A 228,237-nucleotide genomic window follows, 5' to 3' on the forward strand; every position below is an offset into this window, starting at 1 on the left:
TATGGCAGGCACTGCCAGGGACTGGTGGGGATGTATTTATGAACAATACTCCCTTTCTCTTCTGGAAAACAGTCCTGAGAAGATCTAATTGGCAGTCCGATGTTAGGCTCTTTAGAACAATCTGCCTTCGTGTATGCATGTGCTGTGGAGGGCCTGTCGTCAGTTGGTGTAGCAGTAGATAAAATTTAACATTTAAGGGGGTTTGTGCCTTTTCTGTCAGGGATGAATGTTTTAGTTCTAATGGAATACCTCAAGAACATACTCAAATGGCTGAATTTGCTGCAGTGCTGGAGAGATAAGCAGCTTGTCATTCCCAGCTACCTGAGGCTCCAGTCAGGTGCTGTCTTTTGCGTATGCAGGTAAAACCCACCTTCTACTCCATACCATGGTAACAGGCTTTTTTTGAAAAGCACGCCTGAGCAGGGGCTGGTGGGACAGAGAGGCGGAGACATAGGCTGCTTGAAGTACATGGTCCTTAATGCTGTTCCTCCTGGTAGGGTGCCTCTATGGAATCATCCTCTGCAGTTCTCTCTTCCCTGTCCCTCTGGCTTTATCCCCTAGTTTTTCCTGTCGGTGCAGGCTAAATGATGTTGCTTGTCAATGCCTTGTCTATGACTGGCTAGATTTTACTCTCTCTTCCGCTCTTTTAAGTTCATCTGGAAGCAGAGTTCACTCCAACTTTAATTCTGAAATCAGTTATTTTCTTTTTGTGAGAACTGTTGGTAGTTATTGCAGAGTTGATGTTTTGTTAGGCAAATGACGCTTCCTTGCGAGACACTAATTAAAACAAACCTGGGCAAAAACCTTTGCCCATGCTTGATTCGTTTTGTACAATGGAGCGGACAGATAAATCAGAACACATTTTTTTTGTTCTCCTTTTGTCTTGTGGTTATAGTCATCAAGAGCATGCTAACTGGGAAGAAACTGTTTTTAGAAAACTGCTCAGGTTTAGCAACCATTTTGTGCATTCATTTTTAAAAATAACTGTCCTGATGATGTGCAGCCTGAGTAGTTATCTGAAGGGATGGGCTACAGAAGTCCAGTGACCAGCGAGCAGCACAACAGGTAGTTTGGAGTTCTCCTGAAACTGCCCAGGAAGGGAAAAGCAACTAAGAAGAGCTGTAGCTTTTTTAAAAGCAAATGAGCAAAGAACAAATAATTTGCCCTCCACTTTCAAGATGCAGATGGGCCAGACTCCATCATTCCAGTTACTGCCAGTCATAGTCTGTTGAAAGTGGCTGTATTAACACATGTATTTTTGACTACAACTTCTGTTCATACTTGTATCAAGTAATTAAGAAAATTGCTTTCCACCCCAATCAATCCTTGTAAAATTGGGAGAGAAAAAAATGGCCTTTCAGTGTTGCTCATGACTTTCAGTGGCTGGATATCTTTCAGTTGCTCCTGTAATTCTTTACCATATTCTTCCATTTAAATCTCCTTCCCTGCAACTGTTACATACAGTCTTCAGAAGCCTGATTCTTTGCAAGGTATTTAAGTGGCAAATTAAGAGGCAAATACCACATGGAAACGTTTATCTGGAAACAGTTCCACTTCACATGGATCAAAGATTCTCAAAGCAGGAGCTTGTGGCCTTTTACCATAAGGGGTAATTGAGTTTATTTACAGCAAGCATATTAAAATAAACACTTACTTCAAAGAATAAACATACTCCAAACAAATACAGCCCTTTTCAGAATAAAATGTCATGTCCATGATAGCTATTGAATGGAATCTCTGACAAAAGAAGCCCTAAAAAAAAGGTACTGGAAAACAAAAATGTCTCAGAAGCAATGTGCTTGAATGAATGAAATTTGTGCATGCAACAGAGATTGTCTGAAGGCAATGATTATAACCCAGGCATTTTTTGTGGGCAGCAACAATGAAGCCTGTGGCATTTCTTGTATAAACATTTCTATCTGCAAATTGCCATGCACCTCCTCAAACAAAGATAGCAATTAATTAACCAGGAGAGTCCATTTCAGCTCATAAGGTGCTTGTTCAGGATATTCAAGTATTGCCTTGGCATTCACTTGCACTGAGAATGGATTCAAGGTGACATTTTTGTGTTAAATTATTGAAATTTTGCATGTGTGTATTTTGGTTTTACTTAAATGTATGAATCACTTGGGCACCTAATAATTTTCACTATGAAAAGAAATGTGACTGCATTTCAGTGATCCTGCCTTGCTAACTGCACTTGAATTTGGAGCAGGGGGATACGTAATTCGCTTTTTTTTTTTTTTTTTTTTGAGTGAACCCTTCCATGTCTTCAGAATAAAATAATCTTCAGGTAAAGTAGTAAAAATTACAAACTCTCTGTATGACCTGCTCAGGGATAATAAATACACTTTGCACCTACTCAGTCAGTGAAGAGCTAGCTAATAACTAAAATGCTTGAGGAAAATAGATAATGTAAACCTAGCTCATGCTCTCCTATAAACACAATTCCTATATCCTGCTAGTGCCTAAACCACAGGCTGTCAGCTTCCAAGGCTTGACATTTAGCAAAAGTAACAATGCTACTGGGTATTTTTTCCAATGCCATGTTGGTTTTATTACCCCAGGCCAAAAGCTGGATTAACCCAGGGCCCTGTCTCCTTCAGGAAGCGTTGGGTGTAGTCAGAGGTGCACTGCCTGGTATCTTCTTGCAACGATTTTTCCGTTTTCCACTTGTTGTCTTCTGTAACCAATTATTTTCTTGTTGTTTTCTTTAGTTCTTTCAGACTTAAATGTTGTCCTAGGGTCAGATTAATGTGCGGCCTTAGCTGGAGGCCAGGCAGTCCATCATGAGTTTTGTCAAATGTATGCCAAGCTAATCAAGGAAACAATAGAAAAATTCAGGTTGGAAGGAACCTCTGAAGGTCACCTGGTCCAACCCAGGCTGACAGCAATGACAATGTGGTGATCTGATGTTGCGTTAAAGGGAGCAATTTCACAACACCTGGACTGTCTCTGGACTGCATGGAGCTGAAGACCACCTACTCAAGGAAGAGGAGGAGAATGCAGAACTTCAGTTCTTACTTGCTGATACCTTACACTGCCAATTTTTTCAGATTTTAACATACACAGTGATAAAGTCAGAGATTTAGGCATGGAATTTACCTGTTCGCTTTTTGTTTTCACCTGTAATTCAGTCACATTGCTGGTGGCTATACAGGGCACTACCCCTTCACATCTTTTTTTCTGTTTTGACTGGAAGATACTGGGAGCAAATAATGTAATTAACTTTTGTACAGAGCCTTTAGCTACTGCAGAGATGCAAACAATGAACGCCTTGCTGTACAGGCTGCCCTTCCTGGTACCTCCACAGTTTGTACTCTTCCTGCTCTTGGGCTAAGCTTTCATTCTTCATGGGCTAACCATCTGCACGTTTCAAGCACTGAATTTTACACATAAACCCAATCTATATTCTAGAAATCAAAAGCCATTTTGTGTAACATTTGCTATTCATTTTGTCTGCAGGTCAAATTTTTCGGCAACAGGCTATAAAGTCTCCAGAGAAGAAAAAGAACAGAAATAAAATTGGCCCTAGAAAAGATGTAGTAATACTTTTTATTCAGCTTCCCACTAGAAACCTTGCCTCTATGAAAATCCAAATAAAAGCTGTTAAAGGAAATGGAAAAGCATAACCGTACCTTAGATCTACGTGCTTCGAAGCTCTCCTGCCTATTCCGGTAACTGCAGGACTGCTGGAATGACGACGGTCTGTACTCGTGCCATCTGCTGGTGGAAACTTGCCATGAATATCGTTTATATAAATAAAACCCTTGCCGAACCTCAGTTAAACATGACCATTAAAGAACAAATTCATAATAATAATAATAATACCAAGAGTGTTCTGAAAAAATCATATAAATCCTCTAGAATTATAGCTCTAGTGTTTATCAAAGGCTAACTTGGAAATGGCTTAGAGCAGGAACATACCTCTGAAACTGTTAGCAAATGATTTACAGTTCTGCATGGTAGGTTTTGGGGTTCTTTTGTTTTAGGGGTTTTTGTTTGTTTGTTTGGGGTTTTGTGTGTGCTTTTTTTTTTTTTTTTTAAGCAGGCTATGTCTTACAGTGTGTGCAGTATGACTGGTCAAGGCAGTAGAAATGAGGATTAAAAGAAAATTTTGTTGCATGGGGGACTGGATTTGATCATTCTTCCCTTTTTTTTCCCCAGTTTCTGGAGTGGGGCCAAGCGATTCCAGCCACCTATGAATAAAGTCTGTTTTATTCCCACCATGGTAGGGAATAAACACAGAAGCAAGGTGAAGCATTGGGTACTTTCTTAATACAAATATTAATAATGATTATTATGCTAGTCATGATTGCCAAACGTGTACAATCTGCTCTTCACATCTCCACACCTATTCACCCTGCTTCATACATACCAACAGAAGTATCAAAAGAGCAATTGAAGATACAGGATTGAGAGAAAACAGTACTGTAGCTTGATAACATGAAAAATTAACTTTACTGAACTGTTGCTGGTGTTTTAAAACCCTTGCTTATATATGACTCAATTCCCTCCTGTAATAATGTTCAGGGATTGCAGAATCTTGTTTGTAGCAGCAGCAAAATGTCTTGCAGGAAATTTCTGGACACTACTGCTCGGGGTGTCTTGCTCTGGTTCCAATAGTTACTGTGAAGGCTTTGCAGTGGTTTCCATGCCCTGCTTCGCACCCTGCCCAGATGGTGAGCTCTGTATCTGCCTCTATAATTCTATCTGCTCTATAAATCTTTGAGCTGACAAAGAGCAGATATCACTTTTCTGAGTAAATGTGAGTTATGTTGACTTGTGCTTGTGTGCTCCTGCCAGAGCAGCTTGTTTGGTCCTGTCCTGTGCCTCACTGAGCTATGCAGAGCTCTTGGGTGACTTTTTTTGAAGCCTAAAGGTTTGAGATATCCAGATATGAAGCACTGCAATGCGGATATTTTTGAAGTTCTTGTGAAAAAGGGATGGCTGAACAGAGTCTTGACAAGGATACCAGGGAGTACAAAAGCAAAACACAGGATAAAAAATGAGTTTCAAAAAAGCAAGAGAAGCATACCTTTGACAGTTTATTTTGCATAGTATGCAGTATTGATGCAACTTTTTTTGAATACCTGATGCAGAAAAATGCTGAAGATTGTGACCCATAGGCAGTGTGGATAAGATACACCTGAGTGCCAGCCTCGTCCAAAACTTAGATACCGATTGAGATGGCATTGGCAATATTTGTATTCATCCCTGTATTACCCATCAAACCTTCTATCCTGGCTCACTACAGAAAATGACGCAGCAGCATTACCTCTGTAATTGTTATTGCATACTATGTGACTATGCCTGGTAATTTTTATGCTTAGCACTGGATGCTGCTGTCTTGAGCAGATGTAAGATAGTCTTTTATAGCTTCCTCCCACCCTTGTTCCAGTCATTTAAAATGCGAACGTGCTGTGGTTGCAACAGCCTGGCCACCCCATTCCTCTCCTGTCTTCCCTGTGCTGCCTCACCAGGCTAAGCTACACTGGTGACTGTGCCAGGCTCAGAAAACATTTTGACAAACACGTAAGTACCAGAGCAGAACAGAGTAAGTATTCAGTACCTGATGGCACAGTGTGTATGTACTGTGTGCATAGTGCCTTCTCACCAAGTGACACAGTTATTTAATGCAAATATTTTTCTTGGTACAAAATCTAGCAAGGAATTCTTTATATATAACTGTGGTGCAGCTGTGAGCAAATTTGATTTATGAAACATATGAGGTACACAAGAAAGACTGAGATTTTAATACTATTAACTCACTGTGTGTCAGTCTGGCAAACCTGCTCTTATTTTCAGGTTTCTGAGCATGGCTGCAGGGGATATAAAATGGAATTCTAGATACGGAATGTACTCCAGCTTGGCACTTACATGACAAGGTAAGGCTGCCTTGTCGCTTGCCTTTGAATATCATGGATGCTCTATAGGACAGAGCAAGAGAGACTGTTCTTGCCAGGTGTAATTTGCTGGGGCCTGCAACTCCTTGGAAACGGGCACTTTCTTTGTTTGCATGTCGTATGGATCAGGGGATATGTCTTTCACATTAAGACTGCCAAAATACGTGTGCAGCTAGTCTCCTCCTGTCATGTACCCAGTAACCAACTCTGGATCAGTTTCTGGAAACATAATTTATATTCTCTTGATCTCTGCAATCTTGCATCTGACAATATTTTTAGAGATGAATGCAATTTCTAACATGACTGTTAGAAGCTCTATCCAGTAATATACAAGCTGATACACAACAGAACAGAAAATCCAGCATACCCTGTCAGCTCACTGCCTTCCTGATGCCAACACTGAAGGTGTTAAAAGTGAACTACTTACTTTTTTTGCAGTCTGAAGAAAACATGCAGTTGTGCTGTACACCAAAATATGAACTTACATAACTGGGATATGAACAAGGGACTTGCTGAGCTACATGGTTGGTGAGTTCAGGTGTTGGCGGCCTTCTGTAATTTCTGCTGTGTGTTTTGTCTTTTCCTGTGCTGAGTCTGTGGTTGGGGTGGTCAAGCAGTCAAATCAGGGCAGTTACTGATACCTGCTTCTAGTTCAGGGAGGGGCAGGAAAAGGTTAATGGAAAGGTATCTGCTTTTTCTTTCCATTCAAATGCTAGCATTTTATTTAATGACAACCACCTGAAAAAATATTTGGTTTGGAGAAGAAAAAAAAAATTCTGCCAAAAAAAACCAACACTCCCTCTGTGCTTACGTTTTGGTAGAAATTCTGGGCAACTATTGCAGATAAGTAGCAAGTTACCTGACTGGCCACACCAAATGAGTAGTGAACAGTGACATTGCTGCAGGGTTGGAGTTAAAAAGTGCTGATAAACGCTTGTTCTCACTATGCCGGCTGAGGCTTCTCTAACAATAACAAAGAGGATGTAATAAATACTATGGTTGATAGTGTTAACACAGGAAAAAGGCAATGCTTGCTTGAAATAATCTTGTCTTTAACCACTCTCACCTATTTCCCTCTTACCAGAACATTCGACCCATTGGTTCTAAACGTATAAAGGAAGTTTACACATTTATTATCAATATTTATATACAGATGATGTAAGAACATCAACCTGTTAAAAACAATCGGTAACGTTGTCCGCCACAAGATGGAGCCAGTACAGTACCAGCACAGCTCCCAGCTGAAGAAAACTATTACATGCTAGTTTACCTCTAAATTCCGTCAGCAGCTGTTAAGAGGATTGGTTTGCTTCTCACTTACTGAGATAGCATTGGAGAAAACAAAAAACCCAAGAAATATCTAGTAGTTAGGGTACAGAATTCATATATAAATAATTCCAACCCACAAATTAAACTCTTACAGCTAATCTGATCAAGAAATGAAAAATCAGTGATGCTTCTATCTTGACTCTAAAAAAAAACCTAGTCTTTAGACTCAGTTTGCAATTTCTGGGGGTTTTCAGAATAACATACGAGGAAAATAAAGAATGAAAGATTAAGAGGAGGGAAAAATTAAAGAGTGGGAAATAAGCCCTTGGGTTAATTTTATAGAATCAGGTGTATCAATAGAAGTAATAAAACACAGAGGCAGCTCTAGCAGCTACCACAGTGAATTTTAATAACAGTAAAAAATTTCAGTGAGCAGACAGGAAAACAGGAGTTGCTCTGCATGTTCTCCTTCCAGCAATCTTTTTCAACACTTTTTAGATAAGCGACCAACATTACTTTTACTTTGTATAGTCATCTTGTCATTGCAAAGAATAAGCCTTTAATAATACATGTCTCCATGGTAATTCTAGAGAATAGTATGATGCCTTGAAGTTTTAACCCTGCCCTGTTGCATTCTGCCCTGTAAACAATGGGCTGGCTACCACAGGCAGTCAATCCTCCTAATCAAATAGGTATCTGAAAAAAAAACCCCTCACCTCTGTGTCTCTGATGTATATGAAATGCTACTTGTAACTCAGATAAGGTAATAGACTCATCAAGATCTTGTCTCCCTCTCTATAAGGTTTCTCTGGGCTTTGAACTTTGGAAATCTCCTTGCTTAGAAAGAAAGGTGGGCATAGGCAGGTGGTATTCATGGTCTTGAAGTGGGAACAGCAATTCTGAAATGCCTTTGGGGATCCTAATGAAGAATCGGTTGACTGCCTGGCCATTAACCAAACAGATAGATATGATCATCAGACTGTACAAATGGGATAAGAACAGTCCTTGCTTGACAGGGACAAAAATCACTGCTGCAATCCACAGTTCAAGAAATCATTTGATAACTTGGAGAAGGATCTGAGAAGAGACGTAGAAGCAACTTAGAAATTGAAAAATATTCTGTATAAAATGCTATTACTCAAAAGGATGGCCTGCTGTTATATCCACAGTGAGTCCTATTGTGTCCTCAGCTTCATGGATGAAGGAAAAATCAGATGAAAGATAAACCTAAACACATTCAAGGGAGAAATAAGATGTATGTATTTGTCAATGAGAGTAATTAATGACTGGAACAAGGAATTAACTATTTGTAGAGACAGGATGTTCTAGGATGTTTTCCTAAGGGATGGTCTGGTTTAAATGACAAGCAATATCACCAGTCACATGGCTTCTATCTTACAGCGAGTTGTACCACATGATTACAGTAATCCCCTTGGCCCTACTTATCTGTGAAACGATAGAATATGCTTGTGCTGGGTGCCCTAATCTGGACAGGATCTAAAATGAGGATGGAAATACAAGTCTAGGTTTTAAGATCAGAAACACACTTCCTGAAGGAAGGAAAAAAAAAAAGAAAAGGAAAAAAAGAAACCAAAAAACCCCTAAACCAGAAAAGCTTGAATTCTTGCCTTTAGCCAACTGTTTTGCATATACAGGCAAGCATATACAGAATGTGTTTTTACAAAACATGCATCAACAGAAAATTAATCTCTGCTTTTCTACAGCTCACAAAACACAGGTTTAACTTCTCCGATAAGTAACAGCTGGCCAAAAATTAGCCAAGGAGTCTACAGCTGCATGAAACAGATGACAATCCTGGATAAAGGCAGATTTTATAATATGCATGTGTACACTGAAAAGCTTATGTAGTTCTCTTTATTCTACTACCTTTTCCTTTTGCCTGCGAGAAATGCGTCTTCTGCTTTCTTTACTGCCAAGTACAGACAACACATGCTGGCATCTGGTTTTTGCGTTTTAAAATGCTATGGTCCTCATAAAGTGCAATTAGTTCTTATGTGGTGTTGTGCTGGGTTTGTGGTTGCACACTCCTGTTTGTATGTGAAAGTGAGATTCAGATGTTACACTGCACTGTGTATTTACTTACAAGGATTGAATAGCTGGAAAACTGATGATGCCATTTCCAGTCTCACAGTAAAGTGAAGTCTGATCCTTGTCTACAGCCTCAATGTATCTTGCTGCAGGTACAGCCTAGCCCTCTCTGCATTCAGCGTTACTCAGCTACTATCAGGGGTTCAGAATAGTTCTGTCTTTCCAGTCTTTGGATATGATCTAGACACTTCCCTCCCAAAGGCACTTCAGGTAGTTTAAAATAACTCCTACTTTTTCAGAGATGAGGGGGGAAGTTATAGACCTACTGAGTTAGGTTCTAGTTCACTGACAGATTCTGTGCAGTCATTTATACCAATGCATTTTCATAATCAGAAATTAATTCCAAATACTGAATTCTGAAACAGGTTGCAGACAAATGTTAAGACTGCCTGTCATTTTCATCCTGTTTTCCATCTCTAGTATGCTTTCACAAAATCAACTATCCAAATAAGTCTGTATTTGATAGAATAAATGCTTATGCTTATTTCCCATAAAGAAAAACCTGAGGCAGATTTCCCACAGACAGTAAGATTTGGAATTTGAGAGTTAGGACTGAGAAATATAATGTACAGCTCACACCACTACCTAAATCTACAGTTTCAATTAAAATAGAAGATGTTCTAATGTCTGTTTTTGGCACTGCTTTTTGGTCCTGAATATTCTCTTGTAGCAGTCTAAAGCATATTAGAATGAGTCAAAACACTTGTGTCCCCAATTTTAGGACTTCATTTATCTCACCATGTTTCTTGCCTTTGAGTCCTGATCTGTGAATCCTACAGTTCCAGAAGTTGTAATTGACTATGCCAGATATATACACAAATGGAACAGTTATAAATTCTCCCATTAGAAAAAACAGTTGCTAATTTTATATATAGAGATATACACATGCACTCACACACCACAACTGTCTGTTCTGCTCTTGAGTCTCTTGAAAGACTTCCTGCAAATCCAACAACAGCTAGCAGGAAAAGCAGAAACAACCAGTTGCAGGGCTTCCCCACTTACCGAACTAGGCAAGTAGCTGCTCACAGTCCCTGCAGTTGCCTCTGCTCTTGAGGACAGTGAGAACTTCATGGATCCGGTATCTTTTTCTCTCCACAGCCTGGCTAGTACAAAAAACAATTTTCAGGAATAAATAAGGCTGTCACTTGTTCTTATGATCACCATTTTCATTACTGTACTTATATAGAGATGAGTATTTTTTGGCCTTACATTTTGTTTAAAGACCAAAAGGAGTATATAACAAAACCTGAACTCTTATGAGCTCTTACTACTGTTATCCTACAGTGAAAGGTCCAGGTTTTCTAGATACGTAAGTATTATAAAACAAAATTCTGGGGGAAAAAATAAAATTAACCTAGCTACTAAGGCACGCTGAAGCTTGAAGGGCTTGTATGGTGGCTAACACCCTGGTGAACTTCTCTGCTTTAGGTAGGACACTTGTATATCTGTCAGTCTGAATATTAGAAAAGCTTAGTTAACATCTGGTTTTGCTATTTCAAAAGTCACACAAGACATAAAAGTAAAACTTCCACAGTGATGGTGGGGGATAAAAAGAGCAATTCAGATTTTGCAGATGACAAATCACCCTCTAGTGATGTATATTTCAGCCCTCTGATTAGAGAGAATATATATACTCCTGAATTAGGTATCTAGAGTTGGGTGACAGACTTTTTTCCACCTCACATTCATTTATATGCATATGAGCAGATGTCTGCATCATGTAAAAATCATGATACCAATTCGTTTGATTCATAGCCCCCAAACAAATTCCTCTGCCAATTCTCCACTTGAGGATAGCTTGAGATGTCAAAGTATTTCAGGACAGCTGATCATCACTTGATATTCCCTGACCCACTGAAACAATAGCTTCCCTCCATCTTTTCTGGGTTTGCAGGTTTTACGTTGGCATGTGTAGTACTATTTAATACTTACTCCTACAAGTTTCAAAAATCATCCCAAATGAAAAGATACTATTTTATTTGTTCACCTAAATACCTCCCTACACATGCAGTAACTAAAACATGCTGTCACAAATACCAGTACAATTTATGACCTAGCAACAAGCTGCTTTCCAATTAATGCATTATGTTATGTTGTCATATTATATAATCAGAAGCTTGATATTAATTTTGGTAGATATTTCTATATTATACTTTTTAGGCCAGCTACTGCCATGTCCCAAGAAATAGATGCATATTTCTTTTCCTTGGAGAACTTCGGAGAACATGTTTTAAACCTCAGTAACTGGGAAGAGAAGAGCAAACTCCCCCCCTCTCCCTTTCATTACTAAGCTGACATTTATGGCAAACCTACAGGAAATAATTTTTGTTTAAAAAAAGTAATTTTTTCCTTCTTTCAGTACTCTGCTTTCAGCTAAAACAGAGAATCCAGAGTTTGGTGAGTCTAAGATGCATCAGTTTTTAAAAATCAATTTGGTTAAAGTCTCTGAACTTTTGAGACTTAACCTATCCTGAAGAAGCAAAGGAAGGAATAATCCTAACATTCTTTCTCCATTTAGATGCTTTTAATGGTCTTTCCTGCCTCTACCTGTCATGTTTTGAGTTTGTCCTGTTTTCAGAATGGCTTTTTATGTTTTTGGATACGATTCACCTATCAGTTCTATTTCTGATGTGCTAAACCATATGGCAAATGACTGCATGCCATCTTTCCGATTCCCGTAGCCCAGTGAACTCCAGAACTACAGACCATAACCTTGATCAGAATCCTAACAAGAAACAGCAATACCACCCTCTCCTATTGCAGAATTATATTTAAAGAGAAGTTTCATGATGCAGAGGTCACAACAAAAACACAAGCAAGGATTGTCAGTCTCAAAATCAGTCCCATTAAAATGGTGTACATTATATTACTGATGATAATGTGATTGTGATATAATTGGGACACTACACAGGACTTAGTAGTAGTAGTAGTATGCCATCTGCTTTGCTAATCAAGCTCAGAGCACCACTGTGAAAGGCAGACTTCACCCTAAGAGTTTACAATCTGAACGGTATAGACATTGAGATGTAAGCATTTAATTTCTTCCATGCTTTTTGTTTTAAGTTATTTCACTATCTCAGCAGACTACACACAGTACTTTCAAGTACATCATGCTGTATCAGAGGTTCATTTGTACAAGCAACCTTAACCTGCTACTGAAAGCACTGAATACATCCTTGACATGTCTTTATCTTAAAAAAAAAAAAGAGAGAGAGAGAGAAAAGGATGGTATGCTAACAGTGCAGCTTGTGTGGTTGTTACTAGGGAAACAAACAGCAAAGAGAAAGAAACCCTTAGTGTCCTTGTCATTTGGATCTTTCAGTGGAGAAGCAGAGCTTGTGTTAAAACAATGGAAACATTGTTCAGCTTTCGGGATCCTTTGCTGTCCTCACAGAATGACAGACACTTCTTTCTCCCCCTTGTCCATCTTGTAATCTCTGAAAAGGAGAGTTACTTCTATATTCAGGATGGCACTGCTGGTTATTTTTCCTCATGTAGAGTTTAATTCCTGTTTCTGTGTAACCTGGTCAGTTTCTAACTACCTAAATCAAGATTGTAGCACGTCTCTCAAGGTAAACAAGAAAGAAACCTGATGTTGCATTCGTATCTGTAGAAAAGCATACACAGCAGCACTAGTAGTTCCAAGTTTGCACTTCTTCAGGTCAGTACTGAGTCAGAGCACCAGCAAGACTTCAGAGAGCGCAAGAGGTACTGCAGCATTTAGCCGCATTTCAACACTGGGACCTTGTGTGACTATGATCCCTGAAGGGGACTGCGCACATCTGGCATCATTGCCTTTGAGGTTCAGGCACTGTGCGTTGTGGTGCCATCTTTGCCACCAGTTTCAGTGAACCACTGAGGTGTCAAGTCCATGTAGGTCATGGCTGACACCTCACTGGTTTCAGTCAGTCATGAGGTGTCAGCCATTGACTTACATGGACTGACACCTCACTGCATGGGTTGGGAGGATTACCTGCAGGGATCAGTGTTGTTTTTATCGTGACTTTCTGCTCATTGCTTAATATTCCTTGTTCCTGATCCTCGAAAAGAGGATGAAAGTTGGAACTATGGTAAACATACTGTGGTATAGTACTTAGAACCTGTAAAATGCTGGCTTTTACTGTAAAATACAGTATTTACTCTTATTAAAAGGTTGAAGCAGTTACTTCTAAAGCATACATACAGGAGTATTTTTATAGGCAACTTTATGGCACCTGTGTAAATAGGGTATAGCATCAGCCACACCAGATGACAACAGCCGTGCATCTAGTCAGGTATCTTGCTTAGAGAAGAACAGACTAAGAGGTCTGTCTTGTTAAAGGAGAGTAGTAACAGGCCCCTCGAAAAGAAGTAATAGAAACAGATTGTTAAATATTGTAAAACTTTATGGGATATTTTTAACTTTTAACAGGCTGGAACTGTTTTTCAAGAAGCATCTCAAGATTTACGTACTTTCTGCACTGCATCAAATTTAATGTAATTTCTCTGTTGTGCTGAACTATGCTATATCCTTGCCTCTTTCCCCATTCCAATTATTATCATGTTATAGGTCTTTGTCATACGTCTTATCTAACTCATCTGTAGGAACTGGATTAGGAAGCTTGATTTCATAGAATCCTAGAATCCTTTGGGTTGGAAAAAAAATCTAAGATTAGAGTCCAACTGTTAACCTAGCACTGCCAAGTCCACTTGGGAGCAACCTGAAGTGTAGCTAAGTAAGTCAAAAGGATTATCACCTTTCTCCTTTTTACAAGACTGCAGCTACCAGCACTGGAGCTAGAGATGATGGGAAAATTGCAAAAAAAATAAAAAATTACTGGAAATACTCTCACAGATGTTTGTTTCCTGCTGTTTCCCCAAAACATACTTCTTCTTTATTGTGCAAGCATGACTTTTTTTGGATAACTCTTCAAGAATGGCCATTAATTTGCCATTAGGAAGGAAGAAGCATATGACAGAAAATGTATAAATTATGTGAATTATATTAAAAAATGGATAGTAAGAATAAAATCAACTAGCATATGGTTTCTCAATTATAGCCACTAGCTGAATTGTAATGGATTCTATTTCTCTAATATTCTGTAAAGTTCCAAGGCCCCCTGGGGAAAAAAAACAACACATGATAAAGATTTGGGGAAAAAAAGATGTCAGTACTGACAAGAAAAGGAGGCAAAGATTTTATTGATGCTGCATTTATGTAGCATGACAAAAGAGCTCTGCCTCGGGGTACAAAGGATGAAGGACAGCTTCGTCAGTTTGTATCTTTATACTCTTTGCCTGTGGAAATGGAAAGACTACAGCCAAAATAATCTAGGGGCTTGCTTCTATTTACTTTTTTTCAGGAAAACATGATCATTGCCAACAGACCTTAGAAGCTTTGGAAACTACTTGTGAGTTGTATTTTGGTTTCCTTAATCTTCAAAGTTGTTCTTTTATACCTTAAAACCTGTATTTTTTTCTTTATAAGCAATGAAGCACTTCCCAAAACTCCCTTTCTGGAAACAACTGCTCTGACCAAACCTACTCATCTTCCAATCTCCAACTGGACTTTTTTTTATTATGGTTTTCCTACAGAACTCAATTACGGACCCATGTCATTTTCCAGGGTTTTACCTACCTTCAGCAGACACGTGGAAGATAAATGCTCTCTGGTGAGAAGAAAAAAGTCTGAAAACCTACATGGCTTATTCGAGTGTCTTCACATGAAAACAGCTCTGAAAACACCTCGGGATGAAACCGTAGCCGAGCTAGCTGCTTCGGCTGAGAATCTACCTTGTGTTTGTTCTATTACCCCCGTCCCGTACAGCTTGTCTCCTCAGCTCTCGGCTGGGCTGCTGCGGCCGGCCCCGCCGCACCTCAGCGGGGGCCAGGCAGGCGACGAACCCACGCGCGCGCCGGCTCCTCTTGCCACCTCGTACCGCCGCGCGCTGGAGGCGGGAGGGCTGGGACGGGGGGCGCTCGCCGCACGCGCCCGGGACCACGTGCCCGCCCGCCCCGCTGCGCGCGCCACGGCCTGCGGGGGCGGAGCGACGGGGGATGGGCGGAGCCAACCCGGCCGTTCGCCCCGCCCCCGAGTCGCCCCCTCCCATCCCACGTCTCCACAAAGCCGAGGGGCGGGGCGGAGCGCCGCGCGCCCCCAGTTCGCGCCGCCCCCCGCAGCGGTTGCCGCCGCTCCCTTCTCCCGCCCCCAGGGGGCGGGGCGGGCGCGAGGGCGCGCGCGCGCGCGCGGTGATTGGCTGCCGGCGGCGGTGGGAGCGGGTTTAACGGCCGCAGCAGCCCCGGGCCGGGGGAAAGCAAAACAAAGGCGGCGGCGGCGGCGGGAGCGCAGCGGCAGGATGCCCCGGCCGCCCCTCGGCCCGCAGGGCAGCACACGCGCGCCCAGCCCCCGCCTATGACCCCCGGCCACCGCCGAGAAGGCATCTTCCAGGCGAGGGAAGCCACGCCATCCCCCGCCCCCTCCTTTGTTTTTCGTTGAGGGCCCGGTGCTGAGCCCTCGCCGGCCATCGCCTGAGCGCCGGGGGTCCCGCCGCCCCGCCTGCCCGTGCCCCTGAGGGGAGGCGGCCCGGGGGCGCGCTGCTGCTCGGAGTCCAGGCTGGGGAGCGGAGCCGGCAGGGCGCAGCGGTGAGTACCGGGGCGTGCGGGAAGCCGGCCCCTCAGCCTTTGGCTGGGTTCTTCATTTTTTTGGCGGGGGGGGGGGGCGGGGGGTAGGGACGGCGGGGCGGCTGCGCAGCCCCGTGTGCCCCCCGCCCCGGCCGGGGTCCGCGGTTTCCTGTGCGCGCGGGGCGGGGGGCCGCCGAAGCAACTTTGCTGGCGGGAGGAGGGCTCGGGCGCTATTTATAGCGCCTGGAAATGACGGCAGCGCTGCCTGCCTGTAGCCGGCTCGTTACGGGGCGGGTGGGGATGGTTTACATAATTGAGGGGGGGCGAGGCTGAGCCTGGCGAGCCGGCGTGCGGTGGGCTCCTACCGCCCTGCGAGGGGCCCCGGGGTGGCACGGCCGTGCCCGGCGGGGGTCGCTGCCAGCGTGAGAGGGACGGCGGCGGCGTCACCCGCCGCGGCAGCTGTGCGCTCGGGCGGGGGAGAGGAAGGGCTCCGGCGGGCGCGGAGCGGCTGCTCCCTCCCGGCAGGGACGCCGGGGCTCCGCCGGTAACTCTCCTCGCGTCTTATTTCTCGGTGTCTGACGTGAAAATGGGGCTTCTGCGTCTCGATCTTTAACTTTGTGAGGGTTTTCCTGCTGGAGTAATCACGTTGCAGCTTTCCTGGGAGCGGGTGCGTAGGCTCTGGCCGGCTCTGTGGAGCCAGGCAAGGACTCTTAAGCTTCTGGTGTCGCCCCTTTTTTCCAAGCCCGGCAGGAGCGGCGGAGGGCGAGTTCCTTATACGCCTTATTTCTCTATACGCTCGTGTGCGGCTGCGAGCAGCGGCGTGAAGATCCCCCTGCAGACAGGGAAGCCCCCCCGCCCTGCCGCTGCGCGGCCGGCAGCTGCCCCGGCGGAGCGGGTCCCGCGGCCGCCCCCCCGCCACGCTTATCGGGGTGTTTGTTTACACATCCGGGAGCCGCGCGGGGCGGGGCCGCTCCCCACCCATTGGCCGTCGGGCGCCCCGCCCCGGTGACGTCACGAGTGCGGGCGGCGGGGCGGGCGCCGTAGCCGAGTGTCCCCCCCCTCCGCGGGCCGGGACGGTGTGCGCTGCCGACCCGCCGCGGGGCGCCTTGGGGGTCCCGGTCGGGGGGCGCTCGGTCCTCCCGGGGGTACCTCCTGGCCCGGGGCTGGTGGGGCAGATCCAGGTCACCCTGGCAGGGTCTGCACGGCCGCCCGCACGCCGGGCTTTGCTCTGAACCCTGCAGTGTCTGCCAGGTTGCTCAGAACTCCGGCACACCGGGCCGCCGTGTGCATGGCGGCGGCGCAGCCCGTGCTCTTGGCTGAGCATGTGGCGGGGTAGTTGCCTCAGGTCTGTGCGCCACTTTGCACAGCGTGAGGAACGGCAGCCATGGAACCTGCTGCTGCGCCTATCAGAGTGAAGCCAGGCTGGATGCATTCACCATTACTAGAGCAAGCTAAGAAATGGCTCGGGGTTTGAGGCTTGTCGTTAACGTCACAAAGCAACAAGTCCTGTCATTCTTAAGAGTGTATATAAAACACTTCGGGTTGCCCTCTTTTGGAAGAGAGCAATATCAAATACAGCTGTCAAAAGAATGACAGTCCTTTAATTTCGGTAGTTTCATTCAGTCCAATCAGTAATACTCAGTCCGAAAGAGTCCAGATGGCCTTTGGAAGTGTGAATTAAAAGAGCTGCTAGGAATACCTTGAAGAAGAATATTTTTCTGTTCAACTTGCTGAACAAACTTATACAAACATTGAAGTCGTGTTTCAGTTACGGATTGAAAGGGTCTAATCCAAAGTCAAAACGTGTTTGCTTGTGGTGCCTTTCATTCTGAAACCCTGGATTTTTGTTTCAGAGTTTCTGTAGACATAAATAGGATCTGTATCTTCTAACATTAAGAGTTGAAGCAGGGGAATTCAAAGGGAACCTCATGTTTAACTTCCAGGATTGTATTTCTTGTGTTGTCTTTGTCCTATAGTCCATTACCTCTGATAAATGTGGCTTCGTATCTAGCTGTTCTACAAAAGCAAGCTGTGTTCTCCAAACATTGTAATCATTCTTCCCTTTGCAATTATTATATACCTATTGTCCCAGATAATTTAATTATATTTGTTTAAATGACTGTATTAAGTTCTGCTCTTCCATACTAACTGGGTTAATATTTCAGACATTAATGTATCCTTTATCAGATTATTTCTTTTCAGTGACTTAAATCATTCTGATGTGTAGTACATGCTTTGGATGGCAACTTGTTCCCATTGTTGCTGTATTTTTTTGGATTGCATATGTTCTGGTACATGTCTTGTTTGTGGCTTATCTCTGCCTGTGCAATTCTTTGTGTAAAGAACTACTGAAGAACTTCCTGAGTCTGTTCTCCTGCTGCTATTATAAGCTTAAGATTAAAAAAAACAACAAACCCCTTTAAATCTTGCTGTGGTTGTCTCTTGTGCCAGGCCTGCTATACAGATCGTTTTCTCAAGATTTCTTTTGAAGCACAGTGACTGCTTCTTACGAACAATCTTTAATTTACGTGGCTTTCGTTATCTGCTCTATTTGTATTACTAGTATCCTACTGCTAGAAGAGTGGCTGACTGCTGCCCTGCACACAGTTTACAACTGTGTAAGTGTTTTACAAGTTCATTTTAATAGCTGGATCAAGATACTGTAAATTCTTTTTCTTTGCTCTCATTTCTGTTTGTGCTATTGACCTACTCTGTCACCTGATTGCACAGTCACTTATGTCATCAGCTGTGTTCATGTTTGGATCGCTAGTTAGTTTAATGCACATAGCGTGGTAATTGATGGCCTTTGACAAATCAGTAAGTGTTCTTATGAATATTTAGAACCTGTAATTTTCAGGCAAACTCTAAAAAAGCCTTGTTTTCCAGTGTAGCAGGAAGGCTTGTCCTTCTCTGTGCATTTGATGTCTGTTAAGGCACTCTGAGGATTACAAATGCAATTGGGTATTCTGTGTTGAATTTAGCTTTTATTTTCTGACTGTGATTTTTTGGTAGCATCCATTAAGGCTATTCATGCTGGGGTGAGGAGGTATCTAGCTTTGTTCAGAACACTAGACAAAACCGCCTTTGCCTAAAAGATACAATACTTCTGAGTTTGAAAAGAGGAGGAGACGTGGATCCCTGAGTAGGTGGCAGCATCTTTCTTGGTATTTCACTTAAAGCCAGATGTGATTTTGCTGAATGCCCAAGTGCAGTTCCTGTTGTATGTTTATTGTTGGACATAGCAAGTGTTGTCCAAGATGCTTTGTTACTTACTGTATTGGAACTGCCGAGCGGAACTTCAGAGACAGTTAACTTTCTCTAACCCCCTGCCTTTCTGCTGCAATTTTCTGCATGGATGTTTTAAGAGTATACCTGGTATATCGTAGCAAGCTTGTGTTTTGCGGAGAACTGTTTGAATTTCTCCATTAGAAGTGTGATGGAGTAGAGCCACTAATGGAACAGAACTGCTTGTTGCTGTGTTGATGGAACTTAAGTTGGGCAGCTTCATAGAAAGAAGGGGCCTGTAGTGCAGCCAGACGTTTGTTCCAAATAACACTTTGCTTTATGTCTAGAGTTGTTGAGTAACAAGTTTATTCTGGCCTTGCTGTAAGCTGTTAATTGTTCTGCTCTTTTCACCTACAGGTTGTGACTGTTTCTCTTCTGTCACTTGTGTGGAAAGTGCCACACACACTCCAGAACAACAACGGCTTTTGCTTGCATATTCCAGTGTTTCTTTTGTCAGCGAGTTCAGCAAAGTTGTAATTCTTCAAGTGCCAGCCCTGAGCTGAGTGAGGAGCCACCAGCAGAGATGGTAAAAATGACAAAATCAAAAACGTTCCAGGCTTACCTGCCAAACTGTCACCGAACCTACAGCTGTATCCACTGCAGAGCCCATCTAGCCAACCATGATGAATTGATCTCCAAGGCAAGTGGTTTGTTTAGAGACCTCATGAATTATTTCTTAACCAAAGAACAACAGTTATCACTGTATCGCTGCGCCCAGTAGATGAGGGATGCAAATTGATGCATACTTCAAAGTGTCTTCCTTGGGTTCACTCTTGGGTCATGTGTTGTGTACTGAGGACTGGGTATATTCTGGAAACTTTTCAATGTGACAAAGACTGATCTAATATGTTCCCCATACTAACGAGCTCTGTCGACTGTCAGGTAGGTACTACTTGTGAGCTGTCAAAAGTCTGCTAAGAAAAACTGTCAGAAGAAAACGTGGATCTCTGGGTGGGGAAATGATTCTTTATCTGGAATAACCATAACCAGATTATTTTTGACTATTTGAGTGAAAGTCACAAACCTGGCTGTTTCCAGAATGTTCCACTTCTGTTATGCAATCTGTAAACATGTTTACTTCTGCTGTATGCTGGTTCCTAAGGAATGTGATTAGCCAGAGATGTTCAGAATGGTTGGGCTGTCTAAACTTAAGGTTAGAGGATGGGTGGATCCCTGAAACAGGCTAGGCCTGTCCTCCTTGTTACTGGAAGAAACTAAGATTTGTGATGTGTGAAATACATAGGAAAACTTGAAGTTTGGGATAAATACTTGACAGTCTGGTTCATTCTGCTTCAAATAAGCTCCTGATGAATTTGCTCTTAATGGTGTCCTGCAGAAAATGCTTCAGTTGCTTTTCAAACCTCTTAATACAAATTGCTTGCTATAAAACTATTTTAAATTTATATTCATATATATAATTTATATTCAAATAAAAATTTTAGTGGCAAACCCTTTAGAACTAACTTTATCTGTTGCTCCTGCCTGTGTGATCAGCAGCACTAAGGTGATGCTGCTCTTGACTGCTGAAGAGATGGGGGGGTGGAGGCATTAAGAGTGCTGCTCCTTCTGAATTGATGTGTTTTTTGGGTAAGGAGAAAGTGTACCTGCTTGCTTATCCCTGAGGGGGTTATCAGGAAGTAATGGGGTTTTCCCATACAGTTTTTCTTGTGTTAATAATTCTTTTGATCTTTGTTCAGATATCAAAACAACTTTGAGTCAAATGGTAAAATTGGTGATGGTTCTTGGCAGTGTTGCTTATTGCATGCTTGCTTCTGCTCTGCCTGTAGCCTCTTCTGCTAAACAATTCTTTCCCTCAACTTAGCACGTGTATTGAGGCATGGAACTGCAAATGTGATGCATCAGATGTAAAACAGTGCACTAGCTACTTACATTAAACAATGTGAAGAAGTTCAAGAGGGAGGACTTGTTTCACTTGTGTTAACCTGATAAAAGTTCTTCACTTTCTCTATAGTGATCGATCTTATTTCATTGTAAGGTCAGGAGAACTGTTCAAATAGTAATACAAATGCATTTGAATTTCATCTGTTTCCAGGCTGATTTCAGAATTTGAGTATAAGGTGTCTTTTGAGCAATGCTGGAGTCAAATTGTAAGCAATTGTAGGTTCATTATTCACTACATGCTCTGGGCCAAAAACTAGTGGGAGGGGTTAATCTTCCCTGAACATCAGGTTGTAGGTGCCTACAGGAGGAATGAAACTCGGCTAGCTATGTCTCTTGAGATGTCTAAATTAATTGAGAAAATGCAATCCAAGCACACCTACTTAATAGGAAGGTCTTCATTTCATGGAATTAGAAATTTTTTTTTGCATGTCAACTAAACTGCCACAGTTGCCACATGAGCCAGCTGTTCTCCACAGTCTTGAGAGTTTTGGTCAGCAGAGTATTTTGAGCATGTTCTTAAGCAAACCATGTGTTCTTATTACAGCTTCACAAATAATTTCAAACATTAAAAAAAATCACATTTTTAATTCAAAGAATGTGGAGAACTTCAAAAAATCTTATATAGTAAATACAAATATTCTGTGTTGTTGGTGTTGGGAAGGGTGTTAGATACAGATTCTGCTTTACGTTTGGCTATCATAATTTTCAGTGAAGACTTTTACAAAAGTTGCTGTACTTGCTCATTGACCATATGCTTTTTTGGCAGCTGATCCGTATTCTGTCAATTTAAGATTATTTGACCGTATTTTATTGTCTAAATCTGTGTAATAATGAGAATCACATTTAAATGTGAGGTGTATCTTTTTTTGTATGTTTGTAAAATAAAAAGAACATTTCTCATCTATTGTACTTGTATTTGGAACATAGCTTTTAAAACCCCACCTGCCTTAAGCCTAACTTGTATATATTCCAATATTGGAGAAGTTCTAATGGAAATATCTAGCTACTGCTTTGCAGTTACACTTGGATCATTAAAAATAAGTAGCGCTGTCCTGGGGGTGGCAGGGGAAGTAGTGGGAGGAAATAAGACTTTATTTCTGTTACCTGAGAACACAGGTTAACCTGGAAAATAAAACCCAAATAAATATCCTAGACAATGTGTGTAGGCATACCTTAGAACTGTAAAAGGACTAACAGATGAGGATACCTCATTTTTTTTATATGAATCTTTTTTCTTTTTTTTTTTCTGAAGGTCTCCTAAAGTGTTTTCATTGATGCACATTATGTGCTATGAACTTAGGTTCATGAGAGATTTTTTTATTTATACTAACAGTATCTAGAATCTTAGTTACTATAACTACCCAGCTGCAGAAAAAAAAAATACTTAAAATAACTTGAAGCGTGTAGCAAGTTGATTCTATACAATCTAAAGTTAACTGAGAACAGTGCTGTTCCTGTGCTGTTCTGGATTTATTGATGGAGCAGAGAACTGGACAGTTCAACCTGATTTTTTTTTCCACCCCCCTGTGTTACTTCGAGGGCTTAGTTAAAAGCTAAAGCTCTGTGTAACACTTACTAAATACAATTTTCGGTTACAGATTGTCTCATTCTTTCCAAGTGCTTACTGTACAGTCTCATTCCAGAACCCTCGTGCCACAAATAGTCTTCAGCAGATATTTATAAGGCAAACAGTATCTGATACCTAGCTGTTAACTGCTTCGTTTGGGTGTCACCCCCCTGCCCCCGCATTTCTTGTGTGCATGGTGACTTGCTTTGTGTGGTTAGGGAAAAACCAAAATACATGGAACACTTAATTTAAAGCAGCTACAACTAGCTTTCTAATGTGCTCTGAAGTATAAGCATTTGTTATACCTGACACTTAATAATTCTGACTTCAAGGTGGGAAGACAAAGCTACGCTCTGAAATGAGTAGTGGTTTTCTTAAATGTTGGTCTGTCATGGAGAAGCAAAGAGCACGGCCTATTTCTGCCAGTCATCCCTTTGATTCTGGTCCTGAATATCAGACTTCAGTACAGATTTACAGCTCTGCTTTTGAGCACTGTTGATTCCAATTGTCTGACAAGGATGGCAGTATACACTGATCACCTTTTCATTTTATTTCTCTTCTGCTTGAGCAGTAGGATCTCTTTTTTGCCTTAGAATTAATCATGAAGCTGGGTTGGTGTTTGTTTGGTTTTTTTGGTTTTTTTTTTCCTCTTGTGCCCTTGCTGGTGCTCAAGTGGCAACCAAGAGTCTTGGCAACAGCTTAGAAATAAGAATGCAGACTAAAAAAACTGTACAAATGTGTTACGTGCACAAGTGAAATTATTGTTAGGTTTAGTTTTCTCTGCAGCTATGAAAGGACTCAACATGTTGCCTGGTGTTGAAGTCAACTTGATGGTTAGTGACTAGGGCATGCGCTTCTAGTTATTTTCACCCTAAAACCCTGTGTTCTGTCTGTCTAGGGGGGAACCTGGGGAAGGAGGAGGAATGGGAAGAAGGCTGGTTGAGAACAGGAGTCCCAAACCAGGAGGCCATCAGCAGTGGAGGTGTTGACAAACTGTACAGCTGAACATGTGCACGCATGTATGAGCAGCTGCTATAATTCATAACTCCAGTCATCTTTGGGAAAACACTGATTTGAAGGATACTTGAAAGAAGTAACAAACAAAAGAAGTAGATGACTTAACTGAAATAAGCATAATTTTGAGGTGGTGTTAGGTGCGTCTTAGACGCTACTGATTTGCATTGTTGGCAAGTCTGCAAGTGCTGGATTTTCTATTTCTTTGGTGAGGGCTTCAAAGTGAATGTTAAACTTTTTTTGTTGTTGTTTTTCACAATTACTATTAGAGGGAGTTCACCAGTCTTTGCTACACTGGGGGATGTTCAGAGGACAGGAGAAAAAGCTGCAGCATTTTTGTTTCTTTAAAGAAGCAAATGGATTTTTTTAGAATTGTATCCTTCTACGACTACAGGCATGGCAGAGAAGTAACCAGTATCAGCAAGCGACCACAGGCCTTAATAATGAGTAAGGCAAAAGGTGATGCTATAGGAGACACTTGTTGGGTTTAAAATGCTCAAAGAGCACGTAAAAAGCAACCAAACGGTATGTGTTAATATAAAAAAATCCCAACAATTTAAAAAATTGACCTAATTAAGTTTTGAGGGAAGACTTCTACCAGACTTTGAAGTCCAGGTGAGGTTGCCACTTGCAGGGCCTGTGCAGAATGTTCAGTGCGTGCTGCTCTTGAAATGATGCTAAAGTAAGTTTTGTGAAAGGCTTAACTGGAAGAGCTGATTTTTTTGTAAATGGTAGAGAACGTGCAGTGATTACGAGCAGGATTAAATTTATAGGAGGCAAATCCTGCTTGAAGGGCGTTAAGTTCCACAGCACTTGAGAATGGCTTAGTCTCATTAAGTTCCAATAATTGTTTAGAACTTCAAGCATGGTCCAACAAATTACAAAAAAATACAAATACCTAATAGAAATCTTGGTACCTAGTGGATGTATTGCAGAGGAGAAGACTTTGTTACTCAAGGTTGACCTGCTTGAAAGACTGTTGAATTGTTTTACAATGTGCGTTAATGCTGGGGATGGAAGATAATCTGGATTCCTTTGTATAGATGCCAGTGTAAATACTGTCACTTTCTTTTGTTTCATTCATTGCAAAGCATATCTGACCAGAGAGGGGAAGAGTCATATGAAGTCACAGACAGGACTAGATGTGTCAATGTTTTCAAGAACAAGTTCTGCATAAAGGTATATATACGTCAGCATCATTGACTTTGCTGGGAAATCCTTGCACCTTATGGGCAAAAGAACAATCTTGGTGGTTAAATTCAGTTCCACACGGCATCAGTCTGTCTGCTGTTATATTATTGATGAGAAGGAAAAGTCTTCAGCTTAAATAGATGCCAAAAAATGTTTAGCCTTGTTTAGCAATCGCTGTTTTGGGCCTCCACTGTTTAACTGTGAGTTCAAGAGGAATTGTTTTAAGGGTTTATTGCCTTTAAGTAAATACGCTGTTCTTAGCTTGATTCGAGTTGGTAATCCCCCTTTGCTTATGATACAAGGAGTACTTGGAAAGATAGCTGGGCCTGTTGTATGCTCAAAGGCCATTTTTGTTCCCTGCTGAAAAAGTTAAGAATGGGCCTAATTTCATAATTATTTTGGTGGTAAATTTCTTTTCTAAGAGGTTTCTAGTATTTTGGGTTCAGGTGGTTTTTTTCCTCTCAGGGGAAGAATGTAGTTTTTGGAAGAATAGCAATCTTTGTAAGACATCCAAGAATAGATTGGAAGACTTAAAGGAGCTGGGAAGTGTGCAAGGGAAGTGTTCTACTCTACAGGTGTTTTGACATCATTATTTCTAAAGTACGTTCTAGATGCCATGTGTAACTCGGGTAACTTGTTCTGCCTGACGGTGTCTTCACTTTGGGCAATACCATTTTCCAAACTGCAGGCATGCAGGTTTTGGGGTGGAATTTTTTAAGGTTATTCTCTACATATTGAACTTTATAACTTGCTTTATTAAAATCAGTAAATAATTTAATGAAAATGCACTTTAAAAATAATAATCTAAATACCTCTCATGGAGTCATCTAGAACTTGCCTAGGAAGCAGCTGGGCAGTATTATCTCTGGTTGTCTGCAGTATCGAGAATTTTGGATCTGAGAGAAATCTCAAACGGAACAAATGGGTTTTTCCCCTGATAAATTTTTTAAGCTTTAGCTTATGTTGAATTCAGTTTTCTGAATTTACTTTGCAAATCTTGAAGACAAGCCATCCTTACAGCCTCTGCTGTATCCTGCTAAGAAGATAATTGCAGACATCAGGGCACTGTTACATGTTTCTGGTTTACCTTAATACTGTTTTCTGACTTACTTGGTAGTATTTCTTTGAATTGCACGTTTGTTGAGAATATTAATTTAGGTTGATTTATCTTAGCTTGTAAAGTGAACTCTAGCAAATGAAAGGAGACTCAAGAAAATGAAACTAAAAAACACTTCTGGACTACTTCCAATTCCATTGTTTAAATTTTTTTTCCCATGTTATGAATAACTTGCTGTGCTTAAGGAAGTTACTGTTAATGCCATTCTGACTTGCTTATGATAATGCCAGCCATACCTTTAATACATGCTAAGATGGCAGTTTCTCTGGATGTTTTCTGTGGAGCATGATCTCCAGCCATGCAATCTAATTCCGTCTGTGGGGAATAATTAATTACATAACCTTTTTAGTAGCTTCCCTTCCCCCACCCATGCCCTTAGGTATGCCTTGGGGCAGTAAATACAAGTTTTGCTTAACTGATACTTCCTTTTCTCCTGGGTAAAACAGCTAATCCTGGTGTTAAGAGGTAATGATGGGTTTAATTTAGAAGCATAGATCGTATCAAATTCTGCAGGCATGTACTACTGTATGAGTGAAAAGTTGATCAAGTTTCTTTACTACAAAATGTATTGATGACAGGGCTCTGTCAGATGACTTGAAAAGATCACAATACCAAACTGTTCTTGCAGTTGACCTTAGTATAGTTCCTGAAACAAGAAGTTATAGATCTTTTAGATCTTCCTGTAGGAATGGATGGCTAGTCAGAGATGTGGATTTTGTGGGGAAAAAGTTAACTCGTAAACCAATGCAGTGTTAGTAATAGAGGACCATGGAAAATGAGACTGAAAGCAGGCTTTGTTTTAACTGCGAATATTAGTTGAACTGATAAATTGCCCAGCTGCTAAGTAAAAAATCCTGGTTGATGTGAGTCATTATTGATGACAGTTGGTCACACCACTATCTTCTAATTCTTCTCTACTGGGTGAGACACATATTTAAGACCCAGTTTTAATAGAATGTTGTGGTTTAGTTATGATTCATGTATGGTGCTAGCAACCTTGGAAGTGCTGAACAAATCATGCAAAGTAAAAGTTTGTGTTTGCATAGGTGATGTTTATTCTGTAGAAGAGCAACTTCTCTGGAGACTGGTTTGAACAGTTATGCCTGTTAGTCCTTGACACTGCCATTTAAAATGTTTTCTTCTCTTTAATTTCCTTTGAGGAGTTGACACACAAGGCGTTTAAACTGTCAGTCTCTTAAAATTCATATCAGTATAACTGAATCATACAGTGTAGAGTGTGAGAAACTGTGTGCTGGTAAAAACAAATGTTTTTTTAGTATTTTTTTTCCTGGTTATGCAAAATACTCTTTATAGCTGAGTTGCAAGCTTAGCAAGCAGTTCAAGTGCTGAAAGGAGTTGTCCTGTTTCCATTTCTAGTAATAGGATGCATCAGGAAGTAAAGCTCTGATAACAAACCTTTCTTATACTTGTTAGTAGATAGAGCCCTTCATGTTACTCAATATTGTGTGGTCCAGAGGATGCATATGTGACAGGTCTATACCTTTTTGTGTTTGAATAGCGGGGTTTTTTTTTGAAAAAAAGAAAAAAATAATGATCTCCTGAGCTATTCATGTGAATAAGAAACTGTGACTGCCAAGCTCTGACAAGTTAGGAAATTAATAAGAAAAATTAAGTCACAGGAATTTAAAAATTGGTATCTTGTGCTTTTACTTCAGTCAATGTACAAGAGTTCTGCATGGATGGATTGCAGACCATTGATGACACACTGATGTTGAGGTTGGACACTGATCTTAAAGGAAAGTCCTGAGTTGCCTAGCCCCAGGTTCTGTATTCCCTAGTGCAGTAACACAAGTTGCTACAGGCTGCTGTCAAGTTATCTGTGAGTGATGTAGACATGGAGGAACTCACTCCTCACAGCTGGGCAAAGGAACAATTCTTCCATGGCATGTAAAAACATAATATTTAGCCTCTAAACGTGTGTGTAGATAAGAAGGATAGTATCAAATGAATCAGCCAAACTCTGCTAACGGGAAGCTAGAGAAGGTGGGAATGGAGGAGCTTTTTGCGTGAGATGTTTGTGAACAGTCTTTCCAGAACAGGAAAAGGTTCTGTTTTGTGTTGCTTCTCTCTCCACTCTACCCTAATAATCCCCCAAATCAGAAGGTAATGAAGATGGCCATTTCTGAGGGGAGAAAAACCCAGGAGAGTACAGCATATTGAGGACAAAAAAGCGAGAAAAGAAAAATAATCTTTAAAAATGCATCAGGAAGAAAGAACATCTGAAGCAGTACTTACCAACCTAAGGTTTGTGTTTCATTTGGCTAGAATTTTTTTTCAGCTTATGAAACAAGAGAAAGGGAAGAGCTGCTTTTTCTGCTATTCCTGGCATTCTGTTACAGCCCTCTGCTTAATTTTGAGAAATGCGGGGTCAAAGGAGAGCTTTTATTAGGTGATATTAAGTCAAGACTAAACATAAACTTGGCAGAAATAATTGCCATAATGTAGTTCAAAAGGTCTCCTGACTGTTGCTTTGTTCTGGAGTCTTTTTCTTTCCCAGATAGCTGGGGAACTTCAAGTGTGGCTTACAAGTAATTTAAAAAGGGATGGTGTAGGACCAGACAAACACCACCACTACCACCACCACCATTAATTTGTATGTGATTGGCTTGTGAATTACATGTAAATAGAGAAATTAGCACATAATTAATAGGAGAGAGTATTTCTTGGTGCAGCTTGAAAAAGGATTTGTAAATTCTAATTCACAGCATGCAGTTTTTAAAGCAAGAAGAAATGACTGCAATTTCAAGAATATTTACGGTAGCTTAATCAAAAATAAGGGTCACTGTGGCTTTGAAGTTTCTTGTTCTGAATTTCAGGTACATGGAACCTAAATGTTCTAGTTTAAGTTTACTTTTTAACGAATAAGAAGACCTTTGAAGTATTTACTTTGCTTTTTCTTAAATTTTCGGGCTTGCACAACTGTAGTTGTCTCTAAATCCATGTGCAGTTGACTCAAGCTAGTTACTCATTTGTTAACGGGCAGTTTTTGAGAGTATGTACGTGAATAGTTGTTGTTTCCATCTGCAGTAAGCATTGTCTGCTTCATTACTGGTTGTGAGACAGTGGCCCCAAGTTAGGGAACACTGCTTATTCTATAGGAGCTCAGGCTGTAGGCTCTGTGCTGTTCTGCTGTGATGCATGTTTTAAGTGTTTCAGGAGAACCGAACTAGTGGTGAGGGGTCTTTGTTTCTTTTGAAGGAAGGTGTAAGGATTACTTTCTGGCAGAGCTGTTCAGACTGTACCAAGCTGAGTCTCTCCTTTCAGCATCAATCCTGCCTGAAGTTTTAGCTTTCACTGTACTGCACAGCCTATCTTCTTCGCCTTGCCTTGCGAAAAATAAGACTTGCGGTGCTGGCTAATGGAGAGAGCACCTTTTCTTTTGTCTTTGCTATAGATAGAATCATTTAGGTTGGAAAAGACCTTTTAAGATCATAGAGTCCAACTGTAAACCTAACACTGCCAAGTCCACCACAAAACCGTGTCCCTAAGCGCCACATCTTTTAAAGACCTCCAGGGATGGGGACTCAACCACTTCCCTGGGCAGCCTGTTCTAGCACTTGACAACCCTTTTGGTAAAGAAATTTTTCCAAATATCCAACCTAAACCTCCCTTGGTGCAATTTGAGGCTGTTTCCTCTCATCCTGTCACTCGTTAATTGCGAGAAGAGACCAGCCCCCACCTCACTACAACCTCCTGTCAGGTAGTTGTAGAGAGCAGTAATATGTTCTGTCCATAAAAAGCTCCATTTAATAATTCTTTTAAATGTTTGCTAAAATAATACTATAATATTAACTCTATGGACTGTTAAGTAGACCTTCTCATCTTAAAGTGAGATGTTATGACTAGCTAAGGGCTGTGTGTAACTCTACTGCCACCATTGCTACTTAAGAGTAGTCTAGAGTCACGGATTTCTTTTAACATTCTCTGTTGTGGTATATAATCTGGTTAATGTTGATTAAAAAGTGTTCATTTATATACATTTCCCCTTTTTTTTTTCCTGCAAACTGTTCTGAGAAAGTAATTAAGATGCAGCAGTTATTGGTGTTATGTTGCTAACCATTAGACTAGCAAAATACCTATTTTGGTGTCAAGTGACTTCTGATTATAATAACTAGATACATGTCAGAAGAAGAATCCATTGCAGAAAGGTTCTGCCAGTGGTTCTATCCCTAATGTTACTGAAACTGTTCAAAAATAATCAGTGTGAGATTTTCTTTCCAAAAAACTTGCATGTTTATCTAATGTAGGTTTCAGAAAAGGTGGTCTTTGATCTTCAATACTAGAATTGCAAGGATTCTTAAAAAATTTTGTACTTTTTCTTCAGCATGGATAAAATTGTTAATTTTCTTTGAAAGTAGGTTAGAGAAAGGAAATTCTTGAAAAAAAAAAAAGAAATTAAGACAGTTTAGGATTTTTTTTAAAAAACAGAATTCAGTATGGAAGAGAGGAAAAAAGAAAACCATTTCAGCGTGATCCTGTTTGGATGGGAAATGGCTGTGTCTGAAGTATCAAGTAGTTCAGTACAGAAGGAACCAATCAACAGATGAAAGCAGTGATGTCTCTTATATGTATATTTGAATGTTTTACCTGCGGCTGGATCTGGTCTGTTTACATGTTTTGCAAGGATGCTTGTAGCTCAGGGCTGGCGGGTCACAGGTCCAGCCTTTGTGTCTTCATCCCCTTTTGCAGAAGAGCTGCTGGTTTGGTTGGGTGCGGGAGGAGCAAACAGACATGTCGTTTGGAGGTACTGAAACTGCTCTGCAAGCCAAACCATCCCCCAGGGAGCATGGCTGATCAGGGGCTTCGCTGCAAAACTGCTCCTGCTCTGAACTAAACCATTAATCTAGATCCAGCCAAGAAAGTCTAGCAGTTATCTTTTGTCTGTTATCAGGAATACAAGAGGTTGGAAAGCGTATGGCTGTGCTTGGGCATTTGATGATCATAGTTGTTTTATTAAAGGAAAGCCGAGCTTATAAACTAATCAGGTGCATCTCCTGAATACTGTGTTCTGGTTTTATGCTTGGTCCAGGCTTTCACTGGTCTTGCATCAAATGGTGCAATGAAATTGAAATAAATCGTCTTTTGCGTGCAGCAGAAGAGAACAGAGGAGATGGAAATGATTCCCTTTGAGTTAAAAGCAGATTATTTTAATTAGCATGAAGGATGTCTAGGAAAATGAGAATTGATATCTTGCAGAAGGGTAGGAATAAAGTATGTCTCATTTGCATTACAGATGTTTGTTTTGAACAATAATACTTAACAACTTAAAACCATTGCTAAAAATCTAATGTGGGTGAAGACTTTGTGGACCAGGCTTTCCTATAAAGAATTGGTATAAAGTAATTACTCTGAAATAGTTTATATTTGTATTATGTTTATATGTTTACACACCCTTCTGGAACTATTTTTTTTGGTTTTGTGTTTTTTTAACAAGTGTGTTTTTGTTTTTTGTTTTTTGTTTTTTTTATGCAGTCCTTCCAGGGAAGCCAGGGACGAGCCTACCTCTTTAATTCTGTGTAAGTGTTATTACAGTTATGCATACTACCTACAGAGTATGAACTTTTTCGGTGTGCTTCATAAGTGGAAAACAGTAGGAATCCATGTAGCTGCACTTTGCCCTCTTCTTTTTAAGGTTGGCTTTACTTACCAGTGATAGTTATTAACGAGCTACTGAGCTGATTCAAAGTATCCCTTAGCACAGGGGATTTTTAAGTAGTTCTGCTAATAGCTGCAAGTTTAGGGAAGGGTATTAATGTGAAATTCCTTTTGTGTATGTAATGGTAACGATCTTGAGTAAGAGTTGCCATTTTGAGATATTCCAGAAGCCAAAATATATTGCGTGACTGTTTGCTTTAGACAACTCTGCTGTAGTCAGTCTCAAGAAGAATTTTCCAGTGTGATTGTTAGATACATGTACAGGTTAATGTTTCAGTACACTTGGTACATCTTAAATGACCTTGAATGTTGTGAATGTGCTAGAGGCAAAAGGTCACAGTGATTTTATCAGGCCTAATATTTGCAGTTTTAAGCATGTCTTAGTCATGATATAAGGCTCTTTGAATTTGCTAATAGATGTATTTTAAGTTTCTAATGTGCAGGACTGCATTTTTGTCTTTAGTTTTCAGCAGTTTATTGTTGTTGCAGCATTTTGGAAAAAGAGATGCAGTTAAGTGCCTTAGTCTATTTCAGACCAGGATAATGGAACTGTAACTGCAAAGGATTTGATTGCAGATCCTTGAAATTCATTTTATGTGTAGTCGTTCAGTGGTGACTTGGGACTTCTAGTATAATTGTAGTAGTAAGAATCTGGTAATACAACAGCAAAAATGGTAAATTTTTGCTCTTGTATAACCGTCTAAAAACTTGGTTTAGTCTTGCCTCATGTTTTCTGCATAGACCCTTATTCATGAAAAAATGAATTTGATGCAGTACTTCATGGGATGTTTTGTTTTGATATTGCTCTCTGTTCATCATGGCTTAGTCTGCTGATCTGGAGCAAAGAAATATTTATGAGGCTTTTTCCTTGCTGCTGTTATGCAGTTGGTTCTAAATTCAGCTGTTGGTGCTGTTTGGCTGGTGCAGACTTCCATTACAGAGGTCTTAAATTGTTTTTGAAGAAAAGCCTGAAACTGTAGAGGTGTCCAGTTACTGCTCAGTGTTCTGTTCTCTGAAGTTAAACTATTTAAAGTTAAACCAGTCGTTGTTGTTGGGAGTAAGTGGGCATCACCAACAGTTTGCTGTTCAGACTAGCCACTTGAAAAACAGAAAATGCAACCCCCTTTTTTCTTCCTCTCCTTCAGCTCACTGTAACAGAGGAAGTTACTTTTACAGCGTTGAGTGAGTTAGGCACTTTTTTTGAAGTATTTGTTGTCCTCTGGAGAAAAGGTGGGTGCAAGTAAAAAAAAAAAACAACAATCTTGTGCAGTTAATGTAAATTCTCCTTTTTTTTTTTTCAGGGTAAATGTGGGCTGTGGTCCAGCAGAGGAGAGAGTTCTTCTAACAGGTTTACATGCTGTAGCAGATATCTATTGTGAAAATTGTAAAACCACTCTTGGATGGAAATATGTAAGCAATATACTGAAGTCTTCCATTAATGTTTGTATGTTAAAGCACAGATAATTTGAGTGGGCCATTGAGTGGCCCCTAAACTGATAGTTTAGGGAGTTACCTCCAGTGCTTTCTATATATATCAGACTGTAATACAGTTTTGCTTCATTACATCTGCTGGAATGCTGTAGTAGGTAATAACTTCATCCTGGACTGCAAAACAAGCATGAGCTATAGCTGCTATTACAGCTATTAATACTTCTGTAATATCCTTTTGCAAGATTACTGACCACATACACTAAGCTGGATGGAAGAAATCATCAAAGTGGGTCTTTAATTTCTTGGGTTGCAAAGGTTGGTTCATATAGCAAAAGTGTGAATTACGATAAATGGTACTGAGCACATTTACACTGCTTACAACTAATGGGAACTTGATTTTGTTGTTTGAAAAGTTATCTGTGCAGTTACCTGTAACACTTGAAGCTGTGTTGCAAGTTTGATCTTTTGAAAATGTTAGAATTCTGGGTATTGCATGTAGGATTTTCATTGATTCAGTGTAACTGCAGATCTTCTAAAAAGAAATTGTCCGAATGCATTTCCTCTGATGATGAATGCAGAGGAAAGCTTTTGAAAAGGTTCCTGTTCCCTCTTTTCATTGCTTCTGCGAATGAGGAAACTGAACGCACATGATGTGCCATTTCCTAACCCTCACTTAAAAAAAGCATTAGAATTCCCTACGCAGTGAGAGAGCATGGAAAGTTCTAAAGCAAGATCTCTTGTGTGGTGAATCTGCTGATTCTGCTTATGCGAAGTTTACTCCTATTTCCTTTTCAACCCTCTTCCAATCCTCTCCTCCCTCCCTCCCACCCCTGATTCCTTGTGACCAATACGGGATGTTAAATGGGATGTCTCCTGGTTTGTATTTTTAATGCAAGTTTGATGATTAAGATACTTAAATTTCCCCAGCTTAATTCAGTGTCTTGATTTTTCTTCTTTCCAGGAACATGCATTTGAGAGCAGTCAGAAATACAAAGAAGGAAAATTTATCATTGAACTTGCCCACATGATAAAAGACAATGGCTGGGAGTGAATCATAACCTTCTTCCTTCTGTTTGGACAATATTCTGTGGAACATGCTTTACAAAGACTAATGCAAAGTAAAGGAAGAGCTTGGCTAGAGTGGCCCTGAGAATATCACTGAATTCTGAAACCTCACAAATGAGTAGTGTAGTGTAAGTGGCTATTTCAGGCCATGTTTGCCTTTTCTCCTTGTGTAAGTTCCCTCTTTTTGTACGTGTATTATTGTGTGAACAGTTGTTTTGGAATATTTTGGATGAACTTTTTCTAAAAACTCTCAAACTAGAGGAACAGTTCACTAATTGAGAACGGATTTTACTGGTTAGCATCTCTCTCTGACCTATGCCTTTAATGCTACCTTCTGCTGTGCATGCTTCTTGCCTAAACACCTACACTCCAGTCCTGTAGAAGTTCTATATCTGAGCAGTCCGAAAGAATGTATGGGATGGGGTGCTTTTTTATATGTAGCAATTTCTGATGTGTTTGGCAGTGAAGAGGATGCAGTATTGTAGTTATTAATTTCTTTCTTAAATTTGAGTGTACCACAACCTTTGTACATCTTGTAGGTGAATTGGTTAAAGGTACAGTGCTCACTTTAAAAAATAGTTCAGTTGCACTGACTGAAGTTAGCAGGTCTCAAGTTGTTAGGAAAGGTTATGCTAGAGGTTTGATATCTCAATGAAATACCTTAGAAGGATTTTAAATCAACAATGCTATAGAATAATTCCTTTAAGACAAACATATTCCCTAAGGAGTTTGCTGGATAAGAAATTTATAAAACTGTAGCTTGCAAGATTAAAAAGGCAGAAAAATATATGCATCTTCTATTTTGGAAAAAAAATAAATTAGTCAGTGTATTTAAAAAAAAAAAAAGTTTTGGTACTGTACCTTTGCCAGTAACAGGGACTTGTGCATCAGTGAAGTTTTATGGCTGGTTCCATGTAACTGTATAGTCCTAATGCACTGGACAAAGAGGTTGATATCAAGGAAACTTGTTGAAGTATTCTGCTTCTTCTACATTTGAACAAAGTTATTTATTTTTGTGAGAAACGGCCAGAGCCTATGACATGAAAATTAATATAGTACCTGTAGAAAAAGGAGGGGTAATAAGAGGGCAGGGAAGTTTGACTCAGTTTTTCGTAAAACTAAATAAGATAGTTTTGAAAACTTGGGGGTGGGGGAGAGGGTTTCTTGGTTTGCTGGCTAAATCATCCCCAGATACCTTTTTATAATAAAAAACTATATGCAACTCGCCTTCTCTTTTGTTCTGGCACTGTTTCTTAAATGGAATGAGTTAATGAGAGAAACTTCTCGAAAGTGTATGCACAATATTAGCTGTTGGTATCTGTGCATGCAAATTCTGAGCAACTGTGAAAGAAACACTCTACGTAAATTTGCTAACTTTATTTTCAAATTAAACCGTCTCTGAAGACTTTTTATATTTTAATCCTTTTAATGCTTGAGGACAAAATGTTTGGAAAAAAACCTTTAACACTACATAAGTACTAAAACTGAAAGATACGGAAGCCTTGCAATACAATGTGATTTTCTCTCAATAACAATTCTAATATGGCACCTGCAAAATTAGCCATAGGTGCTGTTGCTGCTGTTACGTTTTTGGGAATCTCTGATAGGCTTTCTGAACTCTGCTGCACTTTAGAAATTTTGTCATACATGAGAAATTATGCCAATGGGTAGGGGCAATACAAATCTTTAAAATCAGCTTTCCAGTGTCTTTGTGGAGAGGAAGAGCGAGAAGAGTTTGCCGATGTGTACATTCTCTGATGCAGGCTGGCTAAACTGCATTCAAGATGTCGTAGTGATCTATACCTATGAATTAAAAATGTAAGAATTTGAGAAGTAGTTAAAGCTGTTGGGTTTCAGTCCAAAGACCTGAGGTGGTACAGTTGTGTCCGACCTGGCTTACACATTACTACTTCATGTTCATATCATCAGGCTTCAAAGTCTCCTTTTTAGCAATGTTGTTGATGCAAGATGGGCTTCGGTGCTGCCTGTCACTTGATTATTTTTTTTTTTTTGACCTGGAATTCCTGGGATTTTGTTCTCCTCCATTGTAATCTGTGTTGCCAACAAAGGCAGCACTAAAACTTCTGTCAACAAAAATTTTGTGTTGGCTGCAAAGTCCAGTTGCAATGTTGATACTTCTGAACACGTGTATGTGAAGTTTGTGTATCTTTGGGCTTTTCTTATTTCCTGGCTACGGACTTGCTGAAGCAGTACACTGGACTGAAGACAAAAGTAATGGCTGCTTTTTGGTAGAGAGTTGAAATTAAAGAAAATATGTAAAGTATTAAAGATTTTTCTCTCTAAAATTGGGGGTTTGGTTATCTCTTGCTAGTAAGTTAATGCTGTCTGTAACACAGTCTGATTCTTATTTAGAAAGTCAACCTCTTTCTTCAGTGCATTGTTTATATTTCAAACTGGACATTTTCACCAAAACCTTAATTAACTTTGATGCCAAAGGTTGGGACTTCATCAGGTGCTTAGTGCATAGAGCTTCAGACCGCTGGCATAAAGAGTTAATGACCTATATGTGATGTTTATGGCTTTTAAGAGAACCAAACACAGCAATATTCTTTTGGGTCTTTTAAGAGTGGACGCTTAGAAGGAGTAAAGAGTAGAACTAGTGCAGAATTGCTATTTCATGCTGCCATGTAACAATTCTTGAGGCTTGTTCTATTGAGGGAATATGTGAATTTTCTTCCTGCGTTGCTTGGCGGCATCAATGATTTATTTTCTCCCCTTGTAAAGATGTAGAGAGTTCTTGTTATTGGTTTTGGTGAAAGTAGAATCCAGATAGCAATGGCTGCTGGCTAATGTGAAGAGGTCAGTCTGGTCACTGAACCTTCCAGCAGTCATTTGAAAGAAAAATAAACTTACTTGAAAAAAAATTTTACTAAAGCATTTTCCCTCTAACCAATTTTTGTAATATATTAAAGATTATATTTAAAGTTTGTATGTGTTTGCTCTGGGCAAGTTTACTTCCCCTCCAACTTGAGCACTTTTGTTACTTGTACTGGTTATTTTTATTGTTGGTCTTAACATTTATTTTGTATTTTGTTTTTTATAAACTGTAACAAAAAGCTTTTGTGAACCTTTGTTTCTTGCTGGCTCTTTCTTGGACCAAATGAACTGACTATGAGCTGGCTTAGAAGAAATGTTCATTGGGATGCATAGGAATTTGCTAGCAAAAATGTACATGTATTGAAAGTTGGTTTTTTTTTTTTCCTCTGAACCTCTAAAGCCACGCCTGTCCTAAAGTAATTAATCATAATTTGATGTGATTTTAGTAATCTGACCACACATTCTCTGTCTAGGTCCAAAATAATGCCTGTAACAGTTGTGTTCCAGGACTGAGTCTGCCTCCAAACACTAAGAGTTATTCTTCGGCTGGTCACTCTAGGTACCTTTTTGATTAATAAAAGGCAAAGCTGCCATCTATAAAAGTTCTGTTCAGTTGCAAACTCGCTGTGAAATAAGCTGCAGAATTTGGTGAGGGATTGCTGACACATCAACCTAACCACTCTTGTGTATGCTTTTAGCAGTCTAGTAATCTCAGTTTCATCTGCCGGTAAAAATGGCCAGAATATGAATTTTCCTCATTCATTGTAAGCTGTACAACGATGGACTGTATTAACAAAGTGTGTTACCGTTCCATCCTAATTTCCCACTAGGAAGGCCTGGTAATAACGGCCGACCCGGGCAGCATGCCTTGTGTGCTTGCAGGCGTTCACAGTCTGTGGGAGCAGAGGGGGAAATACAGTTGAGGAAATAGATTTGAATTCAGATCTGGCCTCTGAGGTTCTGACCAAGAGTTGTCACTGCACCCGTAATCAGGTGGTCGTCCGTCGTTTCTTACTGGTGTATCAAGCTAGTGCAAGAGACCGAGAATGCCGTGTGCCGTTCCTGGTGGACTTACGCTTCCCTCTGAGTCGTGCCTGTAGAGCTTTTTCTGCATGCTCATCTCAGCAGTCAGATTGCAACGGCAGTGACCTGCAGTCTCACAGACCAAATTTCAGACATCTCCATTCTTGGATAATGGCGATGGGTGGAAGAAGCTGGCAAATTATTGTTGAACTTTTTGGACACTTTATTGTACTTCATTGAGACTCATGTTAAGCCAACCTGCGGCATAAACACCTACTGCAAAAGGAACAGACACTTTAGAGGTTTCTTTTAAAAGGACTGTTACAGATGTTTGAAGGTGTGAAGCATGAGTCGTAAATGGCAGTTGTGCCTCATTGTTTCTTAAACTCTTTACAATGCTTTCTTTTACAGGTGACATGGCTGTGTTGCTGTTTTGTCCTAGCAATACTGTACATCATTTGTTGTTTCACTATATTGTATCTACTTGAGGTATCACAATAAAAGCTTTCAATTGTTTTGTTGAGTTTCTCCTTGGTTTTGTGCTGTCTTTTCTTGCTAATTAAATTCCCGTTCTTTATTCTCTGATAAGGCTAGAGAGAAAAGCCAGTGCTGTTAGTTTCTCTTAAGAACCTCTAAATGTGGGTTGAATCTGTTTTTTAAGTGGTTTTAAGACTGCCACTAAACATTTGGGGGTTTCCTTTCACTAAGCTTTCCAAAATACAGAAAGTTGTGTTGCTGCTTTCAGAGCTTTTGCCTGTTTTGAGGCAATCATAGGAACCTCTGCAAAGTGCTTTCAAAGAGTCAGTCTGCACAGCCCAAAGTTAACCTTGCAGAGAAGCTGCAGGAGGTGTGGGTGTGCTTTCCGTCACGTTACCTTGGTTGTCTGTGGTCCAGAGGAGCGCTCTGAGCACAGGCACTCCATCTGTTATTCCTCAGCTTGGGCTGGGAGGACCTTTTGTGGTTCCTCTAATCAGATTGACAGTCTTTTCAGGTGCTAGTGGAGTTCCCGTCCCTGCTGTGAGTCGGTAACGAGGATGAAGATCAGGCTTTTCCATCCAAGAGCCCAGGTCCCAGTGGGCTTCATAGTGACTCAGATTTGCTCCACCTGTACGTTTGCAGGAGGCACAGCCTGCCGTGTGTGTAACTGCAGGGCTCCCACCAACATTCAAATCCGCCCTTTTCCCTGGGGATGATGGCAGCACATCACCAGCCCTCTGGAGCAGCAGGCATGGCTGCGGCGCTCAGGTTCGCCGGTGGAAAATCTCCACAAAACCGCAAGTTTGGGTAAGAGGGGATGATTAAGTAGGAGGGAGATGATTTCTGTGGCAAGCTGGCTACTTTCCTACTGCAGTCCCAATACGTGGTTTGCTGTTCTTTACAGGGAGAGGGCACTTGGCTCGTGTTAGTCCTGGCATCCGCTGTAACCCCCAGGTCCTTTTCAGTTGAAAATCCAGTCTATGGCATTCGCTGATGGCTTAGTAAATTGTTAGGTCAAGCAAAGTGATGTTTTCTCCTGAAGATTAATTTTAAGATGGTCATATGATCTTGATGGTTGTGATTACAAGAGCAAAGGTAAACTGGGACTTTACTATGAAAGGCTTCATATTTGAGATACTTCACACTATTATTTTGAAAGACTTTAACCAATACCTTGGTTTAAACAAATCCCAAAAACCTCTCTGTTACTGGTAGTAAAAATACCCTTTAAATTTTTTCAAATTGTAGCAAGGGACTATTTTGGTGATTTAGTTTACTGTTCTGAATAGTAACAAGTGCAGGATTATCCTTAATTGCATTAAACCATGTGAAATAAACAATTTTCAAGGAAGTGCTTCACATCAGACTTGCTTGCTAGTACAAAATGTAGGTGTGTGCTAGGCAATACTAAAGTGTTAATGAAAGTTTCCTGGAAATTCTTCTAACTCCAAGGTAGGCTAAATTAATCATTGAGATCGTTTGATTATTTTTAGTGTGACAAACCAGTAGGGTACACAGATTTCGGACACAAGACATGAGCTGTTTGCATTTGAACACTTAGAGTCAAGTAAGAAATGGGTAGTGAGGACTTACGTAGGATTTTGGGGGGAGTTTGCTTTTTATTTGGTTTCGATGAATGTTCAGCTGTTACTGAGTATTGGCCACCAGTGCATCAAATACCAACCTGTTTGGACTGCCTGAGGCTGAGAATGAAGTAATTCAGTGTCTGCTTATTCAGTGTCTCTTCAATAATCCATCATTTCATCTCACAAAGGGATGGGGATGGTCTACATATGAAATCAAACATAGTATTTACATCTTGAGAAAAGGGGAAGATAGCCTGCTACCCTTTCTTTTATTCATGTGCTTAGAAGCTGTCATCTCCAACAGACTCCTTTTTAACCTTTTCTTGGCTTTACTGTCTTAGAGCATAAGAACAGGGTCTTTCCAGATCTGAAAAAAAATTAAGGATAACAATAGCATTTTATGAGAGATGTATGGTATTCATTGAATAAAACCATAATTTTTGACATGGATATAATCAATAATAAAGATTGAAGTAACACAGAAGTATCTTTCATATTCAAGATGTTACAGTAACATCCCATTAAATTTTGGTGTAGCAAAGGGACTGTGAAAACAACTGTCAGCAATTGGATTACCAGTATAGTTTTGGAAATGTGAACTCCTGTGTTGTGTCTTACCAACTGGAAAATACCTGGAGGATCTCTGACTTCCAGATAGACAGAGGTGGGCAGATGTCTCATCTAAAAGTTGTGAACCTTCCATTAGATGTCTTTTTGCCCCGGTTAGATTTGAATAGTCGGATGGCAGTCTCGGTTGGGAGTTCTTGCCCTGCACACGAAGCACCGTAGCTGTACGGTTAAGCTGCAGTGGGACAGCAGTGTGTCTGGATTTACAAAATCCAGGTAGCCTAAACAGGAAAGGAGTCTCGACTAAAGCTTAGTTTAATCTGTGAGAAGGGCTCCAGTGAGGTTATGAGGTTGGCTTCCCGTTTTTGTCTCTTGCTCTGCACCCTCCCCTTGGCCCTTCTCCAGAGGGGTCCAACCCTGGCACTCACCCCTCTGACAAGCCAAGCAGCTGTGGGTTTGTTAACATTAACAGAGGCTGGGCACATTCCTTGGCTGTGAAGCAGCTCTGCTGAGCCATGTAATTGATGAGCATTAACTGTTTCTCCTCTAGTAAAGCCTGGGCTGATCTGAGGGTTTGGCTCATTGATTTCGAAGCATTGCTGGATCAGGTCTGAGCTGAGGTCACTGCCTGCAGAGGTGGGGATCTGAGGTGCTGGCAGCCTGGTAGCAGTTTAATCTGTGCTTGCATTAAGTATAAATCTAATTGCCCAAAGGTTTTACTTAGTAAAGATCACTCTAGAAAGCAGACAATAGAGCTTTTTCAGTATTTAATGAAATAATGGGCAGTTTTTGCATGGTCTGGTTTCTGTGTTTTAGTAGTAAACAGCAGAGCCTAACTGCCCTTCTTGCCCAGACAGACTTTAGAGGTTCCCAGCTCAAGCAAAAGCAATGGCCGGACCAAACTAGCCCTTTATTCAAACGGAGTTTTCAGCCTGACATTAAAATATATACATATATAATATATATATATATACTTAGGGATGCAAAGGCCATCACAGCGTGGAATATCATGGCTCTCCCTTTACCCGTGAGAAGGGTTGTGAGTGTTCTGTGATCTTCAAACACCTTAACAATGTGATTGGCAATGATCATCTGCTTGATTTTACACCTGGCAAAAGTTAAGGTACTTTTAAAAGCTCATTTATGAGCAAAAGCCTCCCATTTGGGACCTGGAGCTGATGACAGTGCAGCAGTGGTGTATGGACATCTGAAAAAAAGTTTCTTATGTTTCAGGTGTTGTAGAATTAAAACTTTAGTAAGTTAAAGAGCAGCCTGATGGCTACTGATTTTCGTAACCTTCCTATTCTGTGCCTATCTGTGCAATGTGTCCGAGCTGGCAGCCTTGCACCTTATTGCATAAGGCAGATGATTAAGGTCATATGAGATTACAACCAAGAGCACCTTTGAGTTTGGCTATGTCCATTTCTGATCACACGTTGGATTGCTCCAGGTTCCTCTGTCCCTAGAAGCCAGAGCTCACCTGCACAGGCCCCTTCAGTCCCTGCATGTCCAGGTTGAGAGCTCATCGTACCGGTGCAGGAACAGCAAAGGTATGGTTCTGAATGCGGTAAGAGTTTTCTTTTTGAGCTTTGGGTTGAGTGGCATTAATAGTCAGCTGTGTTTGAATTGTGGTTCAAGTTATTTGTCCATTTGAAAGCAAAATCAAATAAGCTCTATTCTGCAGCAAAGTTTATTTAAAATGTTTGAATACTGGATCGTATAAAACCACTCTTACAGAGTTGCAACAATTAAAGTGAAAAAAAACCACCCACCCAAAGGCCAACTGCAGGAGCCCTGCGCATTGCCTGTGCACACAAACTTTTTTCCCAAAACTTTCTTTAAAAGCCCACTAGAAGTCAGGGATCTTGTGACCGGGAGCAGGGCTGCCAAGGGCGAGAGGAGCTTGTTTTGCAACTGGGCCTGGGGGATTGCTACATCTGGGAGCTGGGCTGCAGCTGTAAAACACAAAACACATGCTTTTGAGGGCTGGGGGCTTTCCCAAACCAATCTAAACAGATCCTCTGCCCCGTGCAGAGGTGCTGTCCCAGGGAACCTTCAGTCTGTTGAGCTGGAGTTGCTGTAGGCTGTGAAACCATTGAGCTGGCCATGTGCAAAGTGATATAAAGCCGGGGTTTCAGAGCTGTGTAGGACACTAGGACAGGACGGGTGGGTGCTAGCCTCGGGGTGGTGGGAGGGTGGCTCTGTCTCCTGGGAAAAAGCTGCATCTGTAAGAGAAAAGTCTCTTCCAGCCTGTCCTGCAGAAAGATTGCAAGGGCAAATCAATGGGAAAACCCCCGAAATTTGGTGATAATTTAGGGTCCCCCATCTCTGTGCCTAGTGTTAATGGCAAATTAAACTGCTTTTTTGTGCTTCTGTGGGGAAGGCTGTGCCATGCCCCACCACCCTATGCACGCAGGCTGGGCAGCGATGCTCCTGCAGCGGGGGGCACAGCCCCCCAGCTCCTGCTCCTCAGACCAGAGGCTGCTCCCGGCCACAGTCTCCTGACAGGCCTGAATTAATCATCCGTTTCCCACTGATCCTCAAATAAGCACTATTGCACTGGATGGCACGTTCCACTTCGTTACCTAGTGTAAGTGGTAAGGCTGTAAATCTGCTTCTGCTTGTCTACTTAAATTATCTTCCCTCCCTTTCTTCCTCTTTTATCTTCCTCCTTCCTCAATTCCTCACTTTTTTATGACACCCATAACAGTCCAAAGTCTGCAGCAGTGTGCGTTTTGTTGTTCCTCATCTTTCCCCTATATAAACCAACCTATAGCTGCTTGACTGACTAAGCTTGCAGAAATCTTGAAACCTAAATACTGTTTCTCTGCCGTGATAATCCACAGAAAATGAGCGTGGATGAACCGCAGCCCCACAGCCGTCCAGCGATGCTGTGCTTTATTGCCCCAGCTCCTCCTGCTCCCAGGCTGGCAAAGCCAATGGCTTTTGCTTTAGCAGCAATTTTCTCCCCTTTCCCCCTCTCCTCTGTAATGAAAAGTTTCTCACAGCATAGAGGCTGGAGACACAAATTAATGCCCTTTAATTACCTATCCATAATAAACAAAACCAGAAGGTTTCTCATGTCATTCTTGCAATGTTTACTAAAACAGAGACTTTGCTCTGGCAGACCTCTCCTTCACTGGCCAAAACTCATGCTGAAGGTTAACAGCTCCTGAAGTTAATGATTATCTTTCCTTGTTTGCTCAGTGTTTCAGAGTTAAGACATGTAAATACTACTCCCCCGTGTAATTGCTATGGTGAGCCAGCGATGAGCACTGTACAACACATAAACACGTCTATTAGCAGGGAGAAACGTCACTCCCAGAAGCGTCTGCTTGCCCAGAAAGAAGCCAGCACAGGGTAACACCGTCCCGCTCGGGCTGGCGATTACATGGAGCCTGCTATGAAAACCCCCTCTCAAAATAGCAATTTCTAATCTTCCCTGAGGCCATTAATCAGGTTCCTAATCCAAGCAAAGCTGTCCCTACTGTAACGTGCTGCGATTCCCCCGCCTTTATTAGAAACCCCTCTCAGTTACGGCCATTTACTGGGTCAGGGAACTGATGGCAACGCTCGCCTGGGCAGAAATAGCTGCAAATACTTGGTGAGACAGATGTGAGAGAGTGGTTGATGCCTTGACCTGGCTGCACCTCACCTGTGAGCTCTGGACCTTATGGAAGGCTCAACTGTATAGAAATACATCGCAGTGCCAGCTTCTAATTTGATATTTTTTGAGGACTGAAAGCAATCTCTGCTTTTCCGGAGACAAACGCAATAGCTGGTCTTGCCCAATGGCTTCCAAATGAGGTAGAAGTGGCCTGACCACATATGACAGTCAAAGCTTTCTGGGCAGCTTCCCAGGAGCAGAGGTTTTGCCTTTGTACCGGCTCAGTCCCAGCTGGGGTAACTCTCTGCCTCCTGCCCACCTTTCCCTGGGTGGTTCTGGCTGTCTCAGAGGACCTGCTGCCTTGCTGGGATGGGGTGACGTGACTGATGTGGTTAGTTTGCACGGCATTTGTAGTATTCATGGGGATCCCTCCGACAAAAGACGCTATATAAACGTCAACTCGCACCTCACAAATCAAATCAGTGTCCCGGTGCATGGCTGGACACGAGCAGGCGGTATTAGTGAGGCAATGGGCTGTTAAATCTCCTCCTGCTGCAGCCTTAGGAGGCTCCCTGCAGCCCTGGGTAGTATTTGGGCTTTGAGGCTTTGGCTGGAGATCCCGGCTCCCACAGGGGCTCAGCTGGAGGGTGCTGCAGGGACGGTGGGGTGCTGCGATGGAGGGGCTGTCCTGGTGCTCAGCAGCAGCTTGGCTGCTCATGGTAGGGGGGATTCCATGGCTGAGCCCCATCTGGGGGTTTGCCACGGTGGTTCCCATGCAGCCCAGCATCCCTGCCCAGCTGGGAGAGGGTGCAGCAGGGTGGGGAGGCAGCAGGGAGCTCGGGCTGGTGGGCAGCAGTTTCCATGCCCCAGGGCTTGTTGTCCCCCTTGTACATCCCACTCTGAAAAGCTGGTTTAAGCAGAACCACCACCAGTCCCAGGTTTGCAGGAGCTGGTAGGAAAGTTTAAAGGCGCCATGCCCTGAGACGGTGGTGGTGAGTTGCACTGAGTCACCTCTAACATCAAGCCCAGGAGGGGGAAAAAAGTTTAATAAAACTCAGGAAATTAATTGAGATGTGTGAGAGCCCCAGATAACTGAGCACTGCAAATATCATTGGGATGTGCACCACCGTGCACCTCCCCAGGAAAAGCCCCCGCTGCCTCCCAGCCTCCCCTCCCTGCGCCATCCCCAAGCACAGCCGTGCACGCTGCAGCAGGCAATGCGTGTTCATGGGGACGATGATAAATACAGCATGTTTTGTTTCTTTATTTAGCCTGTTCCTCCCCAGAAGCTCCAAGGTCTTGAACTCGGGGTTTTTACTGAGCTGGCTGTTTATCTGCCCAGGCCTGTGTGCGGGGCAGCCGTGGCGGTGGTGGTGGTTCCCTCCCCGGCAGGGTGAGCCCCTGGGACTGAGGGGGCCCAGCACCCCCTCCTGCAGCTGGTGGCCTGTCAGCAAAGGCTGTGGCAGCCTCTGCACCCCAGCACCCTACTGCGCCCACATCGCGTCCGGAGCAGCTGGCCTCCCCTGGGGTTTTGCTTTTGTGTTGCACTGCTGATGTTTGTCCATATATTTTAGCGTCATTTTGCTGTTCCTTTTCCCCCCCATCCCTCTCCCCTTATTAACATCATTTAGCTAATTCTCGGGAAGTCTCCCACGCCCCGTGAAACCCTGAGCCCCTGCCACTTCACCATGCTCTCCCCTTCGCATCTGCCTGGCTCCATGGCCCATCTCCCAACGGTGACCTGTGCCCTGTCCTGTTCCAAAGCCTGCCCAGTTCCAGGCTGCACATAGGAGTGGTGGAAGGGGAAGAAAACATGTTATCCGAAGGTTAATGCAGGGCCCTGAGCAGGGCAGGTGTGGGGCTGGTGTCATGCTCTTGCCCCACACTGTGGTCCTACTGGCTGGAGGCCTGTATAGTCAAACTGGGAGCCCCTGCCTTGCTCAGCCGCCAACCCCTGTCCTGAGGAGACCCCAGAGGGGTGTGGGGTCAGAGTGTCCCTGGTGCAAGATGCTGCCGGCATGGGGCAGTGACTCATTTTGCTGCTCGGGGCCCTGGGTGTGGATGTCTCATTTGTTTCTTGCCTTGGCAACAGCAGCTTTGCCTGATCCAGGGCTTTTGCTCCCTGCCCAGCACAGCACGGGGTGGTGGCACTCGTGGTCCTTGTCTGCTGTGCAACGTCTGATCACATCAGGCCACAAACTTGCAGCAAAACTACCTGCCTTATCCCTTGGTTTCCTAGAAGTCCAGTGGCCGCCTTGGCAAGCAGAAACCCAGTCCGCAGGGCTTGCTAAATCAACACAGCAGCAATCATTACACCGAGGTTTGCATGACGAAGTGCTTGCAGCTGTGCCAGAGGGTGGGGGGTTGTTTTTCAATCTTTGCTTTTTCCATTTTAGCTCCAGAGGCAAAGCAGCCCTTTGAAACAGTGCAGGGGGGTGCAGCCTGCGTGCACAAGAAGGCAAATTGAGCGTTTGAGCCATGCCTGGCTGCTGGAGCCCCAGAGCCTGAGGGGATGCCCTGCCTGTGTCTGGCAGCCTCCTCCATCCCTGGGAATGCCCAGCTGCCGGGCACTGTGCTGGGGCTGTTAGATGCTCAGGCTAGTGGTGTTAAAGAAAAATTATTTCAGTGCAATGAACATAACCTGAGATGCAGCTGTGGCAATGGGCCATAGGCAGCGTGCCCAGTGTCCTTCCGGGGAGTGGGATCCCCCTGACTGCACCCTGACCACGCAGCAGCACCGTCCCTCACCATTGCTTTCTTTTGCATCTCTTGGCTTTTCTTTTTCTCTTTGCCGCCTTCTTTTCCTCATTTTTTTTTTCCATTTTCTTTTTCCCTCTCCTCTCCTCTCCTTGGCTCTTTCTCCCCTTCTGCCGTGCCACAATCAATCAGACAGAACCTGACAGCCAGGAGCAGCCCCTGGCTCTGTCAGACGCTGATGCCCAGCAGTACTGTGGTCTGACTTTGCTGGCCGGGACATGACCCCTTCCCGAGGGAAGCAGCAGTGCTGGTGCCTGTGTCAGCCTGGGAGGGAGCCTGGCATGTTCAAGGTGTAGCATCCGAGCCCCCTGCCCGTACGAGCCGTCACTCTGGCTCCTGGTAGCCAGCACTAACGCGCTGTGGTTTTGCCACTCCAAAATCCCAAGACTTGTAACAAGAGCTGGGGTTTTACCCAACACTGTTGGTGTGAAGGGTTCCGTGGAAACTTCTCTGGTTTCTGCACATGTTGGCTCTGAAAGCCAAGCCTACTTGCCCTGAGCCACGTGGCAGGGCCCTAATTTGAATTACGTACAAGCGTGAGTGTCTCCAGCCGTCACATCAAGGGTGGGTGAGATCTGCCCCTGGGCTGGCCCAGCTGGGCTTGCTGGGCACCAGCAGCAAGATGGGTAAAGCAGCTGGTTAACCCTCTTCCCCATTTTCCCCTCTTCTTCCCCACTTTTACCTGAAGATGAGCTGCACAAATGTCTGATCCCCTGAGATGCTGGACTGAGAAGCAGAGGTGGGCACCATCCACCCGGGAACCCCCCAGCAGCCAGCACCGGGGCTCTCTGTGCCCGGAGCAGCCCTGCTGGGCAGGGACCTGCCGGTCCGCGGGCAGGGTACAGGGCCGATGCTGGAGCCACCCAAGGGGCTGGGACACCCACCTGAGCACCGTCCCTTCTGCCCCCATCACTCAGCACCCTGCCACTGCCACTGCATGGCCTCGACAACATCTCCTTGGTACGAGCCCTGGGTGGCGTCTGGTTTGGCTTGGCTGGGGGCTCCCTGCAGCCCCATGGCACTGCGGGCTGGGCTGCGATGGAAGATGAAGGTATGGAGGGGGCGCGGGGACAGCAGGGCTGGCCCTGCGTGGGATGAAGCTGGGGCTGGGGTGGGATGGAGCTGGGGCTGGTGTCAGTTCCTCGACAGAGTGAGCAGCACTGCCGTTGCAAGCAGGGCGCTTGCAAGCTTTTAGCCTCTGAAAAAAACACATACACATGAAAAAAATACAGTCAGGCCAAGCTGTAGCAACGTGTAACTTGTTTTGTTACAGATTAACTGCTGCAGTGCCCCCCAGGCGCTTTGCTGAACTGGCTGTTTAACCCACTCTCCCGATCTTTGGGGTTTTTTTTTAAGAGCAGCACGCTACAAATTGCTGTCTGTGCTTTTATGGGGAGGTTGCAGACTGCGAAGATGTTTGTCTTGCCTCTGCACATCTCCAGGCAGGAGGCTGGGAGCAGGCAGGGGTCTACCTCTGAGTAGCAACCCACGTGCTGTGGGGACAGCCCCGGCAAGGGTCTGGGGAGCATCCTGCCCCAGGGCACATGTATGGCCAGGACCCAACACACTCCATTTCGGTGCTGGGTAGAAATGCTGTGTATCAACTGATTTATTCTTCTCCGAGCACCTGCCACCCCCTGCAGGGGCTGCCAGATGCCCCTGCCACCCTGCCGGGAGGGCCCGATACTGCTGCAGCGGTGCTGAGCTGGGTGCTTTCCTTTCTGGAAAGGTTTCAGGTGCCGCCTGAAGCATGAGAGGGTTTTGCTGACCCTGCAGCCTGTAATCTTACTCTGGGACTTGAGACATCTCCCGAAGCTGTTGTTGGCCCCTTTCCCCGCTCCTCACCCTCAGGACGACTGCAATCATCTCTTGGCAGGACAGCCCCAACCTGAGCACTCCGGCTCCCAGCAGATTTCCCCAGCCTCACCAAGTGTTTGCAAAAAAACCCCAATGATTTATTCTCGACAGCTCAGCTGGGTGGAGAAAAAAACCATGTTGCTCTTTACATCTATTCTTAATGTGTTGGGTTTTTTTTTTCTTATAACAGAGGTTGCCAATAACAATACAGCAGGAACAGCTCCTGGCCCCATAACCGCCAGTTTTCACCCTTTTTTTGTGGCAAGTGCCAGCCTGGTTCTTGCCAGCCCAGTATCTGCTGACAAAGTGCCGGGCAGCACCGCAGCCCGGGGTTAGCAATGGTGTGAATGACCCATGCTCCCTTGGCACCGGGGGGGGTGACTGGGACGGGCAGGTGACACCTGGCCCCCTGCTGTCACTTGTCATTGATTGCCCCCCCCCCCCCCCCAAGAGCTGGTTGTGGAAATACAACTGGATGAAATGCAAAACCAACAGAGAGAGAGGGCTTAGAGGCCAGTGCTTCAGGACAGGCATTTTCTGGGAATAAATCTATTCTGGACATAAGAAGATGGTTCCCAGACTTGCTGGACCTGCAGGATGAGGGTGTTGGGGGGGGGGGGGGGCGCACCAGCAAGACCAGACCAGGGAAAATGCCTGCCTCGATGGGCAGAGGAGGAGCTGGGAAAGTCTGAGTCAGCCCCCTGGCAAGGTGGGGCTGGGCTGTACTGACTGGTTTCCCTGTTGGCACTGGGTGCGGGGCTGGACGGAGCCGAGCGCTGATGCCTGCCCGGTGGCCAGTGCTGCCCAGCATCTCGGCAGACCTGGGTAAGCACGCTGTTTGCCTTATGGCAGGGGAGAAATACATAACTCTTAAAATGTGAACCTCCAGGTTATTTGCTATGTAAATATATGCTCTTAAATAATGAAAGCTGTAAAAGTTAGTTGACGACTTCCTTGTGTCTCTGCCTGCCTTCTTGCAGGGCTCCGCAATGTCTGTAGCCATGAAGCACAGCGAAAAAACCAGCTTATTCAGCGGAGGACCTGGGAATGATGGGGACCAAGAGGCAGCCCAAGACTGGTGGGGATGGAGCAGGATGGAGAAAGCAGGATTATCGCCTGGAGCGAGGCTGGCATGGCCCAGATCAGGGTATGGAAGGGCCAGCACCCAGCCACGCTCCCCCGAGCCAGGATGCCTGCAGGACCTGGACACGATGCCTCTGGCTCTGGGCCAAGAAGCTGCTTCCCTTTGGCCGCTGAAGCCTGGGAGTCCCGTTCACTGGCAGCCCCTTTCCCCAGCAGCCCTGGCTTCCCCTGCCCTGCCCTGGGGTGGCCACAGGGCTTTGTCCCCCACTTCTGTGCCACCCGGGTGTCTGGTGCAGGCTGACCCCAGCACCCTGGCACTGGGACAGCCCAGCCTCCCTCCCTCTGCAAGCCCTGGGCTCCCCCCCTGCTGCTGCCTCCCCCAAACCAACCCACAAACCCAGCTGCAAACCCAGGCTGTGCAACAGCTGAACACTGGGAAACTGGGCAGGTGCCAAGGACTTTGATCCCCAGCCATAAAACCCTCCTCCACAAGCTGACTTCTCTTGCGAAATGATCTCTGGGGGCTGCTGGGCTGACATGTGCTGCCCCCACAGCCTCCACTGCCCCAGCAAAGGGGGCTTGGCTGGTAAGTGATGGTCTCGCCAGCAGCCTCATCCCGTAGGGATGTGTGTGTGCCATGGCCGGTGCCGGGCAGAGCGTGTTCCACCAAATACATGGATTTACCTTGGCCTGCTCCCAGGCGCTGCCACGCTCCTCCCCGGCACATCTGCATGTACCAGCCACCGCCAGGCCAGCTGAAAACCTTCAAACCTTCCCGGCTGGGAGACGCCAAGCAGAGGGCACGTGCTTGGCAGGGTGCTGAGCCCCTTCTCCTGGAGATGCCCGGCGGGACAGGACAGGCAGCGCTGCCTGCGCCAGCACCAGCGGCACGGGAGCCTGCCTGCTCCCACAGCAGGTGGCCAGAGCTGCTGCACTGCTGGCAGAGTTATCAGAAGTGGATGTTGGTGTCTGCCTTAAAAACCTTAAAAAAGGTTTTGGTTTGGTTTTTTTTTTTTCATTTTGGGTTTTTTCTTTTGGTTTTTTTTGTTTTTCTTCCCAGGGGTTGCTCAGCAGCTGTAGCCTGTTCCAGCTTGGGGTGGGCAATGCTGAGCTGCTGGGTGCGAGCCCGGCGCTGTGCTGGACATGCAGTATCAGCCTGGCCTGGCGTGGAAGGGCCACAGGTGCCCTCTGCTAAAGGGCAATACAAGGCACTGGTGAACAATTTCTTTTTCCCATTTTTGTTACCATCTTTTAACTCCAGCAACATCCAGCACACTGGCAGCACAGGGCCTTTTATGCTATTTAGAGACAAACATGGGCAACAGAGGGATTTTTTTGTGAACGCCAGATTGCAGCTTGATCAAACCAAGGCAAAACGGGGTCTGCACCAACATGGATGTGTAACAAGATGGCAGAAGAGCATCTGGGGTTTCTCAAACCAAGAAGCCTCCTAATGAGACAAACACAAACCTTATCCCACTGTCCAAAATGCTGCTGGGTCCTCAGAGAAAGTGATGGTCCCCCAAGGTGCAGCTGCAAGCATCCTGGGCTGCAGGCGGATGCAGGAAGCGCAGGACCAAAGCTCCTGCGGTCACGGCCAGCCCTGGGCTGCTCCTGTTTTGCTATTCTGTAGTTAAACTCTGCTTTTTCCCATCCTTGCTTCTCATTTTTATTAGCGTTTCTGCTCCTTATAACCACAGCCTTGTCTCTCACACCCACAGACACACATGCCAGTGAGACACCTCTGCACTGGCGGCCGATGGTCCTGGGGATGCGCCTCAATCTGCCACCGCATTCCCAATTGTCCCCCGGGGCGGAGAAGTTCGGGGACATAAAGGCTTTAACATCAACCCAGTGTCACCTAGCCCTGGCTCCCCAAGCACGATGGTAACCAGGAATGTTTCTCCACTCTGCCAAGTAACCTGAGTGACTTCCAGTGCTCCCTCCTCACCTCCCTGCAGCTGGGCTCCACTCTGGGTCACACCTGGGCTTAATGATTTTGCAGCCCAGAGCTGCCCCTGCCCAGGGCAAGCCCCTCACCCACAGCACCAAGCCACTGTGGCTGGGACCGAGCAAAACTTGCTGCACTGATGCCAAGCAGTGGAGCTCACCACAGGGCTGGAGCTGCTGCTGTCAGTCCCTGTGGTGCAGCAGCGGCTCGGTAGCGTGGGAGACTTCCCTGTTTTTCATTAGCGAGCGCACTGAACTTTCCAGTACCCACCACGAGGTTCCCATGGATCAGGGCGAAATCAGGGTTTGGCTCCACATTAGCCCCTGTGCAGCGCCTGGCAGAGAGCCAGCTCTGGTCCCAGTGGAGGGGATGAGGAGCATCACCAGCATGCCTTCACCCTCCTGCCATTCTGACTGGGGCCATGGTGTCCACCAGCTCCACAGAGATGGCCAAGGACTCGGCTCCTGACCCTTTCTCTAGACAAGGGAATATTTTTTTAACAACAACAAAAAAAAATCCCAACCCCAAACATGTTTTTAAGGAGAAACAAAGATTAGAAATACTGTAAGTGGTGGAGACAAAGCACCAAAAATAGCATCTGAAGTTTCCTCTGCGCGCTCTCCCTGCAGGCAGCCTGCACTATATTTGTCTTCACTTGCCATTTCTGCTGCAATCAATTTGCAATTGCCGCTGGCGAGGAACGCATCTATTAAAAGCTCGACTGAGATCTGTGGCAAAGATGTCTGTAATAAAAAAATCTGGCCATTCATTAAAAAAAATATAAATACTGTCCTTCTCTGCAGATCCTCCTGGCCCCAACAAAATCCACTAAGATCATCACCAGCCGCATTGTCCAGGCTCAGGAGCAGCCGTGGAAGCCCAGTGCGGGTTTCCTTCCATGTGGGAAGGGATTTGCTCTGCAGCTGCTCAGAGGCTTGGAAGCCCTTGGTGTTTGCCACATGTCGGTGCCTTATCTCCGTGATTTGCTGCAGGCCACCCTGGCGAGGCGGATTCCTCCCAGGTCAATTGCTTTTACCATAAAAACAAATGTTTTCTATCATTCCTTTCATCCCGGGATGAAAGTGCAGATACAAATCACATGGCTCCCCACGCTGCCTTGGTGGGCCACGCTACCGGGTGCTGCCGGGCACTCGCCCTCCTCCCAAAGAAATGGGGTAGGAGGGACAAGGAAGGCAAAGGGGGCCTGGAGGAGACCCTGCCTTTGCTTAAAAAATAACCCCATGGGGCCACCAAAAAATAAACCTGTGGGATATAATAAACCCAAAAAATAACCCCATGGGGTCATCCATAAAATAACTCCATGGGGCTCTCGGGAGGCACGCGGCTCTGCCCCCAGCTTTCTGCCCCAAAGCATCGCAGCCAGCGCTGCTGGAGCCAGGTACCAGCTGGGCACCCGGCTGAAGCCCCTCAGCCTGGGGAAGGGAGGCGGGGGGTGGCGGGGCCGTCTTGAGGAGGCTGGAGGCATGCAGCCCGTGTAGCCAAACCAAACAGTGGCTGCAGGGGATACAATTGCTGCCTATAAATAGCGCTGGGAAGCAAGCATTAGGGAGGGGAAAAAAGCTATTCAAGCTAAAGGACAATGTTGGCACAAAAGCAAATAGATATAATTAGCCATTAATAAGAGAAGACCAAAGATTAGGGAAAGTATCTAATATCAGAAAAGTGAGAGCTTGGAAGGCTTTCCAGGGGGAAGGGTAGAGGAGACCTCGACCAGTGGTTAAAACAGGCCGTGGCTATTTTTTAAAAGCCATGAAGTTATGAGCTGTCAAATGCAGCCTGCTGTGATCGCAGATGAGCCTTTTTTTCTGTGTAAAAGGGAAGGTTTGGTCTCTCCATGATGTCAGGAACCGCAGAGGGGCCTGAGGAGCTGCCCTGTGCACAGCCCCTGGGGCAGACCTAAGCCCTCCACAGAGCCCTCCGCACCCACTCTGCTCTTTGCAGCCTGGCGGGGACCAAACCAGCCTGGAGGGGACCAAACCTTCATCCCCAAAGCCTCCCAGCATGCTGGGGCGGCAGGAGCTGGCCCCTCACCACAGGCCTGCCCCACCTGGGGACGCGGGGTTTAGGAGGGCTTCTCCTCACCACGGTTAAGGCATTGTGCCGGCGGCAGTGCCCTCCCCATCTCCAGAATATCAAAGCAGCCAGGGACAGAGACACAACTCCCTGGTCCAGTGGCGTGGGAAGAGCCTCAGTGAAGGGAACAGAAGGGTCTTGGCAGAGGTGGTCGGTTTTCTTTCCTTTTTTGTGAAAGCAAACCTCGACAAACAAAAACGAGCACCGAGCTCACTTGCTTCAGCCCTGCTGACCTTTCAACAGTGACCGACGGGGGCAAAGGTGGTGCTGGCATTGCAGCAGCCCCAAGACTTCGCAATATTCTTGCTCCCGCCCCGAGCAACAGAGAGATGGGCACCCGCCTGCCCGTACATGCCCTCCCACATGCCCCATGGCAGAGCCATTGAGGCAGGTAGTACAGCCCTGTCCTGGACGCAGGGACCAGCACCTGTAGGACACCCACCCGCCTTGTGCCCACATCAGCCCTCCACCCTGGCCCCGGCGCCGCGAGCCCCAGCCCTGCGCTGTTCCCTTGGGAAGGAGCAGGGTGGAGATGCAGAGGCTGCCCCGGTGGGGCCTCCTGCACCCCCTGCCATCATGGCAGAACCACAGCCGGGCTGTTTGGGGATCACTGTGAGCAGCCCCTGCGGTGCTTTGCCTGTACAAACCCAGGACAGCCCTGCTCAGCCGCCACAAGAGCAGGAGCCCTGCACAGGTGGGGAGCTGGCAGAGGGGTCCCGTTATCTGCCATCCCTGCAGGCTGCTGTGATGCCTTCGCTTTGCTACCAGGGGAACCGCGGGATTAATTTTCCCTTGAAGCCTTCACAGAGAGCCCGGTGCTCTTCTGGAAGAAACATTTTAGCCATGAAGCCGTTATTGGCTTAAGTGCAAACTGTACCATCCGCGCTGCCGGTGCCCAGCCTGCAGGCTCCCCCCTGCCGAGCCGGTGGGTGAAGCCCTGATCTCCCCGGCCTTGAAACACTTTGACTTCACCAGCTCCTGCAGCAGCATCCTGCAGTGTCCCTCTCGAGGCTGGCAGCACCTCAGCTGTCAAATGCCACTGGCCCCATGCAGCCACTGGGCCCCATCCTGTCCCATCCTGCAGGGAGTGGCTCCAGCATGTGCCCAGGCTGGGGGTGACACTGGAGGGCTGCTCTCACCTTAGGGTTCAACCAGCTCTGGCGCCTGGGGCTGGGGTGCAGGCAGCAGCACAGGCAGCAGCGAGCGCCTCGTCTGCGCGGGGATGGTGGTGGCAGAGAGATGGTTCCTCCTCGGTTGCTATTTCCAGCAGATGAAGTCACTGGGCTGCAGTGCCTGAGCTCAGCGGAGGGTGAGTCAGTGCTGGCCTCGCCGAGGCACCATGCACAGCCCCCACGGCCCCTCGCCACGCAGCAGCCCACCATGCCTTGTGATACCGCAGCAGTGCTGCAATGCACGAGGGCCAGGTTCCGTGAGGTTCAGGCTTTGCAGCAACGCAGTGTTGGGTTCCCCAGCCCCACTGCAGCTTTGCTGCTGGATGCCCCCCAGGCACAGCTTTCCCCACGCAGTCCCACCAGCTCCAGGCAGCACTGAAGATCTGCTTTTCTTGGCATTGTCCCAAATGGCTGCATGTTCCTTCACTGAGAATGTCCCTCCCAGGGCCATGGGGTGCCCCAGCCCGTGGTCACAACGTGCTTTTTGTTTAGAAATCCCTACACACACTTCCACACGCATTCTTGGCTGCAAGCAGCTAAGCTGCAGCCGTAGACCCCAACACAGTGCTGCAGCTCACCAGCCCCAACGCAGTGCTACAGCTCACCAGCTCCTGCTGCCTCCTGACAAAGCACCCAGCGTGGGTGGGACACCAGCGCTGCGGCTGGAACCTCCCAAATCCTACCTGGGCTGCCCACGCATGTGCGGGAGGTGGGGGCGGGGAAGGGACTGAGCTGTCATGGTGGCTTTCGCACAGGCAGGGCTGATGCCACTGGGAACCTCTCTTCTCTCCCATACACCCATTGAGCTCCTTTTGCTTTTTCAGAGGTGTTTTCTGTGGCAGGTTTAAGGCTTGAGCAGCAAACACGCTGCTGTTTGTGCCAGATCGGTGAGCTACAGCCGCCCATGAGATGGGTGTGTGGACGCGGGTGGCGGGGCAGGAGGGTGTGATGCCACCCTGTCGTCCCCTCCAGCACTGCAGCCTGGTCACAGTGGTAGGGGTCCTGTCCCTGTGGGTGGCAGGGATGGGGACACCCAGGCCGGAGCCAGTGGGGTTGGATGTTACCGCCAGAGAGGTGGGTGTCATGGAGCAGAGGGCTGTGTGCTCCAAGCTCTCACCACAGCCTTGGCTCTGGCCCCTTCCCTGCAGTCCCAGCACAGGGCAGCCGGTACAATCCTTCGCTACAGCCCTGATAACAAATTCACTTTCTGAAGAAAGAGAGGAAACGAGAAATCTCCGGCCGCGCCGCACAGTGTAACCCACTGCCGGCCAGGGCAGGCAGCTGCCCACCTCCTTCCTGTGCAGCCCCATTTAATCTGTTGCCTCCTCCAAAGCAAAGAGTGTTGAAACTTTGGGGGGTGTTTAGCAAATCCCCTCCCATGCTTATAAAAGCTGCTTCCTGGCACAAGGTTTCCGGCATCCTGTTCCTTCCAAACACCACTGCGAGCAGTGACAGGGGATGCCAGACATATCTGATACTTACAACCCAGCGTTTGAGCACTGAGTTTACCTGTCAGCTGTTCCCACCAGCTGCAGAGTGGCCATGGCCATGCCTGCGGCTCTGCCACCGGCCAAGGGGACCGATACTGCCCATGCTGGGGACACTGTGCCCTGTGGGGACTGCACCCACCAATGCTGCCTGCACCTGGTTGCGTATGCAGCAGTGTGGAGCCTCTTGGCTCCACAGCACTTGGCCTTCCCCTTCCTTCGAAGGGCTTGGCTGTGACTTGGCTGCATTTAGTGCTTGAGCCCTTCACTGCTTTTGCTTAACCCTGGTCGTGGTATGCGCATCTGCCACCCGCATGCAGGATTTGGGCATGGAGACCAGCTCCCGGCGTGCCAGCGCAGGCAGTGTCAAACCAACACACTGCTGCTTTTGAGCCAAACCCCTGTACTGCCCTGCAAGCCCATCCACACATAACCATAAAACCTGCAGCTGCCCTAAACTATTTCTGCATCTCTAAAGACAACCTTTACCTTGCTGTCCTTAAAACCTCAGCGCCAGCAACACAAACTGCATCAGCTCAGAGTGACCTGCCAGGCAACTGCACCACACAGCCGTGCCACGCATGGCATTGCTGCTGCAGGTCTCCTACGGGACCACAGGCTCTTCCAAAGGGAATTGGACAGATATACAGCAGCTTTTGCTGCTCTTATTTCTGCTATTAATTCTGCGTTTCCTGCTAGGCAAGGGACACAAAGCCTGGTCCCTTGTTTTCAACAAGGACCATGTGCCAGGGCAATGGGGATGCAGCTGCCCTAGAGCCAGCAGTGAGCAGCTCTAGAGGCAGGCACTGCAGGGACACCCAGAGGCACTAAGCACTGAGAAACCTCTGCAAAGAACTGCCAGGAATCAGCCTGGAAGAACCCACAGAGCAGAATGGATCCCTTCAGGTATTTGGTCCCTCTCCGCAAGGTTCCCAAGGGCACCTGTGCAAGGCAGTGGCACTGGTCCGGGTGGCTGCCTCGGGGCAGGGATGTGCCACCTCCATGATGTGCTAGCACGCAGTCGGGGTCCCCAAACCTGTGAGGCAGGCAGTGCCCTGGGAGGCAGCCCCAGGCGTTCCTCACCTCCTCTGCCCCCTGAATATAGGGCTCTGGCACACCCAGCAGCCTCTCCTCCCCCCATCCCCATCCTACTAACCGTCACTGGTTCCTCCAAGCTGTCTCTGTCCATTTGTCTCTGTGCTCTGCTCTGCTTCTGGTATGGATGGCTTCCCAACAGCAGCCAGTCCAGGGCCTGAAGATCTTCCCTGTGCACGCTGTTCGGGCTCAAAAGGATACGACAGACAAATCCTGGAGCAGTACCTCATACAAGTATGTTCTATGTGGTTTTTAATTCACAGTAAGAAGTAAATTGGAGTAAATTTAGCATAGATGGGCAGTAAGCCAAGACATGCTGGACTGAATTCTGTGTGTACTTCTCTGGTCCACCCCACCAAGTCCCTCACCCTTATAGCCGAGGGTGGCTCAGGCTCTGGGGAACTCTCACTGGTCCCTGTCTTGAAAGGAGCTGGAAGGAGAAGCAGGATCTCCCTGGAGATCTTGAAACACAGTCTGACTACTCAATTCATGGCCTCACACGAGATGGGTACCACTACAATCTACCATGTGATGCTGAAGCAGAGCAATTGCTTGTATGAGCTCCTGCTTCCAAGAATGGGCTGCAGCAATTCAAACTAGTGGGGAACAGGCAAAATTAAATGGAACAATAGTACTTGGGGCTTCTTCTCTTGGTAAATAGGGAAACAGAGTTGCAGTCATTTAGCTTCAAAATTATTCGGTCAGTGCTGCCCTGCTCTCTGGGCACCTACCTTGTGCCCCCTGGGCACCTACCTCATGCACCCATCAATATAGCTCAACATTTCCCATCATCTTTTAGAGAAGAGCTTGCGTCACATTGTCCCTGTAGATTCCACCGATCAGAAGAAAATCTGAAGTTAAAAAAAAATTGTCCAAGTATGTAAAAGCAGAGGTGCGGGAGAGAGCAGAGAGATGGGAATTCAGAAAGAAACTGGCTGCAGGATCTGGCTGCCTGAGCAGCGATGGTGCCCACTGCCCTGCAGAGGCTCTCGGTACAAACCCCAGCCCAGCTGCTGACTCAGTGCACTGCCTCAGCCAAACCGCTCAACCTCCCCGCCCCGCTGCAGCACCCTGGGGACAGGCCAGAGCCAGTGTCTCCCAGCCTGGGAGCCACCGACCACAGCAAGCCAGCCAGAAAACTGGATTCAGGTTGGGTGGTGAACGGAGGCTGAAGAGCTTCACCCCTGCTTAGAGCAAAACTGAAAGGGTTACGCTCAGCCCTTCCTAGAAGCCAGGAAACTGTTCTTTCTTTTGTGTCTGATGTTGTGGCTTGAAATTGTAACTAAACAGGCAGTGCAATGGCAGTGCTTGGAAGGGCAGCTGTCCTTTCTGCGCTTTCCACAGCAGCGGTCCTTCATGGACTGCAGTGAGCTCTGCCAAAAAGCTGAAGTAGAAAGGGAAAGTGGGTAGTTATCTCTGCAGCCTGCTGCTGCAAAAGGAAATTGTCCCTTATATCAGTATGTAACAGGGGCTCTTGCTGAAATAGGAGTCCTTGCCACACCTCTGTTGCCTTCCTTGTAATCAAAAGCTCCTTTCTTTTGTAATAATCTCCATTTTAATCTAGTACAAAAAAGCATTTTACTCTTATGGATTTCATTAAACCACCTATTACAGCTCTAGCAATACTGTGAACTTGACGGCTCAAAAATGTGCGGAAGCAGAAGTTAGGTAGAAGGGATCGGTAACAATTTATCAGGAAAAAGCCAGACCAGGAGAAGCAAGGGTTTTCAACAAGACACAAGAAACTCTGCTTGAGGAAAGTACCATCATATCCCCTGTGCCAGGAATCAAACACATTATTTCAAACTTACATGCTGCAAAATGTTGCAAAACAAAAATCCCCTACTATTCTTTCAAACTAGTTTGAACTTCCTATGATTTAACAAAGATATAATCATATCCGCAAAGATCCCAGAGTTCCTTATGACCACCTTAAAAAGTAGGAATGAATCATTTCCTTGAATGACAATCAACTTCGCAATGCCATGATCTTGGAAAGGACAGTTGAACAGTCAAAGGCAAGCACTCGAAAGAAAATAAAAGCATTTAATGCAAAATATTTTACCAAAAGTTTTTACAACAATTTTATATAAATGGAGTCTTCTCTTAAAACGTGGAACCACCGATATAAATGTATTGTTACAAAGCTGATTACAAAACTATCTCCTCAGCTGCATAGAGAGGTAGGGAGGGTATTTCTGCCATCAAAACAACTAAGATGAACTGAAAAGTAATGTTCAGGATCTAGCCGCCTACGTGTAAGTGATGGTAACACACGTATGTTTCTGGATTAAAACTTCACGGGCTGATGTATCTTACCCCATGAGGCATTTATTAAGCTTTCTGATAATTTGTGGGTAATCTAAACAGAAATATCTGAGATGCTGTCAGCGATATTATATGGTTTTCCCTAATGATGGGAAGACTGATGTTGGGGCAGACTATGATGTGTGTTACTCTGCATTTAGGGACTTAGGCTTTAGGGATGGTTAAAAACAAAAGCAACCACCACCAACAGGAAAAAGTTGTTTCTATTCCTGCTCAGTTGCTCCAGGCTGTAGTTGCTGGCTATGAGAGACTTAAATGGGTATAGAGTGAGAGAGACCTACGGAGACTGACAGCAGTCAGTCCAGCCAGGATCCTGGCAGGCTCGCAAAGAGTAAGACACAAAATGGGTCCTTGTTGAGAACTAGCAAAAGGCAGCTGGAAGGGAAAGGAAGGGAAGGGCAGGGCAGGCTGGAGCCCTCTCCCCTCCACAAAGCACTACAGCAGCACCGGCACTTCCCCACCGCATTAATTCATTCCTTCATTTGGCAGACTTGCCTCGTCTGGAAACGATTACCTGTAAAAGGAGCTCTTTCACCTATGTAGCTGTTCACTGAAGTAGCATCCTGCAAGACTGGGCTCTGCCTGGTCTGCAGCCAGCCACGCAGAGAAAGGCTCCAGCTAACCCCCAGTGGGGCTGGGCTGCCTGCTCCCCGCTTAGCAAAACAACAACAAAAAGGCCTTCGAGGAAGATGCAGTGGGGGGAACGCAGCTCTCTAGAAAACAAAGCCACATTAACCAGCCCTAACAAAGCAACAGTTTTCTTCTGCAGTGGAAGGGCAGGCTGGTGCCTTCCCTCCCCAGGACAGACTGTCTTTTGGGCTCTTCAGGACCACATGGGAGGCTGCCTTTTCTTTTTTTGCCGTGCTGCTCTAGTGCTAGGCTCCCCGCGCTGCTACCAGGAGCTGAAGTCCCCGAAGCCTGTGCTCTTTTTCTCTTTCTTCGCAGCTGTGCTGGTTGAAGGCCCGTCATCTTCCACGCTGCGCTTCCTGGAGCCAAAACGAAAACAAGTCTCAGCAACTATTTACTGTTCAGTGGGACCAGGGCAGCTGGATGTCTTTCCTCTCCCAGCAACAGCTATACTGGAGAGGAGTGCAAGCTCTGTGCCAGCGTGGGGATGGCAGCAGGGTGGGGATGGGGGTCTCTGGCATACCCAGAAAGAGGGAGAGTGTGTCAGTCTGTGGGGATGGCTTGGCTCAGGTTTTGAACACTTCCAGGAACGTGTTCAAAGCCCAACAAGTTCTCCAGGCCAGAGCTCAAGATTTAACAGCTGTACTTTTTTAGCACAGTCACAATGAAAATGCAAGCCACAAGTTCTCTCCCTGCCTTCTCACCTGCATTTGTGGCAGCAAAAGCATTTATGGGGAATTAAGTATAAAGCAGCTGGGCAAGTTTTTCAGATCCTTTCATGTTCCTTGAGCACAGCCTGTTGCAGTCGCTGCTGCTACTCTCGGCCTCTCTCAAGCAGAGTTTGCAACCCCATGGAAACACTCCGCAGCCAGCTCACATACTGTGGTTTTATTGTCTGATAGCAGCAGCTGACAGGGAGAACTGAGAACCCTGAACCTGCCAAAAGGCTGCTATGGACCAAACTCCCAGTTTTCAAGGCAGGCTGCAATGAGTGAAGGCCTAGGAAAGGGAAGTCCTTTCTATACTACTTGGCCCTTTCCACAGAGCCGCAGACTCTGCCTGGGTTTCCTCTGTAAATACAGTGCAGAATGGCAGCAGTTTTAAGCTGACCATTTTACCGACACACCAAATCGACCTACATGGGCTAACATATTTTTGTTCTCATGGTTATGTAAATGCCTGTAAGTCATGCAGGCACATACAAGCCGATTAAATAGCTGTCCAGATCTATGTGTGTATAAATACACACCTTTATGCAGTACACAGACAACAGCATTTTACAAATGCTTTTAGAGAAGTCTGCTAAAAACCAAGTGGAAGGCATTTATTTTAATTTTTTCAGAACTCATGCTAAGCTGCCTCTCAGGTAGGATTCCGTACTGTCCTTAGGAAAGCAAGTGATGCTGCCAATCCCAATGTGGTGTACAAAGGGTGTCTGGGAGAGGATGCTTTAGGACAAGCCTGCACAACCAGCCAGGTACCCTGGAGCTACTTGCCAGACACCCTGTGCTCCCACAGCAAGCCTGGGAACCTGCTCCGCTTTCCGGCCATTTCAGTTGTGCTGGTACAACTGTTTGTGGGGCTGAAGAGGGAACCAGATCAGCAGACTGATATGGGTTTAAGGCAACAACTTTGTGCAGGGGAGAAGCTGCTAAGAGAGAAACATCTGTGGGGCTGCGGCCTTCAGAAATAGCTGCAGAAGAGGAAGAGGTGTAGGAAGTGACACAATACAGTTCCTCAAGGACTTCTGAGTTGTGGAAATGTATCTATAGTTCTGAAGTCACCACACACCGTTAGAGACCAACTGGGTCACGTTTAAGTACTAAAAGAAAAGCTTGTCAACTTGAAAAACAACCCAAGCAGAGGGAACTCTTGACTGTTAGGACTGCATGGAGGTGTCTTTGCAAAGCCTGTAGACACAAACCAAAGATCTGAGCAATGGCACTGGACAGGGTCCCTGGCCAGCAGGAAAGGCACCTAAAACACTCAACAAAGATCAGATGGGCAGGGAACTCACGCTGCAGCCATGTTAATGTATTTTCCAATCCCCTGTCGGTAAGTTTTAGGAGTCTGGACCTCTTTCTTTGGCGGGACCACTTCAGCTTTTGTTTTGGCTGCTTCTTCTTCTTGCTGGACTTTCTCTCTTTCAGCAGCAACCTGTGGGAAGCAAAGAGTACTATCTGTTACAAGAGCTAGTCCAGAATAAAGAGAAACCATCTACAATTCTTTGAAGCTTTAAAGCACTCTAAAACAGTAACCAGCACTGCTGTGATTACAGGGCAGGCTTTAGGAGACAGACCTCAAGGGCCATAGAAACAGGCTGCCTGCAGCCATTATAACAAGAGTCCTCTCTTCTCACCTGCAGCTACCTATAGCTACTGTGGGCATTTGGAAAGGAAACCATCGGAAGCATGATGGACTGGGAGCTGTGCCAGACTCAGTTACAAGACCTCTCCACTGGAAGAGTGGCGGTGATCCTGGCACACAAGGCACTGTTGAGTGACAGCTGTTTAATCTTAGCTTGCAAACATATGGGCCAGGGGGCTGTCTGTGTTCAAAGGAAAGGCATTCAGTCAGAAAGTTCTCCAAAGAGCAGCTCTGGCCTTTCAAAAAACCCAACCAACAAACCAACTATTCTTACCTGGGCATCTGCCTCTTCATACGGATCAACAAAAACAGTTGTTGTCTGAATTCGTATTTCCTCCTGCAAGCAGAAGAGAAGAGCAATTCAAGACTAAGTTGTGCCACCTCCCCCAAGTTTGGGTTTCAGAGAAGCGACAGCAGGGCGAACCACACTGCCACACAAGGCCATATGCGTACGCTCCCTCCTGCACAGCCCCTGGTGCTTCACACATACCTTTGGACGGTCTGTTTTTGGGTCACTTTCCACATTCTCCATAGCAGTCAGAGTCTCAAAGCCACCAACCACCCTAGAAGAGGAAGGACACTATTTCCAGCTGTCACAACACACTTAAAATATTCCTGCACCCTTACATCTGATGGGTCTAATTTATGTCCATTAGTAGATTTTTAAACCATCATGTCTGGGTGAAGGAGAATCAGCAACTGTATATGGAAGACCTAAGATAACGTCATTCAGTGTGGAAGGCAAACATTTTTGCTAAAATCTGGGATTTGAATTTACAATTAAACAGAACATGGAGAAGTCAAACACTCAGAGGCCTAACAAAGCCATTTGTCCAAAAACGTGGTAGCCACACAAACCAACAAGATGGAGAATGAGTGACTGTTGGACAGCTGTCTCTGCAAGACACAAACCTGTTTCAAAATGTGTCCACTTGCTAACGCTACATCCATAAATGTGGAGCTCACTTGTTACTCACATGAGCTTTGAAAAACAAACTAACAGACTTGGTCAAGAAATCAAATGTTTTCATTAACTTCTGATCTATTTTTTAATTTTTTTTATAGTATTATCAGACTGAAGAGTGTTATTAGGAAGAAAAGGAATTGTATCTATGGCACTACTGGAGAGCAGTGACAGAGCTGTCTGTAGTAACACCAGTAATGCAGAAGCACAGGATTGCTCCCAAAGCACATCACACGGTGAGCTTGTGAGGGCTCTGGGAAGGCAGCAGAGCATCAAGTCACAGCCACAAGATAATGCCTGGGACACTTTGCCACAGCTTTTATTTACGAGGATGTTAGATCACTGGCCCCTCATTTTTCAAGTCAACATTTACAAATAGTTGCCTGAAAATGTTGAAGGAAGACTGAAGACTTTCTGGACTGTTGCATGTTCATTTTCAAAAAAAGCGTGGAACAATGAGAAAGTTCCACAAAAGGATATTTAGAAAGGATAAATGGGGTGACCCAGACAATTATAAGCCTGTCATCCTGTCATCTATCCCAGCAAAATAATGGAATAGCAGAGACAGGACATGATTAATAAAGAAAGGAAGTAAGTAACAGCAATCAACCAGGTTTTGTGGAAAACGGTCTGTTAAACAACCTTCTATCTTTGAGATGACAGATGTGGTTAACAGCGATAACAGTGTCCATGGAACAGACTTCTGGAAGGCAGCTGATATTTTGATTAAGAAACCAGAACGACATGAAGTGAACACAGCACACGCGAAGTAAAAAACTGGCTGACAGGTGTCAAAATCTAATTTTAAATAGGAACCACTGAGTCAGTATGTTTCTAGAAGGGTCCTGCTGGGATCAGATCTTGGTCTTGGGGTACTTATCCACATCATCATCCCCAATTTAATTTGAAAACAGCTACACTTAGAAGAGCAGTTAATAAAGATAAAGATAGGCTGTCGATGCCGAGTGGTCCAGATGCCTCAGAAAAGCAGGCTGTAGCTGGACAACATCTGTTTTAATAGAGCCAAATTATGTGGCTAGGAACCAAAAATACAGCCCATATGAATGGTTGTGGGACAATGAGAAGCAGCCACAATTCTCAAAAACTCTGCTCTTGGGGCCAGGAGCTCTGCAGCGATGGCAGGAGCTGACCATCAAGGAGCCCAGGGCTGCCGATGGGATGGGGCAATCCTCCAGCCCTCACAGGGTTGCAACTGTTTTGAAGCCTGACTGCTGGGATTACTGGGACCTCGGTACCAGCACAGGTTGGCTGTCAAGGGCTGGGCAGATGAAATGGAGGAAAATCAAACTAAATGAAACCAGTGCAAAAAACCAGGAACAGTATCAAACTGGTGGAATATGCAGAGTGTTTATCACCTAACTCTGCTTTCATATCAAAGAAATAGGCAATACCTCAACCAAAACACACATGATATTCACATTCACCTTTCTACTAGGACACCTCCCTCTCGCAGATGTTTCACAGCCAGGCAGACCTCTCCAGTCCCACCATGACAGCCTAGCTAGCCTGGCTGGCACCAGGAGAGGCCCCCGCTGGTCACCTGTGGTGGTCTCAGCTGATCCAATGGAGAAATACACCTCCTACTACCACTCCACACCACACTATTTACACACTTCACACTCTCTTCCCAAAAGACACATTACCTAAATGAGACCGGCTGCCCACTGTGGTCTGAGAGGCAAATGGGTCCTTCTTATTCGATACCCCTTGTGCTTAGTGCAGCACTAGTGCTCCCCACGGCTGCCCCACGGGCTGGGACGGGCACTAAACACAACTGAAAAGACAGACCCCATCACAGAAAATGTAACTATGCAGGTCAGAGAGGGTGCTGCTCAGCACCTGCCCCCAGCAGAGCTGTCCTTGCTAACACCTCGTTGCTGCTGCACTGCTCCAGACTTCTCCCCTTTATTCCCCAAGGACCTGTCGATATTCTGTAATCAGGTTGTGACTTCTAAGAGCAATTAAAAACCATGTATGCAGGCTAGAACAGCCTCATTCCTTTGTGACTGGAGGTAGTACGCTGGGGGAAGCTGCACAGGGCTTGAAGACCCTGCATGAACTTTGGAAAGTTCATAACAAAACCTCAATTTTAAAATCCTTAATTTTAAAATCCTCCTCCAGGCCAATATCAGATTCACTTATAATACTGATGATTACCACACAGCCCAAGATATATTAACTGTGTTTTAATTGCCCCTAAAGGAAACCTCTGATTTAATATTGGAGGATTTTCTAGCCAACAGCTCCACTCATTATCTGTTCGTATGTTTTCTTTTAATTAGGTTCTGATAATTTGGAATAGCCAGATCAGCTATGCACTGGCAATCTCAACTGAGTAATCCCCTAGCCCATAGCTAGACCTCCCACAACATTAGCCCTAATGCATTTTGGTGATGCTCACTGATCTTCAGTTGCTATGCTAATTAAGCTTTATTGGGAATACTTTGTCACTTGTACATTTTGAAAGGCTGTGATAGGCATGGCATTCACAGGTCATCAGTAAATGACCTAAATAGTCTATTTCAACATGATTATAAAGGGCTAAGGGGAAAGGAGACAAAGTTGTTATGCCTGCAGAGCATGTCATTCTCTTTTCTTCTTAGTTTCTTGTCTCTAAAATGGAAAATTGCTTGCTTTCACACCCCTGCATTCTCTTAACATTTTGCGCAGAGAGTATCTCTGCATCTTACAGTGTCAGCACAGTGAGGTCTCGATATAGGTTTATGTCTTTAAACACTGCCATAATACCAGTAAAAAAACCCTGAATTTGAATACTAACTACCATCTTGGAGAAGAGAGCTCTGACCAGAGGAACTGGAAATAATTTACTAGCCACTTTTGTCCGGGGAGCCCTTGTAAGCTTTGTTAAGAATCTGGCCCAGCTGTGGCTGGTGTTTCATCAGTGAAAATTAAAATCCCAAAAGGGCAAGATCTGATTGCAAACGTCACCCATGCAGTAAAAATTGAACTACAGGCTAATCAGGGCAGTCATGGCTGCCTGGAATATTCCAACTTAAGGTCTCAAACTGTAAAGGATTTTTCTAGTTTTCCTCTGATTTGTCGAAGTAGAGAGACAACATACATACAGGCTCTTGAAACACTACGCATTATTATTGTCAGACCTCATGATGTTACATTGCAGCACTAAAATCAGTTTGATGAGATATAATGTGTCTAAGCTCATGCACTGGCATCCCTTACAGCAATTGCTCCTCACAGAGTGAGGAAACCAACACGCCAGAGAAGTTCTGGGGATTCTCTGCGTCTCTCACAACATATTCTGGGTGTAAGAAGAAAAGCTCACAGACATCTTGCCAAGAAAAAAGCCCATACAAGTTACTTTTAGGAAAGACCATCAGATCAGTACATTAAAGCATTAAAAAAAAAAACCTCTAAAGAGAGCACCAGGACTTAATATTCTAATATTCACTAACTTTGAACAAAAAGAGATAAAAGCTGTTCTATGAATAAATCTGAGTCTCAGCATAAGGAAGTCTGTACATTGTTTTCATGAAAACAAAACGCAAACTCCAGAAGTTCAGACTAATATCCCTTTATACTCTTTACATGCGCTAAATGTGTTACACAGACAGTGACAGCTCACACCGCGTTAGCCTTTCTCATGCAGCGTCACTTGTGCTAAGTTGAGAACAGAGCAGGGAAGGGAAGGGAGAAGGGCAGAGCCCCTTCCACTGTTTCTGGCTCTACTCCTTTTGTTAGGTGCCACACACGCTTTGTCCTAAACTAACCAAGACAGGTTTCAACAGATGTTCAGGTGACATCCTGCAGTGAAAAGTAAGATACCTTCAAGACATCATTTACATTAGAACAGACAGCAAAACTGAGGGTTTGCTGTGTACTTCCAGTAGCTGTTGAACAGAGAAATGATGATCTCAACTATATATTTAGCTCAGCATCCCTGAGACAGCTTGTTGTATTTTTAGAGGAGCCTGATAAATCTTGCATTACATTTAAGCACGGACAACAAGATAGATACGTTTAGGTTTTTCTTTGTTAGCATAGTAATGACAACAAAAAAGTGCCATTACTCCTGCAATTCAGTTTTCTTGAAAACTGAGCTAAGTTAGCACTGTAAATCTTTGCATTTCAAATTTAGAGATGTTATTTAAAATCTTACTTCCTGTTAAGGCTCCTTTATGCAAACTAGTAACCTTGCTTCATAACCACTGCCAATGTTTTTGCATGAACTATAAGTGAAATATCTGGAGCAAGCTCTGTCCAATTTGCAGTATGCCAACGAAACTCTCACTGTATATTAGTTAGTGCTGCTCCCAAAGAAAACTAAAGCTCCCTAGCAGTCTCACAGACATTCACACGTAGACTTCCTATTTCTTATATTTTTGTTTGGAAGAATTATAGGAATTAAGCCTTATGCAATGCTGGGGATGGCAGCAGTCCAAGATGGTAGCTTCCTGGTCAGAAGATGATAAAAGAACAATGTCTGGACCTTTCTATTTTTTTTTTTTTAAATGCTTTAAACTAGAAACAGAAACCAGAAAGAAACACTGCTGTTTTGTAAACACATTCTGCCCTCAAGGTTATTTTTATAAAAAGGAGTACATACATTTATATACACAGAGAGAGAGAACAATATATACACGCACAAACATGTACACTCAGGACAAAATGTTTTCTGTGTATACACCCAATCTGAAAGGGAGCGAGCAATTCAAACTTGCAACAAGGATGCAGTTGAAACATCTCAACTCTCTCAATAAGGACTTAATCTAGCAGGCGAGACACAGTAACGAAAAGTGCTGAAAAAACAAGCTGGAAAAAAGCATTTTGAAACTAGACTCAACAGATGAACCTGGAACGTAAGGACTTTCTCTGCTTTGGCACAGGTTCCTCTTAAGAGATCATACAACTGTTTTGGAAACGACAGCAGCCCTCATGCAGCTCCAACAGCCCAGTCATCCTGTACTACAGGACACCACAGCCACAGCTTCCACAGGCAGGCCTACGTTAATTGTCAGCAAGGTTTATTTTCCCACCTTGCTCTTCATTCCTATCCTGGTGTCTGGGGAGCGGACTGCAGTGCAACATTAGGTGAGGCTCCCTACACAGACCCAACAACAGGATCTGCTGTCACACAATTTCTCCATTCTTCAGAGCAGAAGAGCAACAAGAACATGAGTTTCCCAGCTTAGAAGCCATTGGAGTTCACCGATTCAAATCATACAGGGAACATTACAAGTGGAAACAGAAACTGTGTGTTACTTCACTGTACCTTGGTAACTGAATAATGACTGGTAGCTCCTTCATGTAGGTAATGACCTTAGAGAACAAGTGTTACTTTCATTACCCCATTCTACAGAACTGCAGTAGAAAGCATTAAACAGGTTAAGGAATACTTAATACAGAGTAGTAGTATCCAAGGAAAGAAAACTCTCTTCCACAAAAGCATCTGGCAAGGGGAGGTGGGAAGAAAAGACTGAGTGCATGTCAGTGTCTCCAATTTGACCAAGTCTGAGGTTTCCCAAACCACCTTGTTCATTACTTCCAGAAACAAGAGAATTGAAGAATGAGCAGCAGAAACCTTGAGAGACAGTTAAAATTTATCTGTGTAAGCAGATATATGCAGCCATGTACAAAGGGGAAAACTGACCTCCATATACTCATCTCCTGTCGCAGCTGCCACATCCTTTTCTCAGTTTTTGACAAACAGAAGTGATGCTCTAATAAACACACATAACTGCTGCACAGGTCATTTCCAGCTTTGCTACTCTGACCACAACACTTTTCCCTCTGCTCCCTCTATTTCCCTTTTTATCACGTCACATACCTGCAACCTGCCCTCACTTTCAAGCCCACCATGCTGTGCTTGTCCTAAATCTCACCTAAAATTCAGAGACAGTATTTCTCTCTTCCTGTTGATCAGCACAACTCAATCACCTCCCACTATCATTTTAAACATGCACTTTTTCATGTGTCCCTTTAGCTTTCAAACAGGCTCCCCAAAATATCCACAAAGCCATTTCATTTTTTCCTAGGTTCTGAAGAAAGTGCAAATTTCAGTGGAAGGTAGGCTGAAAGGGGTCACTGCTGCAACTTCCCTGTATCTATATGCAGTTTCTTTTCTACTTACACAGCTCTCTGGGACAGAGATTATGTTTCTATTTCTGCTTAGAAAGGGCAAATGTACCAGGTCTCTGATCCACAGGAACTGTGAACCATTGGAATGATACAAAATCTAATACCACCACAGATGGGATGTGCTTGCCTCTAAATTTCACATCAGACAGGAACGTGAGCCTATACTAGTGTTTTGGCTGTAACATCTCTGCAGCTCATGCAACAGTTGGGCTCTCAGTGACAGCATGGGTAAGAGGGACCCCCCAGCCCATAATAGCAGCAGGCAGAACTTTCCCCATGCAACAGTCCCCTGCAGATGCTTCTCATCCACTTTGTGCAGAGCAAATGCATGTTGGTTGGTTTACATTATTTGAGTTTTTGAATTAAACCTCTTATCAGCAAGCTAGAACCCAACAAAAGCCACCAGTTAGTTTTCATGTTAATTACAGCACTGCCTAAGTCAGGAGAAACGGTAATTACTAGAAATGGTAATTACTAATTTAATCTAGGCAGCTCTGCTGGAGCATGAAATCCATGCAGCCTGCAACACACCTCCAAGGGAAGGTATTCTTCTCTCACTGTCCTTGTTTTTGCTTTCTATCCATGCCAAATTATCTCCTTTATTTTCAGTAACATCCATCCTCATTATTACACCCTGGTGGGCAGCACAACCATGACAAGATGCCCTCTCTGTCCTCCAGCTGCAGCCTTCTCCTGAGACTTGAAAATTCCAGTGCACCAAGCCAGACATGTGCCACCTCTTCACAGTCCCACTGCCTGCAGCTGGTGTGTTTTCCAAACATACTTAACAGCCAAACATCCAACATTAATAGCTACTATAATGTTTCGAACCAGTGGGGACATGAATAAGATGCAGCTCCAGAGAAGCAACTTTTCAACGTTCCATCCCCAGAGGACCAAAAAAACCCAAAGGGGTGGGGAATCGTTGCTCTTTCACTCTTTTTTGTTCTCTAAAGTACAGAAATCCTGCTGAAAAGTTCTATATAAATTACAAACGGGTCAAATTCTGCTCTCAAAGATACATATGTGACACTCACTAACATAAACCAGAGCCACAGAGAAATAGCTGAGGGTACAGCTGAGATGAAGAGTATTTATGTTTTCATATTAACTGAAATAAGTAATCCTCAAATCTGTATCAAAGTCACAACAGGCCAGTAAGCATCCAATTAAGACAATCCAACATAACATTTGTGGAAACAAAGAATTCTGATTTCACCGGTTCATTCTATTCTTAAACCTAGATATTATTCCTAGATATGCTTCCCAGGTATTATTGTGCTATACAGTCTAAGATCAGATAGAGGCACCAAATCCCAGAAACACCCAGGATCTAAACCAGCAAACTGAAGGTGGAGTTTCTCTGGAGATACAATTTCTGGAACCTTTTGGCTTTTAAAAACAAATGCAGGTAAAAACAGCTGAAGGATTTTGATGACAGAATACATATATTAAGAGCTGAGCTGTATTAAAGGCTTAACAGCCTTTTATATTAAATCTGTAGATAACTTCAATTATTCAACTTGTAGATTAATACAGAGTGACTGGAATACATCTATCCCAGCATCTTCATTTTTTACATTCTTTGAATTAATCTTCATTTACACGCAAGAGAGTCCAAAGTCAAATTCACCTGCTCTGTGAAGATGTCGCTCATTTTTCATGCAGGGAGCCAAACATGATTCTAAACCAACACTTTAAATAAAGTTTTTCTTTTGTATTTCAGCTAAGAATATTTGCAGTGCTGAGAAAGCAGCACCACTTCTTTACTCTGGCAACTAAGTTCAGATTTCTGTAGTAGCAAGGACAAACAAAAAATGAAAGTGTCTTTGCTAAAACTGCATAAATCTCTGCTATTATACCCTTAGCTAGATTTACTTGGACTGAAGTAATTCCTCTCTAAAGGGCAATGTACAGTGTGAAACAATTTGAGCTGTTTTGTTCAGAAGGTACTTGAGACGTTACACATGGTGCAAAGGCTTTTGGGAGCAGGCTCCCTGCACTGCAGTAAGCTCAGCTACTCTCTAAATTCTTTCCTGGTGAATTACGGTAAAACTGGAGCACATGGGGAAACACAGCAAAGACACTGGAAGACTATACAGAATGCTCACTGAAGTCAGGTTGCATCTAGAACAGAGGAACAGTCACATTTTCAGCTGAGCTGTCCTAACCCAAATACTATTTGATGAGGTGGCAAGCTCAGGTTAACAACATTACTGATAGGATTTAATGGGATTTTTGCAAGGAGGACTCAAATTGTAGCTTAAGTGAAATAGTCTTAAGATATGGGTAATGTAACTCCTCCAAGAAGATACTTGCTCTCTAGAACTTGCTTCATTAATCTGTTTTCACCAAATGACAAGGGAACTGTAAATTTTTCTAGGGCAGACCTGAGAAAGGAAAAAGAAGTGTATTTCAAAGGGTGGAATTATTGCAGAATCAGTATTGGAACTAACAGCACTAAAGTATTTGTTTTAAATGAAGCCAGTTTCTGCCTCAAGAACTCACAGGCAGAGAACATGGATTAAATATATCATTATATTCATTATACAGCACAATCGTATGACATCCAGTCAAAGTAAACAGCACATGCATTTCTTTTCAGTTGCTGCCCCTCAGACAGATAAAACTCTGAGAGTAATAAAAAAAATATAATCTTAATTTTAAAAAGATTGTAAAATTCTCAGGAACTACCAATGAAGCAGGCTAGTAAAATTCCCCTTCCTGCCATGTGCACCATGGCACTTGTTAGAACAGCTATGCATGACTTGGAAAATACCATGTACCTGCAGTAGAGGAAGCAAAGAACAAACTGTAACATAAAGATTTTGTAATATCTTCTGTAATAAATACCTTGATCTTTATCATGTGAGGGCTTGACTGGAAAAAACTTTTGGAAGATACTTTTTTATAAAGAATTAAGTACCCTTGCTGTCTTGGCATCAGTAATATCTTTATATATACAAACATAAACATGTATGTATGTACACACCCGCATGCACATAAACACACAGATTTTATTTATACTGATGATAACTGTCAGGAAAAGAAAATAAGAATAGAATAAAAAAGGATAAAAGGGGCCAAAAGACCTAACCTATGCAGAAGCTCTGTGGTCTATACCATGATGAAGAGCAGTCCTGTCGTGACTAATTTCCTGGTTGACAGCTTATAATAGCATGAAAGCAGCGTTGAAGAGGTAATCTCCTGTGTCCCAGTAATTAGCATGCACAAATATTAACATGGTTGGTTACAGGACAATGATTACTTTGTTCATGACTCCTCGGAGGGCCACCCACAGAATGGAAGGCAACTTACAATGATGGAAAGAGGAAAAAAAGGCAGAGTCTACTGGCACTGATGCAATGCTGGCCACCTACTCATGACCAGGAGAACTGGATTGTGAGCTAGGATTTTGCACCAGTTCAATTGCAGGAGTCACTTTAGGCTTCAGACATACAGGAGAGCACATCTGCTACACTCTGCTTATAATATCCTTCACTTACCTTCCAAAAACTGTATGCTTCTTGTCCAGATATGCACAAGAGCGGAATGTGATGAAACTGGAAGGAAGAAAGACGTAACATGTAGCATATTATCTTATTGACACTCAACAACAGCCAGTATTTTTAAAAACAGAAAGTGTATGCAACAACTCTCCAAGAGAAGACAAGACGCCCTCCCTCTCTGTCTCCCCTCTGAGAGGCTGGCTGGCCAAACATCCTTTAATGCCTCTGTTTTGTGGGTTTTGTCCTGGACTTCTGGAGTTTTGACTTCTCCCTTCTACACATTACTAACACCCCTACACAGTACTCCAAGCACAGTGACTTGCGCAAAGTCCAAAATCAATCTGAGCATCTGCCTCCTTGGCCACGCAGGCCCTGGGAAACTCACACACGACAGGGAGACGTGCATCCTACTTGAGAAGTACATTTCTTGGGCACGATTGGGAGCTTGCATGCAGCAAATACCATTATATAACTCAACAGTTTGTGCCAGTGTAAACTTCTATCTTTTAGGATATTTACTTTTTGCATTTCTCTTCCATTAAAGTGGCCTGCCGGTGATCCATTTCTCCTCCGGACAGAGCAAATTCATGCTTCGGATGCAAACATGGCTGAAGAATACTTCCAAGTGTCAAAAGTAATGAAAATCTGTGAAACTTGGATTTTTAATTTTTAATTAATTGGATTTCTCATTTTGGAGGCTGTATCTTTACAGTGAAATGTGGGAACTAAAATTCCAAATCCAAAGCTACCTTTACTACTAAAACTTTTCTCTAAAGCTTAATGCTTCTTTGGAAGATTTGGACTACAAGCGTATGAGACAGAGGTTTCCACACTGTGGTCTGCAGACCATGATGGCTCATCTTGGCTGGACATGCAGTGCTGGCTCTCCTCCCTGTCTCCATCTGTTACACTACACTAGAGACAGCTAAAAATATATAAGCATTCCAAAAGCACTTTTCCATATAAGCAACTGCCTCAGGAAGTTTTATGATTTTTAGCAGAAGAGGTTGCAATCTGCCAGACAAACTATTAAGACATAGTTTGCCCTAGGAAAGCTTTGAGATGCTGTACAGAATGGAAACTCCTACACAGGGCAAACATTACAATTTAGCCTTGTGCATGGGTTCTTTGCACCACTTTATTCCCAGGTATCCAATTCTTAAGATTATCAAGTGGTCAGTTATGGAGCACTGTAATAAAAAAATCTGAGCAGCAGCAAATACACAGAGAAAGCTTCTCATCCATCAACACATCAAAATAAAATTAAGGACAATGGAATTAACATAACTCAGGACGATCCCAGAGAAGTCCTGACCATTATTCGAGCATCACCTTACACAGGAGAACCCAGCTCACTCTGCACTGCAGCGCCTATCACCTATGGGGAGAGCTATTCACCTAGTTCCTAAGGTCACAGCCATTGCCAGAACCATGTAAACACTGCCTAGGAAGCTTTATAAACATGGGCAGCTGGAGTCTCTCAAGGACTTCACATATAAAGGAATTTCGTATTTCACTTGCAAATTTCAGGAAAACATATGATCACATTTACAGCAGCAGATGATGTCACTCAAAACAGCACATCACTCGTGATCTGTCCATATAACTTCTGTTTCTAGAATCCCTTTTTCAAAAGAAGAGAAGAGAGAAAAGAGAGAACAGAAGAGAGAAAAGGAGGCCTCTACTCTCCCCTAATTTAGCATGAGTGCTGGCAATAACATTCAAATCCAAAATAAGCTCTACAGCAATCTGATCCTGCAAACTGCCCAACATGTGCTTAGCCTTAAGTACGCAAGTAAGCCTATTAAAGGCCCTGAGACAGCCACTTGTGTTTAATTAAAGCTAACCACACTACTGCATAGTTTAGAAGCCACAATAACACTTAGCATCATGAAGACCAACACCAAGAACCCCCTCGCTCCCCAGTCCCAACACACAGCAATGTACACACACAGACACACTCTCTCACTCTCTTCCCTGGGGCTCCCAATAAAAGTACAACTTTTTTCTGTTGCAGTACTTAGAGAGTGACCAATAAATAGTTAGCTTAAATTGACATAGAACTGTTTCAAAATACTACATGCAAACACCCATATTAATGTTATGTGTAAAGAATGGTACTAAAACTTCAATTATTTTTAAATTTCATTTGTTGTTCTTCCTGCTTCTTCATTAATTTTTTCCTCACTTTAGTCCTCATTCTGCTTTTGTACACTGAAAAAACCCCAAGTCATTCTTCATGCCAGATTCTGCACTTCGCCATGTCTGGGTTCTACATATTTCAACAGTGCAAAACTGTTCCATTTATTTAAAATCAGGTGAGTAAAAAGAAGCAAGATTTCCACAGAGTATATATTTCATTTCATTAAGCCCTTTCAAAAAGTTGAATACAGGGCTAAATTTAAATGGAGTGGAGAGGTGTAATTATCTTACAGGGATAACACTGGGGGGACACTGACAAAAATGAACAAAACCTGCAAATCATAAAAAAGAAAAGACAAATTAATGATTTAATGATGACATAATAAACCTACAAATCTTACTGTGCTTCACTTTGCTCTTTGACTGGGTAACAGCAGCTGTAGCTACCCTGATTTCAATATGCAGCACTTGACAGAATATTTCACTTGGCTGAACTTTAAAGAGTAGCTCATAAAATGTCATTTGTTTTCTTAACAGAGTAAGACACAATGCCTAGAGGGAAAAAAAAATACAAAAAGCAAGTGACTACTTACAACTGTGATTTGTTTGTGTTGGGTCCCGAATTGGCCATACTAAGAACACCACGTCCTGTGTGGGACAAATTGGGCCTAAATTCATCTTTGAAAGGCTTTCCCCAATAAGATTCTCCTCCTTGAAAGAGAAAAGATGATAGAAGAAATGTTTGTTTTCATTAGTTTCCCACTACATTTTATATCAGGCACTGACATTAAAATCAAGGTTTCCGGCACTTTTGATCCCTCCGTGTATAATACATTCTTACCTCAGCCCTATCACCAGGCTAGTATTTGAGCATGCCCTTGAAATCAGATGTTTGTAACTGGCAACACAATTCTGTGCCCCCACGCTATCAACTGCAACAGACCAGACTGTTTATCAACAGTGTTATATATTGTGTGCTGAATATCTGTCAAGGATTTAATTCTTTACTGCTGTTCCACCATAATTTTTCTTTTTTGAGACATTACACCTTTAAAAGTGGCTGCCTGACAAAACAGAGCAAAGAATTACTAATTTAATTGCACTCTGGATATAGCATTGCTTCCGGAAATAAAAGTATCAGGGAGATGAAATACATTCATAGAATCAACTAAGAATAGGAGCTATAAACTCAAATGCCCGATTCCTGGCTAAACAATGAAAAATGATTTTATGTATATATATATATACACACACATATATATACACACACACACATATATATATATATAAAAGGCAAAAATTAGATATTTGGTCTAGATACCTGGAGATGTAAACACTTAAATGCAATGAAGCCAAAAGGATGACTAAACTGCACAAGCGACAGACCTCCAAAACTGATTTATTTTCCATGTCTGTGGATAGAAAGAGGGTCTGGGAGACCTCTCCTCCTGGCTGTCATTTTTACATTATTTATGACAGATCTGACATTTCCATTTGCACTTTCCTCCAGGATCATTCTTAATAAGAAAAACGAAGGCTGAGATGAGTCATAGTTTTACAGTCAAATCCGTAATCTTGTTTGACAAACCATGAAAAAACATTTCACCTTAGGATAGTATTAAAATTAAAACAAATAGGCAGCAAGACTGGTCCCTCTGCAGAACTGGCTCAAGAATCCTCCAGAGTAACTGTATCACTTGTGAAGCAGGAGGTCAGGAAAGGTTCTGTAGTGCTCAACAGCTATTTGTACATGTAATACAGAAAAGCAATTTGATGATATGGCTGCACAGGCAAGCAGCAAATAAAACTGAGGAATAAAACAAGCTCCTCCTGAAAACCTTATGCATAAAATCACAAGAGTGCATCAAATGAGAAAAGTGTTTCAGATGATACCATGAAAACAAAGCATCACAGGTGGACAGCTGCAAGTGCAAGCAGAACTAAGTAAGCGAGAAATTTTGGAAGAAACTGACCCACTTTAAAACCCAATTAATCATGTTCAAAAGGCCTATTAATAGAGTTGAGTGTTGCCTGCTCTGCAATTTGACACAAGGCAGCAAAAGGGGAGAAACCCTGTAGGGATTTTCTGTAATCAGGAGTAGAGAAGTGATTACTTCAGCAATCTTTGGCTATTGAATATTTTAAGATCAGCTAAATTACATCAGCTTGATCCCATATGCCAACCTCTTCCAGTAGTGGGTGAAAGGGATACGCTACAGCTGCATCTAGCTCTACTGTCTTGAAGATGGATCCAAACCCCAGCTGTTCCAGCCAAATCCAAAAGTGCTCAACCTATCAGAAAATGCCTTACCAGAAGCCAGTAATTTTCTTTGTTAATTAATCTCTCTGCATGTTCCTATTTGCTAAGAGAGGTTACTTGTGCAGTGCCTTAGTCACCTGCCTTGTTCAGAAAAGCAAAGTTACTGTAGGTCAGTAAATAAACAAGTTACGCTCAGAATATAGTGAGGTTCCATGCCAGCAGGCGCTGCCCGAAACCAGAAACACACCTGCAAAGCCTGCAGACCCACTGCTCATCCACAGCCCAACGCTCTGTGCACTACTGCTCCTTCCCTCTTTGCCTTTCACAGTTTTCACCTTCCAACTTCAACTGGTGGGGCAGCTTCAGGGATGGTCTCCCTGCCCACACCACCATGCCACTGCCACGCCACTGCTTCAGGCCATGCATTTCTGCTCTCCCTGACAAACTTCCCTTGGACTTCCCTTAGAAGAAATACCTAATTCTGCTTCAAAGGATCTCTTGAAGGAACAACTAATCATTTGTAAAGCAGATGCACTTGCTGTTGAGTCCCAACCCAAAGGAATTTTTGTTGTCTGAAGTTTTCAAATGATACGCAAACATGAACACAGCCCACTGAGATGGGCCACAGCAGCAAGTGGCCAAACCCTTGAGTCTGTTACACTCTTCATACACTTCAAACCAATGCTGGAATCAGTGTGTTGTCAAGCTGCTGAAAGAGAGCAGAAATCAACCCTGGAGCCTTCACTGGTCAGAAAAATAATTCAAAAGGAATGAGAAAAACTGTGAATGACAGAGAGACTCTCTCTTTCTGGCACAACAAGCAGCCAGATCCAAGAACTTGCAGACAGGAGCAATGAGCCATGATCTTTAGGTTTTGGAATATTTATTTTTGTATGATTTCATTTCAGACCATGCACTGCAGGTCAGAATTAATCTCATATGTATGAAGGCTAACTTTGGTTTGTTTCACTTCTCTGGAAAGAAGTGCTGATATTTTAGCAGATAGTTACAGCATGAGATCCAGTCCCTTCCCTCTGTCTGCCATACAGCTGTTTCCAAGGCTAATTCCGTCTGCCTGGGACCTTCGGCTAGAACAGAGAATGGCCTGTGCAGCATTTGCCTAAAAGGCCAGGCATCCTATAAAGGACATAGCTGAAGTGTCTGCGGAGGCCTGGCAGCACGGACTGGCAAGGGGCGGTGGAGACGCTGCAACAGCAGTCAGACAGCACTACAGGAATGGTTCAGGGGTTTTTGTTGCTTTTTAAAGAAAAACCCTCAAAGTTTTAATTTAAAGAGAAGAAAGGAAAAACCCCAAAGTATTCCCCTTACATTTAAAAACAGCCTGAATGTGCTGTTTGTTAAACTCCTGCTAACCTCTGGAATCATTCCAGGCTTTAAGTACCTGCTTGAAGCAGGATCTGACAGAGCAAGCCAGAAGATGGTGAGTTACATGTATATATTTTTTTTTAATTACTGAAACCCAGAATCACTTTCTCTGTGAAGATTAAAAACAGATCCTTCATCAGTCTACTGCCATGGCAGCACAGTGCCTAATGCTCAGCCAGGGGAGGTCTGGAACAGGGGTTTTAGATTCTCACATTTTACCCTCTACAGTAAAGCTCAGTGTAAACTTGGGAAAATAACTCACAGGTTCCAAACCTACTACTAATAATTACAAGGCATTCTGAAGTATCCAGCAGATTTTACTGTGTTTATTCTCAACATGGTTAGGAGGTGTGGCTGTGCCATCTTCCTCGTTTTCTGAAAGCAGAATGGATGCAGACAGAAGAGGTGGGACCATAGCACTGCCTAGCTCAAGCCCTCTCATGTTACGCTCCCAATATATGCCATAAAGAGAGGAGGCTCCTCCTCATATTCCCCACATCTTCCTCAGAGAGCACACAGATCACTGCTGGCTATATATGGAGTCACAATGATGCAGAAACCTCACCCCAGTGCTGATGTACAAGCCTACAAGCAAAGCCCGTGGAAAACGAGAATTGACTCTGGGTGTTAAGATTCACAATGGGCAGCACTGCCTGTCACTTCACCTTCCTCTCAGCTTACTCCCTGATGAGATTATTTTCTGTCAAAGTGGAGCTGTGTGTCTACTGGACTTGCAAATGTTTCTGAGATCCTATTACAAAAAAAGTGCTGGGAAAAAATTCTGGGGGCTTCTGTGCTAAAAATCAGAGGAGTTCACATGGCAGCTGACATGGCCCCAGGGTACTGACACTGGCTGGACTCGTGCTGGGAGTGTGAAACCCAGCCGTACAGACAACCCTGCACATGGGGGGGGTCTCCTGTCTGCACAAAGCTGGAAATACACTGGGGATCAGCCACCGAAGTACACTGGCCTTCTAACAGCATTTAACCTGTACAATATCAAAGCCTTCAGGAGCCAGAAAGAGTTTTTGCACAACTCTGTAAAACTTAAATCACATGCCTGCCCAGATGCCCAAAATTTAAAGCTGAAGGCAGTGGGGAGCCACTTCCCCACACCTTTAATGAAAGAGAAAAAGTCTCTTAAAGAGGTGTTTACCAAATTCTTACACAGATGAAATAAAAAAGACCACACAGCTCACAGCAAATTTAGACTGAATTCATCATTTCCACAGCGGCAAGATATATTTAGCTTGTAACTGAAGCATGGTTAGTTATTCAGTCTTGTATCTGCATCTTGTGCTGACAATGAAAAGGTGAATAGATCTAAACTAACATCTGAAGCAATCACACATTAGAAACTGTACAAAAAAGTGCCACATTTTCAGATTGTCTTTTGAACTAAACCAGCTTACTCTTTAGTAGTCTTTGTTCCTACTAAAGGCATTTTTTTCAGAAAGTAATTTTTTCGATAAAATTACAGAAGTTGTATAACTTGCAAAGAGCCGAGACAAGCACCGAAAGCTTCAGAAATGTAGCATTCCAAAAGCCAGGTGTGGGCTGGGAATCATCATTCATGACAGTTGTGATTTTAAATAAATCCTTCCTTTTCTGGCATAAAAATTGCTAAGCAGTGGTAAGGAAGTAGGAGGGCTCTGATTCACAAAAATGATGGCTTACTTTCTGTAATTTTCTTCTTGTCATTTGGAACAACGAGGTACACAATAACATCTGACACTTGCACAGAGCTTTCCAAGTGAGATTCTTGAATCATTTAGCAAATATGAAAGCCTTAGCTCAGCCACTAAGTGCTTCTCTCCTTTCAGATAAGAGGACATGGTACTTTCAACCCCACATACCGGAGGCTGGATTTTCAGAGGGGCTGCAATCTGAAAGAAATATATTGCTAGATAAAAAGGTCTTGCTCTTGTCCTTTCACTGAGCTTCAAGCATGCAAGAAAAGAGGCTCTAAAACTGACTGCATTTTAGGAACTTGCCTTGTTAGGAAATCACGTTGCAGAACTGACCAAGCTTGTCCACAATCCTTTGCTACTGACAGTTCAGAGGAGCTCTGCTCACTGCCAACCGAAAAGGAATTCCCATCTACCAGTGGCATTTTATCTTGGACTTTTACAGCTATTGTATGCCTGCCTCCTTTGTGCCCTCCTGGATTCATAAATGGACAGAAGCACACATAAGCTTATTCATGAGGCCTTCCAACAAGCTACAAGTGACAGTAGCTGAAAAATACCTATGCTGCTTTGAAAACACAGTGCTTTGCATACAGTTTTCCTTTTTGTCATACAAAAGGCTTAGAATATTAAACCTATTTTTCCTACATGCAAATTTTCTTCTACTATTTGGAACACTGAAAATACAGAGCAGCTGCTCCACTTGAACTAGCATGAGTTAAACAGAATTACTCACAATGTTCAACCACTTAGTTGTTATGAACAGCAGGAAAAGAGATACATCACAAATCTAAAATTCATTTTCAAATAATTAATCATTACAAAGAATGACCATGATTCAGCTTATTGCTCTGAATACTGTCTCTATGGGTGGTTATTTTGTTAGAAAAGAAATATGCTGCTGCAACACAATAAAATTTCTCCCAGTAGTCCTATGAAATATTAAGCTGAAGGACGTAGAAAATTAGTTTGGTCCTCTAAATCAGTGAGAACATTACAGGACAGTCTATCTAACTGCTTTGGCAAAGCAGGTCTGCCAGCTAAGCTAAGGTACAACTCTATTCCCCACTCTTCTCCGTGTGGTATCTCAACATCTACATGCCATAATGCTGATTTCCACCCTCCTCCATCCCAAGGTTAACTGTTGAGTACCAGGAATCAGTTGTCTTTCACATCTGCTGGGTCACAGTTACTTTTATGACAGCCTAACAGGAGACTCTAAAAGGACACATTGGGGTGCTCAATAACAAATAAAAAAGAAATAAGCATCAGTGCTGCTTACAGATAGGACTGTTTAGCTGGAGTAGCCATGGAAATGGACAGTCAGTGACAATCAGCTTGGCATTTTGCAAATGTTTCCATAACAGAAGCACAGTTAATCCAGGTGAGCTGAGAGCACCGTCTATGTACATATGACATGTAACCTCATGTCATGTTGTACTGAATGCACCCAAATCCACCCAGATGCTGAGCAGTGCTGGGCTTAGTTAGCAATGGAGTGGGTGATCATCTAAGCATTTGGGTGTTGCAACCATAAACCTGACACCTGTTGCTGAACACGGGATGAATGTCAGATAACAGAAACCAAATGGTGGGAAGATCTTTGAACAAGTCTGTTCTAGTTCCTGAGCTGATGAACAAGAATAATTAAATAAATATCACAAAACAAAAATATATACAGGCTTAATGCACCTTCCACAGATGAGTCTGGAAAAGGTGGTGGGTTTTTTTTAAACAAACAAACAAAACACCATTTCAAACCTCTTAGAAAATTTCCGTTAAAGCAGAAGGTTCTATGCAGAAGAGGAAACAAAGGATGTTCTTTTTTTCTAAAGTCTTCCTACAAAAGGCTCTAACAGAAACAATTCTGGCAGTTTAAAAACTGATGTTTAAAAGGTAACTTCCAAATAGTCTTCCCTATTACCAACTGAAATACCTGGGAAGAAAGCCCTGTTCTACTCTCATATGCTTCTCTGACATTACAGAGGTCAAGTTATTTACTCCCCCCGTAAACCTCTGAAGACCATTAAATCTTACAGACATTTTAGCTTTCAAAGATGAATCTTTTAAATCTTTTTCTAAGCATCAGCGAGCCAAAGAGATACTGAAATTCCTTCTAGCTGCCAGATGAAATAAAAAAAGGAATTTATACTGCAAATAATGTAGAAGACTCGGGTAAAAAAGGTACAAAGTACCAAATATCCCAGTGCTTTACTCCAAAGCTTTCCTACCATGAATGCCTGTGATCACATTAGCAACACTTAAACCAATGGACTGAAATTTTTACACCATGGGAGCCTAGGAAAGCATTGCTACATTTGCCATATTCTTACACTGCTGCTGAGCTATATTTTCTTCTGGCCACACTGCTGTGGAAAGAACATACAAAGCCAGACAGGCACTTTAGGTCTGGCCACCTTCTTAGAGCATGTGACTTGAGATATGCAAGTGAAATTTCTGCCTCACATTCATGTGCCCAGGATCTATCACGTAGTTAGGAACAAATTCTGACAGACTGCTTGCACTCTGTGAATGAAGTGGCTTCATTTAAGTAAATATTAAACACAAAGGCATGACAGGTCAAGAGATATCTCGTATACCACCAGGTTGTCCATTTACATTTTCTTGTGATCTTACCATATTCAATAAGTGATTAAGTAAGGATATCTAAAATACAACTGTCTTCAAAACATAAAAGACATACAGTTGCAAAGAAGATAGTTGCATTGTTTGGAGTCTACAGTGATTGCAGTCAGTCTCAAAATCTGCAGCACTCATGTCTATTTGAGTGTTCGCTGTCCGTTTCATTAGAACGTTAATAGTCTTGGCAGATGCTTACAAGACATCTCGCCTGCAATATATTCATATTAATTAAGAATGACAAGGAGGAAAACAAGATGAGACAGACTAGAGGTCATTAGACTCCCTTTTTTAAAATAAAAGAATATACATATGAGGTTTCTTCTCCTGTGGGCTTATTTGCATTTTACTTCCTACTTGCTTTGCAGTAGAGCTGAGTCTTGACCTTCAGTGGAGCTGCACTGCCAGTCCTCTGCCAACTGTTAATTGTGCTGTCTTACGGTACTTCCACCATTTGCACAAACAGAGACAAGAATGACACCAGCAAGTTAATTTTCATTCTACAGCAGGATCTGAACTCTACCCTACAAGGGTGAAAGGTGTCTGAGTGAACCCATTAAACTTCTCCCATCTCCTGACACCTCTTTAATTTCTCGTTTTAAAAGATGTTCCTAATTATGTCTTTTGGGATTTGAACTGAAACTCCTTATAACACAATCAACTCACATTTCTTTTGACAGTCCAAGCATATATGGTAACAAACCTTGTTGATGGGCTTTTGCCATCAAAACACAGAACCTTTAACTAGTCTCAAACCTTAGAGTATGCAACTGTTGATTACTGCATGCCACAGAAAAAAAGCTGTTGGGCAACTCACACTAACATTGTTTACACAGTAAATAGAGCTAAAGTATTTAACAACTACAAAGACATCTTTTTCGGATGATCTGTGAGTGCACACAGAAGAATACAGAGCCTGCATATACAAGTGACACATGTACAAACTACAATAAAAATGCACAGAACCTCACAGGACCAGGTGAGGAGCTGTGGAGGCTGCTGACATCTACAAGTGGGCAGATAAAATGTGCAAGTGGAAAATAAGAAAATTCACAGCAACAATTAGAGATATTGTATGACATATCTACTGTGGTGGGCAATGCTCTAAGTACCCTTCAGCTGCTCTATTTCCTGACCATTTCTGATATGACTGTTACTCAGACCTCCAACTATGGGAGAAAGAACAGGAAGAAGAATGTAGTAACAGTGATCCCTAAAAGTCAGAAAAAGAGCAGCTTGGGCTTTACAAGGCAACGAGCTGGGAGAACAGATGGTATCTGGCCATTCACCAATTCTGAGGCAGGTCTCAAGTATTTCATTAACGCTGAATATGAAAGCAACTTTGCATGAGTATGTTCCTTCTTTTGTTCTTTGCCCTGGAAGGCCAGCTGTAAAATCATTATAATTTTCATTTATTTATTTTCTGGAAGAAAAAGGGAGCAAAGATCCAACAAGAATTCTGCATGGAAGAGTGCCCAAGTTTTAGAGAATATATCAGATGAAATTTTGAGCATAGTTAAAATGGTCATAAAAAAATAGTGATAAAATCTTAAAGTAGAAATACTGCTTTAAAGTAGAAATACCTACAATGTACCACATATCATCATTCAGAGAATTTTACTCTACAAGGTGTCTGGAAATAACTGTGACATCGCAGTGCATGAAAACAGTTTACTTGATTCAAACTCAACCTTACCTGTTCCTGTTCCAGTCGGATCACCACCTTGGATCTGCAGAATTAAAATTAAATCAATAGGTTACATATATATCTGTGTGAAAGACATTAAATACAAGCCATAAAAGGCAATTCTGCTCAATTTTCTTCTTTCACTATTGTGTCATGTTGACAAGTTAGCAACAAGGAAACCATTACTACTTATTTGGAGCTTCTTTCATCAGCTGGCTGTCATCTCCTACATTATTTATCCAAGAGCAAAATGACAGTTTTATAAAAATAATAGGTCCCTTGTGGGTAAACAGGGAAAATAAACAGTCTCAAATGGGTTAAGCAGATCATCCTTTCTATTACGTGCTGAGTCATAACCTGCTCTTTCACTGATGATGCATTGCTTTTGGAACCGAAAACGCTTTAAATTTTGCTACCAATCTTCCACATGATAGGAAAGCAAGAAATGAGGGAATATGGAATATTTTCTCTATCTGCATCTTATTTCCCAGTATCCTCTTTCACTATCTGCAGTAGGGAAAATCCTCGGGAAACCATTCTTTCAGCAACAAAATTAATTACAGTATATACTTGCAGGATCTACACAAATAATATTCTATATTCTAATGCCAGTAGAGGGAGCGTGACGTGACTAGTTTCACAGTAATAGCATACAAGCACAATTTTAATTGTGAGTTTAACTATCAACTGAGGTATACAGTGCTGTCAAAAGAAAAAAAGCTTTTTTTAGAATGACAGGATGGAATGTAACATTCACTGATGTCCCCTGAAAGATGTGCCCTGCTTTCAGGATCAGGTTGTTAATTCTTCTGAAAGGAAGTTACAATATCCTAAGCTGCCTAGACTGTACCTCTGTAAATAAAGATCTTTGACTACCAAAGGCAACTTTCTGGTTCACTAGGTGCTCTTTAACTCCTTCACAAAGAAAGGCTGGGCACCTAGTCTTGGAGCACACTCAGGAATCCAAGGTACCACAATCTGAAACAGAAATTAAGCTGCTTTCTAAAGTTTCGTCTGAATGGGATTTCAACCGACCACAGTATTACTTATCCAAATTAGCATTTCCCTCCCTCTCCTTCTGTTCATTAACCACCCACCCACAGGTTGGGAAAGATAACAAGAGCCTTGCCAAAGCAATGACTCTCAAAGGCTTTGTCTGGAATGCCAGCAAAAGAACTACTAAATGCAATGATGCTCCAAGTGACAATATTAGAGACAGTTGTTAGTAAGACCAGCGAGTATAAATTTAGTAAGATAGGACAATCCTAGTTCTGATGGTATATTTACTATATACCTATTTCACCTTGTCATGCATGGAAGAAACTAAAACTCAATCAAGCTAAATAAATATTTTGAGGACATCACATATTGTATATTATACAGGATTTGTTCAATACTCACCACAAAATTACGGATTGATCTGTGAAAAATTGTTCCATCATAATAGTTCTTCTTGCACAATTTTATAAAGTTTTCACATGTTCGGGGTGTCTGAAAGACAAATGAAAGTTTTAATTAAGCAATACCTTAGACAAATTGGTCATTACACTGTTTACAGCAATCACTTTTTATTTGTGCTTTACAAACAGTCATGCAGGACTTGAAGAGGAATGAGTGTCTACAGAAAAAAAGTAGTAACATATGCTTTTTTAAAGTACATTGTAGAGACACACACTGTTAAATACATTAAACCCAGACCTTCCAATTAGCACAAAGAAGTGTTGAACACTAGCTCAGATAACATGAGCTCCCAGTAGACACGATGGTGAAAGCACGTAAGCTCAAAGACTTTCAAGTATCTTAGATCCAGCAGTGTATCATCACCCTGTTCCAAAGGAGGACCTTCTAGCACTGAAAAAAGTTAATTTCCCAGAGTAAGAAAGAACCCGACTTTCAAAGTGAGCAGATCAAAGCTAACTGGAAGACAAGCATTTTGTCCTTTTCACCACTTGGAATAAAAAACGGGACTTTACCCCACAAGTCACTGGACTTGTTTTCAAAAACCAGTGCAAATTAAAGCTATTTATTTGAATTTATGAGCCATGGTGTTCAAACAGTATTTCTGAAAAAAATTACTGTCTACCTAATCATCCTTCCACTATAATTGTATGGATTCTCTTCTCTGCCATACTAAAATACCTTCAGATGTATAAATATAAGTACAGAAACAGCCTGTTTTCTATACTTGGATGTGTTTTCCAGCCCTACTGGGGATTATGTGCATAAATATATGCCAGGTGTACAAAAGAATACATCTAACTAATCTGAATTGTTACAGGCCTTGAAAATATCCTTATTGTTGTATGTGCTTGCAAGTAAAGCCCCAGCATGAGTCGCAATGCCTGTAAATGAATACACACAAGACTGGAAGCCTCTTTCAGAACAAGACACTGATTCACTTTGCATTGGTATGACGTCATTCCTGGTCCGAGGGCTGCAGACAGAGTAAGACTGAGCCAGGCAACCTGAGGTGACTCAAAAGCAAAAAACCAGAAGGCAAGGCCAATTACAAGCATTTAAGGATGAAATCATCTCTATCTTTTTAAAAGCAAATCCATACAAGTATTCCTCGGGAATCATCGAGAACTTCAATTTTCTGTATTTTCTCATCTGAAACACAATCGTTCTCACCCCTCTTTACTTACACCAAAACGTCTCTTAATTATCCAAACAAACTCTACCTGCCATTATAAATTCTTTGTAATGATTCCTTCTTAATTACTCTATATAGATATAGATGACAGTTGTCAGCTGGGCCATAACTGGAAAATTAAATAAATTCTCATGCAATCTTACACTAGCTATTAGCTCAGATTTCCTATATAATTCATTACTGGGTTAAAATAGTAATGGTATCATAATGGGTTTATGGTAGAATGCCACTAGGACACGTATTTTGGTAGCATCCTGTAGGTAAATCCCATATAAATTGTTTCAAGCAATAGGAGATTTTCCTATCGTTTCAATGTCTATAGCAAATTTGAAAATTTTTCTTTGAATTGGACATATATGCTTGAAAATAATCTTTGTACATAACCTTTCAAGGAAAATTCAACTCCTGAAGAAACGTTTGTGCAGCGTATGCTTCCTTTATAAAACAGTATCATAACAGCCTTGATCCTAACGTAGTGCTATTAGTTATCACGCATACAAATGTCAGTAGGGATAAAAATAAGTTTAAAATATTTCTTTATGAATCAGAAATGGAATCAGCAGCTTTTAGCCTAAGGCACTTTATCTCATGAGAACCAAGCACTCTTTGGAGAGAGACACAGTTAATAAGTTCTCTGGGGGGAATACAGCAACCTGTAATTAATTTTTTAAGAAAAAATGAAATCAGGCAAAAGACTGAGTCCCCTAGAAATACATACCAAACTGTTTTAAATTTGCACAAAGTTGATAACCCAATACAGATTTCCTATTCATTTTTAAAACATGATTTGTAAAATATACATCAAAAAACCTGGCTCTAGTAATGCATTTTTTATGCAGGAGCTATGCGGTCCCTTCTCTCTAAATGGATTTCTAGTTGTTATACCTTTTCCCAGAAACAAGCTTTTCAACTGCAACTGCAGAAATATTTAGTATACAGGCAATAATCATTTCACTGCAAGGCTTTCTTTAAATAATTGCTACCAAATTGGTTCCCATGGCCACCTCATGCATCATACAGATAGATTTGGCAGGTGAACAGTTCCTTAGCAACATTACCATAACCTTTTATGGTTCTTTTTAGTAGACACAAATAAAAAGGTTTGCATTCAGTTGGTAATAAACCCCAGTTTCAGTCATGCAGTTGATCTAGAATATCTGGTTCAGATTATCTGATATATTCAAAGCAGTTAATGTTCTTGCCAAATCTCACACTGCCAAGCACATTTCAGGCACTTTTTAAAGCAGCATCCTGTCCAAAGCAGGAGAAAAAGGCTTGAGGTTTATAGGTAAGGTATAGATCCTCAGTAATGAAGTTATGTTCTGGATTGACCATACAAACAAGGCCAGTCTTTGAAGTCTTTGTTCCAACTACAAAGACTGATGAGAAATATATATAAACAAACCTGACTTTGTTATTTGAGTGTAAGACCTTGTGTAAGATGTCAGACTCGCAGTCTTGGAATGCAAAACTGCCTACTTCTTCAGAAACTTCCTCCACACTACTTCCCCCACACCATTTCCGAAGGAGGAGGGATGGTCAAGGCACCTGGAAATGCAGAAGTGCAGGAGGCAATGCCAGTTTCTTGTTGCCTCATTATTGACATTGGGCTCCAGTCTGTCTTTTTGTTTCTGGCTGTTCTTGTCTCAAATTGACCTCAACAGCAGCAGCTACCTTTACCCTCTTTATTCCTTTTACATTAAGCAGAAAATTATTTAAGTTATTTTAATCTGCTGACTGTGACTTAGACTTACATGTTAGAAAGTCACAGGAAAAATGCTACCTTAATTTGTTAACCTGTTGATCTGAAAGCCACCGACGGAAAAAAGGTTATGTTTTAAATCTGCTGCAGTATCTTCTCAGAAGGATGCAGTGATAGTCCTAAGAAGTCAAAATTCAAAACTTGTGGAAGGCTTTCCTCTCTGAAGAGTGTGGTAGGACAGCCCTGAGAAATCCTCCTTTTCCTCTGTCAAGTTGGGACCATGTAAGTGGACACAGTGTCTCTGTATGATGTCCTTCAACTTAAAAACTTCTCTCTCCAAATGACAGACAGTAAGAAAAAAAATCTTATTTATATATAAAAAAAAGAGTCTCCTGCTCCAACTATGCTCCCTATCTTTTTGATATATGCCAGATAACTGTCTTTCAACTGTTGAAAATTCACACCCAAGACAAGTGGTAAAATTTTAATAAACGGTTTGAGACAGGAATCCACAAGAATACTTAGCCTAGAAGATGACACAAATGCTTTGCTTGGCTCACAGACATATATGTTTAATGGGGCAACAGCCCAATAGTTTTCTAATTATGTTTAAGTCCCCATTTAGCTAACACACTTAGTAGGTAACTCTACATGGAAGTACCAGCAGTCTACCAGTTACTAGGCCCAGACAAATTTTAAAATCAAAAGAGAATTTGCTACCAAGAATGACCGTACAAACACAACAGTGACAAGAGACTGATTGTGAAATCATGGATACTGGGAAAACACTGAAAAAAGGAACATACAATTTATAAACCCAAAGCAAAACAGAGAAAACCCCTGACTCTTTACTATAAAGTCCTAGGAGAAATGCAGATTTTATCTTGTTCCATTTAGAAGTATTAAACAAGCTAATTTTTAGTTTCCTTTTTGCCAGCAAGAGTGGTTCCAAACCAAGCAAAATTCATCTTTCTTGCTGCATCCCAAGACCTGAGGGGTAAGACTAACCAAGCCAGGTCACTATCTGATTTCTCAGTTTGCAGTCCCCTTTCTCATCAGTTAAATAAAATGGGTCATTACATTTGTAAAAGTTACCTTAACCCAGAATTTGTATTAGGCAGCTGAAAAGCCAGCCAGAAGTAGATTAAAAACCTGCAGCACTCCTGTTGCCAAGGTACAGGAGATGAAAAAAAAGAGGAGCTTCTGAGTCGTTGCCATGACTGCAAGGAAAAAGGCTTTACTATGTGAAGAGCTAATCATTTCAAAATGCTCCATCCCTTGAGGATCTGCATGAACCTTGAAGAGAAATTTCACACTAAGCATTCAGAAGCTGTCATTCGCACATCTGTATAACTTGCTTGTGCTAATTCCACTTCCCTTTTATTTTTTTGTCTCTCTAACTTGGATGAACTGTAGTAGTTGCACTAAACTATAGCACTTTGATATATGCTTGTTAACCCTATGTTTCAAAGCAGAAATAATCTGAAATAATGAAAAGCTCATTCCTCACAAATTAATATTGCATTCTACAGCCTTCACCTTATCACACAAACGCCAGAAACCTCCTACTAAGAGGCATGAACTGATGATGGAAATTTCTAAAGCTTCAAACAAAGCCTGCAATTTTTTTAACTTAGATCTCCTTTAAAATGCAAGAGATTTTGTTTTGCTTTGGTCCAATTTATGTACTTTTTTTTTTAACATAGAGCATTTTCACACTTGTAATTGTTTGTTCCAGCAACAATTCTAATGTGTGAGCCCATAAAGAGGTGATTTGGTAAGGTTTAAACTCAGTTCTCCCCATCCCTTTCAATCTGCAATCCTTGTAGCCTACCCATCCCCCAGGAAAGAATTCACCCTAATAAAAGCTTGGCTTTATTTAGGGCTTAGTCAGAGGCAACTGTAATGGAGCAGTTTCAGGAATCACCATCTGTCAAGTGCAAGTATCTGTTTCCTCCACCAAGTCTTGGAAAGAAACTGGACACATAAATGTTTCTAGTGCATTTCAATGCATAATACTGCACTGGAAGGCAATTTAAGCTACCCTGCCTCACTGTGCATGAACAGACTAGAAGCTCACTCCATTTGTTTCAGGACAAGAAAATCCAAAACTCCACAAAGCCCACTGCAAAAGCATGGGGAGAATTTCACTGCGGGAAGCCCATGACATTTCCTGCAGGAGAAACACTTGCTGCAGGCCTGGACATCACCCCCTGCCAGCTCCACTTGCCTGCTAACTGTTCCCCTACGTGTGAGAGGGGTTGAGCCCATGACAGGTTATGGCAGCAACCAGCAGATGCCGATGGTGGTTCAGTTCAGAAAAAGACACAGCAGCTACCACAAGCTGACCATTCTCAATCGGGTCATACAGTAAGCGAATGTGTTCGGGTCAGTTTGCGATCTATGATCAGAAGAGCACAGTTCCAGTGAGAGAGCAGTGGGAGAGATGAAAGCATCAGGGCACTGTGGGGTAAAGCACTTGGCTAGATTCTTACTGATAACAAAAAAGAATCAGAACAAGCAAACTATGCCTCGGGTAACAGACTGCTGACTTGATAGCAAACACTTGCCTATTTTGCTGCCTCAAAGCCTCCAAGTTCGCTTAGAACAAAGAGCAGAATTATTACATTCTCATTACGCAGAAACACACTATAATTTAATTAGCTATTTAGCAAAGATTCTAGCAGATAGCTAAATACCACTTTTCAAAGTAATTTCTTCCACAGTACTGACATTAATGATGCTACCAAAAACTTTTGCAAAGCCTAAGCAAGGTGCCTAGCTTAGGCAAGATGCCAATAAAAAAATTACATACTCCAGTTTTATTTTTCACTTTTTTGCACAAATACAGGGACAATCAATCAGTTTAGCTGAGCACAACTTGAGTTAAACAAGGCATCTAATTTACTCATCTAATTTGTCAATGTTAACTACTAGCTCTCCAGAGGCAGAGTCATCATTCCTAGCCACAGTCATTACTTCTCCTCTAACATATTTATTGCAGTGGTAGGAAAGATGACAGTCCTTTCCCCTGCCTCAAATCTGTCAGTCACACAAAGGCTGAGAAGCTTGTCACAGCGTGATGCAGGGCTGGGCATCAATGAGGATGGGGCCAGCAAGCATGGCATAGCACTGGTAGGTACAATCTAAATGAGGATGCAACTTTTAATTGCTTGAGAAACCTCTAGCAGCTGTAAAACTTCAGAGTATCACAGGTCTCATGGCAGCTCCCTGGCATTTTCTCAGTCTGCAACTCACTGCACATAAATTCCACCTTTCCAGAAGGTGCAACCCATAACCACTTCCACGCCAGACAGCAAAGCTCTGGTAGCTGTCAGCCTCCCAAGGTCACCCCACTCTCATCAGAGAAGCCAAGGTACAAACAAGAAACATGTCAGAGAAAGATGAAGAGCAGCAGCTGTGTAACTCCAAACCGCCCACCTCATCCTCGAGTTTGGGATCACTAAGTGGCAGACACAGCTGGTATGGGATGCCTGCACTGTCAAATGCCAAAAACCAAGTGACAGAACCCAGTAACAATTGTCTCCCTCCCCAGATCCAGCTTGTCAGAGGGGCTGGGGAGGCAGAAAGGTCCAAACGTGCAAAATGCCTTCCCACAGATTACCCAGTGCTAAAGGCTGCCAGGAAACCACGTAGAGACCACCACAGGCAGCAAGCCCCACAGTGCAGGGACAGGTTCACAGGGAGGTGGCTAAGCACCTTTCTCAGCCTCACACTGAACGTCCCAATCAGGCATAGGCAGTGGGGTCATCAGGGACTCCCACTGCCCCTTCACTGCTGCAAAACAGCACCAAGGACAAGTGCACGATAGCAGCATCCAGATAAGGCATCTCCTACTAACATCTCACATGAAAATGTTTCTCCTTTCTCAAGCATGGGTGTGTACTGGTTTTGGCTGGGATAGAGTTACATTTCTTCATAGTAGCTAGTATGGGGCTGTGTTGTGGATTTGTGCGGGAAACAGCATCGATAATACAGAGATGTTTTAGCTATTGCTGAGCAGCGCTTACACAGTGCCCAGGCCTCTCCTGCTCTCACACCACCCCCACAGGCCGGGGGTGCACAAGAAGTCGGGAGGGGACACAGCCAGGACAGCTGACGCCAGCTGACCAAAGGCATATTCCATACCGTATGATGTCACGCTCAGTGTATAAAGCTGAGGGAAGGAGGAGGAAGGGGGCGATGCTCAGAGTGATGGTGTTTGTCTTCCCAAGTAACTGTTACACCTGACGGAGCCCTGCTTTCCTGGGGATGGCTGAACACCTGCCTGCCGGTGGGAAGTGGTGAACGAATTCCTTATTTTGCTTTGCTTGCATGCGCAGCTTTTGCTTTACCTACTGAACTGCTTTTATCTCAACCCACGAGTTTTCTCACTCTTAACTCTTCTAATTCTCTCCCCCATCCCACCGTGGGGGAGTGAGCAAGCAGCCGTGTGGTGCATAGTTGCCAGGTGGGGTTCAATGACAACAGGGTGTTATGCCCCCAAAGTTAAAAATATTTAAAATATTAGCTCCTAGTCACTTAAGAACAACCTAGAAGCAACCTGTTTATCAATATGGCTGTGCAGAACCATTCTACTCCCAACCGCAAAGAGTAATAGATCTGTCTGCCATTGTAACATTTTGAGGAAAAAACACATCAAGAAATAACAACATCCTCCCTAACAAACGTTTTTATCCAGCTGTTCTACTGGAAAAGGACAGTTTGTTTTTAGTTTCTGTTGACAAGAGCTTTCAAAGTTGGAAGTTGCAGCTCTTCCTACAATGACTTATTTTGATGAAAAAAAGTTGAAACAAGCCATTTACACCATGCCAAGACCACTGTACTTCATCCCTAAAACTGTATTACTGAGTAAACAGACACTGGTGAAACATCAGCCAGTTATCTGCCAGACAGTGCCATGATGACACTGACAGAAAGTGAGCAAAATGGACATTTAAATCAGAAAGAAAATGAGAGATTTGAGAAGGCTGTGGAACCTTGTCATACCAGGAGGTCAAAGGATTTTTTCAGCAACTCACTTCTTTCCCACTGGAAATGGATAAGAAGTTTAGAGGCTTCTGATCTTCAGAACAGTCCCTCACACAAAAGGAGACATGATTTCAAAGAACAGGGGCTGGATTACACATTTATAGATCACAAGCATATTTAACAGGTCAGAGGGCCTCAAAAGATTAAAACATCAGTGTTTGTAGAACAATGGCTTCTTCATATAGTTATGCCAAGACATCATCATTAAGCAGAGTTTGCCAGGTCCCAAAACCTCTAAAAGCATTTGTGGAGTGCTGGATGGAACTTTGAAATCCACCTCACATTCTTCTTTGTTATGCCAACTTGTCCTTAAACCTTAAGGTATTAAACCTGAGAGAGACAGGCAGATTTACAAAAACTGCCATGCCAATTATGCATTAGTATTCAATTACTGCTATCGGCATGTGTTTAACTACCGCATCATTACCCCAGAGCGGCTACTTGTATGAGGAGAACTCACACAAGAGAGAAGGGAGATAGAACACCAAACCACCTGTTCATCATTTTGACAGGGTCTTCTGGACTGTTAAATTTTTATATATACATATTTCCATGACACAACAAAACCTAAATAGTACAAGCACCAAACAAGAAAGCCTCAAAGCAACCTAGAGGCAAAAGCAGGCATTTTTATTCCCTTCAGAGGTGCAGAGACTAGGAGTCTGCTACTCGGTCTATTCTTTTGCAGGGCTGCTGGTTCCAACAGGCAGTCTAGGTTATTTACACAGCTGCACTCCAGCAATGGGGCATCTGTGATACATGTTATTCCCTGGGAATTAAAAATTATGCCTGTATTTATTGCTCATTGTGAAATCAAAAATGGGATGCCACTGATTTAAAAAAATCCGTAACTAAATCATATAGCCACATTATGCAGCAAGTCCATGGCCAAGGTACAGAATTCAGGGTTTACCAGTTCCTAGTTCTCCACTCCATCCATCGCACCACACTGCTTTTCTACCTTCACATCCAAGTCAATTTGGCTTTTTGCCCAGGGTGAAGCCTCCACCCCGCCTCAGGAGGCCACTCCACCACCTAGAAGGTATAACTGCATCACTATAGTGACTATAGTGACTAATACAGCAGACTACACATGGATGATATAGACAGTTGTCCCCAGCAGCATCCTGATTAAAGCAGCTAAAATAACTTGAGGAGACTAGAAAAAAAAATCACAGTAAATAAAATACAAGAAATCCAGTGACATTCTTTGCCTTTTATCAGTTATTTCTTCATAATGTATTTGTTTGGTGATGCGTAAGACTAGAGCTGAAAGAATAACACTTGTTGGATGCTGCTGAATTTTCTGTACTTGCCAGAACTTCTGGCAAGTAGGATTTTTGTAAATTTGTTTCCAATTAGTGTATACAACAAATGTTGCTTATGCCCAGCTGAACTCAGCTTCCTGGAAAACGTCCCTAATAAATGGCCATCTGATTACCACCCATCAGCAGGAACATACTGTATCTGAATAAGAAGACTGGGAGAAAAACAAATGGCAACAAAGAGCACTAGGCACACCACTACAATGCAAAGAGAGAACAGTAGTGTACCTTTGCTCATTTGCGGCACAAATTCAAAAGGGTGGAAAAAACATCCAGCTTATCTTCCAAAGTCTTTTTATTGCCTTTTCTCAGGTCAATGACTTAAACGACACATCATCTCTCTGGAACCTAAGTGAAGTTTTCTGGTGCTCTGAACAAGTGATTTCAAATACAGAAAATATCTGGATTCTAGCTGTATTTCATACTCTCTTTCTGAATCCTGTCACAAAGTAACTGATGACTTCAATCACGCTGCAGCACTGATTTCCTCCCCTGGATCAATACAAAACATTTCTTGATTAGTTTTTTGGTGCTATGAAGAATCTCATCACTATCAATCTTATTGACTGGCACCTTAAAAGTAGTAGCATATGACGATCCCTAGATTTATTTTTAAACAAAAGTCTCCATGCATACATATGGACTGAAATCCAAACAATCTATACTGTCAGGTAGCTGACAAAAAACAGGGGAAAGAAAGGAGATGGAAGAGCTGTGAAGGGAGAGGGAGTAAGAACCCAAGGGGGTTACTGGAAACAGATACTGGGTAGAGTTCTGAAGCAGTGCAGACTGCTGAGAGCACAACCGCGAGCATATTTTGCTTAAATGCAGCCCATAGGCATCAAAATACAACTGAACACTTCGCAGACGTACAGTCTAGGACAGCAAGTATGTCACTTGCTATTCTCTATTTCTGCAAGAAGACTTCAGCTCAAAGTGTGTATTGAAATCCAAGCCATAAGACTATTTTAAAATGTAATTTGAATGTTGCAAGTCCTACCTCCGGACACAGGTATTAATTTGTCATATTTATATTGCAACTTCATCCTCAAGCTTCCTAAAGCATTTCACAATCACATATTTGCAGTACTGTGCAAATACAACCACTGCTAGGGTGGCTTCCATAATAACCAGAGCACAGGATATCACTCAGCAGTTGAAAAAAAAGGAGCCTGTGGTCAGGTCAAGACATCAACCAGGCAGGCAGTGTTCAGTCTTTAAAAACAGAAGCTAAGCACCATGTAATATGGCTTATAAATCACATACTTACTCCTGCAGTTGCACTGCTTGAGAGAGTAGATGTATGAACTCCCCAAATCACACATATTTTGCCTGAATTCAAACAGCAACGACAGGTTGTCTACCAGCTCTCTCATTCACTCAAGTAGCACAGATTTGTGTGTTGAATCCAGGTGTCCCAAATCTGCTGGTATCTCAGAGCATATCAATACAGTGCTTTTGGCTGAAATTTGTTGTTCCATTTCTTTCTGAAAAGTTGGGGTACTACCCATGCCAAATACGTTGAAAAAAATCACAAAGGCTGAAAAGTGAGGCACCAAAAAGCTTGTGCAACATTAATTTGGGCAAGCGATATGATACAGTCCAGGTCCCTCATGACTGCATTCAGGCACCTTACCCACATTCTATACTTCTGCAGGAAACCCAAATCCTGCCAATAAACCATTTCACTACATAGTTGCAAAGAGCTCCCAGAACTGGTTCAGCTTGTGCACTGAATAAGCCAGGAGAGCTGATAAAAAAAACTCAGCAAGTGATTAATTAAGACTATTACCATGCATATTCACAAGCAGGATCAACTGGAAGCGTTTAGAAAGGCTTGATCTTGGCACTTCCCCATTTTCTGTCTGTCTTTGCAATCTCAATAGATCTCAATTGCTCATCTGTGTATATGTTTGTGATCTATGTGTGTTGCTTGTTTGTAAGATGTTTGCTCTGTCTGCACCCAGCTACCTCATGTGCCTAACCTCGGTGTGATTCAGGAAACCCAAAGTTAGAAGCACAGACTCCTTATATAGTAAAGGGAGAAAAACAAGTGCCTCCCGGAAGAACTGATTTAATAGACCTAGGATGATGACCTGAAGTGGCTGTTGTGAAAAATTCCTTAAAGCTGCAAGTTTTTCCTTCTTATTCTAAAAATACATCTTTTTCCTCTCCGCAGTGCCAAAGGTTTGCTTAATTCACATATTTAATCAACACAAAGAAATGAAAGAAACAGATGGCTAGAGGCCAGTGATCAAGCAGGTCTAGTCGTGCAAAACAGTGCACACTTCCCATGTGTACATGAGGAAACAGTGCGTGTGAGAGGGAGACCAACAGCAATTCATCTGGAAACACAATGCATATCATACAGGAAGTTTATAATGGGCAACTGAGACTGTGTCCTCAGGACTGAGTGACACTGGTCACACACACGGCCAAAAAACCCACGCCGGTAAGAATAGCTGCAGTCAGCCTGCATTAGCCAGGAGCCAGTTTGAGAACATATGGCAAAACAAATGATTCAGTGCAATCTGCTCATTCTGCTGCTTCCCCCAAATATTGCTGTACTAACATCCTCTGCTTTTTGCCTTATTACACAGTGTTACTATTTAAGAGCATGGAAAACACCTGTAGGGATGACAGGGACCTAAAGAATTACTAGCATGCTAGGCTGCTGTGGAGATTCTCATACTGTTCCCATAGATTAGCTTGAAATGATTACACTTTGCTTACTCCTTATTCGTGCAAGGGAAAGGAAGTGAAGGGAAAGCTAGCAGGCTTGCCCTGTTTTCTCCTTATTCTTTCTCTCAGGCAAAAGAGGATGCATTCTCCCAGTGCATCTCTGGCTTTCACACCAGGCACCCCAGACCTCAGCCAGCACCACTATCCTTAAATACTGTGAGGGTCACAAGCAAAAGTTCTACCATTTCAACCCTTATTCATATCCTTCAACTTCCTAAACATCTACCTTCAGGCCTATAATCTCCCGAGATAAAAATCCCAGTAAACAACGGAAGGTCTGGGCTTTCTGCATTGAAAACTTCTTTCCTTTTATAGATGTTGGTGTACAAATAAATAAGCAAGCACACTACCAAGCAGTGACGTCAGACACCAGTGTTGCCACAACTCATCTGTCTCTCCTAAGTCTTGCCATGTTTATTATTTTAAGTGTGACAGATTTCCCCCAGAATCAGACTGTACTGACTATAAAAAAACTCTTGTCTGTTGTTTTTCGAATGTTTACCTCTTAATGGCAAAGGTACGATGTTTGAAAACTTGAACCTTAAAAACTGAGACAGCAGGAAGTAAAAAACATATCCTAGGGTTTTCATTTAGGTTTGTTGTGCAAAGCTCAGGATTTAGAAGCAAATTAACCATTTCTGGGGATCTTAACTTCACGTACTCAGGCTGACATACTGCTCTCAGTTTCACTGAGGTTCTTTTCCTGGTTCTGCCAGTAACCTGCTGTGTAACCTTGGGTTATTCTTTCTTCTCTTTGCTCTTTTTTTCTCTCTCTATCTTCCTTGTAATTGTTTCAGTCAGTATAATCCTGACCCTTTGAAGCTTTAAACATGTACCTGGACACATTGTTAAGTAGTCCACTAAAATGTATGGGACTACTCACAGAAAATATTTATACATATACTAGTATAAAATATAAAATCATATATATACATTTTACAATGGAGTTTTGTGTATGTCTTAAAACACACCAAAACAACTGAAAGGTGATTATTTATCTGTACGTATTACAACTACACACAATTCCTTTCTTTGGACAACCTTTCTTTGGTTTCCATTGGCAGCTCCTATTCTGTTTGTTATCTAGAGACATTTGTCTTATGGGGTACACAGTACCATATCACAGTGCAGCTCCAAGTTGAGGTCTCCTTTATTAGTGTGAAGTCGCACATAGCCCTTCTTCTTCACATATTTGTATCTCACAATATCTTCTTCAATAGCAGCTGTATCAAAGCGAAAGACAATAATTAGTTCTCTGGAAGCTTACTCATTGATCTTTAGAAATCATCAGAAAACAAACTGCTAGATTCTGCTGTTTGACCTCTTCCCCTGGGGTGCTGGGTCTTCAAGGATTGTACTCTGCAATTTGTCTACGATAACCTCACATTAATCTCTGTGCAAAACACTTTCCATTATAGAAAGCCAACAACTGCGAGAGCCAACAATATCATCTATATTTTTAAGTCACAGAAACATTCAATATTACAAACTGTAATTTTCAAGTAATGTCGACCAACTGTAAATGTTACTTTGAAACCAAATGGTTTCTTGTCAAACTTGGAAGCCAAGCAGGTAGTCATCAGTCAACCACAAATTGCTGGCCTATGAGGACCTACCCAGTTCTGAAAACAAATTAAGCTGGTACTGGAAACATTACTGGAAAGTCAAACCAAAAGATCAATCTAGGATGTTTCCACTTCCGTTTTGTCAAAATGTCCAGTTAGTAAGATATTTTCAACACTCAAAGAGTCACCTGCAAATCACTGTAATACACCAAGCAAAGGAACTGAACTTGGTAAATGTAGTTTTAGCAATGTATTCAATCTTTGCCTAACATACTTCTAAATTTTAGTGCCAAAAGCCAGACTTTTCAACTGGGAATACTAATCGCCCAGCTATTTAATCAATATTCACATTAAATAAATTCTATACATTTGTGTTTAGGTTGGAGAACAAAAGGAAAATTTGATTGTACTAAAATGCATTTTTATCTAACCTTGAAAAGCAGTAAACCAAAAGTTATCAACTTAAAATTTGCTGTTATCCTAACCAACAGGTTAGACCAAAAAGGTGGGCAAGATTTTGTATGCTATTTAAGAAGAGATTACACTTCATTCCTAACTTACATAAGTGGATATCCCATTTTGTGTCCCTGAGCACAGAAAACAACTCATCAATTTCAGTTCCACATAAGTTACTGCCATTCAAAGCTGAACTTAATTCATTATTTCTCCATTATTCTCAGCATGAGCTCACTGGAAAGTAAGGATATTATCTGCTCAGGGAATACATTTCCATGGCATCAGTACTGACCAATTAATTACCACTGCATTCCTTCAGTCCTCATAAATGTATGTGTGCTAGGGAGCACACTTTAAAACTAGAAAGTAAATAAACAGCTTGTAGGTAGGTAGCTCTCGTACCTGCTTCGTGGGTAGTTTCAGGCACCATTGCAGTGGAGGTGAAAGAAGCACTTACTGCTCCAGTGGAATAGTGAGCCTGTTCGCAGAGGAAAAAGCAAAATACGTTAGATCTTAGAATTTATCTACTAAAGTTACAATACAAGCACTAGAAGCACACAAACGTCATCCTTCTGAAGGTAGATTTTCTGCTCTAGCTCCTATAGAAAGGAAAAAACAAACAAACACATGATGCAGTGATAATTCTCCATCTGTAACCCATAACATTTGCTCCATTGAAATTCTAGTTAAGGCTGCCCATGCACTAAGCTGAAGGGGCTTATTGCTTCCACTATGGTTTAATATGTCATTATGCAAACATTCTATTATGAGAATTTCTTTGTATGTCCACAGGTGGAGGTATGAAGGATGTATGGCTGGCAAGACATCTGTAAAATTCCCCAACGTTGCTGAGTAAGTAAGTGGAAGGAAAATCCACAGTGAACCACAGAGATACTGTGGGGGAAAGCAAACCACCACCCCTCCCCACACATGGCCCTTCTGTGTATAGAGGCACTGTCCCATGGTTCCCAATATCTATTTTGAGCTGTGTAATTCTCCTGCAGAAAGGAAATGTGAACATCACACATGGATTTTGTTGTAAATGACAAAGTGGCTCTGGGGCAATGCATGTAAAGAATACAGGTCAGGCCAACGCTCCACCCATAAGGTTACTATGCAAGTTTACAGTTATGCCCATCCACACCATTAGCTGACAAGCTGACTTTCCAACATGTGCAGAGGTCATTGTTGTCTCTCACCTCTCTTTTTTCTTCCTACATCTCTTGTTTTATTATAACACTATGATGCCTTGAAAAAGGGGCAAATGTGATCCTACTCCTTGGTCGCATACACTCCCTACTCTGCCACTAAGCCTCCTCATTAAAAGCTGTATGCTGCGTTGCTATTCGTTTTCATGTAAGTGCAAACAAAGCACGAAGACACATACACCCCAGAATTATTAAAGAGAAGAATGCTCTCTCTTTCCCATTTCAAACAGCCTTTGATGTAGGAAATCTAGATGCAGATGAATTGTTTCTCTTGACAACCATGAACACACAGTAACATGCACCTGGAAGAACATCCTTTAAAATATTCCACTAAAAATCCTGCATTCCAGTGGAAAAAAATAATGGAGAGGCAGCTGTGGATGCTATATATATTTGCCCCCACCAGAAATTATTCACTTGCACTGCCCTTAAGGTGTGCTTTCTCTGCCAATAACTGCAGGAAGCAGAGATAAACAAATTCAAAGCGAGTGATTATAACCTGGGGAAAAAAGGTTCTGCCAATATATACATCATAACCACATCATAAAGATTCTTCCTTCTTATTGTCTCCATTTCTAAAATGTTTAGGTTCATTTACAATGATTTAACAAAGAGAAACTCACTGACACATACAATGTATTTCTAAAGAATCCCAATATGATACTCATATTCTCATTTATGACAAATTTCCATGTAACAGAAGAAGCAGTATCTGTTTATACTGCAATATGGCCTCCAAGATGGTAAACATCTATTACCATTCTTGAAGAAGTCAGTGCCAAACTACAAATTAAGTCAACTTACTGCATTCAGCTTATCCACTTTCTTCTTTTCAGGAGCCTTCATAGTAGCTGCTAGAATATCATCGCCTTTGAATTCCTTATAAAGCTCCAGTAAAGTCTCTCGGGTCTCCGTATTTGTATTTTTCAAATAGTAAGACGGGTCTAATTTTGCTTTTTCTTCATCTAGGTAAAACAAAGTTAAAACCTTCAGAATTAAAAGAATTTTATTTTGTTCTTCAGTTTATTACATATCTAGTTACACAAAAATCTTCCAGATATTATTTCTACTTTTTTCCACTAAAAAGGTCTAGTAACTATATTTATTCCTGTAGAGACAGTAACAAATAGCAATGCATAACATTAATAACAGTATAACTTGAAATATAGCACAATAAATGCTGATATGATGAAGTATAACAAAAGAAAAAAATAACTTCAAGTCAGCTACTGTAAAAATTTCTTTGAAACAACTAGAAATTATCTAAGTTCATGCAAATCTTGTAAAATATTTATAGAACAATAAAGACAAAATCATGTTGGGTACAATATAAACTGCTGTCCCTTGTCTCCTGACTGAATGGCCAGGCCTATGATGCAAAAATCCCAATATCAGATCTTTAGTGTGATACCAAAGGGAGGAAGCTGGTGGACTGAATTGTTTAATTTGGACTGGACAGGTTAATTTTTTTTACATTTGATTCATTTAATTTCTTTATTTTTAAAAGTTTCACTTGTTCTCTGTCTCGGTATGTCTGCTACTTGCTGGATATTAATTATTCCACATCTGATATAATACCCACTTATTTTTAGTGGGTAAATAGAAAGAGATGCTGGCTTGCAGAACTGGGGGTGGGGGGGTGGGGGGTGGAGAAGCATAAGACAACCCAGAAAAACACACCATACTTAGAATCAGCAACTAAACCTCATTCAAACCAGTTCTAAAAGAAACCATAAGGGCAAAGGGCAGATGTTTTTTCCTTTAGCAATTTAATATTAGCAGATACTACTAAGCATTTAGCTATCACAAAAATCACAGAAGAACTGAGAAGCAAATTTCTTAGATATCTAGAAAAAAAAAGGCATTTCATTTTTTATTATTAAAATAATTTGGAGACTATTTTAGAAAAATCTGTATCAGTCTTTAACTTGGAAGATGTCTACTGTTACCCAGACAGAAGGATGGGCAATCCATTAGCGGTAGACATGAAAGACAGCCTAGCAGACAGGTATGAAAAGATGTAGGTTTTTCCTTGTCTTGGTTCTGGCACAAAGCTAATGGACCTTCTGGTAAATTATTTTCCCTCCTCTTCTCACCTCTCTCTCATCTACCTACTCTCAAAGGATATGTAAAGCTTTCTGTGTTTGCACAGCACTCAACAGAGACAGTTAATGATTTCTCAAAGAATCATGTCTTTGTTTCAAAATTTGTCAACACCTTTTGATGTGAAAGGGACAGTTTCAACAAGTTATTCGTGTTTCCAAGAAGATTTCAAAGCCACCACTAGCCACTGAGGGATGTCCTTCCAGAAAACTGTCAATTCCGTAACATCGTATTTAGAATTTGCATGTTTGGTTTTCTCAGCCTACCTTCAATTCATCCTTACCTGGATCAATTACTTTGATATTGTTCTTAACATGAAAGAAGTTTGAGACATTGAACTTATCCAGGTTTGTTGGATCCTAAAAATAATAATTAAAAACCCAAGTATCAGAGAGCTTGGTAGGCACCCATTCCACGCAAGAGACGCTACCATAATAAATGAATAGGGAGAGACAGAATAACTTCCATATTCCTCAAACCACAGAAAGATGAAAAAAATATAAAGCAATCAATCCCAACCGAAATCAGCAATGAATCTGTTCACAGTAGGCTCCTTAGGGATCTGGAATTTAGTCCCAAACATAATATTACATATATTTAGCCTACAGAAGTTACTAACAATTAAGCTGAGTCTACCCTATCCTAGTGACGAGAAAGAATGAGGAGCTGCAATCCCGATTCTTTCCTTCGTTCTGTGGTTTGGTCTAAGACCTATGCAAATCCACATTTGCTATCTCCTCCTTACAGTGTGCCTGATTTGCACGTGCTCTGTGAACTTTTGCAATGCATTTCAAAACACAAGTAAACCTCAGAGCAAGTCTTTGCAGTCAGAACGGTTTTGATTTTTTTTTTCACTAGTGAAATCTGTGCTTACAGAATTACATTTAAAAAGAAAACCTAATAATTAAAAAAAAGCAATAAAAAGTGGTGTTAATGAAAACTCCATTTGGTGACCAGTCAAGGAAAACAGCAAAACCACACAGTCCATTAACATTAACTAGAGAGAGTCTTTATACTATCTCTAGGCAACTTTCTGCGTAACTTTGACCTTCTGTTAGAGAGTGAGACAAGGAATGCCTACTGGTGATCTAGGTTACATTATACTATTATTAAACAGTCCTTAATCCTGTTGTTACGATGACCTCAAGGTTTTCTCCTCAAGCTCCTCTGCAGCCCAGAAAGGTCAAAACATCAGCCTAGGACACCCAGTCACTACTGGAAATTCCATCCTACAGAAAACAATTCAAAATCTAAAATACCAAAGTACCTTAATAATACACAATAGCTTCAAGTTCAGGTTAAAAATAATGCAATATATTATGCAAAGAACTATGACACTGACATGAATAGTATTATCCCAAGTAAATTTAACGAAGCTTCCCAGACAGCCGCTGTTGGTAAGAAGTTCCAACAATTCTCTTTCTGCTAAAAGTAACGGTTAATACAAGCAGAGCTGGTAGCTCTGTCATTTATTAAATGATCTAATTATGCATTTTATTCATCCCTGAAATGGTACGCTTCCACCAGAGAGTGCATTTTTAGTTTTACTGCTGTAGTAAAACCAAAACACATTTATGAAATCAAGCTGTGTGATTTTGCACCTAATGATGACCTCTTGGCTTTCTGCTGTCCCCTTTCCCAATCACTGTACAATCATTTCCTATTGTTTCCTGCCCACTATACCCCTCCGAGCTTCATCAAGACATAGACTGCCAAAAAAATAAAAGGTATTTTAACTTTAATATCTTGCATTAGAAACAGATAATCTTTAAATAAAAATACCAAGGAATAGGAAATTTGGACCTGTTTTTTAACCATTTTGTATCCTCTTGACACATCATGACTATTAAAAAACCCCTCATATTTGATATTTTCCTGAGAGCTGAGCTCTGAAAACTATCTCAAGTTTTATTCCATTTGGGTTTTTCCTATTATTTTCCAGTTTCACCTACTTAGGGAAAGAGCTTCAATTCATTAATTTTAAGCACCATACACATAACTCCCCCAAAAAAGCAGGTTAAACCCAGCGCAGTTTTAGACTGTGTGATTTCTTTGAGGCCTGATTATTCCTTTACCATTTGGTCAGTCATGCCACATCCCTAATTATCTTCAGGACTGTTACCTTCATATGCGTCCCATGTCCCAGCACATCACTCCTTTACCAGCCACTCTACAGGTGCACTGGTGCAGGATTTGCCCTCAAAGAGCCCTCACCCACAACCGAGAGGAAATCTGCTCTGACCTTCTGTTACACAAAGAGCAAACAAGGAATAGCTGAGGAGTGAAATATCAATTAACAGTGTGCAGCTCAGCTAACTCCAACTTAGCTCATTAGTTATGCTTCCTGCCACAAATGCCAACGGTGTTTAACAGCTTGTCAGGAACCATGTCTTGTCTATGGCTGATTAGGTTATACAGAAACAATAAAATTGACATACGGAAGCACATAACAGTATGAGCCTTTTTTTTTCCTTTAATGGCAGCAAACCTGTTTGCATTCTAACCAGACAAATTTTTTTTGGTCTATTTATTTCTCCCGGGAACTTTCCCCTCCATTTCTGTGGTGCAAAGCAGATGCATTTGTTAGCATGCCCCTACCAGGGAAGGCTCTCAGCAGGCTGCCTGCGCCTATTACCACTGGCACAGCAGGACTGGCAGCGTTTATTACAATTCTTCCAGCAAAGAGGAACAGACCGCCTCTGCTTTACCTGCAAGCACTGCTGTTGAGCACAGCCACACTCCTCACCAACTACCCTCCCCTGCCGGCACACAGCCCAGCAAAAGCTTCTAAGAGTTTCCAGAGCTGGAGTAATTTCTGCTGTATCTTCACAAATCTGAGAGCTGTGGTTTCTGCTTTGTGAACAGACACAGTGGAGGATGAAGAATTGACAGGGGGCTAAAGGGGAAATTGTTCTTAGCTCCTCTGAACACTCCCTACCAAACAGGATGTGAAAACAAGGCATTGCAGCATTCTTACTTTGCTCTCCTCAGGACCCTCTCACACTATTGTGATGAGAAGAAGTCTACCAGTCTGTCAGAGCCCACCACCGTGTCCAGCAAAGCACTACCTGATCCAGTCCCTCTCTGTGCATCTCAGGCTGGGGCAGGCACCTGTTTCAGCCTGGCCACCCTTATGAGGGAATCCAGATTATACTTAAATATTTATGTGTTTGCTATTAAGTTCCACATCATTGCACAAAGAATAAATTGCAAAATACATGATTGAAACCCACACAGAGTTTACAGTAACACTAATTAATAATAATTTCTACCAGATTGTTGACGAAAATTTGTCACAAAGATTAAATGGTGGACAGCAGACCTTGAGATCTAACAGTGAATTACACTCCCCAAAAAATTTACTTGGAAGGTAACTTCCGATTAGTTTAAACACTTAGACTGCAAACTAACTGAAAACCTGTGAAGCACAGGACTGAAAGAATCACCTAGTTCTGAATCATAGTCTAATGCAATCTTACTACGTCAAAACTCTTTCAAAGCTGTACTGAATCCTACCTTTAAAACAACTGCAAAGTGAAATGATGAACAGCAACATACCAGAATGGGAAGCAGAAAAGGGAGGTAAGAACACTGCAAATAAGCTTCCACAACACCAGACTTTCTATTATAGATACCCTGTTCCCACAGACCTCTAAATGCTTTACATCATACCTTACCCATTAAGTATAACTAATAAATCTGGAAGTACTTGAGCTGCCTGTCAGCTGGCTGCACATTCATGACACTTGCAAGGGATGCTAAGTTTGGTTGAGTTGATCATCATTCAAGGTAAAGAGAATACAAGTGGGTTTAGAGTTATGAGAAACACAGACAAAATACAACAGCAATATTCCATTTAGAAGAGAGATGAACCAGTAAAATTGAGAGAAAAATTATCTGAAATAATGATAAACTGTAAGAGGAAAGAAACTTGGAAAAAAGTAACACCTGAACTATAGAAGATGGAAAGCTTGACTCGAGTTTGTGGTAAGATCACACAGTTAAGAAAAGGAAATTTCAACTTGAGAGTAAAAAGCTACAGTCTACAAAAATCCAGTTATACTAAGACTGCTGGTGTCTAGGAAGGGTTTCATACAGAATAAAGTCATGTGTATTTCTGTTGTTATCAGCAAGATATTAAACCAGAACCTATGACATCTTTTGCCTGAATAACTACATTCCAGTTTTAGTAATGTACCTTGCACACCATGATATGGTATTATTCTTTACCTCCTGCCCGAGGGGCTGGATAATATTGCCATATGTCGATGAAAAACTGCCATGCTCTACCCCAGGACATTTGCATTTCAACAGGGAAAAAAACAATTTCTGTATATGTAAGTGCAGGAAGCACTGTAGATGCTTTTACAAAGAGAAGCACATCATAGATCTAAGACAGTGTTATTAACAACTAAAGTTGTGGTGTTTTTTTTTAACATCAGATTAAAAATAATTTGTCCTTTTTAACAAGTGAACTTAATAGCAATAGGACACAAATAACTATCCCTAAAATCAAAGTGACCAGCTGAGATGGTGCTCACCAGAAAAAAATAACAGGGATGGATTATGATTAGTGTTTGAATAATGTGTAGCACTGAGAGCAGAACAAAGAATTTTATGCAACTCTCTTCTGGAAAGAGCAAATATTTTTGGTTTTGTTTTTAATTATATACATTAGAGGAGAGAGGTCAAGTTTGAGGTCAACTCCCATTATGGTTAAAGAACACCCCTAGCAGCTGTATGATTGCCCTTTATGTATCAATACAGAAAAATGTGATCATACAAATAATCTGCAAACATGCATTATTCAGATTTTCCATTTATCTTGTTTTATTTCACTAACAAACACAGGTACCTCATCTGCTTCCTAGGACATTCAGAGTCAGCCTCTGGAAACGCTATTTTCTATTGATAAACACAGCTATTACAGACAGTCCTATTCAGCTGTTATTTGCAAAGCGAAGAATGTTTTTCATAGCAACTTCCTTTATATCTACCTTTTTGCCAAACAGCAGGGTTGGTGTTACTAACTCACTCTCCATTCTAGCTCTCTCAGTTACCACAGTACTCAATTTACACAGGGGAATGGGAAAACAATGAAGTGATAAATTTCAACACAGAATTGAAAAGTTTTTAAGAGAAGCAGGATTCGGGATAGAGGTCTAGATCGACAAATTGAAACACAACAGATTGCAGTTATGAACTCTGGCTAAGAAACAAAGCCACAGGTGGTAGAGCTTGGCAGTGTGAAGCCACCACACTGCCTGCAGTGCTGTCAACAAGAGAGCTTGTAGAGGAGACTTTGGTCTGACTTTCTACAATTTACATGAAGAAAATACTATGAGAAAATAACGAGATTCCTATACCACATATACACGAGCAATTTTAATACCAGGCTAGTCATACCACTTCAGGTTGCATTCTGCCCTCAACAAAACAAGTCAGGGTAGGGCAGCATTTGAATAGGACAAATCAAGGCATACTTGCGAGCTTGCAGTGGGTGTTATGCAATGCATTAAATGGCTCTTACTTCTCATTCAATATCCCGAAGCCATTTTAGCTTGTTTGTTGAAAATCCTTTCTTGAAAAAAAAATCTTTACAAACTAATTGAGTGAAGGGTCAAACTTCAGCTGGCAAACAGCATTCAGATGGTCAAGATCTATTCCAGTCCAGTCCTAAGATGGGGGTATCTCTGCTGTTTCTAAACTTGAGAAGAGTATATCACAAGACTGTACACTAGAGAAGTTAGGAACAATCCATAATGAGTTGTTTACTTAAGGGGAACAAATCTATTCATGCATTATGAATGTCATCCTAAATGGACGTGAGAGGTAAAGGCAGCGTATGGCTGTGACCTCCACGTAGCTGCCAGGATGACTGCACCAGTGACAACTATCATAATCTATTTAGTTTCTTTTAACAGACATATTCCTCCAAGCAAGATAGAAACCCAACATGTCAAGAACAGAATGAAAATGAAAAATATTCATAAAAATCCACATCGGCAGCATCTACATTGCTAGCTATTGCATTTTGAGATTTAGGGGACTATAGCATCTGTTTGCTTTTATGAAAAATCAAAGCTAGGCAGGCATATAACAGGAACCCACTCTTGATACATATATTCAATTCCAAACCTACAAAACATAACAAAATAATTTTAAATGACTGCACATTTCAATTATTTGGTCAAAATTATTTGGTTTTCTATACTGATGCACAGAAACATTTTTAGTCACTCATGTTGTTCTTTTTCACCATTCCAAATCCATTAGCAACCATGCAGCTATGTTCAAATAACATTCTGTTGGGAGCTTTCAATCTGAAAAAACTATGTTTTTTCCTTCCACTGGATTAAAAACATTTTACTTTGTTGCATTAGCTTGAACAGCCAAAAGCCCAATAGAATAGAGGAAAAATAATTATAAACATGCTGTTCAGCACTGGGGAGCAGGGAGGAAGGGATATATTTAATTTAAATGTAGACAAAAATAAAAAATATTTTTCTATTTGAATTAGACTGTATTAGTCTTGGTTAGTGGCAATTAACTGTTATGAGATGCACAGTAACTCATGAATCCAATAATAAAGATCCTTGCATCTTTCCTCCTCTAATTTGAAATCATGCAAGCTTAAAAATGCCTACTTTTAAACAAAAGTTACATTTTTTTATACTAGACTTCACCTGTAAATAACTTCTTTACACTCTGACATTTACAATGCTGTTTTAATTCAGGTTTTTATTCTGCTAAAATTAGTAAAAGACCAACATTACTATCTAGTCAGAAGAAAACCATTCTAAGCAAGCATTTGAAAGAAAATGCTCTGGTTTGCTGCTTATTTTACTCTACATTTAGAGAAACTTTCTATAAAAATGCTTTTGTGAAGCTCTGAGTCTTTTAGGCATCTTCAAAAGAGCAAGATGGACAATCAGCTTCAGTCTTCATGTAACATCTTCAAATTTTTACATGGCATCTTTTTTTCCCCCCTTTCTTGCTCTCTCCATTTACAAAGTTGAACAATCTGCCTATCTACAAGGGACACAATCACTGTAGATTTGTCAAGCTCTAAGTTATATGGCATCTTTGTGGCTCATCTGGATAACACAGGAAATACAGCTGTTTCCCCTCTACCCATCTCCAAGATACATATACAGACAATGTTTCCCTGTTCAATTATTCTAGATTCCTGCTGTAACAGTGCACATAGCAACATTTCATCCTCTGCAAAAAAGCTGTATAGAAAGACATGTAACAGAGAGAAAAGTTTACCTGCAGTGTCACAATGTCTTGCCGAGTGAAGGGCTCATCTGTCAAAAGATCCTTGTAGCTCTTTGGTTTTATGTTCAGCTGCTCAACTGCCTAACAGCCAGGCAAAAGACAGATATTAAAAGTTGGAGTCTAATGTGTAAATATTATAAGTAAATAAGTGATACCAATAAAACCTTAAGTACGAATGATAAAGAAAACAATCTCACTCTCCACTCTCAACTGGCAGCTGCAGTACTTTCATTGTGCACTTGAAGAGATGGGAAGTTTTTGATTTCATCCTTACAAAACTTGAAGTTTTGTGTGTTTGGTTTTTGTTTTGTTTTTTTAAAGAACCTTGCAGTCTCCATTCCACAGTTATGCGTATCATTTTAACCAAATTCATCATAAAAGTACTGCCAAAAAAATTTTAAAAAATCGTGCTTGCTGTTTTCTAATTTAAGTATTTTACAGATGTGTAAGACAGGCAGCTTTAACAATGGGTATGTATCTCCCCCACTGTCAGCACCCCTCAGAGAGACACATGTGTTCCAGGCCAGCTCGTACAACAGCAGAACTACATTAGCCCCTCACACACCGTCCACCTTGACTCCTGCACCTAGCCTGCAGCAACACTTCTGTTCACCTGAGAAAATTCAATGATGCTCAAATAAAGCAGCAGCATGTTATTTCATAGTGAGAATCAACATGGAATAAATGCTTTATCATTCTGAACAAATATATCGTACGAAGAGCTGACTACGGACATCTACCTGCTGAATCTGTCTTAGTCACCCAAATGTCCTCTAGTCTCCTCAGATGAAAGTGCTAATATTTTTGTAGTACCTCCAGAAGACTGTAAATTAATTCTGTGCTTACAACAAACTGATAAAGGCTATTGCTTCAAGTGGTACACTACATGAGAAACACCCTCTTGGCACATCTTGTTTGGGAAGCCCAGTACTATAAATTGTAGCAAACGAGCAATAGTTCCACAATATCAACAAGCATTTAACAAAGACTACTCTTAAACTCATTCTTCCCTTTAACCACAGCCATCAAAGCATCATGCTTCCAGAAGGAACAGAAAATACTTTCTATTTTAACCTAATCTTCACTGTTCTCACCGCTGGAATGAAGACAGTTCAACTACAACAGAGTAAGTTTTCAAAAATGTGATGAATCTAGCATTTTCCTTGATTGCAATGGTTTCAGCTTGTTCCCCTCTCAGTATCTTAAGTCCTACTGGAATTTCCCATCAACAGATTTCAGAAAGCAGATGTTTCAGTGTTCAGACTTTTTAGGACACAGATATGGATCCATTAATTGAAGGATTTATTTGCTACTGAACAATAAATAAACCTTGCTTTTACAGTAATGATTACCCAAACAAGTGACAACTAAAATTCCACCTGCATTCACAAATATGTTCACAAAACACAAACAAAAATGCAGTTCAAGTGTCCATTAAGGCATTCTCTCTGCTCTTTCCCTAGCTTCAATTAAAACACTGGTTTTTATTCATTGATATGAACAGAAATGAGGTAATTTGTGTTTCAGTGATGACTGTATCAGAAAGAAGACAACAGAAAATTTGTCTGTTAATTCAACTGAGGAGCATGTAAAAGTTACTTATTTTGGTATACAAGACTCAGTGCACACAGATTAACTTAGGAAAAGGTTTTAAAAGTATATTTTAAATCATATTCTTATGTTGTTCTTGTTTTGAGGGCAAAAGCTGGACAACAATTTGTGAAGTCGCTTCATCTCCTTGTACTTCAATTTCTCTGCCTGTGAAACAAGAATAAAACTTACCTATCTTTCTAAGGTATTTTGTGATCTTGAATGAAATGCATCAAGTATAAAAATAATAACGAAATACAACAGAAAACCTACCTCATAGGCAAACACATTTCCAGTTGTCTTGATGGCCACAATATGGGAGTTATTGGTAAATACAGTAAACAGCACTGGACAGTGGTATTTACCTGATGTAGGGGAAAAATGTTTAAATTTTGCATTAAGTCCTTGCAACTGTTTTGAAATAGCTAGTTTCTGTTATCTCTGTGAAGGTTGTTTACATTAATTTTTAATATAAAATGTAACTTCAGTGTGTATTTAATGGTGTTCTAACCAGGCTTTGATTCTTCAGGGCCAAACAGAAAAAGTACTGCTTAAGAGAATTATAAGGCAGGCAATGAAAATGACGTTTTGAAATCTACTGCCTTCAATCCCCCAACACAGAACTTTCTCAAACTTGCCTGATACCTGTGAAGTACCACAATTTATTGTTATTGTTGTAATCAAAGCTCTATTGATAGCATGAGCCTGTACCTTGTGATATGCCCAGTGCTCTATCTTCAGTGTTGTTTCCAGGAATAAAAGTTTAGCTTATATCCTACAAAAAAGTTCACAGCAGCTGTTGTGCTTTTAGGAGAGGAGAGCATTTTGTATTCAAATATGTCAAGCAGAATGCCATTAAATCTGAACACGTTATTCAATAAGGAACCCAGCTTCTGCTCTAATCAAGCTGTGAATTTTCCCAGGAGGGTCAGCATAAATATTAAGCATGTCAACAACAAGCAAACTGACGGAAGGCAATGTACAAGGGAAAAAGAAAAATGTGTGGATGAGCTCAGCAGAAAGCAATTAGAAGAAAGTTATTAATACTTGATCAGTTTGCTAGACCTGGGTGTTTGGGTGAGATTTTTTAAAATAGGTTGGGCCTATTTTGTTCTTTTCTACCTAATTACCACGTGAAAATCAAAACCAGCAGGGACACCAGGACCGACTGCTCACAGCACCTGCAAAGCCAGAAGAGGCAAGCACTGCAGAGCATTTACCACTAACTCACCAGCCAGAGAAGGCGCTCTGACCTCCAGCACGCAAATGCAAGTAAAAGCCAAGGACTGTTTCTGTTAATGCCACCAAACTGCTGAAGGAAAGCCACTGCCACCACAAGGGACTGGAATTCAAGAGGAAGTTTAGAAAGGGATTTTTGGAAGTGGCATCAGGATATGGCCCAACTGATGGGTACAGAAACATTCTGGCAACATACGAGGCCTCACTCCAGCTGCATAAAAAAGCAAATCACCAGGTTTTCAGCTCTAGCAAAAGCAGAGCTGCTCACTTGTTGATCTGGATAGAATGTACTCAGCTAAGGAGGTATCATTAAATGGAAGCAACTGCAACATCTGAAGGCCTTTTTTATCATATAGGTGTGAACTGAAAAGATCCTACATACGCACAACCATTCTACATGTTAAGATTTAAGGAAAAGTTTGCTGATAGAAATGCAACATTTTACTCTTGCTCTTTAGCTGCATTTTCCCTTGATCGGTTAATGACACAGCATGCACCTTTTAAAGGAAAAGGCTTCTGAGACTGTATGGTTCCCGTCACTCCACCCCAGCATTATGAAGTAGACTTCTTTAAGGGAAGCACAATATCACAGTATCTTTCAAAAGCCTTGGCCACTGTGACTATTGATCATTTTTTAACACCCTGCACTTGAGACAGATGGAACACAAAACACAGAAGAAATCCATCAGCTGCAGAAAAGACCTTGTAGTCCATAGACTTTGGCAAGATAAGAAGACAGACACTATAGAATTTTATTCCCACTTAATCCTTGCCGCTCTCATTTCAAAGAAATCATTATCTGCCTTGTAAAAGATTAATTCATCTTCACTCTTTTATTCCTAGTATCCCCTCTTAGATAGCAGATTTTGTATCTTTAAACCCTGCAGAAATAAAACTTGAGGCTGCTGTCTTGTGTGCTGCTATTCATAAAATCCCATGTGTTCATTTAAGTCGAATTCATTTTATAAACAAAAAGTTGCCCAAAACCAAGTGAACAGCAAATATTGCCATAGGTAAGTCAGAAAAAAACTACCATATTATAGAAATCTAGCCTTTTCTGAAATTTTTCCTTCAAGTAAACAATACCTTACTGCAATAGCAGCTATAGTAAAGTGAAATTGCTGAATAATTTATAGCTCCCCAGTGTAAAGAAAACAGAAATGGAACTTTAAAGGTAAACATGTCCCTCACCAGAAGCACTTATTCTACTCAAAAAATAAAAACCATGATAGAGAACACAAACTGCCACTTTACCATGAGTAAGACAAACCAGGATTTATTAAAGCACTCATTAAGAAAAACAAAACAAAACAACACAGAAAATGACTGCACTTACCTTCACTGTTTTTAGCAAAATTCAGCTTTATAAGTGATTTGGCATCTAGTTTCTAAAGAAAATGAAACATTAAAAAAAATTAATCACAACAGAATCTAACTGTGGAAATAAAATGAAACTGCAACATCAGTGTTGGGATTTAATAGTACATAATTTATTAATAATATATTGCAAGTTGTCTGAATCATCAGAACACTGGGAACTGAAGTCTCAGCCCACAAAACCAAGGCTCACTGAACCTGAGAACTGGGAAACGTTTATTTACAGTGTTGTAGTTTGACACAGTAGAGGGCTAACCAGACTGAATAAGCTTGAGAAGTTGCACAACTGCCTCAGCACAAACTGAAAGGGGAGTCTGCATGGAAAGCTGAGAGGCAAAGATGATTACTGCTGATCAGGAGTGACAATTCAGATGGGACCTCTGATGAAAGACATAAAGCCAGAGAACCATTTTGGCAATCAAGCTTGCTACCTTTTCTGAAATGCCTGTAATTTTTCTTTTACTTCAGGAAACGTGTACCAGAGCCCACATGGTAACTAGCAATAATGAAGAGAAACAGAAGCACAAATTCTCTGGAAAGGCACTTGGGTCATGAAGGGAGTCCCAGGAGCGATCTTTGGCCGCTTAATCCCTGGGTAGCAACCCCATGGAAGAGAGAACCGAGATGGCAGCCGAGGCTGGGGAAACATTCCCCAGTTGCAGATGACACAGCAAACTAAGCTAGCTCCTGCCCTCCCATGCTGCTTCAGAATAACGTCTGTGGCATTGTTCTGCTGCCCTGTCTCTGGAGGGGTTTTCTGACATGGCAGGGGAAGAGCTACTGGGCTGGCAAACACTTCAGGACAATCAGGCTGCTCCCTCCTCACATCATTCCCTAGGACACAAAAGCTGAAAGCACATCCAAAATAACAGCAAGCCTTCAGTAACATGACAGGGCAGGCCCACGTATGCCAGTCATTTCATAGGGTCAGCATGTGATTTGGGCACATCGCTGGCATGATGGGGCATACCACAAGGGGGTCACCCCACCAGCACAGGCAGGTAGCGCTCAACTGGGGTACCCAGCTGGAGACAGTCCAGCCAAGCAAGCTGCAAGGCTGGGTCAGGATCTCAGATGTATTAAAAACACTCAATAAACCCTCTGATTGTATCAGCTGTCAGAGACAGTTTTGCTACTAAATTGATGGTTAAAAGCACAAGCCTTTTAAAAGAAACAATCAGTTCTCTTTTTGAAACATGCACCTGAACAGATTAGGGAGGTTTTTATAACCCAGACAGCAATTTATAAGCAGCTACAAGTGGAGGTCTGCCAGCCGTGGTGCCGATGCTGTTAGTTCAATCATTATGGCAAAAAGCGGTAACAAAACCATGTGAAACTAAGTCAGTGGGCTTTTTCTGCCTAATCAAAATTCATATTCTTGGTTCAGAGAGTACACGTTATGACAGCTGGACTCATTCGTTTATAGGAAGGCACTTTGCAAATTGTTTTCAGCCAACTGGCAGGTTCATTTGCTGCCAGAAATGTAACCATCTCTCTTATTTACCAGCAAGAGCAGCAATGAGGACTAGTAGGAATAAGATGGGAAATGGAAAAAAAGAGGCCAGGTTAGGTTATATATAGTTAGGAGATGGAAGACTAGTGCCACTGTTTTTCCTTAAGTGGATTCTCTTAAAAAAACCCCCAAAATCCCAACATCTGCACACTGCTGGAATACAAAGACAGCTAAGGCAATGGCAGTTTCTGAAACTAAGTGAATGCAGAGATTTATTCATTTATTTATCTTCTTACAAGAAAAAAATTGTTGAAGTGGTAGTAGGGGAACAGCAGAGCTGCCAAAACAACATATGATCCCAGACAGATCTGTTCAACGTAAACAACTGTTAACACAAAGTAGCATCCATCTGTCCACATGTTGTACAACAGCCCTAAAGTTATGTTCCAGAAAAAGCTGCTTTAGAAATACAACTGCTGGAAACATCAATAATTTGAAGAAAGGCCTTTAAACTATCTTCCTGGCAGACTTGAGCTATGCCCAAAACATACGAGCAGATCATCTTTAAACAAAAATGGAACCAGTTCCCTAAGAAACAGTTCAGCATGACTGAAGATTTATATTTACACCTTGACAGAAATTTAGTGGAAAAGGCAGACTAAACTGCTGTACAGGCCTTAAAGGTAGAAAAAGCTGGAGTAGACTGTTTCATCTGTCAATGTATGATGTATCATTAGAAGTGCTGCCAAGTCCTTGGACTCCTCTCTGTACGCAGGGAAATAGTATGGTATTTCAGGTCATATCTTTCCATAATATCGAAAAAGGTTAGTTTTCAGCATTGCTTACTCAAATGGTACATCAGCTCCCTACTAAGACCAGCATTTATAGTCTTATATGTCAACAGTAAATTAAAAAGTGAGTTTCATATAGGAGTTTAAATACATGCACTGCCTGGAGTCTCCTTCCAGGGTGAGAACTCTATACTGGAGTGCTGTATGAACATTATAAACTCTCTTGCCGCAGACTGGCCTCCTATCAAGCTTTCGATGAAGAAGTGACCTCAGCATGTCAACTCCCATCCGGAGAAGCTCTGCGCTCTGGCTCAGCCAGCAACAGCTTTGTGACCAAGCACTTCCACGGCATATCATGACAGAATTCCCACTACAGGATGTGATGTATTTATGAAAAGCAATGGAAATGGACCAAGAGTTGTATATAAGAAAGTATGTGGAGGAAATACAATTAAAGCCACATCTCAAAAATATTTTGAGAAGCTGATTGACATGTATGGCAAGACAAGAGGAGGATTTAGTGTTTTGTCAAAGGAAATCTTTGGAACACCAGAACAGCAAAACCAGGCAATGATCTGCTACAAAGGATTGCCATGGCCCACAAAGGCAGCTCAGGGCTCAAGACCAGGCTGCAGGACTGGGCAACTGCACATGGAGCAGCACAGAGGAGGGAGTCCAGCCTTCCAGTAGGTCCAGTTATGAAAGACCTACATGTTATACAGAAAACTATGAAAGAACATGATATAGGAAACCTGTATGATTTTTTTTTTCCTCTCATGTTCTTCATTTCACATGAGAACAGGGTTATCTTGCATGTGGGTGAATCTGCTTTTACTTACTCTCCAACAAAAGTCAAAGCTTTCCAAGCACTACCACACAGTTTGTTGCCATGGAAATGACCATTATGCCACAAACAGGCACCAGCGTTCACAGGAAGAGATAGCAGGAGTGAATGAGTCCTAAAAGGTGTTAAAGTACTTGTTTTCATGTATTTCTTATCATTAATAAAGTATAAGAGAGTTCAAATATTGCATACACAGCTCAAGCTCAAAACTATTTCCCACCTCAGTCTCCATGACACACACCTACCATCCAGTTTCAGCCAACCTCCAGGGAAGAAAGCAAGGAAAAAGCAATGTTTATTAAGAACACTTGATCTAATTACAATTCTAAATTCTTAAAGAAAACAAAAGGCTATGAGCATCTGCCACTTCCCCTATGCAGAAATAAGAGCTGCATATTCACTTCTAAAAATATTTTATGCAATACTGGAAAGCAGACGCATTTCACGGCACATAGTGCCAGCTGCTCCACAGCATGGAAGGGCTAAAAAAAACAAATGCAAAAACTGTGCAAGCTCTTTTCTCAGCTGACTCCTCTCTCACAGGCACACTTCCACAAAGGCAGCCAAGGCTACTTTTGGCCATGACCTACTTTCCTGCAGCAGCAAAAAGCCCCACTGCCCCGTGTGCTCTCATCTGTCAGCTGACAGCCTGCACTCGCTCCTGCGGGATCCCAAAGGGCAGCATCCTTTATTGATACCCAAAGCAGAGGTTATTACGACGCATAGGTTAGTGGGGCACTGTGGCAGCTCACAGATGAAGCATGCCGATTGTTTCGAATTAAATCATTCTCTGTCATCGCTGTGTGTCTCATGAAGATATGACCTACAATCCCCGCACATCAATTAGTTACACTCTCTGAATCTCTTTAGTCTGTGGCTGCATGTTCTTGTTAATGAGGCTCTGACCCCGTTGAATACGCACCAGCCTGAAAAGCAATCAAAATGGACTCCTTTGATTCTCTACCCACACATGGGTAGAGTTGGTGAAATGTGGCAACAGTTGTTATTTAGTAAATACAGACTTTCCCGCTCTATCAACAGTAACTGAGTTAGCCTTAAAATGTTCAACACTTCAGGATCGGACACCCTTCTGGCAGGAAAACACAAGAATCCAGTGAAGCTACTGTGGGGAAAAACTAATGTGTCACATCTGAACTGGATGACAACATGAGGACAAAATCATCCAGTGCTGCTGTGACCATTTGGTAGGTTCACCAAAACAAGCAACACTGAGTTACCTCAAATAGAAAAGAAAGCCAAACCAAATACTAATGTTGCCTACCAAGTACCAAATTTAGCTTAACAGCAGCAAATGAACTTTCTATTAAATTCTATGGTTCCTTTAAAATGAGACCCGTTACTCTTTGCATACAACTTCACTTTTTAAGAGGCCCTCTTACAATTTTCCCTGCTATAAAACCTTCAAGAAATATGGGGATACGAATGGAATTAATAGTATTGGAATAACTCCATGTAGAGTGTTATTTATTTGAGATCTTATAAATGGATTTAATGACATAAAAGGCATTGGAAATCCTCAGCAAGTCTACACATTATGGGAATATGATTGGAAACAGCAGCACTGTTTTAACAAGATAAGCCATCTTCACGTCGTTTAGTATTTCATGAAAAATTTGGGGTGAGCAGCCAAGAGGCCAGAATAGTCTCACAATTCAAGGTATCATTTCCATGTTCAGTTCAACAGCAAAAATATTTATCACATGGACAACTGTCTACCAAATGCTAAAAAGATACCCTCAATTCACATTCTTGGATGCAGCTGCTGTTTAACCGCAGCTTTCATCTACCACTGAACTGGTATGGAAATGGACACAAAAGATCCTTCATTACTCACATCCAGAGCACTGTATTTCCATATTTAAATTTTAATTAAACTGACACCATATGGTCACCAAAGCCCTGTCCAGAGAATCATAAAGATATGCTTGATAACACACATGGCTCACAGACACTAGCAATAATGTTGCTCTATCAAAGACCATATTAACAGAAATTACCATGAGAAAAAGATGGGTAGTTTCATGTGCAAAATTAAACCTGCAGTCTTAATGTAGTCAGAAGTCTATAAGTCCAGAGACCCACAGCCAAATGCAACATGGTTCATGGAAAATAAAGCTTTGCAGAAGCACCAAAAAGCCAGTCTCTAATTTTAGTGAAAAATAGGCAAGTAAGGATCTGTGGGAAACCTCATGCTGCATCTCATTTAAGGCTAGAGCATTTCACAGATGCTAGTTTTTCAAGTGTCACAATCACAGAACCCCATCCAATGTGCACACTTCCACCAAAACACAGAAAAGGAAAAAAACAGACCATCTGTTCGGTCTGTAAAACGTAGATGTAAACACTTTTTTGCTGTAAGGGAAATAATGCATTAGGAATAATGCTAGACACATTTATCTGCCTCTGTCCAGAGCTGGCTTACTGGGTAAAACACTGCTCATCACCACCACAATCCTCATCAGCAAGGTGTGAAGAAGGCTCAGCAGCTTGGCCAGTGACTCGTGACACTGGATGGTTTTAAATGCCTCCTTTTGATAAAGCACTTGAACAGCAAGTCTAGGCAAATCTCATCTTCTTCACTCTCACCATTTCCCAAGGATTTGGGGAACTGAAACATAAATCCCCCTTTTAGGACAGATGAAGGCTAACTCCTAGTGGTGCTGAGTGTACTACTGTAAAACATACAGATACAGCTTTGGAAGAGAAATAGCCAACTATTCACATGTTCATCCATAACAAAGGAGAGTGGGAAAGTTTCAGGAAACCCAGCAAAAACGGAGTCATCTTCTGGGTCATTTGCCTCACCAAGACCTTCATCCTCTTGACTCCCTCTGTGTTTTAGGATCATTTCAGTTATGACACATGACTTTTTGGGCAGGAATCACATCCTCACATGTTTCTATCCAGAGGCCTTGAAAATTTATGGTCAGTAATCAAATATTAACTAATTTAGACTGTTGACTAAAAGCTAGTAATTTCTGAGGCAAATGAGGTAAGACAACACGGTTCAGTTGCTGCATATTGAAAAGTTTATCTCGTTCAAAGTGGATTCTAGGCACTTGAGCAGCAGCGTGTGTCTGCTGCCCCAGACAAAAATGCACCTGGAGAGAGATGCTTAATGATGATGGCTGTAACCACCCATGCCTGAAAGACTGCTACAGACCACAGAAATACAGGCAGCAACATTCAACTGGAGTCAAAAAACAGAAAAAAAACCCCAAACAAACAAAAAAGAGAGAGAGAGAAAAAAGGAAGAACCACAGCTCATCCTGGCTACCTCTTACTTACAAATAAGTACCTGCTTCTGAAATGACCCAAGCTATCAGGAGAAAAGGCAACCAATTATAATATTCTGAAAGTACCCTTCATGCCTCAACACATACACTAAAACTGTTCTCTGTCTTACACTGCCATGTGTAATATATCAAACTATTATCAAAGTATTTCAGGAAGAGATTAGAAAATATTCCCATCACTGTTCCAGACATTCACCCAGCATTTACTGTGTATGATTAGGATTAACTCTGTTCAAAGAAGTTAATTAAAATTAAGGAAGGAAAGTCAACCAGGACAACCATGACCATTTAGGGTATAGAGAATTTAAAGGCAAGAAGAACATCTGACAGGAAAATACAAGTCTCAACAAGAAAATGTCAAGAAAGCATTAAATTCCTCTGTACCAAATACACAGCTGTAAACACTAACAGAGAGAAGCACAGTTTTGGCACAAATACAAACAAGACTAAGCTGGTCAAACCCAAAATTTACAGAAGATATCTATCAGATGAAAAGCCATCAGAAAAACCTCTCGGCAGTCATAACAGGAAGAAAGCAAACAGTGGTTCAAGACAGAGCACGTAGTTCGCAAAGCAGACTGTGAGAGAGATGAAGACCTCAGAGAGTCTTCCAGTTTTTTGTTCCTGATCGTTTCACCCTTCTTTCTGCGACACATGAAAACCAACTAAGCTGGATTTGTCTGAATCATTTTTCAACAACAAACCTTCCCTTGGTTTTATTTCTGTAAGCTTTGTTCTCTGCTCTGTAATAAGCTATTACTCACCCAGAACAAAACTGTATTCCCACCCCCCACTGAAACTTTTCTTACAAATCAACAAGAAAAAACCTCTCCCTTTCACTTCAAATGTACAGGAAAATATGGTGAGTTTAACAAAAAGGGGAAAAGGGGGACAACTGAAATTTAAACCTATGCAACATCTGAAGACTTGACTGAGTTGCATCAAACAAATTAAGAAACACACTTTGAATTCAAAGCTGAAGATGTGCCGACTTCTTCTGACATGTATGTGAAAAGCGCCTCTAGAGAATTAAACTTCTCATTTATACATCAGTTACACTACAGCCAAATGAGACCTGAAGTTACTGATCCACCTAAATGTTCATTTCCAAAGCCCCAAGGAGAAAAATGTAGCAGACTACTTGGGTGCTGGGCTCTGATGTTGAGGAAAAAAGACAGTGAAAGGAGGATATTTCTCACTCCTGAATTTTTCTACATCATGAAAAATATTTCAGTTGGTCAAACTATTTTTCTTTTAATTAGATAGCCCCAGCACTCTAGATATGGGATATGGGAAAACTGATGTGGAGATAGCCTACCTATGAAGGGCTGCACAGCATTTTCCTCTCAATATTTTGTATCTAGACAAAGAATGAAAATGCTCAAAGTAAGCATAATCTTTTGGAAACAGTAAGAACGAAGAAAACTTTTCAAGAGAAAAAGATGAAAAGTCACAAGGAAAATTTGAATCCTGCTGCAGTGTGTCATCTTTAGAAGACCATCAACATCCTAAGGTAGTATTACCACCATGATGCAGAAAGGTCTAGACAAGCACTCTGAAATGCATCACAGTGAAAATTATCTACAGCTATTACATTTTCCTGACAACGTATTCCAACAGCAGCTACTGCTACACTGGCATGAAAGAGGTCACCTTCAAACCACAGATCCTTGTCTGATGACAACCATTATTTGCTGCTCATTATCTAGAAACACACCTGGAATAACACAATTAAAGCAGCAAGCTGCAGTAAATTACCACACAGACCGTATGAACCGACTTAAAAGCCCATAGTCACTGTTGATTTAGCCAATACAGTTTACGTGAACCTTGAACTTGTCCTCTCCCCTTTTCAGCCCAGAGACCCATTCCACTCAACTCCGTGTTGGATGAGTTTTGTGACCTTGATCTTAACACCAGCAACGGCTGAAGCTCATGCAACCCATTTAACAGGAATCCATTCTTGATACATATGGGCCCTGCACTGATCATTTGACAGAGGTGGAGAGACATTTGTAGTGAACTGTAAAGCATTGGCTGGCACTTAACCTGTACTTTTAAGACCTGTTCCTACAGTAGCTGGTATTTCCCACACTCCTGACATGCTGCAGTTTCTTTATTCAGAATATTGCATAGGAAAAAAACCCCAAAACCTAAGCCTTCTTTGTCATTATGTTCACTTTTCTGGTGAAGAAACAATTAGTGCTTTCTATGTCTGTGCTTTCAAAATACATACATGGTAAAAACACTTTTATGTTTAAGGAAGTTTCACTTTGCTCTAATTTCTGCATCCTTTTCAGGCAGGATTTCCCTTATTTAGGCAGCCACAGATTTTTATTTTTTTTTTTGGGGGGGGGGGAGGGAAGAAAAGTGCTGTAAGGTTGGTTGTTCATTTTTAAAGGGAGCTCAATAAATTCAGCAATAAAAAAGTAATCTTCTCCATATTCTCTCCATCAACCTAATCTTCATCAACCTGATTAGCAAGCCTCTCTCACTGCAAGACCAGCAACTGATTTCTATGAGACTGAAATCTAGTTGGTCAAACGGAAAAGAAACCATGCTTTCACAATAAAATGAAGTAACAATAGCCACCAGCATTTTAGAGAGGAATTGGCTAATAAACACATTTAAGAAAAGTATTTGAGAATTACTTTCCAAAGTTTTGAAATAACAGATTTGGCTGCAATTTTTTCTTTTGAGGGTAAGAAGTTACTGGTTTTGAAAGTGCCTGTAATTATTCAGGCAAGCACCATCCTTACTTCAAACAAATGATTAAAAAAAAAAAGGCACTGCTGACATTCCTATGTGAGCAGTGCCGGAAGGACGAGGTGTCTGCTACATGCTCTGTCACTGCTGCAAGGCATTGCAGGTATAAGATGTGCGTCTCTGGGTGCTTTCAAAGCATGGATCAGACAGGCTCACTACATGAGACAGGCACCTGTACTGCTGCAATTATTAGATCATATCAGTCATAATCTCACCCCAAGTCATTTTTATTTGGTAAACACAGGATTAAGAGTATGGCAGAACAACAGCAAATATTTACCTTGTACACAGAGCAAAACTTTGGGTACAGCACTCTCTTTTAAGGCAGCAGATGTCCTACCAGGAAAAGTCAGAGATTTTCAGCCTTCCGACTCCAAAGTTACTCCTCATTTTCCATGTCAGTGGCTCTGACTTCTACTACTTCTTTATATGCCCCAGACTCCTTTTTACAGTTATCTTCAGAGGCTGCCCAACCTTCCCCAACATCCCCCAAAATCCTCAGAATTTATAAAAATTTTCCTATTTAACCTAGTAAGAAGCTAAAATCTTGAGACACTTAAGAAAAAGTGCTCTCTGGACTGTAGGTCTGGATCATAACCTTGCATGAGACAGGGCACAACACAAACTGTGCTCTGCCTCATTTGGAACAGGAATGTGACTGCTAGGCTCATACAGCCACCACACAGCATCTTCAGGTCTCTTAACCTGACTCAGGCGTATGTTAAGCCCAAGCTGAATTAACTTGACTGAATCCTGTTTGCCCTTCAAAACATGCATACGCACCAACTGCACAGCTGCACATGGCCCTTAACATGAGGGCTGCCTCTCCGGGTTATGCAGGATCAGCAGACACATGGATTTTAGTTTGCTCCGAGCAGTGCAGAAAGAATTCACAGAGGTGAGCACTCTATATGAGTTTAAAAGTAGATGCACTTAAAACAGTCACAAAATTGACTTTGGACCAAAGCCTTTGAAGTAAACGGCAGAGATAAACTGCATTTCAACTGTCTGAAAGAAAAAAATACCCACAGAAAAGGGGGACCAGGGGACAGACCACAGCTACTTCTGAGACAGGGGAAGAGAGACCCTTGCCCAAGTTTACAGTGCCTTGAATGGGGCTGAAGTACAACCACAACAGCCTGGCCTGCCTACAGGCAGTCAGAATGTCACTGACCAGAGTGGAAAAATAGGCATTTACATCAGACACATTACAATGCAAAGAAAAATATCTGAGTCCACATATAACATACTCATGCAACAAAGAACAATTTCCTTGAAATTCCTGTCAAAAGGTACACTGATCTATCATCTGTTTATATTTGAGATTCCAACAAACCAGACATGCTCTGACCAATCTCACTTCTTGGAAACAGGTATTCCTGAGCCCAGCTGGCTGACTTGTGTGGGCATGCTGGTTAGGGCTGTCATATCACTGCTATATGAAACATTCTGGCAAGCTTGCAACTATCTGCAAGCGTAAGAAGCCAAACTGCAGTTCCCAGTAAAGGAATGAGCTAACTATGACTTTCCTCTTTATTTTATGCAATTTTAGTGTAAACATGAGCTAGGCAGTGTCCTGACAAATCTGACAAAAAAAGTAAGCGAGCCAATACCATCTGACAGGCTGTAGTTGGCTGCAAGAGATGTACTGTTTCTTCCAAAATTATTGCTGTAGTAAGAGAAGTATTTTTTATCCCGATGCATTCTTAAAAGGGGTGGTGGGCAGGCAATAAATCTAAAGTTACTTTCTGGAATAGCTCATGAGAAACTCTAGACAAGTTCAATGGTGACTTGTTTCTTATTGGTGTCCATGCTGCACCTCAGGAGAATATTCAGAAAAGCAAGAAAAAATAAACAATAAACCACAAGGAAGTACAGGAAAGGAAAGCAAACAAATTTTTAAATATTTAAGCCATCAAAGAATAACTGTGATCTTGGCATTTCAAAATTTCTTTAAAAGGGAAGGCTGGTCCAATAGTTTAGGATTCAGAAGAATCAGAGAAGTCATTTGTAGATCAGTTCACAAACATCCAGTTAAGAAAAGACTAGCACAGCCCTACCTCTGGGAGCACCATGAAGATAAATATATTAATGATGCAAGGCTCTCCAGCTCTCCACTGAGGGGTCTGCATCAGAAATAACACAGCTAGACAGATTTAGTGAGTATTGAGAGTGCACCATGAGCAGCACCATTTCCAAGTAGCCTATTGACTTCTCTAAAATGTTTGGCCTGTAGCAAACCATAACAGAAGTACAAGCCACAAAGGATTTCATCATAATTTTTAACTTCAGGACAAAAATATGGAAAAAATCTCCAGATCCTCATTACCAAGACAAAACATCAATCTGCACAAAATAACTTCATAAGATACCGTACAAAACACAGCACTGCAGCTAATGTGGCTCAACTCCTTTTTAAAGAAATCTAGAATCTTCAATTTCTCTAAGTCACCAACTCATTACAGAAAATATTTTCTGGTTTGTACAACAAGCAAGCTGTAAAAGTAACAGAAGGTGCACACAAAATGATAAATTAAATAGAGGGCAGTATAGTCTAGAGATGCACAAGCTCAACTCACCGATTTCCTCTGCCGCCTACCCTGCCTTGTCCCACCACCCCCATCCCCTTCCTGCCTAACACCACCCTCCCCCCGCTTCTGAAAACCAGAGCTAGCCCTCTGGGAAACACTGGCTAAATTATGACACTCCCTTCAACCCCACAGGGCTGTATGCTGTTCTGGAGAGCAAGCATCTCCTTTTTCTTCCAAGTGGTCTGGAACACCTTTGTCCTGTGGAGGAGAGTGCTGCACAGTACAAGTCCACCACTGAATAAAAGAAGAAAGGGCTCCCCAAACAGAGCAAAAGGGGACACATGCTAGGGAGAGCTGGAGGTGCACTGCAGATCAACTACAGAAGCACAAGTCTGGGTAAACTAACAGACCTCAAAGTCCAACATCATTTGAGCATTTACGGTTTGCCAAGTATATTCTGCCCAATCTCCCTTTCCCTGTATTTCACAAGACCACCAGATACTTTACATTTCTTGCTTAACATTTACCCAAAGTAATTTTAAACCCCATCACAGTTCACAATCTGAGAACAGGTGTCATGGAGGTTCTCTGAGTGAAAAAAAAATTGATCTGGCAACACCCCAAAACTCCCAACCAATGCACACAGCAGCAAGGTGGTGAGAGGCTGGTGAAAACAAGCGAAATAGCTGCAATTCCATTCCTACTCAACAATACATTGGCCTCCTCATGTGTGAAGAAAAACCTTCAATCATCTCTCCATCACACAAACACACCTGCAGTTCGCTGTAACTGAAGATATTAAGTCTCAAACAGCCTGTTCGTGTTTAGTTTGTAATACTGCATCTGTATTTAGCCTCTCCTCGTATCTGTCTGCTGGGAAAATCTTTAATCAAACACAAGATGTTTCAAAGGTAACCTCATACCAGAGAGCCATCTGCAAACCAAGCACCAACCCTGTGCAATGGCTGCCACCTAATGGTCCAGAAAGTAACTGTACTTACTGAAGTAAGACAAGTTTCAGTAGCTCGAGCAACAATTTCTGTTTAAAATTTTCCTCTACACCCTCACAAACAATGCACTCTCTTCTAACGTACCAGAAAAAAATGTAATACCAACAAGGAAATATTTCCAGTACTTCGTATTTATTCAGTGCTTTACAACTTCACACTACTACAGAAAGTAACCTCTTCATAAATATAATTTATGCACAAAACAGGTGGAGAAAAAACACCAAGGTGCTGATCATAGCGTGAAATCCATGACAGAGGCAGGTCAGAAACATTCTAATATATATTGTCAAGATAACTCAAAAGATTTTACATCTTAAGCTTACCATGTGTAATATCATCTAATAATGTCTCTAACCCGCATAAAGCAAAATATCCTTTTTGTTAGGAAACATCACTGCTTGCCAACACCTTGCCCTGTATGGACTACAATTCTGCCTATACGAGGCAGCAGTACAGAGTCTTTTCCGTCAACAACCAGTCATCACTAGTGGTAACAAGAGCTCGCATTCCCATCTATACAGATTTTAATTGTGCCACACGTTTAAGAAAGGCAACTTACCCTAGGAGTTTATATAAATGAGCTGCACATTTCCTTTGCCATACAATTTACAATCTAATAAAAAAAAAAAGGGGAGGGGGGCAAAACTCCCCTCTCCTCTTTCTTCCACACATGCAGTCCAAGGCTGATTATTTTCTATTACAAAGATCATTTAGCAGGATGACAGTGGGGGGATATCAGGTGTCAAATCCAGAAGCCCCCCCTGCTTTTTTTTTAAGCTAAAAAAAGAGATCCCTAGTAAATCTCAACATTAATGTGAACACAGCTGATCTCACAAATATCATACTTCAAAATAGCACTCCCATTCAACTCTTTTTGCTTTAGTGAAAGCGTTTTTGTTTCTCCCACACATTAAATAGGAAACTGAGCATATGGAAAGCAGAGACATCATGTGAATTCCCCCATCATTACTTACTTCTCCTGTGATTGGATTGGTTCCATATTTCTTTATCCAAGGAACAATGCTCCTGAAAAGAGAAGGGATAAAGTAATAAGCAACAAGCACCATCAGAAGCCTCTACTGATGGGCATGATTATTTTTGCCAACTTGCTAACACCAAATGATGATTACACAGCTGTAACCAGTTCAGCAACACAAAAATAAAGCTAAATACAGAGAGTAACTTACAGTATGTCGAAGACTGTCCCATCTGGTGTGCAAACTGGGTATTCAAAGGGCTGCAGAGACAAACTAGAAAAAAAGTGCACATTCTTTTTAGCAAAATCAGCTGGAAATCATGATGACAGAAGCAAATAACATTTTGCTGATTCACTTGCACATTAGAGCAAGGCCTACACCAATGAAAACATTGAGTGGCTGCCAATACCCACTACCTGATTCTACATAAATTAGGTTAACAGCAAAATCCATGAAAGAAACTGGTGCAGTTCAGCAATACGTAGCTGCCAGCACTCACAAACATAGAGCCAGGGGATGCTTTAATACTCCCCAGCCTGCTTCCATTGCCATGTTGGGCTCCACCAGCACAAAACTCTGTTCAAGCAGAAACACTCAACTCTCTTTGCACTGAAGTGGGCTAGGGAGTGACTGGCAATCACATTCATCATCCCTGTTAGGGATGCTTCCATAATCCAGCCAGCTTTTAGCCAAGCAGCAGTAGTTTGTAGATATGGACTGTAACTTCTGCAACTATTCAATTTACAAGAGGATATCTAACCCACCTCTACTAACTCCCCTCTTTCACTCCAGCACTCCAAGCAGTAAACACTGAACACAAAAAATCAGCATAAATATTTCTTCAATCTATTTAATTACTGCCCCAGAAAGATAAATGAACAACCAAACATATTCTGAGCAGAGAAAAGTAGATTCAAGACCCAATTATGTAGATTCAAGAGACAGGAATGTACATGATAATTGTTCTGAATTACTTTATCACTTGTGAATTCTTTTAACCATCGGATCCAATCTCTGCAGATACTAATCATGGAAAGGACAGATATTGTTTTGTTTTTATTGAGTTTTTTCTTGCTGCATTACCGTCCTAGCAGGCACAAGTCTGTGAAAGTAACTACCTCAGAAAAACATTGCTTCAGTAATGGTTCAGTGTCAACAGCCTGATAATGTAATAATGTAATTTAATAATGTAATTTTGTTGTCTTACCTGCAGTGATCAAATGATAAACGTCTAAAATTAGTTCGCGGAAGGTCTGTTTATGGGGAGGAAAAAAAAAAGCCACAACAGAATTTGACTAAATACATGGTGTTTTAGGTAACAAAGAGACAGCTTAAAGTTCCATTTTGCCATATGCATGGTGACAATTTACTGATGCCAAGGAAAACCACACTAAACCTTGCAAAACTGTAACTTAAACTGGACTTCAGCTGAGCACAAGTAGCTCCTCAACTCAAACCGAACCATCAGAAAAAAAATCAAAACAGAGCTCTGACAGCACCGAATTTAAATCTGACGATCAACGCGCGGGCCAGCCGAAGGCAGCGGCTCAGCTGGGTGGGAAACCTCAAGCTTCTGCCCTAGTTGCGATGGGCTGAGGGCCAGGCCCGGGTGGCATGGCCCGGCAGCAGGGCCAGGGCACAGGGTGCTCCGGAAGCCACCCCTGAGCCAAGGGGAGTCGCCTGATCCGAGGTGAGCCCCTCAAACTGAGGTAACTCACCTAAGCTGAGGGGAGCCCCCTGAACCGAGGGAAGTCATCTGACCTGAGGGGAGCCCCCCAAACTGAGGGAAGTCGCCTGAGTTGAGGGGAGCCCCCCAAACTGAGGGAAGTCGCCTGAGTTGAGGGGAGCCCCCCAAACTGAGGGAAGTTGCCTGAGCTGAGGGGATCCCCCTGAGCCGAGGACAGTCACCTGATCTGAGGGGAGCCCCCCGAGCCGAGGGGAGCCCCTCGAGCTGAGGGGAGTCCCCCGAGCTGAGGGGAGCCCTCCAAACTGAGGGAAGTCATCTGAGCTGTAGGGAGGCCCCTGAGCCAAGGGAAGTCGCCTGCGCTGAGGGGAGCCCCCCGAGCCGACGGGAGTCGCCTGAGCTGAGGGGAGTCCCCCAAACTGAGGGAAGCCTCCTGAACTGAGGGGAGCCCCTCGAGCTGAGGGAAGTCGTCTGAGCCGAGGCAAACCTCCCGAATTCAGGGGAGCCGCTTGAGCCTAGGGGAGCCCCCCTCGCCCCCTTACCTGCTTTCTTGCCCCCATAGAACTGCGTGTACTCCGCGCACGTGATGTACCTGCCGAGAGAGCGGGGTCACTCACACGCCGCCCCAGCGCACCCGCACCCTCCCCACGCCCCGCGTGTTCGCGCACTCCCGGAGGCCCCGAAGCGCCCCCCGCGCACAGCCCCGCTCACATCTTGTCCTTCTGGTGCTGCCTCTTCCCCATGGTGGCGGCTTGGCCCCGGCGGCCCGGCGCGGGGGCCTCAGCGACGCGTCTCCCGGGACACCGCCGCGCCTCCTGCGCCCCACCGCCGGCGGCCGCGGCCTCCTTCCGGTGTGGGTGCGCCGCGAAACGCCGCGCCACGGAAACACGGGCGGCGGGCGGCGTTCCGGGCCGGCCCGAGGGGAGGCAGCGGCGCAGAAGGCGCTAACAGAGATCGAGCTTCAGAAAAGCTCATCTTCATTTAAATCTATTTAGTTGCATGGAATTTAAAAATTGTAATATTCCTGGCCCATTGAGCAGCAACAGAGCATTCCAAGAAAACAATGGGTGGAAGAACCTACAGTGCCCCATATGGGGATAGCTCTTCAGGAAAAGTACTTCAGCATCTCTTCAAAGACTTAATGACAAAGAACTGATTTGCCCTTAGCTAATTACCTTTAAATCCTATTAAACAGCATTAATTTCCAGACAGATATGAACACCACAAGGCCGAACAGAGGATGGCCGCAATCCACACGCCTTACCTTTGGCAGGAGCAAAGGGACACCTCTCTGCAGGCCTTCACCTGCCCAATGCCTCCAGAGCCACCCTTGTTATACCACCCACCTGGCAGCTGCCTACACCCAGCAGTCAAGAGTCAAAATCCACATAAGCCGATAGCTGGATTCTCACTGACTTCACCAAGCTTTGGACCAGACACCTTTTCCCCAGAACAGTGTCTATCTCCTATTTTAAGGGCTGCTTGCCTGCATACACAAGCACAAGATGGGCACCACCTGCTGAGGTTGCAGATGTCCCTGATAATTGCATCTTTTCAGACTGGAAGTGAGGGGAACATGGACGTCTCTCCTTACCACCTTCACTTTCCCCACCAGGTACGTGCCAAATCAAACTGTGCTGTCACTACATTTCCCACTGCTGGTTGAACTCGCTGATGCCATACTGAAGAATTGCTGCTAAATCAGTTGTTTTTATTGCTCTTCAAGATGTTTCAGTTGGTGTGCACACAAGATTGCTGTACAAAGTAGTAATCTGGTGTCCATCGTGTCTGGCAGTTGAATACAGGAGGCAACAAAACCTGCCAAGTGCCTCAGAGAACACATCCTCCCCCTCCAGGGCCCTGACAACCATACAATCACAGAGCCACCTCTCTGAAAAGGGTCAGCCCCCTTCAGCCAAAATCCACAGTAGCAGAGCTAGTCGTCCTGCCTGAAGGCAAAGGATAGTGTTTCTGCTAGAAGGTTAGGGGAGAAACTGCTCTTTTGCAAGCGTTTAAATACACTTAATAATTTCAGTACTAATTTTCTTACTCAAAACCATTTCAAAGGCAGGCAATAAATTGAGGCACACTTGAATAGTTAGTTCATGGAAAGAACCAACACATACACTTGCTTCTTTCCCAGCACCAAACATACACTGGGGAAGAAAACAAGTTGATTGACTTTGTTTCAGTGGAATTCCAAAAGCACTCCACAAGTGAACTGCTGGCAGGCTGCCAGCACTATTTTGTTATTATGAAATGCCACCCAAGGAACACTGCCATAACTGCATGAAGCTCATTTCTTGTCGCAGTGCTGACCACTTCTGGCATCAGTCAGGGGAGCCTGTCTTGCTCTGTGTTGCCCGATTTTAGGAGTGCTCCCACACAGCTCCTGCTCCCTCAGCTGAGATGTGGCTCCAAGACAAAACAATGCAGCTGGTCTAGGGAGATCACAAGTACTTGTCCAATCATGCTTTCAGAGGAAAGATCACCCAGACAGTATTATTTATTCCTAGACACTTGAACATGATTCAGCCTGCGTTGACATTTCTGGAGATGCCTGTGCCCTTTGTAATAATTCAAGACTGTTGTTTTGCTTTTTGTTTTTTAAACCAATGCAATGTTCATTTATTTTTGTACTTACAAAAAAGAGCCACCCCATCGTATCCATCCCCCTCCCCCCAAAATGCCTTTTACAAACATTTAAAAATTAAAAACCAGATGATGACATTAATTTGGTAGAATTATTTTGAAACATAGCTTTTGTAATTAGCATTACATTTCCTACAAGATGACTTTGTAGAGATAGCCCGATTATCGGCCAAATAAAATTCCATATTACAAGTTAGCAAATTCTAGTACAAAAATAGTCCATGTGTTAGAACAGCCTCTTATTATTATTATTATATTCACAGGAAAGAGTCTATTGGCTGCATAATACCTTAATATTTATGAAATTTCTTTTTACGTGGCTCATTCATCTAATTTAATATAGTGTTGAGCCTCAATAAATCCTCAGGCAAAAACCCTAAACAGGGTTAAATATGCTGTTCAGTGTACTCTGAAGTACTGTGCTTTTCACAGGACATCCAAGAAACCCCACAAACAGTTCTCAGCTAGTTTTGATATTAAAATGAGATCCAGATCCAAAAGGACCCCCCTGAAGTACATATCCATGACTTTCCATAGAAACAGAGGCCACAGCTTCGATCGTTAGGTTTCACTTGGGAAACGGTCTAGCTCATCCACTCATTTTCATGAATCCACTTGTGAGCTTCCTCAAAAACTAAAGCAGGTCACTCCTGAAGCATCTGGGACCCTTAGGGCACTGCCCTCTTCAGGAGTGTCCCTACTGACTGGCTCTTGCTCCTCTTCTGTCTCTGGTTAATGCTGTTCAGCAGTTTCTCTCGGACCAGGCCCCGCAGGGAAAATCTGGGGAAATGCTACTTGTCTCTCAAGATGTCTAGCTGCTCTTGATATTCTGTGAAAAGCCTCTGGAAGCGGAGGTTCTGTCCAATAACAGGAAGAAGCTCTTTCAATAGTTCTCTCTTTCGTAAACCCTGCACAAAAAACCACAAAAGCATCTTCAGAATGTATACTTGATATCATGAATATATTCCATAAAGCTGTTTAAGATTCATGCCCTTTTTTCCTGCCTGGAGAGAGCTGTGTGTCTTATGTTCTTACTCTGCTTACATGACTCCCAGAATAAAAACCATCTTTACATTTACATACTCATGATGCTGGTGCAGCCTTTGCACTTACAGACTCCAGGCGTGCTCTGAGAAGGGAAGACATTTAATTGGCGTGTCACTATTTCAGAGTTGCTGTCTGAAGAACATGGAGACCTGAACACGCAACTCTGGTGCTGTCTTGAGCACCATGCAGAGGGAGCAGAGCTGGGACTGTGGCAATAAACATTTGCCTACAGTTTCACATGAAATAAATACAAATGCCACGGGAGGAAGCCTGCTTATGAGATTAGAGCAGAGTATGGAAAGGATTCCAGGTCAGCAAAAATAATGTGCAATTGCTTTTTTGCCACTAAGTTTAATCATATTTGAAGTTCTATTGTCTACCCGTGTCCTGTAATTTTCATAGGAAACTCTTCTTCATTCTTCATTAAACTGTTACCAGGACTTACCATAACTGTTGATTCCCACTGACTTCCAGCTGAGTAATGGACTGGACCCAGTAAATCCTTGCATAATTCTCGCAAACGATATTCAAACCCTGAATATTATCAGAAATAAAACCACATTCATAAGCATTTCACTATATATAACCACTCCACAATATAACTGACAACATTCATGAAGGAGTTACAAGTATGTAGAATAAAATAAAGCCAAAACCACTGGTTTCTGAAAAAAAGTGTATTATTCTTCTAACAGCAAATCTTTGGAAAGATAAGATGATTTGTAAAGGATTTATTTTAGGAGTTCCAAAGGGTTCAATTTAAGTTCTCAAAACCAAAAACACTACTAAAGGTGATCTACAATAGGGAGAAAAACTAGTTACTCCAATTTGTTTTAAGAACTGCCCTGATCTCAACTTCACTCCCACCTCCCACATAAAAATACCAGCATTTAAAAAAAAAAAAGCCATTGGAAAACTGACAGACTTGAACAGCCAAATAACTAATAGAGATATCACAAGAGTTGGAAAGCCACAAGATGAAAACCAACAAAGGGGAAAAGTTGTTAGGTTGCATTTAATAGCAATATATGAATTTGGAAAAATGAGACAGTAGTACAAAAAATAAAATCAGACATCCTTCTGAAACATTTAGCTATTACTAAATCAGAAGAGATCTCTCAAACCCTTTAGCAAAAGAGCTTTTCACAAAAATAAAATTGATTCAATTAATATGGACAAATTAAAGAAGAAGGAAAAAAAAAAGAAAACCTTTAGTAAAACTACACAGTTTCCAGGCCAGCTTTATTCACCCAAAGATCAGAGGGGGGGGAATTCCCTTACAAGTAACAAAGTCATCTGTTCAAGAGTAACTTGCCAATCAAGGTATAACAAATTGAATATTTTAATGGATTAGAATTCATTAAGTGTTGAAATTCATCATAGGAATAATGGGTCAAAATAGGATGTGCAATTTTAAAAATTTAGCAGACCTAGAAAAGTAGTGAAACAGTTCATAGACACATGACAAAGCAGAATTTGCAGTGACATCCAGTGCACACACACGCGCAAGGCAGTGACATTTGTGCAGTGCAAGATGAACCCTGCACACATGATAGAGAGGTTCTCAATTAGTGAAGACTTTTAAAAGTATAACCATCTCTCTAACATATGACCTAAGATGAACATTTTAATTTCAGCTGGGAAAGCACAGAGAGAAATCATAGGCAGCTCATCAGGCTCTCTTGTTAAATAAGGTACGGGTCAAAAGGCAAGAATTAATGAGCTCAATTTTAATTCTGCCAGCACCTATTAGGCGGCCCAACATGAACCATTTTGCTTCCCTCTGTGTAAAATGATTATACATGGTGAGGAATAAGGCTGAATTAATACAATGGGAACTACTAAATTTGGAATGCAGACAAGCAGAGATACAAGAGATTCTTTAGAATCCAAGAAGCAAAAAGTCAATTGGTTAACCTTATTTAACATAACAGCATAGAGATATAGCATATTCAAATATAAAACAGACACAAGCAACCTTTCTTGTGGGTTTCCTTCCTCACAGAATTTAACCTGTGAAGCTCACAGTACAGGCTGTTGAAATTTTAGGATGTTAAAAAGTGCAAGCAACAAGCAAATTCGCTGCAGTTTTATGTGGTCTGGTATGTGTCAGAGACCAAGCAACTCTTCCATTTCACATCAGGCAGCCATTGTCAGTTGCCTGAGGAATGTTACGTATTTTACAAGGTGCTGCTGGTTCCTCTGAAACATCTGCATTTGCTGCCAAATAACACATACAATACGATACGCCTGACAGACCACTGCACCGTTTCACAATGCAATGGCTATTGCTGAAGTCCGCAGGTGGCACTGTTTCCTCAGTGTGCCAAAATAGGATTCCCAAATACTGAGGACTACTGAAACAAACGGACTTCAGCAGTTTGTTTTGGTTTTAAGTAAACACTGAGTCTAGAAGCCAAGTGCTAGAAGGAGACTTAAGTGCAATCATACATATACATGACACAAACAGAACATTTCTTAAAAGTACATCAGAGTTGCAAAGAAGTAACACAGCATGGCATGTCTCACCTTCATTAACTAGGTACCGTGCATAGATAAGGAGCCAGTGGCGATATTCATGACTGGACTGTAACATAAGTGCTGCTGCTATCTGGTTCTCCAGGTATGCAAGTGTTGTTTCTTGTTGCACTAAATGAGGCATGGAGAACAATCTTGCCGCTTGCCTTCCTGAACTACAAAACCAAAAAATTAACATGCCAGCCATAGAATCAGATACTAGTTTAAGAAACACATATTTTTGTAGTACAAGCTATTCTACACTCATCTTTCAGAGGCACCTAGCGCTTGCAGAAATCAAGGTTTAATGACAAAGGTAGCACTTCATAGCAAACTGCCTTCCCCCTCCAGTGGGCCATTTACAAGCATCAAGGCCTACCGTAGGGTTTTCTGCCTCCTGCTCTTTTTCTGTTCTTTTCATCTTTAAAAATCATCATCTTTTTAAAAATACATGCTTACCAGTGACCAAGTGCTCCTAAACATTTATAGCAAATTAAGATGACTGCCTTTACCTTTCTTTGCCCCTCACAGGTGAACATCACAAAACAAACAAGATACAAAGGTTAGCTTGAAGCATTTAAAAGATTTCTTGCAAATAAATGTGTTGTCATCAGAAGGCTCATTTGACAAAAGTAGCCAATTATTTCCTTTTGGAAAAAAAATGCTAATTTTTCAGTCCGGTATTTTCTCTCTCTCAAAGTGTTGTTTGTTTGTATTTCAAATATTTTTCCCAATTAATTCCCCTCCATACCAAAAGAACAGCTATAAAGTCGTTCAACTCTACAGTTTCTCTCACCAAAAAAACTGAACTCAGAGGTGAAGGACAGAAATAGCACAGAAATCTGCCTGTGAAATCTAATTCAAATCCAGGTGAGGATGGGCTACTAAATTACCTACAGGAGTCTGCTCTGGCTCACACAATTCCCTCATGATATCTTCAGATGTTAAAAATATGCATTAGATGACTAATCACTCAACTTTCTCAAAGACTTCATTAAATAGATCCCTTGAGGACAACTGAGCTGCTCAAAATTTGTAGGCCTACTCTAAAAAGCTGGTAAACTAAAAATTAAAATGTAAAATGTAAGAAATTCAGCTTAGCTAATCAAAATATTACACGTACAGAATCATCAAATACTTTACTCATCCAATAAAGAGGAGGCTTAAAATGATTGAGTTTAGAGCATGCTTTCCTGCCCCCTAAACGATCTCAAAATAACATTAAGGTACAGAGTATAAATGTGCAAAGGTTTAAAACCAGCAAAACCATACTATATGAGCTACTGATCACTTCAGAGTCATTAGCCACTGATTCAATCACATGAATAAATAATGGGGGGGAAAGAAAAACATGCTGATCAAATGAAGCAAGTAAGTGCATACTTTGATGTTCGTCCCTGTATTACAGCTAAGGGCCCAGAACACAGCATGGCTTCTTGGGATGGTAAACTATTCCTGAAGTCTGCACATTGTGCTAGAGAGTCCTGTTTGTCAGAAACAAGATTCCTGAAAAAGAACAAACAAAACCAAGTCTGAGGAGAGTAGGCAGTGATATCAGGGGATCGAGCTCTGTTCTTCCTTGACTTGCATTTTCAGAGATACCCCCCCAAAAAAATCACCAAGATGCTCAGGAATTCCACAGACACCAACCGTTGCCACTCCATGTCCAAATCTGCTTGTGCTGTCACAGAAGTGTCCCTTCCACTCCCAAAGTTTACAATATTAATTGTATAATATAAGTAAGCATTAGTTTTGAAGGAAATAAACTTTCCACTTGTAATTTTACATCTCATAACAAGTCATGTCCCAGATGAAGACTAGAGTGAACATGGGCAATGACTTTCTTGTTAAGAACTTGATTTTACCTCATGTCAGGTCCCACCACCCAGCAGACAAGTCACCACATATCACACATGTTGACAATCTTTCCCATACATTACTGCTATTCCTTCACACAGAGGGAGCTGACAGCCACAGCTGCCATTTCCACACCTAACCAAGGATATCATTTTCACTGGTTTGAGATGCCAAGAGAATCAGTGGCTCAAATAAAATGCTAAGCTTGGACCTCCAGACTGCTCAGAGGTAAAATGGCACAAATATTTTAAATCCCATGTTCAAATTTGTATGATGACTAAAGGGATTGCTCTTTTAAACACTTCCAAAGCTGTTGTACAAACTAAGTAATGACAGCAAATTCAGAATTAGGGCTGTGAGCCTGTCTTTTGCTCCTTATTGTCTGGGAAAATTTCTGCATAATTTCTCAGTTTATCCAAAGAACAAATAAGGTGTTCTTTCTCTTCCAAAGGATTCACACCAAGCAGTTGACTAATAACAATTATTCTAAGGAGGGGTTAAAACAATAAGCCCTTTCATCAAGCATGCTCATTAAACCAAGTACAACAATTATATTAAGACTGTGACATGTTTTTTTCCCTTTGGAAGACAACAAAGAATTGTTTTGGAAAGACTGTAAACAATTTAAGCATAGAAAATATTTTATGGGAACTTACGCCCTAATAGAAGTAAGAGAATCCATGGGGAAAGCATATTTGATACTTACTAAGGCACAGCCTCTTATGTAGCCTTTCCTTGTGTTTAGGACATCAGTAATGACTCTTCCATAGGAATTCTCTGAGGCAGAATCATTTCTGCCCTCCTCCCCTACCTGACTTACTATCTTCATTAAACTTTTACGTCTTGGAGACAAAGAGCTCTCCTCAAACTTGACTGGTAATCAGATCCAAAAAAGATATTAAGGAGTGAACAGGATTGACAAAGTCAGGCACATACACATTCAGGACTGTAGTGCACACATCTTATTTTCTCTGGAAACTGAGCAAAACAATTTTGACGTGTTTAAACTCCCAACAATACCAAGTTGTTTGACGAATTTTCCAGAACTGCATTCTTTTACATTTAAAAAGTGAATTGTAAGGCTAGGTTATCTTCAGACATTGCCAACTGCTTGACAGATTCAACTGACGTACATCAGCATAAGTATATATAGGTGTTTGTTAATAAAGATTACGTATCACGTAGGAAAGAGTGATAAAATAGCTGAGGTTTAACTTTTTCATATTTAAAATCTAATTTAAACATAACAAATCATAATATAATAAAGGCTAGACATACAATAACAAACTAAAGCAAAACTAAGCCTGGCATGCAATCCTACTCAGACTACCCTTCAAAATATGGAGTGAAACAGTAAAGCAGAATGCTCATCAGTTCAGCTAAGCTGTAAAAGCCGGAAATAATATATAACTTACCATGTAGAAAGAGAAGGATTAAAACAGTAAGCCTTGCCATCGGACATGCTCATTACAGGTATACCATGCTGAGTCAGCAAGATCTGAGAGACAGTGGCATCACTTCCTGCAAGTCAAATCAGACCAAAGTATTTCTTTTGGAGTCCTGCATAACATCTATAATGGTAAAAAATGCTATCCACCATAAATTATCAGTCATAGCAACCAACAGAAAAAGGCTCACTGTTATCCTCGAGCACTGGTAGAAGGTCAAGACACAAGATAATGATGGTAAACACCAGGCTCGGTGCAGCAGCATTAAAACCACTTCTGCAAAATACATTATCAATCTTGATGCTGCAATTGACACAGAATACGGACTTAACTGGAAACATTCTCCCTATCTAGGGGCAATCTTCAGCAATTTTGCCATATCTTCTGTAACCCATGAAGCCTTTATCTTCATTGGTGAGAAGAACTCACCGTTAATTTAAAATCCTAAAAGCCAGCATACTTAGAAAAGTGTGCTCTCTAAGAACGTAGTATAACTGGGACAGCTGGAGTCTCTCATTTCCCAACATATTCCAGGCCCAGCATTTGTGCATGTAACTTCTAATGAAGGTATCTGTAAACTGCTAGTACAACTACTTCTCCAGGTAGCTTTGATTTGTACTGTTTGGATTAAAGAAAGCTACAATAGAAGCCAGTATGCCCCGAGACACTGCTTTTTTGTTAATTCGTGTTGTGCCAGATACTGGCAATGACAGAAATTGAAGATTTTGAAATAACGAATTGGAAGATAATCAGTTGTTGTTCATCGTTAAAGTATTAAAACATGCAAAGTACAGGGAAACTGCTGTAATCGCAGATTTACATATTTATTTTGTGATCTTCACAACACTGAATTTGAACACACACAGAGCACTGAATTCAAAAGCAACCCAGAGTATAATAAGCTACAGAATCTTGTACAAGTCTGTTACCCACTGATACTCTCATCTCAGTTATTTCTAGAGTATTTCAACATTGCCAATGTCTTCCCTTTATTACACAATAACAAAAGGGAAATTGCTTCAGCTTTTCAGGTTTTGTAAAATTTCAGCAGATTCATAAATGGCACTAAATAGTACAGGTGGGCTCAAAGGTTGTTAACTAAATGACTTTTTAATTACCTGAAAATATTGTTTGCAAAGACTCATCTCTAACAATGGCTCTCTGCTTGTGAACATCCCTGAAAAATACAAAAGGACAAGCCTGCAGTTTACAAACAACTGAAAGCTCCAAAATCATTTAACAAAAGCACTTCTTGAATATTCATGACAGAGCGGGGGTATTTTGGGAGTGAGTTTGACTGGGGTTTTTTTTTGAACATTTTCTTCACTTCTTTGACAAAATTATTTTGGCAAACTCAGAACCCTGACATGAAGACAAAAGTCAGCAGCAGAGAACAACTTTCATAGCTCTTTATCAGGAAACCTCATTACAGCTAAGAAAACACTAAAGATCCTTTAGGAGCTCTGACTTGCATGAGACATTAGATTGAATTCAACAACTGTAAACAAGTTACAGCCATTTTTATCTTGGTATCTTGGAGATAGCTAGAGTACTTCTAACTCTGAAACTCTGTACTTTATTAGCTAAGTATGACAGAAGTTGCAAGTATCTGCATTTCTCCTGCCCCTGGCTTTAATCCATTCGATATGCATGACAAGTCTATCCTAGGGAGTTGTTTAAATTAGTAACTTCTAGCTGATCCTTTTTCTTTCTTCTAGAATCAAATTCAGTATTATGGACTGTCCTACAACACAGAAGAAACAGGATTCAAATCCTGCCCAGTAAACTCTTCGTGTTATATCCAAAAGTGGATTTTTGTTCAGACCTCATGTGGTTTAAGCCTCAGTTCCAAGAGGAATGCACTGACAAAACTGAGGTTACCTATAAATATCAGCCCAGCCAGCTGCTGCAGCCTAACGTGGTACTTACCAAACAGAGAGCGTAGCAGCAGTGGTGAGAGCCATGATGTAAGAACCTGTGCAATGTAGGGTGGAAATGGGTGTATTCAGTATTATAGGAGGAAGAAGGCGACGACCACAAGCTGAAAATACCGACAATGTTCGTTTCTCACAGGCTACACTTACAATCTCACTAAAAAAAAAAAACAACACACATACAAACCAACATTGACATTTTGTCAAATACAAGTAACAAAATCAGATTGATTTCTTATCGTATAACTGGGGCTAATTCCCCAAAAGGCAGCTATTACAGCTTTAAAAAAAAAAATGCTGGGCATCAAAAGGAAAGGTCAAAAACTAGACAGATTATATATATATATATATGTATGTGTGTGTATATATACATACACATATATAAGTGCATTCCATGCCTCCTTAATTTGATTAAAATTATGATGGTCTAAGGAGATAGGCAAGAGAAGGTTTGCAGGCAAAGATAGTATCTTTGATTAGATCAAGAGGCGTAAATATCAGTAAAGCTTTTAGGTATACACAAGCTTTTCTTCAGGCCTGTACTTGTATTTAGCTTTGAAATCTCTGCTTCTCTTCTAAATCTGGACATGGCTCAGGCTTCAGAAATATACTTTCAATTTAAACTCTGAGGTGGAACTAAGCAAAGTTGAGAAAAATAAAGAGGAAAAAACCCAGCAAAACATTCAGGAAAATACTTCTATGTCACAAAACATCCTGTTACAGATTTTTCATTCTTTAAAAGTTAACACTTGAACAACTATCGCTTACCATGATTTAGTCAACGTTAATGAAGAAATTTAAAGGAGAAATGTAAATACGCAGGAAAATAGTTGTAACTGGCTAATGAGAATCTGTGATGCTTTAAGACTGCATAGAGCTAATGCTTGATGTGAAACTGGTCTTAAGACTAAAAGCAGTACATATTTTTATCCACAAAACATTTATTATGAAAGACTGTGTAAAAATTACAATGAGGAGTGATAAAACCAGCAAATAGCAGTAGCCAAGAGAAATAAGTCAGAAAAACTCCACAGGGTGAGAGTTGAAGAGCATCAATTTATTAGACCAGGTTAGCTGAAAGAGAAATAGGACATTTGAGCCAAACACAAAGAATCACAAAAATCCCTACTAGAAGTGATCCATAAATAGATAAAAATATCTTTCAAGCCTCTACTTATTTGTAAATATGAGGGTTTATGTGTAATTAACTTTTCATAAAGTGTACTTTTGTAATCCAAAATGTTTTCTGGCCTTCAGGACCCTCTTCCTCCAAAATATACTCTCTTACCAGCTTCCTGCTGCAGTGAGAATTCGACTAGTGAGGACTGTCTCCCATTCCTTTCCTTCTCGATTACACTTTAACCTGCTCAACTTTGAACCTCCCACTGTGGTCATTTCATTTTCCACTTCAAGGTACATTGATGGATCTGAACTTATCTGAAATACAAAAAATAAAATACTTTTTGGAAGAGGAAAAGAACTACTCAAAAGCAGCAACTAGTGTTAAAGCCAAAACAATGCTTTTTAAAGTGGCTTCAAAATATACTGTGATACTTCAAAAGAATGATAGAATGGTTTGGGTTGGAAAGGACTTCAAAGATCACCTAGTTCCAAGCCCCCTGCCCTGTTCAGGGACACCTTCCACTAGCCCAGGCTGCTCAGAGCCCCATCCAGCCTGGCCTTGAGCACTGCCTGGACAGGGGCACCCACAGCTGCTCTGCGCAGCCTGTGCCAGTGCCTCGCCACCCTCACAGTAAAGAATTTCTTCCTAATATCTAATCTAAATCTACCCTCTTTCAGTTTAAAGCCATTCCCCCTTCTCCTATCACTACATGCCCTTGTAAAAAGCTGCTCTCCAACTTTCTTGCAGGTCCTCTTTACATACTAAAGCAGACCTCTGAAAATCAGTCTTGGCTAGAACATAAATAATTTCTTTGTATTAGGAGCGTAAGAATGAAGAAAGGTAGTGCTAGTCTGCACTTCTCAATTAAGGGCACCAGATCAAGTCTAGATGTGCCCAGTCTCCCTACAATATTGCAATTAGAACCAGACTACCACAGCCTAAACATGCAGAAAAATTATTTCATAAATACCTAAAGTGATACTATTGGCTAGTTTCTTCAGATCTAGAGCACCTCCAGAGAGCTCTTATTTTTTCCCTTCAGCAGTGTACTACCAACACAACTGTAATAACAGTGCAGCAAGTATTCCCATCAGAGACTCTTATCTTTACAAAATACTTTGGTTAACCAGGAGGAGGGACTAATGAACCAGAGGTATTCCTCTTTGAAGTTTAGCTAGTTCAGAAGTGCCCTATTTTTAGCTGATTTGCCATAACTTACATAGACATATTCTTCAAACCTGAAGAATACCATCTTGCTTGCTTGAACAAATGGACATACGTTCATATTCATAACATATGTTAAATTATCAAAGGATATCAATAATCTAAGAATGTAAAAAAAAAGCAAGTGGGTTTTTTTAGTATTAAGCTTTTTTCCCCCCCTTATAGTCCACTTACTTGCAAAGTAAACGATTTCTGTGGGATTGGGGTTGGCAGTTTTAGTGCTAATGCTGGTGCAGAGATGCAAGCAGCATCCTTCTCAGAGGCCAGCGTAGCTGGGGACTGAAAAAAAAATAAAATTGCAAAAGTAGTTAAATTTTTCCATTAAGAGATAAAACAAATACTCTGTGATTTGGATTGATTTGGTTTTTATTCCAATTAATGCCTATTTTTTGGCATTAATTGCAAATATTAATCTTCTTTAATTAGTTTTATAAATACAAATTATTTAATATAGCTTCTCAAAATTAAAAAACTAAAACAAACTAGATGTGGGTTTTTTTTTATACTGCCCCCTCCTTTTCAGCTGCAACTAATTAATGGAAATTCTGATATAATGCATAGAAAAGCTAAGATCTGAATACTGAAAACAGAGGGGGATCTGTATGCCCTAAAATGATGGAAACTAATGCAACTTACTACTTTGTGGTTCTGATGAAATTCATAATCATTTAAGTCATCATAACCAAGTCACAATTATGCTTGGGCCACTCTCCATCAAAGAACACCAAAAACCGATGGCATTTCATTTTGTACAGTCATTTGGCAGGCTATTACTGCTTAGCATGCTGGTACCGTTTAGTATGTAGCTGCGTATTTGTATTAAGGATGGACACATTTGCCACACCACGTGCATCTGCTTTTTGCGATTTTCATTTTTAAAAAGAATAATTTTAAACGCAAGGAAGAGGGCTGGCTAAAATTCTGAGGGACTGATACTACTCATGTTTCCTTGACTTGATGAAAGAAGTCAACACAGGACTGGCTTTATTAAATGAAACATTGAAAACCACAATGAATCTTATTTATTTCACCTGAACAGTTAAAGTTACTGGTACAAGTCTGGAGTCTTTTCGAGGCCTTCCTTTTTTCTTCTTTTCTACTGTTTCTCCCTCAAGTTCCAGTTTCCGTTTAGGTGCACTGAGTGGTTTAGCAGCTGGTATCTTCTCTTCACTGTCACTGCTGCTCTCCAGGATATCCTTGGGCTTATTGTCTTTAATTAAATTCTGATCCTTCAGTCTGAGAAAGAAAAAAAAAAATATTCAAATTTTACATAAGCAATTCCAAAAGCTGCCACATATCCTATGCACTACATTCTTGTAGGAAAGAAGATAGATTTTTAGCCTTGTTTGAGTATATTTCAAAACACACGAAGGCAAGAGAAGGAAGCCGAAGAGGTATGGCCAATACTTTGCAGAAGTACAACGTGCAATATATATGTAAGCTGATCAGACATTCTTTCCTTTAAAAAAAGATATCAATCAAACTAACAGTTAGCAACTGGATAAAGTGTAAATAGCAACTTTATTTTAGCATTCAGTTTCAATTACAACCAGATCTCTTTCCCTGGGTTGATACTAATAATTCAGCACTTTGCAAGGTGTAAGAGTAGTTTGTCTTTTTCCCCTCCAACAGACATGAAACTTTCTGCTTACTCATGAAGAACTTCATTTGTCATTCTGTTGCCTATCCCCAAAAGTTGTCCTGTTTAGTTCTGACTACTGTAAGAAAGGTGCATATCTGCAAAACACAAATGACCTCACTGCTCCATTTTCCATTTCAGGAACACAATATAACTAACGAAGACAAAGCACAAATCCCTGTGTACTCTTTTCTTAACGATTCTACCCTAAAACAGGTCATTTAATCACTCTTGCCATTCCTTCCAACAGCTGGTTATTAACTCCCAACAATGTTTTGCCACTTACTCCATAATCACTCAGCTTCCTAGAAGCATTTTGCATAATCCAAACCATTTTTCTCTGGCATCTGAATTATGCCAAGCAATACACTTACCCATACTTTACTGACACATTAGAAGCAATTATGAGAGTAATTTAATACATCTTTCTTCTGCATCATATGGTTAAAACCTTTGACATAAAAATATCAAAGTATTCAGTAAAAAACACATTCTATTGACAGTAAGTATGACTCCATACTTCTTTCTCAAGACTGCGATTTTTTCTGCTGTTGGTTTTGGTGAAGCAGGAATACTTATACCATAACGCACTGTCACAAATACAAAAGCTTTCTTCTGTTTTTTAAAATCATGTGGATCCAGAGCCAAAACACCTTAAAATCAAAGCATACTCTCTGCATGCCTTCAAGGCATAAAACTGAAATACAACTGCCGCTATTACAACGATAGGCTGTCTGCAGATGTGTATGGTAATTTATCTTGAAGTATGGCAATTTATCTTGAAGAAAATCTCACTCTTGTACAGAGATACAGGCTGGCTATTTTTGTCTTTAAAAGGAGCGCAGACGCATGCAGCCACACGTGGAGGCACGAGCACACACAGCCTTTTGGAACAAAGGTTTTAACTCAGAATATTTTGAAGAGTCTTTTTGATCCCAAATGCCAGGTACAAAGGAATAATGCCAGCAAACAATTCACCTTTTTTTCAGCTGTCTCCTTCCTTCCTATTGTGTAAGAGCCAGCACCATGACATCTACGTCACAGAATTAGCTTAACTCTCCACCATCATTTTTTTTTTTTTTTTTAAATTCCACATCCCCTCCACCACCCCGGCTATGTCTTACCTGTCCACAACAGTCTGATTTGTATTTGTTACAACAGCAGTCCCTGAGGTGGCTTTGGATCGTTCTGTAAATCTAGAATCAAATGCTTTCATAGGTTCAATCTTGGATGGAGTTGTCAACACAGACGAAGATGATGCAGGAGGAGCAGTTGAGGCAGAGGTAGCATTTACACTGTCAGTAAAAGAGACAGGAAAAGAAGGATTGAAAGAAATCTAGTATTGGTAACCTGCACTGCTCATAACAACTAGCTAGCATTCATTATACTGGCTAGAAACCATACTGAAAACTGTCCACTCAAGTACATACATGAGATAGGATATGCATTTTCCCCCTTTCACACAGCAGTAGCTTGCAAGCTTTGCCTACTCTCAAAAGCTGTTTATGATACATCTCAGAGCTAAGAGCTTCACGTGGCCACATAGATATATCTAGATTAAAAGACCCCAATTCACTCATCATGTATTTTTAATTCAGGAATGAAATGATACTTTCAGCTGGTACTTACATACCCAAAGGGAAAGAATCACTATTTCAAATGATAATGGGGTTCCCTGTTTTACCCCTTGTTCAGGCTACAAAATACTTTCCATTACAAGATTATACTCCACTGTTTATCCATCAAATAATATGGGCTGAAATAATTCATGCCAGGTTTTGATTTTGTTGCTGAAGAATCCAAACTAATTATTAGGCCTTTCCAAGCATAACCCTAAGGCAAAGGAATGTGTTTTCCCCACACTAAAGCATTCCAGGGATCTGTTATTTGAATAGCTGTTTACTTTAAAGATTTTTCAATTCATTCAGAGAATGAATTGAAAGAAACAATGGCTCTAAGATAACTGATATTTGTACTAAAAAGCTGTTAGAAGTGCAGTTTCCAAAGAAAAGGGACTTAATAGTTTCACCTGTCAATCGTTTCTCAGAGTCTACCCACTCATTTTTTATTCTGTGGCCAATTTCAACTAAATTTAATGGAGTAGTAGAGGTTCCAATGACATTGTGTTCTTGCAAATGCTATAAACACACACTGAGAAGAAACCAAGTCAGTGTCACCACCAAGAGAAAAGCAAGTAAAATTTAGTTGTTTCAGAATTAATTTGAAAGACATAGTAGTCAATCAGCATATATGCATTGACAAGTCAATGCCACTGTGCTCAGATGGGGTTGTATACAGGGAAGAAGTATCATCATCTTTGAAGAGATCTACAGGACACAATTTGATGACAAACAGGCTTCATTACTTCCACTGCTAGAAAAAATTATATTATTTACTAATAGCACCCCAATAATCTATAAGCAAGTCAATTTGATAAAGCATTGGCAATCAATTGCATACCTCATTGCACTGAAGTTCATTTCCAGAACTATGCATACGGATTTATTAATTACTGATTTATCACTACTTAAAGTAACCAAATACTAATAAAATCTTGGTGTTTTCAGGAATGTTAGATTCTTGAAGTTTTGCAGTAAAGGAAACCAGTTTAATAGTTGCTTGATTACAGAACTGGAAACAAGAATTAAAAACTAAACACAGTCATGTAAGTGAAAAACAAAACTGCAAATACTGACCCATCTTTATTGGCTGCATCATCTGTTGGTTTTATACTGGCTGCTGTTGGCTCTACAGAAGGCTTTGAAGTATTAAGGGAATTTGCTGCATTAGAATCTAATGACATGAGCTGCTGGTTACTTTGAGAAGACATCATTGAGCCAGACAGAGATCCAGATATTGGGATGCTATTGAAAAATGCTGTAGAAAAATCCCTAAGAAAAACAACAAAAATATTTCTTAAAAACACTTTAAAAATAATTGAAAAATAGTTAATTTAACTAAACTACTTATTCCATTCTTCCCTTTTCCACATGTCGATGTTCACATACAACCTAAATAAACCACCAACGCCTAACTTTCCAGAGTCATTCTCATATACAAAGGACACTAAAGCCAGAATTAATGTAGATACAAACCTGCAATACACGACAGTATTGTTCACTCACCTATAATGGTAGATAATGACAGTTAGCCTTATTTATTAGAAATGAGATGCTGTAGCTAAGAACATAGGTTGAAACCAAATTCCGTACGTATACACAAGGTATTTCCAGTGAGTGCTTTAAAGTGCCATAAGATTAAAATAAGTCAGAATTCTCAGTTTGCACCAGGGGAGGAAAAAAAAACCCCAAGAGGTAAAGTATTTTAAAGCCAGCTTCCAAACATACCCAGTGTCCAGCTGAGCTATGCAGAGAGGTGTGATCCTTCTCCGACCATCTGCTGTTCGTGTTTCAACTTGCTTTTTTAAGAGATTCTGTTGGGAAATATATTTCATATCATTTCTGATAAATAGGAAATGGTTTTTTTCTTTTCCTGACTGACAAGAATAGGTATATTAGATGAAAGATGCTCGTCAATTAAAAATGTGTTAAAAATTTTTCCATATTGTCTTTGAACTATGCTATTATTGCAAAGGATCAGTCTACATTTTTATTAGTAGAAGTGTGTTTTAATACCACAACTTTTTTTTGACCCATAGTAGGTGTTTTTTAAGTAGAATTTCATATAGTACAAAGCACAATAGACTTCTGATTCTGATTACTGCTCTCAGGCTGTACCATAACATACATTCTTTTTAATTTAAACACACACATTTCCAATTCTGGATCTATCCACTTGTAGAAAAGGCATTTATGGAGAATATAATCTGCTCTCCACATGAGAAAGTCAAGCCCAAAACCTCCTCATCTGTACACACTGAATCCTTCGTTAAAAGATGTGCTCTGTTTAGCAGAGAATTAAATAATGCTTTCAACCTCCTCCACTGAGCAACTGAAGTACAGTTCCATACTCTGACTGTTACTTGGTCTCTTTTCTGCACACCAAGAACTTAGCACCCATCACAGAAATGCCCACAAGCCTTTTTCCACAGTCTTCTGCTTAAAAGCATTTTAACTTTTCAACATGTCTCAGTAACGTCACCTGGACCATTCATGGGTTGAAAGGTGTCATTCCACATAAATAAGGAAGCAGAAATTGGTTTTATCATAAGCAGTTTGGTATTTATCAGCTCAGTACCTGACACTATAAAGTGATTATCTAAGAACACCTACCTTTCTAATGTCCTCCAAACTCTCCCCATTAACCATGCTTGCCACCTTGGGAGCTGCTGCCACAGTCCCAGATGCTTCCCTAATTGACACATTCTTCTGCTCCACCTGCTGCTGTTGCTGTCTCTGTTGATACTTGAGCATCTCTGGATTCTCAATAATGGTGGTAGACAACTGAGCTTCAGTCATTATCGCTAGGCTTTTACCATAGGTGGACTGATGAATGTTGCTCTGTAGGCGTTAAAAATGTATCACACAAAAAGAGTGACTACAACTGCTAGCGTGACATCACTAATTACAATGCAAGAGAATCACACAAATCTAATGGAATCCATAAAATGCAAATGCCCTCTGTATCACTTATACACTACAGATTTTTTTCTTTATATTTTCAGCTAACACTAAATCAATATGTAAGATAATTTAAATTCAAAGCTTTAGTTGCTAATAGCAATGAGAGGAAAAAACAGCCAACAGCAATCAGTTTAAAAAGACTTGCATATATGCAATTCAAAGAGTAATTTTAAAGTGTTTTGAAGCACCCACTCCTTGTTTCCTTGGCCAAATAATTACTTCAAATGTACAATGATGTGTAAGCAAGCGGATGCTTTCCAAGTAGACTTTCTATCCAGAATAAAAACTAGTATGATGAATTCTTTTCTTGACTACTCTTTTTTTAATGATTTATAAAGTAGACAAGAACATGTTTTTCTGTAATATGGAAATCAGTCACTACATATTTCTATAAATAGTCATTTTAACTGAATCAATGCACCCCTTAAATATGATCACAGATTCTCCAAGTGCTTACTGTACCTTTTCTTCCTCACTGAGTGGATCTCCAAGTTCATCCTGGGAAAAGTCCAAAAATGCCACTGATCCATCCATGGAACACACCAGGATACCAAGTCCATTAAGGGTCCTGAAGGAAATAAAGGTCCATCTTTGGTTTTGATCTCTTTCATTGATGTAAAGGGAAAATGCAATAAATTGCTCAATAGAAATCTTTGCAGAAGATTTATTATCACAGTGACTACTGATGGAACCAAAGAAGTGGGCCAGCAAGGAGACAGGGTGATGGACAGCAGGAATCCACATGCCAACATTGCTTCGGAGACTGCACACAAAAAAGTGGCACTAGAACAGTACACCTACCCATGGCATGACCAGCACCACAAAAAACTTTCTGTAGGGGTAAAACAGTGGTCACAATGAACAATGAGAGAAAATAATAAATGTATTTGCTTCAAAAGATCTACAGATGTGCTAACGGAACTTGGTGAAGAAAGTGGCCTTCAGCAGATAAGCAATTGATACGCTTCCTTTAAGGCCCTATAAACTACCGTTTGGGGCCCATGGAAGATGAAGCTTCATCACGCACAGTAAACATGTAACAAAGTCCATTCCTATAAAGAGCTTACAGTCCAAATAAACAAGATAGGAAGGAGAAGAGATGAGACTCTTAAAAGAGAAGCTCTATATTAGGTAAATGCCTCTTCTCCATCATCATCATCTGAAGTGACAGCAAAACCAAGCTGTGCATCTAAGCAGTCAAAAAACATCTCTGTATTAAGTAAGAACATATTAGATTTTGTTACCATTATTTGGGTTTTTAAGCAAACTGCACATGTTCTTGTATGAGGGGATATGTTGTAACCCTCTTCTGGAGGTCTCAATGGGTTTTCTTGGTAGAAGAGGGAGGAGAAACTATACGTTCTAGTCTTAATGGAATGATAACCTTCCACATATAACCTATTCTTGCACGTTTGAAAAATATGAATAAATACGTGATGAGTTTTGACTGCTAACCCAGTAACTTCCAATTATAGAGCTCAAAGAGACAGCGACAGTAGTTTACAGATGACTTTGTACAAAGAAAGGAAGAGGAAAGGGAAGTAGGCAGAACTCTGAAGTCCTGTACAAATTAGTCCAGCAAGACTTTAAAATATATTACATGCATCATGGCTATAGCTGTTTGAAAACAGTCTGGTGCCCTGATAGCATCACATCCAGAAGTTAGCTTGAGCAGCGTGTCACTTGGTTAACCAACACTACTCCAAGTTAGAAAACAACAAAATTTTGTTGAGAGTTTTCTGTTTGCTTAGCAGACAAAATTGCCGAGCTCCTATTGACCTCTGGATCCAAGCAATTGTTCCATGAAAACAATCATGTTCAGATACTACAATGATGGATCCAAGACTCAAACTCTAAAATAGAAATAAGAGTGCTATAACAACATAATAGTATGAGATTTCTCTGAATTTACTTAGTGTTTTCAGAATGGAGCATGTTTCTGGGAACATTCCATACTATTGACATTTCAGTCATCCATTTCAATTTGTAAACAGGATATAAATTAACAAGCTTCCTAATGGTCCTTTGTCTCTCAAATATCCCACAAAACCATTTCCTCAGAAATTGTAGAATGTTAACCAGCTATTACTCCCAATGACTTTACACCATGAAAAAATGTGCAAATTGCAGATGAAGAAATAAAAAGCACTACAGGAAAACAAAACTATTCAAAGCTATTGTACAACAATAGCAGTACATATCATGAAATACTCCACTTAATGGCTTTCTAGCCTTAATCTATTAATGAAAGAAAACAGCTTTTGTTTCAAAAATTTTTTATCGTACTTCACTGAGCTTCATGGCAAAATCCACATGGCACACAGAAAACAGGTAATTATACAATTGTAAGCTTTAAAATTTAGAGCATAAAACCACCAAGATTACTATAGCTCTTAAGGCAGAATTTCAAAAGTTAGGAAGTGCTAGAATTAAGACAACCTATGTCATCAGCTGTGTGCCTATCATGAAAAAACAAAATTAGTCTTTTCTTGTACAGAACCCCTAGTTCTGTAAATCACTGGATGCATAGGTGCAGTGTATTTTTTGGATACCATTTACTGAAAGGTCTCATGATTATTTCTCCCTTAATATTCAAATCTTGCTACTAACTTCTGCATTTTTATGACCAGGCCTTATGAAGAAAGCAAGAGTGGAGAGAATACTACTAACTGCAGAAAGATTTGAGACAGCAGGCTGCTGAGAAAGTCAACACAAACCCCTAGGGATGTCCTGCAGTCTCCTGGGAAAGCTCAGCACTTGTCCTTCTGCTAAACCCTGTGGTTGGTTTCTGAGACCTGCTACACCATCAGCCTTTGTGACCCTTCAACACAGAGCAATCTACACCTTTCACATGGTGCTGCAACAATACAGTATAACTACATTTTTACTACAAAAGCTATTTGATTTAGATCTTTTATACATGAAGATCCTTCAGGCAATTCAAATGATGAGCAAGTAGTACATGTGTGTATATAAATGGGTGAGTATAGGTATAAAACATTAAAATAAAAGGACTTTCTCTTTTGGTATAGTGTGTCCTTAAGCACGAAGATTGGCCTAGAAGGTTCACCTGAATTCGTCACAGCTGTACAGTGCAATAACTTTTCATAGCTGTAATGCAGATAAAACTCAGAGTCCACCACATCATGTAATAAAACACACTCTCCATAAAAAACAACGCAGAGAACCATAACAAGTGGGAACTTATTCTATAGGGATTTTACTGCGTCATGTTCTAAATACATTACTTTTATTCAGCTTTAATGTTGCATAATCTCAAGTGACAACATGCTAGTTGCTAATGTCACTACCAAAGATGCTGCGGCAGAACCAAAATCTTCAGAAACTAATTACTTGTGTTCCAACAGCTACAATCTGTACTGTTTTAAGGAATTTCCAGTTAGTGTGCATATGTGAAGTTTGGCTTTTGTAACAAACAGCAGAAAGCAACTTACCAGGAGATGTCCATGATAGACTTGTCAAACAGCTCATGTATGACAACTAAAGGTCGTTTCAGACACGTGAGCTTAAAATAGAAGAAACAACACTCAAATTTAGGTCTAAGCTACTGCAGGTATTACCACATTAACCTCTCTCAGAGACTAACAATAGTTAACAAACAAGATCTGGCCAGGAGACAGCTGTATGCCTGGCAGTGCATCTGCAGTACCTAGTTACCTATTCCATTACAGGTTCCAAAAAGCTTTGGAGAAGAATAGTTGATGTTCAACCCTCCCCTCCTTTCTGAAACACAGACTGAACTTCTTAACCAGCTTCGCCTTTACATCATAGAACACTCTCTACCACTCAAAAAGTAGTTCCACAGATGCTAAAGACAGCTTCTATTCTAAGCTTTACTGAGATAAGGATGTTGCTAACTGCCAGCACAAGAGGAAGACTGAAAACAGATTAGTTTTCCAAGTCCTCAGAGTACTTGTCTGAGTAAGTGGAGCCTATCGAGAGCAAAGGGAATTGACTCACAATTACTCCTAAAGAGGACTTTTCTACACTTAGAAATCAGCTTAGTAATAAAGAACTGAATATGAAAATTCACAGTAACCTGTTTTAAATCAGACATTCTAACTTCTTTAATGTTAAACCAATGGACTTAATATCTATAGTACGTAGTACAACTGAAACTATGCAGAAGAAGCTAATGCAGTCTAGGACGTTTCATGCTCATAGGTTCACAGACTTAGCACAGCAGTCATCTTCAGTAGTTATTTCTTATATGTTTCCATAGGTCTATGTTGTATACGTATCTATTGATCAGCTCAGGGCAAAGACTGCCTGTAACTTTGCATCCATATAACACCTAGTATAACCTCAACAGGCACCCTACATGAAATCATAGTATAAATAGAAAGTAAAATATACCAAGTGATACTTTGATATGGGCATGCCCTGGTAGCATTGCCAGAAACAGATCTAGTGTTATGCATTTAGCGATTGATGGATAAATATCACAGTGGAATCTATAAATAGTAGATTGCAGTTAGCAATTGGTGTGTTCTGGCACAGGTTCTCTTCAGAAAGCTTTACAAATCAGTTAAATTTATTCCCTGTCCTTCACACTTGCCAAACAACCCGTCTTGCATTTATAAAATGTGAGAATAAGCTACTCTTCTTTTAGCCAGAATAACAATTTTAGTGTAGATTTTAAAGTAAAACCCAAACTAGATAATAAAAACTTGGAAGTATACTTAAAAAGCTTCATTCACTTTCAGATTCCTTTCCATAGCAGAGACAGAAGCCAGAGACTGAAGCCAGAACAAAGCAGAAAGATGGGCCGTATGTATGTATGCTCAAAAACAGCTATCCTGTGCCTGCCACATTCTCCTCGTACCCACACAAGCAAGGCTAACAAAGCTAGACTCTAAGAGTGATTAATAGATGGGTGCGCTAAATACAGAGAAGCAGAAAAGTCTTTTTCTTAAGACTCACATGGAGAATGAGTAAAAGACATAGGAAGAAAATAGGGCTGATCTATGTTTAACAACTAATGTAACACATTATTTTCCTTAACAGTTCCTCCCCCTTACCAGGGTGGCACAGTGCCACTGGCTTCTACCTGCTCTTGGCTTTAGAGAAATGAACTACTAGCAATCTGCTTCCTTCCCCCCAGCTAATCCTGTAACAACAAAGACAAAAAACCTAAACATGAATCTAAATATAAGACTTAATGCTGTACATGTGACCTTTGTACTAAACCCTTAAGTTATCCAAATGACCACATTAGTTCAAAGGCAGCAAAAAAACCACTTACCCAGACAGAAAGAGACCGATCCTTACTACCAACAGCGCAACAGCAGTAGGGACAACTTGACTTGGTGGAGCTCCCATTCTTTTGTTTCTTCTTGAAGATTTTTGGATTAAATTTCTGTACAAACAAGATGCCCAAAATTTTGCTACAGTTATTACATTTTAGTAGAAGATCTGCTTTAAAAGCAAGTTTTCCACTTAAGAGTGAAAAAGAAACATTTCATAGAAACAAAGTCCCTAACCCAGCCTCCACAAGAGCTCTGACAAAAGCTACATGCACTTTCTTGAGGGGCTTTCTGAATGTCTTAACAGGAATGGCAAATAATATTTATTTTTACTAACAATCAAGAACCCACTGAAAACCCAAGTCACTTTAATCAAGTCACTGAACAGCTAACAAACCCAAGCCATTTTAATCAGGTCACTGAACAGCTAACAAAGTTAGTGTTTGGCATTTCTAACATGGTCCTGTACTCCCCCTTCTTATCTTGTTCATCTACATCCAGCTCTCTTATCGCAAGAGCAAGGTGATCATTTCCAACAGGTAAAGTTGAAATTTTTTTAATCACTACCATGCGTTTGCTTTACTTTGATACCTACCTTCACCTCTTGCCCCATTTACGCATAAAATTATCAGAAAGCACATATTAGAAGTTTTACTTCAGGGATAGATTACTATCACTCACCACTACTGTAACTGCCTTCCGATGCCCTACAAAATCCATGTTGGTTTTCCATCCATCTCTCTCAATGATCTGAGCAGTAGGTCCAGAATTATTCATGGCATGAGCAGAAACAAGATAGTGACCATCAGGTGACCAGCTAAGACGCAACACATGAGTTGTCCCTCCACACTGACAAAAAAAACCACCATACTAAAGCTTTAAAAGTGTTTGCAAACAAAGGATTTTTAATAAAAACTATTTAAATTTTAGATTTAGAGAACATGATTACAAGGTAAGTTTTTTGTGACTATAAATGACATTATATACAATTCTCAGCACTTCATACGTAGTGTAACTTAGGAAATCCTATCAAAAGTGGGGAAAAAGGAACCCAGAGAACTTTTTTTAAAGGGAACAAAAAGTAACTGGTTTTGGATGCTGTAGTCTCAGTATTCATCACAGTCCTAATTAGTGACAGGGCTGCAGCATACCAACTGCTAATAACAACAACTTCAGCTTGCAACATTGGCTCACACATCCATTTAGGTGTTTACAGTCTATTATGAAGAGCAACTGCACTAATCACAACACTGTAGGATCACTGCAAAACACTCCGCTCACTAAGCGCCAAGTTCTGTCCCCAAAAATTTGATCTCTTTGATCAAAGTCATCACCCTATGATGCCAGACCAAAGATCCCTCCTAAGGACTTATCTCACTTCTGATAGTGGCCAATAGACAACGAATAGGGAAGACTGTAAGAACAATGCAATTAGTGTGTCAATACTTCCTTGGAATAACCTCTCCACTTCCAGGAATTTACTTAATTGTTTACATAACCCACATAAACCTTTGACATTCACAACATCCAATGACAATAAAAGTCTCGATCAGGTTATGTGAGAAAGTAGCTCTTCCCCCTCCCCCTCCTTGAACCTGCCATCTGATAGTTTCAATCAATTTGGCACTGTTAAATTAACTTATGTTTGTGCAGAACCAGTTATTCTTACAATTTTCATTAGTTCTATAGGAATTCAGTTTGAATAGTCACACATTCTGAAGTACCTCATCAAAGGGTTTTGTGATGCTGGTTTCCAACTGCCAGTCCATGGTCCGCCACACCTTCAAACTTCTGTCGTCAGCCTGAGAGGCAATATATTTTCCAACAGGATCCCAGGTCAGCCCTTTCACCAAGCCCGAATGACCCTTCAAAGTGGCAAGAATTTCTGTGCACGTAAAAATTGAAAATGGAGAGTAGTTACCGATATCTCATCCCCTTTAGGATAGACTGTTGAAGGGATTGACAAGATCTTTTTGAAACAGCTTATTAAATATAACTTCCTTTAATGTACAAACAACAATCTATCGACCAAATTAGAACTTGTACTTATGCAAAGAATGAGATTAAAAAAAGTGGCAAAGAGAACTCTGGCCGGAATAAGGGCTGCAAAATGCTTTCTAAGAATTAGATCAGAGCAGGAAGACCAGCAGAGCCCAGGCATTTCAGAATAGCACCTCCAAGCCATGGAAACAGCAATTTAACTGGAACTTCAGTTAAACATTCACCCTTTCCTTCACATCCAAAGATTATCACAACAAATTCAGTTCACATTTGCTGCACAAAGCTAAGTCAAAGTTGTGACTGAACAGACACACAAGCCTGGCAGACCTTGTAACCTACTTCCAGTCAACCTCTTGCTTATCAGACTGAGAAGAGGCTGAGAGTACTGCACAGGCTACACAGCTAGCTTGAAAGTCTAAAAACTCCGATATCCGGATTGGAAGCAACCCTAAAATAAATGGCAATGACTAGGCACCACACCATGGGAGTTTTAGCCTGCATCATTAGGTGGTGAGAAGCAGCCAGACCAAGGCACATGCTCTCAACCCAGGAGAGACCCTTGCAGCCAGCTAAAACTGTCCAGTGTGCCGGTGGCACCCGGCAGCGTGGCCCCTGAGAAACTGAGCCCACGGGACTGGGTGAATTGCCAGCACTGCAGCAATGGAAGAAGGAAAACGACCATCAAATGTAAGACTTGAAGGCTTCTGCTACTGTGACGCTCCCCTAGTCCCTCCTTCCTACCCTTCATCATGTAAAGCTACACTGCTCATTAAGCAGCAGCATCCAAAATGGGGTAAATAAGATAGTGCTCACCCAAAGGCAAATGAATGGAAAGTCCTGTAGGTACAAAGGCAACAGGAAAAAAAATATATGCATATTATATATATATGCATATATGTAATATCAAGCTGAAGTTTATCTATTTGGGATTTTACAGATAAGGTGAAAAAGAAAATACATGCAATAATGACCTTCATGTAAAATCAGCAGCACAACCTGAATGTAGCTGTTGTCTACAGCAGAGTGGAATCCACTGCTCATTGCCACCCAAACTTGGAAGGAGGACTGACTCACCAGATCGCAGGCATGCCATCTCAAAAGACAAGACAACCCATTCCCACACAGAGATTTTCACAGTCAGCAAATACATGCATGGAGAGAAGAGTTTGTCACAAAGCTTTATATATTTGCATATCTGAAATATAAGAATTCTCACCTGGAAATTTGACAGCATTCCAGATGACAACAGTGTTATCCACACTACAGGATGCCAGCCAGGCATCATGCGGAGACCACGCTACATCCATGACATCTGTTTTAAAAAAAAAAGTTTCCATTTAAGACCTTGACAGTAACCAGAGAATCCAAAAATCTTCTTTTTAAAAAGAACTTGTGAGGCAACAATTTTTCCATCACCAAGAAATTACTATCATCTCACTGGAGTGGAAGGTAAGAAAGAATATAGCAACACTCACTGGGAGTGAGGCTCTCCCAGCTTGCAGTGTTTGATGGGGAACAAAAAAGAAAATCCACGGCAGAAAATGGCATGTTTAGTGATCATAAAAAGTACTAATGCCTCTATAAAGTATTCTGTCTTGTTTCGAATGAAAAAGCAACAGCAGCTATTACAATGCACTTGCTTTATTCCAGCACACATGAAGTGATTAAAGGGATTTCCATCTTGATTTTAATTACAGCTCAGGTCAGCAGGTGCAAAATGCATTTGAAATGATCTAGTTTATTCATCTTTTGCATTGCTCTTCAGTTATTTTTTCTAAATAAACATTCATATTCTTTGGCTAACAAAAACTTTCTTTTGCCAACCAGGAGATTATTCAATGCAAGTGTAAACATTTATTTAAATAAAAATACAGTTTAGCTTCCTTTATTCAGATTCATGTTTAAGCTAGCAAATTGCAAAACATCAGTTTCTTAGTTGCTAATTTTTCTACTACATAGTTGCTGGAAGTTTCCTACTATTACTGTCAGAAGTCACTTGTATGAAAAATCAGCATTTGATTAAGATTGACATTTTCTCCCAGATTTTCATTGTTGCTCTTAAACGTAATTACTGATTTGCCACTATATATATGTATACGTTTTCAGCAAGAAAACATGACACTGAAAACCAATTTTTTTCCAAATACATGCAAATTATGTTCACTCAACACCTGTTAACTTACCCCCTGAATGGCTTCTGAGAATCGATACACACCTCCACTGTTCAACATTTGTAAGTTTGCTACTAGAACCAAACACAGTGCTAGGTCCAATGTACCTAATTTAAACAGAAACAGTGATCAACAGAACCACCTCAAGTTCTTCAGATTTTCTTTCTAAGGAAAATCAGGTGCACAGTACACTTCTGTTTTATAACCAGTTAGTCCTGCAATGCAAACTGAGGCTAAAATATATATATATTTTTTTAGAGAAAGTAATTCCATACATTCATGGACATTCAATAAAATGTACAGTTTCTACTGACAGCAAAAAAAGGTAACATTTAAGATAACTCTTCCAATCTCTTCAGGAAGCTTTCTTCAAGGACAGAAGAAAATTCCTTAGCTCCGCCAAGGAGAGAGGCTGCCCAGGGAGATACGCACTCTAGCCCAAACGAGAGGAGACCAACAATACCAGTGATGTGGTGTCACAGGTTTCAGCTCCTTGTGCGCCAGGCAAAGCAGTGAGCTTACAAAAGGCCAGCACAGGGAAGACACACTGAGAGATGTGACAGAGTAACCTACTTGAAATAAAATATAAAATCAAGAAGGAAGAAACATGCTTACGCAGCTCGTTTCCACACCATAATCAACTTGTCATCTCCCCCTGAAGCCAAGTAAACTCCATTGTTTGACCATCGCACACAGTTCACACAAGCTGAAACGTAGAAAGAAAGTTTGTAAGATGAAATACGAGAATGAGTGGGTTTGGACTGGGGACAGAATTGATAATAAGTATGACTTGACAGGAGGCATTTAGGATTTAAGTGTACTTTTTCCACTAGGAGCAGTTACTCTGTCTGCCTTAGATAAATGAATTGGTACTTATCTTCCAGTAACAGTTGAGGAACTCCTTTCTTTAAAAACCCCTACTCCTTATTTAAAAAAGCTTCACCAAAAATAGCACAAAAGAAGAAAGATTAATACTCATCTAATGAAGGGAAAGTGCTTGTGGTAAATGAGGTGGGATTAAGAGTGCAAAGGAGGAAAGCTATATCTTGAAGATAAGAAGATGCATCTTGAAGAAAAGAAGGGGCAGCTTGTTCAGTTAGCCATGCTTCTTTCAAATGTAGTGTGCAATAAATCCAGAATCATTTAGAACTACAACCAATATACTTCATACGATGTTTCCTTTATACTTACTCCTCTTGCCCTTTGCTTTAGAGCTCCCCAGTTTCTCAGAGTACACACCATCAATTACTTTATGGCCACAGCTGGAAAAAGCTCATAGGAAGATTTCCAAAGGTATCTATATTTCTCTCTACACTTGCCCACATTTTAACAACATTTTCTGCTGAATATCTAAAAAAGTATATAGCCAAAGTATAAGATCACTCTTTTTTATTAATTCTTCACCACTGGACTGGGCATGATTTTTGTAATTACAAACATGTTATGTTTAAGCTTCGGAAAATTATCAACAGCCAGTAAAAGTAAAAAAAAATAAAATCTTTGTTACCTAAGTGATTGTCCATCTGACAAAGCATCTTGGGAATATTTTCATTCTTTTCATCTTCCTCTTTGAGGACAGGAGCCATATTCCAAATCACAACTTTCCCAGAATCCTGACCTGGAAGAGAACAAAAAGCACCCCCGCCCCCCCCCCCTTTTAAATACATGCAAAAAAGCTTGTCAATCTAATCTCAGTTCCAGAACAGATGCTAAAATTTAGGCACTACTGCAGTGGGAACTTTGGAAATGTGAATACAGATGCCATTCTGATATAATCACACTGAGTCAGAAGTGTTTTATTTTTCTTGAAGCTATTAAAAATAAAAGTTATACAGCTTTGTTAAAAAAACCATACTGTACATAACTGATACCAACTATAGGGATGAACTACTTACAACAAAATTGTATTTTAAAAGAGAAAAGATATATGCAAATCCTAAATTGCAATTATTTTTGCCAACAAAATTATTCATTATTGTGATCCAAATAATATTTTTTGCACATATTTGAGCTATTCCACTTCTATAATTGGATTTTTTTTGTCCCAATAGCTCTACTATTTAGCAGATCAAAAAGCCCAACTTCACATCCAGTTCCTCTTCAAATAAAGGAATTTGGCCAGTAGGGCCACAACTCAATTATTGCAGCTACTATCTCAATGATGTCTAAGAGGATGAGAACATCAGAAAACATAACCCTGCCTTCTGCAGTAAAACCAGCACTTTTCAATACATTTTAATGACTTACACAATTATCTGTTTCTTAAGAGATATGAGTGATGTGTTTCTAAAAGGATCAAACCTATTCAAGTGTTGCGAAGGCACCAGATAATTATTGTAGCCCCAAGTTCTGCCTTCTCTCAGTACACAGACATACCTTGTCCTCCGGTTGCAAACTTGGTCCCATCTGGGTGAATGTCCACTGAAAATATTGGCTTCCCTGGAATTGAAGAACAAGCAGTGACATACTGAGTTGTTTTACAGTCGAGAGAAAGCAGTAATGCAAAAGAACCGTAACTCTTCCGATCGGCAAATAACTTTCTTCTTCTAAAAAGCTGTAGTTGTAAGAATTACAGCTGACTACCAGAGTCAAAAGCAACTTGATGACAGAAGTGACAGCCTATTAGAAGTGTATATGGAAGTTACCGCACCATACCAAACCAGCGATAACCAAGCACACTTAATCCAGCAGGGTATGCCAAATGCCTCAATGCAAAACAATACCACAAGGCAAGCACCAACAAGGAAAAACTGCATCTGAGTAAGGAATTCCTTCCAGGTTTCTACAGTTCATTACCTGATGACCTGAAGCAAGTTTTGGTTTAGTTTGGTTTCTGGTTTTGTTGGTTGTTTTTTGGGGTTGGTTTTTTTTTTTTTTGTGGGTTTTTTTTTTTAAATACTCCCCAATCTCAGACTGCATCTTTTGATCACACAATTACCTGTCTCAGATTTAAATTCGGTTGTTAGGAAACTCTTCTACCCAAAGACAAGCTTTTACTTTTATGGCTTCCATATAGACAGAAGAAGACTAACCAACTCTACTATTACTCTTAAATCCTTCAGTTCTCCTTATGCTACAACTTTCAGAAGAAAACTAATAATTTTATGAAAATGTAAACTCTGTAACATTTAACAGAGTTGGGGAACAGCTTCAGAAACCAGACAACCCTCAGCCTCAGCCTATTCTGCTCCAGCTACTGGATCACATACGCTCTCCTATATGTTCACAATTCTTTTAACCTTTGCAGGAAGGGAAGGAAGAGGCGAGCAGTAACCTTACTGCCCCCTTTCAGTGATGCTCAAAGAGCTACCAAGGATTACTTGGAGGAACACGCACGTGACTTCCACATTCAAATAATTTTTGGCAGCAGGCCCAACCCTGTCAAACTGGAATGCTTCTGCAAGCAAGATCACACACATGACAGTATAAAATAAGGTAGTTTACCAAACAGCCAAAAGAACTAGTACCCACGTACCAAGATTACTTGATAGATTTTCTATGTATGTCAATTCTTGCACTGTATCTTCATGGTATGTTAAAAGATAAATGACAAAACCTGGAGAATTTATCCAGTGATAAGTTTTATGTTGCAACTGTAGCATCTGAATTCCTCAACACTAAATTGCTAAGAAAACCCTCATCCAAATATCCAGTACTTCTTACTTTTTGAGGTATATGAGGTATTTTGCTTCATGTTAACTTTGATTTTCTTTGATTTAACCTGTTTTAAGGTCTATTTTACTTGGATTTATACTGCAACGCTGACATGTGATTTCCCTTAAAAATTTTACAGGCAGCCAAGCAGAGACCTTAAGTACAGTAAGATGGCACTCAACTTACATTCCTTCCAAGCACTTTAGACCACATAAAACACATAAGCTGAGACTTAGCTGTGGCTTTTCTTCAGTTTGTTGTGCCTGATTCCATCTTCTGTTCTGTTACTCTGAATGCAACATACAGAGCTATGCTGAATATTTAGAGAAGCACAGGCAAGAAACAAACATTTATTTTGCCCTTCCCAGGATGTGCGAATTAAACCAGTGCATCATTTGAAATCCTTTCACCCACTGAGACTTTGGGAGACAGGTCATTCTGTAGACCTCATCGGTGGAAGAAGCTACCTTTCCAACCTGCACCAACAGTCTTGGGCAAGAAGACTTCAAATTCGCCATGAGACATGAGGAAGAGAGCGCTCCTTCCAGGAAGGCAGTTACTTTGAATTGTACTAACCTGGCTCGTTTTGCCTATCTGTCATTCGCACCAACAGGAAACAGTCCCCCACCAGATCAGAACAGTAACCTCTAACACAGGGGCATCAACAATCAGGAGGAATTACAGTTTCCAGAGCCAGCACGACACCTATGAACAAGGCTTCAGGGTTTAGGTGGTTTGTAGCTTAATAATACTGTATTTAAAATTGGTTTAACAGACACAGCCATCCAATTCCGTGCTCCAATTCCAGCACTCTTCCTTCCCAAAAGTCTGCATTAAAAAGTAGCTGCGACCAAAGCACACACTGGTCAGTTTTTCTGACAGGCACACTGGCTTCTCATTACTCAGGGCAAAACAGATACGCTATACATTCCAAAAAATTGTGAGGTCATTGCACCTGCTGCCTTGCAAAAATTACGGACACTATTTTCCCTTTACTAGGCGTTTAAAGCTATCACAGCCTCTCCAATTTCTGCCTTATCTTAAGAGCGCAACTCTAAAGGAGCAGTAACATCAGCTCTCTTCCTCCTTCTGAGCAAAGTTTCTGCACAGATCCACAAATGGAGTTGGTGAAACTTAGCAAATTGTTTTACTTACGGAGCCAGAGGTAACTTAGCTACAAATTCACCAAAAAAGCTTAACATTAGTCACACCAGGGAAAATGTCCACCTGGCCTGGTACTCTGTGTTCAGAAACCAGCAGCAGATACCTCCCTAAGGATCTGTACTATGGTAAGCACACAATGCTTCTTCCTGGGACAATCTTCCAGCTCTTGACTTCTTGAACCAGAGGCCCTCAACAGATTTTTCTACTATGAATTCAATCAGCCATTTCTCAGATCTTCAGTTAACACTGACAGCCCCTAACACCAAGGGATCTACCACTCAGCCATGGACTCTGTGAAGAACCACCTCCTCCACATATCCTGCACCTGCTGTTATTTCAACACCCCTTAATTCCTGTACGGGAGAACAACGAACAAAAATCATTCCGCATCACCCCTTCTTCTGCCGCTCACAACTCTACACGTGTTGATGATCATCTCCAGCTCAGTCTTCCCACTCCCAGCCCAGAGAGTCCCACTCTCCTTAGTCATTCCTTGTACAGAAGCTGTCTCACACTTTTGATCATTCTGGTCACTCCGCTATGAGCTTCTTTCAGTTCTCCTGTATTTTATGACATGGAGGGGAACTGGCATCGAAGAGTGTTCAAACACAAATGATCCATGTATTTATATAGTTGGATACTGTTTTCTTTTTAGATCTTTTCCTAGCATAAATCTGGGTTTCTACCTAATGAGCACTGAGCAGATATTTTCATAAATTACTATAATCCTAAAAACTCAGACCTCTGTGGAACTTGTCAGGCCACACAGCATTATTTTACGTGTGAAGCTTAAAAAGGGTATGGACTTTGTACTCAGGAAAGGCAGCAGTAATAAATGAAGCCCTCAACAACTCAAGTCTCCTACGTGGCACAACGGTGATCCAGGAAGGGATCTTATTCCACAGGTAACTAATCTTACACAATGATCTGCCCAATAAACTTGGGCTTTTCCACAAAGTTTGCCAGTAAGTTTAAAGCACAGTGACTCGTTAACATGAGGCCTGACAAATTAATCTCCTATAAAAGCCAAGTAAATATTGTTTCCATCTGATGGATAATTCCTAATAAATTGGACTAGTTTCATACGTCTCAATCTCACCAGCAACGTCCAGATGCATCCAGTAGTTGCCTTTAAAGAAGCATTAGTTTACTAAATTGAATTCCAAACTTCTAGGAGTTTGTACAGAGCCTTCTATTTTCTGTAGGCAGGAAATCTGCCCAACTACACCCAGGCTCAACCTGTCACACCCTCTTCTTAACAGACATTCTGCATTAAGAAAATCCAAACAGCAACTGCAAAATGCCATGTCATATACTGGCACAGCTGAATACTTGCAAGTCAACCTGGATGAAATACTATTTAAAGGTCAATCTGGATTTTATCTCAAATGGCTCTGGATATTATTCCAAGACTAGGGGGTAATAAAATTAAACACAGACTGTTCGGTTATTTAGAGCCCATAGTTTTCAGTCCGCAACACTTTCACTGTGCTCTTCTGAAGTAATATTATTAGTGGAGGAAAGGATAAACTTCAGCTGACAAGAGCAAACCAAAGAGGGAAGCAACTACTTCAGAATTAGCTCAGAGCCACACGGCATCAGGATTTCATTCCTGGCTCTGGATGAATGACCTGTTGGTGAAGCAAAGCACAGCAGCTTCCCTGTTTGGATGCCTGCAGGGAACAGCAACTACTGGATATAGGAACCTGAGCTTCTACCACTTCAGCTAAAAAGATCATTCGCATCCATTTTGCGGGTAGTAGTAGAGCTACCGCATGTTTCAGCGCCAGAAAGCGTGGAGACTCACAGTGGTATAATCCAGACTAGAGAAGAGCTGATCTGGACCCTTCAGCCACCCTCAGAGTTGTAGCTTTACTATTTATCAGAAAGCAGCACATCAATGTCACAAGCAATTCAGTTCCCATCTGGCACAAACGCTCCATGAAGTTTCAAGGCAGTTTTGTTACATACTCATATTCAGGAGTACAGACATAGGTGAAACGCACGTGGAGTTCATAGTGGCACGTCCAAAGTTTCAACGTTAGCAGTAAGAGGCACTTGAGAGCTAATGCACCAACTTGGAAAGGGAAATCTTCCCAGTGCCCTGCCCCAGACCTGTGCGCACTTTTCTTGGCTATTGAGAAACACAGAGCTTGTCATGACAGGGGTAGGACAAGGGAATGGTTTTAAACTGAAAGAGGATATATGTACATTGGATATTAGGAAGAAATTATTTACCGTGAGGGTGGCGAGGCACTGGCACAGGCTGCCCAGAGCAGCTGTGGGTGCCCCATCCCTGGTGGTGCTCAAGGCCAGGCTGGACGGGGCTCTGAGCAGCCTGGGCTAGTGGAAGGCGTCCCTGCCATGGTTGGAACTAGATGGTCTTCAAGGCCCCATCCAAAGCAAATCATTCCATGATTAAAGTTGATTACTTAGATTTGAAAAAAGGAACCACTAGTAAAGCTACCTGCTTATGAACGTATATTAACTCTTCCATGAACTAGAAGGAATTCCTTTATGGTTTTAATAGGTTTGCTCTCTATACTTCTGTGTCTTCCCCTTAAAACACAGAACAAGTTCAACAACCATTAGATAGTTTGCCCAAGTAAACCAAGACTTGTATTTGTTTCCAGTTTTATCAGCCTAGAGATGTCAAATTATTAAAAAAAACCAAACCCAAAACAACAACAGAGAACAGATGAAGCAATCACAGGACAGAAATTTAGCAAGACAAAGTCATTACCAGGGTAATTTTTCCTCCAGGGTACCATTATCAAGGGAATACCATTTACAGTGGTGGACAACTGTCACAGGTTCAAGCTGTGAGACTTGTTCCATACTACCTGTAATTTATATACTGATCACACACACTGGGTTTTTTCCACACTTCCTTCACTTTCTCAAAATAACAGAGAAGGAGCCATTATTTGATAGCAACCGCTTCCTTCCCCAGGTCCATGTCTTTATCTGATTACATTATTAGATCCTGTCAAAAAACGCCAAAAGGCACAAGGTCCCTGTTTCAAAGTGACTGAATGCTTTCCCATGCTCCTAACTGGAAACGTGTTGAACTTCCTAACAGTAACCATACAACAAAACAAAATTTAGGCGATACTAAGCAGTAACATTCAAATACAACATAGCATGTTTTAAGACATTTTGCCCTCTTGTAATAATTTCTTAAAAAAAACCCACAGTTTAAATTATTGAAGCTCCCAGCATCACACTGCATGAGGAAGAAAACCAGGCTCCTTAAAAACGGAACACCTTATGATAGACCAGATGTCCTGTTGGAATATTTGTTTAAAGAACCCAAATACCCACTATGTACTTAAAAGAAAAACCAATAATGAAACAGGCTTGGAACAAAAAGTTCCAAGCAAGATAATTCAAGCCCAAGGAAGAGGTCTCACCTTTAGAAAAAATATACCAGCTGAAATAAAAAAGCAATTTTAAATATTGCAGCATTTTTGTTTGTTATTTAACTTTAGGCACTAATCAATGAAATAGAAAGAAAATATTATGTGAATTTCTACCACAAGATGAATGACTTTCTATTCATTTTGCTTCCAGCCCATCCGATACATAACATCCAACATGACTCACAAATCAATTCAAATATTTACATTCCACCATTACAGCTTGGAGAGATAATAAACTCTGTGCCCGTATTTAAACAAAACCAGGCTCCAATTTCTACAAGTTGTTATACGTGAACAGCACCTTGGGGTTTGCACGGGTTTCTCAGCACAGGAAAGGACTCCCTGCAGGGCCCAGCCTTTGCCCGCATTAGCCCTCTGTAAGCGCCAGGGCTCCCAAACCCTTGTGCGCCAAATCTATATATACAACTGTCAGCTGCGGGGTGCATCTTTCACAGAGATACTGAATGGGAAACTGGGAAGGAGAAGCGAACCACACCATCTGTATCTTACAGTCATCTGTTCCCACCCCCACCATTAGATTGCACTTTTCAATATTATTCCTTGCTCTAAGTCAAAGAAACATGGAAGAGCACAACAATGAGAATTTCATGCAAAATCTAATAAACTCATATTAAAGGTGTGAAAAGCTTACGGAAGATGCATCTGAAGAAGAAATATTTCCACTAAGCACTCAGAAAAAGTGACATTAAGAACTGCAAGACAAAAACCTGTAGAGCCAAATGTGTTAAAGTGCTTTTACCATAAATGCACAGCATCTCGGCTGAGCAGCACACAATTCCCAGGTGTACTGAATTTCCCAACTATGACACCAACTTCTAATGTCTATTATCTCATGGAGAATGTATGCCTGTAAGCACCATTAAACTCATTCTAGTCCCTTCAGCCCAAAACTGAGTGGGGAGAGGGAAAGGCTGGAATAACAGCACCTTGATCACCATGGCGTGTGGAAGAGCCAGTCTTGCTATCGGGACTCTCGCTCACAAAGCAACAACAGTGAAGCAGCCTCTTGTGCACGTGGAGAAAACAAAGAGAGTGAGAATTATCACGATGAGTCTCCAGCACACACAGTATAAACGATCTTTACCCTGTTTCTGGAGGGGTTTCAGAGCAAACAGGCAGGCCCGTTAAAAGTGATAGAGACTACCTCCACACAGCGATGCCTGCGGGATCCTGAACGCAGGTATGTTAAAAGAGGCTGACTAAACTCACCAGTTTTCATCCTGCACTCCTTGCCCCCAGGATAAGGACACATAAATACTATGTAGTCCTGTATACGCTAGCAGGCCTTAAAGTATTTTACAAATGAAGCCAGTGATGAACGCCTGTTTTGCAGGTGGAGAAACTATGGCAAAGCAACTTGTTCAAACTCATCCCAGCAGGACAGTGGCAGAAACGGGAATAAGATTTGGGACAATCAAGGCCCTGTGTAATGCATTAGCCACTAGGCAAAGTATCACAGAGCTGCATAAACGGAGCCTCGCTGCAAACTGCTTGGCTGAAGACTCTTTCCTGCAACGGTTAGAACTATTTTAAATTGCCACAGACTTCAAATACACACTCATACCAAGAGATGCACCCGTTAAAGAAGTGAGGAAAGAGGTGACAGATCTACTGTCTGTGACTGGCAAAGATTTAGGCTGAAAGTTTTCATTCAACTGCTTGTAAGTGTGCTCCCACTGAAGATCCAGAGAGGCACAGGACAGGCTGCCCACAGCCTGCCAGAAACTAAGACGTAAATGCTACATTTGTTTAGATTAACCAAGCAGAAACATAAAAAACATCTCAAATACAGTACTTTCACATTTTTTCAGTTCACTACAACCTTTTGTTAAAAGCCTAGGTCCATCTGCTGACTGTACGGTCCCTGGAGAGCACTTCAAGTAAAGATGCGTGCAAATAGAAACTTGAAGCTTAAGTTAAAGTTCTTAAAATCTGCAGCACGATTACAAAGACAACAATGCACACAGAAAGGCAGCTGTGAAGTTGCATCTGTGTTTTTGAACTCGAAGCACACTTTTCCCGCTTGAATAAGATGGTCTTTGACTGGGTTTTATTCTAGATACCAGTCAGCGAGATGAGTCGCAACTATTGACATTTATAGCAGGGCATACAATTTGCAGTTGAAATAAAGCTGTACCCATGAATTTGAGAACAAAAATTGCATAAAGAGAAGCGAGCACTTCATGTTAGGGCTCTTCTCACCGCTTTGTCAGGAACACTGCTTCAGAAATTCCTCATAAGCGGTGTAAGTATGTAACACTGATGCTATCCTGCACTGGCCACGCTAGGAAGACCCACAGCTTTCTGCCGGTACCCACGCTCCATTCGGGAAGCGCCTGAGCTCACAAACCTCTACAGCACCGCCAGAGCAGGGGCAGGCACGGCCCACCGCTGCCGCGGCTCACGGCATCTGGGGGCTTCAGCGCTCAACCTGACCCAGCAACGTGGGGCCCCCGCGGCGGCACCGGCCACCCGCCGCCCCGTGGCTCAAGCTGGCCCCCTCCAAGCCCCGGGGTGCGCTGCCCAGCGTGCCCGCCGGCAAGGCGAGCAGCGCAGCCCCCGCAGCCGGGGCCGACCGTGCCCCCAGCAGCCCCCGCTCCCTTCAGCCATCTTCTGGGGGCCGGCCGCCGGCCCGGCCCGCTCGCCAGCCCCGCTCGGCGCCCTGGCAGCCACACCGCCCGGCAACGCCGGTTTCGTTTCCGCCCCACTGCCAGCCCCCGGCGTCCGCGCAGCCCCCCGGGACACGCCGGGGGGAAAACTTGTTGCTGCCGCCGCCACCTGCCCGCGGCCGGGTCCCCGAGCACGCCGCGGCCACCCCACCCCGCGCACGGCGGGCGGCGGCCGCCACGGGAGCCGGCCCCCCCGCGTTCAGACTCGCGGCCCGCGTGTGCCGCGCCCCGGGCCGGCGCCTGCCGCCCCCCGCCCCGCCGCACCTGCCCGCCCGGCCCGCGGCACCTGCTGCCCGGTGGCGCGGCCGGCCGCCCCTCACCATTGTGGTTGACCCAGGTCGGCTTCAGGAGCTTCATTGTTCCCCGCCCGGGGCCCCCGCCGGCCTCCGCCCTCGGGACCCCAGGGCGGCTCCGCCCGGGCTGTCTCCGCGGCCGAGCGAGCGGCGGAGCTCAGCGGCCGCCGGCCACCATGGGCCCCCGCCGCACGCCGCTCTGCCCGCCCCCTCCGCCGGCCGGAGCCGCCTCAGCGCCGCTCCATGCCTCGGCGCCGCCCGTGCCGCAGCCCCCGCCGCCCGGCCGCATCCCCCGCTCGGCTCCCGGCGGCTCCCGGCAACGCCGGAACTCGGCGCCTGGCAACCGCCTAACCGGCCCGGCGGGAAACAGCCGCCCCCGAGCCCCAGCGTTCCCCCGCCTCGGCCGGCGGGGGGCGAGATCCCGCGAGGCGCCGCGGCCCCGCCCCCGGGGCGGGTGCGGGCGGGCGCCCCCTGCCGGGCGGAGCGAGGCAATGTCGGCGGGGCGGGGCGGAGCCGGCGGAGCGGGGCGGGGCCTTCCCTCAGGCCTGGCGGCGGGGAGACCGGCCGGAACGCCTGTGGCCCGGAACAGGGGAGGCGGGGCGCGGAGCGCGGCCGGCTGGGAGCGCGGGCGCACCTCTGGCAGCCTGAGAGAACCATGTTGGCGGCGGCCCGGCGGCTCTGCGGGGCCTTGGTAGCGCCCGGCGGCGTCCGGCTCAGGTAGGGCTGCGGCGGCCCGGCCCCGGGGGGAGGAAGCCCAGCGAAGCGCTCCTCGCTGGGGGCGCCCTGAGCCTGCCACCCTTCCCGGGCCCCCCCCGGCACGCGGGGTGTGCGGGCCCGGCCCCCGCCGGGCGGGGCCGCTGCGATACCCGCCCAGACCTGGGAAACGGCGCCTCCTCCTAATGTCACCGGAGGTGGTTTTGCCTCTCCAAAATCAGCCCTTCAGAGAGGCTGTTATCAGAGCTTAAGAATTAAATTACGCTAACCTATTCATACATCTTCAAAATGTATCTGCTTCACCTCTCCTTACCTGCTGGATTCATAACAAACAGCCCAAATTCGGGTTTTGTTACTTTACTGAAGGGTTTGAGGTTCTCATCTCTGGGTAAACGCTGTATACTGTCATGAATTAAGGAGCCAACGCTAACTGGAAATTCATTGTAATTTATGAGTAATAGCTCTTGTGCATAAGTCAGTCTCTCCTCATGCTTTATGTTCATTTTCCTTCAGTTCGTGGCTGCCCCAGACGGCTCCATCCCGAGGGAGTCACTGGCAGACTTCGCTGCTGGCGTTCCAGGCGTCTCTCCCCGTGAGGTGAGCACAACTTCCATGGGGTTACGTACAAGTGTTTATATCCTTAGGGGAACACCAATTTTCCCAAGTCCAAATTAACTTTGAACTGTAGATGTTTGCTTTTAAGTCCTGTGGTAACCTATACAAGTAGCACTTTATGCTGGTGTGTAGTTGTATTTGGTTTCTCAGCCGCAGAATGTGGTTGGAGATGTTCGGATTTACGCTCTGCTCCAAAACTCCCTTTGGAGCAACGATGCAAATGAAAGCCTAGCTTAACTGAAAGTAATTCCATATGAAGTGCTATACTAGACAGCCTGCATTTATGTATATGTTACCTTTTGGTACCCATGGTTTGTTTTGATGCAGCTAGATTTAAAATATGCCAGTAGCTATTAGGTACCATTGGAGAGACTGCTTCACACCGTAAAGGTTTTTCAGTCTGCCAGGCAGGAATGCTGTCCACAGGTCCACTGTGAGGATTAGTATAGATGCCCCAGTATCTTGAGGATATTGGATCTGTGTGGAGGATGACAGGAAAGTAACATCTGCAGCCTGACTTTGGTTCCAAATGTGGGAATTTTAGAAGCATGTGTAAAACCACTTGCTCTCCTCTTTAATGCAAGACAACAGGTCTACTTGCAGATAAACGGATTAGCTGCTCTGCTGTACTCTGAGCCAGTGCAAAACAATTCCAATTCAATTTTTGTGGAACTTGCTCAGGTCATTCTGATGTTCAGCACAAAACAGGAGGTTACTTTCTCAGACAGGTACAGTTCTCCCTGCAGAAAATGCCTCGTGACATGTTAGTGTCTCCTGGAAATCACATTACTTGAATAAAGCTAATGGCTGGGACTTCTATTAGGGACCAAATTAAGCAATGGGAAGGAACAATCTTTAGGAAAGTGGATGCTGCTGGCGTTGAATTAAATGAGAAAATATCTTCTTTCGTTCATGTAATTTCCTTTGTAGAGCACAACCAAAGAAGAAGAAGAAAGTGGATGTAAAGAGAGAGCAAGCACAGAAAGATCGTATGAAAAAGAAGATTAAAAAGTTGGAAAAAGCTGCCCCAGAAATGATTCCAATTGAGGATTTTGTAACGCCACTTAAGTACTCGGATAGCAACAGGTAAGTAGGACTGTCTTTCACCATACGCTTGCATCCGTGGTAGAAACACTTCTAATTTCTTTCTCCGCAAAACTGCGATATAGTGCCAGCCTTGGCACAAAACCTTATCTGCTTCTACCAGGACAAAAACTTGGAAGGCAAATTTTATTTGCTTCTGCTAGAAGCAGTGAAAAAACAGTAACATGAATTTCCCATCAGAATGACTGGAAGACCTCAGACACTGCATGAATGAAACATATTTGCGGGGTTTCTTGTTGTTTTGTTTTTTTTTCTTGTTTTTCAAATTTGCTCTTTGGGGTGCAGGCTATTCCTCCATTATCTTTATCAGGGTGCGAAGCCTTCCTGCTCTGTCGTTTGAGGAAACTGAAAGAAGAGTTTTGCTTATGAAGAAGTGGTGTTTGTTTAAGCAGAAACAAGGTAAGGCAGAAAAGAAAGCGATTCAGACCCTTGTAGAAGCTCAGCAAGAGGCACTAAAGGAACTGCGCCTTGAATCTGAAGAGCTGTATCAGGCAGCAATCAGACGAGATGAGGGGCTTTTCCCCTTTGAGAGAGATGGACCTAATTATACCCCATCGCTTCCTGGTTATGATCCTCCTGAAGGAAAATGTGTTGATATCACCAAAGTATATACGCAGTGATGGGAGTTCGGTGTTCATCTGGCATGAGCTACTCAGCTGACTGAAGAAGGAAAGAATGGAGTAAGAATAAACAGCTCCTTCTGCAGGTTAAAATACTGTAGGTGTGTGACTGTAAAAAACATAATGAAGTATCTGTTTGTTTGATTTTTTAAAATGGCTCTCTAGCTAGTTAAGACACCCACCAAAACACTACCTTACACTCGTGCCATGCTAGAACAAGACAAAGAAGTAGTATTTCACAGAGTGTATTTCTGGGCTTACATCTCTCATCCCTCCCTATGCTCCCCAGCAGCATTTTTTTTGTTCTGCATAAACCGTAACTTGGAAGATTCCTATGCTAGGAGGAAAGTGTCACAGTCACTGCCTCAGTCTGTACCATAAGGGTGGCGGCAGCTGACTGCCTTTCTTTTCAGACTTCGGTGAAGTACTTGTGCATCTAAGAGGGAAAACAAATGGAAAACATACTGTTGACAAAGCCAAAATTGTTCGGTTTTTTTAATATATTGCCGTGTAACTATTATAACTAAGTTTCTAAGGGTTTGCCCTAAAAGAAAATGGATCTCTCTCTGTTCATGTAAAACCTTTATTCTTGCAGTAATTTCGAATACTGCCATTGACAACACCCCACTGTTTGACAGCTGTTCCACAGAGGGGCAGGGTTGCAGCTTCCCATGCAGCTTAACCCATGACAATCGTGAATCTGGGAAATGCCTTTTAAATGCCAGTGGTTGTGATTGCTCTGAACTGGCAGGGAGGAATCCCAGCTTGCTTTTATTTTCCCATCTGGCAAGCCTGAGGTGGGTACCTTGTTCCAAAAGTGCACAGCATCGGCTGGCAGGGGAAGAGGTCCTTGTCTAGCAAAAGGAGCTAGATAGCATATGCGCTAACGTGGAAGCTGTCTGCTGAGTTGCTGAGATGAAATCCTGAAGTGTAAGACAGTAGTAAAAGATCACAATCAAATCAAACACCTCAGTTCTCCCTTTAAAAAACACCAGATGTTTCAATAAATTCTCAGTATTTTTGAATGAGTACTAAATTACTGCAGGGAAGAGCTGTGGCTGTATAATTTCAAGATGACACGGAAGAAAAAAACCCGACACCAGCATAATTTTGCATTGTGTATTACATGACTGAGCAAAGAGCAAAACAATTTCTCTAATTTGGTTTGTCTTTGTCAAGTGGAAGATACCAGTCAGGTGGTGGGCTCTTCCTGAGCTTCCACACTGGAGCGTGTTTCTGTTTTTCCATAACTCGAGCTCTTTCACTGTTGCACAAAGCTTCCTGAAATACAGGAGGGAGAAAAATAAATAAATTACCACGGTAGTGGTAGATGGTCCGGTCTTCAAGAGCTTATTTCCTGCTGTGACTATCTGAGAGAAAACAAGCTTTAGCATGCTTAAAGGCAAGTGCCAAACGATCTCTAAATGAGCCAGGATGCAGGCTGTTAGCTGTGTCCCGTTTGCGTTCAGCCTCCGACTCCTCCGTGCTGAATGGAACCGCCAGAAGCCGCACCGGGAGGCTGAAGGCAGCTGAAGGGCTCCGCTCCTCCCGCGCCCCGGGACTGGGGCGGCTGCCCTGCCGCAGCCCCCGGACGCTTCTTTGCCTGTATGGGCGCAGCGCTGGGCGCGACGAAGGGACCCCCTGCTGCCACGCAGGGTACCGACACAACGGCGCGCAGGAGCCGGTGCAGCCGAACACCATGAGCGCCCCCGCGGGACGGCAAGGCCGCCCCAGGCCCGGCAGGGCCCCCAGCCCCCCCGCAGGCCCGGTACCTGGGCGGCGGCGGCGCGGCCGCTCTCCCAGGCGCGGCAGGCCTCGTAGTCGTCCCGCCAGCGGCCGCAGGCCGGCAGCTCCCCGTGCGCGTAGTAGTGGTGGAAGGCGTGGCGCAGCCCGCGGCAGTGCTTCCACTCCCACCAGTAGTCCTCGCACGGCCGCGGCGGCTGCGGGCGGACACAGAGGCCGGGCTGAGCCGCGCCGCCATGGCGGCCCCTCAGCCCCCGCCGCCCCGCACCCCGCTCACCCGCCAGCTCCCGCCGCCCGCCATGCTGCCCGCGCCGCAGGGCCGCCGCCCCGCAGCGAATCCCCGCGCCGCTCTGAGAGCGCCACGGCCCGGCCAATGGCGAAGGGCGACACAAACACCTGCCTCGCCGCCCCGCCCCCGGGCGCCATGTGACCGCTCCGGCTGCCCTCACCGCCCCGGGTTCTTTCCGCAATGACCACACCGGAGCCGCACGGGAGTTACCGAGGCACCTTTACTGGGCCGAGCAGAGGGGCGGCAGCCCGGGAACGCCACGCCGGCACCTGGGAAGCCGCACCGGTTGCCCCCCGACACCGCGGGACACCACAGTTCCGTCCCCCCTCGGCAGCGCCCGGCAGAGAACCCGGGGTCGCCTCTCCTACACGTGCTGTTACACTGCTAGTACGAAAGGCATGTTATTCATTACGGCTATGAAAAGCAAGTTCAGGGGATTACTCAGAACGATTCCTAAACCCCAACACCTGAGTGAAGATCGAAGACGCTCCCTGCAGAGAAGCCCTGCACAGCCGAGTGCTAGCATTCCTCTGCACCACACCAAAAAGTTTACCTGAAACTGTGGCAGAACACAGAGAGGGAGGAAAATGCCAAACACAGCACGAGACCACCACCACCACTCAGGATGTAAGAAGGGAGGATGTAGTCTAAGAATCAGACCTTTTACTAAGGCAGAACTGGGGTTTGCTTCTCAGGTTTATCTGGGATCTACTTTCCCCTCTTACACACATACAAAACACTCCTTTAAAATTCCTAGAACTTAATTTTCAACTGAAAATTAAGACAAGTTTGACAGCTCCAGTTTTAAACATGAAACCTAGACCAATGAAAGCGTTCTCCTGCATTGCAGAACAACCTCTCCTCTCAACTGCAATAACTAAGATCCAATATGCTGCAATTGTTACTTTATTTTCCTCCTAGCTGACTGAAGGTACCACAGCTTAGGGTTTTCTTCCCTTTTTGCGCAGGGACTGGCCTTCTCCTGAAAAGGCAATAAACCGGCTTCCAGATTCATCCTGGAAAAAAAAAAAGGGTGTTACCTCTACTTGCTGCTTGCGTGTGATGAAAGCTGAACAACTGTTAGAAAGAACATTCCATCAAGGCAGCAACTGACTGTAGACATTTCACATCCTGAATCTACATATTAACCACTTTCTTCCTGAAAATAAAACATGAGCATTTCAGTGATCTTTCAGCTAACTGAAACAAGTATGTGCTGGCTTACTAAACTTATATTTAGGTCAATCTGTTAATGTTAGTAAGCAAGGGAATTGGAGTTTGCTTTCACCTAACTCAAACCACTTTTTAACAGAATCCTGCTCTGAAAAATCAAATATGGAGAGGAACCACAAAGTGGGACAGTAGTTCCAATGTTCTAATTCTGTGCAAAATTGGGAAGGATCCCACTTTTACCTCTTCAACCTTCTTAACTAGCGGACGTGAGTTTCTAATGAATGTGATTCTACCAATCTTGAAGTCATAGTTGGGTATTCCTCTGGAAAAGAAGCACAAAAATATCATGAAAGAACATTTATACCTACCATCCAAGTGAACACAGTGAGACCTATTCTACGTCCATCAGTATTGTGCCAACACTGGCTGCAAATTTTCATTACCAAATAATTCTATAGATAAACCACTGAATTATTTTCTGAAGGCAGGCATACATTGCATGAAGTAAATAATCAAATACTGGAGCTGCTGTAGAAGAATGGTTGTGGTCACCTTTCCACGTAGCCTGTGGTTTCCACAGGGTCATGGACGTGCTTTTTCCACATGGGTTCAATTTGTATTATGACAGGTGTAAATGACAGACCACCACATGAATCACATCCCTGCACATTTCCACTAAGTCTATAAACTTTCTAAGTTTCCTTCCAATAAAAAACCCACCAAAAACCCAACAACAAAACCAAACTGCCAACAAACCCACACATGGCTTGGCTTTGGTTACCCACCCAACTCAAAGAAGGCTTCACCCTACGCCAAATATCACTTTAGAAAGTTGGCAGGGTTCTGTGCATCACCTGATCCAGCTCACCAGCCCAGTCTAGACCTGCTGCCTTTCCCTACATGTGTTCTATAGAACCAGAGTTAAGATTGAATTTAGGCAACATTAACTTAGGATCTCCACCTCAAGTAGTCAGGGACATCACAGTCAGTCTAGATGATTAGATTATTTTTTTTCTAAATGCAAATTTTTAACAAAATTAGCTGTTTATATTGCAGGAGCAGAAGAAAACCCCCAACCAACCAAAGGCCACTCAAACATTGACCCTTCACTCACTGACAACTGAATGAAACAGACATACCTTCGAATGTCTCCTGGTTTAATTGGCGATGGACTAGGCTCAACACCTTTCTTCTTGCCATCCAATCTGTTCCCAGAACCAGAGAATGCCTGTGTATACGTAACAAGTTTTAATTTAACTGTGTCTTGTATTTGAAAGCACACTGCACAGGGGTACTATTGTCTGTGAAATCTTATTATCATTTTTATTTAATTATTTGATTCAGCATGTTTCTTTTTGGTACATATAAGCTGATGAACCCTGCGGGTAGGAGTGTGTTTCAGTTCCCCATTTATAGACTGCCCTTTTAAGGACAGCAAATAGTACTGTTACTGGCTGTAAGCACCACAAAACGTACACAGATACTTGCCAGTTAAATGATGAGCACCTCTAAAAACAGGTACTAGTGCGGTGTGGTTGTTTGGGACAACTTTACCTTACCATTTCACAACATTCAGAAACCAGCAGGAACAGGGGACTTACACGAAATCCTATGTCACTCACATATCCACTATGGTCTGCTTCAACATCCTGTGAAGGGAAAAAACAAGTTAGCTCACGTTCTGATATGCAGAATATGTGAAAACAGTTCCACATATTTCTGATCAAACAAAACTTCAGAACAATCCCTTTCCAAAATCAAGAGTTGGTAAACAACCACTTCCTAAGTAACACGAGCAAAAGCATCTGGTAAGTAAAGTTCAGCCTTAAGAAATTGTTTCAGGGAAAAAATTTGTGTTGGCGCTCACTGCTCCGTCACAAGAAAGGCTGACTTCTATGGAATACGCTGCTGAAAACCAGAAGTTTAACATACCGCGGTCTCTTCATGTTGTGCACTTCTTTCTGGTTCCTTGTATCCCAAAGGAGCATCAAAATCCACCTATTTACACAAGAACCATGAAAATAAGCATGACTGCTATTTTTCTTTTAATCATAAGCTTTGCAATAGTATTCCTCAAAACTCCCCAATCACTCCATTTTGATCTAGAAAGAACTGGTTTGCGTGTTGAAACATTTTAACTCAAAACTAAAAAAGACTAAGCCTTTCAGGAATGAGTTTTAGCATGTCATTGAAACAGAGCAATAAACCAGCACCCCACAATGTCACCAGAGTTTGAATCAAGACAAGGCTATTAAATAAAACTCAGATTATAAACCACATTGAAGCTAAACACTAAACTCCTAGGCACTACAGTCACCTGATGATGCAGCTTGAGACCACAGAGGTGGTCGCAAAGGTAGACAGGGTACCCTCAGACGAGTCGTCTTCCCTATCTCATCCGATTTTACCTCTCCTGCAGCATTAGAGGTGCACAGGGTACAGCGCTATCACTGAATGAGATGCCCTCCTCCCCTTTCGGGAAGGACACAGTAAAAGCAAACCTTCCACATCTGCTTTAACTTACATTCATATCGCATTCGATGATAGACACAGCCTTATCTGGTTTGGTCTCCATTACCCGAAGCTCATAGATCTGAAACAGTAAAGAATATTTTAAGATTGCACATGAAAGAGCTCAACTTATACCCAAGAAAATTGTATCTAAACCCTTCCTTTCATTCAGACAGCTTCAAGAAAATTGAAATAAGTGTTCTTTCAGGTTGGGCACTGAATACTGCAGGGTCTCTACAGAACCACGGCACAAAGATTTTTTAACTCAGAAGATTACTATATGCTGGAGCTAGAGTAACTACCTTTTACTGTGCCTTGCTGCACTCTCACTGTGCCTCAACCTGCAGTTTTGAAAACAAATTCTGAATTTAGGATGAACTCTGTCCCTCGACTTGTAAAAACATCATCAACAGCATGAAAATTTATTGTCTCACGAATCAAAAAGAAGTCTAAACAGCCACTCAGAAAACTTCACTGACCCCTTTTTTCCTCCAATATAAAACCAATTGTGAAATCTAACATCTGGGATTGCATGTCAACAACACCACACAGCTCTGCATTGATTGTTTTAGCACCAACATCCGACAACCGAGCTTAGTCTACAACACAGAGTGATCAAATGTGCACATGTGCTGCCAAACCCACTCATCTATATAACCTATTCACAAGATGTAGTCGAAGTACTTATGCAGTCACATCTACTGAAATATAGTGTACTTTTTTTCACATGGGTAGAATTTTTTTCCTTAAATTGATGACATCCAAACAAAACTTGCACAGACTGGTGTACTTGTATACTGTACCTTTTCATTGTAGTTGATGGCAATAACATCCCCAGTAGTCAGACAAGCGAAGTTTCTCAGGGCATTTTCTAATCTTTGCAGTATGTTAAGATGAAACATTTGTTTTCAATGCAACATCAAAGATTTAAAGTTACTATGTTATAAAACTGATCCTTGGTATCCGAAACGTGGTTTAAAAGTCAGGAGTACTGTAGACAGCCTTTTAGTAAATATTAGGGTGTACAAGATCTTCTAAGGGACACCCAAACTCATTGGACTCAAAGCCAAGATTCATTCACTCCAGCCTACTCTTTCTGCCAGCAGTTGGCAACATCTCTGTACATATGCTCTCCATCCTTTCTGTTTTCAGAAGTTACCTAATACTGGAAGAGCATGAGCCACACCTGAAAAGTTAGTTCTGCTCCATCATTCCAGTTTGGGAGAAAACTTTTGTCCGCTACTCCATAACTGAATAGGAAGGATACACAGCTTTGGGATTGGTGATGTCAAGAAAATCTGGACTCTGTGGCTGAAATTTTGAGTAAGTAGCAACTTGAAGATTAACGCTTTCCACTTGCACCAGGCCCCCCTCTTCCAGCAGCAAGTTCTGCATCATCTGCAAGAACAAAAACAAAAATCCAGAGAACTATCAACATGAGTGATGTTTTCCTTGCATATACCTATTTTTGCTGGGGCCACCATCTTCCTTGAAATGCTCCAGTTTACAACGGTTTAATTTCAGGAAGAAGTCAGCTGCATCTTAAAAAGCAGTCTGCTTGGCTTGCTTAGTTAAAACTCTCACTGAGGGAAACCTGAGCTGTGACTGAAAGCTGATGTAGGAACATGACTAGAAAAGACACATGCTTTCAGGAAACATTCTGCCTCTTCAATATTAAACTGGCAGCCCACTAATCCTACTCTTCAGGTTTTGGCAGTTCAGCATGAGACAACTCACCCAGTGTGGAAGGTAACATATGCCCTCATCGGCCACAAATTCAAGCACTCCACAGTGTGTCATTCGGTCTGAATTTTTATTGGTCAGCTTAAACAGCATCGGGTAAGTAATATTAAGTCGGCCTGGTGGGAAAGGAGAAAAAAAGATTTGTTAAAAGCCACTAACAGACTTCCGAAGCTTTCAGAGCCTCAACGTTAGCAAGAGAATGGGCCCAACTATAGGAGAGGATTCCCCTCACATTTTTCCAATTGCTCAAAACTATAAATCCAGGAGAGCATGCAGATACAAAAATACTGTATTGCCATTGCACTTAAGAGCTTTAAATGCCTCTCCAACATTTTCTCAAGCTCAGAGATGAGCTGGCAGCGCATATTAGCAGAGGAATCTATTATTGTTATGTCCTTGTGCTCTCCTACCTAATGAATTTTAACAGGCCCTGTTTATTTTAAAATTAAATCCTGACTGAAAGAATTTCTCAAATAAATTTTATTAAGGCTAAAACTCAGAGCTGGGGAGGGGGAGGACTTAGTTAAAAAGGCCAATAAAACCAATCTACACTATTGATTCAGTTATCTCTTTCCCCATTTTAAGTTAAATATAACTTACTTTGTCTTTAAAACAGATTTTTCTCCAGACAACAGCATCCAGAACAATAATTTACTAGATTAACTGTCATAAGTAACTAAGGGTAATTTGCTGATCAAATTGGGTTTTAACAAAAGGAATGATCTTGCTGCAACAGATTTGAGAACGTTCTGTCTGGCAAGAAAAGAGTTAACTGTTAACCATGAGGTTGCAAGATGTACCTTCTCAAGGCAAATGTTAAACCATAATGTCATGTTACTATGACAACTTTTGTCTTTGTTTAGACCTTAGTGTAAAAATAGATTAGTTTTGTAATATACAGCTTCTTGCTATGGGACTGAGAGCATAACTGCTTGCTTAAACCAGCCTTGAAGCTGAGGATAAAAGGGCTGTGTTACTTGTCAGAATTTGTGAGCCTGGATGGAGCTGCAAACCCCCGGCTGCCCAGTGCTGTTTTTGCTTTCCTGCCTTAATAAATACTCAGTGAATTTATTTCGGACTCTAGTTATTTCTATTCAACTATAACTTTAACTGTAACCATTATACTGAATACACTATTAAGTTATTAAATATTGATTCATGCCTCAGGCAGCTGAACACTTCAGATGTCTATGTTTGAAGACAGACACACCCCATTAATTCTGACAAACAAAATACATTTTTTGAACTAATGAGTCTCATATTCTCTATTTAATTCAGATTTTAATAGATAAATAATGCAGTATTTCCTTACGCCTTTGCTTATTATTTCTAATGTTATTATTCCAGAATAAAATATTCACTTACTGAGTTGATCCAAAGCCGATGGTGGCATAATTACTGCAGAAATGAGGAAAAATGTAAGATTAGGAAAAGTATGTGTATACAAAGAGTCCATAACATACAATTTTATCATTCCTCTCTCTAAATTCTTCTCGTAAAAAAGGAGACTGTAAAATCTACAAATTCATTTTCGAGTGAGAGATTTCAGTAGAACCGGTCCTGACAAATACACCTGCTAGCACGGATATTCCAGAATTTAATCTGGATAAAAGGGAAGACAAGGTTTTACAATACCTAGCACTAGAGGACGTTTCCTGAAGGTAACTTTTGGGGGGCTTACAAGTGCTCTGAAATCGATGCTAATTTAAAACAACATAGCATTAGTCTGACAGCCTGAAAACGAAGTTGGTCGATCAATTCTCTTTGTTCAAGCTGAGTGAGGTACAAAAATAAAGGGATGGTGGTGGGGGGAAGTGTTTAATCATAAATTCCCACGGCTTATTATTGACCTACGATTTTAACAGGGGGCTGTAAGAGAGAAGACTGTGTTCCAATGCTCATAAAGCTGGACTCACTCCGTCAGCTGTTTAATTACACAAGAAGGCAATGAGGGCCGTGGCCTCCTCCTCCCTTCGGCCCACCCGGGCCCAGCCGCAGCCGGCACCGCGGCTCCTGCGGGTCTGGCCACAAGCTGCACGGCTCGGAATTGTTCCTAAACACTCTTCCAACAGGTTATTAGTTAAAATAAAACATGCACATACTCTTCCCGCCTTTCTCCACATCTGACCTGTCATTCGGCCCGGCAAGCATGGACACGGAGAAGCAGCGGTACTGGGTTGAGAAGCGGTTCTGGAAGACCCGCGGGATGGGGTGGTCGAACATGTTGAAGGAGAACTGGAGGGGGAAGCACAGGCGAGGAGGCGGCGTTAGCGGCCCCCCCGGCTCGTCGCGGCCTGCCGAACCGAGGCAAGGCAGCCCCGCCGAGAGCCGCCGGCCGCTGCCCGCCAGGCCGCGCCGCCCCGCTCCCCTCACGGCCGCTCCGAGCGCCAGGCGGCGAGACACGGCGGCAGCGCGCCCCCAGGCGCCGCGGAGGGGGCGGCCGGGCACGGCCCCGGCCCGCGCCCCGCGGGGAGACGCCGACCCCCGCCCTCAGCCCGGCGCTCCGCACCACTGCCGGCTTCCGCACAGGCCTTGGCGGAGCGCGAACCAACCGCCCGCCCGCCCGCCGTGACTCGGCACTTCCCGCAGGCCTCACCATGGCGGCGGCGCTGCGGCGCGGAGCGGCCGTGCTCGGGCTCCCCACAAGCCTCAGCGGGGCGGGACCAGGCCGCGCCGCTCTCTCGCCTGACGGGGCTCTGCCCGCCGCCGCCGGCCCCACCCCACGGCCCGCCCCCGCCGCTCTGCCCTCCCGGCGTGCCACGCGGCTCCCGCCCCCCTCGGTGGCCATTTCGTGTGAGGGCAGAAGGGGTGGTGGCGGCTCTGCCGATGTGGCCGTTGTGGGAGGCTTTTCTGGCCGCTTGGCCCCTCTTCAGTCACAGAGTGTTGATGCGGCCCCCGCCGCCCCTTCGCCGGGCTCATGTAAAGGGCAAAACAAACAATTCGCCCGCGGCAAAGATGGCGGACATAGCAACAAAAGCCGATACGGTGCTTCCAGCTGAGATGCTCCTGGGATTGGCTAGCCACACGTGTTGCTAACTCCTTTCTCTCAATCCCATTGGCGAAAACCCGGAACGAGTTGTGCACTTCGCCCAATCCGCTCTGCGAAGAAGGGACAGCCGCTTTTCCATTGGCCCGCGCACCGTGACGAGTAGACCAATAGGAAGGGGCAGTGATTTGGCGCCCAGTTTGAGTGAGGGCGAGCCGAGTTTGCCGCTGTTCCGCCGCCGCTTGGTTGCCGCCGCCATGTTTGTCTCCGACTGCCGTCGGGAGTTTTACGATGTGATTGTCAGCCAGGTACGGGCAGCTGGTCGCGGCCAGGGAGGGAGCGGTGACACCCCGGGACGTCCCGGCGGCGGGCGGAGCTATCTGCCTCAGTCCGCTCCCCGTGGGGCTGTGCCGGTTCCGGCCGCCTCGGGGAGCGGAGTAGGGGCCCGCTGTGGGGGTGGCGGCGGCGGCTGAGGCGCTGCGCTCCTCGGGGGGCGGCGGGGGTGGGGTGCCCGCGTCCCCGGGGCTGCCGGAACGCCGCCGGCGGGCGGACAGAAGGCCCCGGGCCGCGGTGAGGGCTGCGGTCCTGCCCGCCAGCCCAGACAGTTCGCCTCCAAATCCATTACAGTACCCAAGTACTTCGGGTATTCTTGTGGAGCTTTGTTTAACCAAGACACCTCTAGATTTGTTTTCCTCCTTTATATTTTTTTAACAAGTTTGATGGTGTGGGGTTTTTTCCTCCGACACCGAGTCTTGCATTCCGTCTTTGAGGTTTCTTTTGCAGGGTTTCTTGTCGCAGGTCTGGTGGGCTACTTTCATTTTTAACCCACAGTTTGCTTAACTTTGTTCAGAGTGGATGTGTACACTAAAGTGATAAAGCTTCTGTTGGGTATTTTTTTAGCATTTCTACCTGTGAAACTGTATTATGGACTGTGCAATGGAAAGCATTTCCCTCACCTTCCCCAGCTGTGAGCAAAATCTCAGCACCACCACTACCCCCAGCACTGAAAAAGACACCAGATAAATTTGTTTGCCTTAACGAGGGTTATTTCAAGAGTTGCCTTGCTCCTATTTTTGCTACAGATTTTCTTCAGTAAAACCTGTTCCAGATTCCACACTGAAAACATAGGCCTTTCTAGACGCGATGAAAATAGTTGTAGGGCTGACTAGCGTGTGTAGGGCTGACTATGTGTGGTTCGTAGGAGTCTGAATACTAGTTTCCTCGAAGCAGCTGATGTATTTTGGGTATGTGGGATTGTTTATGTTTACAGGAACAAAAATTGGCTTATTTTGGTTGCAGAGACCATTCAAAAGCAATCCTGTTTTATGCTTATTGTGATCACTGCCTACATTTCTTACTTTACGGTCTCACAGTGAGCTACATGTTTCACGTTGATACCTATGCTAATACTGTTACTCTGTTACTTTTGCAGCGGGTTCTGCTTCTTGTTGCTTCAGATGTTGATGCATTATGTGCTTGTAAAATACTCCAAGTAAGTCTTTGTTTATTATCACTATAGGCTAACAATAAAAGAATAAGTGCTTTGAGATCCTTTTAATTGGTTTGAACTGAGGGAAGAGTGAAGGTTTAATCTGTTTTCTAACTTAATTTTTCCATGAGTTATGACACTGCACGTTGGCAAGTCATTCTCCCAGAGTTCATGTAGATTTGTTATTTCAGATGTCTTCAAAATAAAGATTAGTATGACGTAGAATTCGAGCACTGTATAAGAAATTTTCCCTCATCTCTGCTAACAGCCATTTGCTTCATTTCAGGCTTTGTTTCAATGTGATCATGTGCAGTATACGCTCGTCCCAGTATCTGGATGGCAAGAACTTGAAACTGCCTTTCTTGAGCATAAAGATCAGGTGAAAAAATACTGGAAACTTCTTAAATTGCAGCTCATCTTGTATAGATATGCGCTTCTTCCCTTTCCCCAACTTAAAATGTCAGCTTTTAAACTAATTATTATTACTGGTTACCTCAAAACAGTGGTTAAGTGTTAACATACCAATAACAAACTTGTCAAGTTTTTTATATCAGCTCAAATTAATGTGCTATGATTTTGATAGAGTAAAATTAAGTTTGTGCATATTTTGAGATATAAAAGGTGGTGATATTTGGTGTTCAACATCCCTGAATTTGGTGTTGTATCTTAGAAATTCTTTTTCCTCCTCAGACATCAACTATCAGAACAGAAATACAAGTTTTTGCAATGATGACTGCTTTGGAGGTTTTGTAAAGACGTTTCCTGTTTTCTGTGTTTCCTGCTAATTTAAGTAAAAAGCATTCTCTTTTTTTCTTCTTTTTTTCTTTTGGTTGCAGTTCAAATATTTTGTTTTTATTAATTGCGGTGCCAACGTTGACCTTCTGGAGATCTTGCAGCCTGAAGAGGATGTTTCTTTTTTCGTATGTGACAGCCACAGACCTATCCATGTAGTGAATGTTTACAATGACACACAGGTAAATACATTTCTTTCACAATAAAAATCTTCACACTGTGATGGGTGGTGTAGTGCTTTTCTTTGTTTTGCAAAACTGCTTGCAGTGTTAGCTAGTAGGTCAGGAAGCAGTATTAATGGATATTTGCAGTAGTAACGGACATAATCAGAAAAAAATTGTTTTCAGTAATAAAATATATACCGTTAGCAGTCTGATGTCAGTAGTAAGCACCTGTTAATCCTGTTGCTATAAATCAAACTGCTACAAATTGGAGCATAAACATCCTCCAGAATGTATCATGTACTCTCAGCATCTAGCAACACCTAGAATTTGAATATTAAGCACAGAGTATTTGACAACATCAACAAGCAAAAAAAATTGTATTTTTTTCAGTAGTGCTGTAACAAAGAAATAAATTTTTTACTCTTAATTTTGTATAAGTGTGGTCTTTATATTACAAAGCAATATTTTAGTTATGCCAGGAATCTATCACAGCCAAAATGAATTTTTAGTTTCTCTTACTAAGCATCTGAAGTATTCTTCTTGGTCATTTGAAATGTGTTGTAATCACTAAATACGATACTTTATTTTAAATAGTTTTCCTTTTTATTGCTAGATTAAGCTATTAGTTAAACAAGATGATGATCTTGATGTTCCTGCTTATGATGATATCTTCAGAGATGAAGAGGATGAAGAAGGGGACTCGGAGAATGAAAGTGATGGGTCAGAACCTTCAGAAAAACGTAGACGTTTTCAAGAGGTGTGTTTCTGCTACTTTATTATGAAAAGAAGGAAAATAAAACACTTATTACGTGCACTTTACATCATCATAATAATGGCATGTGATTTTAAAAATTATGTTCCAAGATTAGGTTATGTGTAATGCTGCCATTGTGTAACCAGTGAACCAAAAAGATCCATCTCTGATCATGTGCTCTGGGCTTTTCAGTCTAGCAATACAACTTGTTTAGATATAAACTTTTTTTTTCCTAATAATTGTTTGAGAAGGTAGAAGCTCAAAAATAAGTTAGCAATACATTTTGTCTGTCCTTGTAGCAGTAAACTAACAGAAGTATATTATGGTAGACAAAAAACTTAATTTGCCATATGTTATTTGTAGCATATTTTCTATTTGTACTGTACAAGGAAGCAAAGGCTTGAAGCTAGCAATATTAAAAGACAATTAAATGCAAAGGCATTCTAAGAGTGTATGTTTTTTCCTACTAATCTACAAAGGTTGCTAATTCAGCAAAAGCAGATAGCAGAAATTTAAAGGAAAATCTATAAAGAGCATACACACAAGCTGTTTTCAAATCTGTTAAGTATTTCACAAATATTAACTTGTTGGAGTTTTCAAGCTGATGATGCTATTTATGGAGCTTAAATATACAGTGAGTGCCTTCCCCCCTGCCCTGCGCCAAAGTTAATTATCTCATCTTTATTTCTCTGTGTCGTTTTTATGTTGTGAAATGGTAGGATGCAATGTTGCTAGTGTTGAAAGTACTGTGTGCTGGGCTTCTTATTTGTGAAGGTGGGCTAAATAAATGCTAGCACAGAAAGATGCCATGACTTTATAAAAAGTGTTTTCCTTGGAAAAATATTTGATAGTAATATTTTTGTCATTAGATGTTACTAACAGGAATCATTCTTCTTTTTGATTAAGACTTAGTCATTAAAGTATCTGAATAGGTGCTAATCTACCAGAGTGTTTTTTTCTAGCTTTTCAATATCCAAATTAATTTACAGGATGTAATAGAGAGAACAATGAAAAGACGACAAAGGCGAGAATGGGAGGCACGCAGGTGTGTTTAACTGGGTTTTTTATGTTGCTTGTATCCTTCTTTCTCTTTTCTTTGATTAAAATCTTATTGAGAATATAAAAACATGATACTATATACTGCTTGATTTGCAGGATGCTTTAGTTCTAACATTATTCAGAAAGCAGAGAGAGATATTTACTATCTAAAAATAAAATGTTTAAATGGGTAATAGCTGTACGTAGTAATTTATAAATTTGAGTAGCAACTGGTGCATTGCTTCACTTGAAGTAGCTGCAGTATTCTTATCTTGTCTATCTTAGGGTGAAATTTGTGTTTCTGTTTTCCTCCTTTACAGTCCCGCTATTGTCAATAGCAATGAGCAGGAGCAAATCAGACAGGAAAAGTTTATTAAATCCTTCCTCAAATGCTAGTTTCTTTTTTGCTTTACGAGTACATTTAAGTATGTTTTCCATGTTACTACTAAAATCTAATTGCAGAAAAACAGCTTTTAGCCCAAGTTTAATTTTTTTTATTAATTGTAAAAATTAAATTTAAATATTATTTCACAACTCCTGGCATATATTTTTAATTGGATCCAATGACCAGGTCGCCACTTAGTGAAATGTGGGTTTTTTTCCCCTTTTCAGAAGAGAAATTCTTTTTGATTATGAGCAATATGAATACCATGGGACATCAGTAAGTATAAACTGTCATTTGCTGTAAAAACACAATGTGCCAAGTAAAGTAATTGGACAATATTCAATGTTCTATCTAATACAATGTTATAATAATCTAACAATTTTATACATTATGATAAAATGTAAAAATCCCCAATATAACTATATTATTGTTATATATAAGATGTCATATATGTATAAGTAGTTTGACTTAGCAGTTTAATGTTTTCTGGTTGTGTACATCCAATTTTATGGTTGATTAATTACTTCATAGAAACAATACTGGTAGAGTGGCAGGCAATGGCCAACTGAGTCACAGTGGCAAATGTGATGTTAACAGTGGGGGAAAAAGACATACCAGAACTAACAACAAAAATTGTTATTTGATGTCTAAGTATCAGGATATTTCAAACATAGCACTTAAGGTATCAAACTGTTCCTTCTGTCATTTGGCCTCTTGCCTGATTATGCTTTGTTAAGTGCTGCTTTATACGTAATGCAGGTTTGCAGAGCTGTATACGATATTTTTCTTTCTACTTAGTGTCTCAGAGAGTAAGACACTGGCAGATTGTCAGACAAGTGTGATTTGTAGAGCTTTAGTAACACGCTAGTACTTGGCAAATTTGTTTAACAAGGTGAAGGTATTGTGTTTATTTATCCTGTCTTTTTGCTTTTCTCTCATGTAGTCTGCGATGGTCATGTTTGATCTGGCATGGATAATGTCTAAAGATTTGAATGACATGTTGTGGTATGTTTCAGTTATCATTTTTCATAAGGGCTAGAAGCTTAAACCCTTAGTAAAAAGAGGCAAGATTTCCCAAATCTATTTGATTTCAGTAGTAGGTTCCAGTTTATTTTGTGAGTCTTGAATTTGTATGTCTTGAATTGGAGGACACATCTGTGTGAATTAGAGGCAATCAACAGATTTTGCATGGAAAAAGGGAAGATGGTGCTGTATGTGTATATCTGTTAAAGGGGGAAAAATATTTGTTATTAACTTCTACATATTGTTGGTAAATGGTGTTTCTGACTTGTTCTGCTACATGCTTAGACAATTTAATATACTGTACTGGATTTTTTTTTTGTTAACTTTTCCCCCTTTTTTTCTTTCCAATTTTAGGTGGGCTATTGTTGGCCTGACAGATCAATGGGTCCAAGACAAAATCACTCAGTAAGAAAGACTTTCTTTTAAATATACTTTTGTTATTGTTATGTTTTATTTATTAATCTATCTTTTAAATTTATTTTTTTTAGGAGTTACTAATAGCAATTGATAGGGATCAGGAAATGTATGGGAATTAATATAGCACAGGATAATTAATAAACAGTGATATTAAATATCTTAATGACTGAATGTGATCTGATGCCTTCCAAAAATGGAAATATATATTAGAAAAACCTGTATTTTCCTTTTATACCACTCACTTTATACTATTTTTTTAAAACTCATTTTAGTTTATAATTTTGTGAACTGGTGTTTAATAGCAGTTGACATAAACATAAGCTTGGTATAGTTTTATTAAAGGAAAAAAAGTGTATGTTATGTATCCTCCAGCTTCCTTTATAGTTCTAGTTAACAAGTTTTAGATATTTTTTTCTTGTTTTTATTTCCTTCTAGATACTGTCAGATTTCTAGTAGTACATGTGTAGACATTAATTCTTGTGTTCTATTGTTAGTAGACACTGATGTTTTTAAGGAAATAAATGCAATTAATTAATTTCATTGGTCAATCTGCCTCTGTATTGGTTTTATTTTAGCTTCAGTTGCCTGGGTGTATGGCTGAATGTCAACAAAATATTATTTAACAATTTGGGTTTTTTTAAAGGTGTATCTACATTTTTCAGGCTGCTGACTGACCGATGTGTAAACTTTAGGAAGCATTTTTATATTCTCATAATCAAGAACAAAAATACAGGGGAAGAAAGTGATTTAACAGTTTGTTTCTGTTTAAGAATGAAGTATGTGACTGATATTGGAATCCTACAGCGTCATGTGTCTCGCCATAACCACCGCAATGAGGATGAAGAAAATTCTCTGTCAATTGATTGCATGCGAATAGCATTTGAGTATGAGTATCCTTGCATAAGGTCTGGGGAAAAAGAACTTTGTAAACCACAGTTCAGTTTTTATCTAGGAAAAAGAAATAAATCCCAGCACCATCTCTGCTGCTGAGAATGGAATTAAAAGAAATGGAAATGTGGATGTTTTGTTGAACATGAATCCCTACTTCAACAGCTCATGTAGTTGGGTTCAACTTAACCTTTCAGAGAGTTACAAGTCAGTGTTGCTTGTCTTGTGTTACATGCACATGCAGCTTCTAACTCTGTCTTATGTAGTGCAACAACGCAATATATAAGGGCAACTGAAGACCAACTTACTGTTCCGCGGGTTTTGTTACTATTTGTAACTTCAAATGATACATGTATTTATAATTATTAGCCCTAACTCCTGTTCAGTCTGCGCCTGGCACTTTACCAGCACTGGTCTCTATATGAAAGTCTCTGTAACACTTCATATACCTCTGCGAGCCTTAAGCTTTGGTCTGTACAAGGGCAGAAGAGGCTCCAGGAGTTTTTGGCTGACATGGGGTAAGTTATAAAAATCTGGATCTTGATTAAAAGATCGTTTGTTTCAATGAATTGTGGGAAAATATTGAGAATATAGCTTGTGAGTAAACTTGTTAGTTTTTAAATATGATTTTGGGGCTCTCAGTAGGCTGCAGTGTCAGAGTTGAGTTACGCAGCTTGTGTCTTGGTGTACAAAGAATACTTCATGTGTATACCTTTATGGAATAGTAGATTGGTATGTAACCTATGCTTTTTCACAATTGCTCTTCAATCATTAAAGAAAAAAGAATGTAAACAAATGTAGTCAGACTTAACTTGCTAAATTATCTAATATTAAAAAAGACTTAGGAAAGGAAGGGAAAATATTTGTTTCTTTTGGCATATCTATCAGTGTATTTTTTCCTTCTGTTTTTAGTTTGCCTTTGAAGCAAGTGAAACAGAAGTTTAATTCCATGGACATGTCTTTGAAAGAAAATCTTCGGGAAATGATTGAAGAATCTGCAAACAAGTTTGGGTAAATTGTTTTAAATAAAATGCTTTATCTGAAAATACTTTTCAATGCAGTTAATATTTTTGTATGAGTGGGGTGTAGCATCTTGTTTGAAAAATGGTTTGAGGTTGATGAAGTAATACTAGGCTTGATGCAAATGTTAGGTATGATTTTTCTTCATGTTATTAACATTAACATACTGAGGAGATGGCTGGTCAGTGTTGGTAATAATATTGCTAATGTTAATCTTTACTGGTTTTATTTCGCTTTGCAGAATGAAAGATTTAAGAGTTCAGACCTTCAGCATTCACTTTGGCTTTAAGAACAAGTTCTCAGCAAGTGATATAGTTTATGCAACAGCTTCTCTCATGGAGAATATAGAGAAAGAGGGCCACGAAACAACTAATTTCATTAAAGCTTTGGACAGTCTTTCCAGGTACTGAAAATATATCTCTTTGTTCTTTTAGAATTTTATTTAGGGAACAACATGGGTTACTTATGAAGGATCAATGCATCTTTTAGATAAGTCAGTGAAGAACAATCAAAGTATTCCTGTGAATAGCTTTTAGATTTCACTTCTATGTGAAAAGCTTTATTTCTATATCAAAGTGTCTATTTTGATTCTTTCTGTTGCAGGGGTAACCTGGACAAACTGCACCAAGGACTGGACCTAGCCAAAAAGCAGTTACGTGCCATTCAGCAGACGGTGGCCAGCTGTATTTGCACCAACCTTGTAATTTCTCAGGGGCCTTTTCTGTATTGCTGTCTCATGGAGGTCAGAATTCTAGTTTTTGGCTGTCTCATTTGACTGTTACATTTGGCTATATCAAACTTGAATAACACTGTTTTCCGTATTGCTTGATTGAATAAGAATGCCTCCATCCCGAAGAACCTATTTATTTATACTGTACTATCCTCTGATGGGTCAATATTGACGTCTACTCTGAACTTCCCAAAGGAAGATTCAGCCCTCTCAAAGGGGGACGTGGGTGAGCTCAAACACTAATATTGTAATGCTTCTTGTTCAGCGTTGTTTGAGCCACACAAAACTTTTAGACTTTTCAGTAGATATTACAATCCAAGATGATTCTTCCATTTACTGAATTTTAATTGAAATAATTCTTCTTTTCCTAGGGCACACCAGATGTGAAACTGTTTTCCAAACCAGTGTCTCTGTGCCTGCTTAGTAAATACTTACTCAAGTCATTTGTTTGCTCTGTAAGTAATTCAAAAGCTTTTGACTAACAAACTTCTGGCCTATGTAGTTGTTATTGTTCTGTTGGATGCTTGCAGATGATTATTAAAAACATATGAAAATATTAGTAATGTTTTTCCGTTAATTGGTTGGATAATTTTAGCACATCTGTGCATGCTGTTCTAGGAAATTTTCATTACTAAGATACTGTCTAAAACCTTTGTGTAATTTTGTAAGTTTTGAGGGAGCATATCACTAAATGTGTACTTTGAAGAGTCTGTTTGAGTAAAATCCTCTGATCTTTACAACTAATACAACTGAAATTAAATTGCATTTATCTTTTGTACTATTAGTTACACAATTCATTAAGGTTGAGAACTGTCTTCAGTGTGAGCTCTTCTAAATTTGTAAATTAAATTTATGGTGATCCATCTTTGCCAGATTGCATCTTTGTCCTCATTTTGAAAATTAGATGTGATAAATAACTAGGTTGCCACTAGGACCAGGACAGCATTTTTAAAACTCGCTGCAAAACATTTACCTTAAGAAGAGAACACTTTAAGCAAGCTTCTATTTTGTTTACTGTAATTATGAAAAAATTTTTTATTAATTAAATCACAAAACTTGTTAAACTTTCAGCTTAGTGCTGTAAGACAATATGACAGGGGAAAATAATTTCTAGTGAAGACTGTGTTTGTCAATGTTTTACCTTTTGTATTTCATATAAAATAATCTTTGCGAAAAAAAAACCCCAAACCTGGTCCATGTTTTTAGATACCCATACCTGCAATTCTGGTTTTGTGGGGTTTTTTTGTTTGTGGCGGTTTTTTTAAGAGCTTTTTCTTTACTGTAAATCATATCTTGTCTGCCCACATAATTTCAATGTTACAGTGGAAAGCAGGATTGGAGAAAAGAATTGAATTTTTTTCCTTAATGTGACTTTACTCTAGGAAAGAAGGGGATTAAGAGATTGTGTAAAGAAACAGTCTTCTGTTGAACCGCATTATAGCGATATCCTTAAATTGAGATTTGTAATAGTATCTCACATGCAAAGCTGAAACTAAATTGTTTCCTGAGTTTTGTCTAACAGTCTTTCTGACTTCCAGACAAAAAACAAGCGTTGTAAATTGCTGCCACTGGTAATGGCTGCACCAATGGATGTTGAACAGGGAACTGTGATCATGGTGGGGATTCCTCCAGAGACAGAGAGCTCTGACAAAAAGAAGTAAGCATATTGTTTCAAAGTTCTTCCTAAAGGTTATCTATAGACTTTTCCTGTCTCTGAAGCAAATATGTCTTTCCTGTACCTTTTTAACCCTGAATATGTTGATTTGAATTGTATCCTCCTTAAAAAACATGCTTTTTCATATGGTATGCATGAGAAATTTTGAGAGAGGATACAGATGTCCCGCAGTTTCCTTGCAAGTTGTGGTTAAGGTTTTTTTCCCCTCTCCCTCTTAACTATTTCTTTATCTTACAAGAAGGCAGTAGTTCACTATATGACCCATGACTTCATTTCTTAGACCCTGTAATGTTAAGATTCTTGCGCTTGAATAAGCGAGGTACATGTTGAATACCAGGCACATGAAAAACATCTGGAAGACATTTTCAACTCTCAGCAAGGAAAATGTTCCATGTTTCTAGCTTAGTAAATCTATCCTTTTCTGTAATGCTTATTTGTTTTTCTGTTCCTCTTCTAGCTTTTTTGGAAGAGCATTTGAGAGAGCTGCGGACAGTACCAATTCCAGGACTTTACATAACCATTTTGACATGTCAAGTGAGTAATGCTGCCTATCGCTTCATTCACCAAATAGTCCTTTAGGGGTCAGTGTTTACGCAGTCTCCATAAAGCATGACTGTAGACAGTATAGTCATTTGTCTGTATCTTAGATGCAAACATCGAAGGTGTGTATGTGACACACTATTCCTGAGCCTAGCATAACACAAAGTATGTTATTTGTCAGTCTTTTTTCGAAGTGTTGTCATGTGCAGATATGATTAACCACTAATACAAGCACAGGCTTGTGTATCTTTTTGAGATGATGTACATACCCGTGGGGTAATGATTTTCATATGTGCACTTCAGTGTAAAATCTATGAGGTTATCTGTGAGGGGCTTTATATTTAGCAGCCAAACAAAGTATGGTATTCATGTTACGAGATGCATTCTTTATTGTCTGTTTGAAAAATGAGGCACTTGTGCAATGAGATTTGCCTATCTTTGTCCGTGCTTAAAAAAGGCAGTTTTTAACATATGTGCTTACATATGCATGTTGAACATACAAAGAAACATGCCTAGATTTTAAAAGTGGCTGCTATATCAAGTTGTAAGCACCTAGAGACCTGAGTTCACTGAAAAATAGGAGCAAGTGCTTTGCATTTTGTCCAAATAAGTAGTGTCTCTTTTTGCTTCTTAAAGTTGATTAAGAATAGAAATAAGTATAGTCACAATTATTATTCTTTAAGTGTGATTATCTGGTATATCTTTCAGTTATTTGCATCTTGTAATAAAATATTTCATATTTTAGTAATTGAATTGAAAACAGAAGACCGGAGCAAATTTCTGGATGCACTCATTTCTCTCTTGTCCTAAAGGTAAGACAGCATAAGGAGAATTAATTAAAAAAATAATTACAAGTAAGTTACTAGCCTGTTAGTATCTGTAGAATGTTCTAAGAAAATGTGGCAACATCTAGTGAAAATATAAATTGAAGAGTTTCTTATGAAGACAATTGTTTTCTTCTTGGGAGGAGGCAGACAATGTATAAGCAATTTTAGGGTTTTTTCCTCCTTAAAAGATTTATTTAAGTTTTATCATCCATAAGCTTCTCTTCCACTGTTCTTAACTTCTTGTGGCTTTTTAACTTCAGCTGGAAAAGGAGCAGCAGTTCCTGTCGTGAAAGAAATTGGGGTATTAGCTAATTGTAGCTGATACACTGTTACTGGCTTTTAATTATGATGGCTGGTTTGAGCTGAAGATAGAATTTTGGCCATAGCAATACCATTCTTGGCTTTGATGCAAATGTACAATTTGCATTTTTGTTTCACAGTCTTAAGGCTGTAGTCTATGTTAATGTGTAGTTTTTATCTGGAATAAAGATGGGGCTCTAAGATTTTATTTGTAGTTGTGACTATAGCTTCCCACTTGATCAAAGTCTGTTTTAAGCTACTTTAGGGCAAGACAGATTTTGCTGTAGATCTTATGAGACTGTCTAATTGCTGGAATTGTCTTGAAATATTCACTGCTTTTCAATGATGAAAATGATGTTTTTATTGGAGGGTGTGTGTGTGTGTGTCTGTTCTGCAGTGGTGGGTGGGAATAGCTTGCTTTCTCCCAAAGAGGCAGCTAAATTGTTTTGTAAAGTCTGTTCAGACAATCTGTGAGGCTGGTTGCAAGTATATAAAGTACCTTATGGCTTTTTCATGTCTAGATAAGATTTGGTGTTTAGTATTAACATGTAAAGTAATCTGACAAGATTATCTCTACGCTACATATACAAAAGCAAAGAAATAAGGTGAAGAATTCAACAGCAGTCTGTGAATGTTGGTAGTCCTAGCCAAATCACATATGACTTAGCTTTTTGCAAAAAGGTATCAAAGCTATAATTTTTCTTCTGTAACGGTGGATCAGTAGCTGCAATTGTTGTTTGTTAGATGGCATAGTCATGCGTGGCTTCCAAGATTTCTACTTTTTGTTTCTTTCTTTACGCTCTGAATACTGGTTGTTCAGTTTGTCTTCTGTCCTTGTTACACAGTGGTGTTTTCTGGCTTCTTGTGCTGGAAGCTGAGGATCAGGTGCTCTGAAATGATTTTGGATGTTCCAAAGTTCATGGTGCTGCAATGGTGATGTATTGTCTTGCTTTTTCTTAAAATGTACCGTTACTGGCCTGGACCATTGTTTTTATGCCTCTTGGAAGGTTAAAAGGATTTTAACCTTAGGGCACACAGACACTGAATGCTGCTTGTTTGTAAATATCCCATCCTTGTAACGGCAAAAGTTGTCAACCAGGAGTATGTGCAAATTGGACTTCTTTTTGTCAAACCTGCTTTTATTAGTAGACATGTTCCTGTGATGATTAGTTGTTGCCCAATAACAAAAAAAATAGGTTTGAAGAAGTTCCATTTTTATATTATATTATCATTTAAATATTCTTTTTTAATTGTCTTGAATGCTTTTTTTTTTTTAATATAAGAAACTTGCTGAAAATCTCCTTGAAGTTCTAGAATGTTGAAACTTTTTTAGTACTATCAGGTTGAGGTCTTGTACTTTAACTGAAACAGCTGTTTTGTGAGATGGATTTTAAACCCCCTAAAAATCTTAAAACCTAAGTACTGAGTAACTGCCAAATACAAAATGAAAAATCTGGGGAATTTCGGTGTTGATAAAGCATTTTTCATCATGCATTGTGATACTGTATTGTCACTTGTAGCTTGGCTTTGGGAATAACTTTCCTGGAAAGAGTCTAATCCTCAATCCTGTTCCATAACAGATTTCATGTCACTTTTGCCATAGGAAATTGTGTGGTTTGTTAAGCTTAATTTTCTGTGCATTGGGTGGCTATGTATATGTGTACATTTGGAATTCTGTTCTTGCAATGTTGCTTGAATTCTCTGTGACTTCAATGTTTTCATGTATTATAATGAATGCGTAAAGGTTATGTATCATCACAACATACTTTGTCCAGAATTTTAATATAGGTTAATTTAATATTAAATGTGGTTTAAATGTAGCAAACGTAAAGCTAATTAAACTATATCTTTTTATTCAAACAGAAGTTATTTATTTTTTAAATATTGTCATTTTATCTGAGTAAAATCCCCGTGCCAAGCTACAACGGCCAAAAAATTGTACCTTCTAAGATAAAACAGAATGCCATCTTTTTGTTTTGCATGTTTACTTGGTAGTATTGACAATAAATGTATTTCCCCCTTACCAGCGTACTTTGGGTTTTGCCTGTACACAGCTTACAGTAATTTTATTACATATCTGAAGTAGATTACTGTGCTTTAAGTCTCTGGAAATGGAAACACTGAAGTTTGTTGTTTTTTTGAACACTGATACCAGTGCCAAGCCACGATGACAATGTAAAAGCTGGGAGTATGTGTGACACTTAAGTGCGCTTCTGAATATTTTCACTTTATCTTTCAGTTGCAAAGCTGCTGAGTGAGTTAAGTGAATTTCTGAAATTTACCTTAAACCTATCAGTCACAAAAGAATCACTGTCATTTCCACAGCACTCAATGACTGTAACTTTAGTTCAGCTCTATCATATAGTTAGTGCTTTCATGCTTCTAGATGTAAATATCAGAGAAAAACATGGTTATGTTTAACAGTAAATACAATGTACTCCAGTATGTAAGACCACCTTCATGGATACGGAATTAATAATGTGTGCTGGGTAAAACTGAATTTCTACTTGCTTGCTCAGTAAATGCATAAAATGTCTTGCACATCCTGGATCTTCGACTCATGGTTCAGTGGCCATCTATCAGGGAATCCTAAACAAACAAATAAATCCCCTGTTTTCTCCTTCTACCAAACCTGTAGACAGGGGAAAAAAAAACCATGAGGAAGGCATCAAAAAGCATGGACATGTAACATCTCAGTTTAATTACTATCTCTGTTTTTAGTTACATTTAGTGTTTATGTTTTCAATACATGGAATAGTCTTGATGGGTACCTTAGCAAGCTATTGCTTTTATCTTCTTGTTTGGGGGTCTGGTTTTCCTGTTTTATTTCCTCCACCTGCTCATTAGAATCTCTGTGTGAACCTCTTCATCTCACCTCGTCAGTTCTCTTATTGCTGTTGTATCTCCTGTCCCTCTCCTGGAACTTCTATGTATTTAGTCAATTTCCCTTTCAGAGCATGCTTGGGTTCTGCTACCACCTTTTCCTGCTGTTGTGATAAACACAGATCTTGTGTTGCAATGAAATTGGAAGGGGGGGGAGTGTTTGTGTGTTTTAGTAGGTGACTCTCACAATCTTGAAAAATGGACAAATTTTCAGGCGCATGCACCCTTTAGCTTCGGCACATTGCATCGTGCTGCAAGCATGAGAAATGGGAACTAGTTTTTATAGTGGTTGTATTTGTTTATGATGTGTTGGTAATTGCTTTACTGGCAGGTTCTTTGACCTCCAAAAGATGTGTAAGCTTCAAGCTGTTGGATCTATTACATGGAGAATAAGCTTCCCTTGTTTCCTCCTTTATTGCTTTTTGGTCTTTGGTGTTTTTTAAGGTTCTAGTTTTCCCAAGGTCTACTGGAATTGCCAGGAATGCTTTTGCAAATTTTAGAATTGATCAGCTGTTGAACCAATCCCTAGAGCATCCAAATGTGGCCTGAAATCAGTCAGGAATGCTGACTGCTATGTGAAAAGGAAGTTATTAAATCTGTGTGGAAACCTGAAGAAGTCTCTGCTGATAGATAAACACCTTTGCATGTCAACGTGTTAAAATATGTAAAATAGTATCAAACACTCCTTATGCAGTTTATTCTATGTTATGGAGTTTGTAACTTAATATGTTAATATTACTTGGAGAATCATTGTATGGGAAGATCCAAAACTGTGGAATCCTCAGTGTGTTGACATAGAAGTAGCTCAGCTCAGCAGCAGTGAATTGGTGGTGTGAATGGCTCGCTGAAACTCTTGTGTAGTTTAGTTAAAATGGTCACTTCTTACAGTTCAGTGTTGGACAGAGACTCCATGCCAGGAACTCTTGACATCTCTTCATGAAGAGATGATTATGCATTTGATTTATTTGCCCAAACAGAAAATGTATCTCCTATGAGTCTTTTAAAATAAATAAAGCACCAAGAAATTGGCCTACCCTCTTGGATGTATGGTAATATTTCACTTAGCCATGTCTGAATACTAATAGAAACATTCCCTGAGGATTATATTTGAGCTGCAGTACCTCTTTTTCTTCCACTGTGTTTGCTTGCTGTAATAGCCTCGTAATGAGCACTTTCAATTATTTCTGCTGCTGCTAATCGGTTTTAGAGAACAATAAAAGCATGAAACAAATCCTTTAAAATGTTTTTGTTTTTTTAGGAATATAAAATAATGAAAATCCTTAAATACCAAAGTACTGAAGTAGTTGAACAAGCTGACTAATTATACCATCCCTGCACAGTGATTCATGGCCGCTTTCTTTCTGGAGTAATAAATTTAGCCATAATTGAAATTGCATAGTAAGGACCTCATCTGATTGGAATTAAAGTGAATCCCTTTCCCCAGAAGATTCATAGTGACTTAATAGACTTGTACTTACCAATATCAAGGGTGCATAGTGGGTAATAATTAATTCTTACTTTACTGTTTCTCTTAAGAAAAAAAAAAAAAAAGAAAAATAATTACAACTCTATTGTATAAATGGGCTGTTGGGTCTATGCCACTTTAAACATTGTAGTAACAGCCACGGGGGGAGACCATGGGCCGTTTAATTGGTATCTTGACCTCTGTAATGTCAAAAGCAGGTGCTGGGGAAGAGTATAGAAACAAAACAATTGCTATGATGCTTTCTTCCAGATACAAACACAAGTACTCTCCCAGTCCTCAGACACCCTGAACCAGGTGTAGTTTCTGTGTATTTGGTAACTGTCAGTAGTTAACTGTGAACCTGGATAACTTCCTCCTGAATACTTGTAAAATTCTAGTCTGTGCAATATTCTGTAGTGAGTAGATCAGCAACCTAGACAGATGGGTGAAAAACCACAACTTCTTACTACTTTGTTTGTTTTTTTTTTCAACTTGCCAATTGCTAGCTTATTTGGTGCTCTGTAGTCCCTACCTTACTGTGTACTCATCATTTTGTAAATCTTTTTTATATTCTCCACTCATCTTTTACCAGTCTTCAGAATCGCAACCTAATTTTCCCTTTTTCAGGAACTGTTCTGTACCCTGATTACCACGTTGCTCTTCTCTGAATCATTTTCAGACAGGAGAGAACAAAACCTACACACAGTATTCAAGGTGTGGGTGCACAAGTCTATGGAGTGGTATAATAGTGTTGATTATTTTCTGTCCCTCTGTTTATTAATTCTTAACACTCAACTTTGCCCTTTTGACAACTGATGGCAAAAAAGTGAAGACAAAAACAGTGAAGAGATTATAAACTCTGTTTACAATTTTAGAAAGGAATTTTTGGTTACAGAAGTAACAGAAGGTTGCTGTTTATATTTTCTCTGTTGTTAATGGAAATTAAAGTCTCTACAATGATTTCTAAGCAAATTCTTTTGTAAACATTCACTATTTTTACTTGCTATTGTAAAACTTGTTATATACAGGACAGAAAATATTCCTAGGTTGAATATTTGGTCATGGTAGGGGGTTTTGCCTTGATCTAGAGGAGCATGTATGCCGATCCTCAAACTGTCTTTTATGCTTTGGTCCTTAGATGGGAATATGGTTGATACTACAACAATATGGGCTCTATATTCTTCCCACTGCTCACCCTGACTACTCTTAGAGCCTACTGCTTTTATGGCAGAAGCAATAAATCAGAGATATGTCAGCCTCTGGTGTTTTTTACCTGCTGTACCATTGATTTGAGTTTATGCTAGTAGATAGCAATCATCACTTTTAAACCTGACAGGATCTGGGAGAGCCACTGCGGTCTTAATATTCTGAATGGCTTGTGGGAGAGCTGTCATTTGTTTAGTAAAATCCAGTGAAACACTAGAAAGGTTGTAGGCAACTGTCCTGACAAGTGGAATTCAATGGGACCAGAAATGAAGGTAGAGAAGTCCTGGGGAGCATAACATAAATGTTGGAAAGCTTGAGTTTGTATGTTGCTGTTCTGTCATTTGTTTTAAAAGAGAAAGGTGGTAATGTACAGCAAGGTTTAATCTTTGTTTTCTGGAATTTTCCAATCAAAAATTTTATTACAAAGGTATATATTCCTACAGTCATGAGGTTTCTTATGGAAAGAAGTAATTAAATGGGGACGGCGGGAAAAGTGCCTTAGAATTGTCATGTTTAGAATTCGTAATCTCAGTGTCTCAGACTACAAAGGGAAAACTAACTCTGAAATGTTTCAAGACATCTTTCATTCTTTGGTTTCACTTTTTCCACTCCCATTTTCAGCACAGCATTTCCAGTCCTCAGTTGCCCATAAATACAAGAGAAGTAAAATGTTGCTTCTTTCTATGAGAGATTGCTCTAATTGCTAGTCTGGAGTACCCTAGTTTTAAAGTCTGAAAAAGGGAAGTTTTAAAATAAATTTCTTTTGTATGGGAGTTCTCTGAAAATGGCTTTGTTGAGTTGAACTTGCCACTCAGGGTATGCTAACATGCAAAGATAGGAGTAGTATGAAAGGGTATTTATTAAAAGGGGAGCAATTAATAGAGTGTCACAGCTGAGGAAGAAACAAAACTTGAAACACTCAGGACTGTTCTCAGGACATCATTTGTTTGTTGATCTTATGTGTGTGTCTGTCAGTCATGATGGTCTTGATTCCCTCATAGAAGGCATATTCTTGAAAACATTCCTCTGAAAGTGACATTGTGAGTCAGTCTGGCTTGTCAGAGGCAAAGCAAGCAGTGAAATATTTGTTTCTTTAAATGGAAAAATTGAAGTCCCTCTTGGCTCTTGTGTACCATTGTTGGCTTCAAGGTGGTACTGAAAGTTCCCTTTGGATCAGATTCAAGGACTAAGGAAAATCGCTGCCCAGGGTGGAGCTCTATAGTACAGTGCCACCTTTATGCTTAGCATTTGGGTTATAAACATTTTCTTAGCAGGAAATATTACAAAACATTCTCTAGGGAAAGAAAATAATGTGAACTTTTATTTCAGACTGGACTCCCACTCTCCTCAAGCATTTGAGTTTTGTTTTTTGTCATTCAGAAGGTGGCAGAAGCAAGACAAAGGTCAAACACATTCAAAGTAGGCAAGAGATCTTTTACTCATTTGTACACAATTGCATGACAGTCCTGGGTCTGGCAGAGAGCAGAGAATGTAGGTTTCTCAGTCAGTGCTGTTGTGTGATAGAATAAGTTTTATTTCCTCTTCCCCCTCAAGGCAGGGTGGGTAGCTGGGTGGCTACCCTGGCACTTGTTACTTTGCCTTGCTACCCGTTACTGAGTTGAGTAGCTGGGCAATATATTAAGATCTCAATAATAAGAGATAAAAGAATTACCTGGTAATTTGATCTCATAAAGTGTGGTATTCTCAATGAGCTGAAGGCTCAGAAAACATCCTTAAAGCAGGATTAAAATCAAGCTCTCTGTAGAAAGCTTCCCTATAGTAATTTGTGAGCAAGCCTAATCATACCTCATGAACTAAACTAAACTAAGACAGGTACACAAGCCATATCACAATGTAGTTCCTTCTGGTGGTGAATCTGGGTTTATTTTATTAAAAGAGATCTGAGATTTCTTTATATTCTCCACTTCCACAACGTTCCTTCTGAAGTCTTTGCCACTTGTTTAAGAACAGTAGATGTCTTCTCTGGGTATTCCTTGATGTTAACTAGGTTACATGTGTTAGATAAATACTGTGATATTCTGAGTCCTTTGTTTTCTTTTGAAACCAGTTCTAATTGAGATGATGGCTTCCTGCCCTTTGCAAAAAAGTAATGCTCCCTTACAAAAAGAGATGCTGTCTTTTTAAGTGGATGAAGCACTTAGAGTCACCTCTTGTTGATACAGCCTGTCTGTTTTTTCAGTCCCTGTGGTGTTGGTGTCTCTTTCCACTGTTTAGCTCAGTGGAATTTACTTTCATTTAATCATTCATTTGCAGCATGTCAGTGGAAAATCGGAGGCACCTGCCATTGAATTGGAAAGAATTCATAGGGACATTCAGCTCTTGGTATGTTTCTTTTTGCTGAAAGAAGTCACCAAGGGGCTCCTGAAACAAGCATGCCATTCGTAATTGTCTCCTGTCTGATCTGAAAGTCGAGCTAGTAGCCTATATAGAATGGGCATGTAAAATGGTATTTTCTTTAAACACTGTTGTGGTCAATGTAGTAATTCACGATTCAAATAACAGGAGTGTAGAATACACGTCAGGTTCTTATGCTGTTTTATGGCAACTGTTTTGTGTTAGCCATCTGCCTGATTGTTTGAACTTGTAGCTTTTTAAGGGATTGTCACATTCCTAAATATTTGTATATTACGTTAAATGTGGCATTGGAGAGCTTGAAGGAAAAGTTACTTTTGGCTCCAAATAAGTTCATTTTTAAATGAATACAGACTAAAATGAACGGAGGTGGAGGGAGGGGCATGACTCCCTTCTGTGGCTTGGGAAAATCTCCTTTTAGATGAGTGAGGCTGTTATAATAAAGCATTTCATGAGAGTGGGGAATAAACAGGAATTTAAACTGAAAGAAGCAAAGATCTTGCACTAGTCATTTCTTGAGACCTGGTCTGTAGTTTCAAATACTGCCTAAATAGATCTCGTCAGCACTGAGTATTTTTAATATTAGGAAGCAGTGATTTATGTTATAATGTTTTCCTATTGTATGGATATTTTCAATTATTCTGCTTCCAAGGATGATGGTGAGAAACCATTGGTGCCTGTAAGATACTGTTGTCTTGTATCTGCTGTTACAGTTATCAGAAGTAGGTCACCTGTGAAGAGGTCACAGGATTAGAGCTAGGGTAGCTTGCAGTACAAAACTCTAAAGAGATGGAGAAGAATCTTCCTTTAAAAAGTATGCCATTCTGGATCTGGGTGGGGATGTGTGGCTTATGCCCACAAAACAGATTCTGTGAATAGCAGCATGCACTGCGGTCGAGTATGCTCTGAGGTATGAGATGACCTTCTTGGACCTCTGCTGTGTTCCTCTTCTCAGATACACACTGACTAAAATTTCCTCCGCCTATTGTACAGGGTAACAATCATCTTTAAGGAAATTACCAATATGAATTTTTACTTGAGGCTGCTGTTTCCTTCAGGAAAGTCTGTTTTAACGGGAAGTGGGCCTTGTTACATTATGTGGAAGCTGTTTTTTTCTGGGTTTTTCCAGTGATAACTGTCCACTTCAAAGAAACCCAAAAGAGTATTTGGCTGCTTCCCACTAATCACTCTTTGTGGGGCAGACCACATCTTGGCAGTTTTTGTTTACATGATTTCAAATTTGAAAAACCATTGCCCTACAGTCTCATGATGCAAGCCTGGTCTCCAGGCTACTCAGGGTGTCCTGCAAATCTTAGAGCCCTTAGAAAAATTAATAGGTTAATGGAAACAAGATCTTGACCTTTACAGTTGCAGACTTGTGCTGTAATGTAATTCTGGAACTTGATACTTTAGGTGAGTTCTGTGGTGTTCTACAGTGTGCAATTTGGTATGTGCCATACTCAACTGTCTCCAGTTATTGCTTCCTAAATAGATCTGGAGGTTTAGTGCATTTACACCGTCCATGTTTGACTAATTAGATGTTCATTGCTTATTAGATTAAATCAATATCAAGGTTTAATTTTATCTGTAATTGAACATTCAGGTAACTATCTAGTACTAAACTGGTTCAGCACTTAGTACTGATAGTGGTATCTTCCTTAGGAAGTTTAAGACTTTAAAGGTAGTATCTGTCATTTCTAGCTGTACTTTCTCACTTGACAAAATCTTCAGGGCTGAAAAGATTTTCTGCTTCTAAAAATACACTCCAGTAGGTGGTTCTTTATTTATACTTGTTGTCAGTGAAATCCATTACCCGTTAGTGTTAATGGCACTCTGGAAGTGTATGCTATCAGAACAGCACCATTTCTGGATTATGTAAAAGTTACATTTTGAAAAATTAAGCACAATCATTTAAAGACCTGTATGCACACACTGTAAAGCACTGGTGGAGTTTCCCAAATGTGTCCTAGGAAGGGAAGCCTGGTCCACCTAAAACAGTTTGAGGAAGAGAAAAGCCAAACTATCCTGCAGTTTTCCTCTCTGCCTGCCTACTCCCTCTCCTTGTGAAATTTTTCTACCTGTGCATTGCCTGTCTCCAATGTTAAGCTAAACTGCCTCCCATTCTTCCTACTAGAGGTCTGAATCTCCCCTCAGTGTTTAGGTTTCTTGATGCTGTTACTTGGCTGTAGTGTGCTCACACCCACAAAAACAGCATTTGCTCATGCATGGGTGTTGGTGTATGGTTACCTGCTTTGCAAATCCAGTGTGTGCTACTTCATGAACATGAAGAAGGGGAAGAGTATTGTTGTTTCAGCTGGTTCCGCTTGCAATGTAGCCGTGTAAATAGATTAGCTGATATCAGTGTTAAGGACAGAGTAGTTAGAACAATAACTTAATGAACATATCCTTTATATGAGGCTTTTTTTCCTTGCTAAAGCTACTGAATTCTGACTCAGTCTTGCTGGCTCCTGTTGTAGAATATCCCCTCAGCAAACTCTTTGAGCATAGCATGCCCTGTCACAGGGAAGCTTTCCAAGTGTTGCATGCAAAACTGAGAAGGGAACCTGAAAAGGACTGAAAATGACAGGGTGAAATACAAAAATAGAAAATAAGTCCTAATAGGAAAAAAGAGACTGAGTAACAATAGAGAGTAAGCAGTAAATTTGGTTTGCCTTTCTAGCTCAGGAAGGTGTCTTGGAATCTGTATTTCAGGGCACCCACTGGGTGGTCACCAGAGCTCTTTTGAGTGTGTGAAATGAAATGGAAAACAATAGCTCAGCAGCAGTTGCTTTTTTTCCACTGATGAGGTGTTCTTTGAATTGCCAGCACGACTCCTGCTTGATTTAGCAGGGAATACAGCCAGGCATTTCCTGAAACGACAGCACTACATGGCGCTATTAGAAATGCTAAGTGAAAGGTTCTGCTGTGAATAACGAAGGGAAAGGGAATAGGATATGGGAGTGTGTCCCACTAAACTGTCTCTGCAACAAAAGAGGGAATCAAATGTAGCACAGCTGTACAGGGGCCATCTACCCAGTCTGAAAATCCTCATCTCTTTGTAGTAATGGATGATAGGAGCCAACAAGATCTTTTTGGAAGAGATATTTCTCTTTGAAATGGTTAGGAGATGATGCCGGCATTGTTTGTCTTCATAACTTGTCTTTTTTGTGTGGTGTTGTCTGTTCTGTCCCCATATTATCTCATAAACTCTCAACTCTGTTTCTTCGTGGAGACTTTCTGCCAGTAAATGTAGATACTGTTTGTGTTCTTGGCCAATATCCCATTCTGACTAGTCTCCACATACATATGTATCTGCTTACTCATCTGTTCCACTATCTCCAAATAACCAATAAATGTTTCCTTTTTAGAAAGGGTATTTTGTCTCAGCCTTTCAAAGATAGCAATACTGTACACGGTTCCAAGAGTACTGCATTGACTTGGCAGAAGCTACTTAAGAATCATTACTCCTCCTCCTCCGCGATTACAGCCCTTAAGAAAAAAAATGTGATGACCCCTCATTTTTTTGTTATTCAGCACATTTTTTGTGGTCTTCTATTTCATTAAACCTCTAACTGTTTATTTCCTCCTTGCCTCACCTTCTCCCCTCAGCAGGGTGGATGTCGAATAAGAGTGCCTCTGATTCAAATGGTCAGGGAGACCCAAAAGGATGGTACTGTGACAGATCATTTGGTTATTAGATAAGCAGTATCAGGTCTCATTGGATGCAATCTATATTTAGTAACTTGTACTGGTTTTTATCCAGTGTCCAGTCACCGTATTACTTCTATCCCTTTGTTTTTAGAACAAAAAACTTGTACATTACTGAGATCAGTCTTAGAGCCCTCTAGCTGTCCAGGACACTCGCCACGTTGCGTAGAGAGGTGTTATTTATGCTGTTTTCTAGTGTATGTGTTAAAAACTCCACCTTCCTATGTTACTTTCAACTTGGTGAATTCTAGGCGTTCTGAAACAGGTTAATTTTAGTCCTACATTTACATTTTTAAGTTGATTGAACTCTTTGCTTCTACCCTGGATATGTTCATTTCCATTTCCAGACTAATTTCTGTTAACCATTTGTCAGTGTACAATGTCTGTATTTTCACTGACAGCTCAGGGGGAAGTTTCACTTAGTTTGGTGCCTACAGCAGGATGGTATCTTACCCCATCTTTGCTCAGTATAAAGCACTTTCATTATGTCTTTTCTTTTTCTTTTGTTTTTCATCTGAACTAAGACCTTCTGTTTTATTCTAACTCATTTGCAAGGTCACAAAGTGAAGTTTCACAGCAGTTTAAATGCTTCTGTGTCCTGCCTGCCGGTATTACTACGTGGAGTAGCAAGATGGTGGCTAGAAAAAGAAAACCATTGCTTATTTTTCTACTGGATTTGCTCTCAGCTAGCTCAGTCTTCTTAACCAGTTCACTCCTAATGTGTGCCAGTGCAAGGGAGGGGGCTGAACCGTGTGACTGATCCGTAAGTGATCTCTAAAATACCCGTTCCATTGAGTTTCATTCTTTGTGTGCCCATCTCCATCCTTTCCTTGTAGGAGGGACAAAATGCAATATCAGGTTAGGATAGGTCTAAGATATTTAGTTCAGAAGAAAAATTGCAATTTGCCCTTTTCTTCATAATGCAAATTCCTGTATAGCAACGGATACTAAAACTAAAATTCTCAATTTCCATATTGTGACGTGGCTCAGGCTTCAGTAATTCTGTTAAGGGGAAAAAAATTTGCCTTACAATTTACCAACCCCTCCCACCCTGCCTTTGATGTGGACTTGTTTTCTACACACCAGTGGAACTCAATACTAGTGCTGCAATCTGCCAAAGGGCCATTTCTGCAAGGCTATGAATGCATTTTGCAGACAGCAAGCAAGTAAAATCTACAATCTTGTGAGAAAGGCAGGAGACAGAGGGATTGGTCTTTCCACCACTGATTATCAGCCTTTAGAACAGATAGCAGTAACTGCTTCAGAGCATGAAATGAGCCCATACAGCCATCCAGGTATAAAGTCAAGATTGCTGTACTGAACTGAAAGTGCAGGTTATAAAGAATGTAATCAGCTCTGGAGGAATCTGGGCAGGATGCCATTGATAATAGCTTTCCTTTTAGGAGGGACACTAATGATGATATGGATGTCTTGAATAGTTGTGGTCGTTAATAACCCCAGGCAGACAGGGGGTCTCTTTCTGGTATTAGCCAAACAACAGCATTAGCCCTACACTCTTGGTATGGTATTGGCTTCTGGGAAAATCCAGTATCTATTGCAGAACAACTGTTTTAATAATGTCTTTGTTTAGTTTCTTGTTACACCACACAGTGGAACTAACTTTCTCTAAAATGGTGCTTAATCGATGTTGTTAAAGTAAACAAAGATTATATTTATGGGGAAACTATTTCCATGTATCTGCAAAGGTACTCTTATTAATGCATCTTATACCTTTTTGAACAATAGAAGCTCCTCTTCCATGGCACAAGCTGTGGGAGTTAAGACTTCTAAAATTGGCAGGTAGTGGGGCACATAGACATTTTCAAGTGTATAAGATGATAAAATCAGGAGAAAATGTCAGAGTTGAAAAATAACTTGGGGGTCCAAGAACATAATGGAATTCAAAGTAGATGTCAAATTTCTAAAACTTCAGTCTTGCATGTCAACAGTATAACAAAAATAAAGTAGATGTAAACAGTGACATGTATTATGTTGCTTGGATTTTGGCAGTCACCTCCAATGAAATAATAGCAGGAAATTATAGAGGAAAAAAAAATGGTGAAATCATTCTGCAGTCATTGGGTATTCATGTGAGTCTTCTGTGTTGAGATAACACTTGGGTTTATTTGTATTACAGAATGAAAGATTGCTGTTATAATTGGAAACTTTAAAGGTTTTGTAGCTCAGGCTAAAGGTTATCCAGGCTGCTACAACAGATATCCTAATTCTAACAAAAGATATACAGTAAGGACAGAACATTATAACTGGAAGAGTAATCTAAAAATATACATAGCACAAGAATTCTGCCGTGCTAGGCACTTGTTAGAGCTGATAAGAATTGTGTTTGTTGGTTGTTTTTTTTTCCTGATCCTTCAAATATGTGAAGCTATATTGAAACTGAATCGTACCATTTTGAGATTTCACGTATGCTCTTGTCAAGCAGTGCCTATTTTTCTGTCCTGACTGATCTCTTTTGTGCCTAAGCCTAAAGTATCTCAAGGTTTAACCTTCTGTGGAAGTGTCCTGATCACAAGTACTGTTAATGCTAATGAGTTATGTATGAGTGTAACAGAGGGGAGTCGATTTAGGTCAGAATGTGTTTGAGAGTGGGAATAGTGCCCACAGGTACCCACATATAGTTAGATCAATTGCCGTAGTACCTGGTATGAGATTGAGATTAATGTCTGTCAGATCTCTGTCAGCCAACCTGGTTGGCTGAAACTTCAGGAACATACACAGCTGAAATTCAAAATGCATTTAAAATTGCAAACTTCTTGCTACCAGATTAAATACGATGTTGTAGGATTTGGTATTGTGCATCTCCTAGCTTTTGGTGCATTTTTTTTAACCATGAAAATCTGCTCATCTAAAAAAACCAAACCACCAAACCAATTCCACAGCCAGCACAGTGCTGTAAGGTGCCAAGACCTAAAGTCTGCACACGTGTAACTTACCTCGTTGCGGGACTTAGCCTGCCATGAGCGATGCATAGCAATGTTACAACCGGCACAGAGTTTGCAGCTTGCTCAATGGATCGGGGTCACTTTTGAGAGGGTTATCTGTTGTTTGCTTGTAAAAATCAGCTATTTTAAACATTTACTTTTGTTCTCCACTGTAAATAAACACAAACTGGCTTCATCTCATCTGTCATGTTTGTGTACACCAGAGCACCTCCCTGTGTCGTGCAAACTCTTAGCCTGGCTAGTGCAGCCTGGAGGATCCACCAGAAGGGAGCTTCCCTGGACTTGGAGCTGAGGTGGATTAAGGAATGGATCCACCTCTATTGCTGTACATAATAGCACTGAGGTACTTCAGCCTGTCTAAACTAAGCATATTTTTGCCAAATGTTAACTTCTGTGGATGACATCTCACCTGGGCTCCAGGAACATCTGGTACCTGCTATGAATGAATACTCTGCCAGCTGCTGCCAGGGCTTTAGTGAACGTGAATGGCCTTTGCCATTCAAGATGCTGTGAGGAGGATCAAAGTACAAGATGCAGTTTATTTTATTTTCTGCCTGATTTTCTAGTTGGTCAAAGTCCTTTCGTACAGTTCTGTACTGGGTGTTGGAGATCATCTCTTAATTTACTCTCCTAACGCCATGAGATTGGTGTGCCTTGTCAACAGCTCTGTTGGTCATGGATTGAGGTGTGATTTTTCTTTTGTAGACTGAAACCAAAACAGCTAAATAGTAGTTTCACGGCTCACTACTCTTCTTGCTTTAAGAATATCCATGTTGTATGTACAGTTCCCCATGCGGTATGATGCCTTTGCTCTCAAAACACAAAGCTAAAGCCAGTAGTTCAGCAAACACATCAGTTAGTTATATTCAGGCTGCTTAATATCCAAGCTCATTGGTATATTAATTTTCCTAGATAACTTGTGAAGATACTCATTGGTAAGAGTCTATTTTAAATTATAAGTGGTAAAGTTTGTGTGATATGCTTCCGCATTATCCTGAGCTTATTTAAGTGGTGCTGGCAAGAGTGACTGTAGGATCTACCCTGTTCAAGTGTCCATCAAAATATGGGTGTGCAATACTGTGTTTATTTTACGAACTTGTAAAGGATTACATGAATCTCCCTGTGTGTGCATGTATGAGTAAGAGGCACAGAGAATGTTTGTGACCACACTGACGTGATCAAGACCACAACATGTGGAATCAGTTGTAACAATTACTTTGTGGTGGTTTCTGCAGGATTGGCTTGGCACATCTTCTGGGTCCTGAATATCTGGGGGTGATCAGCAGCCCAAACAGTAGATGCCAGTTTCAGTGAGGCAAAGCTATACCTCAGGGCAATGTAAGAGTGGCCAGGCTGCAGCTGGAATCGAGCATGATGAGATCAGCATGAGCCCTGGGCACATGCCTTTGACATAACACACGTGCTTCCATGTTAAGTCCTGCTACTTGCTACCTTTCCTTGCCAGATTCTGATTTGAAGCTACGTGGTGAGCTTTGGAAGGGAGAGGTAAGCCCAGGGTTGTAAACAAAATCCCAAAATGCCACAGACAAAGGATACTGTTAAATTGATTCATGGCAGAATGTCTCAATTTGTATTTAATAAAAAGAAAAGGTGAAGCAAGGCTTGTGTATCCAAGCAACTGTAAAGCCTTCACTTGTTGCCATGGGAGGTTTTATCAATGACGCAGTGGTTGAAATTGTCCTTTTCTTATAACTGAAGGTTTTGGTAGGAAGAAGAGGAGGGTTTCTAGACAGAGAGCCTGTTCCTGCAGGGAAACAGCAAGGAACAGTCTGGAGCAGTCACATACACACAGACACATGGATGAAGGTCTGATCAAATTAAAAATTATAAACGTGATTATTTCCAAAACATAAATATGAGGCCCCCTTGAGGCTCTGCTTTTGGAACTATTTATCCTATCGCAATCAGTCTACACGTAAAACAAATGCAATATTTGACCTGAAAAGAGAATTCACCTGCTATCTCCCGATTAATTTAATACAGCAGAAATATTTGCTGTGTTTTACCAAGCAGGTTTAGAAAAGCAGATCCTCACACACTTGTACTTAACCAGTCGTTTTCTTCTTTAGTATATGAGTCAAAAAAAGGATGCATTGTGGGCATCATCTGATACTGAATACTATATTAATATATTGCTGAATATATGCATGAATATGGCACTTACATGGGGTGTATGGTTTTTGACAGGCAGGATTCTCATTTAGTGTTACAAATGTATAGATCAGTCTCAGTTTGAGGAAAGTATGTTTAAGAGACTATTCACCTGCAGATTTGTGGCTTGAAAGACGGCCAAGGAAAAAGAACAAATTCCTGGCGTAATATTTGGTCAGGGAATGTTTATGAATAAAAATCTAGAGTTACACTGGTTTCTCACTCCAAGAGTAAAATGTTTCAGTATGTTCCAAAAAGCAGATGCCCAACAAACATCTTTGTGCAGGAAAAGGAAATATTTCCTTAAACATCCTGCAGCAAACGTGACTGATTGAGCTTCCTTTTCCCTCTGCTTCTGGTGCATTTCCCTTCTTTGCACAGACAGGATCTAACCAGATTTGCAGAGTATGAACTGTAGGTTACTTTCAAATTCATAACTATGAAATGGTTCGTTTAGCAGGACAAAGGCCAAGCCGGCAGACACCCTTTTTCCAGCTCAGCATGTGCATAGCAATGGGAGGGTGGCAAGGAGCTTTTGTTAATCTCAACCGAGCTGGCAAGAATGCTGCAAAATGAAGTCTTTGAAGATGTTTTTTCTTCATTTTTAAAGTAACAGTTTGTTAGAAAAGATTGAAAATCTTGCAAAAAAATAAATCTGCAGAATTTTGAAAGACCTCCCTGGCAGTCATATAACTTAGGCAAATTTCCCCACTAGCAATTAGCCTCTGTAATTTCCTTTAACAGCCATTTTTTTCACAGGTTCTGTTTTGGTGCATCTGTGAAAATGTGGGTTTTTTCCCCAGCTTGAATGCACTTTAAAATAAATAAATAAATAAAAGTGGCAGAAAGGATTAGGGTATCAGGTCAGGCTGGGGCTGATCCAAGCTGCAGTGGGATTTTATTTTTTTTTCCCTTTTAGTTTAACGTGTAGGAATTGAAAGCTTGAAAAGCTGCATGCTTAGAGCTGTTCCTAAAATAGTTGGGACTCACACTCCACTTCCTAATGTGCTGCTCACATCACAAGACCAGCCGCTGCTACTTGCTCTTTTGTTTGAGGCTTCAGTGTCGAGCCCAGAGGCTGCCTGCTCTGTAAGGGCACGGTCTGTCCTTCTTCCCCAGAGATGATACACCTTTCCCTCCAAAAAAGGTAGCCCAGGTAAAGATTTCCCTTTGGGCACCAGTGTCACACCCCATCTTCCTGAGTCCAAACAATCCACTGCCTTTCACAAAAAACAGTACCCCTATTCAGGGATTGGTTTAGAAGTTTTTATTTTTATGTGAAATCATAAATACAAAATAAAAATAGTAAACAAGTGCTATAGATTTCTCTTTTCCTTGGGATGAGGTTCAGGCCTGATCCTGAGCACTTCTAAGCCTTAAAGTTCAGGAGTAGGTCTTTGCTTTTAATAAATCAAATGTAGCAAAAACCAGCTTAAGACTTTTACCCTGAAGCCAGTGATGTCAGTAACAGCATTCTCTTGGGTTATTTTTTAAAGCACAGCAGCAAGTAAGTATACTGAAGGATGAGATTAAATATAACATTTTTTTAAATGGGCCCTACTTCCTGCTAGAATTGTTGGGTGCTTCCCCACTGACCTCAGCAAAACCTTGTTACGTCAGCAGTGAGTTATGTTTTTAGTAGGATGATGCTCTGTTTGCTAGTACATGCACAGATAGTGCTGGTTTCTTCCAAGAGGTCTTGCATAATAGCTTCAGAGGATCCAGCCCTGCCATGACACAAAGCTATGTATCAAGATGTTTGGCTTGTAAAAAAAAAAAAAAAAAAATAAAAAAAAATATTCCCTTCTAAGGCATGGGTTTCCCTCCCTTTCCCCAAGTCACCAGTTCTGATGAGATTTTTAAATGTTAGTGATGCACTGCCCAGAAAGATTTCATCTTTTGGTCAGAGTCCAAATCCTGCAGTGCTTCTAAAGGCTCTACGGTACAGGTACATGCAGGTGTGTCTGTCAGCAGGAGACAAAAGAGAATGAGGTCCAGGATTTGGGCTAATACCTGTTGACTTATTTGCTAGACACAAGAATGCTGAGCAAGGCTGTAGTGTGTCTATGGGCTGGATGACAAATACAGTTGGACACTTATTTAAAACAAAAAATAAAGACCATGAAACAAAAGTGCCAAACCACGTAACATGGCCATCTTCAGTAGATTTCTTGCAAAATATATGCATTTAAATACATTTACAGTTTACAAGATTACACTGTTTAAAAAAGTTGCAATGATGAAATACGGAATATTTTACTCTTGTACCAAAACTACATATCACATCATAACAACAATACTATAGCTTTTATTTAAATGCAGACAGTATAAGAACTGCACCTCATTATAGAGCAAAACTAGTTGTAGACATATTGCTCTGCTTTTGTATTCTCTGATGGGCTCAGACCCTGCTATTTATGTGTTTAAAAATGAAGGCAGCTGTCTTTAAAAAGGTAAATCTCATGCTCAATAGTCCACATCAAAATTTGCAGGGGCAAGGCTTTAGTGTCTCATTCAGGTCTGTGTACATAATAATACCACTGGGGTTTTAAGTTTGCTAAGCAAGGTAAGAGCACAGTCGATGTAAATCTGTCACAAACCCAGTTATGGTTAGTCCATAAGTCTTTGTGTTATTAGGAAGTTGTAAGAGTTAATGCTCAGGTTAGGGAGGCAGGGTATTGCTACATGGTTGTGAGGGGCCCATGAGATCATAGCATTACACCAAGGAATATTAAGAGCGCTTTTCTTGTTAAGTCTTGGCAGAAGTCTCCTTACGGTGATACGGACGCTGTTGTGGTCCATAGCAGAATTCTGTGTTGATTTAAAAGTACACATAATTCACATCGAAGTGTATCACACCACCCCTTAACCCCTCCTTTAAAACAAAGCTTGTCTCTGCAGCGTAAAATGGAAAGGTATATGCTAATCTTCCACACTTTGCAATGTTTAGCAGGTGCTGAACTCAGAAAATGAGAGTTATGTTGCCCAGAGCATCTTTCAGTCTGCACAGTGTTATCAGGGCAATACAGAGGAGCCGAGAGTCATGACTTCACATCTCCTGATTAGCCTGCATAAAGTTTCAGTCAAGATATTTGGTAAAATTCTTTAGCAATTTCTTTGCTCAATTTGGTACATGAAGGAAAGTACATTAACAAAATTATGGTGGGGAGCCAACTGAGTGCATATTCAGCTGAACACACAATTCAAAATTGGCAGAAAGCAGGGCTTGGCAAGAAGGCCATGAAAGCTGTCTGTACCCCCAGCCATCAGCATCAGGGGCAATCTTTATGTTTCCAGTCTTCCGTAATGCAGATGAGAGGATCCAGAGGGATGCCTGCTGGAGCCAGGACATACAAATCTCCTAGATCTCTGAATCTAGTCCTCCCGTAATTCTGGCAATGAGTTGATATTCAAGTAAAAATAGAACAGAAGCTGATCAAGGAGAAGGGAATATAGAACCTCAAGCGGCAACCTAGTGTCATCTGGTTTGTACTCTACTGAACAACTGCAGCTACCTGAAACCTTTCAATCTTTCTGAAACCTGAAATCTTTTAAAGGTCTCAAAGGAACACAGACCAATGCACTTCTCTGAGGGACTGAAACAACTGCAGAAAAATCAAATACCTTTCTCCAGACAGTCACCTGCCTGCAGGAGTAAGGACTGAGGTTAGTGTCGTGCTTTACACAGAATCTTAGTTACCCAAACAGAAGAACAAAAAGCCCCAATCCCTAACCGGTGAAGGTCCCAGCAGGATCAGGCAGATGAAGTTTTTCAGGAGAGAAAACGAGGAAAGGACGCTCCTCCTCGGCACCAGTGCACACCCGACGGCGCGGTGCCACGGCCAGGCGATGCTCCGAGGGGCACCAGCCCCTAGAGTGGGCGGTGAAGTGCTCACGGCGTCCACGGTAGCACCGGGAAAAGCCGGGAGCTGCGGCGGGAGCCGGCCGGGAAGGCGGCGGCCAGACGGGGCGGCCCCGAGCATGCTGCCGCGGCTCGCCCGGGCCCCCCCATTCCCACCCACCCCGCTCCGGGCCGGGGAGACGCCGTTTCGGCTGCACCGTGCGGCCGGGGAAGGGGGGCTTTGCTCTACCCGCGGGCGGTCAGTACCGGATCCCCGGCGGCGCCGAGCGCGGAGCTGCCCGCAGCGGAGCCACCAGCCCCCCGGGGAGCCGGGCCCGGGGGCAGCGGGGCGCTGCCCTGCCTAGGGCTGCCACTTTACGGGGGGTCCCCGTTAAGAAGGGACGCTAGGCAGGGGAGCGCTGGAGCTGGCTGCAGGCGCTCCCGGCGCGGTGCCCTCTGTCCGTGTCCCCGCAGGGCCGGGGGAGCGCGGCAGCCCCGCTCAGACGTAGTTCTTCTTGTCGTACTCGCCGTTGGAGGTGGGCCGCCGCGGCGCCGAGTACTTGACGGGGAAGGAGGTCTCGTCGCGCTGGGAGCAGGAGCAGCAGCAGATGAGGCAGCCCCCGAAGAGCAGCAGGGCCGTGGCTGCCCAGCCGATGTAGAGCGCAGCCCCCATCTCTCGCTTCTGGGAGGATGGCACGGTGGGGTCATAGAAGTCGCTGATGACGATGTTGGCGAACCAGCAGAGTGGGATGAGGACCAGGACCCCGCAGAGAATGTAGATGGCCCCACCAGCGATCACGACGCGGGACTTCATCTTGCCGGGTCGGATGCAGTTGGTGCACTGCGCGCCCACCACGGTCACCATCAGTGCCACCAGCCCCAGCAGTGCCACAACGACGGTGAGTGCCCGGCCTGCCTGCACCTCGGGCCGCAGCGCTAGGATGGAGTCGTACACCTTGCACTGCATCTGCCCCGTGCTCTGCACCACGCAGTTCATCCACAGCCCTTCCCAGATGGTCTGCGCCACCACGATGTTCACGTCGATGAAGGCTGACACCTGCCACATGGGCAGCCCGCAGGCCAGAATCACCCCCACCCAGCCCAGGATGCCCAGGCCCAGCCCCAAAATCTCCAGCGCCGCCGAGGTCATGCTGCCGCCGCTGCCCCTGCACAGCCCCGGAGAAAGCACGGCGCGGCTGCCTGCTGCCCCGCTGCCCCGGGCGCTGCCCCGCCGCTCTGAGCGGTGCCGCCGCCGGCAGCGCTATATGAGGAGCCGCGGGGCGCCCGCCCCCGCCCGCCTCCGCCTGGCCCGGCCCTTTCCCGCGGCGCGGGGCTCGCACGGCGCTGTTGAGCGGCAGTGGGGCCGGGGGCACGGCTGCCCCCACCGCTGCTCGAGGGGGCTCCCGCCGCAGCCGGGGGAACGTCCCGCCGCTTGGGCCGGCACCCTGCTGCGGCCGGAGCTCGCAGGGGCGCCCCCGTCCGCCCCCGGTTAAGCGGGGCGCTGGAGGAATCGCGGCCCGCCTTTTGGCCGCTCGGACTTCTTCCTTGCGGTGTCGTTATTTGTGTGTTTCCTATTTGCTGATAAAATCCACAGCCAGACCCTCGGAGAGGTCCCAGCAGTGTGGGCGTCCAGATTATCCGAGCCTAATTGATTGTTTCCCAAAAGGCTAAGCCTGGACATCTGTCTCCTGTGCACTGTGACAGGCAAAAGTGTCAGCAAGCACCACCAGACGCCTTAGGAACTACCCTGGAAATGGGAGAGCTCTCAGTATGGCATCTGCACGTCATCTGTTAGTACCAGTGGACAGATTCTTAATTCCATCTAGGAAAAATAATCACTCTTAGCTTACAGCAGCATGAAACTTTTGATACTAGAGTCAAGAGCAAGGCATTCTATTTAAATATGTTGCCACAAAGATTTCAAACTCCACTTTACTGTTTTAATTGCTCAAGTATATCTCGAATCTTTATGGTGTGGCAATGAGTTAAGTGCCCATATCAAAAAGAGCACATTTGCAAGAGGTTTCGTCGTCAGGCCACACAGCCATTGTCATTGCTACAGTCTCGTCATGGACTGCCAGCACCTTGGATGGCTCTTGTGAAGAAACCTTGGTTCAACTCCTGCAGGCCAACAGCAGCTCACAGCCCCCCCCCAGGCTGGCAGATGCAGCGAGCTGTGTTTGGTGCCAGCGCTTGCTGTTAGAGCTGCTGTAGAAAGAGAACAGACCTCACGGCACTCACAAGGAGCTGTGGTCTGGGGGCTTTCCACTGGGTGCCCTGAGAAATGCTTGTTTGGATTTAAACTGAGATTGTTTTGGTTTATCCTAAATAAGTTTAAATATTTTAGACAAAACTGAAAGTTCACACTGACTTGTGAACTGGTTTGGCTAGATTTGGTTTCAGTTAGCCCAAAATATCCTTCTAGTGTACAGGAAAGCACAGAGTTGAAAATAACACATTTCCTGCCCCTATGTAAGTGGTTTTTGCTGTTGTACAGTAATTTACAGCATATATTATGGCATGCAGAGATTTGTGATGGAAATACTAAGACTGGTATGAATGCAGCATGAATGGAAAAGTCCATGTGTGAAGCAGAAATAGCAGAAGGTATGATAAACAAAGGTTAAAGGAATCACATGCATCGACAGCCGAGGACATGACCAATGGCTTAACACTGAGCAATGCCCTGCTTACATCCTGGCAGCGGCACTGATGACTCTTCTGCAGAGGACCTGAGCACTGGTAACAGGAGTGTGACAACAAGGTCACAGCACACTGTATATGGCCTTTCACTTCTTTTATTTTTCCAACCAGAAGACAAACTTTAACCACAAGACAACCAAAAAAAGAAACAGAAGAACATCAACAGCTTGTGGACCATCATGGTGTGGGCATTCTGACACACGGGAAGCTGTGGACAGCCTCCCATTGATTATCTCTGCCTGAGCAGCTGTAAACATTTCTAGCATGGAAAATGTCTTCCTAACAGGCTGCCTGGTAAATGGAGTTAAGAGGAGTTGTCTCCTCTTCCAGCTGTATATGAAATACGTACAGTTTACTTCAGTTATTTGAAACTGTAAATTCCAGTGTGCAAGTCCAGGAGGAATGTGTGACTGGGGCTGTGCAGTATGTCAAACTGAGGCAGCTTACAATCACTCAGAAAAGTCCCTGGTGTCAGGGAGAGGAGAATGTGCAAAAGAACCAACCACAGAGACAGAGATGTCTCAGAGGTGAACAGGAAGAAACCCAGAACACAAGCTGAAACTGAATAACATCTGTATTTATGATGATAATAATGATTATATAGAAAACAGCACAGAAGAACAATTAAAAAAAGGGGGAGAAATGCCAGTTATCTTAGCCCATAAGCACAGGAAAACCCCACCCTTGCCACTTGCCCGGGAGCACGGAACTCTGAATTTCCTCCGATAAATGGCCTGTGTGTATTTGTGTGCCGGCCGGGAGGCACTCATGGGGCCTGCACTGCTGCCCAGCTCTTTGGGCTGAGAAGGAAAACCAGCACACGGCTTGTTGCACCTCTGCAGCCCTCACCCCACCTTCCCTTGCTACCTGTTACCGAGCAACTGATTCCTACAAATCACTTAATCCAAGGCAATTATTTCTCTGGGGAAATACATTCTTAATAATCACAGGGTAAATGAACCTTTCTGCTTAGAGGCATTTCCATTCCTGGTATTTCACCTTCGTCTATTTGTTTCTTTTCCTTACCCCAGATACTAGTTTTCACCCTGGCTACTGGCAATAACCTCCATTTTTAATTACATGATTCTGTGATCCTGAAAGTGAGTGTATTGCACAGATTACCCTTAATGAGCCCATCAGTGCATGGCGCTCACTGCTCTGCTTACTTGCCTTACTTTAATTTGACTAATACAGCTGCTGGGGGGCCTGAGGACCCCATCAGCTTCAGCACATCATGGCTTCTGGTGGTGTTAGTGTCACAACAGTAGGAATTAATTCAAACTTCCAGAAATAAAAAGGTTCTAATTTCTTGAAAAGAAACACAAACCAGCATGATATTTTACTTGGGATGTTAAGAAATCACTACTTATAAATAAAACCCTTGCTGGTAAAGTCTGGATTCCTTTAAATTCAAAGGCATGATGTTCTTGCAGCAAAGTAACTCATTAACAAATGACCATTAATGTCATTACATACTTCTCCAGCTGTGTATTTATTAAATTATTCTAGACGGGATACATAGGGGGGCTTTGCAGCCTGTGAAAATGGGCGGAAGTGGTATTCAAGCCAAGAACAATTGCACAGAAGCCATACTGTAGCAAGAGGGACTTTGGGATTAGAGATGATCGTGTTTTCACTCCTTTCCTGACATAATCAGGACAAATACCAGGCGCAGAGTTACTGGGAGGGCTGCTTAGGGGGGTCCAGGTTCTTGCCAGCATTGCTTGTCCCAGTGTATGAGCCCTGCACCATGGCACAGAAGAACTGCTGTGCCCAGCTCTCCAGTCTTGGTAGCGCTCTGCTCAGCCCCGAAGCATCCTGCCAGCAATGTTTAGAGAGATTTTCCTTTTGGGACCTGAAATGTAGTCTGCAGAGCATGCTTTGTTTATAACTGTGGACTGTCCCTTACCTACATTCTTCTGCTCCTTCTCATCCCTAAAATGTTAAGCATCTGGAAAACAGAGAAAATGACATTTGGTGTCAAGCTTATGTACAAACCTAGTGTTGTTTGTGTGAATAAGACAGAGTACAAGTCAAAAGGTGAATTAGAAGCCCAGTGATCTCAAGACAGCTTACCATAACTTTTGGATCAGACATAAGCAAAGGTGAAGAATCAGGAATCCTATCAGAGACAGATTTTGTGCCATATTTTGTCTTCTAATTAGTGCTGAAATAAAGCCGAGAAGATTTACAAATACAGAGGTGTTAGGTGGGGACTGTTCTTTATTTAGAAAGCTTGAGTTTTCTCATGAAGATTACTACTTTGTGAATTATCTTCTAAAATGCAACTGGTTTTCCCAAGAGAAGAAATTTAGTTGGTGCATGAGTGCACATACCGTCTTCCACAGTGAGATAGGCCTCCATGAAGTTCCTGCATGTCAGCAGGGCCAACACATCTTCAGACCAGTGTGACACATCAGAAGACTGGCACGTAGGCATGAGTCCTTGTCAAATGAGCAGATTATTACAAAATGAAAGTGCACAATTTCACCATAGGATTTATCTCAAGGTCATTTCTTTTGGAAAGAAGCTGAAGTGGGTAACATGAAATTTTTCACTTCCTCTCTTAGTTCATCTTTTGAACAAAGAGAAGCAGTGACTTAAAAGCCACACCAGAATTTTGCAAGGAAGACCAGTAATGCTCCATGACTGGTGCTAATGACATAGGATCCAACACCTTTTTTAGTACAAGTGTTGCTGTGACCTTCAGGATTGGGAAACAGATGCCCACACTACTCTTCTGCCTCAGTGGTGATGTGACAAGACTCGAGTAAAAGAAAGGGAACAGATATATCTAGTTGAAAAAACAGTGAAAGAGGTTAAAAATCTGCTTCCAGCCTTCATATGTTTTCTGCTGTATATCCCTTTCCAAACAAAGTTGCCCTAGCCCTGTATCAGTGTCTGTACTTTACACACACATCCTCTGCCTGGACTTCTTTTTGTGAACTGCCCACTGGGACTGCCAGGGAGCCAGAGGCAGGGAGTTCTGGCTGGGCTACACAAGGTGGGAATACTGAGAGAGTGTTATGAGCACTTTCCTCACATAATGAAGAAATTAATTGTGCTAAACCATCATTAGAACTGAGCTCCACACCTCCTTTGCTCAAATGCCTCTACAGACAAACCTCTGGATCAGCATTTGAAGCTTCACCTTGGTTGGAGTTGATCTTCATGTCTCTGCGTCTTACCAAAGCACCCCCTTGACAGGAACATTTCCAGTCACCACTGTCAGGACCAGCTGGGCTGCACTGGTGAGCTGTGCTGTTCACCTAACTCATCAGCACCTTGTTTACTGAATTTGGCTTTTGAGAGAAAACTGCAGTGTCACTGGACAGCCATAACCCTGCATTAACTTTGTTTCAGGGCAGTTCATATGGTGAATGATGGCCCTTTCCCAAAGCTTAGACTGTCCCATCTGTAGATGAGCATCTAAGCAGCCTCATTATCCCACTCGCCAAGACATCACACTGGATATATGCTTAGGGCATGTCGCTTCACCTAATTCTCTTTAATGCTATGGACAGCTCTTGAGAATGCATTAAAGCTTGGACAGGCCGGGGGGCGGGGGGGAGCTATAGGAAATATACATTGTTTCATGCCTAAGGGTCCATTCTAGGTCGTATTTCCTATCAGGAGAACTGTAGTTTAATTTTGTCCTCTTTCAGAGTTAGCCTCCTTCCACAGATTGTGGTGTACCAGGATCCTGGTAGACCTCTTTCCCATGTAATTGTTGAGAAATCACATCAGATGTCATTTTGTAAAGAACAGCGTCAGCAAGGACAAATACTATTGTTTTAAATACACATTGCAGATGTTGAAAGTAATTAGTAAAGATATGACCATGAAGTTACTGAAAACTGTTTAGGGCTAGCGATGGGAAACATGCTATATTTATTTAGCATCCCAGGAAATTTGCGTTTCTGAAAATACATGAGCAGTTTGGGACACCTCCTCTGATTATGAGAGTGATTCTCAGCAGTGCTGTCCCTATTCTTAACAAGGTATGACTAAGACAAGCCCTGTCTTTGGGAATAGCATGCATCTGTTTTGCCAGTTCTGATTCCCTTCTTAAGAGTGAAGTTGGTTTCCAGTAAGGGGAAAGGATGATTGTTATGGTGAAAAGAGCAGAATGTCTCTTATTCCAGAGAAAATGTTGGGGTTCTTAATGCTTCTTCATTGCCATAATAAGCATCTTGAAAAGATGGGCTTGTGCGTGCTTGTAAATGCCAAAGAAATGTTTCTATTCCTCTGAGGCTGTTATAATTCAAACGCAACCTTCATTTCCTGTAGTGCATTGCTAAAAATGCATGTTTGTTTTTATGTGGGAAAATACTTATCTGTTGCAGATTTTCTTATGGATTGCTAAATAACTTGTGAAGTAGCTAGTGTCAATAAGTCCTGGTGCATCCACAAATACTGGCTTCCTGTTTGTACATTACCGGAGCTCCAGCTCTGAGCTTCACACTTCAGAAGCGCTCAGCAGTGAGACCAGCTTTCAGGGGACCTGACAATTTTGATTCCTGGTGCAGCAGGTCTGCAAAACCATAGAAAATTCAAGATGTTAGAATGATTCACCCCAGTAGTGATTCCATGCGTAAAGCACTACACAGAAGAGTATTTTCATCAAATCACTATTTAAACAAATACTAACAGAGAATGGGAAGTTTGCCTTTAAATTTCTGTCTATTACCAACCCAAATACTAAACATTAGCCCAGGGGATATCGAAATTCAAGTATCCATCATTCACACTAGTTATGTTCAAAGTGCTTTTTTCCTGGTAATCCTGTAAAAGAGGATGTCACCCACAGTGTGCAGCTCTTACATACCTAGTTCTAAAAAGTTTGGTCCTGGAGCCATGTATTGTATTAAATCTTATGCAGGTGAAAAGAATTTATGCATATGCTTAAGAATAAGTTGTTTAATCAGAACCCAAGTAAGTTTATCTCTAGGAAAGATTGGGAGAGATCAAGATGTTCAGTGTCTTACGGTAGTGAGCGAACAGCTCCATGAATTGCTCTTATAGCGCAGCCATTACAGCAATCACACATAATTTTAGGCTCAGATTCCAAATATTCAGCTATGTGAGGAACAGACTCAATTGAAAGAGAATCAAGTTAGAAGGGATCTCATAACTGAAAAGAATCACTTTTATTTTGCCTAAGCAGCATATTTTCTTTTCTTTTTTTTTTTTCTAATGTAGTAGAAATAATGCCAGGGAACATGGGGTTGTTTCATCTATCAATCCTCAATTTACTTTTCACTTATATGGTGGCATTTATTTTGTTGAAATCAGTATCCAGTATCATACCATTTTCTCTGTTAAGGAGCAGAACAAAAGATACATAATGTATTTTGCTGAATGGATGAGGTATTTCTAACTTGCTAAGACGTGACTCCACACAAAGTTAAGATTTGAATTCAAGGAAGGACTCTAATTGTACTTTTGCTAATGCAAACCTGGATGTATCAGGAACTTTTATAAAAGGCATTTGAACTTCCAAGGGAAGAATAAAACAAAATTCTTTCAGAAATAATAATTATGGGAATGAGTGATTCACAGCCAGACTGCCATTCACTGCATTAGCATTTCTAGACTATTTAACCATTTAGGAGGAACAGTGTTCTTCAATATGATTTCTTCTTTTTGCACTTCTGCTAATACCAATGTGAAAATAACAAAGATGCAGTACATCTTTTGTGGGCCTGCATTCTCTGTAGGTGTCTGCAATGCAGCACTTCTCAGTTACATGCACCAAATAGTTCCAGTTCTGCTGCTCAGTGATCCTGCATACTGCGGTTTCATAACAAGTCTCACAACAGGTTTCAAAAGTAACAACAGTTCGTATTCACCAAGTGCGGAATGCACTGTAAAACTTATTGTCACAGGATGCTCTTCAATGCCAAAAGTTGAGAAGGGTTCAAAAAGCAATGAGAAAAATCCATGGAAGAGAAAACTGTCAAGATAAAACTTCTGGCTCAGGAAGCTGCTGAGCTCCAGATTACCGGAAGCTGGGAGCATACACACACACGGTGCTGCTTTTATCTCTTCCTAAGCATCTGCTACTGGGCACTGCGGAGGTAGGGCACCAGCTAGAATTGGCCTTCGCTGTCACCCAAAGTGCCCTTGCTTATGTTAATTTCTGGCATAATGGGACTGTTTTGGAAGGATTGTGACTTCCCTGAACATTTTGTGTTGGTCAGCCATCTGATTCAGCCATGAATGGGACAATTATTGGTATGCCTCAATAATGGGAATTTGAAGTTTTTGGAGAATGTTTCACCCATTGCACTAAATCCTGCCAAAGGCAATCATGGGAAAGCACTAACTTTCACTAGACTCTATGTTGATGCCAGTCTGTAGTTTGACATTGTCCATGCTAATCTCTTGTAATTTCTTCAAGTGCTAAATAGTTATTTGCAATAGCAGTTTATGTGTGTAAACTATTGTGTCCATCATCATGTTCTGATTTAGTGGAAGAAAGGAAAATTGCCACTGTTGTTGCTTTGGTGATAGTAAAAAACACTTATATGGATATCCATAGAATAATTTAAAATAAGACCTTAATTTCTAAAGACTGAAATGCCATCTTTTAGCTCTTCCAAGAAGGTAGTGTATAACAGTACTTTGTGTTACAACATTACACTTTGTCCTAGGAAACAGAACTTGGCTGTGCTTTCATTGGCTTTTGTCTTGTTCTTACTCAGATCACATCAATGCTCAGTTGATAGTATAAGCACAATGTGAATTAGCAAATAATGCCAGTCTGCCTTCAGCGGCATTTGTTTCACTTCCACATTTTCCTGTTGTGAGCTGTAACCTTGTTTGCTTAATGGATGGAAATACAGACAAAACAGAAATGTGTCTTGGTATTCAGAATTGTAAGTGAAAAGATTCGCTGCTAGGTCACGCATATAAACTGCCCTCTGCAAAATGTTCAGGTGGATTATGAACAACTTGAACACAGTTGTTGCAGCTGAAAGGTTGGAAAAAGCCTTCCCCAAACTTCTGCCGGTACTCTGTTGTAATCTTTTCAGTGTTGCATTGAGCGTGTGAGCAATGTAACACTGTTTCACCGTGAGAAAGTGATCTGGTTCTGTCGTCTGACTGCAGGTATCATTTACACTTGGGATTTATGTCCGCTGGAGTCCCCAATACTTCAGAGAACTTGTTGGCAAGAATCCCTTAAGTGACGATAACAACCAAGGCAAAATGCTCTCACATAACCAAGAGGGAATGCCGTGATGAAAGAGAAGATAGCAATAGTGTAAGTAAAATGATCACATTGGGGATTTTGTACAATATTTGGGAGAGAAATTTGCTTCATGTGTGGACAAACAGCTGAAACCCAAATAGGTTTATATGGCATACTGCATTACAGTCAAACAGCACAAAGTTTAAGCTAGATTTCTCCCTGGCTATCACAGCTACTGTTCCAAAAGATTTTCCCCTGTGAGTAGTACCAATGCTGTAGGTGAGGCAATCTCCAAGCTCAGCGGTGTTCGGGTAGGAAAAAGGAATCAAACAATCTGAGAAGGGGATGTTTGAAGCAGAATGGGCTCTGGT

At 41.8% G+C, this 228,237-nt stretch overlaps 8 protein-coding genes and 1 long non-coding RNA gene across 11 annotated transcripts; 4 read left to right on the top strand and 5 right to left on the bottom strand.

Moving 5' to 3' along the window:
- The first annotated feature begins 15,525 nt into the window (after positions 1-15,525).
- YPEL1 (yippee like 1) lies at positions 15,526-38,523 on the top strand. Of its 2 annotated transcripts, none has more exons than XM_037375536.1 (5): positions 15,526-15,908; positions 19,530-19,812; positions 31,457-31,500; positions 32,941-33,049; positions 34,032-38,523. In XM_037375536.1, the coding sequence occupies exons 2-5, from the start codon at positions 19,696-19,698 to the stop codon at positions 34,119-34,121; spliced, it is 360 nt and encodes a 119-aa protein (XP_037231433.1). In that variant the 5' UTR covers positions 15,526-15,908; positions 19,530-19,695; the 3' UTR covers positions 34,122-38,523. The 2 variants fall into 2 exon arrangements, with proteins under 2 accessions (XP_037231433.1, XP_037231425.1); XM_037375528.1 differs by lacking the exon at positions 15,526-15,908 and adding an exon at positions 16,998-18,505.
- A 3,516-nt stretch (positions 38,524-42,039) lies between these two features.
- Positions 42,040-51,585, top strand: LOC119142504. The gene is made up of 3 exons (XR_005102308.1): positions 42,040-42,176; positions 47,679-48,041; positions 49,828-51,585. It is a non-coding gene; the product is annotated as an uncharacterized LOC119142504 (long non-coding RNA).
- An 8,170-nt stretch (positions 51,586-59,755) lies between these two features.
- PPIL2 (peptidylprolyl isomerase like 2) lies at positions 59,756-131,995 on the bottom strand. The gene is made up of 20 exons (XM_037375553.1): positions 131,843-131,995; positions 131,674-131,723; positions 130,655-130,700; positions 129,658-129,720; positions 129,445-129,496; positions 115,718-115,769; positions 113,416-113,507; positions 111,544-111,633; positions 104,555-104,630; positions 102,973-103,133; positions 101,363-101,438; positions 100,056-100,162; positions 86,867-86,956; positions 85,475-85,508; positions 76,398-76,515; positions 73,660-73,716; positions 63,542-63,614; positions 63,326-63,388; positions 62,702-62,841; positions 59,756-61,043 (listed from the first exon to the last, which is right to left on the bottom strand). Exons 1-20 carry the CDS (start codon positions 131,872-131,874, stop codon positions 60,950-60,952), a joined length of 1,566 nt encoding a protein of 521 aa, XP_037231450.1. The 5' UTR covers positions 131,875-131,995; the 3' UTR covers positions 59,756-60,949.
- A 1,891-nt stretch (positions 131,996-133,886) lies between these two features.
- On the bottom strand, positions 133,887-172,045 carry LOC119142515 (protein HIRA). Its single transcript, XM_037375567.1, has 25 exons — positions 171,845-172,045; positions 162,971-163,033; positions 162,102-162,212; positions 161,210-161,300; positions 160,607-160,701; positions 159,640-159,735; positions 158,147-158,307; positions 157,104-157,271; positions 156,422-156,535; positions 154,611-154,681; positions 151,618-151,723; positions 150,805-151,032; positions 149,920-150,005; positions 149,269-149,463; positions 147,697-147,867; positions 145,965-146,169; positions 145,108-145,212; positions 143,875-144,023; positions 142,582-142,743; positions 141,771-141,829; positions 140,620-140,725; positions 138,731-138,853; positions 137,360-137,523; positions 135,276-135,364; positions 133,887-134,691 (listed from the first exon to the last, which is right to left on the bottom strand). Exons 1-25 carry the CDS (start codon positions 171,879-171,881, stop codon positions 134,575-134,577), a joined length of 3,072 nt encoding a protein of 1,023 aa, XP_037231464.1. The 5' UTR covers positions 171,882-172,045; the 3' UTR covers positions 133,887-134,574.
- Positions 172,046-172,391: 346 nt separating this feature from the next.
- On the top strand, positions 172,392-175,003 carry MRPL40 (mitochondrial ribosomal protein L40). Its single transcript, XM_037375635.1, has 4 exons — positions 172,392-172,534; positions 173,045-173,128; positions 174,077-174,232; positions 174,561-175,003. Exons 1-4 carry the CDS (start codon positions 172,473-172,475, stop codon positions 174,868-174,870), a joined length of 612 nt encoding a protein of 203 aa, XP_037231532.1. The 5' UTR covers positions 172,392-172,472; the 3' UTR covers positions 174,871-175,003.
- A 972-nt stretch (positions 175,004-175,975) lies between these two features.
- On the bottom strand, positions 175,976-177,062 carry C1H22orf39 (chromosome 1 C22orf39 homolog). The gene is made up of 3 exons (XM_037375649.1): positions 176,891-177,062; positions 176,643-176,810; positions 175,976-176,151 (listed from the first exon to the last, which is right to left on the bottom strand). The coding sequence occupies exons 1-3, from the start codon at positions 176,912-176,914 to the stop codon at positions 176,026-176,028; spliced, it is 318 nt and encodes a 105-aa protein (XP_037231546.1). The 5' UTR covers positions 176,915-177,062; the 3' UTR covers positions 175,976-176,025.
- Positions 177,063-177,582: 520 nt separating this feature from the next.
- Positions 177,583-185,061, bottom strand: UFD1 (ubiquitin recognition factor in ER associated degradation 1). Of its 2 annotated transcripts, XM_037375598.1 has the most exons (12): positions 184,926-185,061; positions 184,432-184,564; positions 183,695-183,727; positions 182,324-182,445; positions 181,854-181,984; positions 181,390-181,462; positions 180,600-180,668; positions 180,008-180,073; positions 179,677-179,724; positions 179,215-179,303; positions 178,316-178,397; positions 177,583-177,918 (listed from the first exon to the last, which is right to left on the bottom strand). In XM_037375598.1, the coding sequence occupies exons 1-12, from the start codon at positions 184,926-184,928 to the stop codon at positions 177,844-177,846; spliced, it is 924 nt and encodes a 307-aa protein (XP_037231495.1). In that variant the 5' UTR covers positions 184,929-185,061; the 3' UTR covers positions 177,583-177,843. The 2 variants fall into 2 exon arrangements, with proteins under 2 accessions (XP_037231495.1, XP_037231505.1); XM_037375608.1 differs by lacking the exon at positions 184,926-185,061 and having other exon boundaries at positions 184,458-184,564.
- Positions 185,062-185,155: 94 nt separating this feature from the next.
- On the top strand, positions 185,156-199,994 carry CDC45 (cell division cycle 45). Its single transcript, XM_037375581.1, has 19 exons — positions 185,156-185,623; positions 186,748-186,807; positions 187,091-187,183; positions 187,641-187,778; positions 188,374-188,517; positions 189,504-189,559; positions 190,165-190,213; positions 190,881-190,942; positions 191,315-191,365; positions 192,148-192,267; positions 192,652-192,783; positions 193,178-193,276; positions 193,527-193,688; positions 193,889-194,027; positions 194,387-194,470; positions 195,554-195,672; positions 196,148-196,224; positions 196,976-197,042; positions 198,203-199,994. Exons 1-18 carry the CDS (start codon positions 185,573-185,575, stop codon positions 197,038-197,040), a joined length of 1,701 nt encoding a protein of 566 aa, XP_037231478.1. The 5' UTR covers positions 185,156-185,572; the 3' UTR covers positions 197,041-197,042; positions 198,203-199,994.
- A 16,107-nt stretch (positions 199,995-216,101) lies between these two features.
- CLDN5 (claudin 5) lies at positions 216,102-219,201 on the bottom strand. Its single transcript, XM_037375621.1, has one exon. The coding sequence runs from the start codon at positions 219,116-219,118 to the stop codon at positions 218,468-218,470; it is 651 nt and encodes a 216-aa protein (XP_037231518.1). The 5' UTR covers positions 219,119-219,201; the 3' UTR covers positions 216,102-218,467.
- Positions 219,202-228,237: the final 9,036 nt, after the last annotated feature.

This window comes from Falco rusticolus, chromosome 1 (genome assembly GCF_015220075.1).
Source record: "Falco rusticolus isolate bFalRus1 chromosome 1, bFalRus1.pri, whole genome shotgun sequence".
NCBI classification, from domain to species: domain Eukaryota; kingdom Metazoa; phylum Chordata; class Aves; order Falconiformes; family Falconidae; genus Falco; species Falco rusticolus.

Bases quoted from the DNA above. Each gene is read 5' to 3' on its own strand.
- YPEL1 (XM_037375536.1), top strand. From the start codon at position 19,696: ATGGTAAAAATGACAAAATCAAAAACGTTCCAGGCTTACCTGCCAAAC. The intron at 31,501-32,940 runs GTAAGTGTTATT...TTTTTTTTTCAG, and splicing joins GCCTACCTCTTTAATTCTGT to GGTAAATGTGGGCTGTGGTC. The intron at 33,050-34,031 runs GTAAGCAATATA...TCTTCTTTCCAG, and splicing joins CCACTCTTGGATGGAAATAT to GAACATGCATTTGAGAGCAG.
- PPIL2 (XM_037375553.1), bottom strand. From the start codon at position 131,874: ATGGGGAAGAGGCAGCACCAGAAGGACAAGAT. The intron at 103,134-104,554 runs GTAAGGATGAAT...TGTTTTACCTAG, and splicing joins TATCAAAGTAATTGATCCAG to ATGAAGAAAAAGCAAAATTA. The intron at 85,509-86,866 runs GTGAGTATTGAA...TTAATTCTGCAG, and splicing joins GATCAATCCGTAATTTTGTG to ATCCAAGGTGGTGATCCGAC.
- LOC119142515 (XM_037375567.1), bottom strand. From the start codon at position 171,881: ATGAAGCTCCTGAAGCCGACCTGGGTCAACCACAATG. The intron at 156,536-157,103 runs GTGAGTGATAGT...TTGTTTGTACAG, and splicing joins GGAAGGCAGTTACAGTAGTG to AAATTTAATCCAAAAATCTT. The intron at 147,868-149,268 runs GTCAGTATTTGC...TTTTACTGACAG, and splicing joins GATGCAGCCAATAAAGATGG to TGTAAATGCTACCTCTGCCT.
- MRPL40 (XM_037375635.1), top strand. From the start codon at position 172,473: ATGTTGGCGGCGGCCCGGCGGCTCTGCGGGGCCTTGGTAGCGCCCGGC. The intron at 172,535-173,044 runs GTAGGGCTGCGG...ATTTTCCTTCAG, and splicing joins CCCGGCGGCGTCCGGCTCAG to TTCGTGGCTGCCCCAGACGG. The intron at 174,233-174,560 runs GTAAGTAGGACT...TATCTTTATCAG, and splicing joins AAGTACTCGGATAGCAACAG to GGTGCGAAGCCTTCCTGCTC.
- C1H22orf39 (XM_037375649.1), bottom strand. From the start codon at position 176,914: ATGGCGGGCGGCGGGAGCTGGCGG. The intron at 176,811-176,890 runs GTGAGCGGGGTG...GTCCGCCCGCAG, and splicing joins CGGGCGGCGGGAGCTGGCGG to CCGCCGCGGCCGTGCGAGGA. The intron at 176,152-176,642 runs GTACCGGGCCTG...CCTGTATTTCAG, and splicing joins GCCGCGCCGCCGCCGCCCAG to GAAGCTTTGTGCAACAGTGA.
- UFD1 (XM_037375598.1), bottom strand. The intron at 181,463-181,853 runs GTATCCTTCCTA...CATACTGCAAAG, and splicing joins ATCACCAATCCCAAAGCTGT to ATTAGAAAATGCCCTGAGAA. The intron at 179,304-179,676 runs GTAAGTCCCCTG...ACGTATACACAG, and splicing joins TGAGTGACATAGGATTTCGT to GCATTCTCTGGTTCTGGGAA.
- CDC45 (XM_037375581.1), top strand. From the start codon at position 185,573: ATGTTTGTCTCCGACTGCCGTCGGGAGTTTTACGATGTGATTGTCAGC. The intron at 185,624-186,747 runs GTACGGGCAGCT...TTACTTTTGCAG, and splicing joins ACGATGTGATTGTCAGCCAG to CGGGTTCTGCTTCTTGTTGC. The intron at 195,673-196,147 runs GTAAGCATATTG...TTCCTCTTCTAG, and splicing joins GAGAGCTCTGACAAAAAGAA to CTTTTTTGGAAGAGCATTTG.
- CLDN5 (XM_037375621.1), bottom strand. From the start codon at position 219,118: ATGACCTCGGCGGCGCTGGAGATTTTGGGGCTGGGCCTGGGCATCCTG.